This window comes from Canis lupus, chromosome 3 (assembly GCF_003254725.2).
Source record: "Canis lupus dingo isolate Sandy chromosome 3, ASM325472v2, whole genome shotgun sequence".
Taxonomy (NCBI): Eukaryota; Metazoa; Chordata; class Mammalia; order Carnivora; family Canidae; genus Canis; species Canis lupus.
In genome coordinates, this window is record NC_064245.1 from 30,964,074 (window position 1) to 31,252,431 (window position 288,358).

The following is a 288,358-nucleotide window of genomic DNA, read 5'->3' on the forward strand; positions in this document are numbered from 1 at the left end:
GAAAAATCTACATTTAATTGGGGTTCCAGAGGTCCCTGCCCAGGCAGGGGTCCCTGCCAAGAGGGACAGAGGACCAGAAAGCATATTTGAATAAATCATAGCTGAGAACTTCCCTAACTTGGGGAGGGAAACAGGCTTTCAGATCCAAGAGATAAAGAGATCCCCTCCTAAAATCAATAAAAGCCGTTCAACACCTTGACATTTAACAGTGAAACTTGCAAGTTGCAAAAATAAAGAGAATATCCTTAAAGCAGCAAGAGACAAGAGGTCCCTAACTTATATGGGGAGAACTATTAGATTAACAGCAGCCCTCTCCACAGAGACCTGGCAGGCCAGAAAGGGCTGGCAGGATATATTCCGGGTCCTAAATGAGAACAACATGCAGCCAAGAATACTCTATCCAGCAAGGCTCTCATTCAGAATAGAAGGAGAGATAAAGAGCTTCCAAGATAGGCAGAAACTGAAAGAATATGTGACCACCAAACCAGCTCTGCAAGAAATATTAAGGGGGGACTCTGTAAAAGAAAGAGGAACCCCAAAGAAATAATCCACAAAAACAGAGACTGAATAGGTATTATGATGACACTAACTTCATATTTTTCAATACTAACTCTGAACGTGAATGGGCTTAATGATGCCATCAAAAGGCGCAGGGTTTCAGACTGGATTAAAAAGCAAGACCCATCTATTTGCTGTGCTTCTGCATAGCAAAGGGAAATAGTTGGCAAAACTAAAAGACAACCTACAGAATGGGAGAAGATATTTGCAAATGACCTATCAGATAAAGGGCTACTTTTCAATATCTATAAAGAACTTATTAAACTCAACAGCAAAGAAACAATCCAATCATGAAATGGGCAAAAGACATGAACAGAAATCTCACAGAGGAAGACCTAGACAGGGCCAACAAGCACATAAGAAAATGCTCCACATCACTGGCCATCAGGCAAATACAAATAAAACCACAATGAGATCCCACCTCACACCAGCGAGAATGGGGAAAATTAACAAGTCAGGAAACAACAACTGTTGGAGAAGATGTGGAGAAAGTCCTCTTGCACTGTTGGTGGGAATGTGACCTGGTGCAGCCACTCTGGAAAACTGTGTGGAGGTTCCTCAAAGAGTTAAAAATAGATCTGCCCTACGACCCAGCAATTGCACTGCTGGGGATTTACCCCAAAGATACAGATGCAATGAAACGCCGGGACACCTGCACCCCGATTTTTATAGCAGCAATGTCCACAACAGCCAAACTGTGGAAGGAGCCTTGGTGTCCATCGACAGATGATGGATAAAGATTTGGTCTATGTATACAATGGAATATTACTCAGGCATCAGAAACGACAAATACCCACCATTTGCTTCGACATGGATGGAACTGGAGGGTATTTTGCTAAGTGAAGTAAGTCAATCGGAGAAGGACAAACATTATATGATCTCATTCATTTGAGGAATATAAAAAATAGTGAAAGGGATTAAAGGGGAAAGAAGAGAAACGAGTGGGAAATATCAGTGAGGGTGACAGCACATGAGAGACTCCTAACTTTGGGAAAAGAACAAGGGGTGGTGGAAAGGGAGGTGGGCGGGCGGTTGGGGTGACTGGGTGATGGGCACTGAAGGGGGGCACTTGATGGGATGAACACTGGGTGTTATGCGATATGTTGGCAAATTGAACCCCAATTAAAAAAATACAAAAAATTAATTACAGTTCTTAAGGATTAATTGGTTTCATGAATTTAGTACACTCAAAGATTCAAATTTTGGTATAATCAAATTTAATTTAATTTATTTAATTTTATTCTACCTTGTGTTTTTAAATTTTTTTACAAATATTTGGTGGTTTAAAAAGTACATAATGAAAAAAAAGTACATAATGCTTTTTTCAAGGTTTTTTCGCTAAGTCATTTTGTATTAGTATCATCAATCTGTTTTCCTTTTTAACTACTTTTTTCCCTCGTTTCTTAGGGTTTCTTCAAATCTAAAAGAGTTCTCATTCCTTTTTAAATATCCCATGATATTTAATTTAATCCCATAAATTTTTAATTTTAAGAAACCAGGTCATTTGTCCTATAGAGGTTCCCATGTCCTAGGTTTGGTAAATTTCATCTTCATGGTGTTATTATATTTCTCTTCCCCCTCCTCTCCCTGCAGATAATCTAGAGGCTTGATTAGATTCAGGTTTTTAACTGTTTTGTTTTTTTTTTGTTTGTTTGTTTGTTTTTGGCCTAGACTACTTCATAGGTAAGTGCCACTTACCCTTCTTGCATTGTGCCAGGAGGCACATATTTGGTTGTCTCATTTTCAGTGATGTTAAGATTATCTTTGGACTTAAGTGCTGTCATCCTGATCTGTCCATTATAAAATTCTCCATCAGCTTTTTACCTAGGAATTTAGGAAGATTTAAACATGGAAGATGTGGGTGGGCAGGTGTGAAAAAACAGAGGTCTAGTTCTTTATTTTTTTGTTATGCCTAACTATTGCAGCTATTGATGATCATTGCCTAGATCCACTGTATCATGGGTTGCAAAATGATGATTTTCTAATTCTTTCATATCTCTTGAATTTGTTAGCTGTGATTTTTCTATAAAGAAATTTTCCCTCATCAACTCTTTGGTCACCGTGAAATACCAATTGTGTAGAAACATCACGATAAATGCTTTATTCCCCCACTTTATTTATTTTTAGAATAATAAAATGGTACCTATCAACCTTCTAAGTTACTAATTATTATTTTAAAATGAAGTTCTAGGGCACCTGGGTGGCTCAGTCAGTTAAGTGTCTGCCTTGGGCTCAGGTCATGATCCCAGGGTCCTTGAATGAATCAGGTCATGATCCCAGGGTCCCTACATTGGGCTCCCTGCTTAGTGGGGAGCGTGCATCTCCCTTTCTGTCTGCTTGCTACTCCCCCTGCTTATGCGCTCTCTCTGTAAAATGAATAAATAAAACTCTTTAAAAAATGAAGTTCTGGATTTTTATACATTCAATGTGTTTCAATTTATTTGAGTGTTTAACTTAAACTAATTAATTAAAAAAAAAAAAAAGCTAAGCTAGATTTCTTTTCAACATTGTTTGAATCATATCATACCTGAAAAGCCTGGGTACTTATGGAGGTTCAGTTATGTGACTCAACTTAGCCTTTTTATGTTTACATCAGTCTGAATTATATTTTTTCTTGTCACTTGCAAGCTAGTTTCTCACACAGATCAATTATTTTTCTATCTCTGTCTTGCAGTGAAACTTTGGATTTTCAAAAAAAAACAAAGTTCCCTTTAAAATCATGCTAGCATTTATGTGGATCATCTCTGCTATTTCTTCTTTATGCTTTGAATCTTGGCAACTGTCTTGAATAAAATAAAAGAACTGAAGAAGCAAAAATAACTGACTCTTTACCACCAAGGAGAAAGTATTTTAAAAAGAAATTTGAATCTCAGGCTTAGAAGTTTTCTATCCTTAGTTAAAGTTACCAGCCGCCTGGAGCAAGAGCTTTTATTTAGTTTAGGCGTATCTTCCCTTCTGGTGTGGGGCATTTAGAGCCACCCACCAGCCTTTTAATGGATATGCACTTTCCATTGCTGGCGATTACTTAACACTTTTTAAAAAGTGGAAAGAGAGCTAGCTGACCCAAGGAGTAGGTCAGCAGGAGAGTGGATGGAAGTTAGGGCTGATTTAAACCTGGAGGACTAGGTAGAGAGGTGTGAAAAACACAGAGGTCTAGTTCCCTGTATATTTATTACTGTCCTACCTAATGTACAAGAGTGGAAATGGGGAATAATCAAATACATTTAAAAGACAATCACCAATCAAGTGTTTTAAACAGCAGTAGTTTAAATATGATCTAAATAGTAAGATAATAATGGGAAAGCCATTGCATGTAGAGAAAAGAGCAGTGAATCCGGGAGTCAGAAAACCCTAGTTCTATCCATTTATTCAGCAAACCTTTAAAGGCCTGGGGTGCGGGTGGCGCTGGAGATTTCAAAGTCAACACACTAGATGTGGAGAAGGGGTTCTCTCTTATCCCGAATCCGTCTTGCCAAGCGGAGCTCACTTGGTTTTGAATGTTTGGATTAACGACTTTCAAATACACTGAAACACACCAAATATATAAACCTAGTATTCCAGTCAAAGTCGTAACTGGCTATTTTTGCAAGTTGCTAAGGCACTATCATTCTAAAAATGTACAAAGGAAAAAAAAGTAAAGCATTTATTCAGCTTTTTTTTTTTTTTTTTTTTTTTTTTTTACACAACTTGCATTTCAAGGCAATTAAAGAGTTCATGAGGGGGGATCCCTGGGGCCCGGCGGTGATCCCGGGTCCCCGGATCGAGTCCCGCGTGGGGCTCCCCGCGTGGCGCCTGCTTCTCCCTCTGCCTGGGTCTCTGCCGCTCGCTCTGTCTCTCATGAGTAAAATCTTAAAAAAAAAAAAAAAAAAAAAAAGAGTTGGGGATCCCTGGGTGGCGCAGCGGTTTGGCGCCTGCCTTTGGCCCAGGGCGCGATCTTGGAGACCCGGAATCGAATCCCACATCGGGCTCCGGGTCATGGAGCCTGCTTCTCCCTCTGCCTGTGTCTCTGCCTCTCTCTCTCTCTGTGACTATCATAAAGAAATATATATATATAAAAATAAGAGTTAATGAGGGGAAAATACATCGGTTAGGGTGGTTGATGACCTGCGAACTTAGGACAAACACGTCGGTCTTGCGCAGCTCGGGCAGGGCCGCCAGGCGGCCCGCGTAAAGGAGGCCCCGAGGCTTCGAGAGGCCCGCGCGGCGCCGGGGGGCTGCGGGGCCCTCCGGCCTGGGTCTCGCCCGCGCCGCGCCCCGCAGCAGCGCCCCGCAGCAGCGCGCAGCTCCGGCCTCCTTCTTGCACAGCCGGCGCCGGCCTTCGGGATGCGGCTGGGGGGCGGGGCGGGGCCCGGGGAGCCCGCGGGCGGGCGCTCCGCCAGCCACTCCGGCCCCGGCGCGGGGTGTGCGCGGCGTCCTGCGGGCGCGGGGAGGCGGGGGGGGGGGGGGGGCCGCGTCCTCCACGGCGACGGCCGCAGCCGCGTGCGCGCCTGACCCTCTGGGACCAGGCCCGCCCGCCGCCTCCCGCGTTTTTCACTGACAGCTTCCCGCGACCTCCGGGTCCCTCTCTTTTAGCGAGAAGCGGGGAGTCAGAGGAGCGTAGACGAGGCTCCGCGTGCGCGGCGAAGATGGAGGCAGGCGGCCAGGCCGCAGACTATGACAGCGACGAGACGGTGATAGACGGGTCGGTGACGGAGAGCGACCCGGAGGAAGAGGAGCTGCCCTGGAGAAGGTGACCGCCGTCCCGCGGTTTTTTTTTTTTTTTTTTTTTTTAAGGGGAGAATATTTTTATTTTCATGCTTTTTAAAGTCTTGATATAGAAGAAGAGGTAAACACAAACCACAAGTGAAAATTTTAACTAAATATGCAGACAGAGCAGGAGTCACTATAGAAAGTTCAGGCCTTTGTCCGTAACTTCAGAATTGGGGATTCTAATCTTAAAAAAAGGAAAATGCTCCATTCAGCACTTAGTTTCCTTATGTAGGGGTATATCTAGAATTTATGAATTAGCTTATAGTTCTGACATATTTATTAAGTCTGACTTTACTACAGAAATAGGATCTTTTTTTAAATAATAAATTTATTTTTTATTGGTGTTCAATTTACCAACATACAGAATAACACCCAGTGCTCATCCCGTCAAGTGCCCCCCTGAGTGCCCATCACCCATTCCCCCCCACCTCCCCCCCTCCTCCCCTTCCACCACCCCTAGTTCGTTTCCCAGAGTTAGGAGTCTTCATGTTCTGTCTCCCTTTCTGATATTTCCCACACACAGAAATAGGATCTTAATACTTCATTCTCAAAACACTTTAAAACTCAATCTAATGCTTTTCTTTTTTTTTCTTTTTTTTTTAAGCTAATGCTTTTCTTTCAAGGATGTGGAAGGTGTTCCTCATTCAAGTCTGATTCATGGTTTTATAAAGCATAAAGATCATTTTATTATTTCATTATCTATATATGCAGGATTCTAATTTTTTTATGGTGATGTATTCAATGACAGAAACTTAAAGATAATTCCTTCTCAATTTATAAACCAAAAATTTAAAAGCCAAAATACATGAAGTGATAGGAAGACATTTTTATGCACAAGCAAGCTACTGCTCTAAGGTGCTGGCATGAACAAAAATAACAGAAGTACAAATTATTTAACCTTTAAATAGCCTATATTTGCTACAAATCCATAAATACTTTAAATATATTTCCGCCCTGCGGGGCTCAGCCCTGAGCTTGCCGACAAACAAACGAGCCACGGCGGGCCCACCGTCCCGCTTGGGACTAAATGAGCCTTATGGCAAGTGGTTTCTGGCATCTGAAATAGAAACAGAAACCCCCGCCTTTCCCCTCATCCTGAGGCAAAGTCCTTTTGCCCGGGAAAAACGTGTGGGGTCCAAATTTCTGAAATGCGTTTTGCTTTAAGCAACTGGAAGCTCTGGTTTAGGCGACTGTTAACATAATTTCAGGAAAATACGTGACGGGGGAACCGTTACTTCCAAATTGGAAACGGAGAGTTTTATCAGAATAAAAAAAAAAAAAAAAAAAAAAAAAAGTTGGCCGGCAGGTCAGCGCCTCAGAGCCGTGGTGATGATTCTAGTTCTCAGGCCCGAAGGCCCGAGGAGGCCGCTTCCCCTGCCCTGCGGGCCGGACCGGCCGAGAAAACAAACATTGTTCTCATTCATTTGGGGAATATAAATAATAGTGAAAGGGCATATAAAGGAAGGGAGAAGAAATGTGTAGGAAATATCAGAAAGGGAGACAGAACATAAAGACTCCTAACTCTGGGAAACGAACTAGGGGTGGTGGAAGGGGAGGAGGGCGGGGGGTGGGGGTGAATGGGTGACGGGCACTGAGGGGGGCACTTGACGGGATGAGCACTCGGTGTTATTCTGTATGTTGGCAAATTGAAAACTAATAAAAAATAAATTTATTATTAAAAAAAAAGGAAAAAAAAGGATCATCGCAATAAAAGGCGCGAGTCGGGGTGGAGGCTCGCGCCGGCGGCTGAGGGGCCGGCAGCCCTCAGGGCTCGCTGGGCCGCCGTCTGGGCAGAGGCGAGGGGTTGGGCAAGCCGCGCGGCGGGCGCGGGTGCTCGAGGCTGAGGGTGCGGGAGGCGGGCCCTGTGCGGCCCTGTGCGCTGGGGTTCCAGGAGTCGGTTCTTCCTGGAGAGAAGGTGGGCCTGGTGAGGACAGTAGGCCGAGGTCAGGAGAGGTCAGGATGGCCCGGGCCTGTAAAATGTTAACGAAGGAGGCGCATAATCCCACTTTCGTTCACTCAGGCATGCCCTAGACTAGGGCTTTGCAGATTTTAATGCCCTTATAAAATCACTCCAGAATCCTATTAAAATCAAGAGTCTAATTGAGGAGTTCGAGGGTAGGGTCTGGAATCCTGCGTTTCTAGCAAGCTTCCAGGTTAGAGTTGCAATTATTAAAGAGCAGAGATCCCCTTTGACAGAGCGAGGCTGTAGAGGTTAGCTGTGGCCCTCAAGTAGTAACAGACTTGGGTGAGGAGAACTTGACCGGAAGAAACAGTGGGAATGGAGGGGAAAAGGCAAATCTGAGAAATTTTGAGAAAGTAACGTGGCAGGAGATGGTGGTTAATCCGATATGCAGGATGAGGGAAGAGCTGCAAGTAAAGGATGATACCCAGGTTTTGGGGACATTGATTTGATGTATACCCAAAGTAAGAGTTGCTCTTGGTATACAGGGAGCATTGTCACTAATACGTTATCTTGTAAAACCACCACAGTCAAGATCCAGAATAGTTCCATCACTCCAAAAAAAAAAAAGAAAAAAAAAAAAAACTTCCTGCTGCCCCCTTTGTAGTCAAGTCCTCAACCCATTTAAATCACTACTCTTATATGTATGATGTATTGTTGTTTTGTTTTTTTTTAAATCTTATTTCAGTCCCCCCTCCCCATCTTTGTTTCTCAGCACTGTGACTACAGTGTGTCTGGGCATGATTTCTGTGTGTGCTTTTCCTGTTTGGGGTTCACTGAGCTTATTGAATATATAAATTTATGCCTTTTACCAAACTTCAGAAGTTTTCTGTCATGAGTCCTTTAAATTTTTTTTATACCAATCTCTTTCTCCTCTTCTTCTGGAATTTCTCTTTCTTTCTTTCTTTCTTTCTTTCTTTCTTTCTTTCTTTCTTTCTTTCTTTCTTCCTTCCTTCCTTCCTTCCTTCCTTCCTTCCTTCCTTCCTTCCTTCCTTCTTTCTTATTTTATTTATTTATTCATGAGAGACACACAGAGAGAGGCAGAGACACAGGCAGAGGGAGAAGCAGGCTCCTCCGGGGAGCCTGATGTGGGACTCCATCCTGGATGCCCAGGATCACGCCCGGAGCCAAAGACATGCTCAACTGCTCAGCTACACCCAGGCGTCCTGTTCCCATATCCCTGTAGCCTTATTAATTTTTTTTCTCAGTTCTTCAGACTGTGTAATTTCTATTGTTCTATCCTAAGAGTTACTTACACTCCTTTATCATCTCCATTCTGTTGTTGAGCCCATCCAGTGAATTTTTAACTTCAGATAATATAATTTTCTCTTCTAAAATTTCCATTGATTCTTGTTGATAGTTTTTCTCTACTGAGAACTTCAGTATTTTCATCTATTTGATTAGTGTTTACCTTTATCTCATAGATAATGATTTTAATAACTGCTTTAAAGTCTTTGTCTTGTTCCAACATCTTGGTCATGGGGGTGTAGTTCACATCTATTAATTACATTTTCTCTCAAGAATTGGATATTCCTGTTCTTCACGTGTTGAGTAATATTGGATTAAATCCTATGTATTTTGAATCTGTTATGGATTCTTGGTCCTGTTAAAGTCCTCTACCGGGTTGATTTTTGTTTTGTCAACCTTAGTAGGTTCTGACTGTATGTTCTGTTTTGCCTCCTATGAGTTGTGGTTACATCATCAGTCCAATTTCAGAGCCTTTACTATGCTTTTTTGAGTCTGATTCATGTATCACTCAGGGGTTAATCTGAAACTTGAGCAGTAGTTAGTATCATAGTTCAGTTCTCTGTGTTTTTGTTGTGCTTCTTTGTTTTTTTTTTTTTTTTAAATTTTTATTTATTTATGATAGTCACAGAGAGAGAGGGGCACAGAGACATAGGCAGAGGGAGAAGCAGGCTCCATGCACCGGGAGCCCGACGTGGGATTCGATCCCGGGTCTCCAGGATCGCGCCCTGGGCCAAAGGCAGGCGCCAAACCGCTGCGCCACCCAGGGATCCCTGTTGTGCTTCTTTGAAGGTGCTTTGCGTGTGGACTGCTCAGGGTTGAGCCTGGGACTTATGTTGAATCACATATGGAATTAGGTGATTCCCCATTTCTGCCCTTTTTTTTTTTTTTTTTTCTTTCTGAAGGATTCTCATGCATCCTTTCTTCCCTATGCCCACATGCTGGTTCATATCACCAGAAATATTTCTCTGAGTGTTAGCCTTCTTCAGAGCAGTCCTTGGCAACTAAGGTCACCTTCAGGGGAAAGTGTTAAGAGAGAAGAAAATAAAAGATGCTCTCTATGTTCTTGGACATGTGATTCCTCTAGCAAGAGAGGCAGATTTTCTCTTGGGTTTTAAGTGCCCAAATTGCCATGGTTGGTAAGCAGTATAGCTCTGAGGCTAAAGAGAGAAAGCAAATAAAACCCAGAGATTTCCCCTTGCACTTTCTGGCATTCAGGGATCCTTTAAAAAAGGAGTCTTATCCCTAGAGATAGGGGATTTCTTCTGGAGTTTTTATTGTCTGAGCCCACTATGCATTCTGAGGATTAGACATGGAATCAAAGCTGGTGACAAATAAAGGACCACCAAAACAGAACAAAAACAACCTCTGAAATTCACCTTTTGCAAGGTATTCAGATATTGACTTCAGTCCTCAATCTACTCACTATTATTTACTTTTCAGATTCCTCAGGTAGTTTCAAAAAATATTCTATTTGAGTTTTTATGTAATGAATGGGAGGAATAGGCTTTAGATGGCTTACCCTGTCTTGGCTGACCAATCTTTTTCTTCCCCTGTGATTCATTTAAAATGCTTCTCTGTGGTGCCACGCACATCATTTTTTTAGACCTCGTAGTTAAATAAAAACTAGTGTTCATCTCACTGGTATGGCAGTATGGTCAAAGTCTAAGCATTGCTGGAGCTGAATTGCCAGGCCATTGTTTTTTTTCTTCATCTTTTTTTTGCTTGTATGCAGTTCAGTTTGGCAGTTTTTCATTCAGAAGTTCCCAACTTTAATTAGGATGAGGGACACAAGTCCTAGTAGAGATCCCTAAGAGGCAAAACATACCGTTTCACACAGCTAAATAATCCTTAAGTGTTGCAGCTAGTAAAATCTTTTTTACTGAAATGGGAGAAAGGATTTGATGAACCTTTGGGATTAGGAAAGGCAAGGCTAAAAAGAACCAGGATGCCAGGTATGTTAGCTGTGTCTGAAAAAGCACTCTTTGAGAGTCTGGATTTGGCTCTAGCCTTCCATCTGGAAACCAGTCCAAAAATACATCCAGTCCTTTTTGTGGCTTGGTAGGTGTTGCTGTTAGTGAAATTTTGTGAAAATTCAAGTTGCTGACTAATAAGATTTTTGTTGGCTTGTAATTTTTCTGAGAGGCATGATTCATTTTTCCTCTGTGTACCCTGGGAACTCTTTATCAACTCTTGTGTTGTTTCATCTCTGCTAAAGGTAACTGTTCTATAACTCAAAGGGATATATCTCAAATTAATCCTATTCAGTACATTTCAGCTGAACCACATTAGTTCATTGTTACATGGATTTTTGTATACATTCAGGTCACATGTCTTCTGAACATTATGATTGCATATAGTAAAAAAAAAAAAAAAAAAAAAACAAAAACCTAATTCAACATAATTACCCAGAAAGATGAGTGTTAATTCTGTTCCCCTAGACAGACCAGTGGGGTCTTCATGTAAATTGCCTAAATAGAAAATACTTGTTACAAAGGATATACTTGGGGAAAGGAGGAAAAGAAAGCAAAGGAGACAAGGACTTAACCACATTAAGTTGACTAAAGAAAGCAACATTTTGAGCTCTCCTGGGTTGTTCAATCTTTTATGCCTCTAACCTGTAATTTCTGCTCAGGTTGTGATCTCAGAGCCCTGAGACAGAGCCCTGCCTTGGGCTACACACTCAGCGGGGAGTCTGCTTGAGATTTTTCTCTTTTCCTCTATTGCCCTCCTCGCTTCTGCTCCCATTCTCTCTCTCTCTCACTCTCTCTCTCTCAAATAAATAAATCTTTTAAAAAGAAAAGAAAGGAAAGCAACATTTTGGTCAGGATGTATATCAAAATAGTGGCAACTCCAGTGATAAAGCACAGTGGTGCCAAGTACCATTTTTAGACAACTAGATCTTTTAATGAATCAAAGCCTTAGTGTGACAGCTATCAAAACCTTGATAACTATAAAATTGAAACCCTAACTGTCCCAGAAAGTTTTATTGTACTTCGAACAAAACGGTGAAAAATATTTGAAAATTCCGATATGATTTTGCCTGAAAGTTTTCCTTTTAACTCACCCATCTAATTTCTACTTACCTCTTCTTTTGTTAGTATTTGCTACTATCTCATTTTTCCAGTATTTCAAAGTTAAATTTTATTAAAATAGTACATCTGTAATGAAGTGGTCAGTGACTTTTAGAATATTAGTTATTAGTGCAGTCTAGTATTTTGACTAGAATTCACTCAGAAATTAATGTCTATTTTCAGTTAATTTATTGACTAAACATGGATAAATAATTTTTCTGAGCCTAGTAAAATAATGTATAAGGAGATATCTCAGAAGTATTTACAATAATGAAAAAAAAGGAAGTGTTTTAGAATTATATAATGCCAAATAAATTATGATACACCCTTTTGAGGGAGTATTATCAATATTTAATGATTTTAGGAAGAATTTCAGTGACATTGCAAATGTTTAAGTAATATTAAGTGAGAAATGTAGGGACACCTGGGTGGCTCAGTGGTTTAGCACCTGCCTTTGGCCCAGGGCGTGATCCTGGGGTCCCGGGATCGAGTCCCACATCGGGCTCCCTGCATGGAGCCTGCTTCTCCCTCTGCCTGTGTCTCTGCCTCTCTCTCTCTCTCTCTTTGTCTCTCATGAATAATAATAATAAAAAAATCTAAAAAAGAAAAAAGTGAGAAATGTAGTTTCTAAAACTTTATACAGGTTGACCCAAACTTTGTAAAAGAATTTACAATTCTGTCACACATAAGCCTCTATAGAAAGAAAGCTGGAAGGAAATACACCAAAGTCTTTTTTTTTTTTTTAAGATTTTATTTATTTATTTGAGAGAGATAGACAGAGATAGCGACAGAGAGCACAAGCCAGGGAAGAGAGGGAGAAGCATGTTCCCCATTGAGCAGGGACTGCAACTCTGGGCTCAAGCCGAAGACCCTGGGATCATGACCTAATCCAAAGGCAGAAACATAATCAACTTGAGCCATCCAGATGCCCCTATACAAAAGTCTTATTACAGGTAGAATTATAGGAGGTTTATACTTCTTTTTATTGCCTACATTTTCTAGTTTTTTTTTTTTGAATAGGTAATATAATATATTTACATGGGTCAAAAAAAATTTTTTAAGTATAAAAAGATGTATAGTAAAAATTCCTTTTCATCCCTATCTCTTCGGATACTCAGTCTTCTTTTCCACAGGCAACCAATATATTTGATTTATTTTATCCTCCCAGAGGTATTTTCTAAGTTATGCATATATGTTCTCAAACATACATAAAATTGTTTTCTAAAAATAGAAGCACTCTGTCAAAGAGTTTGGGTGTTTGTAATCTTAACAATTGTATTATTTGGGTTTATCTCATAATTATAAAAACTTTTTTTCCTTCGTAATGATAAAAGAATCCCTCCTTGGTTTCTGTTAGTACTTTTTGTTTCATTTTTAAACATTTACATTTTGATTCATGTGGAATTTTAATCTGGAGTACAGTGTGAAGTATGGATTCAACTAAATTATTTTCCAGATGTCTCCTTCATTGTCCCAATATTATTTTTTTTTAAAAAAATCCTATCTTTTTTTCTGAGTTATAGAACAGTCCCATTCCCCTCCACAATTCCTTCATGCCTTTTTTTTTGGTATTATTTTTAGATTAAAAAGAAACCTCAAAAATGTTTAAAGAGTAAAATAATTCTGACTTGTAGGGACATTAAGGTGAATAGATTGTTTTACTTCGAAAAATGTACTATAGTAATGGTATTGCTCATAGTTGAATAATAAAATTTTCAATCCTTGGTAATGGCCGCTGGTAGTTGAGCCAAGAAAGATGCTTTTTCTCCTTCTAGGAGGAGCCTGCATTCACTGTCACAGAAGGTATGATAGATTAAGGACTGGAGTCCTTTTCATTATTAGTATTGCTGGTGTTGAAAACTATTAGGAGGTATGGGGGGGGGGTTTGTTGTTGTTAATGGTGACTTATTTTTCTTAATAATCTGTTCTTTCTTTATAACATATGTAAGATTATATGTGTGATGTATAGTTGTGTTGGGGAATGGAAAACATGAAATCTGTAATTTTTCGCCTCTCCTCCGCCAGTTTTTTTTTTTTTTCCCCTTCCACAATCGTTCTTTACTAAGCTTTTAAAACTGAGAATAGGAGTGCCTGGATGGCTTAGTTGGAATAACATGAGATTCTTTTTTTTTTTAAATAAATTTATTTATTTATTTATTTATTTTTCTTTTTTTTAAATAAATTTATTTTTTATTGGTGTTCAATTTACCAACATACAGAATAACACCCAGTGCTCATCCCGTCAAGTGCCCCTCTCAGTGCCCGTCACCCATTCACCCCCACCCCCCGCCCTCCTCCCCTTCCAACACCCCTAGTTCGTTTCCCAGAGTTAGGAGTCTTTATGTTCTGTCTCCCTTTCTGATATTTCCCACACATTTCTTCTCCCTTCCCTTCTATTCCCTTTCACTATTATTTATATTCCCCGAATGAATGAGAACATACACTGTCCTTCTCCGATTGACTTACTTCACTCAGCATAATACCCTCCAGTTCCATCCACGTTGAAGCAAATGGTGGGTATTTGTCGTTTCTAATGGCTGAGTAATATTCCATTGTATACATAAACCACATCTTCTTTATCCATTCATCTTTCGATGGACACCAAGGCTCCTTCCACAGTTTGGCTATTGTGGACATTGCTGCTGTAAACATTGGGGTGCAGGTGTTCCGGCGTTTCATTGCATCTGAATCTTTGGGGTAAATCCCCAACAGTGCAATTGCTGGGTCGTAGGGCAGGTCTATTTTTAACTCTTTGAGGAACCTCTACACAGTTTTCCAGAGTGGCTGCACCAGTTCACATTCCCACCAACAGTGTAAGAAGGTTCCCTTTTCTCCACATCCTCTCCAACATTTGTGGTTTCCTGCCTTGTTAATTTTCCCCATTCTCACTGGTGTGAGGTGGTATCTCATTGTGGTTTTGATTTGTATTTCCCTGATGGCAAGTGATGCAGAGCATTTTCTCATGTACGTGTTGGCCATGTCTATGTCTTCCTCTGTGAGATTTCTCTTCATGTCTTTTGCCCATTTCATGATTGGACTGTTTGTTTTTTTGCTGTTGAGTTTCATAAGTCTTTATAGATCTTGGAAACTAGCCCTTTATCTGGTATGTCATTTGCAAATATCTTCTCCCATTCTGTAGGTTGTCTTTTAGTTTTGTTTACTGTATCCTTTGTTGTGTAAAAGCTTCTTATCTTGATGAAGTCCCAATAGTTCATTTTTGCTTTTGTTTCTTTTGCCTTCATTGATGTATCTTGCAAGAAGTTACTGTGGCCGAGTTCAGAAAGGGTGTTGCCTGTGTTCTCCTCTAGGATTTTGATGGAATCTTGTCTCACATTTAGATCTTTCATCCATTTTGAGTTTATCTTCGTGTATGGTGCAAGAGTGGTCTAGTTTCATTCTTCTGCATGTGGATGTCCAATTTTCCCAGCACCATTTATTGAAGAGACTGTCTTTCTTCCAATGGATAGTCTTTCCTCCTTTATCGAATATTAGTTGACCATAAAGTTCAGGGTCCACTTCTGGGTTCTCTATTCTGTTCCATTGATCTATGTGTCTGTTTTTGTGCCAGTACCACACTGTCTTGATGACCACAGCTTTGTAGTACAACCTGAAATCTGGCATTGTGATGCCCCCAGCTATGGTTTTCTCTTTTAAAATTCCCCTGGCTATTCGGGGTCTTTTCTGATTCCACACAAATCTTAAAATAATTTTTTCTAACTCTCTGAAGAAAGTCCATGGTATTTTGATAGGGATTGCATTAAACATGTAAATTGCCCTGGGTAACATTGACATTTTCACAACATTAATTCTGCCAATCCATGAGCATGGAGTATTTTTCCATCTCTTTGTGTCTTCCTCAATTTCTTTCAGAAGTGTTCTATAGTTTTGAGGGTATAGATCCTTTACCTCTTTGGTTAGGTTTATTCCTAGGTATCTTATGCTTTTGGGTGCAATTGTCAATGGGATTGACTCCTTAATTTCTCTTTCTTCAGTCTCATTGTTAGTGTATAGAAATGCCATTGATTTCTGGGCATTGATTTTGTATCCTGCTACGCTCCCAAATTGCTGTATGAGTTCTAGCAATCTTGGGGTGGAGGCTTTTGGGTTTTCTATGTAGAGTATCATGTCATCGGCGAAGAGGGAGAGTTTGACTTCTTCTTTGCCAATTTGAATGCCTTTAATGTCTTTTTGTTGTCTGATTGCTGAGGCTAGGACTTCCAGTACTATGTTGAATAGCAGGGGTGAGAGTGGACATCCCTGTCTTGTTCCTGATCTTAGGGGAAAGGCTCCCAGTGCTTCCCCATTGAGAATGATATTTGCTGTGGGCTTTTCGTAGATGGCTTTTAAGATGTTGAGGAATGTTTCCTCTATCCCTACACTCTGAAGAGTTTTGATCAGGAATGGATGCTGTATTTTGTCAAATGCTTTCTCTGCATCTAATGAGAGGATCATATGGTTCTTGGTTTTTTTCTTGCTGATATGATGAATCACATTGATTGTTTTACGAGAACATGAGATTCTTAATATCAGGGTTGTGAGTTCAAGCCCCATGTTGGGTATAGAGATTACTTAGATAAATAAATATTAAATAATAAATAATAAATAAATATTAAAAGAGAAACTATGTGAGAATCCACACAGTGGGACACTATGAATTTATAAAAAGGAATGAACGAAGTCTCTTTCCCTTAGAGTGGTCAATCTCCTGGATTTACTGTTAAGAAAAAAAAAAGAGGTATATATAGAATGTTACTGTTTATCTAAGAATGGGTGAGGGCAGGTATACTCATGTTGCTTACATTTTCAAAAAACATTGGAAGGACAAAACAATTTTAAAAATGGGAAGGGAGAGAACAGGTAGGTGAAGAGACAAGAGACAAGTGAATAAAGGGAAAAAACCCTTTTAGTACCAAATCATATATTCATGCATTGGTACACTGTTAAATTCTGAAAAGATTTTTAAAATTTTATTTTTATTGTGGTAAAAAATATATATATCATAAAATTTACCATTGTAACCATTTTTAAGTATACAGTTCAGTGGCATTAAGTACATTTGCATTGTTGTGTACCCATTACCATTTTCTGACTTTAGAACTTCATCTTCCCAAACTAACACTCTATACCCATTAAACACTAACTTCCCATTCCTCCCTTCACCCAGCCCTTTGTCAATCACCATTCTACCGTCAATCACTATGGACCTGACTTCTCTAGCTGTCTAAGTGAAATCATATAATATTTTCCCACTTGTATCTGGCTCATTCACTTAATATAATTCTTTTTAATATGGAATGTCTCATGAATTTGTGTGTCATCTTTGTGCTGAGGCCATGCTAATCTTTATCATTCCAATTTTATTATATATACTGCCAAAGCAAGCACTAGTATAATGTCTTTAAGGTCTATCTATAAATTTTTAATTAGAGGGTACACATCTGAAACAATATTTTGGTACAGATATTAATAGTGGTATAACTAAGAATTTTAGCAAGTTTGGTTTAGTAAAAAACTGTGGTTAAATTGTTAGTCTATGTTTAGGAAACATAACAATTTGTATCTTCTATTTGGTATCTGAAAGGTTGCTCTTTGATCAAGACACATCTCTTAGATCTGAGTACAGTCTCCATCCAGATAGAAGTGGAATGTGCAAAGGTGAGAAATAATTTTTTTCAGTAAGTAGTCCCTTTAATTTCTCAATGTTATTGTTCTATCAACTTCTTTTATTTATTTATTTTTTTAAATTTTTAAAAAATTTTTATTTATTTATGATAGTCACAGAGAGAGAGAGAGAGAGAGAGGCAGAGACACAGGCAGAGGGAGAAGCAGGCTCCATGCACCGGGAGCCCAATGTGGGATTCGATCCCGGGTCTCCAGGATCGCGCCCTGGGCCAAAGGCAGGCGCCAAACCGCTGTGCCACCCAGGGATCCCTCAACTTCTTTTATAATTAGTTTTGTTTTTAGCTTTACACAGAATTAATTTTTTTACTCATCTGTAATAGACCCTAAGGTCTATTACTATAAGGATAGCAAGGAGAATTATAATTTCTGGCAGATGCTATGACTCCTAGAGAGGGCTACAGAGATAGGCAAATGATACCCAGATATCTCTTCTCTTTGCAAAAATTTACAAAATCCTAGAACTTTTTTATTTGCAAAAGTGAATAGTACTTTTTAGTAACCAATCTGATTATTTCAGTCTGAGATATTAAATATTCTTGATATATTTATATATATTTAATTTTAAAAATTTGAGTATAATTGACACATGATGTTATATTAGTTTCAGGTGTATATCAAAGTGATTCAGCTTCTTTATAGGTTATGCTAGGCTCACCACAGTTTTAGCTACCATCTGTTACATACAATGTTTTGCAATATCAATGACTGTTATTTCCTATGCTGTGCCTTTTATTCCTGTGACTCATTTTATTCCATAGCAGGAAACCTGTCTTCTACTCCCTTTCACCCATTTTGTCCATTCTCCTGATCTCTGTCCCTTTGGCATCAGTTAGTTTGTTCTCTGTATTTACAGGTCTGATTCATCTTTTTTGTTTGTTTGTGTATTTGTTTCCTTTTTTTATATTCCATGTAAGAGTGAAATCATATGGTATTTATCTTTCTTAGTCTGACTTATATACTAATAGTGAAGTAGCAGACAGAAATTAAGAAAACAATCCCATTTATAATTATAGCAAAAAGAGTAAAAGACCTATCAATACATTTAACCAAGAAAGTGAAAGACCTATATTCTGGAAACTATGAAATATTGATGAAAGAACAATGTGTAGTAGTAGTCTCCAGAACGTGCTTTTATGATATATAAAGTACCACTAGGAAGAAGTTAGAGGTATGTTTTAATATTGCAACCAAGTTTTTTCTTTGCTTTCCTTCTTCTTTTTTCCCAAATTGATAGACTTTTTATTATTTTTGCTAATATTAAAAGAATAAAAGCTTTTTTATTTCAAACTTATATAATGTAGAAAGTGTAAAGTCACATTTACACTTCCCTACAATTCCACTTCCAACAATTGCCAGTGTTTAGTATTTGTGTATTTTTCTAGACTTTGTATGCCAACTTGAATATCTTTTTTCATAATTGGTATTGTGGTAAATATATTTCTTTCCTTGTTATATTGAGCTACCTCAACCTTTTAAAGTGCTATATATTGGGACGCCTGGGTAGCTCAGCAATTGAGCATCTTGCCTTTGGTTCAGGGTGTGATCCTGGAGTTCTAGGATTGAGTCCTACATTGGGCTCCCTGCATGGAGCCTGCTTCTCCTCCCTCTTCCTGTGTGTCTGCCTCTCTCTTTCACAAATAAATAAATAAAATCTTTAAAAATAAAATAAAGTGCTACACATTATTCTGTATGAATGTATCCTTATTTAATGAATTAATTATATTTTTGTTCTCAAAACTCTAATAAATGTGAATATTCTAATATTTACACTTTTGCCTGCTTTTCTGATTATTTCCTTAGAATAAATAGCTAAAATTCAATTTGTTTTTAAAGGATGGACACATGTTAGATTTTGACATATATTATCCCTAAAAAAGATGGCTTTTTCCTCTAGATCCAACAAAGGATATATTCAGTCTTTGCCAAACCGCTAAGTAAAGTATCGGTTTGTTCTAATTTGCATTTTTTGAAGAATACCAAGTTTAGACACATTTTAATATTGACTATTCATAGTTTGTGTGCATGTGAATTGCTTTATGTCTCCTAAATTATTCTCATTTTATTTTTGATTTATAAGATCATTTTATACACTAAAGGTAATACAACTGTCATATATATGTATTGCAAATAGTTTCACTCAGTTTCCTAGTTAACTTTTAATGTTATTCATGATATATTTTGTATGCAGAAATTGAGATTTTATTTATTTATTTGAGAGGGAGAGAGCACAAGCAGAGGTGGGGGATGGGGCAGGTAGGCGCAGAAGGAAGGGGAGAAGCAGACTCCCTGCTGGGCAGAGAGCCAGATCCAGATCTGGGGTCTGTCCCAGGACTCTGAGATCATGACCTGAGCTGAAGGCAGATGCTTTACCAACTGAGCCACCCAGGCACCCGTAAGTTTTTATGTAGTAAGACCTGTCAGTCTTCTGGGGTTTCTTGGTTCTTTCAAACTTGGAAGTATTTTACCTACCACAAGACCATAAAAGTATATTATCTTTGTTTGCATTTATATTTACACATTTTGTTGCCACTGTCTAAAATATCATTATTTACTTATATTAAATTCCCAGATAGACGTATAGGTCTGTTTTCCACTTCTTGTTTAGTTTCATTGTTCTATTTGACTATTTTTACTAGTCTTCCATCACTACATTATTTTATCAACCTTGGCTTTTAGTACATTTTTGTATCTGATAGGGAAGATACCCTCTTACACAGAGTAACTGGCTATAGCATTCATTCTGAATGAATGCTCCTTTGGTACAAACAGCAATCTCAGTGAAGTAGGAGACTACTCAATGCAAAGTTCTAGTACACTCTCTTCCATCTTTGGTTGATGGGATTTGCTCTAAGCTTGGTGGTTTTCTGAGAGTCTCATGGAAGAAATCCATGTAATTATTTCTTAAGGAGCCTCTCCTTTTCCTATGTAGAGTACATGCTGTTTACCAATGTTTGGTTTCCCTTTAATCCAGTCTTCCTCTTCTGATCTATATTGGGTGTATTTCCTCTCTTCTCATTGCTACTTCACATTTAAAAAAGAAAAAGCTAATTTCAAGAAACAACAACAACAAATTTCTTTGGATCTTTTTAGGAACAGGGAAGGGAAAAATAGTTAAAATATGAGTTCAGGGCAGCCCCAGTGGCACAGCGGTTTAGCGCCGCCTGCAGCCCAGGGCGTGATCCTGGAGACTCTGTATGAGTCCCATGTCAGGCTCTCTGCATGGAGCTGCTTCTCCCTCTGCCTGTGTCTCTGCCTCTCTCTCTCTCTCTCTGCATCTCTAGGAATAAATAAATTTAAAAAATCTTAAAAAACATATGAGTTCAGTTTCCCATCTTAGAAACACAAATTCTGTTTTTTGGGTTAAATACTAGCATTATGAGTTTTCAAAAATGACCTCACATGAAATTAAAAAAGAAGAAAGTATTCCTTCTGGGGGGGGTGGTTAAGTCTGTATATTGTCTCTATGTATCCTTTGTTCAGACCTTTATGTATATGTATCCTCCAGTGTAGTATATGTGTGTCTTTGAAATTAATAACTTAAAAACTTTGATATATAAAAGTGGCAGCTAGGAAGTTATAATTTACAAAATACTTTTTAATGACATTTTGTAGTTTTTATAAAATCATGGAGTCATTGTCAAAGCAGAGCAATTAAACTGTTGCAAGTGATTTACGATGATATTTCATTCTAGGAACATCTCCTGAGATTCAACTTGGGTTCAAACTCAGAGAGAATCCACGAGAACAAAAGAGTAAAAATAAAATAATGCCTCTTAGTGATACTGCACTCCTACAGGTATGTAGCCTGTTGGTTAAATACTTGCTTATTAAAAATTGGAATTGCTGTTTCAAAGAGTGACAAATTACTAACGGTTAATTCTTTTTGTCTGTTAGTTTTCTTCTTTATTCTCTTACTCAGTTTTTACCCTTTCTTAGCTAGTCATTCTGTTTCTTTTTTGCAACTTTGGTGAAAGGCAGGTGTTTTAGAAGGGGGTGTTTAAAATATTTCTCCTCTCCTCTCCTCTCCTCTCCTCTCCTCTCCTCTCCTCTCCTCTCCTCTCCTCTCCTCTCCTCTCTTCTTCTCCCCTCCCCTGCCCTACCCTCCCCCCCCCTCCAGATGTGGATGTGAGAAAAACAGGTTAAAATAGAATATAGTAATTAGGATTTTCATCTCCAGTGTATGCCAGAGATCATTTTCAATTTGTGAAGATGTTAGTCTGCATGGTATATTTTGAGATATGGTCTACTGAAAGGCCCTTCTGTTACCTTATATGTGTGTGAATGCCTGTGTATGTATATATACACATTTGTATTTTTTTTTTTAATGTGGTCACCCTGGGCAAAGGTTAGGGGTTATTCAGTTAGCACCTTGGCATAAATAAGTCAGCTAACCAGAGATAAGCCACAAAGTCTTAAGGAAGGAAGGGAAAATAGTTTCTTTTTCTCTGAGGATAAGAAGTAACACTTTTATTGAATGTTTTGAGATAAAATACTTTTTATTCATACACATGTTTTTATTAAAGAAGATGGTTAATTTTACACAGATTCAAGACTTCAGGGGAAAATTGCATAGTTGCCTTTTTAGAATAAGATAATTCAGCTGTCTTTTTATTATACTGACAACATTCTCATTAGAGAAATATTATATTCTATTTTGAATCTCAAATTTTATTTTTTTAATCAAAGAATAATTGGCATACAATATTGTATTAGCTTCAGGTGTATAACATAATGATTTGATATGTATATACGTTATGAAATGGTCACCAGAGTAAGCTTAGTTACCATCAGTCACCATACAAAGTTGTTAAAGTCCCCTAGTATTATTGTGTTTTATCAATTTGAGAAAAAGATATTTTAAGTGATGTTACCAGTAACTCATCAATAAATAAAACACTTAATACTAGGAATGTTTATTCTGCTATACTGAATGTGAGCATAGTTGTATGAGATATCTGATGCCTTCTGGTGAGCCAGAAGTCTGGCCAGGGTTTGACTTCCACTACACTTCCAGTGATCCATAATTCAGTTGAATTGGTTTCAGATATTGGATGATCGTTTTTTGTTTGAGGATATATAAATAGATTTGTCTCTTTTCCAGATCCTCCAAATTAGCATATTTAAACTTTTTCATCTCCCACACTCTACTCCCCGCCCCTCCACACATGAAATAAAACAAAAGCTGTTCAGCTTAATGGCCAATCAAAATACAGGGGTGGAAAGGACTGGGTGAATCAAAAGGATAGATAGCGATTTGGATCCCTTAGGAAAGAGTTGATTGAAATGTATCTTTGCAGTTTGGTTAATTAACAAATGACCAATTCCCTCCCTGTTATATTCAGAGGCATTAGCTCCTAAGTGTAATTTTTGCCTACAGAGAAAGAAAGAAAGTAGACTCTTGGAGACAAACTTCCTTCTTCTTTGCTCTCTTATTTTTTGCATTTTCCTTAGTAGGGTCAAGTCATTGATCTATAGTAATGTAAATGAACTGGGTATTACAGGTATTTGAATGAATTATTTTGTGAAGATGCAGAAATATCTAGTGAGTGTATAAATACTCTATTTAATTAATCCTTGGGAATTCCTAGGTTTACTTCTTGAAATTCCTTCTTGTCTCTGGGCCTCTGAATGTCTGCTTGGGAAGTATATATATGGAGAACCAATGTGATAACCTTGAAGTATGTAATGATGCATTATCAGAAAAGAACAATGAATGTTCATTGAAGAAGATTGAAGTTCTCATAGTACTTTGTTTTCCTGTTATTATGACTGTTTCATTGATCAAACAATGCTTGGAAGTTCAGGCTTAAAGGCTTTATTTTCAGAAACCTTTGTTATTGATCATAGAAACATGGAAGGGCCCCAAAGGAAGATCTTTTTCTAAGATCTTATTACCATCCACTTTCATGATAACAAGATATTAAGTGTAAGAATTCTTTTTAGAGTGATGAAAGCCACTGTGCTGTGAAACCTAAAATGGAGGCATTTTATCAGTGCATTGTATCTTTCTTTTTGAAAGGGATACAACTTCAGATTCTCTGGCCTGACTTGAGAATTAGGCAGAATCCATTTAGCTTTTGGCATTTAGCATTGTAACAGAGGTTGTATAATTTTTGGCCTTCAGGGGAAATATTAGAACTGAGAACCTGATAAGAAAAGAAGGCTTATCAGAACCATTATGGATTAATGAAATAAATCCATAGGAATAAAAAGAAGGGACACATCCTTTCTCCTAACTTAATTTCCATAAGTTCTTTTATGGAAAGAAATTTAAAAAAAAACTAAACGAGCTAAACTCTTAGAAGAAAACATAGGGGAAAAGTATCATGACATTGGATTTGGCAATGATTTCTTAGACATGAAAGACCAGACAACAAAAGGAGAAATAGACAAATAGACCCATGACACTTAAAAATGTTTGTGGATTAAAGGACATTATCAACAGTGAAAAGGCAACCCCAGAAATGGGAGAAAATGTTAATAATGTATCTAGTAAAGGATTGCTACCAAGAATATATAAAGATTCTTACAGCTTAGAAAAAAAATTATACACAACTCCCCCCCCCCAAAAAAAAACAAACTGATTTAAAAGTGGACAAAAGGCACAAACAGAAGATAGGTTAGTGGCCAATAAGCACATGAATAGATGTTCAGCATCACGAATCATTAGGGAAATGTACATCAAAACCACAGTGAAATCCTACCTACACTCATTATGATAGCTATTATCAAAAAACCAAAACAACCAGGGCTGGTGAGGATGTAGAAAATTGGAATTCTTTCTCACTGCTGATAGGAAATGTAGAATGGTGTAGTTCCTGTGGAAAATGGTATGATGGGTCCTCAAAAATTAAACATAGTATCAAATGGTCCAAAAACTCCACTTCTGGGTTTATACCCCAAATAAATGAAAGCAGAGAATCAAAAATATATTTGTATATCCACGTTCATTCAACCATTATTCGCAGTAGCCAAATGGTGATAGCAACCCAAGCATCCACCAACAGATGAGCAGATAAACAAAATGTGGTACATACAAACAACTAGAAAGGGAGGGAATAGGGGCACCTGGTGGCTCAGTGTTTGAGTATCTGCCTTGCCTCAGGTTGTCATCCTGGGATCCCCTATCAGGCTCCCTGCATGGAGCCCTCTTCTCTCTCTCTGCTGTGTCTCTGCCTCTCTGTCTGTGCCTCTCATACGTAAATAAATAAAATCTTTAAAAAAAAAAAGGAGGAAATAGTGATACATGGTACAACATGGGTGAACTTTTAAGATCTTATGCTAAGTGAAATAAGTTCAGACACAAAAGGATGAATATTGTATGGTTCCTTTTATATTAGGTACTTAGAGTAGTTACAGTAGAGACAGAATAATAGAGAGACAGAAAGAAGGGTAGGTACCAGGAGTTGGGAGAGGGGTGAATAAAGAGTTAATACTAGGTCTGGAGTTTCAGTTGGAAAAGATTAAAGAATACTTTAGATGGATGCTGGTGATGGTTGTACAACAATGTGCACAAAATGCTACAGAACTGTACATGTTCATATGGTTAAAACGGTGAATTTTATGTTACGTATATTTTATCACAACAGAGAAGATGTTGAGAAAGAATAACACAAAAATTATTTTTTAAGAATTATTTTAAACATTAAATTTTTAATTGGTGCATTGTATTAGTATTTATGAATTAAAAGAACACTACCTTTTCCCTGCTAGCAACCTCAAGATGAAATGGAACAAAATCAAACTCTGTTCCAGTAAGTATACTAATTTTTAACTTAATTATATTGTAGTTTTTTGTTGTAATTTTGCACACTAAAATGAATCTTCATTTTCTTAAGAGTTTTAGAATTGTATATTTTTAAATAGTTGCCCCTTTAGCAGCATACAGATGTTATTTATAAACATTCTAGGTAAGTTTCATTTCATGAGCATGATTGGTTCAGATTAAGTTGATTTTCTATTAATATTACTTAAAAAGAAAATTTATAGCATAGCATGAAGGAAGAATTTGTAGACCTTATTGAAATTGGACTTTATAGGACTATTGCACTTTAAAAGGCTTTATCCTTTCAGTTCTTTTAAAACTGTGGTTCTCAAAGTATGGTGTGTTGACCCCTTGGGAATCCTTGAGACTTTTTGCAGAGCGTCTGTGAGATCAAAACTATTTTCATAACAATACTAACCCTTATTTGCCTATTTCATAGTACTGACATTTGCATATTCAGTGCTAAATGGTAAGTAAAATATTGAAGCCTTACTTAGGCTCAGTAGGGCAATGGCACCAAATAGTACTAGTAGTCGCTATATTTTTCATTGCCATGAGCTAGCAGTTAAAAAAGACAAGGAAGGAAAAAGCTAGCTTCACCTAGTGCATTTGATGAAGCAGAAAATTTATTGTTTTATTAAATTTCTACCCTTGAATATATATCTTCTTGATATGCTGTGTGATGTGGGGGAAGTATGCCTAAGTACTTCTTTGCATACCAAAGTGAGGTCCTTGTCTTAAGGAGAGCACTTGTGTAGTTTGAGTTGTAAACATTGTAAGAAAATTAGCTCACCTTTTCTTTTAACTTGAAAGAATAATCAACAAAGTAGTATTCACACTTGAGTATATGACAGACATTTTCTTGAAAATTAATGAAGCAAGCCAATCACTTCATGGAAAACTGCTGATGGTATTTGTTTGCCAATGAAAATATTGAAGCTTTCAAGTGAAAATTAATGTAGGAAAACTTGTTTTTATTGTCCTTAATGACTTCACAGTACTTTAAATTTTCCAGTGAGATCAGTGATAATATTTACTTACAAAGGTGATCTTTTTTTTTAATAAGTTAATTTTTTATTGGTGTTCAATTTACCAACATACAGAATAACACCCAGTGCTCATCCCGTCAAGTGACAAAGGTGATCTTTTTGATGTTTAATCAAAACCCTTACATATATGTGTGTGTATATATATATATATATACATTATATATATATAATCCATATATATATATATAGATTATAAGTATAAGGAAGCTCAGGGACACCTGGGTGGCTTAGCAGTTGAGGGCCTGCCTTCGGCTTAGGGTGTGACCCCGGGGTCCCGGGATCGAGTCCCACATCCGGGTCCCTGCATGGAGCCTGCTTCTCCTGCTGTCTGTGTCTGCCTCTCTGTGTTGTGTCTTTCATGAATAAATAAATAAAATCTTAGAAAAAAAAAGTATAAGGAAGCTCTGCATAACTCAGTGAATCAGTATTTTCTAAAAGACAAATGCATAATGTCACAAAATCACATGCAGATGAAGGGTCCATTCAAAGTACAAGAGAGTCATAGTACAGAATACAAAACTCATTGATGGGGTTTCAATTTCCAGTAACCCTTAAGGAAGTTATTCCTTTTAGAATTTTGGCGTAATACTTGTTTTGGGGTGATACTACAGTTACCCAAAAAGGCTACTGAAATACTCCTTCCTTTCCAACTGTGTATCTGTGTGAGGCTAGATTTTTGTTACATACTTCAAATAAAACACCGTGTGACAAAAGAGTGAATGCGGTAGCAGGTGAGGTGACAGCTGTCTTCTGTGAAGCCATACCTTTAAAAAAGTGCCATTCTTTTCACTACTGTTTTTCATTTTGTAAAATATAATAAATTTTCATAAAACATATTAACATGTTTCAGAATTATTACTGTTATTTATTTTTATTTAGTTATCTTTAATTTTGTTAAGTTTTTATGTTAATTCCAGTATAGTTAATATACAGTGTTACAGTAGTTTCAGATGTATAATGTAGTGATTCAGTAGTTCTGTATATTATTCAGTGCTCATCATGATAAATGTGCTTTTACTGTTATTTTTAAATTAATGATTATTTAAAAGTCTTCTTATTTTAACTTCAAATATATAATATAAATAAGTATATGCACATAAACAAAAGCTCTTTGGGTTCCTCAATAATTTTTAAGAGTTAAAAGGAGACAAAAGATCAAAAAGTTTGAGAGCCACTATGTTTAAATAACCCTATTACTGAATGTATCAGCACTATAAATTTATCTATAGAAGTGGGGAAAAAAGGAAAACTTAGAGACTAACACAGCATCCTTAACTCCACTGCCCAGAGAGAACCATTGTTAACATTTTGCTATATTTCATTTTATTTATTTTTAAAGATTTTATTTATTTATTCATGAGAGACACAAAGAAAGGCAGAGACACAGGTAGAGGGAGATGCGGGTTCCCTGCGGGGATCCTGACGTGGGACTCGATCCAGGGTCTCCAGGATCATGCCCTGGGCTGCAGGCGGTGCTAAACCGCTGCGCCACCGGGGTTGCCCTTAGTCAAAGTTTTTAAAAAAGAATAACATATATCTTCTAATACCTGTTAACACTAGAACAGAATGGGTTTTCCTGCAGTTTTTTCTTGGACATAAGACGTAAAACATTTTAGAAACTTCGGATACTCTCGCTTTGCGAGATCCTAGGCCCCAGGATCACCACCTGAGCCAAAGGCAGAGGCTCAACCCACTACATTTTATTTTAGACTTTCTATATAGTTTTGTTTTTATTTATATTTTCTATGAAATTGGAATAATTCTGCAGATAGTTTTTGTATCCTATTTAAAAATTTTAAGTAATAATTTGTAATTATCTTCTCATGTCATATTTTTAAAAAACATGAATTTTAATGGACTCACAGTATTTCACAGTATAACTTGATTGTACGAGAGTGTGTTTAAGTATTCCTCCATACTTAGACATGTACATTGTTGTCTTGCCTAATATAAATAACTTTTTTAATAATATCGTTGAATTTGTTCAATTTTTAGACTTATGTCTTAAGTTTTATTTTGTAATTAAGGAAAAAAATTTCGTTGTTGAGTCAAAGTATGATTCAGCTTTGTTTTAAATCAGCTTGTTCTTCTCAAAGAATTTCATTTTAGGGAAAAAATCAGCATTCTTTTCTATTTGCCTTCTAGAAATTATTCTGTAAATATATATGAGCAGTTTCATTTCCATTTTCAAGGTAGCTTATATTGATCACTTCTGTTTTTAGACTGGAGAGAGTATTCAATTTATTATTCTTGCTTAGGCTTCAAGTAGCTGGTGTATAAAAACTACTCTTAAAACAGCTGAGGGCACCTGGGTGGCTCAGCAGTTGAGCATGTGCCTTTGGCTCAGGGCATGATCCCGGAGTCCTGGGATCGAGTCCCACATTGGGCTCTCTGCAGGGAGTCTGCTGCTCCCTCTGCCTGTGTCTCCGCCTCTCTCTCTGTCTCTCAAGAATAAATAAATAAATAAAAATATATTTAAAAAAAAAAACCCAGCTGAAACAAGTGGCTTTTTTTTTAAAGGGAGATCTCTTGATTGTGTTTGCATAGTATATTAGATTGAGAAAAAGATAGTTAACTGATTGCTTTTCTTCAATCAACTTTTAATTATCCCGAGGCAGATGATAAAAATTGCAGATTTGGTATGACCCTTATTTTGCTTTCAATCTCTTTCCATCAATATTTCATACATGTTCTTTGCCTACTGAGAAATCAAGAATGAAAAATAATATCTGAGAATTTTCTCATTAGTGACTTGCACTTATATCTAAAACTATAATGACAAACTTTCAGTGTATTTGAAGATTTAGATAGCCAAGATATATAATTCAGGACCAGTTTTTTCTCCCCCACTACCTTATTTGGCACATAGTCATCCCAAAGTGACTTTCACACCTAAACTTTAGGTTATCTTGTTAGTACTCCTGATTCTTCATCCATTAATTTTTTAGTTTGTTCCTTCATTTTTGCAGTCACTTGAAATGTAAATGTTACCAAAATCATAGTAATTATAAAAGTAATTGGAATGATGGAACAAAAAAAATTATGCAGTTTTGAAATTCCTTTAGATAAAAAAGCTTAAATTATACTTCAATTAGAATAGTGTTTTTTTCTTTTCATTTCTAAATTTGTATTTATTTATTAAATAATTGATTTATTTTTTAGGAACAGAAAAAGTTTTCCATTGTTCACTGTATCATTTTCCCAGGCTAAACTTCCACTGAACCACCAAAGCATTCAAGGTATGTTTTTATGTGTAGAGTCATATAGAGTAAATTTGTCTTTGTCTAAAAATGGAAGGCTTAATTAGGTATGGATTGATTTATTTGCATTAGTGGCTCTCAGAAGGCCAAATGGGAAGAGGTTACAAGTGTGGAAAATACAGGACATTTGGCCTTTTGAGAGTCATTAATGCCCTATGATACTATTGGCGTCTTTGCACTCTTATCACCACCCTCATTGAACTTCTGAGTCGGAAGTCTTTAACTGGCTATTCCTTTAAAAGTGCTATGGGCACCAGAATTATGACTTCATGGTGTTTCTTGCTGCTGTAAAGTTGATGTGAGTAGACACCCATAGAATTGGTAGTCCCCTTCCCTTCTGGCAGTTCATTGCAACACCCTCTGCCCGTCATTCCTCGCAGAGTGTTCAGAACAGAAAGTTCATTTTATTATTATCCTAGATTTTAGGTTAAATCACATATAAAGAAACTATGAAATTGTTAGCTAGGATAGCTAATTCTGTTTTAATACAATCATACAGTCTTCCTTCCAATTCAAAAGGTAATTGTAACCAAATTATAGAATGGTCAAAATAAACAAATTATCTCTAGTAATTGTTATAATTGTTTATAAGTTAAAATTCAGTTCCTCTAAGCATTTTCTTCTCATTTGCTACTTTAGAATTGTGTTTTATACGTAAATACATACTACTACTACATTTTGCCTCTTTCTAGTGTTAAATAGAAAATGTACAAAACCTTTTAATAATTTATTAAAGGATAGACAAAAACTCAAGAAAAAATTTTAATTTATAAAAACTAAGAACATTTTGTAGTTAGAAAATGAGAATTCTTTCAAATATGTTTATTTTTAATACAGTAGTCAAAGGTAGTATACTGTATACCAGCTTATCACATTGTTAAAATACTATTGGCATAAAAGAATGATCATTTTGATGATGAGATGATTAAAAACAACATAGAAATAGTTGGCATTTGAGGATGTTCTTTACAATTCAGAGAAGAAGAGGATGTAGTCTTATTCTCTCATTTTAAACTAATGCCCCAAGGATCTGACAGTTTAAAAACAACAAAAAAGATAATTGAAGATGTATCTATTACAGTGTTTCTTTCATTTGTACTAAATTTTAAACGACCAGAGATAAAACTTTAAATGAGAAGGTATACATAATAGGACATATTACCATTATCGCTTGGCACAAAGGATTCTAATGCAAGGATAAGAAGTTATTTATTCTTAATAATGTTTTGCTCATCATCCTGTGAGGGTGTGCAATACCATGATGTTAACCCTCCTAGCATTTTTCATAGCTTATCATCATCAAATGACAAAGGTGAAGCAAAGCAAAACAAAATCAAAAAAATAAAAAAGAGATTTTTGCATGATGTGAAGCTCAGCAAGCATATTTATACTTATTTTTTCACCTGAAAAATCTGTCTTGCTTGTGGGATGCATGCTAAGGTTTAGCACATAATTCCTTGGCTTATGCTGTAGCTCTTGATATTGCCTAATCAAAAGAAACCAAAAGAATGACTCAAACATATGCTTGAAACACCAGTGAGCCCTAACTTCCTACCTAATTATGTCATAGTGCTGGGCCTTGATGGTGAAGGTTGGAGGCAAAAGGTGTGAAGTTGGAGAAATACCTTTTTTCCTGATACTCCTTCAGCTTCACTTGGTATGAGTTGCAGAGGGAGCAAGATGAAAAGGCGATGATAAAGTGGAATTCACTTTAAGACAACTTCTTGATTCCCTTTGGCCCTATATGGGTTTCTTTTCATGCCTAATTTGACAGCATGAATTTAATTTATATTCTATTACTTATAATGGAGGAGATAATGACCCTGAAAAAGTAGATATGATTATTCCTCCTATAGTTACATATACATAGAATAACTCAGCCAAAATAGAGAGGCTGGCTTTTAGCTAAACTAATTCTAAATAATTATAGTTTTACCTATTTTCATGAAAGTTTTAAGAAATGAAAGAATTTTCTTTTTCTTTTTTTAAGAATTTTCTTTTGTAACTCTATTGCCCCCGTGATACTTTTATACCAATAAGTAAGTATAATAGTTACATATATTGCATGAATGCATTTCAAGTTATATTGATTAAGAAATGCTAAGTAAGCATGTTTTTAGTGCTTTAATAAAACTGGAATAAAACATATTGTTATCTTCTAGGGCCTGAGGCCGAAAATTCTGAAATTTTGCCAAACCCAGAAAAGGTTGGTCTATGTAACAGAGATTAGCTATGCAGATCATGTGTTTAGATTATATTTAAACATTATATTGATTAGGGTGCCTGGGTGACTCAGTCAGTTAAGCATGTGCCTTTTTGGCTCAGGTCATGATCCAGGGCCCTGGGATCAAGTCCTGCATTGGGCTCCCAGCTCAGCGGGGAGTCTGCTTCTCCCTCTCCCTGCTCATGCATGCTCTCTCTCTCTCTCCCTCCCTCCCCCTCTCACCCTCACCCCTTCTCTCAAAAAAATCTTTTTAAAAAATTGTATTGATTAAAGTATCAAGCCCATTTAGGTTCTTTCCTTGCATAAGAATATGACTAAACCATTACAATAGACAGAAATATATTCTTGTCTAAAAATCCTTTCCAGTGTTTCTTATACTGTTCTTCCTTATCTCTAATAAAATCATATTTTCTTGATCTGTGTTTTTGTATTTTAATTCTGGTATAGTTAATATCCAGTGTTATATTATTTTCAGGTGTACAGTATAGTGATTCAGCAATTCTGTAAATTAGTGCTAATCAAGATAAGTGTACTCTAATTCTCTTCACCTATTTCACCCATCCTCCCCATCCACCTCCCTTCTGATAACCATCTGTTTGTACTCTATAGTTAAGAATGTTTTTGGGGAATCCCTGGGTGGCTCAGCGGTTTGGCGCCTGCCTTTGGCCCAGGGCACGATCCTGGAGTCCCGGGATCGAGTCCCGCGTTGGGCTCCCGGCATGGAGCCTACTTCTCCCTCTGCCTGTGTCTCTGCCTCTCTCTCTCTATCATGAATAAATAAATAAAATCTTTAAAAAAAATGTTTTTTAGTTTGCCTCTTTGTTTTGTTTCTTAAATTCCACATAGTGAAATCGTATTGTATTTGTCTTTCTCTAAATTATACTCTCTAGATCAATGTATGTTGTTGGAAATGGCATGATTTCATTCTTTTTTTTTATGGCTAATAATGTTCTTGTGTACATATATATCATTACTTCTTTATCCATCTGTCAATGGACACTTGGGCAGCCTCCATAATTTGGCTATTGTAAATAAAGCTGCAATAAACAGAGGGATGCATATATCCTTTCAAATTGGCATTTTCATATTCTTTGGGTAAATGCCCAGTAGTGCAGTTAGTGGATCATACAGTAATTCTATTTTTAATTTTTTGAGGAATCGCAGTGCTGTTTTCCACAGTGGCTGCACCAGTTTGCATTCCCTCCAGTAGTGCACAAGGGTTCCTTTTTCTCTATATCCTCACTTGTTTCTTGTGTTTTGATTTTATCTATTCTGACAGGTGTGAAGTGATACCTCATTGTGGTTTTGATTTTGTGTTTCCCTGATAAATTAGTGTTATTGAGCATGTTTTCATGTGTTTGTTGGCCATCTGTATGTCTTCTTTGGAGAAATGTCTATTCTTGTCTTCTGCCCATTTTTAAAATTCTATTATTTGGGGGTTTCTTTGTATTGAGCTGTATAGGTTCTTTGTGTATTTTCGGTGCTAACTAACTCTTTATCAGATATGTCATTGCAAATATTTTGTCCCAATCTTTTAGTTTTGTTGATTATTTGTTGTTGTTTGTTGACTCTTTCCCTTGCTGTATTGCTATAAACTTCCTTCTTGGAACTGCTTTTGCTGCATCCCAAACTTTTGGACTGTTGTGTTTTTGTTTCATTTGTCTCCATGTATCTTTTTATTGATTTATTTGTTCATTTGTTTTTTAACAAAAGATTTTGTTTATTTATTTGAGAGAGACAGGGATAGCAAGAGAGAGCACTGGCTGGGAAGAGAGGGAGAAACAGGCTCCCTGCTCATTGGGGCTCCATCCCAGGACCCTGGGGTCATGACCGGAGGCAAAGGCAGGTACTTAACCAACAGAGCCACCCAGGTGTCCCTATGTATCTTTTTTTTTTTTTTTTAAGATTTATTTATTTATTTGAGAGAGAGAGAGACGGAGGAGCAGCAGAGGGAGAAGGAGAAACTCTAAGCAGACTCGAGTCACCACAGAGCCCAATGTGGGGCTTGATCTCATGACCCAGAGATCATGACTTGGGCGGACACCAAGAGTCGGATGACTAACTGATTGCAGCACCCAAGTGCCCCTTATTTGGCTTTACTTATTGTTGTGGGCAGTATGTGGTTCTTGTGTTGCTAGTGACCCAGTTTGGGAAACCTTGGGATTGAATTGAGTCAGACAGACCAGGCATTAGTCAGAGAGGCAGTATCACCAAACTGCAGGGCACATTCCCTGTGTTGTCCCCCTAGAAGCTTTTGTTGGTGGGCAATGCCTGCAGTTAGACCAGCATTTTGCCCCTAGCCCACTGCTGGAGTTGCATTTGGACTGATAATGTGTGATTGTCTTTCCTTCTCCGTGAAGCAAGAGTCACTTTGGAGTGGTGTTGGCCCCTACTGGGGCTGCTTACACCCTGGGAGGCTCATTGCATTGTTTTGTTTGGACTCTGGCAGATAGTTTATTGGAAAGGGTGGATCCATAAAATCTGCAGGAGTGGGAGGTGCATTGTTTAGCAAGTTAGGTAGCAAGTGTCTGCATCCTGTCCTGCTGGTTCCCCCACATGGGCTTGTGCTTCAGCTGGGGGTGGACGGGGTAGGAAATGGCACCTGTCAGCTCCTTTGTTTCTGGTGAGGTCTTGCAAGGATCCCTGCCCCTCCATCACATGCTCTGAGATGAATAAACAAATCTCCCACCCCTGTTCCCCAGGAATTTTTCAAATTGCTGCTGCTTTGGTGTATCTCTGCAGGCTGTTTTTTTGTGCTGTTTCTTTAAGTGGGGACTGTTTCACCCTTCTGACAGAGCCAGCAAATTTTGAAAGTTCTAGGTTTTAAGTCCCAGTGGTTGTAAGAACTCAAGAAATTCGACCCCTTTGGTTTTCAAAGCCAAATATTATGGGAATTTGTCTTCCTCATGCAGGCTTCCTCTCAGTGTGATAGTATGTTTTTCTCCTATCTCCATCCCAGTGGAGTTCCTCCCTCCCAGAGAGGGTCCTGCAGGTCTGTTTAGCTCCCCACTACATCTCTGCCCTTCCTACTGTCTTCGGTCTGGCCTTTTCTCTATACATAGCTATGGAGTTTGTTCTGCCAGTGTTTGGGTCATTTTCTGAATTATTTACACCAGTGTAAGTTTACTTAGTTGTATCTGTGGGATGAGGTGAGCTTAGGGTCCTTCTACTCCACCATTTTCCTTAGAATGTACCTTGATCTACATTTCATATCCAGTGTTTTTAGTCTCATATATCTAGAAGAGAAGTATGAAACTTATCAAACTAATTGCTGAGATGATGTAGCTAAAACACCTTCTGTTGGTTTGTCTGTTACCACAGTTCATTTAATTTTTCTGCTAGATACCGCTTTTGCACATATACTGAGTTCTCGTTCACGTTTTGCTTTCTGTTTGGTGCTATTGGGGAATCAGAGGACTGTAAGACGGACTGTCCACAGCAGACTCAAGCAGTCCAGGACTTCCCCAGGTCAACCCTGGCAAGCCTGTACCTTATTTGATCTTAACTATACCTTATACATTACCACCTCCATGCCTTTGTTCAAGTCAGGAGCCAAAAAGCAAGGGAAAGAACATAAAATTTGGAACCAGATAGTGTGTGTTTCAAGGAAAAATATGTCCATTTTCATGTGTAGAATACCAATAGCAATACCCATTTCACAGGATTATTGTGAGGACTGAGAACAATGATAGCCCATGGCATCTGGTACCTACTTGATCCTTAATATGTGTTTTACCCTTCTTCTCCACTTTTAAAAATCTTTAATTTTTGGGTCAAGTCCTTTTTCCTGTATGGTTCTATCTTAGATAATTTTGGTGATCTTGACCAAAGTAATTGCTCCATCTTAAGAGTTCATTATTCATTGACTACATCAGTATTTGTCCATCACTTGGATCCTATGACATTAATCGATCTTGTCAGAAAAAGGATCTCTATGGACAAAGAAGTTTGGAGAACACTATATCCTGAAGTCTCAGAGATTTTAATGCACATTCTCTGAAAAGTCTTGCAGTAAAGAAACCTAATTACCTTGGTTTAACCAACCATTTTTTAGCAACCGTGAAAACCCTTCACTGCCTTCTGTTTCTTCCTTCCAGAAAACTTCTTGTAACACACCAGGCTCTTTTGTTCGTGCCATTCATTTGAGTTCATACAGTGTTTTTGTTTTTGTTTTTTACCTTATTTATATTTATTTATTGTCTTATGTATTTATTCCCTTAATCTTCATTTAGAAATTAAGTTCCTTTAGGGCAGAGTCCAATATATATACTTTATTACATCTATGGCCTTGAATTTAGTAGATATAATTTCTTCAGATAGGAGGGCGACCTTGTACTGTGATTTAAAAAATGGATAGAATCTGATTCTTAAGTTTTTTTTTTTTTAATTTTATTTATTTATTTATGAGAGACACAGAAAGAGGCAGAGACAAAGGCAGAGGGAAAAGCAGGCTCCCTGCAGGGAGCCATGTGGGACTCGATCCCGGGACCCTGGGATCATGCCCTGGGCCAAAAGCAGGCGCTCAACTGCTGAGTCACCCAGGTGCCCCAAGGTTCTTGAGTTTTTTTCTAAATTTTCTAAAATGTATAGTTTACATTACTAAAAAATAACTGTATCTTTTTAAGGTTTGTATGGTGTATACAGAGAAGATAAATTATGGTAGGTAGAAAAGAGGGGGAAACAAAATGGTTTTCACTTCTTTTATTCAAATCAAATCAGAATACCAGAGAGCTTACAAATTATAATGTATTCTGTCAGAGTGGTGTGTCAGTGGAAGGTGGATTTGATATTTAGAAATAGCCAAAAATCATTGAAACCCATTCTATTATTTAAGGTCATGCAAATTAGCAGGTTTTTAAAAACAAGATTTTCTGTATTTACTTGAAAGAGACAGAGCACGAGTGGGGGAAGGGACAGAAGGAGAGAATATCCAAGCAGATTCCTGCTAAACGCAGAGCTCAACTCATCTCATGACCCATAAGATCAGGATCTGAGGTGAAACTTAGAGTTGAACACTGAAACAACAGAGCCACCCACACACCTCACAAATAAAGAGTATTCAGTGGTAAAAAAAAAATCAAATTATTAAGACTGAGTTTTTTGAATGGCCTAGAAAGGGTTTTCGAAAGCGATTTCAAAAGAGGAAGTCTAATAATATTTTGAGCATTGGAAAAATTCTAAGAACAGGTATAACCTGTGAAGATGATGTCTTTGAAAAGTAATGGTCACTTAGAAATAAAAGTTTTATGTTATGGGTTTAAATCAACCACAATGCAGAACTAGGGCTGCATAGTGGTTGAGTGCATATGCCATAGCTAGGGCTCATAAAATTTACATAGAGCTGTGTCTTTGTTTCTCCCCCTTTCCCTTCTGATCTTCTCTCCTTTGGCCTTTTTACTTCATATTTATACATTCAACAGAGGTGGGTATTAAAAAGAAGGTGAAACTATCCAATTTTATTCCTGTTTAATGATTTTTATAAAATTTATTAGTGAGTTTTAAAAAGTTTTATCTATTGATTGATTTTTTAGTAGTCTGCTCACCCAGCGTGGAGCCCAATGAAGGGCTTGAACCCACCACACTGAGATCGAGACATGACCTGCGATCCAGAGTCAGAAGCTTACCTACTGAGCCACCCCAATAGTGATTTTAGGCAATGGAGAATTTTGCAATTATTAACTGCAATGAAATTTTGAGATGAGCTACTAATTATTAATTAAGATTAGCTACTAAGTATTCATGCCATCTCTGCCTCTTCTCTTAGCAGATATAATTTAAACTTAGCTGAATAGATAATTGGCATCTATAATTATGACTCTGCTAGTTTTACTCTTGGTCCACTGTGAATGTTTAGCCATGTATTCAGAATCATTAGCAATTTGGTATAGGAAATTAGTAAAGAAAAATATTTTTATTTTTGGAAGGGGAAGAAAATTGATAAAACTTTTTAGTGGTAATTTACTAGAAAACTATGAAGTTTTCATTTTAAAATTTGAAATATGTTCTATTGATGGAATTTCTATTTGGAATACACAGGAACTAAGCACAGACAGCAACTCTCCTGAAATTAGCTTTCTCTCAGGTACTGCTACTAAAGTATCTGATGTGATGGTTGTAAAGGAGAAATCGTTAGTGGAGCCAAAGGAGATCTTAGCAGTACCAAATAAGTTTTCTGAGTCTGGAAAGGAAGCCCTGTTGACCATGAATTCTGAAGAAACCCAGGATGAAGAAAGTTCTCTTAAAACCTTTGTGTCTGCCTTAGAAAAGTTACTTACATCACCAGAAATCCCACAGGAGGAAAGACTGTTTGAAATAATGAGTGATTTTGAATCTAAAGAGTTGACCAACCCATTGAGCAACTCTCCGAGTTCCACATCAGTATCTTTGACATGTCACAGAGATTTACTAGAAAACCCAAAGGATGATGGGTTGCCAGCTGAATTGTTAGCAGCCCTAAACACGTTATCAGAAGGCAACGTGGAACCCATCTGTCACAGAGAAGAGGGAGGCAGCAGTCTCAGTGCTGGAAATGAATATTCAGGAGGGGAACCCAAGATGTCTCAGACCAGTGAAGATTGTACACAAATAACTGAGGTGAATTCTGAATCTCTTTGTTCTGCTCCACTCTTTGAACAAGATTCCAAGGTAGGGGAGCTGCAAGATAAGCATCTTTCACCGCAGCATGTAAATTCAAGTGTAAGTTTATGATTTTGCCTTTTATATTGACCTTTACCAAGTTTTCATTACCCATATACTTTATTTTAAATTGAAGTCTTCTTCCCAAATATTAACACTCAGAAGATGCTTTTTGAATTTGAAGCACAAACTGATCTTTCTCGAGGTTCCAGGGGTAGAATTTTCAAGGAGTTTAAATGTAAAATATATGTTTCTTATCAAAGACCTTAGAAAACATATCATTAGATTGCTTACACATAGGAAGGAAATAATTATTTGCCAGAATTTTTTTTCTGTTAGCTCAGAAAATATGCCTACCTGGGTGCAGAGTAGGGATGAGATACCCCACATTAATTTCTAGTTGAGAATAGAATATATGCGGTTGAACTGTCCCAAGAGGGAAAATGTTATGCCTGGTTTCAGCAGAACTTTGCAATCTATGTCTGAGGATGCTGTCCTGGGGTTTAGAATTCCTGCAGTAGTATGGCTAGAGACCCTGCAGTGGGCTACCACTAGCCGGGTCCCTTTTGTATGCTGACATTTTTTTTTCCTTTATAAAGGAATTTTATTTTTTTTTCCTGACTGCAATAGTAATACACTGTCATTATATATATAAAAAAATCAAACATTACAGCAATATACATAATTATATAATAAAAAGTCCACATTTCAGAGATAATCACTATTAACAGTTTGGTGTATCTGTCTCCAATATTTTCTATGCGTATTATATATAAGTTTATTTTTATATAAATGAGACTATATTATACATAATGCTTTGCAACTTTTAAAAAATATTTTTTATTAAGGTACAGTTGACATTTTGCAACTTGTTTTTTAAATTTTGTAATACATCTTGGTTATCTGGGTCAGCAAATGTAGCATACTTCTTAAATCTTTTTACTTGCTATGGATATTTTATGTGTGTGTGTACATATACAAAACATAATTTATTTAATTCAATAATGATGGTCATTTGAATTCTTTTCTTTCTTTTTTTTTTTTTTTATTTTTTATTACCAGGCTACTTTTATGAATGTCCCTGGGACAATGTGAATAAAATGTTACTAAGCTCATGTTGCAAAATACATACCTGGCATAATCCTGCATGCAATTCTCATAAAAAACATGGGGATCCCTGGGTGGCTCAGTGGTTTAATGCCGCCTTCAGCCCAGGGCATGATCCTGGGGTCCCAGGATCAAATCCCACATTGGACTCCCTGCATGGGGCCTGCTTCTCCCTCTGCCTGTGTCTCTGCCTCTGTCTCTCTCTGTGTCTCTTATGAATATGTAAATCTTTAAAAAAAAAAAACATGTCAAAACAGGTATAGTAAAACTAAAAAAAATCCAGAAAAAGAAAGATTAATCATGGGGATAGGGCATGAAGGTTAAATTAAACACTCCAGTATTTAATCTGAAAAGAGGTAATATAAATAAAATGTAGATGATTACAATTGATTGGTATTAATAGAGTGGGCATGAATTTAGCAACTATTACAAAAAAAGAAACCCTTTATTTTTTTTTATTTTTTATTTTTTTAAGAAACCCTTTAAAAGCAAAAAAGAGATTGGTTTAGAACAAATAAATACACTTGCTCAGCTGTAATAAAAATATGGAACTTGTTATCCTGAAAAGCTTTGCAAGCTGGATATATAAATAAGCTCAAGAAAGGTTTACATGATATGTATAAACATATATATGTATCTACATGAAAGTCAAATCTATAATGGATTATTAAGGGGAGATTAGAGCCATTCATGTTATACTGGTAACCTTTTAAAATCAGTATAATGGAGGGTTATATGCAATCTTTTCCCATGAAATAATACTTCCTGCTGTCAAACAACAAACATTGGACTAAATGGAACATGGATCTGGTCTATTATGACGTTTCTATTGTTTTTTTTAAGTCTCTCATCATTTTTTGCTACCTATTTCCTGTGAAATTAAAGCACCCAGAGTAACCTTAGTTTTTGTTTTGAATTTTAAGGTTGAATATCAATAAATTTTTTACTTATGCTCTTCTTGTCTTTTAAATCTGCATGGTCTTTTATTATTAAATTTTAAAACTATGTGGTCTGTGGATTTTTGTACTTTATCTTACAAGAGGCATTTTTGTGTAATCAAAGGATAAGATAAAACTTAATTTCTTTTCATTTTAAATTTTTTGCATGGGGGAAATCCCTGGGTGGCTCAGCGGTTTGGTGCCTGCCTTTGGCCCAGGGTGTGATCCTGAGGTCCCAGGATCAGGTCCCGCAATTGGACTCCCTGCATGAAGCCTGCCTCTCTCTCTGCCTGTGTCTCTGCCTCTCTCCCTCTGTGTCTCTCATGAATGAATAGATAGAATCTTAAAAATAAATAAATAAATAAATAAACAAACAAACAAATAATTTTTTTTGCATTGTTATGATTTTTGTGTATGTATTTACATCTTATTACAGATTCTAGGAGATCCAAATCCATTTGGGTTGCAAACTTTGGTTCATCAAAATGTCCCCTCTTGTGATCCACTAAACAACAAGGGAAATTCAAATTCAGTGGAAAATAAATCTGATCAAGACATTCCACGTGTGCTAAGGAGATCATCCAGACTGAAAGGCAGAGATGCAAAGCACATAGATGACGTGTATAAGATGCCAGAAAAGATTTTACCCAAGATACTTGTCTGTGAGGATCAAACAACTAATAACTCTTCAACTAAGAATTTCAGGTATGCAACCAAATTATATCTTTATCTCCAGGTATGCTACAGACCTTACAGATAAATTCTATGCTTAGGACACTAGAGTCAGTGTACAATTATCCCTAAGTGAAGAACTTTATTTTTTAGTATTGTTGCCTTAATTACTGTACAGTTTCTTTTTTTTTTTAACTCAGAAAACTCTTCTACTTTTTTTTTTTTAAAGGACAGAGTAAAGGGAGATTTGTTGGATTTCAGCCTAATGCTAATTTCCATTCTTTCTTTTTAAATTAAGTTTAGTTAGCATCCATCATCACAGTTACAAAATTTTCTTTCTTGTCATGAGAATTTCTAAGATTTACTCTCTCAGGAACTTTCAGCTATACAATACAGTATTGTTCATTACAGTTACCATGCTGTACATTCCATCCCCAGGACTTATTTATCTTATAAATGGAAGTCTGTACTTTTTGATCCTTTACCCATTTCACCCACTCCCCACCCCCCTGCCTCTGTAAACCACCAATCTATTCTCTATATCTATGAGTTTGGGGATTTTTTTTAGATTCCACAAGTAAATGAAATCATATAGTATTTGTCTTTCTCCATCTGATTTATTTCACTTAACATAATGCCCTCTAGATCCTTTCACATTGTCACAAAAAGCAGAATTTCCTTTCCTATGGCTAAATAATATTCCATTTTGTGTGTGTATGTATATGTATATATGTATATGTTTGTGTGTGTTTATAGACCAATTTTCTTTATTCACTTATCCATCAGTGGATACTTAAGTTGTTTCTATGTCTTGGCTATTGTAAATAAAGCTGCAGTAGACACAGGGGTGCAGATACCTTTTCAAGATAGTAATTTTATTTCCTTTGGATAAATATTCAGAAGTGGAAATGTTGGATCATATGGTAGTTTCATTTTTTGTGTGTGAGAACCCTTTATACTGTTTTCCATAGTGCCTGCACCAAGTATATTCCCACCAATAATGCACATCCTCAACAACACTTGTTCTTTCAAACATTTATGAGGTAATATCTCATTGTGGTTTTTATTTGCATTTTCATGCTGATTAGTGATGTTGAACAGCTTTTCATGTACTTTTTGGCCATTTGGATGTCTTTGGAAAATTGTCTTTTTATTCCTCTTCCATTTTTGAATTGAATTGTTTATTTGCTGTTGAGTTGTAGGAGTTCCTTATATATTTGAATATTGAACCTTTATCAGATAGGTGATTTGCAAATATATTTTCCCATTCAGTAGCTTGCTTTTTTATTTTATTTTGTTGATGGTTTCCTTTGCAGTGAAGACAATTTTTAGTTTGATGTAGCCCTAGTTGTTCATTTTTGCTTTTGTTGCATTTGCTTCTGGTGCCAAATCCAAAATATTGCCCAGACTCATGTCAAGTTATCTATCCCCTGGGTTTTTTTCTCTGAGTTTTATGATTTCAGGTCTTAAAATCAAGTCTTTAATCCGTTTTGAAATGAAAGGATTGAGGCCCAGTCTCATGGTTTTACATTTAGCTATCCAGTTTCCCCAACGTCATTTATTGAAAAGATTGTCCTTTCCTCACTGTATGATTTTGGCTTCTTTTTTTTTTATTTTTTATTTTATTTTTATTTTTATTTATTTATGATAGTCACAGAGAGAGAGAGAGAGAGGCAGAGACACAGGCAGAGGGAGAAGCAGGCTCCATGCACTGGGAGCCCGATGTGGGATTCGATCCCGGGTCTCCAGGATCGCGCCCTGGGCCAAAGGCAGGCGCCAAACCGCTGCGCCACCCAGGGATCCCGATTTTGGCTTCTTTATTCTAAGTTAATTGACTAATATATGTAGGTTTATTTCCTGGTTCTACTGTGTCCCATTCACCTATGTATCTGTTCTTATTCCAATATTTTGCAGTTTTTGATCATGTAATCCCATATGACAAGTCCTCTTTTCTTGCAAAGAACCTATCTCTTCCCTAGGTGAATAGATAGTAGTATGCCAACTTGGGGAGTAAGGTGCAAGAGACTCTTGGAAATGACTGCTCCTAAAGGGGAGAAACCCACAGGTGGCACAAAGAAGAGACTAGAAATCACAATGACTGGCATGCCTGTCATAGAATTATCTGCAGCTTACTTAGGAGCCATGTCCATATTTTAAACTGCCATGCTGCTTGACAGGATCTCAGTAAAATACCTTTCTATGTTAAAAATTGAGTTGAGATTTAGGATGATTCTCTGTGAATGGTTATAGAGAACATGATAATAATTTTAAAAATACATTTATTTTCCAAGAATGCAGGATCCTGCTTTAAAGATTCAAGGTAAAGGGAAGAATATGTATTCAACTAGACTCAAGAATAGAGAACAGATCAGGAGAAACCAAAATCTTGCTGGAAAAAAGGGTGAGGCATATTTGATTTCTTTTCTTTTTAACTAAATAACTTATAGAAACATAGAATTTTGGCACTGAAAAGTATTTAGAGATTATCTGTCTTAACTTTTTCATGTTACTGATGAGGAAGTTCATAGAGGTTAAGGATTTTTCCCAGCATTACATAGCTCATTAGTAGCATACCTAGGACTTGAACTAATAGTCTGTAGGCTGGTACTTTTTTCTATACTTCTACTTTGCAGAGAATAGTTACAGAACCCTTTTCAAATGTAGATATGTGACCTCTTTGTGATAAGACCAACCTAGCATAAGGCTTTGAGAAATTATACTAAGAGGAATAAATAGAGGAAAAGAGAAGGCAAAATTGTTATTCTTAGATGTTATTTCTTTGTTCGTATAAAACTCCAAAGAATAATCTAACAAATTATGAGAAACAATAAGGATCTAGAAATACTGGTTAAAATATAATAAAGGTATAACTGGTAAAATTGAAATAAGGGCTGTAGGTTAAATAATAATAATATAGTATTGTTAAATTTCCTGAATTTAGTAATAATTTGGTTATTTAAGAGAATGTCTTTGTTTTTAGAAAATATACACATAAGTATTAGTGAGTAAAGGGGTGTGGTATATGTAAGTTATCATTTCTGTATATGTGTGTGTTTACATACATTTATATAAAAAGGGAGATATGATGATGTAAACTGGGGGCAGAATACTAATAATGGGTGAATCTTTTGTTCTGTTTTTTTTGGCTTTTATTTTTAATTTAAATCAGTTAGCCAACATATAGTATATACTTAGTTTCAGATGTAGTGTTCGTTAATTTATTAGTTGCATATATTTTGTTCTGTTTTTATAGCTTTTTTTAAGTCTGAAATTTTTTCCTAATAAAACATGCAAAAAATTCAGTAAACCAAAACAAGACAAAAATAAATACCTTTCATAAATGTGTTACCCAGTTAGAAAAATATAGGAAGGGTCCCATTTATAACAATTATAAAAGAGAAAATACCAACTTATGTACCTAATAAGAAATGTGCCTTACCTCTAAGAAGAGAATTGAAAATTTTGCCAAAGGCAAAAAAAAGGACATTAAAAAAAAAGACTTGAATAAATAGAAAAAAAGAATCTTATTCTTGACCATAAGAATTCAGTTTTGTAAGAAACCTATTTCTCCATATATTATTCTGTAAATATGTGAGAGCTCCATCAAAAACAGATTATTGTTTATTTTGTTTTGTTTTCCTCTATAAGACTGGACATTAGCTATGAAAATGTTATAAAATAATACTAAATATTATGAAAGACCAGCCTAGAAAATTCTGAAAAATTCTGAGTGGCTCAGTGGTTAGGCATTTGCTTTTGTGATCAGAGTTGTGATCCCAGGTTCCCGGGATCAAATTCTGCATCAGGCTCCCTGCAGGGAGCCTGCTTTTCCCTCTGCCTATGTCTCTACCTCTCTCTATGTATCTCTCATGAATAAATGAATAAAATCTTTCTTAAAAATTCTGGAAAATAAAAGCACAAGGGAGTATGGAGAGACAGGAATCTGCTATACATAATATAAAAGCAATTAGAAAGCTATGGAAATTAAAATAGTTTGGTACAGGTACAGAAATAGACAAGTCAGTGAAACAGAATAGAGTTTAGATGTAGAAGCCAGATACAGTGTGAATTTTGGAGGAGGTGTATAATAAAGATGGCATCTCAAATTAGTGGCAAAAGGAAGGACCAAGCAATAAATAGTGAAAACCTAAAATTGGATGAATAACTATGATAGTCCTTATACTAAACTTAATTCCATTTTGGCCAAAGATTAAGTGAACAAAAAAAAATTTTCTTAGAAGAAAACTTAAGTGAATCCTTTTATAATCTTTGAGGAGGAAAAAAACCTTTTTAAAGAATGATAAACCCAGAAGCCAGAAGGGAAAAGAATGACAAAATTGACTACATACATTTTAGAAAAATTGTATAGAAAAATACCTAAGGAAAACCAAACATCAAATACAGAAGAAATATTAGTAATGCATAACAAAGGGTTAATTGCACTAACATGAAAAGAGCTCTTACAAAATAATAAGGTTAAAAAAATGGATAGGGAATGTGGAAAAAAATGTACATATAAATAATGGGATCACCTGGGTGGCTCAGTCAGTTAAGCATCTGACTCTTGGTTTTGGCTCAGGTAATGATAGCCCTGGATCAGGCTCCTTGCTCACAGCTGAGTCTGCTTGAGATTCTCTGCCCCTCCCTCTCTCAATGCCCCTCCCCAGCTTATGCATGCTCACTCTCTTTCTCTCTCTCTCTCAAATAAATAAGTAAATAAATAAATAAAATATTTTAAAAAATAACTGAAAAGATCAGAATGTTACATATGATTTTAAAATATAAATTAGGAAAAAAATATAAATTAGGATGTATAGTTTTCACTAAGAGAATGTCAAAGGTTTAAACATTTGCAAATTCCCAGTGGCAAGAATGTTGAAAAAGTAAGCATTCTCATATGTTGTTGGTAAGAGTCTAAGTTTGTTGTCTTTCTTTTAAATGCTTACTTATTTATTTGAGAGAGAAATCTGGAGAGAACCAGAGGGAGAGGGACAAGCAGACTGGGCTGAGCACCAAGCTTAACATGAGGCTCAGTCTCAGGACCCTGAGATCATGACCTGAACTGAAACCAAGATGCTTAACTGACAGAGCCACTTAACTGCCCCTGTTCAGTCTTTTCACAGGACAGTTTATTTACATTCATCAGACCTTTAAGTCAAAATTCTTGAATTATCAATTCTACCTGGGTGGCTCAGTCGGTTGAGCGTCCAACTCTTGATTCAATCCAAACTTCTAGGCCCAATTCCTTGTGGATTAGTCTGCTAGGGTTACCATAACTAGATACCACAAATTGGATGGTTTAAATGACAAATTTATTTTCTCACAGTTCTGGAAGCTAGAAGTCCAAGATCAAGGTAATAAAAAATTCTATTTCTGGCAAGACCTCTCTATCTGGCTTGTAGAAAGCCACCTTCTCAGAGTGTCCTTCCTGCATGTGTAGAGAGCTCTGGTATCTCTTCCTTTTTTTAAATAGGAACACAAATCCTATTCTACTATGGCTTCAACATGTGAATTTTGAGGGGATGCAGTTCAGTTCATAACACTTTTCATCGTGAATTCTGCCAGACATTTAAGGAATAAATAACAACAGTTTTCCACAAACTCTTCCAAAAAGTTGAAGATAAGGAAGTACTCCTTAATTCATTCTATGAAGCCACTAATAAACTGAAAGTAAAATCAAAAACATCATAGGAATGGAAAATTACAGATGACTATGTCTCATAAACATAGATGCAAAAATCTAAATGCAACTTTAGCAGATCAGTTTCAACATTGTATATACATCATGACAGAGTGAGGTTTATCCCAGGAATGCAGGATTAGTTTTACCATTTGAATATCAATCACTGTAATTCACTAATAAGCTAAAAAAGAAAATACCATATTATCATCTCAAGGGATGCTGAGAAGGCATTTGACAACACCTAACATGTTTCACTGTTGAAAACTCCCTGCAAACTTAGAGGGGAACTTTGTCAACCTGACAAAGAGCATCCAGAAAAAAATTTAGGTAGTAAAGTTTGATACCATAGTATCAAAAAATGTGAAATACCTATGAGATAAATTTGATAAACTATGCAAAAGACAGGTACACTGAAACTTACAAAACATTATTCAGAGAGATCAAAGAAAATTTAATGGAGAGAAATAGAGATATATTGCTTCGTTCATCAGTCAGAAGACTCAATATTGTTTTGTTGAGGGGTATTTTGGAGAGGGTAAGAGAGAGAGAAAATGCCAAGCAAGCTCTACACCCACTGTGGGGCTGGACACAGGGCTTGATCTTACAACCCTGAGATCACAAACTGATTCAACATCAAGAGTCAGACGCCCAACCTACTGAACCATCCAGGCAACCCAGAAGACTCAATATTGTAAAGACGCTATTTCCACTCGGGTATTATATATGAATTCTACACAATCCCAATCAAAATTCCTGTAAGGTTTTTTGTAGAAATTTACAAGGTGGTTCTAAAATTCATATGGAATGCAAAGGACCTAAGAATGGTAAAATGGTTCTGAAAAAGAACAAAGTTAGAGAGCTAACGCTGCCTGATTTTAAGAATTATATGGTGGGATAGGTTGCCGGAGTAGCTCAGTCAGTTAAGCATCCAAAGTCTTGATTTTGGCTCAGGTCACGATCTTGGGGCCATGGAATCAAGCCTACATTGGGCTCTGCGCTCAGCATGAAGTCTGCTAGTACTATCCCTCTGCTCTTCTCTTGGTGTTCTAACCTTTCTCTCTCTCTCTTTCTCTCTCTCTCATAAATAAATAAATAAGTTCTTTTTTTAAAAATTTTTATTTACTTGTGATAGAGAGAGAGAAAGAGAGAGAGAGAGAGGGGCAGAGACACAGGCAGAGGGAGAAGCAGGCTCCATGCACTGGGAACCCGATGTGGGATTCGATCCCGGGTCTCCAGGATCGCGCCCTGGGCCAAAGGCAGGTGCCAAACCGCTGCGCCACCCAGGGATCCCAATAAATAAGTTCTTTAAAAAATTATATGGGGGGACACCTGGGTGGCTCAGTCAGTTATGCATCATACTCTTGATTTCGTTATGACCTCATGGTTGTGAGATGGCCATTCTGGACATGGAGCCTGCTTGGGATTCTCCCTCTCCCTTTCCCTCTGCCACTTTTCCCCTTCCCTGCTCACAGGCTCCCACTCTCTCTCTTTCTCAAGAAAGAATTATGGCTATAGTAATCAAAATAGCATGACATTTGTGTCAAGATAGGGAAATAGATCAGTGTAACAAGAGTTCAGAAATAAACCCTGAACTTTGACAAAGGCCCAAGCCTTTTGTAGAGAAGAACAATTGGATATCCACATGCAGCAAAATGTTATTGAATATCTCTATGTATTTTAATTTTAATTTTGTTTTGGCCTGCAGATTACTTGAACATCAGATTGATCCTTTCAACGCTTTTTTAAAAACCATGTTAGGCAGGTTTGGTGTAGGCTTTACTATACAGCTAGTTTAGTCCCTTCCTGCTAAGACATGGCCTGTCAAGGGTCTCTGCTAATGCTGTGGGTGTTCAGCAAGGTCTCTCTCTTCAAGCTATCAGGAATACAAATATCTCTGATCTCTCAGGATTGTTATTTTATCGTTGTCAGGTAGTTGTTCTTGCCCAGCCTCATGAAGACTCCTTCTATATATATATGAGCACTTTAATATTTAGATAGTGATCCAAGGAGTCCCTTTTATAGATTTCTGGTACCTATCTGTTCTCTATTCCCTCATCTCTGGTACCTACCATGCCAAATCTAATCATTCCAGCCTCCAGAAACTTTAATCTCTATCGCCTTAGCTCAGCGGGATCACCTTGCTATGCTGTGCTGTATTCAGGAATGTGCCTCCAGACAAGAGTGATCTTAGGGCTTACTTTTTTGTTTTCCTTCTCTGGGAGGAGTCATAGATCTGTACTGCCTATTTTCTCATGTCTGAATATAAGTTTTTTACCCCGTTTATTTAATCTAGTTTTTCAGTTGTTTGCAATGGAAGGGCAGGTCATGGCATGATTGGAAGTGAATGTCTTCGACATCTTATTTATGTATTTATTTATTTAGATTTTATTTTTTATTCACACAGAGAGACACACAGAGAGAGAGAGGCAGAGGGAGAAGCAGGTTCCGTGAAGGGAGCTTGATGTGGGACTGGATCCTGGACCCTGGGATCGCACTCTGAGCTGAAGGCAGATGCTCAACCACTGAGCCACCCAGGCGTCCCTACATCTCTGTTTTAATTGAAAATTTTTATTTTCTTCTTAATTTTCTATTACTAATAAATTACATAACTAGCAAGTATAACTGGCAAAGAAATCTTGGAGTAGAGATGACTTTTTTGGGTAACCATATAGTCTATCTGGTAGGAGCAGAGTGCTTTCTAGTCTTGAGTGGGGGAACATAGATTCAAATATTTAGAAGTTGGTTTATTTTACAGGGATGGAATGAAGGGAATCTAATAAAGGCAAAGCAGATAAATAGTGATCCATTAAAAAATGTGCTGCTATACTCAGTTACTTTTGTGAGATTTTAGGATAGGGCAGATTAGCTAGGTCAAAATTGGAAAAGCTATCATCAAAGCTATTCTGAAATTCAGGAAAGCCAAATGAAGTATTATCCATAAAAATCGATAGGATTTAGAGTATATAAATAAGGAATGTCAGTATTTTAGGTGCTACAGTGGTGAAATGATACCTGATATGCATAACTTGGGAATCTATTTTAATTGTATATTTTCTTACTTAGGAAATCAAAGCTATTGTATTGATCAAGATCATATTCCTTTAATTTAATTTCATGATAGCTATTTTTTGGCAAAGAAAGAAGTTTAGTATTCTTTTTTTCTGGTCTCACTGGGATTAATTTCTGTATCTTCCTTATGTACTTCTGAGATTTTCTCCTTATGGTGTTTTAACACATTTTGGTACTATAGTATTTTGGTGGGTTTAATAACATTTAATTCTGGATTTAAATAATCCTTTTCACTAGAACTTTTATGAAAATAATCTGTTAGTCTTGTCACATTTGCACTTTCATGGGGTTTCAATAAACATAAACTGCTTACATGATTTATAATGTACTGTGAATATTTTCAAACCAATGCCATTTTTTTTCTTTTACCTTTTTGAATACAGATAACATTATAGTTGGGTTAATGGATGAAATACTCTTTTATAATATAATTCCAGAATATTGACTGGATCTACTTTATTACCTGTATTCTTCCTGATATTCAAATAAGGCTTATTATTTTTTGTTTTCTATGTTCATCCTCTCATTTCAGAAAAAGTGAAGATGGATAAAATATCTCTGTCTAGAATTAACCGTAGAAACATTTTTGGAGAAAACTTATTGTATCAGGCTGCTCTGCATAATGATGTTGATCTTATTCATCGTTATATAACAAAAGGGGGAAATGTTAATCAACCAAGTTATGCCGGTAAGTTGGGGTTACCACCCGCAATTATCTTGAGAGTAGTTTGTAGTTTCTGCTTAGTCACTCCTATGAAAGTATGGCAAAGTGGGTGAAAGGCAAGTCTCAAACGAAAAGCTTCAGGTAATTTTCCTGCTCAGGTAGCTGATCACCAGCATCACCCAGAGAAGTGGTAAGGTGGAGAGGGAAGGACAGGAGAAGAGCATTGTATTTCATCTTCAAAGATTACTCTTGCCTGGGGCCCACCAGGTGGGCTGTGCATAGTGGCCCTACACAAAAGGATGTGGTTCCTAGGGCTGACTTGCTGGCTTTGCATGGGCATTGTTACTGTGAGACTCAACTTTGAATGGAAGAGAAGTGAGCTCAAAAGCTGAAAGAAGCTGATGGTACACTGAGCTCTGAGGAAACTGAGATAACATGGTAGATGTACAGCAGGGGCAATGGCCAGGGAGATGGAGATAAGAGAGTATAAGGTAGAAAGGTGGGGCAAGGGGCTCAGAACACTCTTTCTGCAAGGCTGGATCTCTGGCACAGTCTTTTTTTGTGGAAAGAAGCTGATGTTTCCTGAAGGAGAATGATTCCTTAAAGATACTTAAGTACTTAGGGCACTGGGCTAAGCCTGGGTAGTACTTTTGTGTCTATACTTTTACTAGTGTTTCTAGACTTTCTCGGTTATGAAACAGTGCAGAAATTCTTACAATACAGAGATGAGCAGCAGAGTCCATGGACAAGCAGGTGTTTACAAGTGCACCCACAGCACTTACTTTAGCAAAGCATGCATTTTTGGTAATCAGGGTTTTAACAGGTTATTATTCTAAATTTCAGACCACTGTCCTATAACCTTCAACCTTGGATCCTTATGTGGTAGCCACAGCAGTTGCTCCCTTAATCTTGACAAATGTATGGTACTTGCTATTAGTCTCTATCTGCTTCTTAAGTTCAGGAGTAGCTCTTCATGCAGCTAACTTTACTTTGTGGATTTCCTAGGAATCTCTCAACTTATTTCTTTTCAATGGTCCTTTTCTGTGCCATTATTAGCGTACTTGGTGTCTCTTCCCTGCTTGTTTTTGGCCGTGCATTATGCACTTTCTCCTCAGATACTTCTGTGACCTTCATGAGTTCTTTACCTTTAACATACTTTCCTGGCTTTTTGAATTCTTATTCTCTACTTCTCCTTCTCACTGTGCATCTTAACTCTGGTCTTTACTTCTGATTATTCCATTTTATAAAATTGCAGAGGGCAGTGTTCTTAAAGACTTGACTATAACCATTTTCATCAGAGTCACCTGCAGTGTTTGTTTAAAATGTAGTTTGTTTAAAATGTTTATTTCACTCTCCAAAACAACACATGCATGGTCTCACAGTTAAAATCTGTAGGTTAAAATCTTAAAATCTGCTTTTTAACATTTTCCTAGATGATTTGTGTTCTCATTAAAGTTCAAGAACGACTGGCAAGAGATACATGACCTCCATGTAATATACCACTTCATTATAGTGAACTTTTACAGTATGACCTTAGTGTACCAGTTATTGTGGAAACAGAAAGATACATATACTAGAAAAGTTTAAATATATTATGTAATGCAGTCCAAAAAAGGATAAGTGCCTTTTGAGATATTCATATGATGTTATAATAACAGACCAGTGGTCTTATCATGGGTAACATTTGCATTTTAAGTCCTCATTTACATTTTATGATATATCTGTCTTTGATTTTAAAAAACAATTGTAATAGTTCTTCATCTATCAAAAACAAAGGTGACAACCAGGAAGTAGGCTGAAACTCTGATTACCCGCTACAGATCTCATAAAGCTTCTTTGCTAAAACCCTCTCAGACCGGAGGGATCCCTGGGTGGCGCAGCGGTTTGGCGCCTGCCTTTGGCCCAGGGCGTGATCCTGGAGACCCGGGATCGAATCCCGCATTGGGCTCCCGGTGCATGGAGCCTGCTTCTCCCTCTGCCTGTGTCTCTGCCTCTCTCTCTCTCTCTCTGTGACTATCAAAAATTAAAAAAAAAAAAAAAAAACCCTCTCAGACCATTGCCTTGAGCATTATTTTACACCAAATTCTATCTGATTCCTAAGTCTGCAGCACATTAGAACTGAAAGGAAAGGTTGGCACAGTCCAGGATATTGATAACAGCAAGAAGTTTAACAGCAAGGCAAGAGACAGATAAAAACATAAAAATGAGAGGCAACATTGTTGAGGACTGTATAATGTAGAAGAGCATGAACTTATACTGTGGGTGTTAACAATTGCTACATTAAAGCCTATAACTAATATTATGATGATCTTTATTAAAATATATTATTTTCTCTTTCTGGGAAATTTATAATCTTATAAAGCTTTAGAGATTTCCTTTAAGATGGTTAAAAGAAAATAATTGTTTAAGGATCTTCCAACCTTCAGATCTGGGAGATAATAATAATCTGTTGTCAAATGTGATCATCTTTATTTTGAAGGAGTGGTTTTACAACACAGAAGTGATCCATAGGGGAAGGAAAATTCTTTGTATGTTTGATTTCTTTCTGCATTCTGGTGTAGCCACTGGTCTGCAGTGGCTCTATCTGCAGAATAAAGATCCTTCTGGCTTTACTGATGCTGGGACATTCTTTCAACCTTAAGACTGATACTATTCAGGGGCACTGGGTGGCTCATTTCAGCTAGGTCTTAATTTCAGGGTCCTGGGATGGAGCCCCATGTGGTTGGTCCCTGAGTCAGGCTCCTCGCTCAGTGGGGAGTCTGCTGGAAATTCCCTGTGCCTCTGCCCCAATAAATAAATAAATCTTAAAAAAAAAACCCAAAAACAAACAAACAAACAAACAAAAAAAACCAAGGAACCAGCTACTGTTCCTCACTGGGTCATCTTTGCTTGGGTCACACTTAAAGTGGCATTTATTTTTTACTTCTCCCCTGAGGCCCGTCGTTTACACTGAATTACTGACCTGCAGTAGTTCTCTTCTTTGGGAATTTTCTGCAGTGAATTTAAAGTAGGAGGTTGGTTTTCCACTTTCCATTTACCTTATCTTTTAGTATTCTGACTCAGGGAAAACAAACTAATCTTTTGTTATGATTTTCTCATTCCAGTCGTTTTTTCCCCTTTTAGGAAACTAATTTTTATTGTAGCTTAAGCAAAACCTAATATAAGGAAAGAAAGTTTCCTAGGAGGAAGATCATCATCTACATTCTGAAATTAATAACTTTTGGATTTCTTACATTTCATTTTTCATCCTAGACCGGTGGCAGATAATCAAGTTAACCAGTGTGAGCTTTGATAAGCAAAGTTACACAGGTCCTGAAACCTAAACGAGTTCACACTTTTTATCAAATAGTACTTGGAGGGAGCTAATTTTTATGTTTTTAAAAATAGGTAGTCCTTAAATGGTTATGTTTCAAAAGTTCACATATGAGCTATTTATTTGAATTTTTTGTAACATTATGAAAAATTTTAAACATACAGAAAAGTTAAAAGAATTCCACAGTAAGCATCCATATACCTAATACCTAGATTCTACATACATTTTTTTTTCTACATACGTTTTTTATTACATGCTATAAAGGAAAAACACTCATGTATTTCTCCTCTACTTATATTCATAACACTTCTGATACCAGATGTGTGGGGTTTCAACACATTAAGCAATTCTCCAATACCAGCTGGATGTCCTGTAATTCAGTTCATTTCTGGCACTAATCTGTATTAGCACAGGTCCCACAGGTTAAGGGATCATTCAGCCACCCTCACTTCAGATGCCAGTCACAAGTACTGGGTTTTCCACAATTTCTGTTCAGTCTGGTTACAAATTGAAGATTCCCACAATCCCTTCCTTGGATTTGACCTCTTTCTAAAATTGCTCACAGAACTCAGGAAAACACATTTGCCATATAAGTTTATTATATAATCAAGGATATGACAAAGGTAAGATGAACACCCAGATGAAGATACAAAGAGGAAGGCCTGGAAAGTTTCCTTAGCACCGGAGCTTCTATCTCTGTGGAATTGGAATATGTCACCTTCCCAGCATGTTGATGTGTTGACTAATCTGGGAAAGTTCTCCAAACCCCAGAGTTCAGGGATTCTTTTTTTTTTTTTATAATAAATTTATTTTTTATTGGTGTTCAATTTGCCAACATACAGAATAACACCCAGTGCTCATCCCCTCAAGTGCCCCCCTCAGTGCCCGTCACCCATTCATCCCCACCCCCCGCCCTCCTCCCCTTCCACCACCCCTAGTTCGTTTCCCAGAGTTAGGAGTCTTTATGTTCTGTCTCCCTTTCTGATATTTCCCACACATTTCTTCTCCCTTCTCTTCTATTCCCTTTGACTATTATTTATATTCCCCAAATGAATGAGAACATAAACTGTTTGTCCTTCCCCAATTGACTTACTTCACTCAGCATAATACCCTCCAGTTCCAGCCATGTTGAAGCAAATGGTGGGTATTTGTCATTTCTAATGGCTGAGGAATATTCCATTGTATACAGAAACCACATCTTCTTTATCCATTCATCTTTCGATGGACACCGAGGCTCCTTCCACAGTTTGGCTATTGTGGACATTGCTGCTAGAAACATCGGGGTGCAGGTGTCCCGGCGTTTCATTGCATCTGAATCTTTGGGGTAAATCCCCAACAGTACAATTGCTGGGTCATAGGGCAGGTCTATTTTTAACTCTTTGAGGAACCTCCACACACTACTCCAGAGTGGCTGCACCAGGTCACATTCCCACCAACAGTGTAAGAGGGTTCCCTTTTCTCCACATCCTCTCCAACATTTGTGGTTTCCTGCCTTGCCAATTTTCCCCATTCTCACTGGTGTGAGGTGATCTCATTGTGGTTTTGATTTGTATTTCCCTGATGGCAAGTGATGCAGAGCATTTTCTCATATGCATGTTGGCCATGTCTATGTCTTCCTCTGTGGGATTTCTCTTCATGTCTTTTGCCCATTTCATGATTGGATTGTTTGTTTCTTTGGTGTTGAGTTTCATAAGTTCTTTATAGATCTTGGAAACTAGCCCTTTATCTGATATGTCATTTGCAAATATCTTCTCCCATTCTGTAGGTTGTCTTTTAGTTTTTTTGACTGTATCCTTTGCTGTGCAGAAGCTTCTTATCTTGATAAAGTACCAATAGTTCATTTTTGCTTTTGTATCTTGCAAGAAGTTACTGTGGCCGAGTTCAAAAAGGGTGTTGCCTGTGTTCTCTAGGATTTTGATGGAATCTTGTCTCACATTTAGATCTTTCATCCAATAAATAACATCTTTTTAAAAAGAACTATAAATAGCTTTTTACAAATAAGAAGAAAATAAATATATATTTTTGAAGTGACTTCTGTGCATTCCTACCAGCTGGGTTACTTTAATGGAAGTACCTTGAGCTATAAATAAAGTTTTTTCCCCCTCTTCTCTGCAGAAAAATAGCTTGCAGCTAGCATTCTATATGAGCTAATAATGACTCTCTTACAGCCTTTTCATTTGAGGAGGGCAGGAATAGTTTCAAATATTTTACTTCTTTAAAAAAATTCTTTTTACTTTTTATATTTTTTCACAGCTGAGTTGGGAGTAGGAATTTGATTTGGCCTCAGATTTATTGAATCCATCTAATAATATAAGTTATTTTTATGGTAAGATTATCTTGTCTCATATAATCAAAGTATTTTCAAAGAAACAACATAGAGTTTTTATTCTAAGGACAAGCACAAGACATGAAGATAGCAAACATAAATACCATTTTCTTTTTGTATAATAGGTTGGACAGCACTTCACGAAGCTAGTGTAGGAGGATTTTATCAGGCAGCAAGTGAACTATTAAAAGGTGGAGCACATGTGAATATCAAAGGAATGTACCAGATCACTCCTCTACATGATGCTGTGATAAATGGCCATTATAAGGTATGTGATGCTTTTGTTTGCAAAGCAAATACTAAGTTTTACGAGTATTAAAAATCTCTAGAGCCTATCAACAGAAATTGAGTTTTAGTTCATTCTGCTAGTGGATACTCAGAATATGTAATAAAATTTTACTGTGTTGTAGATTTGTTGTTCCCAATATCGTAGATGCCATTTTACATGTTACCTTTAATAAGTACAGATCATGTTTTAATTATACATAGTATTTTTTTTTAACTTACACTTCTTCAAGATTTTTTCAGTGTGGTGCTTTATAGGTTTTACCAGAAAGTTTCCTGCTTGTAGTGTTACACAGTGACATCCAGTCCTGGTAGGAGGCATCCAGCTTTATGGACATTAATGTCACTTTCAGCGTCTCTTGGTCTAATGATCAGCCAGGATATATTAGCATAGATGTGCCAGTGGTTAAGGTATCAATACTGCAATGGTTAAGGTATCAAAATACTGCAGTTCCATACAAGTCAGTTAATAGTAGGTGCAGTAATAGTAATTTTAATTAAGGTGATTGATTCCAGCACATACAGTTTATTTCAGAAGTCACTTAAGCTCTGAGCTTCCCAGACATTTTTCTCATTAAGGCACCATACTACAGGACTGAAGCATTTGCTGAAAATACCTTGTTACTTGTTTTAGATACTGGAAGTTGTCTCTGGGTTCAAACTCCTAGGGTAGGAAAGGGAGATAATCAGCTGGGCTCAAGAAGTTATGTTCTACATACTTCAGAAGAAATGTCTAACAAGAAGGGCAGGAGAAGCCTACTGGGAACCACAGGCATAACAGATGGAGCGTTCCCTTCCTAATGTGAAATAGTTCTTCAGGAAAGTTTAAGCTCTTTTTCCTTTTTTGATTATGTATCACTTGCTAGTAGGTGGTCGCACATTGAAAAGAGCTCTATGGGGAGAGAGTTCTGCTTGGGGCCTAATTTAATGGCCAGAAGAATGCAGGTTTGAACCAGTGATGGTGTGAGCCCTCTCTGTCCTTTACCCCTCTTTAAAGCTGGCCTCCATTAGAGAGAAACCTCATGCCAAAGCACTTCTCCCTCTCCTCATGGCCCAGGGCTGACCTATCCTAGTCAGGAGTCTTTTCTCTGAGCACTTTACTTTGTATTCTTTTCTTTCTCAGTTCCTCTTTTGTCCTATCTGTAACTGGGCTTTAGGCAATTTCTGCTTCCCAGGCTAGAACTGGTTATCTCCTGTCTGCCCTTTGCAGATAGGTAGCGTTCTCTTACTCTCTCAGTGATGTAAGAGACTAAAGACACATGCCTCTGACTCCATGATTTCCACACTACTTATCTCACCCCCTCTTGCCAAACTGTATGTTCTTATGACTCATGTGCTTCTGGCACTGTGGCGTATCCTGACTGACTGACAAGACAGAGGTGGAGGTCTAGAGACTGGCCTTGAGAATTAAAAGCTGAAACCCAGTGAGGTGAAGTCACTGTCTTCTTTGTTCTCTTCCCCCTCTGTTTAACAGTGGGGGCCCCAAAAAGTTGCTTAACCTAGCCCAAGAGAGATTTCCAAAACTCCAGGTCAGTTCTGGACTGACTTAAGAACCAAAGTCTTAAGAATCAAAGTAGGGCAAGACATTGATCTGGATGATGGAGTAGGGATGTTGGGAGTGTCAGATGAGGATCTAGGCTAACCTTGGGGGAATCTCTTATGTAATGCAAAGATGATCAGAAGAAAGATTTAGACTCTGAGTATTGTATTGCTCCGATGCCTTAGTTGGTACAAGACTAAAGATGTCAGATAGGTAAGCCCTGGGAGCCTGATGCTGGATTCAGCACCTGGAGTGTGAGCTTCTTAAATATTTCAGAGTTGGAGGAACTTGAATATATACTGTCTTAAGGAATTGACTTTTATACTAAAAGATGAGAGATACTAAAAGATAATACCCTATTTTTTAAAAAGTGAAAAGCCATTAATATTTGCAGTAGTCTAAATCTTTAGAGACAGAAATAAGAATAAGAAGGGAAGGTAGAGAGTGGGGAATGGAGAGTAACAGGTCATGGTTAAAGGGTTTCTTTTAGGGGGATTAAAATATTCCAAAATCAGATTATGATTATAGTTACACAACTCTCTCAATATACCAAAGAACATTGAATTATATTTTTTAAATGGGTCAGTTGTATGTCATGTGACTTATATCTCAATAAAACTGTTAAAAAGAAATACATTTTTTAAATGTGGAAAAGGTGAAATTTGAGAATTATAGATGATTGGCTCATTATGATTGCTTAGAAAAATCAGGAATAAATTATTAGATACATGGGAGACATTTATATAAGAATGTAGTGGTCTTTGAGAATCTGTAGGCATTACTAAGAACAAGTCTTGTCAAATTAACATTGACTCCTTGACTTCTCTTTTATTAGGCTTACTTTGTTAATGGGTGAAGGGAATGGCATTGACAAATTGATGTAAGCTATCGTGGTTTTAACAAAGCTTTTATTTGATGAAGTGTTCTGTGGTGTATGAGTATGAGATGTTGAATTGGAGATTGGTTGACAGTGTTACTAGGGTTCACATATACTGAAAAAATATCCCTCAGACATAGTGATTATGCATTTTATGTGTATCGAGTGAACTCCATTATCTAGTTTGATTATATATTCTGTTATACCATAAAGAGCCAAACTGGGATGCCTGGGTGGCTCAGTGGTTGAGCATCTGCCTTCGGCTCAGGGCGTGATCCTGGAGTCCCTCAACAGGCTGGAACACAACTGTGTTTTGTTGTGAGAATTTTAAAGAAACCTCATACATCATAGCATTTTACTCATATTTATGAGTATTTACCTGAGCCTACATCTCTAACAGATAAGTGCTTTTTTTTTAACACCCACAATATCATCTCACTTAATAAATATTGACAGTTTCCTAATACCATACAATACCCAGTCCATATTCAGATTTCCCAGGTTATCTAAAAAATATGTTATTATTATTATTATTATTAAGATTTTACTGATTTCTTTGAGAGAGAGCGAGAGCGAGAGAGCACGAGCAGGAGCAAGGGCAGGAACCCGATATAGAGGTTGATTCCAGGACTCTGGGATCATGACCTGAGCCAAAGGCAGACACTTAACTGACTGAGCTAACCCCAAGCACCCCTAAAAGATGTGTTTTTATAGCAAGTTTTTGTTTGAATCAGTATCAATCAAGGTTCATTGTGGCTCTTAAATATATTTTAACCTATAACAGTCCTTCCTCTTTTTTGTGTTTTCTTATGTCTTCTAGAATCTGGGTCTTTGTCTTGAAGAATTTCTTAAACTCTGGATTTGGCTAATTTTTATTTTTGTGGTGTTGTATAGCTTGTTTCTTCTTATGTTTTTTTGCAAATGGATAATCTATTTAGAGACCACAGTCTGGGTGCTAGATGTGCTCATTGGTATTGGAAACTGTTGCTTTTAGGCATTTTCAGTAAAATACATATTTTTCAAGTTAGAGGATATATGAAGAAAAATAATGAGTTCATACTGATATTTCTATTTTAAATTTAATATTGTAGATTTATATTAATTTTGATTTCATATTCATCTCTTTCTCTAAGGCTCAACATTTGTTTTTGCTACATTAATTTACTTCTTTATTGTATAATATACTTAAAATATTACTATTAGCAATATTATTATTAATATTAACACTATTATTATTATTAACAATAAAACTACTAGTGAAATTTTTTGTAGTTCCCTTTTTTTTTCTTTTAAAGATTTTATTTATTCATGAGAGACACAGAGAGAGAGAGGCAGAGGAAGAGGAAGAGGCAGGCTCCCTGTGCGGCACCCGATGTGGGACTTGATCCCCAGGGACTCCAAGATCACGCTCTGAGCCAAAGGCAGATGCTCAACCACTGAGCCACTGGGGCATCCCTTGTAGTTCTTTCTGTTTTATGCATATTTCACTAGCAGAGTATAGTCAAGATACTGTCTTTTCAAGTACTCGAAAGAATTTTATTCTGAGTACTGTGATAAGCAAAATGAGTCAGAGAAAGATGAATACTTTATGATTTCACTCACATGTGGAATTTAAGAAACTAAACAAACGAACAAGGGGGAGAAACGGGGGGGAGGAACCAAGAAACAGACTCTTAGCTATAAAGAACAAAATGATGATTACCAGAAGGGGTCTGGACAAGGGGATGGGTGAAATAGGTGATGGGGTTGAAGGAGTGCTTTTGTTTTGACGATCACTGACGTATGACGTATGGGGTGACGTATGGAAGCAATGAATCACGTATTTTATACTAAAACTATTATTACCTGTGTGTTAACTAACTCAAATTTGAATAAAAACTTTCAAAAAAGAATTTTATTCTCTATCCTACTTGTTTCTAACATAAGGAAGTCAGCTGATTTTAGAGGGAAGAAAGCATTTGATTTAATAGTATGATTAAAGGTTAAAATCCATAAGCAAACTTAAAGTAAAAGTATATTTTCTTAAGGAGTCTACTATTTGATAAGCCAAAGAAATGGGGATTGTGATATCACAATTTCTTTGTCACTTCTTTGAAATGGCTCTGCTTGTTCTATTTAAGAACCTGTGGTAGCTTTAACATATGTCCACAAATTTTTTAATACTCCTCCTTTCAAAAGGTAGAGCCTGATTCTCTTCCCCAAGATTGTAGGCTGAACTGTCAGTGACTTGCTTCCAACAAATAGAACATGGCAGAGGTGACAGTACACGACTTCTGAAGCTGGATTATAAGTATCATAGCTTCTTCCTTGTTCTCTCTCTTCTCTTGCTTTTGGTTCATTATATGAGGAAAGCCAGGTGTATATGGAGGATGCCACAGTGCTCAATGGACAGGTCTACATGGCAATGAACCAAGGTCTCCGTCCCATAGCTGTGTGACCAAAGCATCTTAGGAAACACCTTCCAGCCCCAGTCAGGCTTTTACATAATTGTATCTCCAGCCATCCTCTTGACTACATCCATATAAGAAACTAATCTCTACACCTCCAGCCCACAGCAGTGTCTCCCAGCATCACTCGCTTGGGACCTCCATCCTCACCTTAGCTTGAAATGGACCCCAATGGCTCCTCCTCCACCAGGGGCTCCTGCAGATGCTCTGTCTCCTGCGGATGCAGAGTGCAAATGTATCTCCTTCAAGAAGAGCTACTGCTTCTCCTGCCCCATGGACAGTGCCAAGTGTGCCCAGGACTGTATCTGTAAGGAAGCATTAGACAAGTACAGCTGCTGTGCCTCCTGTGGAGGAAAGCCTGTTACAGATGTAAATAGACCAACATGTACAAACCTGCAAGTTTTTTTTTACTTTTTTTATCCTACCTGGACTCAGTTGCTGCATTCCTGATTCTGTAAAATATTTGAATGACAGTAATCTCATCTAGACTATTCTGGCAAAAAAATAAAAATAAAAAATGAATAAAGAATAAAGAAGACAGAGATAGAACCTGATACAAAAGCACCTGCCTGTGCTTCTCCCAAATTCCTGACCCACAGAAACTGTGGGATTATAAATATTTATTATTCTTTTGGCCACTTTGTTTGGGGGTAATTTGTTAGGTAGTAACACAGAGCTAATATAAAACCTAAATGTAGGTTTAAAATAAGAAGGAGGGGTGCCTGAATGGCATAGTTGGTTGGCCATCCAATTTTTGGTTTCAGTTCAGGTCTTGCTCTCAAGGTCATGGGATCAAACCCCACTTGGGCGCCCAGTGCAGAGTCTGCTTAAGACTTATTCCCTCTCCCTCAATGCCTCCCACTTGTGCTCATTCTCCCTCTCTCAAATAAATAAACCTTTCAAAAAAGGGGGGGAGATACTCAGCAAAAGTCATTTATTTACTGCCTTTTGGTGAGAAAAGAGCATTTCAAGTTAGAAGATAGTAAAGTAGGCTTCAGAATTCATAATATTAAGACTATAGAGGGAAATGGTAAGTGTGGATATTTGGTGAAGCAAGACTATCCATCCATTGCCTAAGTCAGGGACTGCCAAAGTAATGTATCCACTCCCTTGGAATCATCAACTCAGATTTCCAGGAAAGTGGGCCTCTAGCCCTTGCCTTTTCCCTTCTTCCAGTCCCCTTTCTCATGCTCCTTGATTCTGAGTCACTCTCATACTACATGGGTTATTATTTGACACAAAACTTCCAGAGATAAATAATATAGTCCTTTTGGCAACTCCCTTACAAAACTTCTTTCCTAAAAGAAAGCTGTGTACTCGATATTTTCTTTGCTGAACAATACGTGAAGATCTAGACATAAATTTGTTATCTTGTTATACTGGCTTATATATGAATTATAGATTTTATTATATTTATTTTATTTTCAAGTTCCCCATCTAGCATTAAATTGTCATAATAAAATAGTTTGAAAAGCATAATTGCCAAGTCTTAATAATTTTTAAAGGATCTGGCTTATATTGTCCCTTTATGGTGTTATGTTTTTCTCTCCTAGAATGCTTTGTTATTAAAAAAAATATATATATATATATTTAATTTGGAGGTATATAAAATTTACAGAAATTCACATCCTTTTTGTCATTCCAGATATTAACATGAAAATGTAGGCTCCTTTTAGTGTAGTGCTGTGTAAAGTCTGCTCCCCACATCTTCCTTGATTACATGCATTCTTTTATTAAATAATATTTATTGAATATTTACTCTAAGCTAGACACTGAGGCACTGGGAATATAAAGATGATTAAGATATATATGTAGTAGAAGCTTGGAAGCAACTTAAACATCTGTCAGTAGGATACTGGTTAAGTAAAGTAAATAAATATAAATTAATTATTGAATGTACTATTCAATAGTACATTGACTAGTAGAGTATTAACTCAGCTTCTAAAAATAACGAAGTTGATTTTATACTGATATGGTACAATCTCTAAGCTCTGTTGTTCAGGTGTGAGACATAGAGGAATGTATATAATATATGACCACTTGCATAAGAAAAAATGAGTATACATATGTATATACCTGTTGGACTAGATTGACTGTGGAAAAATTCAGAAGAAACTATAGCCAGGGCTTAGGAAAAAATTGGATGACTGGAGGACAGGGGTAGAGGAGGGGAAAATATTTCTCATATATTTTAATGAGCCTTCTGTATTTTGAACTATATTCATTAATATCCTATTCAAAAATAATTAATTTTAAAAGAAAAACATAGCCCCACCCTCAGAAACCTTAGCCTACAGGAGAGACAGATATATAAGAAATAACAATAATAATATATATTGGGCAAGGTGATAAAATATATACCTAAAAGAAGGGAGAGGTCATTTTTCTCTAGAGTAGTAATGAATGGAAGGAAGGTCAGGGCGCACTTCACGGAGGAGGTTGCTTTGAGGAGTACTAACAGATTAAGGGTTGACTGTTTTTTCCCTCACTCTGAGGAGGAGCAGCAGCAACATAGATATAGATGGAAGACATAACAATCTCCTGAAATCTGTTATATTTACTACTCCAGAACCCAGTGCTAATTCTTGGTATATCTGCTGGCTTCATTTCACCAGCACCTAAGCTATATACATTTCTGACCTGTCCTTCCTCCTTCAGTCCCTCTCTCCTTTCCTCTCCCTATCGGCCCCTTCCTCTCTTTTTCTCTCCCTCTCTCCCTTTTTTTTGTAAGAGAAGGATTTGTATATCAACAAATTATGATTCACTAGCAATTACATAAATTTTTTTATTGGGAAAAGTTGTTATAGGTAAACCCAAACTCTGTTATTAAAAAAGATATCAGAGGGGCATCTGAGTGGCTCAGTGGTTGAGTGTCTGTCTGCCTTTGGCTCAGATTGTGATTCTGGGGTCCTGGGATTCAGTCACCGTGTCAGGCTCCCTGCAGGGAGCCTGCTTCTCCCTCTGCCTGTGTCCCTGCCTCTCTCTTTCTCTGTGTCTTTCATGAATAAATAAATAAAATCTTAAAAAAAGAAGAAATATTAGGGACGCCTGGGTGGTTTAGCGGTTGAGTGTCTGCCTTCGGCTTAGGGCTTGATCTGGGATCAAGTCCCGCAATCCCAGGATAGAGACTGTCATCAGGCTCCCCATGGGAAGCCTGCTTCTCCCTCTGCCTATGTCTTTGCCTCTCTCTCTGTGTCTCTCATGAATAAATAAATAAAATATTTTTTAAAAAGTAAAAGAAATAACAGATGTTGCTTACTTAGAGTTATATGCTAGCACACATTTACAATAATGTACTTTTTCTTTGGATATGCTCACGTGAACAATCTTCCTGTAGGTGGCAGAGTTACTTCTTTTGAACGGAGCTGATCCGTTACTTAAGAGTGACAATGGAAAATGTGCTTTGGATGAGGCCAAAGATTCATGTATGAAGCGCCTCCTTGAGAAATATGTTCCTAAATATCAAAAACATTATCTTACATCAGGTAAGATTAAACTGTGTTATATTTGTTCATTATATTGATAGAGAGTTATAGAAATTGGATTTAGAATTATAGAAATTAAATTTCTTTTCCTAAGTTTTGAGAAGACCCATCCAGGGGTGTCCTTGCTCCATTCATGTAGTAAACCACATGGACTTGTTTGCAAATGCACATAATGGAAAGACGCACTTTTTCCTTCTTGTGCATTGCAAACAGTTAAGTTGAAAATTTTTTGACTGAAAAACATGATATGATGTGAATTATATTTGACTGTATCTTTTTGATAAGTATGACCAGGATTGTTTATTTCCATTTCCATTCCCTAAGAATATTTTCTTATGGCTGTATTTTTACCCTGTCATCTATTATACTGGTAAAAATTGAACTACAAAAGAACTAGATTTATAGTTGTCAATAAGAAGATTATAAGAATGATTTACATGCATGGCGCTTTCTTTATATTCCCCTTAAATTTTTTGATAAGGTCACACATTCCTCTACTCAAAACCTAGTAGTGGCTCTCCATTTAATCTAGAAGAAATGTCAGTATCCTTACAGTGGCCTATAGACCCCTGATCTATAGGGGTCTGATCTATCAGCCAGCCATCCTACCAGTTAACTTCTATCACCCTCTACCTATGGCACTCAACTCCAGTAACACTGGCCTCCTTGCTGTTCCTCCCCCACGTCCTTCAAGTCTTAGTTCAAATGTCATTTCAGGAAGGCCTAGACTATCCTATTTAAAACTGCAACCTAAAACAAAACAAAACAAAACAAAACAAAAGAAACAAAAAACCCCTGCAACCTGCCTCCTTCCCACCCTCACTGTATTAATTATCTATCCCTATGCATCAATTACCCAAAATTTAGCATCTTAAAACAACAAACATTAATTATATCTCACAATTTCTGAGGATAAGAAGTCTGGAAGCCTGGGACGTCTGGGTGGCTCAGCGGTTGAGTGCCTGCCTTCAGCTCAGGACATGATCCTGGAGCCCCGGGATCAAGTCCCGCATCAGGCTTCCTGCAAGGAGCCTACTTCTCCCTGTGCCTGTGTCTCTGCCATTCTCTCTCTGGGTCTCTCATGAATAAATAAATAAAATATTTTTAAAAAAGAAAAAAAGAAGAAGTCTGGAAGCCTTTTAACTGAGTAACCAGTTCTGGATCAGGATCTCTTACAGTTTGCAGCCAGACTATTAGTAAGGGATGGTGAGCTCAAGGCTCAGCTAAGACAGGAAAATCCACTTTCAGGCTCACTCCCATGGTTCTTGGCAGGCCTCAGCTCCCTGATGCTTGCTAACTGGAGGCTTCAGTTACTTGCTGCATGAGCTTTTTCCATAGGCCTGACGTCCTGGCAGCTGGGTCAGAAAGTGATCCAGGAGAGATAATGCACCCAAAACAGAGGGCACAAGCTTCCTATAACTCAATCTTGAAAGTGATATACAACCACTTCTACTATATTCTATTTGTTGTAAGTAAGTCACTAAGTCTGGGAAGTTCTACCTTTTGAAAGGAGGAATATCAAAAACTTTATGAATGTATTTTACAAACTGCCACACTCACTCCGGTCCCTCTTACTCTACTCTACTATTATATTTAACCTTTTACCATAGCACTTAACAGCTTGTAACACATTATATGATTTGTTAATTTTCAGTCTCTCCCCACCAGAATCTAAGCTCCATGAAGGGAAGGACCTTTATTTAGTCTGGTGATGAGTACTAAATGCCTTGTATACAGCAGGCATTCAGTAAATATTTGTTGAGTAAGTAGTGTATTAGTCCTTTTAAACCAAACAAATTCTTTACCTTCAAGAGTTATGTATGTGCTTCATTCACTTTTATTAAGCTATATTTTATTGTATTAATATTTAAAGATTTTCTTTATTTGAGAGAGAAAGAGAGCAAGAGAGAGAGAGCAAGCAGGGGGAGGGAGTGGGAGAAGCAGACTTCCTGCTGAACAGGGAGCCCAATGATGTGGGGCTTTATCCCAGGACCCCAGGATAGTGACCTAAGCTGAAGGCAGTTGCTCAACCAGCTGAGCTACTTAGGCACCCCATTAAACTGTATTTTAATAAAAATATCTCTAAAGAGGTAACTGTTTGAATGTTTGAATGCTTTTGACTAAAGAATAAGACTTGGATCAAAACACCCTGCTTTATAATAAAGAGATAAGTTCATTGCTAACTAAAGGACACCAAGAAGAAATTAATTAATGGTTCTTTTAGAACAAACGACTTCTTCCCCTGTAGCCCATTCTCATCAGAAAATAAGAGGGAGAGGGTCCTTGGGTGGCTCAGTTTGATAAGCATCTGCCTTTGACTCAGGTCATGATCCCATGGTCCTGGGATGGAGCCCTACATAGGGCTTCCTGCTCAGCAGGGAGTCTGCTTTTCCCTCTGCCTTTCACCCCTGTTTGTGATCTCTCTCTCTCTATCTCTCTGTCAAATAAATAAGTAAAATCTAAAAAGAAAAAAAATAAGAGAGACACACTATACTTTGTTGAGGCCAGGTCTATAAAAGCACATTGAGATAGATTATTCATATTTACATTCATTGAGATAGATTATTGCACTCAAATTTATATTTCAAGCTATATGAGAAATTACAGATATTCACTTGAAGGCAAAAGGATGTGTATTTTTACATTTTTGCTTTAATAATCTGCTTAATTGCTTGACTTCTCTGTTTTATGGTAGCATGCATTGTTTTGCTATTCTGAGAGTGGTTTCTCCAGCATTTTAGCCCTTTCTCCAAATCCAGAATCTCCCATTCACCAGTGCCCACTTCTGACAGATTTTTACCCAAGGAGATTTCATTCATGGAAAGGAATCCCAACCCTTTCTTCTTAGGAGTTAGTTCCCACTCTTCCCTTGTAAGGGAATTTACCAAGGTGGTATTATGCTTCATCAAGTGGTTTGAATATTTCTTAAGTTTGAACTTTCAAAATCTGTGATTAATTATCAGCCTACTTATCAGTATAAATGAAGAGGTAATTTACTTAATAATTTACTTAAATAATATCAAACAGTATTTGTTTTTAAATTTCAGTTGAAGAGTTTTTAATTCTAGGAATGATGGATAAAGAACCTTCCTCATGCAATATATATTTGGTGCTTTTCTCTCGAAAAGTATAATACATCTACTTGGTATAGGACAAGAGTTCATTCTTACTAACTTTACAGCCTGGAGTAAATTAGCCCTCTCAATTTTCTCATCTGTAAATGTGGGCTTATAGTATCTATTCTGCTACCTATATATCTGGGATTGTTACTATGAGGATGGGAGTTGATGTATATAAAATACTTCCATACAATATTTTATACATGACAGAGCTTAGGATGACAGAGTGAAAAAAGTTACAGCTACATCACCACCTCAGAATTTACATCTGTGTAGTGATTTTTTTGTTTGTTTTGTTTTGTTTTTAGTTGGTTATACTAAAGCATATAAACTCTTAAAAGAGAGAGGATAAAAGCCCTTTCTTGCTTCCAGATTCTCTTAGGAACCATGCCCAAAATGCTGGTTCCTGTAAAACATTTTTCTGCTCTTTTTAAAAAAGATTTTATTTAGTTATTTGACAGAGACAGAGAGAACTCAAGCAGAGGGAGCAGCAGGCAGATGGAGAGGGAAAAGCAGGCTACCTGCCCTGGGATCCATGGGGCTCAATCCCAGGATCTTGGGGTTATGACCTGAGCCTAGGCAGATGCTTAACCGACTGATCCATCCAGGTGTCCCCTTTTGTATCCTGTTTGTTTGTTTGTTTGTTTGTTTATTTATTTCTACTCTTTTATTTTAGAACCAAAATTAGAAGGCACACAGTCCTTTCTGCTCTTGAAAAATAATAATAACAAAATTAATAATGGAGCACTTTCTTTGTGCCAGTAACTCCTCCAAACTCTTTACATGGATTATCTTATTTAATTTTCATAACAATTCTATAAGATAAGGACTATCACTACTTTCATTTTATGGAGATGAGGTAGAGATATTAAGAAATTTACCCAGAGTGATCCAGCTGCTAAGTAAATGAGTGAGTAAAGATAGAAACTCAGGAGTAGGCTGCAGAGACTGTGCTCCCAGCTCCTTTGCTTCATTGAGGGACATTCTGTATGTCTACTCTCTCTTGTATGAGTTGAATAGGTGAATACTAGGCCTCATTATGCACATTATAATATGATTGCAGTCATGAAAACTATCCCCAAGAAACAAAATGTTCTTTATCCCAGTTATGTCCCTGTTAAAATATTTTTACATTTCTAGTTCACAATGTATTTAAAGAATTCTATATTGTTTACATATCACATCTAAGATGTCCACTCATTTATTCCTTCCCCTATTAAATAGTCATTGAATACCTCCTGTGTGTAAGGCACTGTTTCTAGGTTTTTATCTTCTGTGTCCAAATGTGTATGCAGGTAACTAATTCCACTTCTGGTATTTAAAAGAGACACTAAAGTGCTTTTCTTTTATTATCAGCCAAGGTATATTTTATTCAAACCATCTTTTTTTTCTTACTCAAGAGCAGCCTTTTCATGCCTATGTATTTCACTTTTAAGAGAATGAAGCATTCAAACTAGAACCGTATTAAGCAGACATATTAGGAAATGATAATCCAGTTATTTATGAAAGAATTTAAAAGTAAAATTTCCCTGATTTTCTCATGGCCAAGGACTGATAGGTTTTGGAAATCTAGAGTCTGACTACTGGAGGCTATTTTCTTTGATTTTCTCTTTTGGTTTACAGCTCAAAAGAACAACACTGATTCATTAGACATAGAGGAAGCAAACCAGCACAAGGTATAGCCCTATTTAGCAATAAACATGCTTATAGAATGAACCTGCTGCTTATTTTAAAGATTATCAGAATGGAAAGAAAGATGGCTAAAGCATCTATCAGAAACAGTGACTTCGCCTTTGCTTTTAAGAAATTTTGGAATAATTATATGACAATTAGGGCGTTCTGGGCTGTTAGTTTGGGAAGCAATTGAGTAAATACAGCATGTCTTGGCACACTGGTATATCAGTAGCCATTTCCTTTTTCCTCCTCTTTATGGAGCTGTGAGGTTTATCAACCATGTCGATTTCCTCTGGCCTAAGCACAGGACAGGAATCAAAGGTGTAGATCTATTCCTTCAAATTATATATGGTGGGCGGTTAGTCTTCATCTGGTACTTGGGTTGTGGTGAGTGAGAGGAAATGATGTCCCTGTTTTAATCATACCAACCCACAATGATATTTTCATGAAGATCCGTTTGGGAGCATATTGGTCTCCTTGATGTTAAATCCCTTCTTCTGCCTTACCTATAGTCTGTCATAAATACTAGATGAAAGAACTATCTAATTCTGGCTCTATCTATATAACAATTGAGAGAGGTGTGTGTTTTTCTAAAGCATTCTTGTTTGGTTACACTTAAAGCCCATAAAAATGAAGTAGATTAAATTTTTTATTATGCTTAATAGTATTAATATTGCTAAATATTGGCAAAAACAAATTAAAATGTGAGGCAGAAAATACAGATTAGTACACATAATGAGTCTAAGTCTACTACATTTGCTTTTCTCTCTTAGTCTTCTTTTTTGAAATATTAGGTTGTATATATCCCATCAGGCCCTGTGGTTAGATCAAATCATAAAATTGAGTGGAGTAGTGGTTCGATTTATCAACAATCCTGAATTGAGTATAGAATTAGAGCTGAAAATAAAGCTAACTATATGTTTTGTTTCTTTAGAAACCAAAATTCAGTTCTAAAAATCTCATTGGGTTTGTTCGTGATGAAAATTCCAACAGACAGAAGTCAGAACATGTAGAAGTTGATAAAGGAAGTAAAGAGGGTTTATTTATAAATAAAGAAGTTGTATATGAACATTACCAAAAAGATTCCAAAGACACAAAATTTGGTAAATTCAAGCATAGGCAATCAACTTTTAACGAAATACACTCTACTAGAAGACTCCGAAAGAAGGGTCTCCAGAATATCAAAGGCGTTAATACAAGTATGTCTAAAGATAAAGGAAGAAGAAACACAGGACAGAAAAGAACTCAAGTGGATGATCCAAAACAAGAAATATGCATTCCAAGAAAGGCAAGAGCTGTTTCTTCTTCCAGAAGAATAAACAGATTAGTTACTGGTCAGCCAGATACTCTCCAAGCCTTTGATGACCTTCCAGAAAAGTCACATAAACTTTTTAGCCCAGCTCTGTCAAGCCTGAAAAATGGATTAGGTAACAATATTGAGGCTTGTTTAGTTCCAAAAGAGACACATATCCAGAGCCTGGATTTATCAGATAATCAAGAAATGAAATTCTTAGGATCCACTGACCAAGAAGAAGCTGTTCTTTTCTCAAGACTTTCCTTACAGAAAGAAATCAAGTTACCACTTGTTACTACAGATCAGCAGCCTCACACTCACCAAGAACAACAGCACATTAGCCCTTATAAATCTCCTGAAAACAGTAACCCAGGTAAAAAATGTGAGAACCTTAGTAAGTGGGAAAATTCTTTCGTATCCTTTATAAAGGAAAATTTTAATAATGTTGATGATGATGATTGCTTTACCTCTGAAAAGACTGTAACATGTAAAACAGTGGTGTGTTCTACAGGTTGCAAAAGCCACTGTAATTATAAGGAGAATGTAACAACTAGAAAAGAAATGGATTTTCAACAGTTTGTCCCTTCTGAAGACCATTTTTCACAGGAAAATGAGTTAAAAGTATGCAGTCTAACCATACAACAGGAAGCTGTTAATCTTTCTGATTCAGATAATACAATAGGTCCTGAACAACGTGTTGCCATTTATGAACAATGCAAATGTAAAACTTCTTTTGATCACTCACATGGCAATTCTGAGCATACTTCCCTGGCTTGTCCACGAACATTTTCAACACAGGAAGCTTCAAAGTTGACTAGTCATGTGAAGCTATTCAAAAGGCCTCAAGATTTTAGCTCCAGAGCACCAACTCCTTTAATAGATCAAACAGATATTCATATTGTGGAAAAAGTAAATGAGAGAGAAGACCCTAAAAAGAATTGCAATGATGGAAGCCGGAAAACAAGTTCTTCAAATGGACCTTTATCCACAGTTGTTAATTCTCAAGTAATAGAAACAACTGCAGTAGAAAAAAGGAAACAAGATCTTCCAAAGAGCAAAACCATACATGATACAGTTTTTTATTCCACTGACAATATCAGTAAGGAATTGACCAACATTTCACAACTTAGACAAAAAGAAGAAAAGGAAATTTCTCATAAAGCAGGTATTAGTAGTATTGCTTGATTTGTACATATCTCCTACAGATTTACATATTTTATAGAAATTTGTAACTGAATTTATGCCAAACTGACAAGAATGAGGACATGTGGACTATATGCCAAACTGACAAGAATGAGGACATGTGGACTATAATTTGGGGATGCTGTTAGTTAAGTAATATTGTTTATTTTGAAAATAAACCATTATTATGAAAGACTGTTGCTAAATTGGTATTGACAAGTTAATAAACAGTATATCAATTTTTTTGTTTCTTTTTATTATAGCACTTATTTAGTATCAGTTAACCTAGCATTTCCATAGCAGGAAATTGTTAGCTCTATTGATTTCAGTGATTCTGTGTTCCCGTCAGAATTGCTCCAGCAAACTTTGTTATATAAAAACATTTTTTAAAGATTTTATTTTGAATCTTTTAAGATTTTATTTATTTGACAGAGAAAGAGAGAGCACAAGCAGGGGGAGTAGCAGGCAGAGGGAGAGGGAGAAGCAAGCTCCCCGAGGATCCCATTCTGGGATCAAGCATGACCCAAGCTGAAGGCAGACGCTTAACTGACTGAGCTACCAAGGCACCCCTAAAGATTTTATTTTTAAATAATCTCTCTACCCAACCAGGGCTGTAACTCAAGAGTCTCTACATGCTCTACTGACTGAGCTAGCCAGGTGCCCCTGAAAACATTTTTAAAGGCTTTTATTCCTTAAAAAATAAATAAAATAAAGTAAAATAGAATAGAATAAATCACTCCAGCTAGGAACAGAAACTTGGAATGGTTATGAGTTTTTCTAATCACGTAACCAGTGAGGAGAACTGCAGCACTGATGTTGTAAAATGTTTGTTTTTTTAGATGAGGAATTAACTAGTAATATCAATGGAGATGAAAGCACTATGAGAAATGGTGAGAAAGAAGAAAAAACAGATTCTGAAATTCACATGTCTAATATCCAAGAATGCAAAAAAGTTCAGAATTTCAGAAAAAGACAAAATTTATTGAAAGCTACCCGCAGCCAAGGTTTGTCTTTCTATACGTGTATAGATAAAAGTTGACATGATCAAGCCCAGCAGTATGCTCTACTTTAGGGAATTTCTTAACTTTCAGATTTACTGTTGTTTTTTTTCCCTCATTCAATAAGTTATAAGATTATTTCAGCTATATTTTTTCAGATGGTTTTACAATAAATATAAAGTAAACTACTTGAGAATTTTTTAGTCCTCAGATACATTCTTACCATGTTTCTGCCTGTGACTTCTAATTTGAAATGTTAGAGGAGGTAAGACAGACAGCCAGAATACTGAGTGCATGTGGTGCACCTGAATCGTGCCCGATCCCTTTGATGCTCCAATGAGCCCTTTCACTATAAGGGAAATTAAAGAGTAGCCTCTGGTTTCTTTTGTCAGATGAACGAACTGTGTGTGTTTGGCGGTATGGACAAGTTAACCATATCTCGACAGGTCTTAGAGCTAGTTCTGTGGCTAAGCCAGGCCACTTCAGGTTAAGTAGTAAGGTTTATAAAGGTTAAATGAACTGAAAAGTTTACCTATTATGTATTAGGAAGTAGGAAGACACATTCTCTGTGATCTTGAGCTTCCAGAGACTAAAAAAATAGATCACATATAAAATAACTGAAAGCTGAATATTTCTTAGTTTATTACTTTATTAATAAATATTATTAATACAATTATTAAATATATTACCAATATTTATTAATTAATGAATAAAGTTTAATGCTACTAAGAAGCACTCAGCATTAACCATGGTAAACTTTGTGAAGAAGTTTTTTGTGAAGTTAGTGTGGGTGCTGTTTGTTTCCTTTGCAGTTTCTTCTAGATTGTATTTTAAAATTTCAGTTACGTGCTAAAGAAATATATGATGACAGTTACATGGAGGAATTTTTGACTTTTTGCTCCAAAATGTTTATCATGTGCCTTCCTTCTTTGCTACAACACACCAAGAACTAGGTGAGAAGATTTGTACCATTCATAGTAACAATTATGGGAGAGATTTTTCAGTTCAAACTTGCAAAATACAGGTCTGCTGTTTTGGATATTTCATAATTTTTAAACTAATTTTTTTTCTTAAAGATTTTTATTTATTTATTCATGAGAGACACGGAGAGAGGCAGAGACACAGGCAGAGGGAGAAGCAGGCTCCTGCAGGGAGCCCGATGCAGGACTCGATCCAGGACTCCAGGATCATGCCCTGGGCCGAAGGGAGGTGCTCAGCCGCTGAGCCACCAGGGATCCTGGATATTTCATAATTTTAAAATATATTCTCTATAGATGTATATATAGTATTAAAAATATATAATAGATATGTCTTTATTCTTCTAATAAAAATTCCTGAGTACAAAGTTGTAAGAGCATTGTGATTTTGTCTGGATGTCAATGGAAGGTGGACATGAGGCTGTCAGTCTTTCCTGTGGTTGACATAACTGAAGATTCCATCTTTTAGAGAATAATTCTCTAAACTTTTTACCTCTTGACCTGAAATTATATGCCTAGTTGCTGGCATTTAGGAAATGGAGCAGGGAGCATGTTTTAAGGTTTAATACAGGGGTTCTCAAACCTAATCTTGCATCAGAATCACCTGGAAAGCTTGTTAAAACAGATTGTTGGGCTCCACCCTCAGAAAGTCTGATTCATTAGATGTACTATTAGTATATAATAGTTTCAACATTTTCAAACTTAGCAGTTTAAAACAACACACGTTTTTTATCTCATAGTTGCTGTATATCAGGTATTGGGCATGGCTTAGGCCCATCTTCTGCTCAGGATATGTCATAGGCGACAGTCAGGTTGTGGTCAAGACTAGGGTCTCATCTGAAGGCTCAACCAGGGAAGGATCCATTTTCAAGTTCATTTGGTTGGTGTCAGGATTCAATTCCTTGAGGGTTGTGGCCACCTTGTAGTCATGCTCAGTTTCTTCCTTCATGAGTTGTTCCAGTAAGTCCTCTTGGTTCATCAAAACACGCAAACTGAAGATGATAGAGCAAATTTGCTAGCAAGTAGAAAATTTTACAATCTCTTATAACGTAATCAAATAAGTGAAATACCCTCAATATTGAGGTATTCTTTTGGTTAGAAGCAAATTATTCAAGAGAGGGGATGATTCAGGCCATAATACCAGGAGATGGGGCTCGTTAGGAGTTACCTTAAAGTCTGCCTTCCACAGTAGGCTTGTGAGGTGGGCTGGAGAATTAGCATTTCTAACAAGTTTCCCAGGTCATACACTGCTAATTTGGGACTACATTTGAGGACTATTTATTAAAAATAAATACTCCTTTCTGTTGGATCACACTAATCCTCTACTTTGCCTTCTGTCTCACTCTGAAGCTTTTCTGATGTGGTTTCTACAGAAAATAAACCTTTAGTTTCCTGGCTTGGAGATGGGGACTTTGGGTAAGAGCAATGGTTGCCAGACAATTCAGCGTTGGGTGAAGGGAACTTGGGGTCCCAACTTCTCTCTATAAACTTTCAGTCAATCTCCATATTTTTACCCAGTTCCATGCGCGCTGCCGTTCACCATGCTTGATACCCCCAGGTGCTGGATACAGGGAGATCTTCTTCCTCTAATTATTTTTGCAGGAATTTGGGTTGAGGCATTTCCTCTACTTTATCAAGGCAGTTAACTCTTCTTCATTAGTGATTTTCCAGTTCCCAAAAAGTTATTGAAGTCTTTGTCCTGTGTCCTCTTCTATTTTTTTTATGGTGTTAAAAAAAATCCTTTGCTATCATTTTAGCATGGTTTGGGAAAGAAATTGAGGGGAAAACATGGTCCTTTTTTTTTTTTTTAGATCCAGCTTAATTCTCTAAGTTGTGGTGCAAGGAAAAGATTTTTTAAAGAATCTTTGGGTAATGATGTTGTGTACTGCATGATTTATGAAAGAAAGAATGTAATGGGCCTTGGTTCATTTTTTGGTGTCTTTTGTGTTCAGAAATACACATATTGACATAGATAAGAGCTATAAAGAAGAGTTTTATAAAATCAAAGTTTGTTTTAAGAAAAATTTTATCCATTGTTAAAGGACTATTAAGAGTGAAATGAGGGTAAAATTGAAGCAAGTTTGTTTTAATCAAACTTATGATAGAGTGACTAAGCAGCTGTTAGAATGAATTCAATGTGCTTAGATGCTCTGCAATTCCTTCACAAGTTATATATATATTTTTAAAGATTTATTTATTCATGAGAGACAGACACAGAGAGAGAGAAGCAGAGACACAGGAAGAGAGGAGAAGCAGGCTCCATGAAAGGAGCCCGATGGAGGACTTGATCCCAGATCCGGGGATTACACCCTGAGCAGAAGGCAGACACTCAACTGCTGAGCCACCCAGGTGTCCCTCGCAAGTTGTATTTTAAAACAGCAATAGCAATAATGATGTTGATGTATGTTTTATATAGTGCATCCTACTTAGGATATTTTGAGGAAGTTGCTGTGTATTTTCTAAGCTCCTTTGTAATGATCAGCATTTAGCAGAAAAGTAGTCTCAGTTTTGCTTGGCAAATTTACAGAAATGAAGACAGCTGGGATCAATAAGAGGCGTGCCAGAGGGGAGAGCCGGCTTCATTTGGCTGCCAGAAGAGGAACTTTGTCTCTGGTGAAGGCTCCAATAGAATCTGGAGCAGATGTGAATCTAAAAGACAATGCAGGTTTGGATTCTTGAAATTTTCATTGTGTTTATAACTTGAACTCCCTGAAATCCACATTTCATCCACCCTACCCCAGTTTTGATCCTGGCTGTTAACTTTGAACTGTCTTAATAATATATCATTTAATTAATAGTTAAGTTCATCTTGTTTTTCACCAATTGCTAAAATAACCTCCTCTGAAATAGTTTTTAACTTACATGTGGGAGCATTCAGAGGGAGTATACATATTGGAGAGTAAGGAGAGCTTTATTTAGGTCTTTTCCTTGGAGATCTTAATACTATTCTCTCACTTTGGAGAAAATGTCAGTTTTTTTCCATTTCCCTGTTCCCTCTCTTTCTCCTCTCTTTACACTATTTGTTGTCTCTTTCCTTATTTTTATTTTCAGCCTCCATTTTTAAATTCATCTTCTAATATTTTGCTCAAGCACGAGAAAGTCATATGTGAGGTCTTAACAGAGGGAAAATCTCAAATATTGATTTCAGGCATTGTATGTCATTTTGAAGAGATATGTGACAATGCAGTGATACAGATAGGGAAGGCAGACTTGATCTTATTCTATTTTAATATCTAAGATGAAACAAATTGACATGATTTTTATTTACTCTAGTCCCATTATATTTTATGTTCTGTGAGTCTTCTATTTTGGCACTTGGATCAACCAATCTTTTTGATGAGATTGGTTTGTTTTAAAAATTGAAACATTTTAGGGCCATGGTTTTCAATATTATTTCTTGTAAATACTTAGTATATATATTTGAATCAATATAGGTACTCATTGCAATAGTGCAAATTACCTTAATAATGAAGATACTAAATGAATGTTGGTTTGTAAGCAGCAGCTTGTTTTGTTCTTTTTTCCTTTTTTAGGTTGGACACCACTTCATAAGGCATCTACTAAGAGATCTAATGATAAAATTGTAGAGTTGTTAAAAGCTGGTGCTAATGTTAATTGTGAAAAACTAGGTGGGATTCTTCCCTTACATGATGCTGTTGCCAACAATCATTTAAAGGTAAAATGCACATCAGATTGGGTTCCTATTACTTTTTCTTAGAGAAACAAGTGAAGAAAATGAAGATATTTTAAACTGAGCATTAAAGTGATTCCTCAGGATGCCTGGGTGCCTCAGTAGTTAAGCTTCTCTGCCTTCGGCTCAGGTGGGCTCAAGTCATGATCCCGGAGTCCCAGGATCAAGTCCCACATCAGGCTCCCTGCATGGAGCCTGCTTCTCCCTCTGCCTGTGTCTCTGCCTCTCTCTGTGTGTCTCTCATGAATGAATGAATGAAAAAGTAAATAAATAAATAAAATATTAAAAAAAAGAAGAAGAAGAATATCAGAAAGGGGCACCTGAGTGGCTCTACCAGTTAAATGTCTCACGCTTGATCTCAGCTCAGGTCTTGATCTCAGGGTCATGAGTTCAAGCCCTAGACTGGGCTCCATCCTGGTTATGGAGCCTACTAAAAAAAAAAATAATAATAATAGTAATACCAGATGAGTGGGCTATCATCCAGAGTTTTTTCATTTGTTTTCTCATTGTGTTTTTGATTTATATTTTGCTGATGGTGAATGATGCGGAACATTTTCTTTTTTTTATTATAAATTTTTTTTTTATTGGTGTTTGGAACATTTTCTCATGTGCTTGTTGGCCATGTGTGTCTTCTTTGGTGAAATTTCTGTTCATGTCTTTTGCCCATTTCATGATTGGATTGTTTGTTTCTTTGCTGTTGAGTTTAATAAGTTTTTCATAGGTTTTGAATACTAGCCCTTTATCTGATATGTTGTTTGCAAATATCTTCTCCCATTCTTTAGGTTGTCTTTAGTTTGGTTGACTGTTTCTTTTGCTGTGCAGAAGCTTTTTATCTTGATTAAGCCCCAATAGTTCATTTTTGCTTTTGTTTCCCTTGCCTTCATGGATGTATCTTGCAAGACATTGCTGTGGCCAAGGTCAAAAAGGCTGTTTCCTGTGTTCTCCTCTAGGATTTTGATGGATTCTTATATCACATTTAGATCTTTCATCCATTTGAGTTTATCTTCGTGTCTGGTGTAAGAGAATGATCTAGTTTCATTCTTCTGCACATGGCGGTCCAATATTCCCAGCACCATTTATTGAAGAGACTGTCCTTTTTCCAGTGGATAGTCTTTCCTGCTTTGTCAAATATTAGTTGGTCATAGAGTTGAGGGCCCATTTCTGGGTTCTCTATTCTGTCCCATTGATCAATGTGTCTGTTTTTATGCCAGTACCACACTGTCTTGATGATCACAGCTTTGTAGTACAACCTGAAATCCAGCATTGTGATGCCCCCGGCTCTGGTTTTCTTTTTCAGTATTCCCCTGGCTATGAATAGAAGGGAAGGGAGAAGAAATGGGTAGGAAATATCAGAAAGGGAGACAGAACATAAAAACTCCTAACTCTGGGAAACGAACTAGGGGTGGTGGAAGGGGAGGAGGGCGGGGAGTGGGGGTGAATGGGTGACGGGCACTGAGGGGGGCACTTGACGGGATGAGCACTGGGTGTTATTCTGTATGTTGGCAAATTGAACACCAATAAAAAATAAATTTATTATTTAAAAAAAAAAGTATTCCCTTGGCTATTCGGGGTCTTTTCTGATTCCATACAAATCTTAAGATTATTTGTTCCAAGACTCTGAAGAAAGTCATGGTATTTTGATAGGGATTGCATTAAATGTGTAAATTGCCCTTGGTAACATTGACATTTTCACAATATTACTTCTTCCAATCCATGAGCATGGAATATTTTTTAAAATATTTTATTTATTCATGAGAGACACACAGAGAGAGAGGCAGAGACACAGGCAGAAGGAGAAGCAGGCTCCATGCAGGGAGCCCAATGCGGGACTCAATCCTGGGGTCCAGGATCACGCCCTGGGCTGCAAGCGGCGCTAAACCGCTGTGCCACCGGGGCTGCCCGAGCATGGAATATTTTTCCATCACTTTGTTTCTTCCTCAATTTCTTTCAGAAGTGTTCTGTAGTTTTTAGGGTATAGATCCTTTACCTCTTTGGTTAGATTTATTCCTAGGTATCTTATGCTTTTGGGTGAAATTGTCAATGGGATTTGCTCCTTTATTTCTCTTTCTTCAGTCTCATTGTTAGTGTATAGAAATGCCTCTGATTTCTGGGCATTGATTTTGCCGAATTGCTGTATGAGTTCTAGCAATCTTGGAGTGGCGTCTTTTGGGTTTTCTATGTACACTATCATGTCATCTGTGAAGAGGGAGAGTTTGACTTCTTTTTTGCCAATTGAATGCCTTCTATTTCCTTTTGTTGTCTGACTGCTAGGGCTAGGACTTCTAGTACTATGTTGAATAGCAGTGGTGAGAGTGGACATCCCTGTCTTGTTCCTGATCTTAGGGGAAAGGCTCCCAGTGTTTCCCCATTGAGAATGATATTTGCTGTGGGCTTTTCATAGATGGCTTTTAAGATGTTGAGGAATGTTCCCTCTATCCCTACACTCTGAAGAGTTTTGATCAGGCATGGATGCTGTATTTTGTCAAGTACTTTCTCTGCATCTATTGAGAGGATCATATGGTTCTTGTTTTTTCTCTTGTTGATGTGATCTCTCATGTTGATTGCTTCTCATGCTGAACCAACCTTGCATCCCGGGGATAAATCCCAGTTGGTCATGGTGAATAATCTTAATGTACTGTTGGATCCTATTGGCTAGTTTCTTGTTGAGAATTTTTGCATCTGAGTTCATCAGGGATATTGATCTATAATTCTCCTTTTTGGTGGGGTCTTTGGTTTTGAAATGGAAATATATGGATTTTTTTTTATAATGATGGAATGTTTCTGAGTCATGGTTATAGTAGTGATTACTCCAGTAAAGCTGATTTAAAAAAAAAAAAAAGGCAAGGGGCCTACTTCTTGGTCACCTAATTTTTGTCATGTTCTTTGTTCCTTAGGTCTACCCCATCATGTTACCTGGAACTCTCTCTCAACTATAGCTTTCGCCTTGCCTGCTAAATGCCTTTTTGTGCTGTTGCTATTCTCTTACACTTTTGCCTACGCATGAGCCTTACGGCAACAGCTGTTCAGGGTCCTATTCCATCTGAGCTGAGCTCTCTGTGTCTTCCAAACTAATATATTAAATGAGTCCATGTTAACACATTAAAGGTCAAAGCCTTCCGATAGGAAGGCCTCATCTTAACACACAAAATAGTCATTATTAATATGGTGTAATTTTTAAGTCCAGAAAAGCTTCCTTTGTTAAAGAACAACAACAAAAAAACTACCTTTCTCCCTCCCAAATATATAGTAATGGAAAGAGAATATAAGGAATCTGTATTTTTAAATAATTCCACAGGTGACTTTACTGATAACTCAGGCTTAGAAACTCCTGGATTAATGAGGTACTGCTCACCCCCTCTTTTTATTTTTTAAAGATTTTTATTTATTCATGAGAGACCAGAGAGAGAGAGAGAGAGGCAGAGACACAGGCAGAGGGAGAAGCAGGCTCCATGCAGGGAGCCTGATGTGGGACTTAATCCTGGGTCTCCAGGATCACACCCTGGGCTGAAGGCGGCACCAAACTGCTGAGCCACCCCTGCTGCCCACTCACTCCCTATTTTAAAAAACAAAACAAAATACTTTTACTCAGACTTCACTAAGTTTTTATCAAAAATCTTTCTAGGAGACTTTCTTCATATGCTATTTATTATCCACTGTCCCTCATTACTTAAGTTGGTCTTTTTACTCCTCTAGAGAAAAAGGGGGCTTAGGGGACTTTCATTAAGAATCCATTAGAGGTGGTGGAAGGGGAGGTGGGCGGGGGGTGGGGGTAACTGGGTGGCGGGCACTGAGGTGGGCACTTGACGGGATGAGCACTGGGTGTTATTCTGTATGTTGACAAATTGAACACCAATAAAAATAAATTTATTAAAAAAAGAATCCATTATGAATATGGTATTTGACAGAGGCTCACATTTAGGTCTTATAGGTGATAAAAATGAGGTTCAAATGGTAAATAACTTGCTCAAGGACATAGCTAGTAGGTATCAGGAATGAGTTTTGTACGCTTGATTTTAAAACAAACATATTTTCTCTTAAGCTAATTTCTCTTGTGCGAACTCTGGGCTGATGGGATAAATGAGGGGCTATCCTTATCATCTTCATTGGCCCATTTACTCCTAAATTTCTCTGTTTCTCCATACCTGGACATAAGGAGAAAAGATAAGCCACTAACACAGAGCATAGCTCTATTTTAAACAAAATCCTGACCATGTTTTTCTACTCCGGTTTTTCAGTGATTTGAGTCCCTTACTTGACTCACACAGATGGAATCATTGGCTGTTTTTCACTAGTTGACTTATACCATAGCTAATTAGTAACATCTTTAACTTTGATAATTTACAAACTCCCAATATATAACAGCTTTGAGTTATTCAGAGAAACCTTATTTATGTTAGAAACCATCCCCCACCCAATGTTACAACTTCTTTGACCTCAGTTTCCTCTTCTGTAAGATGATCAGGTTGGAGTAGATTATTTCTAAATTTCCTTTTACCTTTAAGATTCTGTGCATATAATTCACTTATTTAGGACACATAACAAATCTATTCAGATACTATTAGAAGGGTCATTGGATTTAGAAGCTAGCTCATTAAACTTCTTGAACAAGTAACATACCTAAAATATAGTGATGCAGGTTGGAGGAAAGGACAAAGGGCTCTGTTAAAGAGATAGAGTCAGTCTTGTATATCATTCTACCTGTGTGTGCTTCTTAACTGCAATGAAGGCAGCATCTCTGGTATTTTCATGTCATTGTTTGGTTCTTCTTGAGGACAGGACAGGCCAAATCATTAAATTATTTTATAGCTTTCATATCAAATTTAATAAAAAATTTTCTTGGCTAGCATTTGAAACTTCTTTTGATAACTTTTAATACTTTGATAACTTTTAATAGTGGTGTATTATAATGAAAGCAGAAATTATTGATCTTAGGTGTCTGTAGGGATAACTTTGGAAAAATACCTTGTAGGCAGCTGAGATTCTACTACCACATGGAGCAAACCCAAATCAAAAGAATCAAAAACAGAAAACTGCTTTGGATGAAGCAGATAATGAGAAAATGAAAGAGCTACTGATATCTTTTGGTGCAATTGAGACTGATAATAGAAATGAAAGTAATGCTACAGTCACTGGTATGTATGTCAGTATTGCTTGCTATCTTATACAAGTGTATACATACCTCTGCTTAGAAAAATAAATCTTCAGATTTGTAGTGTAAATTGTTTCATAACTGGGGTAAATGTTTTGTGTGCTTACTAAACTCTTGAAAAGCATTATTTACTTTTGGAACTTAGCATTTCCAAACATGGTTTAATTTATATACCATATGATCCTATTGGATTGGAATTACATGTTGAAATGGAGCCCATATTATTCATTAAACAATTATTAATCTTTACCATTGAGTCTGTGATAGAGATTTAACTGAAACCACACAGATTGGCTTACTGTTAGTAAGGCCAGAAAATGTTGATATTATATGAAAGTCTTTGCAATTAAGATACCGTTACTTCAAAATTTATAGTGGTGTATGTGACAGTTGGACCGATGCCAACTTTTCAATAATCTAACGTTTTGATGCTAGAATATGAATTTGTTAATAAGCAAATATACTTATATGTGTATGTGTAAATAGAGTATAAAAATATTTCAAGGTAATTTATAGCAGGGCAAAATTTTATGAACCATTTTTTAAAAATAGTTTGCATTTAAATAATATAGTGAACTATCTATAAGAAATAAGCATGTTGTGAACACTAATATAGAAAACACATTTGTTAAGCACCTGCCAAGCAAACTAGGTACTTGCCCATGGGGAACTTCGAGTCTTGTGGGAAGGTCAACCAGAAAACAGTTAAACACAATTTATTAAGTGTTGAGGAGAGTGAGTTGTTCTTCCTTTTCTGTTCTTTTCTGCATGAGCCTTGACTCATAAGAGAAACCCGGGAACATACCTGCTGCTCCTTCTCCCTATGAGGTGGAATAATTGGGGAAAGAATCCCCATTACACAGTTTTCCCCTAGCCTACCACTATCCTTACCAGTTGTTTTTCAAGAGAAGAATTATGTTACTGATATTATTGGTCAGAGCTAAAGATAATCACTGTCTCATATATTACTAGTGAGTTAGAGCACATATAGGTCAAAGTCAAGACTGATAAAAGGTTCCTCTTTTCATTGTGTGCTACTATATAGTAAGTTTATAGGGTCAGGGCCTTTCTTAGAGCCCCAGCCATGTCTTTCTCCCTCTCCACAGCCATATTTGGAATTATTGGGCACTCTGTTGTGAAGTGCTATATATCTATTCCCACCTGTCTGTTGTTTCTTGTGTATACATTTCCTTGGTCAGGTACCCTAAAGGGATGAGGGATGTAGGGTACAATACTTATATGAAGAAAGGGAACCCAGAATGAGAAAAGGATGAGAGACAATGAATTGTAGGCATAATGATTAAGAGCATGGATTTTGGAATCAGATCTGGTTTCAATACTGCTATGTGACTTGAAGGAAACTTCCCAAATCCCCCTAAGCTTCATTCTCCTCTTCTGTAAAATGGATAGAATAAACTACCTATCTTACAGGGCTTATATGAAGATTAAATAAGATTAAATAAGGAAAAGAGTTTGACATTCAATGTGTGATAAGTTTTTGGTAAATGTTAGCTGTAATCAGTCAGTTGATAGTAATAATAATGAGATGCTGAACATTAAGATATTATAGTAATTGCAGACTTAATTTATTCCTTCTATTCTTGTCACCATTAAAATTGGTAAGATGAAGCTACATTATTGTATTTTCTAATTTTAATTCTTAAAGTCAAAATTCCTGCTGTCCAACCAAAAAGGCATAAGTGGTGTTTTTGTGATGACTGCAACACTGTTGATCCACCTTCTCTTTCACAAAGAGAAAAAAGAAGAGAAAGCTATCCTGTGGTGAGTGAAGTTGAAATCCTTCCATTTTTTGCTTTACATAGTATCATTCTATGGGCCAGCTAGCCATTGGTTATTGCTGATACTCTTTCCATTTTAAGGACACAGGTTGAAAATATTTTTTGTAACAAGAAAATAATATAGTTAATGAGCCAAGAAAATATGTCATGTAATTGACTCACTTATCTGCATTGAATACAGAATTATGAATTAGCTGCTATTCTTTAAAACTAGGTTATGTTCTTTCTTTTTCACCTTCTCTCCGTCAGCATTTATTTTTTTTAATAAATTAATTTTGTATTGGTGTTCAATTTACCAAGATACAGAATAACACCCAGTGCTCATCCCATCAAGTGCCCCCCTCAGTGACCGTCACCGATTCACCCCCACCCCCCGCCCTCCTCCCCTTCTACCACCCCTAGTTCATTCCCCAGAGTTAGGAGTCTTTATCTTCTATCTCCCATTCTGATATTTCCCACACACTTCTTCTCCCTTCCCTTATATTCCCTTTCGCTCTTATTTATATTCCCCAAATGAATGAGAACATACACTGTTTTTCCTTCTCCAATTGACTTACTTCACTCAGCATAATACCCTCCAGTTCCATCCATGTTGAAGCAAATGGTGGGTATTTGTCGTTTCTAATGGCTGAGTAATATTCCATTGTATACAGAAACCACATCTTCTTTATCCATTCATCTTTTGATGGACACCAAGGCTCCTTCCACAGTTTGGCTATTGTGGACATTGCTGCTAGAAACATAGGGGTGCAGGTGTCCTGGCATTTCATTGTATCTGAATCTTTGGGTAAATCCCCAACAGTGCAATTGCTGGGTCGTAGGGCAGGTCTATTTTTAACTCTATGAGGAACCTCCACACAGTTTTCCAGAGTGGCTGCACAGGTCACATTCCCACCAACAGTGTAAGAGGGTTCCCTTTTCTCCGCATCCTCTCCAACATTTGTGGTTTCCTGCCTTGTTAATGTTCCCCATTCTCACTGGTGTGAGGTGGTATCTCATTGTGGTTTTGATTTGTATTTCCCTGATGGCAAGTGATGCAGAGCATTTTCTCATGTGCATGTTGGCCATGTCTATGTCTTCCTCTGTGAGATTTCATGTCTTTTGCCCATTTCATGATTGGATTGGTTGTTTCTTTCCTGTTGAGTTTAATGAGTTCTTTATAGATCTTGGAAACTAGCCCTTTATCTGATACATCATTTGCAAATATCTTCTCCCATTCTGTAGGTTGTCTTTTAGTTTTGTTGACTGTATCCTTTGCTGTGCAAAAGCTTCTTATCTTGATGAAGTCCCAATAGTTCATTTTTGCTTTTGTTTCTTTTGCCTTTGTGGATGTATCTTGCAAGAAGTTACTGTGGCCAAGTTCAAAAAGGGTTTTGCCTGTGTTCTCCTCTAGGATTTTGATGGAATCTTGTCTCACATTTAGATTTTTCATCCATTTTGAGTTTATCTTCGTGTATGGTGCAAGAGAGTGGTCTAGTTTCATTCTTCTGCCTGTGGATGTCCAATTTTCCCAGCACCATTTATTGAAGAGACTGTCTTTCTTCCAATGGATAGTCTTTCCTCCTTTATCGAATATTAGTTGACCATAAAGTTGAGGGTCCACTTCTGGATTCTCTATTCTGTTCCATTGATCTATGTGTCTGTTTTTGTGCCAGTACCACACTGTCTTGATGACCACAGCTTTGTAGTACAACCTGAAATCTGGCATTGTGATGCCCCCAGCTATGGTTTTCTCTTTTAAAATTCCCCTGGCTATTCGGGGTCTTTTCTGATTCCACACAAATCTTAAAATAATTTTTTCTAACTCTCTGAAGAAAGTCTATGGTGTTTTGATAGAGATTGCATTAAAAGTGTAAATTGCCCTGGGTAACACTGACATTTTCACAATATTAATACTGCCAATCCATGAGCATGGGATATTTTTCCATCTCTTTGTGTCTTCCTCAATTTCTTTCAGAAGTGTTCTATAGTTTTTAGGGTATAGATCCTTTACCTCTTTGATTAGGTTTATTCCTAGGTATCTTATGCTTTTGGGTGCAATTGTCAATGGGATTGACTCCTTAATTTCTCTTTCTTCAGTCTCATTGTTAGTGTATAGAAATGCCATTGATTTCTGGGCATTGATTTTGTATCCTGCCACGCTCCCAAATTGCTGTATGAGTTCTAGCAATCTTGGGGTGGAGGCTTTTGGGTTTTCTACGTAGAGTATCATGTCATCGGCGAAGAGGGAGAGTTTGACTTCTTCTTTGCCAATTTGGATGCCTTTAATGTCTTTTTGTTGTCTGATTGCTGAGGCTAGGACTTCCAGTACTATGTTGAATAGCAGTGGTGAGAGTGGACATCCCTGTCTTGTTCCTGATCTTAGGGGAAAGGCTCCCAGTGCTTCCCCATTGAGAATATTTGCTGTGGGCTTTTCGTAGATGGCTTTTAAGATGTTGAGGAATGTTCCTTCTATCCCTACACTCTGAAGAGTTTTGATCAGGAATGGATGCTGTATTTTGTCAAATGCTTTCTCTGCATCTAATGAGAGGATCATATGGTTCTTGGTTTTTCTCTTGCTGATATGATGAATCACATTGATTGTTTTACGAGTGTTGAACCAGCCTTGTGTCCCGGGGATAAATCCTACTTGGTCATCGTGAATAATTTTCTTAATGTACTGTTCTATCCTATTGGCTAGTATCTTGTTGAGAATTTTTGCATCCTTGTTCATCAGGGATATTGGTCTGTAATTCTCCTTTTTGGTGGGGTCTTTCTCTGGTTTTGGAATTAAGGTGATGCTGGCCTCATAGAATGAATTTGGAAGTACTCCATCTCTTTCTATCTTTCCAAACAGCTTAAGTAGAATAGGTATGATTTCTTCTTTAAACATTTGATAGAATTCCCCTGGGAAGCCATCTGGCCCTTGACTCTTGTACCTTGGGAGGTTTTTGATGACTGCTTCAATTTCCTCCCTGGTTATTGGCCTGTTCAGGTTTTCTATTTCTTCCTGTTCCAGTTTTGGTAGTTTGTGGCTTTCCAGGAATGCGTCCATTTCTTCTAGATTGCCTAATTTATTGGCGTATAGCTGTTCATAATATGTTTTTTAAATAGTTTGTATTTCCTTGGTGTTGGTAGTGATCTCTCCTTTCTCCTTCATGATTTTATTAATTTGAGTCTTCTCTCTCTTCTTTTTAATAAGGCTGGCTAATGGTTTATCTATCTTATTAATTCTTTCAAAGAACCAACTCCTGGTTTTTTTTTTTTTTTGTTTTGTTTTTTTTTGTTTTTTTTTTTTGTTTGTTTTTTTTTCACTCCTGGTTTTGTTGATCTGTTCCACAGTTCTTCTAGTCTCGATTTCGTTGAGTTCTGCTTGAATCTTAATTAACTCTTCTACTGCTGGGTGTAGGATCTATCTGCCATTCTTTCTCTAGCTCCTTTATGTGTAAGGTTAGGTTTTGTATTTGAGTTCTTTCCAGTTTTTGAATGGATGCTTGTATTGCGATGTATTTCCCCCTCAGGACTGCTTTTGCTGCATCCCAAAGATTTTGAACAGTTTTATCTTCATTCTCATTAGTTTCCATGAGTCTTTTTAATTCTTCCTTAATTTCCTGGTTGACCCTTTCATCTTTTAGCGGGATGGTCCTTAACCTCCACGTGTTTGAGGTCCTTCCAAACTTCTTGTTGTGATTTAGTTCTAATTTCAAGGCATTATGGTCCGAGAATATGCAGGGGACGATCCCAATCTTTTGGTATCGGTTCATACCCAATTTGTGACTCAGTATGTGGTCTATTCTGGAGAAAGTTCCATGTGCACTTGAGAAGAATATGTATTCAGTTGAGTTTGGATGTAAAGTTCTGTAGATATCTGTGAAATCCATCTGGTTCAATGTATCATTTAAAGCTCTCGTTTCTTTGGAGATGTTGTTTTTAGAAGACCTGTCGAGGGTAGAAAGAGCTAGATTGAAGTCACCAAGTATAAGTGTATTATTATCTAAGTATGTCTTAACTTTGGTTATTAATTGATTGATATGTTTGGCAGCTCCGACATTCAGGGCATATATATTGAGGATTGTTAAGTCCTCTTGTTGGATAGATCCTTTAAGTATGATATAGTGTCCCTCTTCATCTCTCACTACAGTTTTCGGGGTAAATTTTAGTTTATCTGATATAAGGATGGCTACCCCTGCTTTCTTTTGAGGACCATTTGAATGGTAAATGGTTCTCCAACCTTTTATTTTCAGGTTGTAGGTATCCTTCTGTCTAAAATGAGTCTCTTGTAGACAGCAAATAGATGGGTCCTGCTTTCTTATCCAGTCTGAAACCCTGCGCCTTTTGATGGGGTCATTAAGCCCGTTCACGTTCAGAGTTACTATTGACAGATATGAGTTTAGTGTCATCATGATATCTGTTCAGTCCTTGTTTTTGTGGATTGTTCCTCTGAACTTCTTCTTAAAGGGGAATTTTAAGAGTCCCCCTTAAATTTTCTTGCAGAGTTGGTTTGGAGGTCACATATTCTTTCAGTTGCCTGTCTTGGAAGCTCTTTATCTCTCCTTCAATTTTGAATGAGAGCCTTGCTGGATAAAGTATTCTTGGTTGCATGTTCTTCTCATTTAGGACCCTGAATATATCCTGCCAGCCCTTTCTGGCCTGCCAGGTCTCTGTGGAGAGGTCTGCTGTTACCCTAATATTCCTCCCCATAAAAGTCAGGGATTTCTTGTCTCTTGCTGCTTTAAGGATCTTCTCTTTATCTTTGGAATTTGCAAGCTTCACTATTAAATGTCGAGGTGTTGAACGGTTTTTATTGATTTTAGGGGTGGATCTCTCTATTGGTTATGGTCTTTAGTTACTTCTTCTCCCATGGAGCCTGCCACTATCATATTGTATCTTCACCCACCCACTCCCCCAAAGAAGTTCTAGGATGCATAGTAGGTAGAAAAAACCCTGGAACCCAGGCAGAAAAGAGGAAAGCAACTGGGGTTACCCAACCTGGAATCTCACATGGTTTATAGTGATTGTGGTTGCTGCATGTGAAACTCCTCATATAATAGTGAATTTTTACAAAAATAACATAGTAATTGCTCAATAAAAAATGTCAGTTAAGATGTGTATGTGTAACTTGTGAAAAACATAAAGCTTACTAGAAACTAACTTCTTAAGAAAGTAGCATCCCCAATTAAATATTATTTTGAATAAGACTGTTGAGGGGCCTCTGGGTGGCTCTTTGGTTGAGCATCTGCCTTTGGCTCAGGTCGTTATCCTGGGGTCCTGGGATTGAGTCCTGCATCAGGCTCCCTGCACAGAGCCTGCTTCTCCCTCTGTCTGTGTCTTTGCCTCTGTCTGGGTCTCTCATAAATAAATAAATAAATAAAATCTTAAAAAAAAAACACCAAAAACACTATGTTGTTTAGACTTTTCTTTTTTTTTTTTTTTTTTTTTTTTTTTTTGTTTAGACTTTTCTTATATGCTTTCTGTTAATCACTGTCAAGAAGACATGTCATTCATTGAATCTAAACTATTAATCAACAAAATATTTCATTTTAAGTGGTATTCAAACTAAATTGCATTTGCCTCAGCACTTCAAAAATGTTTTACATTTTTTCCTGGTATCTGTTGTGAAGGACAGAAAGTCAGCCATCAATCTAATTGTCATATCCTTGTAGATACTCTGTCTTTTAATTTTAGGGCTTTTATGTACTCCAGTTTCACTAAGTTGTATCTAAATGTGGAGCATTTTTATTAATTATACTCAGACCTAGAAATGCTCCTTTAATCTGAAGGCACATTTCTCATTTGTATTTCAGGAACTCTCTCTGTCCTTATACCTTTGACAGTTGCCCCTCCTCCATTCAGTATTTTTCTGTTTTGGAACCTCTATTCAGATGTCTGTTAGACCGGTTTCTATGTCTTTTAGTATCTTCTTCATATTTTCCATCTCTACCTCTCCACGCTATGTTCTTTTTTTTTTTTTTTTAAAGATTTTATTCACTTTTTCATGAGAGACACAGAGGGAAAGGCAGAGCAATGCAGAGACATAGGTAGAGGAAGAAGCAGGCTCCCTCTGGGGAGCCTGATGTGGGACTCGATCCCAGTACCCCAGGATCACAACCTGAGCCAAAGGTGGATGTTCAGCCACTGAGCCACCCAGGCGTCCCATCCACACTACATTCCGTGGAATATCCTTTGCCCTCTCTCCCAATTCATTATTTAACTCCTCAAATATTTCTAATCTATTTAACCCATACATTGAGCCTTTAATTTAAATGACTGTGTTTTTTATTTCTAAAAATTCTGTTTGCTTTTCAAATTTTTGTTTTAAAGAAAGAATAAAATAACAAAAAGATTTTTCTGCTCTTATAATATTGATAGTATTTTTAAAAATCCAAACATTTTTAAAAGGAATTTTAAAGTCTCTTCCTGATTCTTTTTCATGATAACATGATTCTTTATGTGGTTTTTAATTTTTTATTGTAATCTCATTTAAGTGAAGACTGATAACTGTGGGAATTTTGGTGTGCTTAGGCTTTGTGCTGAACATTTGCCTCTGCTGGGGCCCTAGATTTCATCAGTTTCACACAGGTTTTTATGCTAATTTCTCAGTTTGGATTCCTGGACCACACAAATTATATAAATGTAGTTCTTACATACATTTGTGATATAGGTTTGAGTCTCTTATTTTCTACCCAAAGCCTTGGATGGTGGCAAGTAGAGTTTTTCTAACCTTTATTTGACCTAAATGTCACTACCTTTATTCCTGTTGTTCTTTGTGTGCATTAAAAACCTAGCCCCAATACCATATTTGTTCCAGATTCCCATTGGGCCACCAATAGCTCCAATAGCATTTATGACATCAGGGAGTTTTTCATTCATTTTCCATTTTTGTGTGTGTATATTTAAAGTTGGAGCACCTGGGTGGTTCAGTTGATTAAGCATCTGCCTTTGGCTCAGGTCATGATCCCAGGGTCCTGAGATTGAGTTCTACATCTGGCTCCCTGCTCAACGGGAAGTCTGCTTTTCCTTCTGCCCCTCCCCCACTCGTTCTCTCTCTCTCTCTCTCTCTCTCTCTCTCTCTCATACAATCTTTTTTTTTTAAGTTTATTGTGTTTTGTCTACTATTTTCATGTGTTTGAAGTGGGCAGAGGTTGTTCTATATTAGCTCAGCCCACCATATCGACCGTAAGTATCTTTAAGGTATATTTTCAGGTAAAGATGAGAACATCTTGGAAAAACTACTGTTGTTATTGACTATATGAGCGTTTGCTTCAGTAGTAATGTATATCATTTCACATGCCAAGCTTTGGAAAAAGTGTGGAGATACAGGAATCTATAGAAAACGGACTTTGGGTAAAGGGATGAGTAAAATGGGTGAGGGGAGTGAGAGGTATGTTTCCAGTTATGAAATGATTAAGTCACAGGAATAAAAGATAAGTGTAAGTAATACAGTCAGTGATATTATAATAGTGGTGTTTGGTGGCAAGATAGTAGCTATACTTGTGGTGAACATAAGATAACATATAAACTCATCAAATTAGTGTTGTACATCTAAAGTTAATGTAATATGTGTCAACTACAATTAAAAAAGAAAAAAATCAACTTTAGAAGAGGAGGAAAACTCAAGAAATACAAAGTCTTTAAAGTCATTAACAGTTACTCTTTTATAAATGTAAACTTCTTTTGAATGTTGGAAACTTCAAATCATACTGGAGAGAAGGGTAACTTTATGGCCAGATGCAAACTATGGTAGTTTGCTGCTGCTTTGTAACACCTTCAGATCACAGCATATTGGCAGCCTCCTTCTCTATACCTGTGTACATGGAGTAATAATGCTAATAGTTGGCATTCACTGAGTACTTATTATATGATAAACTGTCCTCTAAGTCCTTATGTTAACTCATTTAGTCCTCATAATAACCCTTCTGGGAGCATTCTGTGATTTTCATTATCTTCCTTATTACAGTTGAGAAAGCTAAAGTAAAAACAGTTAAGTAACCTAATCCAAAATTACATTTCTGTTAAGTAGCAATACCATAATTAAAGCAATGCCAGGCAGTCTGGCTACAGAGCTTGTGCTTCTAACCACTGCTATATTGTACAAAATTGTAAGAGAGATGTCAGGGGCAAAGGATCCTGCCATAGTAAAGATAAGAAATTTGGAATAAAATTATAGTGAGTCCTTCTGTAAGCATATATAAACTGTCTAAAGCTACTTGTTCCAAAGATATATTCTAGGTTAGGTTTTTTGGTGCTGTTTTTTAAAAATATAAACAAGCAAAATAAGGACTAAGAAGGGGGATCTTGGAGGGAAGGTTATGCTGCCCCTTCATGGTAGAAGGTAAAGCTTGTGTGGAATTTAAGGTTAATGCCCATGGTACCAAGACTGAATGCATCCACAATAAGAGCAAAGCAAAATGGACAATTAGCACCAAAAAACGTTTTCTTTATTCTGACCTTTGGGTAGTGACTTGGCCAGGGCTCAGGTTCAGACCTTTAGTTTGCTTTTATAGCTATTCAGTGTAAAAAAGAGATAAACTTTATTTTGATTGTTTGTTTTGCATAGACATATTTTATAGTTCTGCTCTGATGCATTTCATAAATGACAGCATTGATATAGCTTTTCCACATAGTTGGATGGTTTTATTATGTGCATTTTTCATGTCCCTTGTAGGTGCCAAAGTAAAAATTCAGGGCAATGTACTTTAGAAGGCTTTGAGGACCAACACATTTTTTAAATGAACGTGTATTGAGAATGTATTAAAGAATAGATGATATGAGTCAGTCTATCAGTTTTCATTTACTGAGCACCAGCTATATATCCCATGGTGTGGAAACCATTCACAAATACAAAAGTTATGCTCCTGCCTATAAGATTTTTTTATTTTGATGGAGAAATACAATGTGTAAGACATTATATATTATATATAAATGCTATATTATAAACTCCTGAAATTCTTAAGTAATACTGAGAGAGGAGAAATGAATATGAACTAGATTAGTTAGAAGTTTCATAGGAAATGGGTTTTATATGATAATAAGCAGTACTTATTGAGCTCTTACTTTGTGCTGGCACTGTCCTAAGCACTTTAGATGTGTTACTCTATTCAGGTAAGAAGAGAACAAGTAATATGCTGTAGCCACCCAGCTAGGAAGATGTAAAGCCAGAATTCACACCCAAGCAGTCTAGTTCCAGAATCCATTCCATGATTACATCTCTCAAAACAAAGGGATGGATGGATCTGGGCAAAGTAAATTGAAGACATCCCAGGCAGGACAGTCAGTACCAACAAGGGCAGAGAGAGGTGAACTTAAATCCCATTTGTAAATTTTTAAGAGAGTAGTGTTTTGTATTTTTAAGATTATGTGTGAGATTTTAATAGTGTGCAGTGATGGTCATAAAACCTTAAAGTGAACTTATTGCATATATATGATCTTTAAATATTATGTACTGAGTTGTTCTTTTTTTCACCTACAGCTATGATTATAACAGAAGTCAGTGAGAAATTCTGGTTTTTGAAAAAGATTTTATTTATTTATTAGAGAGAGAGAGACCACAGAGGGAGAGTGAAAGGGAAAAGCAGACTCCCTGCTGAGCAGAGGGCCTGACTCACAGCTTGATCCCAGGACCCTGGGATCAGTACCTGAGCAGGAGGCAGAAGCTTAACCAACTGAGCCACCCAGGCACCCCAAGAAATTATGGTTCTTTATATGGTTGCTACTCTTGTATTCTATTTACCAGGAGTTGATCTGCAACATAAATCAAAATATTTAAGTTTACTTGTTCCCCCAAATGCATAACATATATACAGTTAAGTTTAAACAAACCATGAATACATTTTGAACATAAAGTGAAATGAGCATTTTAGCAGCACTTTCTTTGGCACTTTTACTGTACATTTGACAATTGCATATCAGAGAGAAATATCTACCTTCTTATAATAAAGTTTTTTAATATTTTTATCTGATAGCATCAGGCCATCAGTGCCATTCTACAAAATATAGAAGAAAAACAAGGAAATTTACTAGAATTTGAAATAAGAACCCCTGAAGATGCAGGTAAATATGGACCCATACTCAAGTTTGATTATTTCATACATCCAAGGTCATTGCTCCCTTAGCTTCTTAAGGTATATCTTATATCAAAGCTTACTTAACAGTGGCTGAAAAGTAACCTTTTTTTTTAATGTGATAAGAAAGTACCAGGAATGAGCATCAGAAGTCATTTATGCAAACCAGTGGTTAGTGTAATTGTTAATCAAGATATTTCGAGACTTAAGGTACAACATGCATGAGTAATATGAGAGACACTCAGAACCACGGTCAGAGATAAGCTACTCTGCTGATAAGTTTAGATGAAGATGTGGAAGAAAAGCATAAGATAGTGACTAGATATGAGATTATGTTACTACTAAGCTCCTCAGTTTCACCCAGCTATCGTAACCCTTAAAAAGATATCAGAAAAGGAATAGACCGTTGTGACTCAAGTAAGGCAAATCCTCATGCCTTTCAGATGAGCAGATAGACCCAGTAAATGTCTTAGTGGATAGCTGTCTTCCTGTTTACAAAAAACACTAGTGGTTCAAAATGGTAAACTTGACTTTGATCCCTGACCTAATAATCTGAATTTCTCAAAATGTCAGTGAGTATTTGCAAATCTTTGGTAGGTCACAGTTGTGTTTTCTTGAGTTATGATTTACAGATAGAAATTAGCTCCTGAAAGATGCAGATCTGAATGTTAAAGTAGTTAGCTAAAAAATAACTTGAAGAATGTCATCAGTCTTTCATGTAACAGGATACAACTATTAATTCATCTCTTGTCCTAGCTCATACTGTATATAGTCTTTAAAAAATTATTTCCTTTTAAATTATACCCATTCTACCTTTCATCTTGGCCTAACACATGGTACATGTTATGTTTTGAGGAAAATAATACAAAATAATTTATACTATAAAGCAAATGTGAATAATTCATATATTTTATTTAGTATTTACAATATCTTATACACCTAAGGTGAATTTCCAATTTTATAATTTTTTTATTAAAAGGGTATATATAAACGTACTTCAAAATATAATAAAGAAGAAAAATGTGCTAAAATTACATCCTGTCTCACCACAATATTTTGTTGTATACGTTTCCTTTATTTTTTTCTAAGAATTTAATTACATAGTTATACCTCAATAAAATTATTAAAAACATAGTTTGGATCATGCTAAACTTGCCAATTTTACATTTTTCCCCATACCCATTATTCTTAGTGGTTTGCATAGTATCCTATTCTATAAATGTTCCAGAAATTCACTTTTCCCTTTTTGTTGAACATTTACATTTTTCTAATTTTTTGCTAATCTTTAGCATATACCTTTCTGAATTTAGGATTATCTTCTTTGGAAGGATTACCAGAATTGGAACTACTGGGTCAAAAATTTATAAACATTTTAAAATCTGATAATTTGTATTGGTAAATTGTTTTATAAGGTATTAGATACAAATTTATACTTTCACCAACACACATTAGTGTTTATTTCCTTTATACTGCTAAAGCATCAGTATTTTCATTTAATTTTAGTAGTGTAATAAGAAAAATGCCTCATATATTCACCTGCCTTTTTGATTATTAGTGGTATTTTTTCTCTAGTTTTATTTCCTGCTTTTGTGAAGTTGTTCCTGTTTGTCTATTAATAAATTGGAGCCATTTTATATAATCAAGCTATTGACCCCTTTCCTGCCATAATTGCTGCAAATGTTTTTCAGCTTAACTGTCTTTTTATGTGCAATGTGTTAATTTATGCTTAAGTATATATATTTTCAAATTCTGTATAGTAAAATATCAGCCTTTTTCCTTTTAATGCTTTTAAGATGATAAATTTTTCTCCCCTCCCCATCCCTATGCTTTGTAATTTAATTTTATAACCAATACAATGACTAGCAGGATCCCTTTATTTTCGTCTCACTGCCTCTTTAAGGGAGGATAGAAAGGTAAGGCAATGGGACTCTTGAGTTCTTGTTTAGTAACTAAATACTGACTGGTTTTTTTAAAGATTTTATTTATTTATTCATGAGAGACACAAAAAGAGAGAAGCCGAGACACAGGCAGAGGGAGAAGCAGGCTCCCCACATGGAGCCTGATGTGGGACTCCATCCTGAACTGGGATCACGCCCTGAGCCAAAGGCAGACGCCCAACCACTGAACCACCCAGGTGTCCCAATACTGACTGTTATTGACTTCATCAATCTTTGGCAAATGTCTAAAACTTAGTCTCTTCAGAGCAGTTTTCTGAGGCTGTTCTGAGACTTCTACCTGGCTCCTATAGTGTAGCAGGGCAGCGTACATTTTCCTTTCCCTGGCTCCTCTCAGTCTCTCTCTCGCTCTTTTTTTTATTTTTTAATTTTATTTTTTAATTTTTTTTAGGTAATCCACCCTAAACAGGCTCTTTCTTTCAGGGAAAAGCCATCATAGTCAGGATCACAGAGCGGCCTCCACACCAAGTCCTCAGAATCCTGGCACTTTGGACCTGTGATTAGAAGGGAGGATAGTTAATTTTGAGTACAGGAGCAACTTTCCCTTTCCCCAACTGTCCGAATGTCTTGCTGGCTCTGCAGGGTCTCAATCTCTAGATGTTCAAGAAGGAAGTCGATGTGAGTCCATTGTCCCCAAAAAAAGTTATTACTCTCTTCAGAGGCTGCTCCCATTGGGCTTGAGATAAAGGAAAGAAATCTCGCCTTCCACCTTGGCTCCTCAGAATGAGATTCCCATCCATTTGAGCAATAGCTCTCCGAAGTATTTTTACAAATTCACCACCCTGTATTCTGATCCTTTCATATCTTTGATCTGGCTGAGGGATCTAAGAATAATGAATCCCACTGTGTACATTTCTCTTTGAGTCTTTGTTATAGATGTCTTGCATTCACTTTGATATCAGCTATCTTTAGTGCCTCAAATAAACTGACCATAAGAATGTTTAGTTTGAACATTTCATACATTATTTTTTCCTAAGCATTTTAACTCTGTTATTCATTTGAAATCTCTTTTCCACATGTGGTACAAAACAAGGATAGAATAGTCTCCCACCCCCCATATTACTACTCTGCCTCTTATTTGTTGAGTAATTTCTGTCATCCTCGTTGTTTTTCTAATGCCTTATAATCATATATTAAAATCTTACACATATTAGGGCAATTTCTAAGTTCCAAGATACCACTGATTAATGTATCTGATATGTATATAGTATCAATTTACATGTAAAATTCTTTATGTTCTTTTTTATAGAAAAATATAGAATCTTCTTCATTACTATGCTAATGTTATTTCTACCTCTGATTTAAAATTCAGTTAGAAAAACCCAATGTGACAGGGTACATTGATACTATAAACATCTTTTATTAAATGTCAAATATGCCAAACAGATTTATATCTAAATTCTTAATGATCAAGTTTCCCCCCTTTGTTGGCACATGCATCATATAGAATTAATCCTTAGTCATAGTACTAATAAGACAGAAACTACTCTGGGAACACTGACTCTATACTGACCAAATCATTTATATCATTTGTCTAATTTGCAAAGGGAGGTTCTGGAACAAATTCCTACTCTGAACTTCAGTCATTTCCCACCACTGATTTTCTAGTTAAATTATCTAGAAATTATCTAGTAAATTATCTAGAAAAATATGCATTGGTCTAAAATCTAGTTAAATTATCTAGAAAAATATGCATTGGCCTAAAATTATTAGGAAAAAACTTAAGAAACAAAGCCAAAAGTGAAATAACAAATAGCTTAACAGAAATAAAATATATTAAATGTATTCATTTAAGCATTTCCATTTACTACCTGAGAATTGGATTCTGATGTAATTGACATTTATGTGTAAATCTTGTGGATTTATGATCGGTGAAGGAAGTCATTATGCCTTTACTTAGGAAGAAGAGGAAGAAAGTAGGAAAATTTTAAGTAATTATTGTAAAAGTAATTTTATATAGATCTTTAAGTAACCTGAGATATCATACAGCCCTATATAAGTGTTAAGTGTAAAGGACAAGAACTGATAACATGCTTTTTATTTCTAACTACATATATAGTTACATATGGCAAACACATCTAGAATAATACACTTAGGGCAGCCCGGGTGGCTCAGTGGTATAGCGCTGCCTTCTGCCTAGGGTGTCATCCTGGAGACCCGGGATCGAGTCCTGCATCTGGCTCACTGCATGTAGCCTGCTTCTTCTCCCTCTGCCTGTGTCTCTGCCTCTTTCTCTCTGTGTCTCTCATGAATAAATAAATTTTAAAAAAGAATAATACACTTAACAAATACATCTAATATAGTTTAATTAATAATTAACTATTAATTTTATTTTAATTATTTTTTATTAAAATTAAATTATTAAATTTATGAATTAATAAAAATTTAATAATGAATATAGCATACATACATATATAGTTACATATATTATAAATATGCATTGAATAATCCATTAGATAAATATACTAAAAACTTTTACACACACCAACAAATACACTGCTACCAAAGTATAAACAGTAGTCTCTTGTGAAATGAAAAAGAGTAGTAAGTAACAGAAGGTGAGAGTAGGATACTTTTTTTTTACTTTTCTTCTATGTAAACATTCATATTGTTTGAAATGTTTATACAGTGTGTGCCCTTTGTATTTTAAAAAGTAAATAATTTTAACAAAATATTTATTTTCCTATTTATCTTCCTTTCCTAACCTCATTTCACAGATGAGGAAGGTGACTATAAAGGTCATATGACTTGTCCAGGTTCACAGAGCTAAGTGGAGTAGCAGGATTAGAACTCAGGCTAACCTGCTCTATTGAGAGTACTTCCATAGGGTGGCATAATTCAGTGAGTTTTGATTTATATATCTGGACCACTAATAGGGAACAGGGTAAGGAAATAATGGCATTTTATTTTATTTTTAAATTATTTTTTTAGGGATCCCTGGGTGGCACAGCGGTTTAGCGCCTGCCTTTGGCCCAGGGCGCGATCCTGGAGACCCTGGATCGAGTCCCACGTCAGGCTCCCGGTGCATGGAGCCTGCTTCTCCCTCTGCCTGTGTCTCTGCCTCTCTCTCTCTCTCTCTGTGTGTGTGACTATCATAAATAAATACAAATTTTAAAAAAATAAATTATTTTTTTAATAATGGCTTTTTAAAATTAATAGGCTGAGTTTTGTGTGATCAAACTTAACATTTGATGTCTTTCTTCTATCATTAACTGACTTTTTATTACCATGTTTCCAGAACAATGCATTGAAAAGATGTTAGAGATAAAAGAGATTATGGATTATGTGCTTGCCAAACAGAAGGCAGAAAGGGATGATCTGGCTAAAAAATACAGGTGAGTGAAAAAATAGAAATGCTTTAGAGTTTTCATAATATTTCCCTTCTTAGTTATAATAGTGAGAATCTAGAATTTCTTAAGAGTGTGAATGTTGCATAGGACCAAAGAATGACTTTATGAGGTCATCTAATCTATTACCTCCATGGGGAATTGTACTTTCCAGAAAGATATTTTTATATTTTATTACTTGAAATATTCAGAAAAAGACGGATCTTAAAAAGTTGTCTACAGCAAAGAATTTTGTCAAAGTGTCTCTGGTCATGAATCTCCAAAATAAATTTCTTTCCATGGTGAACTTAAATTTTTTACAGTACAAAGTTTTCCTTTTGCTATCACAAATGTTGTCTTTCTAAGCATTATAACCATGTATATTATTTAGTTTTGTGTATTTCTAAACCCTCAAAGTTTTTAAGAGATTTCATCCTGATTATATATTGGTTATATACCTCTTTTTGTCCTTTTCTTGAGAAAAATGTTATATTTTTTTTCTTATGTGGGCATTATTTTTATTAGTTTTTCATAGATTTAACTATATATGCTGTTTTTTCTCATAATGAGAACTTTAAGATTTACTCTCTTAGCAACTTTCAAATATACAATACAGTATCATTAACTATAGTCACCATGCTGTACATTATATCCTCATGACTCATCTATTTTATTACTGGATATTTGTACCTTTTGACTCCCTTTATCCATTTCATCCACCCTCCACCTTCCACCTCTGGCAACTACCAATCTGCTCTCTATATCTATGAGTTCAGTTTTTTGAAGTTTTTTAGATTTCACATATAAGTGAGACCATACAGTATTTGTTTTTCTCTGTCTGACTTATTTTCACCTAATATAATACTCTCAAGGTCTGTGCATGCTGTCAAAACTGGCAGGATTTCTTTCTTTTTCATGGCTGAATAATATTCTTCTGTGTGTGTGCACTTGTGCACATAAACCACATTTTCTTTTTTTTAATTTATCTTTTATTGGTGTTCAATTTGTCAACATATAGAATAACACCCAGTGCTCATCCTGTCAAGTGCCCACATCAGTGCCCGTCACCCAGTCACCCCCACCCCCTGCCCACCTCCCCTTCCACCACCCCTAGTTCATTTCCCAGAGTTAGGAGTCTTTCATGTTCTGTCTCCCTTTCTGATATTTCCCACTCATTTTTTCTCCTTTCCTCTTTATTCCCTTTCACTATTTTTTATATTCCCCAAATGAATGAGACCATATAATGTTTGTCCTTCTCCGATTGACTTATTTCACTCACCATAATACCCTCCAGTTCCATCCACATCGAAGCAAATGATGGGTATTTGTCATTTCTAATGGCTGAGTAATATTCCATTGTATACATAAACCACATCTTCTTTATCCATTCATCTTTCAATGGACACCGAGGCTCCTTCCACAGTTTGGCTATTTAAACCACATTTCTATATTCATCCTTTGATGGACATTTAGGTTGTTTTTATGTCTCAGCTATTGTTAATAATGCTGCAGTGAGTATGGGGTTGCAGATATCTTTTTGACCTTATTCTTTATTCACATGTGATCTTTCTAGTTTCTTTTATATTCTTATGAGCACTTGACATCTATTGTACATTTAGTTTTTTTCCTGAATTTATTTAAAAATCAGTTTTCTATTTTCATTTATAAGTCTTCTGTGTTCATTTTGCTTTTTCTCTCCATTGAATAAGTATTACAAATTCATTTCTATTTCCTGTTTTCCTGTCAGTATAATGCAAGTGAGCTTATAGGACCTACAGGTGGGTAACTGACTGCAGGATATATTCTAAGAGACTTTGGAGAAGGCTAGCTTCAATTTTCCTTTATGTCCTATGATTAACAATATACCGTGGATTTTGGAAAGTTACTGATCAGTTGGGTTTGCAGGTGTGTAAATCTATTCATATTGCTATAAGACTTAAAATCATGTAATCTAAAATGAACTTTTATTTTTCTGTCTGAACTCTGTTTTAAATGCGATATTACTATTTTTTTCTCCTTTTATGCTACTAGTTGTTTATCTAATTTCTTCTAGCTGTTTCTTCCATTTTCATCTGCTACTCACTTTAACATCTGTTTTGCTTGGAGTACCAACAACTCTAAACTATGATACTCTAAACTCTAAACTATGATAGAGAGACAGATATCTATACTATTGCTGTCCCATAAAGCAGCTGCCTGAGGATGACCCTTGAGGGTCCCTGAGATGATTTCAAGGGGTGTGTGAAGTCAAAACTATTTTTATAAGAAAACTAAGATATTATTTGCCTTTTTGCCTCACATTCTAATGAGTGTGTAATGGAATTTTCCAGAGGCCACATGAAGTGTGATATCATTATTCTAATAGCTAATGGAAAGCATGCTTGAATGTTCTTGTTTTAAAAATTTCTGTTTTATTTTCTAAAACAGTAAATATTGATAGATATATCCATATGAACAAAAGCCCTTTGGGTTCCTCAGTAATTTTTAAAGGTATTAAAAAAAGTCCTAAAACCAAAAAGTTTGAGAACTACTAGAAACAAAGAGTTTAGTGTCCTGAAGGTCACTGTAGAATAACCGAAAGAAAAAGGTATGTAGATTAGCCATTTTCTCTCAAATGCAAGCCCCTTATAGTCACACAGGTTAATGCCTATCTGGGTAGTCCCTCTGGACCTGAAAGTGATTCAGTACAGATTCAAAGCATAATTACAGTAATTACTTGATGGACTGACATTGCTCAGGTCTAGCTCAGGTATAATTACTCACAAAATAGTCTCACTCCTTCAGCTCTAAGGGAACTTAAATGGAACTTATTCCCAAATGTTACTTCCTGACACACCTTTCCACTATGAACAGGTAAGCAACCTCCAAGTTTAAAGAATAGTATTCCTCCTTGATCATCAGTTGCTACTTAACATCCCAAATTTTGTTTCTTTTTCAGAGTTGACTCACAACTGGTAAATAATATAAATGTGGAAAACCACACCATCACCTCCATAAAAAGGCAGTCTACTCGTAACCTTAAGAGTCATTTTCCTCTCAGAAGAAATTCATTGCAAAAATAGACCCTTGTGTACTTTGGGCTGATTAAATTAAGACAAGTATCTTTAAAATATAAATGACTACTAAAAATTTTTTCTCCGGTTTTCATATTGTTTTCTCTGTTTCTTTCTGTAGGGTGTCCATAGAATCATTTAAGCAAGGAGTCCTGAGAGAACAGCTGGCTAACTTGGCCACAAGACAGAAGAGCCTTTTAGTTGTGGCAAAAAAACAGAAAAAAATTACCGAGAAAATCCAAAACTATAAAAACATTACATCTTTGTCTGGTCCTAGTTTGAGGAAGCCACCGTCCAGCTCAGAAATCTCTAGTGAAAAGGACAGCCAAGACCTTATCAGTCTGGAAAATTCATTGCAGCCCCAGTCAGGTTCACTTTCTCTTGTCAGCCTTACTTGTGGAAGCATGCAGGAAACACCATTGTCTCCAGAAACTTGGAATAGCAGCCCAAATACCAACACTTGTGTAAATTCAGAAACAGTGAGAAGGGAATTTTCTGGAAATGAGCTGATTTCTAAGCAAAATGTCAATGATGGTACCTTCGATGGGTCACCAAAATCCAGATGTGCAGATGGCACTAAGATTAAATTACCCTCCCAACCTGTTGCTCTTACTGCTCAGAGGGAGTATTCACAGAGAGGAAATGATCTCACAGAGCCTCCAGCCCCAGAGCGCGAGCCCTGTAATCATCCTTCTGCAGTAACTAACACATTAAACATTGCAGCGACTACAAGCATACTTGCTAGAAATGATGCCCATCCATCAGCTGTTGTTTGTGATCAGGCTCCTACCAGTTGTGATCCAAAAAGAGGAAAGAGGAAAATAGCTTCCCAGCAGCCAAGTAGGGGGACATTGGAATCTCTGACACATCAAGGGACTGATGTCTTAGGCAGTAATACTGGGCATCAGACAAAATCTTATCCTAAAAAACCAGCTTTTACTGTTCGACGTGCTAATGACAGCCACAGCTCCTCCCCCTCTGAGCGTGGCCGTCAACATATTATTAAAAAGCCTGTAAACTCCAGCACAGTTCCTAGAAAGAAATGTATGCAGATAAAGGATCTGATATTACTCGGAAGAATTAATCCAGGAAAAAACATTCTAGAATTCAAAACACAGGTATCCTATTTTTTTCTCTAAAATCATGTAATTTTATAAATAAGTTAATAAATGTTACTGTCACTAAGTGTAGGCATTTAGCTCAGATTCAGGAAATAGGGTTTGACTGGGCTTCTTGAATGAGGAGACATACCATTGTGTTCTCAGTGAGTGAAATCATGCTTTTAGGATGGTTCTATATGTTTTGGTCCCAAGCACCTGTGGGATCCAACTCTGGATCAGCTATAATAAAATTTTAACATAACTTTTCATATTTCTGCTATTTCTTAACAGCTTTATTGAGGTATTATTAACACACACTACACGTATTTATATTATGCAATTTGACAGATTTTGACCTATAAGTTTACATCTGTGAAACCATGACCACAGACAAGGTCATGAACATATCCATCACCTCCAGAAGTCTCTTTTTGCCCTTTTGTATACCTGCTTCCTATCCCCTTCTTCCCATGTTGAGCCTATAGACAATTACTGTTCTGCCCTCTGTCCCTATACTTTAGTTTGCACTTCAGAGAATTATATAAAAGTAGAATTACACCATATGTGTTCATTTTTGTCTGGCTTCTTTCTCTGAACATAATTGAGAGTCATTGTCATTAGAGCATGTATCAGTAGTTAATTCCTTTTTTTATTGTTCTGTAGTATGTAGAACAAACTACAGTTTGTCATTTCATCTGTGACAGACATTTACATTGATTCCAGTTGTTGACTATCACATATAAAGCTCCTGTGAATATTGGTATACAAATTTTGGCTCACACAGGCTTTTGCTTTTCTTGGGTGAATACCTAGGAGTGGAGTGGCTGGATTATATATGATATGTATATATTTGACTTTTTAAGAAACTGCCAAGTTGTTTGTAACATTTTACATTCCACCAGCTGTGTATGAGTATTCTAGTTCCTCCACATTCTTACTTAATGTAACACCTAGTATGATCAATCTGTTAATTTTAGCTATATACTAACATGTAATGTAGATGTATGGATGTCATATGTATATATGTATAGTAGTTTATCCTTGTGGTTTTAATTTGCATTTCAAAATGTTTAGCATCTTTTCATGTGCTATTTGCCAGCCATACTTATTCTTTGGTGAAACTTATTTTCAAATATTTGTCCAAGTTTTTAATTGGTTGCTTGTTTTCTTGTTTTGGTATTTGATATATTTTGGATATAAGCCCTCTATCAAACATATACTTAGCAAATATTTTCTCTTAGTCTATGGCTTGTCTTTTCATTCTCTCAAAATTGTCTTATAAAGAACAGAAGTTTGGGGCTCCTGGGTGGTTCAGTTGGTTAGTCATCTGCCTTCAGTTCAGGTCATGATCTCAGGGTCCTGGGATTGCGTACTGCACTGGGCTCTCTGCTCAGTGGGGAGTTTGCTTCTCCCTCTCACTCTCCCTCTGTGCTCACGAGCTGTCTCTCAAATAAATAAATAAAATCTTAAAAATCTTAAAAAATAAAAAACACAAGTTTAATATTTTGATATAGTCCAACTTAGCAACTTGCTCTTTCACTGATTATGTTCTTAGAACCATATCTAAGAATTCTTTGTCTAACCCAAGGACACAAAGATTTTCTCTTAGAATTTAGGCCTATGATCCATTAATTTTTGTATGTGGTACAAAGTAGCATATTTTTGAATTTGGATATTCAGTTCTTCTGACAACATATGTTGAAAAAAATACCCTTTATTGAATTGTCTTTGCATCTTTGTAGAAAATCCTTTGTTTCATATATGTGCTTATTTCTGGACTTCTATAATATATCTTATGCCTGTCTTACCATGAATACCATCTTGATTGTGTAGCTCTATAATAAGTGTTACAATCAGGTAGTGTTGAGGCACCAGGGTGGCTCAGTAGGTTAAGTGGCTGACGCTTGGTTTCAGATCAGGTCATGATCTCAGGGTTGTGAAATCAAGCCCCATGTCAGGCTCCATGCTCAGCATACAGTCAGCTTTTTTAATGCTTCGTTTCCTTTGTTGGTTTGTTAGCTATAATTCATTTTACTTCAGTTGTGGTGTTAGAGTTTATGGAACATATTTTTAACTTCTCCCAGTACCTGTGATATTTTATCACTTCATGTATACTCTAAGAACCACAAGCTAGTATGCTTCCCTTTCTCTACTCCTGACCTTTGTGTTATCATATATTTTGCTTTGATCTAATGCTATAAATTCCATACATTATTATTTTTGTTTAAACAATTATCTTTGAAGTAGACTTAAATGTTAAGAAAAATATTTTTTCTCATGTAGTTACTATTTCTGTTTTTGTTTCTTTTGTGTAGATCCTGATTGACATTTGCTGTCATCTTTCTTCTGCCTGGAGGACTATCTTTAACATTTTTTGCATTGAAGGTCTTCTGCCGATAGTGAATCCTTTTAACTTTTGCCATGTCTGAAAAAGTTTATTTCACCTACATTTTTTAAAGAATTTTTGCTAGATATATAGACTTCTGTGTTGAAAGGGTTTTTTTTTCTTTGAGTACTTTAAAGATTTACTCCATTGTTTAGACACACTGTTGTTCTTAACCTTGTTCCTCCATAAATAATGGGTCTTTTTTTCTCCTTCTGGCTGCTTGTAAGAGTTTCTCTTTATCTGGTTCTAAGCAATTTTGATTATGAGGAGTATTAGCATAATATTTTTGTTTCTTATGCTTGGGGGTTATTGAATTTCTTGAATCTCTGTGTCCCAAATTTGAATCTCAAATGTGGAAACATTTCAGCCATTATTTCTCCAAACATTATTTCCTCCCTCCCCTCCATTTTTGAACCTCTTATTACATACATAATAGATTGCTTGAAATCCTTCTATAATTCACTGATAATCTTTTCATTTTAAAAAATTCTCTTTTCTCAGTGTTTCATTTTTATGCAATTCCTATTCCTTTGTCTTTGAATTTACTAATCTTTTTGTTTGAAATATCTAATAAAAAAAGAAATATCTAATCATCAATGTATTCTCCATCTCTAGAATTTTGATTTTGGTCTTTTAAAAATATTTTCCATGTCTCTACATAACTTTTGAACATGTGGAATATGATTGTAATAACTACTTAATGTTTTTGTCTACTAATGCAAACATTCTTATCAGTTCTCATTTTCAGTTGTTTGCTTTATCTCTTCTGTATGAGTTGTATTTTCCTACTTCTTTCTAGGCCTGTGAATTTTTCATTGAATCCCACACATTGTGAGATCTACCTTGCTGGATGCTGAATATTTTTTATTCTTATAAATAGATTGTAGATTTATTCTAGGATGCAGTTAAGTTCCTTGGAAATAGTTTGATCCTTTGGTGTCTTGCTTTTAAGATTTGGTCAGCAGGACTGGAGCAATGTGTTCAATCTAGGGCTAGTTATTTCCCACTACTGAGTGGGAAATAACTGACTCTTCTGTGTACCCTACCAAAGCCCCACCAGTTATGAGGTTTTCTAGTTGTGCTGTTGGGAACAGGCACTATTTCTGACCTTTGAGAATGCCAGATGTCCTTACCTCTAATCCTTTCAGGTGGTTCTTTTCCCAGCCCTGGGTAACTTGCTCCCAAACACGGCCAATCATTACTCAGCTGAATGCTAAAGAGGACCCCCCTGAAGATCTGCAGAGTCCTCCCTCTTTGTATTGCTCTCTTCTTCAGTATTCTGTCCTGCAAACTCTAGGTACCTTGCCTCCATGATCTCTGCTCTGTCTCCTCAACTCAGGACATAAACAGGCTTTGCCTAGAATCCCCTCTTCCTGCACCCTGACCTGGTAACTTTCAAGGCAGCGAGCTAGGACACTTGGAAGGCTTACCTCATTCATTTCTCACTTCTCAGGGTATTGTACTTTGTTGCCTGATGTTTAGTACCTTGCAAACCATTGCTTCATATATTTTGTCTGTTTTTTGTTTGTGTTAGGGTAAATCTGGTTCCTCTTACTCCATCATGGCCAAAAGTAGAAGTTTACATATTTCAGGTATTTTTCCTTCTTAATTTTTTTTTTCATTTTTCACTTTAGGAGACTACCCACAAAGCCAGTGTCTTACTGAGCGGTAAAATTAAAGTAGAAAATGGTCAGATTTATCAAAATCCAGTCACCTGGCTCAAGGATCTTCTAGGAGGCAACAGTTATGTGACTTGGAATTATGCTTGGAGTAAGGTGAGTCATTCTTAAGTATATCTGTAACTTCATATTCAAATGGAAAGGTACTTATTTTTTATGATAAAACTATTTTTTTTTTTAAGAAATCAGAAGTTCTCCAAACTATATATTCTTTGTACGATATGCTACATACTTTCTCCCACAACTCTTATTTGCCAGAAATCCCCAGGGGCAGAATTGGACAGCTGACAGCCTTTCCTTCTTTCCTTCCTTGTTCCTCATCTGGTCTCAGAAATTCAAATGCCCTCAACCTTCCCCTATTATCCTTCCAGGTGAATTCAGTTCTTTGTGACTCCACATAGAAAATTTGAGACCTCTGGTGTATTGATGATTTAGTTATATGTTAGTATTCTGATGTAATGAAGGAAAAACTTCCCGTAAAGACAAAGGAACAAGTAAGCAGCCTAAGACCCACAGAAGTTATGGTGTGCTTTTGTATGAACACAGTTTTATCCATCAGTTGCCAACCTCCCAAAAAGAAATATATCTTTTCATTCCAACTTCTCAGATTTAGTAGTCTTCCCCATAGTTCTATATTATGAGTTATAAGCCCAGTTTAACCACCAATTTAAAGACTATTAATGACAGACACCTTTGAGGTTCACCTCCAGATGTCCATGGCCACACTTAAGGGAACAATCTTTCAGTGATTGACCCAGGAAAGTGTGAATCTTCAGACATCCACCAATACTGTCAAACAACTGCAGATGCCTTCCCCTCCACTAGCCATTTTATAAGCCTCAGTACCTAAGAAATGAAAAGCAGTTTCTTCTCCCTTTTTTTGTCCCACTTAGCTCTGCCCACCCTTCCTCCTAGCTCCTCCCCTCCTTCCTAGTCCGTAACCTATTTTCTGATATCCTAGACTTTTGTGCTTCCAAAACTATGGTGTAGTTCCTTTACTTATATCAGCACATCTTAGATTTTTCTCTACTGTAGAATCTGTTTTTTTTTTCCTTAAAGGATTTTTCTTGTTTATTTACCACTCCTGGAATCACAGGCCATCTAGTTTTCACATGCCCAGCCATTTCCATGAAACCATGAATCATATTTTCATGTTAGTAATTAACATTTTACCATTGGAAATCCTTTTTATTAAAGTTTTTTAAACTTGTGATAGTTTATATCATTTTGCTGAAATACTCTGTGCTCACAACATGAATATGGTACTGATTTCTGTAGTTGAGTTTTTTTGAGCTTCAGTATGCCTCTGCTACTGTGTGCCCAGTGATGACTCAGTTCTCCCACTCTTTTTCTTTATTGGAACTACTGCATTTTCTGCTTTTGAATAGCTGGCTGTGACATCATTTGGCTCTCACTCTGTACTTAGGCCTCATTTATTTACCACATTGCCTCTGGTCTTTTCTTACCAGTCATGTCAGTTCATCATATAGTTTAACACCTATGTTGGCAATGAAGCCAAAGGCAAGTAAGCACTATAATTAGAATTCTTGGTTGTAAGATATTCATAAGATTATCTAAATAGACCTGTAAATTTTTTAATTATCCTAAAAATTTAAAAAATACCATAGGACACTCATGTACTTCTAATAAATACCCCAGGCTGAGAAACACTACCATGGTGGAGTTTTTTTTACAATATTTAAAATCCTTTTCTAGGGGATCCCTGGGTGGCTCAGCGGTTTGGCGCCTACCTTTGGCCCGGGGCGTGATCCAGGAGTCCCGGGATCGAGTCCCACGTCGGGCTCCTGGCATAGAGCCTGCTTCTCCCTCCTGTCTCTCTCTCTCTCTCTCTCTCTCATAAATAAATAAGTAAATCTTAAAAAATAAATATATAAATAAAATAAAATACTTTTTTAAAACTTAACCACATGGGGCAGCCCTGGTGGCTCAGCCGTTTAGCGCCGCCTTCAGCCCAGGCCAGATCCTGGCGACCCGGGATCGAGTCCCACATTGGGCTCCCTGCATGGAGCCTGCTTCTCCCTCTGCCTGTGTCTCTGCCCCGCCCTCTCTCATAAATAAATAAATAAATAAATAAATAAATAATAAAATAAAATAAAATAAAATAAAATAAAACTTAACCACATGGGGCAGCCCCAGTGGCCCAGCGGTTTAGTGCTGCCTTCCACCCCGGGGCATGATCCTGGAGACCCGGGATTGAGTCCCACATCAGGCTCCCTGTGTGGAGCCTGCTTCTCCCTCTGCCTGTGTCTCTGCCTCTCTCTCTCTCTCTCTCTCTCTCTGTCTCATGAATAAATAAACAAAATCTTAAAAAAAAATAAAACTTACCACAGAAACCTCTACCTCTTCTTGTCATGAGGTAACTCATGAATTCTTAGTCACTTCTCAAGGACAGGAGCTCTTTGCTACATTGGTAAATATGAACATTTCTGCTAACTCATTCTGAGAATGCTGGTATGGCAATGGGGCCAGGAATGGGTTGGTCATCAGGCAAGAAATTCTGGAAAACTAGGTCTTGTCCTACTTCAGACAGAATGGCAGAGCCTCTAGACACAAATGACTCATACTTCCTACCCAAGCAGCTGGGTTGCTATACAGGGAATCCTGATGCTTACTCCCACTGGTCATTACTGATTGCTTCACTCCTATGGTCTCCTAGATATCAGCTATCATCCTGATGGGTAAGAATGATCTCTGGGTGGGAGACGGGAGGCCAAACTAGTTCCTGGTTCCACTCTTGAGAAGTTACATGATCTGGAATGTTTTTCAATTCTGCCTACACATTAGAGTCACTTGGGGAGGTCTTAAAGACTACTAATGCATGTTGGACCACAGTCAGATACCTTCTGATCCTAATAGTCTTGACTGAAGACCAGGTGGCAATATTTTAAACAGCTCTCCAGGTAATTATAATAGACAAACTGGAGTAAGAATCACTGATCTAGATCAAGTCACTAAACTTTCTGAACTTCATTTTTCTTATATATAAGTAGTAGTGCTAATTGTCTCTAAAGACCCTTCCAGTTTGGAGATTCCAGGACTTGCATAGCCATATGTGATTTATAAAGCCTTTTACATATATTCTTTCACAACCTCATGAGGTAAGAAAATCAACTATTTTTCTCTATCTCTGGATATAAAACCACAGGTATAGGAGATTAAGTGACTTGATTAGCCTCAAGGCCAGTAAGTGCCGGAACCAGGACTAGAACCTGATCTTATGGTTCCCTGTACATTACTTTCTACATTTACAGTGACACAACGGAAACTACATTCCTTTCTTTGGAAACAGGATGCCCTGAACTCAAAAGAACACACAGTATTTACTTAGCTGCCTTTATGAATTTATGCAAAGTCTCATTCTTGTGCAGGAAAAATTGTCCACTTCCACAGGAAAAAAAAAACACCTTTCTGTGACAAAGTTGTGGTATGATAATCATAAGAATGGCTATGATAGTTTATTTTTGTGAATGCTCAGGACTGGATTTTGCAGATGAAAAATAGACTGCCATTTTGGGCAGTGACTGAAGGAGCATTGACAGTTCTCTTGTGAAAATATACTTCCCATCCAAATGACTCACTCTCTGAATTTCTACCCTTATAAATTCACTACTTTGGATTTAGTATTAACTTTTCTCTATGGTTACTCCTCACTCTACATACTTTCGAAAACAATTCCTCCTACCATCATGATTAGGAATATTAAGATATGGAAAGGTTGAGGTAGGAGTATAGAAAGTGATGAAAATTATTGGTGTGCCTGGGTGGCTCATTCAGTTAAGTCTCTGACTCTTGAGTTGGACTCAGATAGCGATCTCAGGATCCTGGGATCAAGCCCTGTGTCAGGCTCCCTGCTCAGTGGGGCGTCTTTTGTGTCTCCCTCTCCCTCTGCGCCTCCTACCACTCACACACTCTCGCTCATAAATAAATAAATAAATCTTTTTAAAAACGTGATGAAAATTGTTGATCTAGATGGCCAGACAGCCTCACTGAGTCAATTAATCATTCCCAAATTATCTTAACTTAAACCTCCTAAGAGCCCAGCTCAGATGGTTGGAGATGTAGGCCCTTTTACAATACAAATATCCGAGAGGTGTGAATCCTAAACCATAAATAATGTGAAAGGCCTACTGCCCTTTTCTTGCTTGGAGCTGTGTGGAGTGCCTGGGGGAAATGGAGGAGAGGCTCTAGGATGGGGATTGGGAGGAGGTAGGTGATATGAAGATGAATGTGACTTTCATCATTACTTTCCCAGGATCAGTTCTTTTGTGGTAGTTATTACACTTTGATATATCCTTCTCAAATATTTGAGAATTATTTTACTTTTCCAAAATGTGTTTTATGTTACAGTGACCCTAAAAGAAAACCTTTCCTTCTTTGTCTTCCTCCCACCAAACTCCTGATATCAAAAACAATTATCCTTTCCTCTCTTCCTTTTGAGGTAGTGCAATTTTGTTAAGATTTGCATCATAAAACTTGAAATGGAATTAAAACAATCATTTGATCATCCATGAAGAGATTCACATTAGTACCAACAAATGGCTTTCCTGAAGACATATGAAAAATGGACTGATACTTTCAAATAAAATGGAGCCCCAGCAGGGAAATAAATTCTTGGACACCTCTTTAATATTTAAAGGCAGGTTATATGGATCTCTGGGTGGCTCAGCGGTTTAGGGCCTGCCTCCAGCCCAAGGCTTGATACTGGAGTCCCAGGATCGAGTCCCACGTTGGGCTTCCTGCATGGAGCCTGGTTCTCCCTCTGACTATGTCTCTGCCTCTCTCTCTCTGTGTGTGTCTCTTGTGAATAAATGAATAAAATCTTTAAAAAAAAATAAAATAAAGGCAGGGTATGTTTGTATTTTTTCTTGATGCATATTAGAATTATAAAGAGAAACATTTGTTATTGGAATTAATGACAATTGAAATTGTACTTTATTTCTTCAGAGATCTTACCAAAATAAAGTTAATTAATAATTTCAGTTGGCTAATTAGCTGTATTTCCAAAACAGTGGTTAACTGAATCATCCATCCACTCCAAACACGCACACACACACATGCGCATGTGCCTTTTTTTCCCCCTAAGTATCATATTAGGGAGTCAGCATAAACTGATTACTGAGGATAATGGACCTTCTGCCTAAGAGCTTTAGGGAAAGCATCAGTGGCCTTAGGATGAAGCACTTCCTGCAGTTCCACCTTTTAGAAAGAACCAACAACCTATAGGTATGCTCACAGAATGCACCTTACCCTAACTCCAACTTTATTACTGTTTTCATCTGGGGGAGGTGGCATCCCATCACCTGCCCTTCATCAGAATGAGTTTTGATTGGTGAAGTTGTCAAGATTGCTGGCAGCTGTGTAGTCTGAGACCCTAAGAACCTCACCTACAGCTCTTCCTACATGCTTCTTTCAGAACAGGCATATGACTACGTTTGGATTCAAGATTGAGTTGAGGATTCAAAGTTTGAGTTATATGCAAACGTGATGAGTTTGCTCTTATGCTTTAGCCAATTAGAGCACAGACAATATTATGAAATGGAGAGTTTCTTTTTTCTTTTCTTTTTTGTATATTTTTAAATTGGAGTTTTATTTGCCAACATATAGTAGAACACCCAGTGCTCATCCCATCAAGTGCCCCCCTCAGTGCCCATCACCCAGTCACCCCATCCCCCACCCACCTCCCCTTCCACAACCCTTTGTTCATTTCCCAAAGTTAGGAGTCTCTCATGGTTTGTCTCCCTCTCTGATTTTTCCCACTCAGTTCCCCTCCTTTCCCCTATAATCCCTTTCACTATTTTCTATATTCCCCATATGAGTGAAACCATATGATGATTGTCCTTCTCCGATTGACTTACTTCACTCAGCCTAATACCTTCCAGTTGAAATGGACAGTTTCCAAGGGTGACCTAGTGCCTGAATATTTTAAGGCCTGTACCTTATTATCCTTGTTCAATAAATCACTCCCACCTTATGGAAATTAGATCTTTAACTCAGTGGATTTTTTTAAAGCTGTGTCCTTTCAATGTCTGAATTACCCCGGTGGTGTGTTTAAGACCTATGTGGACTCATCGCCTCTAAGGCTACTAAAGTACAGTTTTACCACTTTATATTACCTAGTACTAACAGATAAAAATATACTTTAAATCTGAAATACAGGTGAGAACATACTGAGCCTGTACTTGATGGGTATGTAAGGTGTTTTGGATATTGTCAGGGCACAACATGAACAAAATCCATTGTTTCTAATTGTTAGTTGCTTGAAAACTGACAGATGGCATTCAGAGGCTTCATCTCTCCTTCCATGGCAAGTGGGGATGCATTAGCACACTGGGTAGACAGAGCTGTTCCATTTCCACTACCAAGCTTGTTTGGTTATGGGATTGAGCCAAGAGGGTGCCTAAACCTTCCAGATCCCTTGTGTATGCCCCATTCTGTTAAATAACAGACATTTGTTGAGCACTCAGGATGTGCTAGACAGTATGCCAAATGCTTTTCATGTATTATTCTTTTTTTAAAAGATTTTATTTATTTATTCATGAGAGACAGAGAGAGAGAGAGAGAGAGAGAGGCAGAGACACAGGCAGAGAGAGAAGCAGGCTCCATGCAGGGAGCTTGATGTGGGACTCAATCCCGGGTCTCCAGGATCACACCCTGAGCTGAAGGCGGCACAAAACCGCTGAGTCACGCGGGCTGCCCTCATGTATTATTCTAATCCTCACAACAAGACCTGATAAGCTGGAGTTACTTGTTTTACAAATGTACAAATAGAGGCTCAGAGAATTTAAGAATCTTGAAGAGCAGGAGCGTCAGAGGGCTTTTTCCCCCAGAACTGTGAGGCACTATGTGAAGTGCTAAGAGTATAAAAATGAATATGACACAGACCTTGTCCTCAAGGAGCTTATGTTAATGGAAACAGACATATTAACACATAATTTAATAAGTGCCTTGACAAATATAAGCACAGAATTTATGGGGGCCTAGAGGAAAGTTTTTGCTTGAGCTTAGAAGTTCTAAGAAAGTATCCTGGAGTAAGGTATGTGCACATGGAGACTAGATGGTTTAGCCACAGAGAACCTAGCTTCAGGGGTATATTATCAGGCTGCCCTAGAACTAAGAGTGGAGAACCCAGAGACCCTCTGGCAAGTGTTTGCCATTCTGCCTCGGCCCAAACTACTTGTGTGTAGGTATTCCAAGATCTGACCTTTGGGGTTGTAAATAGTAGCTAAGTTCACTAACCAGAAAAAGCCAAAAAATTTAGATACATAGACCTGAAATATTAATAATCTAATTAGTTAAATGTCTAGTTTCTTGAAAGCACTGTTTTATGGTTTAATTTTATTAGTACAACATTAATTTTTTAATTTTATAAAGTAGTGGATGCTGGACTAATGGTTGTTTAACAAGTGAATGGATGAGAGAATTAGTGATAAACAACAGGGGTCAACAAATGTTTTCTCTAAAGGGCCAAATAAACATTTCAGGCTTTCTGGCCATATTGCCTTTGTCGTGAATATTCAGTCATGTTACAGCACAAAAGCATCCATTGATATTAAGTAAATGAATGGGTATCATTGTGTTTTAATAAAACTTTTTAAAGATTTTATTTATTTATTAGAGACACAGAGAGAGAGAGAGAGAGACAGGCAGAGGGAGAAGCAGGCTCCATGCAGGGCGCCTGACGTGGGACTCGATCCTGGGTCTCCAGGATCATGCCCTGGACTGAAGGCGGTGCTAAACTGCTAAGCCACTGGGGCTACCCAATAAAACTTAACTTACAAAAAAAGGTGGCAGGCCAGATTTGACCATGGACTATAGTTTGCCAATCTATGATAGATAATAGTCAATACTAAAGTTAAAACTTGCAAGAGACGAGTTTATTTGCTTCTTTTGAAATACAGAATTTTTAATTCTGTGTTTAACTATGTACAGGTGACATATCTGGGGAAGGAGCTTTTACAGTATGTTTCTGAGGAAGTACCCGTATCTGCAGAGCCAAATGTGGTGCTTCAGCAACATCAGCCTTGTCTTCTAGGTATGTATAGACCAACACCCATTTCTTAGTCATGAGGATAACACCCAAAACTACTAAGAAAACACTCCTTTTTGTTGTTGTTGTTTTCATTCACATAACATTAAAATAACCATGTTTTAAAAGATTTTATTTACTTATTTGACAGAAAGAGAGTACAAGCAGAGGGAAAGGGAGCCTGATACGGGACTTGATCCCAGGAGCCTGGGATCATCACCTGAGCCAAAGGCAGATGCTTAACCTTCTGAGCCAGCCAGGTGCCCAAATAACTGTTTTAAAGTGAATTCAGTGGCATTTTTTCTTTGTTTTTATTTAAATTCTAGGTAGTTGACATGCAGCTCAATATTGATTTCAAGAGTAGAGTTCGGTGACTCATCACTTACATATATAACGCCCAGTGCTCACAAAACACATCCCCTCCTTAATACCCATCACCCATCTATCCCATCCCCCAACCACCTCCCTCCATCTGTCCTCAGTTTGTTGTTTATAGTTAAGAGTCTTTCATTATTGTTTCCCTCTCTCTCTGTTCCCTCACTCCCAAATGTTCATCTGTTTTGTTTCTTAAATTCCACATATGAAAAAAAAATTCCACATATGAGTGAGCTCATATGATACTTGTTTTTCTCTGATTGACTTATTTTGCTTGGCATATTATTTAGTACATTTACAATATTGTGCAACTACCACCTTTGTGTAGTTCTAAAACAACGTCCATTACCCAAAAAGAAACTCCACACCCATTCAACAATTGTTCCCTGTTCTCTACTCTCTGCAGTCTACTTTCTATGAATTTGCTGATTCTGAATGTATCATATAAATGGAATCATATAATGTATAACTACTTGTGTCTGGCATCTTTCACTTAACGCTTTCAAGGATCCTGGCTGGGTGGATGTTCATTTCAGAACACTTTTGGCTTTTGGGTATAGTGCTGCTGTGAGCACATGGATACATATATTTGTACCCATTTTTAGTTCTTTTGGATAGATACCTAGGAGTGGAGTTGCTATATCATATAGTAATTATATGTTGAACTTTTTTGAGAAGCAGCCAAAGTGTTTCCCACACCAACTGAATCATTTTACATCATACCAGCAATATTCAAGGGCTCCAGTTTCCCCACATCTTCACCAACACTTGTCATTTTCTGTTTGTTTGTTTATAATACTCAGTTTTTAACCACAGTTGATTCTAGGAGAACTTTTTAAATGACACCTTCCCTCATAGTTCCTTTCTCCGAACCTATGCTATACTTACTTTGGGTAGATTTTTTAAAGGGTCATATAAAAAAGCAAAATGGTATTTTTTCCTCCTGCAGGCATGATTTGGTTAGTTTTCTAAAAGCAAACACTAAAATAAGTCTTTACTTGTTAGTGTAAATGAATGTGCTTTATCTGATGGAATACTGAGAAAACTGAAGAGAATGTAATCTTCATCAATTAACAGCATATTTTGAAACAATTTGGGAAGAGGCAACACATATTTCTGTAAAACCAGACATAACTAGGGTTGTACTACCCTTCTCTGCTGCAGCACCCATTCATTTCCCCCCCAGTTCCTGCCTAGGACCAGTTGGGAACAGTATAGGCAGAAAGGAGATACAATACAGAAGATGATAACTCTGTGATAACCAGAGTCAAGAACCAAACAGGGTCTGGTGTTGCTAAGTTCCTAACCAGGGGCTTCCTGGGGCCATTCCTTCCTACAGCAAACCTTAATAATTCAAAGTACTTTCCTCTCCTAACTTTATACATAATCCACTGTAACCTCTTAGGGTCCTTCTTTGTCTCAAAAACTGGCTTCAGAATAGGATGGTTTTTCCCCAGTTTTCTGCTTTTCATCACTTTGGGAAAACAGATCAGGTGAAACAGAAATAGTGAAGAAATTAAATTGGAAGAGTTTTTGTACTAATTCATGGTCTTTGGTTCCTAACCCTCACGGCAGATCTATGTAATCAAATCTTGGAGTGGGGCCAGGAACCTGAATTTTAAAAAATTATTCACATGCAGCCTGACTGTAGATTTGATTTGAATGACTAGTAAGTAGTATCTGATTTCTTATGCAGATAATAATTTGAAAACTTTTATATTCAGCCTTCCACCTCCATTCCACAGCACATTCACTCTAATGCTTGCTCATGTTGCCTGCCTCCCTCCCTCCTTCTCTCCCTCTCTTTCTCTCTCTCTCTCTCTCTCTCTCTCTCTCACACACACACACACACACACACACACACACACACACACACACACACGAAAGCCAAGCGAAACCTTTATTCTCCTAGTTTCTAACCTCTGGAGTCAGAACAGAAATACAAGATCTTCCTTGTATCACAAAGGTTATCTGCTGCTCAGATTTTGTAGTTCTGAGCAGGCATTTCCTTTTTTTTTTTTTTTTTTTTTGACATTTTATAACTTTTTTATTAAAGCCTAAAATCTGGGATCCCTGGGTGGCGCAGCGGTTTGGCGCCTGCCTTTGGCCCAGGGCGCAATCCTGGAGACCCGGGATCGAATCCCACGTCAGGCTACCGGTGCATGTAGCCTGCTTCTCCCTCTGCCTGTGTCTCTGCCCCTCTCTCTCTCTCTCTGTGTGACTATCATAAATAAATAAAAAAAAATTAAAAAAATAAAGCCTAAAATCAAATAGATAAAGAGAACTAGAAGATTCATAGTTTGCCATTCAGCCAGTGCAATAAACCCAGCATTCTTTCATCTAAGATTTCCCAAGCAGTTTGGAAAGCATTAATAGGAATGTTGTACTTGAGAATAGTTTAGATTTACTTTTTTTTTGTTTTGTTTTTTATTTTATTTATTTTTTTTTTTAATTTATTTATTTATTTTTTTTATTGGTGTTCAATTTACCAACATACAGAATAACACCCAGTGCTCATCCCGTCAAGTGTCCCCCTCAGTGCCCGTCACCCATTCACCCCCACCCCCCGCCCTCCTCCCCTCCCACCACCCCTAGTTCGTTTCCCAGAGTTAGGAGTAATATAAGGGAAGGGAGAAGAAATGTGTGGGAAATATCAGAAAGGGAGACAGAACATGAGGACTCCTAACTCTGAACAGGCATTTCCAACCCTAGCCGTGCTTCTCCTTCCTTGGAGGGCTCACAGTTCCCCTGCTAAGTGAGCATGAAATAAAAAATGGGTTCTGAACTGCTGCTTCTTTTGCCTGCAATATAAACACGTTTGTTATTACTAATTTCTTTCCAGAACTACTGAATTTTCTTTCCTTGAGATATTTCAGAAAATGTTAAGGGTAATTTGAGAACTATGGAGGGCCAGTAGGCCAGCCAGCTTCTTACTGCCTTAATCTGGCTCTGGGAATCTTCAGATCCCTACTGGCATTCCTTTTTCTTTTCCTTTTCTTTTTTTAAAGATTTTATTTATTTTCTTTGAGAGAGAGAGAGAGAGAGAGAATAAGAACACCAAGAGTAGGACGTTTAACCTACTGAGCCATTCAGGTGACCCCCACCTGCTGGCATTCTATAGGCTGTTATTGGAGTTTTATTTGAACCTATTTGATTTAGGATTCTTTTGCATGTGGTTTTGTACTACCTGACGGAAATCCAAAGACCTGGCAAATTAGAAAAATGTAAACTCTATATATAACAAGCAAACTATTCGAGAGAAAATATTTTTCCCTCTTTTGCATACTAAAATGTGGTCATAGATATCATGGATCTGACACTCTACAGAACACAAAGTTTAAAGGAAAAACAAGTCTGTATGGATTTTATCAGCCCACCTCAGATCATGAACATCATCTCTTTACCCATTTTCTCAACCAGATATTTAAAAAACAGCTATATCCCTCTACCTCCCCTATTTCCTCCTCCCCCTCTTTGTGAGAAATCATAAATCCATTTAGCTTTGGTAACCGACATTTCCTAAGCTTCTTTAATCAAATGGTAACACTTCATGGGACAAATACCAAACTCAGTATCCAATTTATTTGTACATAACATTTTGGAATCATGGTATCAAGAAAATCCTGAGTCATGAAGGTAAGTGATAAAAGTTTTTAACCTTGCCATTTTAAGACTTTCTTCAATGAATCAGAGGTTATGGAAGAACTTTATTCCTAGTCTTGCACAAAGACTAGTTAAATTGGTAACTCAGATTAATGTATTGGTGGACTCTAGAGTGTTAGGATGTAGTATATTAATACATTTGAAGGCATATGTTATTTCTAATTAAAGGTTTTAAACATAGAAACCCCAGCCTTTAAAAATGAAATTCTGTTGATGAATTCCTGAAGTATCTATCCCTAAGGTCTTTAGAAGCTATAAAATGGAGTGAATCTCTGGTATATTTTCCCTTGAAAATTCATAACTTTCTCCCAAGCCTTCCTCCTCTGCCTCCTTGTCTATAGTTTCTCTTCTGTGTTATTGAGGGAATCTTCATTGATATTTCAGAGTAAATTGGAAGGAAAAAATGAACATTCCCAAAATTCTACATAATTTGTAATCACTGAATACAGATATATCAACCTTTCCTGCAGTTCTTTAAAAAGAATCTGTTAAGGTAGATGACATTTCATTATTTACCCAAAAAGCCAATTTTATATATATCTATGTTACCTATCACTATAGTATTAGATAGCACACTGAAAACACATTATGCCAAATGTATTCATCTAAGAAAAAAAAAAGTATCTCCTGAAGTTCTTTCTTTTCCCAAGTCATCATTTAATGCATATTAAATATGTCATTTTATTTCAAGGGAACCTAACATTATTTCTTCATTTGAAAATCGAACATGCTTCTTCAGAAAAAAATAGACTCTTGTTTTTAATAAAACCTGTCCTGGACCTACTGATAATACATTGCAAATAAATGACTTTAAAGAAAGAGTTTTCTTCATTTTGGTGCTGATACTGTGCTTCATTGCTCTGTAAAAGCATGTGTAATAGAGCACAAACATTTGCAGGTGCTTCTGTTTTATGTGGTTAAGAACTTCAAACTTAAACACCTAAGGAAGATGGGTGCCTGATAACAGACCAGAAGGTGTTTATTTCGGCTCCTGTTTACGATTCTTGATTGTTTTTCATGACTTTAATCATAATTTTTTCATCCTGGTATCATGATTAACTTTGACCTAATTCATAAACTGGAGGATGCTGATAGGGGAGGAAAAGAGAAGAAAACTAATTTTCTGTTGTGCACCTGCCATGTGCCAGATCTCCTGCCAGATTATTTTACATACATTAGGCCACTGAGGAGCTTCTTAACTAGTAAAACTCCAGAGTTCATGTCTGTACAAAGAAAGCAGAAAAAACATGAACAGTTTACACTTAAAATTAATAAGCATCTCCGGCCTAATTCAGCTTAAGAAACTACCTATTAAATTTATTTTCCCACAAAGAAAGAGGGCTTAAATAGTTTTAAACTTATAATGTCCAGGGGTGTTTCTTCACGTCAGTACAGTTTTCACAGATAGCTTTGATCTTATCAAAGTAAATCTGTCTCAAACTATTAATTTACTTTTGAATATCAAATCATCTAATACTCTACTACCATATTATCCTTTAGAATCCTTTTATTTTAAAACAGCTTCGAACTTTGTCTTTAATAGCCATAATTGAATTTTTCCTCAGTATAACTACAGCAGATGTGTTTTTACAATCTATTAAAATAATTCCTCATCATTTTCCCTTTGATTGGATTTATACTTCTTGTTCAGACTAAGAATATGTGCATAAATATGTTCATTTCCATTTATTATAGAGTAAGCAGTTTCATTCCATAATCTTAATGAAATGAAGAATGCTTAGTTTGTGAGAATAACTTCTGGAAGTCTGAGTTCAAACATTTAAAGAGTTAGAAGTGAAACATATATCGTCTAGTCTTGGACCTATTTTACAGATGATGATACAGAGCCGGAGAGGTAAAATGGGTTGAATGAAAAGAGTTCATAGGTTAGTGATGTTTCTTAAGTGAACTCTCAGTTAAAATAATGAATCTGATTATTTTTGCTTTTTGGTCTATAAAGAGAAATTTTAAAAAGAATTAGAGGAAAAAGAAAAGTGAAAGTTAAAATTATTTTTAACCAACCTAGTTAGCTTGTCATTTTGAAGTGCTAATTTAGGCAAGTAGATAACATGAATAGTTGCCTTTTTTTTTTTTTTTTTTTTTTTTGCCTAGTGATGAATCTTGCAGTTCAGTTTAAGGAATATCTAACATTTGGTGATATTACTTGAGAAAGATGTATTTCTCTCTACTTCTTGCATGAGCATAATGGTTTGTTAGCTGTTGCAGTGCTTGTTGGGGACAAGGAGCACAAGAAGAGCCAAAAGTTCACATATATGGCTGTTTTTCTAGTTGTAGTGGGTGGAAGAAGCCATGTCACTTGCCTGAGATCACACAAGTTTGTGTGGCCTAGAAAAATTGATTATCCATCTTCCAGGCTAATACTATTTTCATTAAGAAATAATGATAATAATAGTAGCTTCTATTTATTTAATGTTTGCTATATGTTAGCCAGTAGCCAGTCATTTCACAGCAACTTCTCACTTATTCTTCACAACTGCTTTATTCTCAGTTTACTGAAAATTGAGACAGAGGAGTTTGTACAACTACCCTCAGAAACTTCAGTCATCTTTTTTTGGCATTGGTTGGTTTAGACGGCAAGCAAACTTCTTTTTCCCAAGATAAGCCAATGCTGGTTTACAGCTTTATCTTGGGTATAGAAAATGGAGTGAATTATGACTTGGTCCAAAATCCCATTGTGTGTTCATAGACTTTTTTTGTTTTTGTTTTGTTTTGTTGCATATCATGCTCTAGCTCTTTTAATTTTTTTTGTATTTTTTTATTAGAGTTCAATTTGTCAACATATAGTATAACACCCAGTGCTCATCCTGTCAAGTGCCCCCCTCAGTGCCCATCACCCAGTCACCCCATCCTCCCGCCCACCTCCCCTTCTACTACCCCTTATTTGTTTCCCAGAGTTAGGAGTCTCTCATGGTTTGTCTCCCTCTCTGATATTTCCCACTCACTTCCCCTCCTTTCCCCTATAATCCCTTTCACTATTTCTTATATTCCCCGTATGAGTGAAACCATATGATGATTGTCCTCCAGTTGACTTACTTCACTCAGCATAATACCCTCCAGTTCCATCCACGTCAAAGCAAATGGTGGGTGTTCGTCCTTTCTGATGGCTGAGGAATAATCCATTGTATACATAGACCACATCTTCTTTATCCATTCATCTGTCGATGGACACTGAGGCTCCTTCCATAGTTTGGCTATTGTGGACATTGCTGCTATAAACATCAGGGTGCAGGTGTCCCGGCGTTTCACTGCATCTGTATCTTTGGGGTAAATCCCCAGCAGTGCAATTGCTGGGTCATAGGGCAGATATATTTCTAATTCTTTGAGGAACCTCCACGCAGTTTTCCAGAGTGGCTGCACCAGTTCACATTCCTACCAACAGTGCAAGAGGGTTCCCCTTCCTCCACATCCTCTCCAACAGTTGTGGTTTCCTGTCTTGTTAATTTTCACCCTTCTCACTGGTGTGAAGTGGGATCTCATTATGGTTTGGATTTGTATTTCCCTGATGGCAAGGGATGCAGAGCATTTTCTCATGTGCTTGTTGGCCATGTGTAGGTCATCTTTGGTGAAATTTCTGTTCATGTCTTTTGTGTGCTCATAGGCTTGATGAGGGTCTAGGATTTGTGATAAGTAAATTTAAATATTATTTTTTTTAAAGACTGTTTTTTAATTTGTTGACACTCCTTTAAACAGGAACATCCAGAGAGTCAATGCAAAGCATCCCACCTTATCTACAAATAAATGAAGTACTGTTAATCAGTGATCAAGAATTTCTCCCATGCCATATAATGGATCAACACTGGAAGTTCTATGTGGAATGTGAAGAGCTAACATTCTAAAACTTTGTTTTTGTAGTAATTTATTAGACATTCGTTCATATTATTAACCCACATTCATATTTTATCTTACATAGGCTGGAGGGCCTATTTTAATATATATTTTATGAGTTGCTACTTAAGATATGTTTACTGTTGTAAGAAAAAACATAATTCAAACTAGTATAGTAAGATTTAATACTTTTTTGCCATTGAAATAAAGGTATTTTTGAATTAAACTATATTGACTCCCTGGCTTTCTTTTTACTAACAGAAATGTAAAACTAATCTTTCAGTTAGTTGAATTGAAAAATTCACCTCTAACTTTGTATCAAAGTTGTTCTTTAAGGGAAACAAGGGTAAAAAAAAGAGTGATAATTGGGCCTTAAAAGGCCCAGATAAAGTGAATATACTTAAAATAACAACTTAATGTCCCAGTACCTTCAGCCATTTACTTTGGAATTTATCTTGTAACCAAAATGTAAAACCATCAAAGAAGTTTGTTTTAAATTTCATAAAATTTAGCGTAGATAAAACTGTAACTGTGATAAGTCTTAGAACAAAAAAAAAATTTGAATCAAATATTGATTTGGGGGCTGGTTATTTGAAATAGGATAATCTTTGACTTTTGCTACATTGTCATGGAAATTTTCTTTTTCTTTTTTTTTAAGAAAGTTTTTTTATGAAAGGAACTTGGTTAAGTTTTCTCAAGGGTCTTTCTCCTTTGATTTTTGATTATCATCTTATTGATTACCTATCTTGTCATCATCCCAGGCTCCCAAAGAAGCTTTTTGACTTTGTGGCTTATGTCTATCCTTTCTTTCTCATTTGAGTAGAGAAGTCAAACTGTGGTAAAAATTGCTCTCAAGTGCTAGATATTGGGAGATATGATATTGCTTTTTTGATATTTTCTTATTTTAAATGTACAGAATCTTAAATATCTTTAGAATATAGGAATCTGGTTAACAGTTGCCTGTTGGGAGAAAACTCATGTGGCTAGAGAGCTGGAAGGAAAGGGGGATTTTTTTAACTACATGTGCTCTTTGGCAACTTTTGAAGGTGGTACTGTGTGTGAATAAAAGTTTTCAATATCTTAAAAGAAAGCAACTGGAAAAGTTTCATATTAATACAAGTATTAAGACAGCTTGGATCATTTTTTCTTCTTGTGAGAGTCCATTGAAAATGTTCAGGTTAAAAAAAAAAAAAGAAAATGTTCAGGTTAGAATGTCCCTACCTGTTGTAATGTTTGAGAACTGACAGATTTATTATGCCATTATCATTTTCTTAGAGTACCCTATTTTTCTAATTCTTGAATAATGTACATGAAGTAGTCTATTTGGCTTTTATTATTTAAAGAGGTATTTAAAACATGACTTATTTGCGAATATATATGTACTAACATGGGAATTTGTATATATAAATGAAAAAATGCACAATGTTAGTGGTTAATGCAAGTCCTGATTGTGGGGCAGCCCGGGTGGCTCAGCGGTTTAGCGCCGCCTTCAGCCCAGGGTGTGGTCCTGGAGACCCAGGATGGAGTCCCAAGTCAGGCTCCCTGCATGGAGCCTGCTTCTCCCTCTGGCTGTGTCTCTGCCTCTCTCTCTGTGTGTGTCTCTATGAATAAATAAATAAATAAATAAATAAATAAATAAATAATAAATAATCTTAAAAAAAAAAAGTCCTGATTGTGTTAAATAAAAAAAGTACAAAAAATAAAAATAAAAAAAATTAAAAAATGTGCCTTTGGGTGTGTGTATAATATTTATAGCCATATAAATATGCATGCATTTATATTATGTATGCTATATATACTTGATGAGTCATAAAATGTGTATTTGTATATATGAGTGTGTGGGTGGGTGGGGGTAGAGATATGTTGAGTAAAAGGTCTGGAATGCCACCAAGGAAACCATTCGCAGTGTCTGCCCCTAAGGGAATTGGACTGGAAAGGGTGGAAGGACACTTTTTCAGTGTACTTTCAACTTAAGAAAAACAACACATATTTCTTTTGAAACTTAAAAAGTATTTTTTAAAGAATAACTTAGATATTTTGCTTAGTTATTATAATTCACAAAAATCATATAATCTGAACTTAAAAATCGGAGTTTTCATGTTAATGATCAAATTCTTAACCTTAATTTTCTAAGCCCATTATAAAATGTACATACCAACTTGTAACTAACATAACACCCAATGCTCTTGAAGCATGCTGAGTGTTGCCCAAACTAAACAACAAAGAGTCTAGTCCAAAGATCTATGTTATCCCTGAGCGAAGACGACATTTGGGGTAATTGCTACATGTTTTGTTTATTCTGGGTTGAAACCATCAAGGTTCTGACCCTAAGCCATAAGGACTTCTAATAATAGCTAATAATCCAATCTCCTACCTGATATTTATATCCTTTCTGTAACCTTAACTTCTAGAACACCTCCAGGATACTCCATACCCAACAAGGAAGCCTATTCCCTTTCAGACGGGTATTCCTAAGTGTTAGAAAGCTGGAACCACAATGTCCCAGGCATCATGGTCCTATTAGGATAAAAATAATGCTTTGGTTTATGAGTTGAATTATTATGGCACATATTTCCACTGGCCCAATTGCTGAGAATGTCCAAGCTCCATATTGTCCTTTTCTCCTCGATTTCTGTCTCGTTTGGATCCTTTCAAGTTCCCTCCCTGGAGTTCAGTCATTTATCAATGCATACCTGGACTATGTGCCACAGCAATCCTGCCCCCATTTCTCTCACCTAATTCTTTACTTATAAAACCTATGGCAATTGTGCCAAATTATTCTTTTTTTTTTTTTTTTTAATTTTTTTTCTTTTTAAATTTATTTATTCATGATAGTCACACGGAGAGAAAGAGAGAGGCAGAGACACAGGCAGAGGGAGAAGCAGGCTCCAAGCACCGGGAGCCCGATGTGGGATTCGATCCCGGGTCTCCAGGATCGCGCCCTGGGCCAAAGGCAGGCGCCAAACCGCTGCGCCACCCAGGGATCCCTGTGCCAAATTATTCTTAAAGATCCCTTTTCCTTCCCTGCTGCTGCAAGAGTAAAATCTAGGCTCAACATTTAAGGCCCACTATCCTCAGGTCCTGACATAACCTTCCAGCTTCATGTCCCAATCATCTCTAACTTTTGACTCACTCTTAAAAGCAAGTGATTCTTTCTTCATCCCTGTTACAGGCTGATTGGTATCCCCTCAAAATTCATATGTTGAAGTCCTAACCCCTGAGACCTTAGAATGTGACCGTGTTTGTAAATAGGTACTTTAAAGAGGTGGTTTAGTTAAAATAAGGCCAGTAAGCTAAGTCTTAGTACAATCTCTTGTCCTTGTGTGAAGAAATTTGGGCACATAGAGGAACGCCAGGGTAGACATACACAAATAAAAGATCATGTGAGGACACAGTAAGAGGGCAGCCATTTGCATACCAAGGACAGAGAGCTCAGAATTAAATCCATACTGCCAACTCCTTGATCTTGGATCTCTACACTCTAGGACTATGAGAAATAACTTTCTGTTGTTTAAGCCACCCAGTTTGGAGTATTCCTTAATGGCACTCTAAGCAAGTTGATACAACCCTTAACTCTCCCATACATTAGTTGACACTACCTAGAATGTTCCCTCTCCTGCCTATCAATGTGTTTTTTGTTCTTTGAGCCATCTCTTCATACAGGACCTCATGTATAGCTGTCTCAGACCATCTTGATCCAAGCACTTAATATTTACAGCTTGGTATTATTAGTTTTCATAGCTTTTCTCCCCCAAGTAGCTGGAAAACTTATTGAGATCAGGTTTAGAGTTTTATACTTTATTTCCTATAATATATCTCAAACATACTAGATGCTCAAGAAATATCAACCAGTTAGGATGTTTCAGGTACAATAACAGAAAATCCTAGTCAAAATGGTTTACGCAATAAGGAAAATTTATTATTTCCTATAACAAAGCCAGATGTAGAAAGTTCAGGGTTGATTAGTTCTTCAACTCAACATTGTCACTGTTGCTTTCCTCTTTCTTCCAGCTCTTTTCACATTGCCAAGATGGCTTCACTGTTCCAGGCAGGGGGACATGCAAAAACAGCATCATTAGAGAAAAAAGAAATACTTTCTTCCAATGCACATCGTTTCTGAACATCATCACCCCCGCAGGACCTTGTGTCTCATTGGCTAGAATTGTATCATCTGCCCGTTTGTAAATCAGTCACTGGCCAGGGAAGTTGGGTTAACTTGATTGGCTAAGAGGAGTAAGTATTTGTCCATGCGCAGGACAGTGATTCCACACTCAGCCAGTAAAAAAAAAAAAAAAAAGTAAAAATGAAACAAAATAAAAAACACATGAGGGGAGGGATTGGGCTAAGAACAATATTTATTGAGCACTCCATATATGCCATTGTTATAAGCACTTTCAATGTGTTGACTCATTTAATCCTCACACCCTATGAGATAGGAGATATTTGCATTTTATGGATGAGGAAACAGAGGTACAGGATGAAGTAACTTGGCCCAAAGTCACTTAGCTACCAAGTGGTAAAGCTGGGATTCAAACCTGGTAATCTGGCTGCAGAATTCATGCTATCAGGCATCATATATTTCCTATCTCTCAACTGTAAGTTTCTTCCTGAATATATATATTAAGATGATTAAGAGTGTTGACATCATTCTGAGTGATGATGACCCTATTGACTCCTTCCACCTACACACTCTGAGGGAGTCAGTGTTTGCTCACTTTGGTGAATGACAGGTAGTGTCAGGGCAGATAGATACAGGTGGAAAGTTGTGATATGAACACATGGGTATATGCTCTTGGGCTCTCTCTTTTTAAATCTAGGGCATTCCAGGTATAAAGAATGAGTAAAGCTTACTCATCTGAGAGACTGCCCCAACTCAGTTTTCGTGAGGAACCATCCTGTTGTTTTTAAATGAATGTGTGTGCCCGTAGGACCTGGACTTTAAGTCCCTTTGAATTCTCAGTACTATAGGGGTAAACTTTGTGTGTTCCTTTGGACTCCCTCTCCTATTTCTCCTCAGCTCATTTATGCTGAAGCTTATTTTACAGAAGGAAACCAGAGACATATTCTTAAACAGGTGAAAGCCAAGAAATATAGTAAATTTCTGCTTGAACTTGATTATAAAGTTCTCATGGCTCTAAATCTTTTACCACCTAAATAAGAGGAACAGAATTTGAGGCCATGTCAGATCAGCTTGACTCAGTCTTCATTTAAGCCTTGAGCACAGGCTTCATGGTCAACCCTAAATTCCTTGGACATTTTTGTGACTGCATATTCTTTCACTTATGCTACTTTGCCTGGAACTTTAAAGTAGGAACAGCAGATGCAAACATTTGAAGCTGTAATGTAAATAGTGGTATTTCTAAAAGTAAAAGTTAACATTTCTGTTTTTAGATTTTCATAAGACACCTTAAAATTCCATGACGTCTGGCAGTTTGGCTAAGATATGAAGTTGGGTTATGTCCTTCAAAGCCAGAGGCGAGGAAGTGGTGAGGCAAGTAAGTCACCCAGCTGGTGGGTGAGCCTCACCAATCACCCAACATCTGCACCTCAGCACAGCATTTTTGTTCTCTGTTCATTTTGCCTACACTTTAACTGTCATGAAATGATTAAACAGAGCAAAACAAAAATTATGTTTTTGTATGTACAAATGGCCCAAAAAAGAAATGCTGCTGGTGGATATGGAAAGGTTTAAGAAAGTTTTGATTCTTAGCCAAAATATGTATATATGTAAATATGTATATCTCTAGCTCCAGGATAAATAAAAGTGTAGACGGTCAGATTTGGAAGAACCCAGCTTTGTGCTACAAATTATTTTATGTGTAGTAATGCAAGCCCAGAGGGCCCCTAACTCTAATTGTGGACGTCCCCCCTTTCTTTTAAGATTTTATTTATTCATGAGAGACACAGAGAGAGAGGCAGAGACACAGACAGAGGGAGAAGCAGGCTCCATGCAGGGAACCCAATGTGGGACTCAATCCCAGGACCCCAGGGTCACGCCCTGGGCCACCTAGGTGCCCTCCCCTTTTTTCCTCTAAACCTCTGATAACAACTTTGCTGCATCACATATAGCACACACACTACATGTCTACACTTATTACAGCAGAGTCTTTGAGAAGCGGTCTGGAATCAGTAATTTCTTAAGCTCCCTAAGTGACTTCAATACGCAGCTGGACTGAGAACCACTGCAACAGACTCTCCACATCCTCCTCTTCTCCCTCTTTCCTGGGCCACCTGCCATCTCTCTCTAGGCACTCAAGACAAACTCAGGATTCTCCTATGTGTTCTCCCATTTTATTATAAGCATAGTGCTTTTTGTTATCCATGGCTCATCCTAACCACCTAAGCTATACCTAGGAGACCTTGACTTTCTCACCTTCAAAATATTGAGATGTTTTCTGCTCTGGCCGTGAAGTAAAGGAGATTGTATTCAGTTGTTGGTTTAAATAACATTTTTTTACAAAAGCAAAAGTTACTATAGTCCTCCCCAGATTGGGTTATTGTGTAAGTTTCTGCAGATGTTTCTTCCAGACTAGGAGGTCAAGGAATCTAGCTGGGGGACATAAGAAGCTGGAAGCAACAAGTGCACAATCTAGTGATACACTCGGAGTACTGACAAAATATTTCTGCCCATCGTAGGGGCTTTTCAGGCTTGGCTGTGCATTAGAATCACCTGATGAATGTTAAAATCTGGCCCAAATCCAGGTCCCACCCCAGAAATTCTAATTTCATTGATCTGGAGTAGTGTCTGTGCTGTCAGGATTTTTTTTTTAATATTTTATTTAAATTCAGTTTGCCAACATAGAGTATAAACCCAGTGCTCATCCCATCATGTGCCCTCCTTAGTGTCAGGATTTTTAAAAATATCTCCCAGATGAGTCCGATGAGCAGTCACTGATCTCTGAAAACCAGTCTTGTCACTTCACTGTTTTCTCCAAACCACCATCAATCTTTGCATTTTCCTGTGTTTCCCAAATGGCTCCATTAAAATAATCAGTTGGGAAGCTTCTTAAAAATACAGATTCCTGGGCCCCACTCTAGGCTTACTGAATCAGAATGTCCAAATAAGTCTTATCGGGCAAATATGAGAAATACTACACTAATTTAAATTATATTGGCCCATTTTCATTTGATTAATGTATACTTTATCTATTTGTTTAAAAAATATTTAATGAATACCTAATATAAGCCCAACATTGTTTTAGCTGCTAGGAATACAGCAAAAAAACAGGACAATTCCATGTCCTTGTGGATTTTATGTCTAGGAGCAGAGTAAACAAGCAAACAACTGAATTTTAGACAGTGATAAATGTCATAAAGGGCTAGAAGGTGACAGGAAGTTATGGCAGGGCGTTATTTTAAAAAGGGTGGCAAGTGAAGGCCTGGTTTGGAGAAGCTGCATCTGAACAGACAACTGAGTGATAAGAAATTGCTTATGAATTCCATTCCACTTACACTATTTTTATTTATTTATATTTATTAATTTATTTATTTATTTATTTATTTATTTATTTTCACTTACACCATTTTTAATCGTCTGAATTAGATGAGATTTTCTTCAAGATCAGGGACTGTCTTATATTTTTGTATTCTCCTATAGCAACCAAAGTAGGACTTTGCACAAGCAAAGAACTCAGTGAATCACTCTAGACTCAAAAGCATTTCATCCTTAAATATACCTTTAAAGACAACCAGCAGAGGATGTCATAAGTTACCCGCTTACTAAGTAAAGGAAAATCCAGGAAAATGCATTCAATATTACTCAGCCCAAGGCAAGACTCTCTGCTTGCTTCCAGCTGCTAGTCACAGTTACAGATTCTTATTAGGAAGTCTTCAAAACCTGCCAAGATCTGGTCCTCTGTGCATGACTACACACTGATGAGATCAGACTAAGTTGTGATTATCAGTTTTTGCCACCTTTCATTTTGTGAGGTAATGTATTATCTTTGTACTCAAACTTCTCACCGATGTCTGTGTGCCTTTAAGTCTACTCAACCCCTATTCTCATAAGATAATCAGCTGAGTTTTCCAGCAGGCTCCTGTATCCTCTTATGTCTCTGTAGGCCAAAAGAGATTCTTTTTTTTTTTTTTTTTGAGATTCCTTAATACACACTTAATACACAGAAGTTTTAGTGAAACCAATTCAGATGTCTGGGGGGGGTGGTTATTCACAATTCCAATTTGAAATTCACATGGCCTTTAGGAAGGCTTCTCATTTCTTACAAGATTATTGTGTTCTTCACATGCTTTTCTTGGGTCAAGAACAACACAACCAGGACTGGAAGGCTCCCCCAGGTGGAAACATCATTGAGTAAGGAAATTTCTGAACAAGGACTTATTGAGGCCAGTGTGTTTCATACCAATTCTACAACCAATTCCCTGTTTGACTTGGACAAATTATTTGCCCCTGTTGAGCCCCAGAATCTTTAGTTGGAAGATGTGATGTCCTTTTCTTTGATGACACTCATGATTGTCATGAAGACCAAATGGAATTAATGAAAGGAAAGAGCACTTAAAAGCATGCTGACTGCTATGGCCTTACAACATACTGTCATCATAGCCAAAGTAATTCACCCTGTTCTTGTACTCCCTACCGTACATGTTTACAACCTATCAGTCCCTCATTTCTGCAAAGAAATTTCAAAGGTAAGATTCTGTTGAGAACTCCTGCCCCTTAGGGCTGTGCTTCTGATAAGCCCTCCTGATTTATCTTTGCTTTTCTCCAAGGATGTGCTTAGATTACCCTCTGCCTGGAGTGACGTCCTTTCAGTGGTGTCCTCAGTGACTATGTCCCCTTGGCTGAATTCCTGAGCCCGGCTCTCATTAGGCTCATAGATTGTCATTTAGCCCCAGTCAGTTGGCTCTTAGCACCTCCAGTCTTGCTGATTGTTAATGTTCTGGGTATAGAGACTGTGTCTGAAAGTACAGTGTCTTACTTTGACGAGGGGGTGGGGAGGGGGAGAGCCTGAGATTTATATACTTCTTGGCATCCTTAGCTCAGGCAAACATTTTCATTAACAGTGACCTTTAGGACTGGTACTGGGTTGAATAGCGTCCCCTGAAATTCATGTCCACCCAGAAGCTGTGGACATGTTCTTATTTGGAAATAGAGTCTTTGCAGAGGTAACTGAGTTAAGATGAGGTCATACTGGATTAGGGTGGCCCGAAATCCAGTGTCTGGTATCCCAAAAAAACTGACAAAAATTTGGACACAGAAGAGACACAAAAACAGAAGGCTAATGCAGTAATGGAAGGAGAGGCTGGAGTGATGCTTCTATAAGCCAAGGAATGCCAGGGAGTGCCAGCAGCCACCAGAAGCTAGAAAGAGGTGAAGAAGGATCTTCCCTAGAGCTTTCAGAGGGAGCACGGCCCTGCCAACACCTTAATTTCAGGCTTCTAGCTCCAGAATTGTGAGAGAAGACATTTGTGCTGTTTTAAGTCACCCAGTTTGTGCTAATTTATTACAGCCTCCCGGGAAAACAAATCTAGGAACACTGAGCATGCTGTAGAGTGTGGGAGTGGCCTTCTGGGGCCACCATTCAGCCTGGGACAGTCGGCTTTTGGGAGACATGGAGCACGGTTTTTATTTATTTATTTATTTATTTATTTATTTATTTATTTATTTATTTGGAGCACTGTTTTAAAGGAAGGGAGTCAATGAAGGCAGTAAACGGAGAAGGCAGGGAAAAAATTGGTATGGCCTGAATACACAACTATCCAAGACAATGTTTACAAACTGGATGTTAAAGGCCTTTTCAAGGTCCCCTCACAGAAATGGTTTGCTACACACCAAAAAGGTTGATCTGGGAGCTGGAGACAGAGACAGGGGAGCAAGTGAATGAAGAGATAACCACCTATGATATTCAACGTAGTAAAATCGACCTATTTGGCAGAAACTATGTGATTGTGGATTTCATAGCACCCGTCGCTTGAGATCATTGGAAGCTCCCATGGGGGTGACCTGGGGCTGTTGTGGGCTGGTGGACCCCTTGAATTCCGGTGTGGTGGCCTCAGTTTCCTCCATTGTTCACAGGATGGATACTTGGGACAGACCACCTGGGTCTGAGTTCTGGCCATTTCATTTACTGGCAAGTTTGCACTTCACTTGCTTCCTCTCCTCACCTACAACGTCAGAACAGAAATGGCACCTCCCTTGGAGCTGTCAGGATTGAAAGAGTCTGCATAAATCGCTTAGAATGGCACCCAAGATGGACGACAGAAGCTTCACTTGCTTTTTTCATCATCATCTTGTGCAGATGAGGGAGACCAGAAGGGTGAATTACCTCACTCTTGCAGGAAGAGGAGGTCCCGCTGGGGAAAAGAAGGTAAGTGCAAAGCTGGACGTTTACTTGAAAATGGAAGCTTGAAAATACTTCCTCCCCTGGCACAATTTTTTCAAAGGCAGAGTTGTCTTACCGTTTCCACTACTATGGACAGACTCTAGCTATCCAGAGTAAAGAGTATGAGGTCCTATGCAGTGCTCCCTATTTGGGATTCCTGGGATATCAGGGCCTGGCCCTATCTGACTCCCCGCCAATCAGCCAGGCATACAGCTGGTCAACGTGCGTGGACTGACAGGAAGGAAGGGACAAGCTAGCTCTGGTTGACTTGCCTCATGCCCCTCCTTTGCTAGAAAGGCAGGCCTCGGATCCTCTGGCCCTGAAAGGAACAGGAGCACTCAGGACACCTCTGGAAGGATGGCAATTGCCAGCACAGGTAAAGCACCTGAAGCAGGGAAACCGAAGGGACCCGGCTGTAGAATGGAGCCCCACCCCTGCTGGCTCTCGGCCAGGCCCCATTTACTCACATTCTGGATCTTGCATCTGAAACACCGAAGAAGCTGTGTTCCCCCTCAAGGGCCGAAACAACAAAATTGATCATTCTCTGAGTTTTGCACCAGGTCCTCAAACGCCTGATAACATCTAGCCAGATCCCAGACCTTTAGCTTTCAACAAACCTGGGCTGACGCTGGCATCGACACCCCCGTCTTGGGTGACTTATAACACCTACGAATCACCTGTCACTCACCTCTGATTGGACCCCACCCTGGATCCCGAAGGAGCACCTACCCGGAGCCCCCAGCCCGAATCTCCCAGACAGCCCTCTGCTGTTGGCGCTCACTCAAGCCTGGCAAAGCTTCGATTGCCATCCTGCCTGAAGCCGGGAGCCCTCCTGGCTGAGCCTGTGGGACCCCCACTCTGGGTCCTCAAACGGGTCGGCCTGCGTCGCCTCCACTTTACCAAGTGCGGACACAACGTCGCAGATGTTGCCCAGTGGCCGGAGTCGGTCCGCGCCGTCTTTCCTTCCACCACCCGGTGCGGGGCCAGCCCGGTGCTGCCCTGTCCCCCAGGCTCCGGGTGCGGGGGCCAGCCCGTCCCGCCCCCCGGCTCCTCCCGCACCCGGCCTAGGGTCCGGGGCTGACACGTAGGGAGGCTGAGGAGCAACTCTGCACCTGCTCATGGGCTAAGGCGCCAGGTCCGCACGCCCTTGCGGAGCTTCCTCGGCCGCGGGGCCCTGTCCCTTGTGGCGCTTCCCGCAGGGCCGCGGCCTCCCGAGCCCAGCCAGGAGCCGCAGACGCACATTTGCTTGGTCACCGCCTCTGGGCGACTCCGGGCAGGTCCGGCAGGTCGGCGGGCTCTCCAGACCTCTGGCCTCCCGGCCTCCGCGGGGGGCGGGGCCTGGTGACCTCAGGGCGGGGGGGGGGGGTGCTCAGGGCTCGGCCCCGCCGGGGGTAGGGTGGGGCGCGGGCCTCGGAACTTTGTCAGGAGCGGCGAGCGGGGCGGGGGCGGGGACGGGGAGCGGGGCGGGGGAGCTGGAGGCGGGGGAGCTGGAGGCGGGGTGTGGGGAGCGGGGGACGGGGTGCGGGGGACGGGACGGGGTGCTGGGTGTGGGGAGCGGGGGACGGGGACGGGGTGCAGGGTGTGGGGAGCGGGGGACGGGGTGCGAGGTGGGGGAGCTGGAGGCGGGGAGCGGGGTGCGGGGGACGGAGAGCGGGGGACGGGGTGCGGGGTGGGGGAGCTGGAGGCGGGGTGTGGGGAGCGGGGGACGGGGAGCTGGGAGTGGGGGACGAGGTGCGGGGAGCCGGGTGCGGGGCGGGAAGCCGGGGGCGGGGCGGGGTGCGGAGTGCAGGGCGGGGAGCGGGGCGGGGCGGGGCGGGGAGCTCCGCGGCGGGGCGCGGCGACGGCGCTTCTCCTCTGCGCGTCACGGGGCCCCCGGCGCCCCCCGCCCCCGGGCCGAGCGAGAAACAGTCGAGCGGCGGCCGGAGTCGGAGAGCGGGGAGGAGGAGGCGGGAGCGCCGCCGCCGCGGGCCGGGACCCGAGCGCAGGGACCGGAGCGCAGCCCCCGCCGCGCTGCCCCCTCGGCCGCGGGGCCCCGCGTGAGTAAGCGGCCCCGGCCACGCAGGCCGCCCAGGAGGCCGGGCGGGTGCGCAGCTGCGGGCGGCGGGGGGCGGCGGGCCCCGGGCGCCCGGACCGGCTCCTCCGCGCCCACTTTCCGCCGGGAAAACTTGGGCGCCGCGGCCCCCGGGCCGGCCCGCACCTGGCTGCGGCCCCTGGGCGCGGGAGGGAGGCCCCGCGGGGGCGGCGGGGCGGCGGGGGCGGCGGGGACCCGGCCCGCGCCCTCCCGGCTCCGCCCGAGTCCTGGCCGCGCCCGCCCCGGCCGCGGGTGCCCCGCCCCGGCCGCACGCAGCCCTCGGGCCCTAGTTCTTGCCTCTTCTCCCCCGTGAAATGGAAGAGCGGCGCACCGGGGCGTTGGGGGCACCGGGAACAGCGCCAGGTGTCGCGGAGCCCCCGCCCTGGTCTCAGGTGCGCAAAGCGTCCCTTGTTGTTCAGCTGCTTAGCAGCCCAACTGTCCCCTCTGACGGCTTTTTTTTTTTTTTTTCATGAGAGACAGAGAGAGAGAGAGAGAGAGAGAGAGAGAGCCAGGCAGGGGGAGAAGCAGGCCCCATGCAGGGAGCCCGACGCGGGACTCGGTCCCGGTGTGGGACTCGATCCTGGGACCCTAGGATCAGGCCCTGGGCCGAAGGCAGAAGGGGATCCCCCCCTTTGACAGCTTTTGTTGAGTGTCTGTCTTGAGAAATTAAAATCTCTGGAAACAAATGAATTGCCGCAGGGAACGTTTCCTGGGCCGCCCTCTGAGGATCCAGTGCGGTGGGAGAAGTGACTGCGGCTGTTGAACTTGCGTGGTTATTAGCGCCGAAGCGGCAGCAAAGACTTGGGTCGTGCGGGGCTGACCCTGGAGACCCGCCGGGGGCCGCCGCGGGGAGCGTTGCCCGCGGTCCGCTGCCTGCCCTTCCCAGAGCTCGGGGGTCGGCCTAGCGGGGATGGCCAGAGGCCCTGGCCCCCGCCCCTGAGCCGGTGCCCTCAGGCCGGGCGGGGAGGTGGGTGTCGGCCTGCGGAGGCGGGGGGTGCGGCTGGCGGCGGGGCAGGTGTGCAAGCAGCGCACGCCCGACGTGCCCAGCTCCTGCTCCGTCCCTGGAGACTCCCTGCATTGGAGCCGCCGGTTCGGGCGCGGGAGGTGGTGACCCGGGCTCGGCCAGCGCCCCGCACCAGCATTGCCGCGTCCGCCTCAGCTGTGCCTCCTGGCGGGGAGGCCGGGGACAGCGAGTAGCGAGGGGATGGGGTTCCGTGTGGAAGGTCAATCCGGGGGCGCGGCTCCGCGGGGCGCTTGCCCAGGCCCGCCCGGTGCTGAGTCTCGGGCAGAGGCAGGAGGCGGCCGGGGAGACTTGGGGGGGCCTGAGGAGGAGTCGCGGCGGCTTACAGGAAGTGCGGGAGGAGGGGGAGCGTCGCCCCCTCAGGGAACGGTGCCCCCCACGGCGGAAGGGCGGGAAGCACAGGGCCCCTGGGGCGAAGGGCCGGAGCCCGGTGAGGTGAGCAGCTGCCAGCGCGCCGCGGCGCCGCACCGGGCGGCCGTGTGGGGAGGCGTCCTCCGGACAGTGTCACACCCGCGTGTCCTCGGGAGGTTTCCGTTCCCAGCAACAGCTGGGTCGCTGTGTGAGAATGGATGTGAGGCGCCGGGAAGGGAGGCAGGGCTGTCCCCAGGGTCTGAGAGGCCCGGTGGCGAGGCTGAGGCCGCGGCCTAGGGTCACACAAGCGCTTAGATTCAGGCGGGCTCTGGAGTGACTTGCGGACGGCGGTCGCGTGGGCGACTCCGCGCAGCTCCGGGCGGGGGTTCCCTCCAGCCTCGGGCAGGCGCTGCTGCCTCTACAGAAAGAAGGAACAGCGGACGGACGAGGGGCAGATTGTAGAGGAAAGAAAGGTTTGGCTGGTTGAGCCTGAGCTGCTTTCTGGTGCTCCAGAGAAGGCGGCCTCAGCCTGCGGTGGGCCTGTCTGCGGCCTGCAGAGCGGCCCGAGCCCCTGCCTGTGGGGGCGGCCGGCAGCCGGCGGCCCACCTCACCCCGTGTGGGAGCGAGCGCCGCGTGGCGCGGCTGTGCTGTGGGCCGCTGGCGCCGGGCCCTGGCCCTCAGGCGCGGCTCCTGGAAGCGCCCCCGGGAGAGAGAGGCAGGAGAGCGGGAAGGCTTCTCGACCATGAGGGAGTCTGACATAAGTTATACGTGTGAACGGGATGGGGCGAGAGGGCAGGAGAGGACACCTGGAGTCCTCTGAGGTAAAACGCTCTGATGGTGCTGGCATGGCGGTATCGCGCTCTAACCGACTGTCACCGTCTTACAGAAACATCTTTTGAAGCACATAGGACTGTGCGATTTGAATTCTCACTTGGTAGGTCAGGCAAACTTCATATTTAACTTCATATTTAGAAATACACAGGTAGGAATCGTGCAACAAAGCTGCAGCATGGCTGAGTGGCCCCTGGAGGGAGACTGCTGAGGCCTCATGTCTTTTTTTTTCTTTTTTTTTAAGACTTTATTTACTTATTCATGAGAGGCACACACAGAGAGAGAGAGACAGAGACACAGGCAGAGGGAGAAGCAGGCTCCATGCAGGGAGCCCGTCGTGGACTCCATCCTGGGTCTCCAGGATCAGGCCCTGGGCTGAAGGCGGTGCTAAACCGCTGAGCCACCCAGGCCGCCCATGAGGCCTCATTTCTGACCTTGTCACTCCCTCACTTATGGCCTTGCAAGAGTTTCCTGGTCTCTGAAGTGGCACCACACCCCCAGGGGGTGTGCTTTATGGTACCCTCTCGCGGGCTGCCGTGAGGAGGGCATGTGTGCGTCACGCACAGACAATGTGTACACGATGTGTGCCCAGCCATCGGTGTGCGCATATGTGTGTTGTGCCAGCCTGTGGTGAGCACTCCGTAAGCTCCAGGGCTGCTGGTTTTATTAGGATGATGTCACTTCCACCATTTCCAGATGTAGGATCTGAGAACCGGAGAATTTTGAGAACTTGTACAAGACTGTAGAACCTGTGGCAAAGTTAAGTCTTGGATCCCATTTGCCCGATTTGCAGGCAGAGGCGCCTCTTCCACTTGGCGTACTAACACGTGTCGGGGGCTGGGTGCCATATGAAATACATTGTAATAGAAGAATCTGGTCACTGCTCATCAGACTGGAGAAAAACAAACCTTACAGACTTTACCCAAGCAATTTAGAGGTGTATGTTTTGTATTAATTTGCATTGCTTTGCATGTCATTTTATATGCATTCCATAGGCTGGTAATTTTCCTACTGGGATCGAAAAGCTAAAGCTTCAAGTATATGAGATCAAATAAAATTAATCAGGAATTGAATGCAGCTGGTTTGAAACCTAATGGACCCCTGGGCACGGTGGGCTCGGTGTGGGCTTTTGGGGGAAAGGACTGGATCAATATCTGCTATTTTAGAAGATGTGGGGAGCCAGATATCATTTGATAAAAATGGGTCACATTTTAATATGTAATGAAGCTTGACCTGCCGAATATAACACATAGTATGGGAAGCATGGAAGCAGACCAGAGGGGGATTGCCTGCCATATAAAAGGTCAGAAAATGAAGCAGAAACAGAATTTTGCTTTACGAAGCTGAACTAATAAGAATTGCTAAGGCCCAAAAATAAAGGTGGAACTTATGTTTAGCGACATAAAATGTTAAAAAGAGCTTAATCTTAATAATCAATGTGTGTGGTTTTAAAACCAGTACATTTCCTAATTTAGACTTACTGGGGAATGGCCATTGTATCTTAGTAAAATCTCAGAAAATACAATTTGTTTTTTCTGAATTACAATTTTGTGTCTTAGAGCACCTGCTCTAGAGAGTGTTCCTGGGCCAGTTGTGTCAGCATCCCCTGGGAGCTTCGAAATGCAAATTCCAAGACCACCCAGGTCTGCTGAATTGGAACCTCTGGGGACAGGGCCCAGCACCCTTGTTTTAATATTTAGAGCCAGCTTTCCTCCCTCTTGAATGTTTACTTCTTCAGCCTTGACCTTCCATTGCCCTCCTGTGGTCACTAGCTTCTCGCTGTTCTGCTTGACCTCTGGCCCTCCGAGCCCTCGTGGAGGGTTGTACCTGAATAGGGGGACCCATCCCTTTCTACGAGTGTGCTCGGCTGTCATGTTCCGCAACTTTGTGGTTCTCGTGCTGTCCAGGACCGCCCTGATTTGGGTTTTGGTTTGCCTTTGCGGCCTTTAAAAAAAAAAAAAATCTTTTGGCAGCCTCATACCCAATAAACTGTGACTCCTCCCAAGCAGACAATCTGCCAGACCTGAACTATTCCCTACAAATGCTCCTGTTAAACCCCTTTTCTCCATCTGGTACGAGTGCAGTTAATTTCTTGGACCTAAATGTCAGTGTTTGTATTTATCGGCATTAAATTGCATTGTACTAGATTCCAGCCTGTCCAAATCTGTTTGGATCCTCTTTCTGTCCTCTTTCATATAAACCTTCGTGTCCTCCGCTGATTTGCTGATGTCCTGGCCAGAGGAATTAATAACAATGTGAGTATCTTTGTTAGAGGCCTTCCTCGCAGTTAATGAGGCTGAAAAGTTTGGCATCTTTGGCAGTCCTTGTGGCTGACATCTGAAGGATTGTCATCAGCTCCATCATTGTTTGCATTTAAATTACAGCTGCTCTGAAGTATCCCTCACGTGGTTGTTCCACGAGGACTTTATTCCCTAACTCTATCCTTAGTGTCCCCCCAGCTCCCCAACCCCGCCCAGGACCCCTACAGACCCCAGCAGCACGGGGTCAGGAATCCAAGACTGGGATGATTGCTGCCCTCTCTCTGTCCTGCTTACACCATCAGTTAAGCTGCGTTACTGACACAGCCTGTTTATAGGTACCACAGAGAGTGAGTTTCACCTTATTTATAGTCAGATTAAGATGAATCCAGAGGGATCCCTGGGTGGCGCAGCGGTTTGGCGCCTGCCTTTGGCCCAGGGCATGATCCTGGAGACCCGGGATCGAATCCCACGTCGGGCTCCCGGTGCATGGAGCCTGCTTCTCCCTCTGCCTGTGTCTCTGCCTCTCTCTCTCTCTGTGACTATCATAAATAAATTAAAAAAAATTAAAAAAAAAAAAAAAAAAAAAAAAAAAAAAAAAAGATGAATCCAGAAACTTTACGGGGTGCCTGGGTGGCTCAGTGTTTGAGCTTCTACCTTTGGCCCGGGGTGTGACCCTGGGGTCCTGGGAGGGGGCCTGCTTCTCCCCCTGCCTGTGTCTCTGCTTCTGTCTCTGTGTGTCTCTCATGAATACATAAATAAAATCTTTAAAAAATTTTTAAGATAATCAGAAACAAGGAATGTGTCTTGTCATTTCCCTCTGCTTTACCCCATCCCTCACTACCAACCACCAAGCTCTAAACCTCAAGAGCTTTGTGCTAAAGCTCACCTTTAGCCAAGAGAGTTAGGTTATGTAAAACTTCTCTAGTGTGGAATTTTATTCATATAGGATTTTTGAAAAAGTACAGTTAGGTAATATGAGTGCACAAAAAAAGTTTAAAAATGCAGGAAGCTAAACAACTTTATGGCAGGAATGCTTTTAGCCATGGTTGCTAGAGCATGAAAAAGTGCCTGGAATCCTACACTGTTAGGTCATTCAGGATCCTTATGCAGCCCTACTCGAGCCCTCTCTGCCTCCCTCCTCCTGCATCGAAAGACTGGTCTTAAAGCAAACTGCAAAGGTCTCAAAGAACTCGAAACCCGCTTTTCTCCTTCAAGATGCTCCCAAACGCCTTTGATGTGATGTGCCCCCTTGCCATGGCAAGCAAAAAAAAAAAAAAAAAAAAGGTTCCTGGTGCTAAGGGAGCTCTTTATAACCTCAGGTAAATCCCCACGAGTATCTGTACTTGTAGCTCTTTGCTTTTCTTTCGCCTGCTCTCCTTCTGTTTTCTCCAGCCTAGCTAAGGGGGCCGGAGATGTGGTGGTCCCTTTGGAGGAGAGCTTCCTGTCCATGTTCAGACTTAGACAGTCAGCCTGTCTGCTCTTGGATGAGTTGGACCTATTTCTGAAAGCTCTGCACCCCTGGAACTCCTCCCAGTCACTTTCCAGACCCAGGAGGCCCGTGGTGGGGTCCCTCGTTCAAGCTGCGGCAGAGGGGGTCGTTGGGGCCGCGACCCGGAAGAACAAGGCTTACCAGCTGCTCTGCTTGCCAGGCCTCCGCCCTCTCCCTTCTGCTCCTCTGCGTCCTGTGGCGCATTTGGAATATTCGCAGTGGGTGCCTTCTCCCCACCCGCGCCTGCCACCTGAGCTGCCAGGGAGGGTGCCCTGGTCCTTAGCTCCCCAGTGAGCACCCCGCCCAGCTTGCAGGCAGGCAGGCAGGCAGGTGTGCTGGCAGGTGCATCAGGGGACAGGAGGGGAGTGACACACAAAGTAGACACCAATGAGGCTGCAAAGACTAAATGGTGAAAAGAGACGATTATGGAGATTATGGAGCTGAAGGAAGGGATGTGGAACCAGACAAGAGAACCTAAAAAGGAGGAACATAGAATCATACTATGCCAAGAAAATCCCTGATTAAAGAACCATCTCTTCACGCTAGCTGGTGACCCACCTTTTCTGAGAGATTATCTTTGTCCAAAAATATTCAAATGTACCAAAATAGCTGCGATTTCTTGGGTTGTATTGTCGGGTCACCTAGGACCACACTGTCTCTCCCTGGACTCCTCCAGGCAGGACACTTTCTGGTTGTCTGTCCCTGGATTCTAACCCAGGGCCTCCCTGGGGGTGGTAGGCACATAGTAAACGTTTAATGGATGGATGGGAATCAGTTGAAGGGGGATAAAAGTAGGGTATAAGGATGACGGTATATGTAAAATATATGCCCAGGGGCGCCCGGGGGGCCCAGCAGGTGAGCGACCGCCTTCAGCCCGGGGCGTGACCCTGGGGTCCCGGGATCCAGTCCCACATCGGGCTCCCTGCAAGGAGCCTGCTTCTCCCCCTGCCTGGGTTTCTGCCTCTCTCTCTCTCTCTGGGTCTCTCAGGAATAAATAAAATTTTTATTTTTTATTTTATTTTTATTTTTTATTTTTTAAAATTTTAAATAAATACAATTTTTAAACAAATCTTTAAAAATGAGGTGCCTGAATCCCAATGTGAAGCAGAGACTTTTGAGGGCTTTTAGTCCCGCGCACTCCTGTTGACCCCTGTGATTCTTACTTTTAAACAGGAAAAAATAGCTACCCTTTTTGTTGTTTTTTTTTTTTTTAATTTTTATTTATTTATGATAGTCACAGAGAGAGAGAGAGGCAGAGACACAGGCAGAGGGAGAAGCAGGCTCCATGCACCGGGAGCCCGACGTGGGAATCGATTCCGGGTCTCCAGGATCGCGCCCTGGGCCAAAGGCAGGCGCCAAACCGCTGCGCCACCCAGGGATCCCTGGCTACCCTTTTTGAAAGAGTCAAGCCTACGGAGAAGTTGTAAGACTACTGCAGTGGGCGCAGGAGGCCCGTGGTCCGGGGAAGGGGAGCCCTGGGCCCGGCGCCCTCCGCCTGCGAGGCTGCTTGCTGCTGGACCGTGAGGCTTGCTGTTCCTCCGCTGGCCGTGGCCCCTTTACACACTTCGGCCCCTTGCCCGTCCGCTTTTGCCGCCAGAGTGCCCCAGGCGGGCGCCCGGCCATGCCAACATCCATGGGGGCGGGGGCGCCTCCGCCTGGTGGCCAGGCAAGGAGGCAGAGGGCTGACTAGACTGGTGGCAGCTTCTTAGTGAAGTCGGGACTTAAATTCAGAATTATCGGCTGTAAGTTCCAAACCAGTTATGTTGTACAGAGAAGTGTAAAGCGGAGGGTGAGATGCAGGGGGTCAGAGAGGCTGGAACGGCAGGGGAGGGGGGGTGCTCAGAACTCAACAGCTTCACCCTACGTGGGTGAAGATAGATAGATAAATTATCTACAAATAAGTTCGCAAGAAGGCAGCCTGCCTGCAGGTGCTTTCAGAGATCACGGGGCCTACCCCTGCTCATGACTAGAACCATGCACAGTGGAGGTTTGCCAAGAGCTGGGGAGTGCTCCCCCGAAGTGGGATGCGTGTGCTGCACACTTTGTGCCAGTATCAGAGTTAATTTGGTAAATCTTCGTGTCTACTCTCCTTCAGGTGTTTACCTAAGGCCTCCATCTGCCTCTAAACACAGACAGATGAGAAGTTCACATCGCCCAAGACATAGAAGCTCACACTTGACCATGTGCAGGATCATACTGTTGTACAAGTAGTTGTAATCTAGTTTACATTTATGCTCAATCTTGCTTGTGTGTTCATGTATGTGTGTGTGAAGCATCACCATTTTCACACGGTCATCTTTCAAAGTGCATCTTTGTGAAGTTGCTTAGACTTAACAGCGTATTTTACTCATATAACAAGTATGCACAGTGGTTTCCTGCTGCTCGTTCTGTGGTTTGAGGATTTCAGAGCTGAGAGCTCTGATTGTCCCTTGGCCTTTTCTTCATGGTTCCACTATGGCTACTGTAAGTCCAGCCATCACACCAAAGTTCCATGCAGAAAAGTGGGCAAAGGGGAAAAAGGAACAAAATGGCATGCCTGCCCTTGAATCAGGCTTCTGTAAAGAACTTGCCCAGGTACCCCACAGTATCCTGTGCTGACCGTTCCTCTACAATGGAGACTGCCGTGAAAGGCTTTGCAGGGAGCACATTTCTGCCAGCAATGATGTAGGGGTTCTCTTGGTAAAGAAGGGAGGGAGGATGGATAATGGAGAGCAACTGGCTATCTCTACCAGAGCCATAGGGAAAATTCTCACCTACTTGAGTCTTTTTCTGAATTTCGTCTCACTGAACTGGTCTGACACCAGTGCCAGACTGATTTAATGATTGTAATGTTATAGTCCGTGTGCAAATCTGAAGAGCCTGGTTTTATACCTGCATTATGTACAGTTGGCGCGTATGTTTGCCTAGATCATTTTTAACTAACCAATCTTTTACTTTTTTATTGTATTAATCTAAAATATAAGCCTATATATATGTAAGCCTGTATGTTGAGATGCGTTATCTTAATTAAAACCATTGCTAGAATGCATCCTTGTAGGAGATGCCAACTGGAGAGCTTCCTGGAGTCATTTCTAGATTTGACTTCTGGAGACATTTTACATGAAATCCCAGCCTTTGAAATTCCTATTTGTCAGAATTTTTTCAAAGCACTGCAGATTTTATTTGTTCCACCCCTTTATCTTAATTTTAAATTCCTGGGTCTTTTTTGTGTCTATACACACGCACACAAGCTCTCAGGACAATATGTACATTTTAAATCAAGAAACATAGATCTTTATGAAATGACAAAGTCATGCCAGGGTAGCCGGTCTTGGATTTTTCCATGGAAGTGCAGAAGGAGATTGAAGTCTCCCCCTCAGCTTCCCACCACAGCAACAAAACACAGAAAACAAAGGTGCTTTCCTGATGATTTAAAACAGAGTGTGTCTAATCCGTTCATGGAGAGTGTGGCCTGGCCTTAAGCCATCTCTGCCATCCATAGTCTGCATTCACATCTGTTTATCCCTGTGCTGCCTCTGGGATGTACTTACGGACATTCAAGATTCTACTTTAAGTGCACACATACAAATCAGAATTACTGTACCTCTTTAGCTGCTACCTAACCTTTGAGGAATTAATTTTGGCCAGTATAAAATATGGAGTTAGCTATATGATACCAAATAAGTGCTTCTAGAAACTTCAGTAGGAGGGGGGGGTGCCAACCTAGGGTGGGGAAAGTTTTTTTCTCTTTCTAGCACACTAAACATATATTTTCAAGAAAGACACAAATGTCTCTCTGTTCAGTTTTTCTTCTTTATAGAAAAAGAAGCCAAGATAGTCTCAACCCACATTTTACATTTAGAACATAACAAATTTATTTTGGTTCTATATTGTGTCCAGCTAAATGTGGAAGGCGGAGAAAAGAAGAACCTAAGAAACGAATGTAATGTTGCTGTTCATCAAGCTTGAGAGGCAGAGGTCAAATACACTAATCAACCTTTTTTTGGTAACCTTTTATATCTAAAAAGGAGGAACACATTTTATTTTTGAAATCCCATCCTTTTTTTTTTCATGAAAAAAGCCCTTAATGTTGTGCAACATATAATGACAGTCACAAACTTACAAAATAGAAACTTCATTCCATAGGATCATTTATGGACCTTTAGACTTCCTGCTAAAGACTTAGCCTTATAGTTTTGCACAGCGAGGTACACAATCAGCTTTTGATGTTTGCCCTCTGGACCAGATGCAACAAAGCCAGAACCACGTTGGTTTCTTCTCTTTTTTTGTGACTATAAAAAAATTGGCTGTTTCTGCACTTTTCTTTTTCTTTCTTTCTTTCTTTTTTTTTTTTTTTTTGCTGCAGCCCAGATCTCTGATGACCTTGAGGGACCGCCATCTGGTAAATACATCCTGATGTGGGTTGCTCATTTCTCATATGACTTTAAATGACCCCATAAAGTGTCTCCATAAGTGTCTCAAAAACTAAGACACTTCAGTGAACTTACTAGTTGATAGAATTACAAGCAGGTGTTTGACAAACTCATGTTCCTGCCCAGCATTTTCACTCAGGCCTTTATTGTCAAAGGCGGTGAGTATAGCGTTTGCACTTGTAAAGACAGGTGTATGTCTTCAGGAACAGTATATGCACCGGATGTTAACAAAAAAAGAATGTTGTCAGGGAGTGAAAAAAAGTAATTACAGCGTCAGAATGTGGGAAATAATGCATGGGCCATTTCAGAAAAAGAAAACTAAACCATAACGTATGGACTCTTTCCCAGTTTTCCCAAGAACCATTCCTCTTGTAGAGGTCCTGGGACCTGACATTGCATACCAAAGATGTTTTCTGTATCCCTTTCATATGCCTGTGTTATAGGACCTTCATGATAGCATTGCGGGATAGAGAGACTATTACCCATTTAACACATGGGAAGTGAGCACGTGCCCAATATTAAATGACTTGCCAGGGTGATTTGAGTTGGGTTAGGTTTTGTTTAAGGATTTTATTTATTTATTTGAGGAGAGTGAGCACTCTCAAGAGCATGAGTTGGGGCGGGGGGAGGAACAGGCATGCTCCACGCTGAGTGCAGAGCCCCACAAGGGGCTTGAGCCCACATCCCCCAAGATCATGACCTGAACCAAAACCAAGAGTCAGAGGCTCAACCAGTTGAGCCACCCAAGAGCCCCAACTTGAAGAGTTTTTGATGGCACAGCCCAGACTAGAACTTAGGTCTTCTGACTTTGTCGCACTGAACAACTACCCTGTGCCAGTTAGGTATGTACCTGGAGCTGGAGGTGGAGCAGGAGCAAGGTCTGTCAGGGACGCAGAAATAAACAAGCAAAGTTACTGCTGCTGTGATGAGTGGATGGAAGAAAACAAGGAGTTCAACAGGAAAAAGACTAGAGAAGGGTAATCAGAGAAACCCTGAGGAAAGGACATTTCTCTTATAGCTTGAAGGACAGAGAGGAGCCAATAACTCCAGAATCCAGAGAAAAATGGTCTGAACATGAGCAGAGCACGTGCAAGGGTCCTGAGGGAGGAAAGAGACCACTGTTATAGAAACTTCTAGAAGGCAGGTGTTGCTTAGAGTGTATGAGCAAGAAGAGCAGAATAAGATGAAGTTGGAGAGGAAGGTATGGACAGGAACTGGCTGGGCCTTGTGGCATGGAAAGGATTTCTGATTTTATTCTAAGTGTAATGAAACACCAATGAAGGTTTTTAAGTGTAGGGAGTGGGACTAGGAAGGAGAGCAGTCTGATTTATGTGTTTAAATGATCTTTTTGGCTACAGTACAGAGAATGGATTACAGGGACACAAGGGAGGCTAGTGAGGAAGTTATTTTTTTTTTTAGAGGCAAGAGCTGATGATGGCTTGGCCTATGGTGGTTCCTGTGGAGGGGGAAAGTGTGGGTGAATTCAAAACACATTTTAGGTGTAGAACCAACAGGATTCTACTCTCGCCATGAGGTTGGAAAGGCATCCTGGCATTGTGGTTAATACTGGAGGGTCTGAAATTGGCCAGAGTTGAAAATGCTGTCTTTCACATACTTGCTATTTATCCTCAGTAACTCATTTTCCTAATCTGAAAAATGGGGACAGTGATGGGGAGGGGGGGCTAAAGAAAGAGATAAAGAGATAATTAACTTCGTAGTTTTATTGACTGGAATAAATAATACAACTAGTTTTAGTGCTCGGTATAGACCATTAGGAAATGACAGGAATGTGTCCACTGCATCTGGTTATGATGAGTTTCATTGACTTGGACCTGAACAGTTTCAGTGGAGGTGGCAGTGGAGCCAGGCTAGACTGAATGCCACCATGAGGGGTCTAGCTATTGGGGAATAGAAGTCCCCCCTCTGTCTAGTCCCTTGTTGGGGAGCTGTTGGATGTACAGACATGTTTACAATGGACTACACGTATTCCTGGCATCCCAAGAGTGAAACACCATTAGATGATGGCTAGGACTGTGTTTTCATCTAGAGAAGGAGGAATTTGGACTCCATTACTATTAAAGTCCTTGTCAGTTCTAGGATTTTGCTTCCAGATTTCCTCAGGAATTGTGGGATAATTAAGCTTTGGTGAAGAAGGCCCAGAAAAGTAAATTCTATTATTAAAATGGTTTGGTTTTTTTTTTCCTATAGAAAACCATGTTGACCTCAGAAGTTGTTTAATTCCTAACAATTTACAGACACAGTTTAGAATAGGACTTATTCACAGTAGGTTGTGAAATGAAAGAAACAGGTAAGACAGGGCCTCTATGGTAAGACTTCTTGTTAAAAAGCAAGCCCACAAAGGTGTGTCTTTATTGAAAAACACTCTGGAAGGACATAAGGGCCACAGAACACTTTTGCCAGGTGGTGGATTACTGGTGAGCTTTATTTACCTCTTGACACATTTCTGACTTTCTCATTTTTTTTTTTAATGAAAGTGTTTTCCTTTATTCACAGAGAATGGAAAATCATTTCCTTTTCCTTCTTGAGCCCATAACAACTTATTATTGGAGGGCTTGTCTTCCCTTCGTTATGTATTTCTGACTGACCCAGTCATGCCATTCCTGTGTTTTACATGGTTGCTGTTTACCTACTTACTGTCTGATCATTACTTGCCTTGCCAGCTTCCCTCTAGAACAATGAGAATGTAAGGTCATCTGGGCAAGGAACTTGCCTTTCTGCTCCTTTACAGGCTCTTCAGGTACTGTGGGGGTGTTAAGGAAAGGCATCTCTGCTGAGTCATCCTCCCACTAATGGGCCTACTCTACAACTTTCCCTTGGTTTGGTGATGAGCGAGTCATCAAGGGGAGAATCGATGACCTTATTGAAATCAAGGAGCTACAGTAGAAGGACCTTAGCTTATTTAACTAGATGGGGTTGGGGGGGGGGGTTGTTTGTTTGTTGTATTTTTAGTGAGCTCATCTTTATATTAATGTTCTTTTTTTTAAATTTTTTTTGTCAGTCCACCAAGGATGCACTTCTCTTATTTATTTATTTATTTATTTATTTATTTATTTATTTATTTATTTATTATTTATTTATGATAGTCACAGAGAGAGAGAGAGGCAGAGACACAGGCAGAGGGAGAAGCAGGCTCCATGCACCGGGAGCCCGACGTGGGATTCGATCCCGGGTCTCCAGGATCGAGCCCTGGGCCAAAGGCAGGCACCAAACCGCTGCGCCACCCAGGGATCCCTATATTAATGTTCTTGAGTGATCATTCTTCTTTGTAAAACCTTATTAGGAAGACACCAAATCTTGATGTTTCTAAATCAATAAACTCTTCAAATCCTATTTTTCACACTAACACGTAGTGATGCCAAGTTTAAGAATTTAAAGTTTGCCCACAGAGGGAATATTCTTCACGTGGAGAGAGATTTCACCCAGAAAGTTGTCTAAACCCAAACCGTGTGACTGGCCACTACCAAAACAAGTAAATCAGTAAGTAAACTGTCAGTGATGGGATATGAGACAAGAATTCGTAGGATGAGCCACCTTGGTTTTCCTGCAGTGGATTCCATGGCGGAAGGACTGACTGGAGGCTCTCCTGAGCAGCCCCTGGATTGCCCAACCCCTGACTGCAGGGCCGGAAAGTTCCTCCCCCAGCCTCGCTCCAGGCAGTTCTCAGTGTACTCAATCCCGGTGATCGGGTGGAAGATCTCAGGGCTAGGGGGTCGGCCCTGCTTCAGCTTTAGGACAGATAAGAAACAGCAGTCAGAAATCCGAGTCAAGGACTAAAACTACTGTGGAAAGCTTTATGCTCTGAGGAACAGGGTTACCTAGAGGGCTAAGGGGGCATCTCTGGAGCCAGATTCTCCCAGTTCAGATTTCAACTAAGGGGGGGGCGGTCCTAGCTCTGTGTGACCTTGGGTGATTTCTCAATCACGGCTTGTTTCGGTTTCCTGTCTCCTAAAAGAAAGAGAAAGGTAGTACTTGCCTCGTCGATCCGCTGGAGGGATCGCACACATACAGCGGCCTTAGAACCTCGCCCCACGCGAGGACACTGTGGTCAGTGGTCCCACATTCATCATGATGATGATACTACATTAATAAAGAGCATTGGGGATCCCCGGGTGGCTCAGCGGTTCAGTGCCTGCCTTCTGCCCAGGGCGTGATCCTGGGGTCCCGGGATGGAGCCTGCTTCTCCCTCTGCCTGGGTCTCTGCCTGCCTCTCTATCATGAATAAATAAATAAAATCCTTTTTTGAAAAAATAAAGAGCACTGCATGCAGGCACTCGGGCACGAATTCTAAAACATTGAATCTATGTCAAAACTTGGCGGGGAAGAGAGGATAGATGATACAGGACAGTCAGGTCTGGGCGGGATCTTGAAGCAAGTTGGGGAGGAGGGGGAGGGGGAAGGAGAGGAAGGGGAGGGGATGAGGAGGAGGGGGAGGAGGGGTGGGGGCTCGGAGGGGGTCGGGGGCTCAGAGGGGCGGGGGGGGGGGGGCGCCGGGGGGCTGGGGGGCCAGGGGCTTGGGGGCTCGGAGGGAGCCGGGGGCTCAGAGGGCTCCGGGGTTTGGAGGGGGCCGGGGGTTCGGGGGGCCGGGGGGTTCGGGGGGGCCCGGGCCACAGCACCTGCAAACGCGCACGGCAGCCCCCTCGTGGGGCTAAGCTAGGCCACACTGGGTCCTTCCCCGTCAGCCGCCCTCCTCCCTGGGCTGATTACCCGTCCTCCCTCTTCCCCGCACGGCTCCGAGCAGGTGCCTCGGGACGGTGGGGCCTCCGGAAGAGCCCGCGACCCTGCGGCCACCCAGGGCGACCCCCCCACCCCCCATCGCTTGGCTGCCTGTGCCTTTTGCAAGCCTGCTGTTTCTTTTAAGGCTGTGAACAGTGCCCAGAAGGGCCGAGTAAACAAGAGAATTTGCGGAAAAGGCTTCATTCAACCACTTTGTTGGGTTTTCATTGAATTGCCGAAACAGGCCTTCTTCCAGCCGAGCCCTAGATCCGCAGTTCCCCGGGGCCGGCCGGCTCCACCCTCCACTCTGCACCGGCTTCCTCTTTGCGCAGGTGGGTGGGAGGCACCCTTGCCCTGGGGGGGCACCTGTTTGTAAAGCACTCATTAGACCACTTCCTGGCCGCAGAACACCTGCTTGCATCCTGCTCATGGGCCTTTTAAAGGGAAGGAGCTGGGTTGGGTGTTCGTAGAAAGTGACGTCGCTGCCCCAGCCCCCCACCCCCACCCCCCAGGAGCAGTGTGGCCAGGGACCACAGCCTCACCGGCGCTGATCAGACCTCAGGAGCACCCCATCCTCCCCACCCTCGGCCTGCAGAGGGGGGCAGGGAGCCAGTGCCAGAGCGGCGCCCCCCCAACCCTCTGCAGCTCTCCGTGGGTGTCACACACAGGTTCTGTCCCAGGAGAGCAGAGCCACCATTAGGAACTGTGGGCTCGGACTTCCTGGGGCTACGTGCCCTGGGATGCTCTCACCAAGCCCCACAGTCCCTTTCAGGATTTGACAAAAGCTCGTTAACCAAAAGGCTTGCACCTCCTCTTTTTCCTTCTAACTTGGGGAAGGAATGCTTTGGGTCAAAGGAATATCTGGCCGTGGTAAGCAAGGGAAGGGGTTTTGACTTGGGACAGGGTGGCACTGGAGGGCTGCCTGGTTCCCCTGATGACCCCGGTTGACCCCTAGACAGACAGCGCTCCTCCTTAAAGATGCCCAGAGTAGGAAAGGAGATGAGGAATCCAAGAGCCAGATGCCAGGCTGGCCCAATTCCCTTCCTTGTCCCTTTAGAATTCCAGCTTGTCCCTGCCTGGTGAAGCCCAGACGTGAGAACGTGGGACCCAGGGTCGGTTCCCCCAGGACTTCTCAGAGCTCTGAGCTGCTGGCTTCCCTCCCTGGGCAGGCAGCCGAGCCCCGGGCTCCGGCCCGACTCTCCAGGCACCAGACTGGAAGCAGGAAGTGTGGGGTCCATGTTTTCTGAGGAAGGACAGGGGAAGTGGGGCTGCAAGGAGCCCTTGAAATGGGTGACAGGACAGGGAGTTAGCCTTTGCCTTTTTACGTATGTGTGAAGATGAGATAGTAAAATGGTGCATCATAAACACCATGACAACTCTGGAAGACTTTGTGGACCTTTTCAGAAATGTAAGGGGATCTTTTCATTTTACTACTGTGGTATCAGAGGGAACTATTAACTGATGCTAAGTAGAGATGCCATGGACCAGTGAAGGGAGAAAAGACAAAGCAAAAATTTACTTTGGGTAGATTAATTCTGGCCATTTATGTAAGTCTCTTTCTTTCTTTCTTTTTTTTTTTTTAAGATTTTATTTATTTACTCATGAGAGACACAGAGAGGCAGAGACACAGGCAGAGGGAGAAGCAGGCTCCCTGCAGGAGTCAAATTTTATCATAACACCTACATCTAAATGTGTGCTCCAGCTTCTGGGTTGTGGTTTGTGTGGCCTTGTGCATTGGGAGTCAGTTTTCCCACGCTCTGTAATGACTGGCAGGACCCTTAGCCTTGAGCCTGAGTGGATGGAAAGACCTGACAAGCGGACCCAGGGCCATGAGCCTGACTGGGATTCCCTGGGTGCTGATTCGGTTTATGGGGTTGGAGAAGAAGGGGTGGATTTGGACATCTGGAGGAGATGACCTGATCATTGTGGGTGTGAGGGAAATGGAAGAGTCCGATGCCTCTCAGATTTCAAGCTTGGGTCAGTGAGTGGGTGGTCTCACCATACACGGACACAGAAAACACAGGAGAGGTGAAGGTGTCAAGTTCTGTTTTGGACTTATTTGAGGTTGGGGGCCTGAAGAACGTTTGGTGGAGATGGGGAAGTGTCCATCAAGCAGCCGGATGTTCATGTCAGAAGTTTGGGCAGCCAGCAAGGCCTGGAGAAAAAGGTGTTGGCAATATATGTGGGGAAGCCAAAATCCAGACGGCTAGGGCAGTGGGTGTGTGAAGAGCAGAGAGAAATAGGACCTCGGGGAAACCCACAGAGGGGAGACTGAGATGTTACTAGCTGGGGGGTGAGGGGAGCAGTTTCTGTGGATAGGTGGTGTTCTTTAACGGAAGTGATTCCAGTGATGGTGAATGAGGGTCTGTCCTTCCCAGGAGATCTATTTCAATTGACCTGTGAAGAAGAAATCTATCAAAATAAATCACGTTCAAATTGCTTATTAACTCTCTCTTAAAAAACTAGGAACAATGATTATGTCCTCATTAGATTTATTGAGATGCATTAAGAAATTGCACACAGGCTCCTCAGTCCTCCCCAGGTCTCAGGATTTGAGCCTCTTTGAAGTAGCCCTATGAACTCAGCTGGCTCTCCTGCCCTCAGACCTTGGGAGAGTGCTTCCTGGTTCTCCCTTCCTGCTGCTCCCAAAATAAACTCGTCTGTGCCCTCTGTTTGATTAGCCTGTTTTTATCTGGGGAAAAAAAGAAAGTGATATAATCATTTTTTCAAAATTCAAATAGTACAGAAGGCTATTCAGTGATACGTAAATCCATCCTACGCAGGCCCGTAATCCTCCTTCCTCTCTTACCCTGCCCTGCAAAGCAGCTCCTGTTCCCCCTGTCCTGTATATACAGTATCCTTCTGGAAATAGCCAGCTACCTGCCTTTTTGTAAATAAGGTTTCATGGGAACACAACCAGGCCCTCTGGCTTACATATTATCTGTGGCTGCTTTCCCACTACCATGGCGGAGTTGAGTAGTTGTGACAGAGGAAGGAGTTTGCCAACATGGACTCTTTGTGTGTAGATACTGTTTGTATCATCTGTTTTTGACACACATGAGCACACTATACCTAGTCAAGAATTTTGCTTGCTTTCACAGTGTATCATGGAGGTTGTCCCACAGGGGCACATGGAGATTTGTTTCAGACTTTATAGTTAGATGTAATTGACCTATACCTCATTGGTGGAACAGATAAGGGAACTCTCTGGGGTCTCTTCTTATACAGGTACTAATCCCATCAAAGAGGGCCCTAGCCTCATGATTTAATCATTTTCCAGGGCCCCTACTTCCTAATGCCATCACGCTGGGGCTTAGGGTTCACATATGAATTGGGACATAAACGTTCAGTCTATAGCAGTGAGGTTCACTGGACTTTCCCCATCTGGCTTCAGATCTATATCTAATAAGGATCTGAAGATAGACTCAAGATGAGTGTTCCTTTTAAGCTCAGATAGGCCATATGCATCTCCACTGACCCCTTCCTGACATCTAATTCTGTAGATTAGATGCCCATTTCTGCCCAAGCCACAGTAATCTCTCCCCATATATGCTAAGCATAAATGCAGACAGTAAAAGTTACACAGTACCTATAGTTTAGCAGTTTACATAATTGGCCATTCTATCTGGTAACCAACAGCTCTCAAATTTCAGGTATACTTAACACAGAACACCACAAAATAGCACCATTCTATATATTCTCATTCCCTTATTTCTGGATTCTCATAAGGGTGAGAACCTTGTTTTATCTACCTAGAGGCTCAGCATTCTGGTTGGCATGTAAAAGGTACCCAGTGAATTTTGATTGAACTGAACTAATTTTATCAGTTCTCTTTCTCTTATTTCAACTGAATTATTCCTCTTTCCTCCTACAGAATGAAGACATTCAAATGTTGTTTTAAATACCCAGCACAGCAGAAAGTTTTTATCTTATTTGTAACTCTGTGGCTGTTCTCCTTGCTGAAGCTTCTAAATGTGAGAAGCCTCCTCTTCCCTCAGAGAGGCATTTACTTGGTTGAAGCCTTCCTGAGTACCTCGCCTTTTGTAAGGAACAGATACACCAATGTGAAGAATGAAGTCCAGTATGAAGTTAACTGTTCAGGTATCTATGAACAGGCACCTTTGGAAATTGGCAAGAGTCTGGAAATAAGAAGGAAAGACATCATTGACTTGGATGATGAGGATGTTGTGGCAATAACGAGTGATTGTGACGTTTATCAATCCCTAAGAGGGTACCATCAAAAGCCTGTTTCAAGGGAAGAGAAGAGCTTCCCAATAGCCTATTCTTTGGTTGTTCATAAAGACGCCATTATGGTTGAAAGGCTACTCCATGCTATATACAACCAGCACAATATCTACTGCATCCATTATGACCACAAGTCACCTGATACCTTCAAATTTGCCATGAACAATTTAGCTAAGTGCTTCTCCAATGTTTTCATTGCCTCCAAATTAGAGACAGTGCAATATGCACACATTTCCAGACTCCAAGCTGATTTGAATTGCTTATCTGACCTCCTCAAGTCCTCAGTTCAGTGGAAATATGTTATCAATCTGTGTGGGCAAGATTTTCCTTTGAAGTCAAACTTTGAATTAGTGTCAGAGTTGAAGAAACTCAATGGAGCAAATATGTTAGAAACAGTGAAACCCCCTAACAGTAAAATGGAAAGATTCACTTATCACCATGAACTCAGACAAGTGCCTTATGAATATGTGAAGCTACCGATAAGGACAAACATCTCCAAGGAAGCCCCCCCTCATAACATTGAGATATTCGTTGGCAGTGCTTATTTTGTTTTAAGTCGAGCATTTGTTAAATATATTTTCAACAACTCCCTGGTTAAAGACTTTTTTGTCTGGTCTAAAGATACATACTCGCCTGATGAACATTTTTGGGCTACCTTAATTCGAGTACCAGGAATACCTGGGGAGATTTCTAGGTCAGCCCAGGATGTGTCTGACTTACAGAGTAAGACCCGCCTTGTCAAGTGGAATTATCATGAAGGCCTTTTGTACCCCCGATGTACTGGCTCCCACCTTCGAAGTGTGTGTATCTTTGGAGCAGCAGAATTAAGGTGGCTTATAAATGAAGGACATTGGTTTGCTAATAAATTTGACTCTAAGGTGGACCCCATCTTGATTAAATGCTTGGCAGAAAAGCTTGAAGAGCAACAGAGACAATGGATTACCTGGTCTTCAAAAAAGTTATTTATGGCTAAAAATCCCATGATTGCATCATGATAAAATCATGATAGAAATAAGGTATCTGATAAATAGAGCTAATATGGACTTGTGTGCTATACCAGGCCCAGTACCATTCGAGCTTAACCTTGTAGTTTGAGGGCCATCCAAAATTACATGCACAAAGGCGACAAGTAACCTGCATTTGGTTGGGTGTTTTTATGTTTGTTTTTCCTTGTAATCGTACGGAGCTAAATCAGAAATCTAAAAGTCAGTCATCAGATAGTTACTGAGCTCCAACTGTATGCCAGGTACTTTTACAGAAATGTTAGCAATTAAATCCAAGTTGTAATGACTTAGATAAGGCCTTCAAGGCTTGCCATAGTCACACGGCAACCTTAATATCTTAAGTTTTCCACATAGCAATCAAGATTCTACTGAAAAGCTGTTGGAGTGTGGGATAATCACATAACCACTGAAACCACCAACTTCAGGATAGTGTTTAAGTATGATGACCAACACTTCACTGTCTCTTAATTCAACTCCCTAGACTTTTAACTGTTACTAGAAGGAGAAACTCCACTACCTCAGGAAAGCTCAAAGAATCGTCCAATTTCCTGCTTACCAAAGCATAATTTACCTTTTAGTGCCTCACTCTTTCAATTCAGAGTCAGAAGACTCTGTTGGCGGGGCATTTATAGTGTAGGATGTTAGAGAGGCTGGGTAGGGGGCAAGGGGATTGGGACAGGTGGTGCCTGAAGACCAACAGGGATTTATAGGACTTTTGCATCATGTTACACGATGGTTTCATGAATGGTCTCCTTTTTAATTCAATGAATTCTTTAAAACACATTTACTGATTCAAAATAAGAACTTGATTAATAGCTCAAAGTATCACACTCCTAAACTTTAAACCTAAATCTTCTAGCTCATAGATTATCATTTTATGTAAGTTGTTTACAATGGAATTAGTATAATTTTGTTTTATGGAACCAGTAGGCTAAGAGTCACTGAATTTTCTCAAAATGGTTGTGTAAAATATGACAGCTTTTTAAGTTAGCTATTATGGTCACTTTAAAATTTCTGCTTACATCTCCAGTAACTATCCAAGTAGAATCCAAACTTAAATTTATGAAAGCTCTAAGCACGCTGAAGTCCTTTCACCTTAGATACAAGAGAGAAAAAGTTAATTTTCTTAAGGACTTAGCAAGAATATTCATTAGTGTTATTTTGTAAAACCACTTTAGAAAACTACCAAATGAAACAAATAGACATCTATTTTAATGTCACTGTATTGTGCTGGAGGGACAGGAGCAGGGTCCCGAGAGCAGGTTGTAACATTTTTTATGTGTCTTAAGAGATCGTGGAGCTCATGTAAAAGTTTCTTACTGATCTTACATTTCAGTGTCTGCCCCAGTATCTGCATAACGGTGCAGTAATGAAGGCCAAAAGGAGAAACTATTTGGAGGACTAAAGTATTTAAGTATTTTTTAATTGTCTGTGTTCTACATGTGAAATGCACCTTGCTTGTTTTGAAGTGTAGGATACTGTCAAGTGGCACCACTTCTCTCCCTTTTTTCTCTGGAACCCGTTTTCTTCCTCTTTCCCCCCCACCCTCTTCAAATTACTTCATTCTCCAGAAAACGGCTATGACCAAGCCCCTGTTCTTAAAAAGAAGTAACTTGGGGATGCCTGGGTAGCTCCGTTGGTGAAGTGGCTGAGTCTTGGTTTTGGCTCAGGTCATGATCTCAGGGTTGTGACATGGAGTCTCACATGTGGCTCCATCTCAGTGAGGAGTCTGCTTAACATTCTCTCCCACTGCCCCTCCCCCCAAAAACAAATAAGTCTTTTTAAAAAATGATAAATAACTGTTGGATAGAGTTAAGTTCTGCAGAAGATATTTACCAGTTTGTTAGCTTGTGTGACTGTGACAAGCTAAATCATTTTGGTCTCTATGAACCTCAGTTTTCCTGGTCTTTAAAATACTTGGATATTGGAATGCCTGGGTGGCTCAGTGGTTGAGTGTCTGCCTTTGGCCCAGGGCATGATCCCGGGTCCTGAGATCAAATCCCCATCGGGCTTCCTGCATGGAGCCTGCTTCTCCATCTGCCTGTGTCTCTGCCTCTCTCTGTGTGTCTCTCATGAATAAATAAATAAAATCTTAAAAAAATTAAAATACAATACTTGGATGTCTACCCTGGCTTCGTCACACATTTGTGTGCGTGTGTGTGTGTGTGTGTGTCTAAGAATCAGTTGAAATAGTGTGTAAACTGGTTTGAAAATGGAGACAAACTATTGACAATAAATATCAGAGAGTAGTTTATTTTATTTTTTTTTATGATAGTCATACAGAGAGAGAGAGGCAGAGACATAGGCAGAGGGAGAAGCAGGCTCCATGCACTGGGAGCCCGACGTGGGATTCAATCCCAGGTCTCCAGGATCGCGCCCTGGGCCAAAGGCAGGCACTAAACCGCTGCGCCACCCAGGGATCCCAAGAGTAGTCTTCTTATAAGGCTCCACTCCACCCCACTCCATTGTGAGACTTAACCATTTACCTCTTCTGGAAAATCTTTGAAATACAAAAGAAGCCACAATGGCAGGAGTGACTTCTGTAAATGAATCCAGGTACAAAGAAACCCCTGTTACTTCATCAGGGGTTCTTTTTAAGCCAATAGGATTAGCAATTTGATCCAGTGGCATTGATCAGTCTTTCCTACCTTCTAGGCCTAAATAAATAAGGTCCCCCTGAAATCTTGGTTTTTATGCCTGTGGCTATCAGAATAAGTATCGATCTCCTGGTCCAGTATCTTAGCTCCTCATGAGAAATGATTCTATCCCTTATTAATTGGGAAGTTTTCCAGTTATTAATCACTTTCATGCCATATTCAAATGAAACATAGCTCCACAAAGAGGTGGCAGTGCCTTTTTGTCCCCATTGGCACATTTCTGGGATTCAATTCAACATTTCGGGGAGCTTGTCAGGTCATCTCTTTTGTCTTGGGAATCCTAGAGTTTCCTTACATGTCTTTGAACCTCTTTCAGACCTGATTTTTCTGCTAAAACCTCTTGGTATGATTTTTTTCTGGTCTAGAAAATGTCCTACAGTCTGTGTTTTAAAATCATTCTTTGCATAGTATTTAGTGAATCTAGAGTCTAAGTTATTTGGCAATGAAACCAGGACCTTGAAATTTGTAAGTTATATTAGATATTAATAATGAAAGAGCTACTAAAGTATATCTACATTATGTGAATAATCTATAACATTATAATATTTAAAGATCAATGTTGCTGCTATTGTTAATGTTTTGGTTATTCTAAGCGAAATATATATATATATGTGTATATATATATATATAAGTTTAAATTTACAGACTTAAATTTTGAAGATTTCTCTTGCCTTCTAGAATATGAATATTATACATACATATATATATTTTGACATTTCATGAAAAAAATGACAATCTTTTTTGGGAATGGAATGTGAATGTACTATGTGTATGTGACAGCTGTTTTTATTGTTGTTTCTTACCATTTTTGAAAGACACATTTCCCATTATATGAGTTTTAAATAGAGTGGTGTTGCATTTTGGTATTTTGCTGCTAGGAGATGCTAATTCTCTAGTATCGTAAATTAAAATGTGCTCTGAAAACTAAACCCCTGGATTTCGTGATGTTTCCTTTCTCTGGCTGTACTGGTTTCCCACAAAGCCTGTTTTAATTTATGATGCTTGCCCAATACTGGAAAAGCACGGTTAATTTCACTTCGGGGTAAAAGAATTCATTGTGTATATTATACACAAAATATGGGTTCCTGAACTTGAGTTGTTTAATTTGAAGGAATCTTCCAGGATCTCTGTCTTCAGTCTCCTTCAGATTGACTTTCCTTCTAAGATGAGTTAGTGAGACAAGTATTTTTGTTTGCTCTATTGCTTTATGGAAGTTATGTATAGGATAGGTTGAGCTTTTCATCTTGGGTCCCTCGGTCCCTGGAGAATCAAGATTCTTCTTCTGTCCACACCAGGACTCCTGCCTTGGTGTGAGTCCCCTTGACTGTCGTTCCACCAGGGCCCTCAGGTTTGGTTGGTGGCCGATTCCTGATGAACTTCTCTTGTGTTCTGAATAACACCACCTTCCCTACCTCTACTAAGCTAAGGACTATTTGACATCACTGAAACCTATGCTTCCCACCCTCTCTAAAAAATCATTCTGGCCAGTTTTCCTCTGTTACCCTTTCTAAAGCTGGAAGAGTCACCAACCTCCCTAACTGGCAAGGAGTATGCATGTCATGCTCACAAATCACTATCCATGCCAAGGAGTAAGGCCATTTTGGGAATCTTAAACATATTAAAATTTAACATTTACTCTTCACCTATGGTTAATTCTTGCTCTTGCCAAACTGGACAACCATGCAAATCCACAGTAATCTTATGGAAGGATTTGGACAGTTTTTGGTAGTGGTTGGGGGTAAGGGGTATTTGGCATCATACTTTAGACCTGTGGGCTTGATTGCTAGATAATCAGTTCTATCTATATATTTTTTATTTCCTTTGGGATCTACAAATCTACACATGAATTAGGACAACTGCTTTCTCATTTCATGAAAATGATTATGCAGAAACCCTGGCAGGAGAGAGCAGATGATTGCAAATTTATTCCCACTCCTAGAAAAAATATTCCTGAGTGGATGCATAACAGCTCGAGCTTTGCTTCGAAGACTAATGAACAATGTATCAACACAAATGGGTATGTTCGTCTGGCCTCAGATGTGGCTTTCAAATAGAGCAGCAGAGTCCTTTCTGGGAGTACCTGGGATTGAATCATGGAGAAGACAAACAGCCAGAAGAGAATTTGAGGAAAAATTATGGTCAGTGATTTGTGTGAATTTATTTTACTTTTTTTTGTTGTCATTGTTGCCATTGTTTCTTATAGCATAAAAGAAATGTGTAGAATAATCATGTATATTCATAATTCTAACATCCTGATAAAACCATTATAGTTCTCTGAATATTCTTCTTTTAACATTTAAATTTAATTAATTAACATATAGTAAATTATTAGTTTCACAGGTAGAGTTCAGTGATTCATCAGTTGCATAGAATGAACACACAGTGCTCATCACATCAGGTGTCCTTAATACCCATCACCTGGGTACTCCATCCTCCACCCCTTCCCCTTCAGCAACTCTCTGTTTCCTATGATTAAAAGTCTCTTACAGTTTGTCTCCCTCTCTGATTATATCTTGTTTTATTTTTCTCTCCCTTCTCTTCCCTATGCTCCTCTGTTTTGTTTCTTAAATTCCACATATGAGTGAAATTATGTAATTGTTTCTGATTGACTTACTTAGCTTAGCATAATACTCTCTAGCTCCAACCATGTCATTGCAAATGGCAGGATTTCATTTTTTCTTTTTTTTCCGATTTTATTTTATTTTTTTTATAATAAATTTATTTTTTATTGGTGTTCAATTTACCAACATACAGAATAACACCCAGTGCTCATCCCATCAAGTGCCCCCCTCAGTGCCCATCACCCATTCACCCCCACCCCCCGCCCTCCTCCCCTTCCATCACTCCTAGTTCATTTCCCAGAGTTAGGAAACTCTGTCTCCCTTTCTGATATTTCCCACACATTTCTTCTCCCTTCCCTTATATTCCCTTTCACTATTATTTATATTCCCCAAATGAATGAGAACATACAATGTTTGTCCTTCTCCGATGATTTCATTTTTTCGATGGCAAATAATATTCCGATAGATGATAGATAGATAGATAGATAGATAGATAGATAGATAGATAATAGATAGATACCACCTCTTCTTTATCCATTTATCTATCAATGGACATCTGGGTTCTACCCATAGTTGGGCTATTGTGGACATTGTTTTTATAAACACTGGGATGCAGGTGCCCCTTCGGATCACTATATTTGTATCTTTGAGGTAAATCCCCAGTAGTGCAATTGCTAGGTTATAGGGCAGCTCTATTTTCAACTTTTTGAGGAAACTCCACACTGTTTTCCAGAGTGGCTGCACCAGTTTGCATTCCCACCAAAGAGCACGAGGGCTCCCCTTTCTCTGCTCTGAATGCTTTTTTAATCTTATCTACACACATATGCACTTTTTGTCTCTCTGCTCACCATCAGTATATTTGCAATCACTTTCACATGTTCCTGCATGACCTTTATGGCTATCTAATGGTCATACCATAGTTCACTCAGCCTTTCCTTTATTATAGGACATTTGGATTGTAAATTACCTAACTTTTTTCCTTTGCTGTCATATACAACAGTGCTGTGAACAGCTTTATACATACATATATACATATATACAGCTTCTCCTTTCCTTGAATTACTTTCTGAAAAGGGAATTATAATTCTAAAGAGAATAGATTTCTTTTTTTTTCTGATTGCTTCTCATATGTTACATATTCTTTGATATAGCCCCCTGTCAAAGAATTGCATAGGACATTTGGTTGGAATATATCAAACACAGCCTCAACCTATGTGAAATAAACTATATATATTTATTATTATAAATGTTCTGATTCTCAAAGTGAGCAAAGACCTTTGTCTAAAGCAAGGATACAACCATTCCTCTAACAGATCAAAGAAGATGTTTTAATGTATGATTAGTGAGGGGCTCGTTCAGAATAGTATTCCCAAAGCTTTACGTTTGATGTTTAACTCTACTCCAGGAAGACTCTAAAGGCTGCTGGATCCTTCTAGTACCCAGTCTCCATGGGTTCTGCATATTTTTAGTCTGAGCAATAATATGACTAACTGTTATTTCCCAGCCTTCCTTTCAACTAGGGATAGCAAATAAGAAAAAGCAGAATCCACTGGATGGGGCATCTGAGAATATACTCAAACATGGCTTACCTGGTTCACCTTCCCTCCACCTCTCTTGCTTTTTCCTACTGTCTAGAATGTATTTGTAGTAGCTCGAATTTCAGCTGCCATTTTAAAACTCTGGGGAAGCAAGTTCTAGGGCAAGCAGAGAGTGAAAATAGGACATTTGAACCATCCAAGACCACCTACTTTGTCTTCTTTTATGGGTGAAAAAAGCTTGATATATGCTTTAAACTACTGTTACCTCGGGTCTTGGTTACTAACAGTGGAACATGATTCCTAACTTAGGGTATTTTCCTAAGACGATGGTTTTCAAACTTCAGTCTGCAGCAGAATCACTTAGAGGGCTTGTTAAAACACATTGCTCCCCCTCTCCTCTGTTCAATTCTTCCTCAAGTGGAGTGGTGGAGGGAGAGGAGAATTCACTGATGCTCTTTTAGACCACACTTTAAGAACCACTATTAGGGTATCTCTCCTGAAATTGTTTCTTTAGACTGGAAACATTTGGTCAAGTTAGCATTTAGAAAGCACCAAATATTACAATAAGCACACACATCTCCAGATTCTAAATAACTGAGATCAGAAGTTCAGAAATAAGTTAAATGCTCTGCCTTGTGTGCACTCTTTACATTATTAAGGGGTTGATTATATGTTTTTAATAACAATTAAAGTTGATATATTTCCCTAACTGTCCTCCTAAAATTTTAGGTCCTCCTAAAATTATTTTCAACCACGTTGCTGCCTCATTTGGAATCATTGTATGAAATGTAATAAAAACAAATGAATTTTGGGGGTATGATTAACCTGAAATTGCTGTACTGAAGTCTAAAATTCAGACCTGGGTGTGAATTCTCTTCAAGATGTATGCTGGTGAGACAAAGTATCTGGATGGAATTTTTCAGAGCATTTCAATGTGACAGTCCAAAAAAATTTTTAAATATTGAAACAGGGAGCTGTATCATTCTAACTTCACCATTTCAAGCTGCTACAGGACAGCCAATGCCAAATAGATACAAAGTTATATGTCATCTTATAGATGTTTCTAAGTTTCTACTTCAACCATGGGTGGATGCTCAAAAAATAAATAAATAAAATAAATAAAATTTTAAAAAGACCTAGAAAACTCAGCAAAATGTATCTGCAAAGGACACTAGCTCCTACTTTTTCTATTGTTTTAAGCAGCCACATGGAACAGGAAAGTTTCATTGCAATAATTCTGGTCCATGATTTAATTTACCCTCAATGGCTACTAATAATTTATTGATCCAGTTTTACAGGTAGTTTCACCAGGTGCTGTTGGGAAGGCTACCTCCTCAGGAGGTCAGGAGTCCGACACGGAAGGGAAGTGGAGTGGTGTTCAGTTCACACTGGAGTAGGTCAGAGCTTCAGATATTTCTTCAGGATGATGAAGATAGAGAATGTCTCATAAATCTGAATGTATTTGCTTAGAGACAGATTAGACCATTGGAGAATTAGAGACTGAATGTGGGAAAAAAATAAGGAGCCCACAGGAGAACAAAAAGTCGTGCAGCTATGGCTCAGTTAGAGATACTGTTTACATGGTCATGATCATATAATGTTAATCACGTAATATTTAACATGTGACTTTTAAATCCTGATCTAGTCAACATGATACTGATTCAGTTTATTGTGAATTTGAGGGGATAGAAAGGATGAATATGTGGGCTGGGCAGTGTAGGTATGTGTGTGAAAGATACTCTCTCTCATGGTAGGAATCAACAGATTATGCCTAAAACTGAAAAATCAAGTATAGCAATATAAAAATGTGATTTGGGTAGGTAGAAATAAAACTGAAAGAACCAGTTCAGAGAGTTGAAACTAGTTGCCACTGAAGAAGGGAAATGGGGGAAGAAATGGAAATTGCTGATTTTTTTTTTTTTTTTTGCAACAAACTTTGCAATCAGCTCTATAAACTTAAACATAAGCTGGAAAAAAGCCAATTAAGCAACCAGGAGGGAAAAAGATGTAATCTGCAAGCAAAGATGGTTTATAACAACCAGAGGGCTCGTAAAGGTGGCTATCACTTGGGTCTACTGAGCCTTTCTCCTTCCCGAGTCTTCAGAAAACAGTCCTCCTGGCTACAGAACAGATAGGCATGGGCTTGACTGCCATAGTGATCGGTCTATGGTGTGGACACATGACCTAAATTAGGCTAATCAGGGTTCCTGGGACCTTGCAAATTCCTGCCAGGGGATAACCTCTTGCTCCTGAAAAGAAAGCAAAGAGGCTGATCCATTTTTAAAAAAGAAAAGAGAGAGAAAGAGAGAGAGAACCTCTTGTTTCTCTCTGATCACAAAAACCTCAGGATATGGGCCCACTAGCCACGGGCAGCCCTGTACCGCACCACACCTGGACAAGGTTGTATCAATGAAGTCTGTGCCAAAAGGAACAGATTAGGAATAGAGGACAGAAAGGATCCTCAAGGTGTTTAAGGAAATGAATCTAGTCTTTCTTGAGACCAGTTCCTCTACCCTCTGGTCAGTTAGCCCAACTAAAGCCCTCCTTTTGTTTGTTTAAGGAAGACTGGGTTGAGTTTCTTTTGGTTGTGGTCATAAATACTAATAATATACCATAGAATACCATCAAACAAAACTTTAAACATTTTATTATGAAACATTTCAAATAAACATAAAAATAGAGAGATGGCATGATAAATCCTCATTACTCAGCCTCACATTTACTAGTATTTTGACAATCTTGTTTTCCCCAGAATATTTTAAAAGAAAATCCCAGAGAGGGGTGGTGGGACAAGGGTAACTGAGTGATGAACATTAAGGAGGGTGCCTGATGTAATGAGCACTGGGTGTTATATAAGACTGAGGAATCACTGACCTCTACCTCTGAAACCAATAATACATTATATGTTAATTAATTGAATTTAAATAAAAAAAATTTTAAGTAAAAAAAAAAAAAATCCCAGACATATTACCTCACTTAGCTCCTATAGTCCACTTGTGCTTTATGCTCTGGTCCTGGTGAGTGGAAAAGTGCCAGACACATGCCTGGTTTGTCCATTTTTGAACCATATTATGCAATTGCTGTTTTTATAGATCAACAGCAATATTAGATGGTCTTACCTAATACTTCAATATAAATCTAAGTGTTAAAGATCTTTTTTTAAACCTGACCATTATGTCATTACCACACCTAACAAAATTAACAATTCCTTAGTATGTAACACTGAGTTCATTTTCAAAATTTCCCAGTTGCATCGAATATATCTTTGTAGCCACCATTTGTTTAAATGAGGATCCAAATAAGTTCTGAGCAGTAATTTGTTCAGATTCACTTTTTAAGGGGCACCTAAGTGGCTCACTTGGTTAAGTAGACAACCCTTGATTTCAGGTCAGGTCATGATCTTGGAGTCCTGGGATCAAGACCCACGTGGGCTCCACACTCAGCATGAAGTCAGCTTGAGGATGCTTTTTCACTCTCCCTCTGCTCCTCCCCCTACTCACTCACACTGTCTCTCTAAAATAAATTAATAAATCTTTTAAAAATAATAATAAAATAAAATAACATTTCATGCGTTATTATTCTCATTTAGCACTCTCGAAGAAATATGGAATGGTGAACAGTCTTCTGACAAAAAAAGCCAAAAGAATCAGATCGCAGTTCCTTCTCAGATATTATTAGATTCAATACTATTTAATGTTATATGTTAAATATATTAAATACATATAAATATATATTAAAAATATACCATAGGTACATGTGTGTATGTGTACATCACTCTGCCAAGCATGGTACTCTTTCTTTCAAATCCTACATTTACTGTTATGAATGGTTGCCTATATCATCTTTATTTTGTAGATGATGAAGAACCCTAAGGAAACCAATAGGCTTGTCCAAGGTCACCAGCTAATAAGCAGCAGGGCTGAGTTTGAAATTGAGGCTTTGTGGCTCCAAAGGCCAAGCTCTCAGCCACTTAACACCACCTTTGCTTTATGCACTGGTCCAGGGTTGAGGAATTCATCCGTGGGCCTTGGGGGCAGTGGACATTTGGGGCCATTGTTGCTTTTCCTCTGCTAGTCACTCTGTGGGAGGCCACCAGCTCTCTCCGTAGTGCTCCCCCTGCCCGCCCTGAGCTGCCTTGACCTGTGCTCTTCCCCCCTCACTGCCTTACTCTCTGCGGCGTTCTCTCGGCCTCATGCTCGAATCTGCTTTTCCACCGAAGCCACTTCCAATCCTGCCAAGCCTAGCCTCCAAGTTAATCTCAATTCTTCAACTATAACCTTCAATTAATTCAGTTAGTGCTGTTTTTACTCCTCTATAGCCAATGAGGCCTATATCGGTGTTTCAGACTAAAGGGGCCCAAGCCCCTTTCCCTATTGGAAGATCTAATTCTCTGTATTTCAGATACATTCCCTTGGGCAATGACAGCAGGCAGGCCGTCTATGCGGGCCGCGTGGGACTTGTCCACCGACACCATGTGTTCAGCAGGGTGCTGGGCTCGCATCACACTTCTCAGGGAGCCATCTGCTTCAGGATTATAGGAGAATCATCTCATCAGAGCTTCTCAAATTTTAATGTGCACAGAAATCACCTGTAGATCTTGTTAAAATGAAAATTCTGCTTTGGTCAGGCTGGGTAGGGCCTGAGGCGCTGCCTCTCTGACCAGTTCCCAACTGATACCCGTGCTGCCTGGCCATAGACCATCCTCTGAAGAGCAAGAACCTAGGTCACTGGTTCTCCGCACCAATTACACATCAGAAGACACTAGAGTGTGTCTGATTAGGGAAAACCTAGGTGCAGGAGGCTAAGAAAGCTCCCAAGGGGATTCCAATGACCAACCAGAGTAGAAAACTGCCCATGTGGAGGCAGAAGTGGCAGCAAGAGCTGCATGGCCAGGTGAGTGCACACCTGGCCAGGTGGAAGAGGTGAGGCGGGGCAGGAAGGCGGAACTCCTGGCTCCTGATTGTCTTGATTTCCAGGGCTTCCCACCTCTCCTCACTGACCCTCACCTTCTCCCTCTCTCTTGTTGTCCCCCTACCAATCCATCCTCTTCCAAACAATCTCAGTGAGAAGAAAACTGAACAAACTGAAAACCAACAACCTTTTCTGGATCCCTGAGAGGACGGATGTCACAGGCGCACTGTCCCCTTGAAACTCAGAGAGACAGCCAAATACAGAGGGGTCACCAACTTAGCCGGAGCAGCAATCCACAGCTGTAGCCTGTGCCACTTCGATAAGTGGCATGTTGCTGGGGGCTCGGTTGGGGACAGGCTTGAGAGGTCAAAGTTCTGGGAGGAACTCCAGGGGGATGCTACACTTGTGTTGATCTCCAGGAGCCCCATCAGCTTCTCGGGGTGAAGGTGGGAGGAAATTCTCCTTGTGCTTCAGCACGCGGGGCCCAGAGGGGGGCATGTGCTTCTGGGCAATAAGTATTTCTGAGAAAGAGATTGGAATTTAAGAACCTTGACATCGAGATGCTTGCAATTCAGCAGTTAGTGATAAGTTACTGCGCGTTAAGCACCGTGCTTTGTGCTGGGGACTGGGGATGAGGCGGACTAGGTCCTTCCCAGGGGCTCGCCGTCTAGGGGACGTGGCCGTGTGTGCACGGCTCTGCCAGAGAGTTTGGTACCTGCTGCCCCACAGGTTTTGTCTCGGCTTCTTTTTTTTTTTTTTTAAGATTTTATTTATTAAAAAAAAAGATTTTATTTATTCATGAGAGACACACAGAGAGAAAGAGAGGCAGAGACACAGGCTCCATGCCGGGAGCCCAACGCGGGACTCGATCCCAGGTCTCCAGGATCATGCCCTGGGACAAAGGCAGGCGCTAAACCACTGAGCCATCCGGGCTGCCCTTGGCTCCCGTTATAGTAATAGAATTCTTCTTCCTCCCTAAGAACGTATTTCCCAAAAGAAAGATCATCATATTTCCTAGCCTCCCTGGCAAGGTAGGTGTAATCATGTGATAAAGAAGTGGCCAAAGGGATATAGTGGAAGTTTTACGTGCACGTTTATGTGCACATGCACTTTCTGAGGAGTGTCCTTAAATTGAGCCGATGTCCAAGACTTCCACCCATCACTGAATATGACCTTATTTGAAGGGAGAGTGTTTGCAGATATAATTAAGTTAGGAATCTAGAGGTAAGAGGCGCCTGGGTGGCTCAGTAGATTGTCTGACTGGCTCAGGTCATGATCTCAGGGTCCTGGGATCAAACCGAGTGTTGGGCTCAGCAGGGAATCTGCTTTTCTCTCTCCTTCTGCTCCTCCCCTCACTCATTCTCTCTCTCTCTCAAGTAAATGAATGAAATCTTAAAAAAAAAAGAGGACCTAGAGGAGGTGAGACTATCCTGGATATGAAGGCCAGCAGCTCTCTCGCTCTCCCCTTTTCTCTTTCTCTGTCTAGAAAGCAGATAAAAAAACTGGACCAAAGTAGGCATCTTGGATAACAAGGTAGAAGCCTCAACCAAGAGTCTGGGTTCCTGATGATTGTAGAGTTGCCATGCCATAGCAGCCTACATTTAATAAACAGAGATAAACAGATTTCTAATTTGGCTAAACCTTTGTTATTTCTGGATTTCTGTCTTTTGCCTTTTTTTTTTTTTTTTACCAACAAACCAACTAGCCACAATAAATTTTTTTCTTTTTAGGGCTCTCATAAATATTAAAAATATGAAACAACATATTATGTGCATTCCACTTGACTTAAAACAAAATATAAACTCCTTACGAAACAAAGGCCCTGTGTGATCTGACCCCAGGCCACTCCTCCAATCTCATCTGAAGCCATTTTGCCCGAGCAGGGCACATTTAAGCTTTCCCTACCTATACATTCTGTCATCATTCCACAGAAAAACTGGATGGCCTGTTATGCACCAGATACTATGCTCAGAACAGCAAAAAACAGTCAAAGAACCTGCCCTTAGAGCCTTTTTTTGTTTCTGTTCTACTTATAAGTCCTTTTATATTCCGACTTGGAGCCTTGGCCCACACTGGAGTGTCAGTCTGGGGCAGCAGCGTCCAACAGAAGTCCCTGCAGCGCTGCCCAGCGGGGGCCCAGCCCCACGCGGCCCAAGTGCACAGGACAGCTCTTGCTCACTCTACTCCCTGCAGCAAATAGCCAGCTCCATGAGGTGGTTTTAGGAGTCAGCCATGCATTTTCCAACTGAGAGATGGAGCCTGTATTCCGTCTCCTTGACTCTGGGTGAGCTTGTGACAGACGGCGGAGGTGATTTTTAGTGATTTTACCTAGGCCAGGTAGGAAAAGCCTCTGGCTGCTCTCTTGAAGGCTGTGCTCTTGGGACCCTTGCCACCAGGAAGCTCTGTCTCCAAACCTCAGTAATAGTGCGAGAAGGTGAAACCTCGTAAAGAGGCCACCTGGTGCTGCGAGGTCCCTGAGGTGGCTCAGCATAGTTAACTCTAGTAGTTCCCTGTGGCTGCCATCAAACATGACCACAAATTTGGTGGCTTGAGACAACAGAAATTCATTCTCTGGCAGTTCTGAGATCTGACAGAAACCTGAAATCAGGGTGTCAGTGGGTGCTGCTCTCTTCTGGGATCTCTGAGAGAAAATTTGACCCATTCCTGCCTCGAAGTTTCTGGTGGTAGTCACCCATTCTTGGCACTCTTGACGGTCTTGTAGACCCGTCTCTCCAGTCTCTGGCTCCTTCCTCACTTTCCCTTCTTCCCTGTGTTTCTCCTCCTAACTTACCCCCTGCTTTCTTTTAGGAGGACACTGGCTATTGCCTTTAGGGCCCACCTGAAATCCACAATGTTCTCAACTCAAGTTCCCAGACTTGATCCCATCTGCAAAGATCCATTCTCCAGATCAGGTCCTAGTCACAAGTAGTGACGGTAGCACTTGAGCATATGTCTTTGGAGCCAATGCTCAGCCCACTATAGTACCAGCCATGTGGATGAGGAAGCCCAGAGAGGATTCCAGCCCCGGGCTGTTTGAATTATTCCCAGACATTCTCATTTTCCCAACAGAGACTCTAAATGTGAAGCAGAAATAAGCTGTTGTCACCATGCTCTTTGAAATCCCGAGCTGGAGAATTTTTGAGCATGCAGTGGTTTTCTATGCCACTAGGTATGCGATGGTTTGTCATGCAGTTATAAATAATTGGAAATTCCTAATCCTAACTTAGAAGTCCCAGATCAAATAACATCTCTCCAGAGAGGCCACAGTCTAAATGATATTCTCTTGACTTTTCCTGTATGGCACTTACTACAATCTGTAATTCCATACGTAGTGGTTTTCTTTTTTAAACCCGTGTCTCCCCAACTAGACTGAAATTCCATGAGGACAGGGACGTAGTGCATCATCCAGCGCCCTGTTGTGCGTTTGCAGCAGCCACACAGTAAACATCCAGCGAGTGGGTGTTGAACACTGACATTCTGAGCTTTCTGTGACTGAAGCTACAATTGCTGGTTTGTCCTCTGAACTGATGCAGCTCTTGGAAAACATTGTGTATTTTGCCTTTTTGCTTCTGCAGATTAGATAGCATAGACTGCAAGCAAGTGGAAAGCAAAATGTTCAGTTTCAAAGAGCCAAACATTAATTCTTGCTGTTTCAGATCTTTGCATTTGAGTAACTGCTGTGGTTTTTAACTGTGGTGAAAACAAACGAACGTGAAAGGCAGAGCTGGTCAGATAGCCAGCCTATGAGGAAACCTCTGCAGCTATTTTTTCTTTTTTTTTTTTTAAATGAGAGAGAGAGGCAGAGACCCAGGCAGAGGAAGAAGCAGGCTCCATGCAGGGAGCCCGACGTGGGACTCGGTCCCGGGCTCCAGGGCCACCATGCCCTGGGCCCAAGGCGGCGCTAATCTGCTGAGCCACCCAGGGACCCCCCCTCTGCAGCTCTTTAATGAGCACCGGTGTGTCCACAGAATGACCTGAAGGTGTCCTGGCATGTCAGTGAGAATCTCATGACACCTCCTTTCATGAAATGAAATCCTAATGACAAACCAAAATTGAATAGACTCTCCCTGACATCTTAGCCATTATCCAACTTGTTCTAGAAAGTCCATTGGTGCAAATTTTGTTATTTTCCTTGGAATAAAAGCAAAAATAGGACTTGAATGAAAAAGCGAAACATGCTAATGCCACGCCAGATAAAACTTCTGACCAGTGTAACAGCCGAGTTGATCAGCTGTGACAGAGATGCCTGCAAATTGGAAACGTCGAGTATCTAGACCTTGATTGAGAAAGTCTGCCGATCTCTGAAAGCTCTGAAAGGACTAGGTTACCCATCAGGCTATTTTGATTGTGGTCTGATTGAAATATTTCTGAGGACTAGACAACTCCCTTCACTTTGATTTCCTCTATCAAGCAACCTGAATGTAATTAGATTCCTTGAATCTGTTTCTCTATTAAGTGTAGACTTGGTAACATGAATTTCCAATAGCCTTCACGCTTAGAGTTTTCACTAAATGGGCCCTCTGGTATGGCCCCTTACAAAGTCACCCCGGGGAACTCCAGTTTTCCAGGGCTCTAGCTTCCCTGGACATTATGGCTGCACCTGCCCTGTACTTTTTATCTCTAGGCCTCTTGCCCTTTTATTATTATTTTTTTTACTTATTGAACAAATAAATGAAGAATTTTAAAAATCAAACAGAAATACAGGGTTAAAACAAAAAATAATAGTCACTCCCCAAGGCCCTCCTGATCTTCACTCCCACCACCCAGAGCAACCACTTTCAAATCTTTTCAGTTTTTCTACTTGCCTTCATAATTCTAAAGAATTGCTGCATAGGGACGTCTGGGTGGCTCAGTGGTTGAGCATCTGCCTTTGGCTCAGGTCGTGATCCCGGGGTTCTGGGGCCAAGTCCTGCATCGTGCTCCCCCACAGGGAGCCTGCTTCTCTGCCTCTCTCTCTCCGTGTCTCTGCCTCTCTCTGTGTCTCATGAATAGATAAATAAAATCTTCAAAAAAAAAAAAAAAACATGCTAAATAAAAACTCATTGCAGTACAGTCACTCACATCAAGTAAGTAATCAGGTCCCTTTGCCGCCTCCTCTGCACATTCCCTTGCCGCGTCCCACTCCTGTTCTACGCTGATCGTCCTCTGGGCTGGCTGCAGAGCTGTGACCCTGGAGTTCCCCACCTCCAGCATTTTCCAGTGGGTTCCCACAATCTCTTGTTCAAGATGCCTCATCTTCTGGTCCCTGTATTTTCCCCTGGGTTGTCACTGTGATTGATGGGGCACATCCTTCTGCTGCTTCATGAGACTGAATGGAGGGTCAAATTTTTGTTGCTGTGTGGGTTAGGAAATATTTTTATTATACCTTTAAATTCACCTGATAGTTCATCAGGGTATGAATCTCCAGGTGACGACCATGTCTTAGAAGCTGTGGGCACTAGCGCTGTCTATGGCCCTGCCTCTCCTGTGCTATTGGGAGCATCTCCTCTCATTTGCAGAGGCATCCGGAGATTTAGTCATGACTTACCTGGTGAGGATCTTTCCTTAATTTATTGAGCTGTGTCATCAGTGGGCCTTTTAAATCCAGAGGCTCATGCTCCTATTTGGGAAATCTTCTTTTCTTTTTCCATAATTTCCTGTCCTTCATTTTTTCCCCTGTTCTTTTTTTTCCCTAAAGACTTTGAATTGAAAATTTGGGCTCTCTTGATTGATCCTGTGGTGATTTTGTCTCTTCTCCGGTATTTTCTCTCTCCTTGTCTTTTTGTCTGAAAAATTTCCTCAACTCTACCTTTCATGCTTTATACTGAATTTTTTCTTTCTTTTAGCATATTTTTAATTTCCAAAACTTTCTTATTCCCTGCGTTAAAAAAAAAAATCATGGCCTTCTGTGATTTCGGGGATGCAGTATCTTCTCGGTGGTTTTTAGGCTTTTCATTAAAGTTTTTTTTTTTTTTTAACTTTGTTCTCTGCGTTAGCTGGGTGGTTTGTTTGGGTTTTTTTGTTTGTTTGTTTGTTTCTGGGTTTTTTTGTTTTGTTTTTTGGTTCCTCTTCCCCTTTTATTTCAGTGTCTGTGTTTTGTCCTGGGGCTCCCTCAATCTGGTAATCCAATGCTCCACTTAAGAGTGGAGCACTTGGGGTGCCTGGGTGGCTCAGTGGTTGAGCATCTGCCTTTGGCTCAGGGCGTGATCCCGGGGTCTTGGAATCGAGTCCTGCATCGGGCTCCCCGCAAGGAGCCTGCTTCTCCCTCTGCCTCTCTCTGTGTGTCTCTCATGAATAAATAAAATATTTTAAAAAGTCCCTTCTGGTTATTGTGGCACAGCACCATCAGCAGCAGTCCCCCAAGATGCCCTGTATGAGGCGGTGCAGGAAGTCCTGCATGGGAGCCAGTACGAGCACCCATGTTTTGGGGGATGGTGGAACTGTACATCAGCTTGAGGAATTAAGACCTTAGAAGGACAAACTCTTCTCAGGCACCATAAGGCTTAACTCCATTCCTTGCCCCCAAATTCTCCACATGTGCCTGGGGGGAGCAGCAGTGCTATGGTGAGGCCGAGCCTGTGGGCATTCCCCCATGGACACTGAGGCACTGAAGGAACTCAACAAGAATAAAAAATTAGTCAAGAAGCTGGCCAAGACATATAATGCCTTTCCTTTCCTTTCCTTTCCTTTCCTTTCCTTTCCTTTCCTTTCCTTTCCTTTCCTTTCCTTTCCTTTCCTTTCCTTTCTTCTTTCTTCTTTCTTCTTTCTTCTTTCCTTTCCTTTCCTTTTTTTTCCTTTTCTTTTTTTCTTTTTTTTTTTTTTTTTGGCTTCAGAATCTCTGATCCAGCAGATCCCATGAATCTTGGGCCCAGGCCTGAATCAGCCTGGCCAGTTCCCATTCTTGCTGACCCACAAGGAGAACATGGTGGCCAAAGTGGATGAAGTAAAGTCCAGAATCAAATTCCAGATGAAAAAGGTACTGTGTCTGGCCTTGGCCATGGCTGCGTGGAGGTGACACATAATGAGGTTGTGTACCATATCCGCTTCGCTCTCAATTTCCTGGTGTCATTACTCTGGAAGAACTGCCAGCGCCTCTGGGCTTTGAACCTGGAGAGCACCATGGGCGAGGCCCAGCATCTGCGCTAAGGCACAGCTTAATAAACCCTAGTGCTGCAGAAAGAGAAAGAGTGGGGCGCTTACTGTGCTCTCATGGATAAGATGATTCAGAAGTACCTGCCGCAACAAACAATTCGAAAATTGGCAACAACATATACATATAAAACAACAACAGTTTTCAGGCTTGGACAATAGGCAACACAAAACTGAGAAAGGGAAAAAATGAGGTGAGCCTTACCACCACCTAGGCTTTCTGCCTGCGAGAAATTACCAGACTGTGGTGCAAAAGGAGAAGCCTAGATAGAGACTGGAGTATAGAAAGATCAAGGTAGCTAAACTTTCCAGACCAGAGTACTTAAAAGGCAGGAGTTACACAGACCTCCAGATATCCACATAGGGTCTCTCTTGAGATTTAGGCTCGATACTGATCTTATTTATGCCTATGGTGCAGTCCCACTAGTCTGGACAACAACTTCCAAGAAAGGAATACTTGACAGGGAGCCACGACATAAATAAATTTCAGATCTCATAGAGGCCTGACCATTTAATTTCCCACAAGTCAGGGTAGAGAGATCTCACTGAATACCTGGGACATTCAGTAGAGACCCCAGAAGGGCCAGGCCTTAAAAGTGGGGTTCACAAGAAACAAACAATCCAATCATGAAATGAGCAAAAGACATGAACAGAAATTTCACCAAAGAAGACCTACACATGGCCACCAAGCATATGAGAAAATGCTCTGCATCACTTGTCATCAGGGAAATACAAACCAAAACCACAATGAGATCCCACCTCACACCAGTGAGGATGGAGTAAATTAACAAGGCAGGAAACCACAACTGTTGGAGAGGATGTGGAGAAAGGGGAACCCTCTTGCACTGTTGGGAAAGTGAACTGGTGCAGTCACTCTGGAAAACTGTGTGGAGGTTCCTCCAAGAGTTAAAAATAGACCTGCCCTACGACCCAGCAATTGCACTGCTGGGGATTTACCCCAAAGATACAGATGCAGTGAAAAGCCGGGACATCTGCACCCTGATGTTTATAGCAGCAATATCCACAATAGCCAAACTGTGGAAGGAGCCTCGGTGTCCATCGACAGATGATGGATAAGGAAGCTGTGGTCTGTGTATACAGTGAAATATTCCTCAGCCATCAGAAAGGACGAACACCCACCATTTGCTTTGATGTGGATGGAACTGGAGGGTATTATGTGAGTGAAGTAAGTCAGTCGGAGAAGGACAATCATTATATGGTTTGACTCATACTGAGAATATAAGAAATAGTGAAAGGGATTAAAGGGGAAAGGAGAGGAACTGAGTGGGAAAAGTTAGCGACGGACACAAAACATGAGAGACTCCTAACTCTGGGGAATGAACAAAGGGTAGTGGAAGGGGAGGTGGGCGGTGATGGGGTGACTGGATGATGGGCACTGACGGGGGCACTTGACAGGATGAGCACTGGGTGTTATACTATGTGTTGGCAAATCAAACTTCAATAATAGAAAAAAAAGTAGGGTTAAGTTGGGTTTAGGCTATTGAGTTCTCTACAGCTCTCTTAAAGGAGCTGAAAAATCAGAATTCTAATGGATCACAGTAACCCAGAAGTAACTTAAATGGCCTGCCAAGTGTTATATTCTTTAAAGGAATATAAATCCAGCATTTGGTGATAACAAATACACTATGTTTGGCATCCAGTCAAAAATCACTAGGCAAATGAAGAAGCAGGAGAATGGGACCCATCACAAGAAAGATCAGTCATTAAAAACAAGCTAGGAAACGATAGAGAAGATGAAGTTAGTGGCAAGGCCATGAAGAGAAATGAAAGATGAAAAAAATCAAACGGAGTTTTTTAGAGGGGAAAAATACCTGGAATGAAATATGTACTGGGTGGGATTAACTGACTAGTGCAGAGGAAAAGATGGATGAACTTGAGGATGTAGCAGTAGAAGCTTCCCAAGCTGAAGGGCAGCCAGAAATCCTTGCCCAGAGGCTCAATACAGTGTGGAGCCACACCAAGCTGTTCAGCGCACATGCACCGGGGGCAGAGGTTACCGGAGACACCAAAGTGGGATTAAAACTATAAGCACACCGATCTAAGACTGGCAATGAAATCCGAGTAGAAGAACCACACGGAAAAATCACAATCTAATTGCCAAAAATCAATAATAAGGAAATAATGTTCAAAGTAGCCAGAGGGGAAAAAACAAATTACACACAGAATAAAATTAAAAATTAAAGCAGGGCAGCCCAGGTGGCTCGGCGGTTTGGCGCTGCTTTCAGCCCAGGGCCTGATCCTGGGGTCCCAGGATCTAGTCCCACATCGGGCTCCCTATTTGGGGCCTGCCTCTCCCTCTGCCTGTGTCTCTGCCTCACTGTGTCTTTCATAAATAAAATCTCTAAAAAAATAAAATAACGTGTCCTAACAAAAACATACACAAATGTTCATAGCAACACTATTCACCATCACCCAAATGTAGAAGCAAACCAGGTATCTCTGAACTGAGACGTGGAAGACAAAAGGCGATGTGCGCACGCGCGGTTACTAGGCGGCCGCGGAGGGGCACGGGCGCTGCTGGCAACGGCTCGGGCTCCGCCCCAAGCGTCCCCGAGGAGGCCGAGCCGCGCTGCGCTGGGCCTTGGCGCCCGGAACACGCGGAAAGCGCAGGCGAGGTTGGCAGGAAGCGGGCAGGACGCGGGGTCCGGGCGGCGAGAACCTTCTCCAACAAGGTAGTGCTGGTGTCTGCGCAATATTGCCAACGCGGTAAATGCTCCCCGAGTTCATACACTAAAATGGTAAATTTTGTTATGTCTATTTTACCGCAATAAGAAAAATAGTGTGAGGAGCCCGCTGGGCGACGGTGGGTTGGCCGGATGTTGGGGACCCGGAGTGAAGGGGGGGCCAGGGTCACTGCCAGGTTCTTGGTGTACAGCAGGGTGCGGCTAAAGCCCTTCGCTGGCTCGGCGGCTCCGAAGGCAGATACTGAGCCCCCCCTCCGGGCTCATCGTGCCAGTCGCCTGAGAAGCATCCCCAAGGCAGGGCCTCCGCCCCGGCTCCTTGCGGCTGCCTAGGTCCCGGGCCTCCTGCCCTCGCGGCAGGGGAGGGGAGAGGCAGGAAAGGGGTGCAGGGACAGGCGGGGAGGAAGGGGTGCAGGGGAGAGGCGGGGAGGAAGTGCTGCAGGGAGAGGTGGAGAGGAAGGGGTGCAGGGAGAAGGGGGGAGGAAGGGGTGCAGGGATGAGGGGGGAGGGAGGGATGCAGGGATGAGGGGGGAGGGAGGGATGCAGGGAGAGGCGGGGAGGAAGGGGTGCAGGGGAGAGGCGGGGAGGAAGGGGTGTAGGGGTGAGGCGGGGAGGAAGGGGTGCAGGGAGAGGCGGGGAGGAAGGGGTGCAAGGAGAGGTGGGGAGGAAGGGGTGCAGAGGAGAGGTGGGGGAGGAAGAGGTGCAGAGAGGCGGGGAGGAAGGGGTGCAGGGGAGAGGCGGGGATGAAGGGGTGCAGGGAGAGGCGGGGAGGGAGGAGTGGAGGGATGGGGGGAGGAAGGGGTGCAGGGAGAGGCGGGGAGGAAGGGGTGCAGGGGAAAGGCGGGGAGGAAGGGGTGTAGGGGTGAGGCGGGGAGGAAGGGGTGCAGGGAGAGGCGGGGAGGAAGGGGTGCAAGGAGAGGTGGGGAGGAAGGGGTGCAGGGGATAGGTGGGGAAGAGGTGCAGGGAGAGGCAGGGAGGAAAGGGGTGCAGGGGAGAGGCGGGGATGAAGGGGTGCAGGGAGAGGCAGGAAGGGCTACAGGGAGAGGCGGGGAGGAAGGGGTGCGGTGGGGGAGGAAGTGGTGCAGGGGAGGGGCCCGGCACCGGTGGCTCGGGTGGCACAGGTGGGCCGAAGGCGGGGGCGGCCAAGCGGTTCCGGGGGCACACGCGCCTCTGGAGCCAGGCCCGGATCCTGCTGGGTGTGAAACCGGGTCGCCCACGCGGTGGGTCAACATGCGGGGCCTCCCCGAGTAATTAAAGTCTGAAAAATTCTGGCAGAATTTGGGCAGAAAGGCGGAGGACGACCCCGGGGGCGGGGGGAGACCCTCTGCCATCTCCACCCCTCTGGGGGCTGGGTGACTTCAATTCCTTTCATCCTCCTGAATGGGTCATTTATATTTTTCAAAATTCGATTGTTTCAATAAGTTTTCCCCAAGTCTCTGGCTTTCCGGCGTCCTCCGTGAGCCTGAGCCGGGATCTGGAGTTACTCTTCTTCGAAAGGAGGCCTCGTAGGGGGAAGGTCTCAGCGGACGTGCCCTGGGCTGGGCCAGGCCACGAAGTCAGGCCCCCAGGTGCCCCCAGGCCACTCCTGTTCGGCCAGGGTGCTGGCAGCTTGCGGAGCCGGGAGGTTTCCAGTTTCCTGTGACTTGCTGCCCTCTCCATATTCTTACTCATCTCAGCCCAGCTTTGGGGGTCAGGACAGCTTCGACATGGATGGAACTGGAGGGTATTATGCTGAGTGAAATAAGTCGATTGGAGAAGGACAAACATTATATGGTCTCATTCATTTGGGGAATATAAAAAATAGTGAAAAGAAATAAAGGGGAAAGGAGAAAGAATGAGTGGGAAATATCAGGGAGGGAGACAGAACATGAAGACTCCTAACTCTGGGAAACGAACTAGGGGTGGTGGAAGGGGAGGTGGGGGGGAAGTGAGGGGGACTGGGTGGCGGGCACTGAGGCGGGCACTTGATGGAATGAGCACTGGGTGTTATTCTGTATGTTGACAAATTGAACACCAATAAAAAATAAATTTATTAAAATAAATATAAATAAAATAATAAAAATAAAAAATAAAATAAATTCAGAAAAAGAACCAAACTCCACTCTAATTGAAGACGGTGTTTGGAAATTGCTGTATTGAACTCGGATACACATGACTACGGGCCTGCCACCTCCACATGCTTTTCAACCAAACTCTATGAGCACCGAACCTAAGGATGTTAGGAGCTAACTCCACAGGCAGCCAGGATGCGGGAGGGTCCTGCCCTGAGCTCAGCTCTCACAAGCAAGCGTGCCTAGAAGCCAGATTTCAACTAGCTGCGTTCTTGTTGGAGTGAGAACATAGCAGCATGCTATGTGAGGAGGTTCCATGAATACCGCTCTACTGCACCTGGAGACACAACCTTCCAAGCCTGCAGTTTGCCACTTGCATTCCACAAGCTTCTGACAAACCTCTCTAGTGTGGATATTCGAAACTGCATCTGCAGGCAGTGTGGAACTGGGAGGGCCCGGGTGTGAGCTCAACTCGCAGAAGGAAGTTCCCCTGGGAGAGAGCTTCCAACTAGCTTCTCAGATATGGAAGTTCGTATGTAGCTCTTATCTAAGAGAGTAATTCCTCAGAAATCGCTGGATTGAGCTAAGACACAGTTACCTCTCACAAAACTTCTGTCCTGCATTGAATGAAATCCTGTGAAAGCTAAGCATACAGGCAGTCGGCATGTGGCAGGTACAGGCCATAAGCTCAACTCTCAGGAGTGTGTATGCCTTGGAGGCAGCTGTCCCCTAGGCGCTCATTTATTGGAGTTAAAATCTATCTCCACTCTAATTGAAGACAATGTTTGGAAAATGCTGTATTGAACCCGGATACACAAGACCTCAGGCCTGGCAATTCCACATGCTTTTCACACAACCTCTGCCAGAATCCAACCTAAGGATATTAGGACCTAAGTCCACAGGCTCTCAGGATGCAGGAGGGTCCTGCCCTGAACTCAGCTCTCACAAGGAAGCATGCCTAGAAGCCAGCTTTCAACTAGCTGCGTTCTCATTGGAGTGAGAAGGCAGCAACATTCCAAGTGAGGAGGTTTCATGAAACTGCTCTCCTGGACTCGGAGTCACAAGCGTTCCAAGCCCGCAGCTTGCCTCTTGCCTCCCACCATCTTCTGACCAACATCTCTACTGAGGATGTTCGAAAGTCCATCTGCAGGCAGTGTGCAACTGGGAGGGACCACGTGTGAGCTCAACTCGTAGAAGGAAGTTCCCCAGGGAGACAGCTTTCAACTAGCTTCTCAGGTATGGAAGTTAGTATGTAGCTCCAAACTAAGGGAGGAATTCCTCGGAAGTCGATGGATTGAGCTATGAGACACTTGCCACTCACAAAACTTCTGGTCCGCATTGAATGAAATCCTGTGGAAGCAAAGCTTGCATGCAGTCAGCATGTGGGAGGTACAGGCCATAATCTCAACTCTTAGGAGTGTGTATGCCTTGGAGGCAGCTGTCCGCTAGGCGGTGAGTTGACCTTGGAGACACTTGCTTCTCACTCCACTACTGACCCGCCTTGAACGAAAACCTGTGGAATCGACGGGTACAGGCCCTCAGCATGTGGGAGGTACAGGCCATAATCTCAAGTCTCAGGAGTGTGTATGCCTTGGAGGCAGCTGTCCACTAGGCGATGGATTGAGCTTGGAGACATGCTGTGCACACCACTTCTGTCCCGCATTGAACGAAATCCTGTGGAAGTGAAGCATACAGGCCTTCAGCATGTGGGTGGTAAAGGCAATAAGCTCAACTCTCAGGAGTGTGTATGCCTTGGATGAGGCTGTCCTTTAGGTGCTTGGTTGAGCTTGGAGACACTTGCTGCTCACACCACTTCTTTCCTGTGTCGAAAGATATCCTGTGGCAGCAAAATGTACAGGCAGTCAGCATGTGGGAGGTACAGGCCATAAGCTCAACTATCAGGAGTGTGTATGCCTTGGAGGCAGCTGTCTCCTAGGCGCTGGATGGAGCTTGGAGACAATTGCTGCTCACACCACTAATGTCCCGCATTGAACGAAATCCCGAGGAAGCAAAGTACAGCAAGTCAGCATGTGGGAGATAAAGGCCATAATCTCAACTCTCAGGAGTCTGCCTTGGAGGCAGCTGTCTGCTAGGCACTGGATTGAGCTTGGAGACACCAGTCTTCTGGCCTGCACATTCGACTTCCCTCTCACACCATTTCTCTCACGCATCAAACCTAGGCCTGTTAGAAGTGAAGTGTACATGCAGTCAGGATGTGGGAGGTACAGGCCATAAGCTCAACTATCAGGAGTGTGTATGCCGTGGAGGCAACTGTACGCTAGGCACTGGACTGACCTTGGAGACACTTGCTGCTCACACCACTTCTGTCCCACATCAAACGAAATCCTGTGGAAGGGAAGCATACAGCAGTCAGCATGTGGAAGGTAGAGGCTGAAAGCTCAACTTTCAGGAGGGTGTATGCCTTGGAGGCAGCTGTCCACTAGGAGCTGGATCAACCTTGGAGACACTTGCTGCTCACACCACTTCTGTCCCGAATTAAACGAAATCCTGCGGAAGTGAAGCATACAGACCGTCAGAATGTGGGAGGTACAGGCCATAAGCTCATCTCTCAGGACTGTGTATGCCTTGGAGGCAGATGTCTGCTAGCCATGCATTTATGGGAGTTAGAACCTAGCTACACTCTCATTGAACAAGTAGTTGGCAATCACTGTATGGAATGCAGATACAGAGAGTACAGGCCTGACACTTCCACATGCTTTTCACACAACCTCTTCCAGCATGTAACATAAGGATATTAAGAGAGATGTCTACAGGCAGTCAGGATGCATGAGGGTCTTGCTCTTAGCTCATATCTCATGAGGAAGCATGCCTAGAAGCCAGCTTTCAACTAGCTGCGTTCTTATTCCAGTGAGAACGTAGCAGCATTCTAAGTCAGGAGGTTCCATGAATACCACTCTACTGGAGACACAACCTTCAAAGCCTGCAGTTTTCCACTTGCGTCCCACAAGATTCTGACAAACATCTCTAGTGACGATGCTCGATGCTCGAAACTCCATCTGCAGGCAGTGTGGAACTGGGAGGAACACGTGTGAGCTCAACTTGCAGAAGGAAGTTCCCTAGGGAGACAGCTTTCAGCTAGGTTCTCAGGTATGGAAGTTAGTATGTAGCATCAATTTAAGGGAGGAATTCCTCAGAAGTGTCTGGACTGAACTAAGAGACAGTTGCCTCTCACAAAACTTGTGTCCCACATCGAAGCAAATCCCGAGGAAGTGGAGGAGGGGCAAGATGGCAGAAGAATAGGGTCCTCAAGTCACCTGTCCCCACAAAATTACCTAGATAACCTTCAAATCATCCTGAAAATCTACGAATTCAGCCTGAGATTTAAAGAGAGAACAGCTGGAATGCTATAGTGGGAAGAGTTCACACTTCTATCAAGGTAGGAAGTTGGGGGGAAAAAAGAAAAAAAGAAACAAAAGGCATCCAAGGGGGAAGGGCCCCATGCGGAGCCGGGCTAAGGCCCAGGCGAGAGCCCCCAGGACAGGAAAGCACCGTCCAGGAGAAGCAGGAGCTTCACCAATCTTCCAGGGCAGAAAGGCACTCACAAGGAGTTAGAGCAGGACCCCAGGAGTGGTGGGGATGCCCTCAGGCTCCCTGGGACACTAACAGACACCTGCGACACTGAGAGAGTGCCCTGAGCCCCCTAAAGGGCTGCAGCGTGTGCATGGCTTGACCCAGGAGGAGCTCGGAGCGGCTTGGCCAGTGGCTCCGTAGAGAGGGGGCTGCCCGGCCAGGAGCGCGAATCCAACAGCGCAGACCCCGGAGCACGGGGCGCCAGGGACACAGCCCAGGATCTGGCCTCCCCCCGGGACAGGCAGAGGCCAAGAGCGCACAGGACAGCAAGGACGCTCCTGCAGCTGAGCAGATCAGCGGCCCTGCCCCAGAGCCTCCAGGCCCTGCAGACGGAGAGCTCTGTAGTTACTATAGGAGCTGACTCCAGGGCTCCAGAGCTGGCCGCTGCCACTGTGGTTATTTCTCCTGGGGTCTTACAGGGTAAACAACCCCCAGTGAGCCTCAGAGTGGCCTCACCAGATAAACAGCTTAAACATCTTTCACTGAGCCCTGCACCAGGCAGGGGGCTGAGCAGCTCCCCCAAATGCTAACAGCTGAAAATCAGCACAGCAGGCCCCTCCCCCAGAAGAACAGCTAGACAGTCAGGGGAAAAACAAATTATTGACCCAGCAGCACTGGAAAGTTCCAGGGGAAGTGAAGGGACATACAGTATACAGAATCAGAGGATACTCCCCCTAGTGGTTTTTTTGTTTGTTTGGTTGGTTTTTTTTTGCTTTTTGATTTGTGTTTGCTTCCCCGTCCATTTTTTTCTTTTTCTTTTTCTTCTCTTCTTTTTTATTTTTTCTTTTTTTCTTCTTTTTTCTTTTTCTTTCCTCCTTTCTCTCCTCTCTTTTTCTCCTTTTCCTAACACAACTTGTTTTTGGCCACTCTGCACTGAGCAAAATGACAAGAAGGAAAACCTCACCTCAAAAGAAAGCATCAGGAACAGTGCTCGCTCCCACAGAGTTGCAAAATCTGGATTACAATTCAATGTCAGAAAGCCAATTCAGAAGCACAATTATAAAGCTGCTGATGGCTCTAGAAAAAAGCATAAAGGACTCAAGAGACTTCATGACTCAGAATTTAAAATCGCTTGTATTTCCTTGGTGTTGGTAGTGGTCTCTCCTTTCTCATTCATGATTTTATTGAGTCTTCTCTCTCTTCTTTTTAATAAGGCTGGCTAATGGTTTATCTATCTTATTAATTTTTTCAAAGAACCAACTCCTGGTTCTACTGATCTGTTCCACAGTTCTTCTGGTCTCGATTTCGTTGAGTTCTGCTCGAATCTTTATTAACTCTTTTCTTCTGATGGGCGTAGGATCTATTTCCTGTTTATTCTCTAGCTTCTTTAGGTGTAAGGTTAGGTTTTGTATTTGAGTTCTTTCCAGTTTTTGAATGGATGCTTGTATTGCGATGTATTTCCCCTTCAGGACTGCTTTTGCTGCGTCTGAAAGATTTAGAACGGTTGTATCGTCATTCTCATTAGTTTCCATGAATCTTTTAAATTCTTCCTTAATTTCCTGGTTGACCCTTTCATCTTTTAGCAGGATGGTCCTTAACCTCCACGTGTTTGAAGTCCTTCCAAATTTCTTGTTGTGATTTAGTTCTAATTTCAAGGCATTATGGTCTGAGAATATGCAGGGGACGATCCCAATCTTTTGGTATCGGTTCAGACCTGATTTGTGACCCAGTATGTGGTCTCTTCTGGAGAAAGTTCCATGTGCACTTGAGAAGAATGTGTATTCAGTTGAGTTTGGATGTAAAGTTCTGTAGATATCTGTGAAATCCATCTGATCCAGTGTATCATTTGAAGCTCTCGTTTCTTTGGAGATGTTGTGCTTAGAAGACCTATCGAGGGTAGAAAGTGCTAGATGGAAGTCACCAAGTATAAGTGTATTATTATCTAAGTATGTCTTAATTTTGGTTGTTAATTGATTGATATGTTTGGCAGCTCCCACATTCGGGGCATATATATTGAGGATTGTTAAGTCCTCCTGTTGGATAGATCTTTAAGTATGATATAGTGTCCCTTTCATCTCTCACTAAAGTCTTCGGGGTAAATTTTAGTTTATCTGATATAAGGATGGCTACCCCTGCTTTCTTTTGAGGACCATTCGAATGGTAAATGGTTCTCCAACCTTTTATTTTCAGGCTGTAGGTGTCCTTCTGTCTAAAATGAGTCTCTTGTAGACAGCAAATAGATGGATCCTGCTTAAAAAAGGTGTCCAGTCTGACACCCTGTGCCTTTTGATGGGGTCATGAAGCCTGTTAACTTTCAGAGTTACTATTAAAAGATATGAGTTTAGTGTCATCATGATATCTATTCAGTCCTTGTTTTTGTGGATTGTTGCATTGGACTTCTTCTTAAAGGGGAATTTTGAGAGTCCCCTTTAAAATTTCTTGCAGAGCTAGTTGGAGGTCACATATTCTTTCAGTTCCTGCCTGTCTTGGAAGCTCTTTATCTCTTCTTCCATTCTGAATGAGAGCCTTGCTGGACAAAGTATTCTTGGTTGCATGTTTTTCTCATTTAGGACCCTGAATATATCCTGCCAGCCCGTTCTGGCCTGCCAGGTCTCTGTGGAGAGGTCTGCTGTTACCCAAATACTCCTCCCCATAAAAGTCAATGATTTCATGTCTCTTGATGCTTTAAGGATCTTCTCTTTATCTTTGGAATTTTCAAGCTTAACTATTAAATGTCGAGGTGTTGAATGTTTTTTTATTGATTTTAGGGGGGGATCTCTCTATTTCCTGGATCTGAATGCCTGTTTCCCTTCCAAGATTAGGACGGTTTTCAGCTATGATTTGTTCAAATACGTGTTCTGGCCCTTTGTCCCCTTCAGTGCCCTCGGGAACCCCAATTAAACATAGATTTTTCTTCCTCAGTCTGTCACTTATTTCCCTTAATCTATCCTCATGATCTTGTAATTGTTTGTCTCTTTTTTCCTCAGTTTCCCTCTTTGCCATCAACTCATCTTCCATGTCACTCTCTCGTTCTTCCACCTCGTTAACCCTCATCGTTAGGACTTCTAGTTTGGATTGCATCTCATTCAATTGATTTTTAATTTCTGCCTGATTGGATCTAAATTCTGCAGTCATGAAGTCTCTTGAGTCCCTTATGCTTTTTTCTAGAGCCACCAGTAGCTGTATAATAGTGCTTCTGAATTGGCTTTCTGACATTGAATTGTAATCCAGATTTTGTAACTCTATGGGAGAGAGGACTGTTTCTGATTCTTTCTTTTGAGGTGAGATTTTCCTTCTAGTCATTTTGCTCAGTGCAGAGTGGTCAAAAACAAGTTGTATTGGGAAAAGGAGAAAAAGAGAGAAAAAGAAGGAAAGAAAAGAGAAAAATTAAAAAGGAAAAATGGAAGAAAAAAAGAAAAAAGAGAAAAAAAAGAGAAAGAAAAAGAAAGGAAAAAAGGGTGGGGGAAGCAAACAGAAATCAAAAAGAAAAAAAAAACACGGGGGAGTATCTTCTGATTCTGTATACTTTAAGTCCCTTGACTTCCCCTGGAACTTGTCCATCTAGCTGGTCTTCTGGGGAGGGGTCTGTTGTGCTGATTTTAAGGTGTTAGCACTTGGCGGAGCTGCTCTGCCTCCTGCCTGGTGCAGGGCTCAGTGGGGGTTGTTTACCCCATAAGGCCCCTGTAGGAACAACCCCAGTGGTGGCAGCCAGCTCTGGAGCCTGGATTCAGCTCCTGCAGCAACTACAGAGCTCTCCATCTACAGGGCCTGGCGGCTCCGGGGTGGGGCCACTGATATGCTCAGCTCCGGGCAGGAGCATCCTTGCTGTCCTGGGCCCTCCTGGCCTCTGCCTGTCCGGGGGGAGGCCAGATCCTGGGCTGTGTCCCGGCGCCCTGTGCTCCAGGGCCTGCACTGTTGGATTCGTGCTCCCGGCTGGGCAGCCCCCTCTGCAGAGCCACCGCCCGAGCCCCTCCGAGATGCTCTGGGTCCAGCCGTGCACGCTGCAGTCTTTTAGGGAGCTCGGCCGCGGGGTATGGCGCACTCTCCTGGGCGTGCAGGTGTCTGTTAGTGTCCCAGGGAGCCTGAGGGCATCCCCACCCTCCTGGGGTCCGGCTCTAACTCTCTGCGGGCACCTTTCCACCAGGGAAGATTGATGCAGCTCCTGCTTCTCCAGGCCATGGCTTTCCTGTCCTGGGGGCACTCGCTTAGCCCGGCTCCTCGCGGGGCCCCTCCCCCTTGGATGCCTTTTGTTTCTTTATTTCTTTTTCCCACGTTCCTACCTTGATAGAAGCGTTCCTACCTTGATAGAAGCACGAACTCTTCTCACTGTAGCATTCCAGCTGTTCTCTCTTTAAATCTAAAGCCGAATTCGTAGATTTTCAGGACGATTTGAAGGTTATCTAGGTAATTTGGTGGGGATAGGTGATTTCGGGACCCTACTCTTCAGCCATCTTGCCCCTCCTCTCTCCCTTAATCCTAACGTTAACCTAACCCTTAAACAAGACCTATCACTAATTGAAAACCAAACACAAACCCCAAGACCGAAACGCATTCACTGAACCTTCCTGCCAACCCTCACCATATCACCTAAACCTATTCTAAACCCTTAACCCTGAGCCCTACCTTAAATCTTTTTTTTTCTGATCAATCAAACATTTTATTGTGTGTACAGGAAGATAGAATACAGTATGTGTCCTCAAAACATGGAGGCTCTAGAAAGAGAAGACTAATGTAAATATATGAAAAAAATCTATATTTATAGCTTAGCTGTAAGTGAAGCGACATTTTGTTCAAATTCAGGACAGACTTCATATTTTTAATGGTATGTTGTCATGCAAAGGCATGAATTAAGCCAGATGAAATTAGCACAAATTAGCTATATGCTACTAGCAATACACATGTTTATCAGATGACAGCTTTGTGCTACAGTATGTTTGAAGCTTTTTTTTTTCTTCATTATCCTTTATTTTTTTAATTTATTTTTTATTGGTGTTCAATTTACCAACATACAGAATAACCCCCAGGGCCTGTCACCCATTCACTCCCACCCTCCTCCCCCCTCCCATTCTACCACCCCTAGTTCGTTTCCCAGAGTTAGCAGTCTTTACGTTCTGTCTCCCTTTCTGATATTTCCCACACATTTCTTCTCCCTTCCCTTATATTCACTTTCACTATTATTTATATTCCCCACATGAATGAGAACATATAATGTTTGTCCTTCTCAGACTGACTTACTTCACTCAGCATAATACCCTCCAGTTCCATCCATGTTGAAGAAAATGGTGGGTATTTGTCATTTCTAATAGCTGAGTAATATTCCATTGTATACATAAAACACATCTTCTTTATCCATTCATCTTTCGATGGACACCAAGGCTCCTTCCACAGCTTGGCTATTGTGGCCACTGCTGCTATAAACATCGGGGTGCAGGTGTCCCTGCGTTTCATTGCATCTGTATCTTTGGGGTAAATCCCCAACAGTGCAATTGCTGGGTCTTAGGGCAGGTCTATTTTTAACTCTTTGAGGAACCTCCACACAGTTTTCCAGAGTGGCTGCACCAGTTCACATTCCCACCAACAGTGTAAGAGGGTTCCCTTTTCTCCGCATCCTCTCCAACATTTGTTGTTTCCTGCCTTGTTAATTTTCCCCATTCTCACTGGTGTGAGGTGGGATCTCATTGTGGTTTTGATTTGTATTTCCCTGATGGCAAGTGATGCAGAGCATTTTCTCATGGGCATGTTGGCCATGTCTATGTCTTCCTCTATGAGATTTCTGTTCATGTCTTTTGCCCATTTCATGATTGGATTGTTTGTTTCTTTGGTGTTGAGTTTCATAAGTTCTTTATAGACCTTGGAAACTAGCCCTTTATCTGATATGTCATTTGCAAATATCTTCTCCCATTCTGTAGATTGTCTTTTAGTTTTGTTGACTGTATCTTTTGCTGTGTAAAATCTTCTTATCTTGATGAAGTCCCAATAGTTCATTTTTGCTTTTGTTTCTTTTGCCTTCATGGATGTATCTTGCAAGAAGTTACTGTGGCCGAGTTCAAAAATGGTGTTGCCTGTGTTCTTCTCTAGGATTTTGATGGAATCTTGTCTCACATTTAGATCTTTCATCCATTTTGAGTTTATCTTTGTGTATGGTGCAAGAGAGTGGTCTAATTTCATTCTTCTTCATGTGGATGTCCAATTTTCCCAGCACCATTTATTGAAGAGACTATCTTTCTTCCAATGGATAGTCTTTCCTCCTTTATTGAATATTAGTTCACCATAAAGTTCAGGGTCCACTTCTGGGTTCTCTATTCTGTTCCATTGATCTATGTGTCTGTTTTGTGCCAGTACCACACTGTCTTGATGACCACAGCTTTGTAGTACAACCTGAAATCTGGCATTGTGATGCCCCCAGATATAGTTTTCTTTTTTACAATTCCCTTGGCTATTTGGGGTCTTTTCTGATTCCACACAAATCTTAAAATAATTTTTTCTAACTCTCTGAAGAAAGTCTATCGTATTTTGATAGAGATTGCATTAAAAGTGTAAATTGCCCTGGGTAACACTGACATTTTCACAATATTAATTCTGCCAATCCATGAGCATGGAATATTTTTCCATCTCTTTGTGTCTTCCTCAATTTCTTTCAGAAGTGTTCTATAGTTTTTAGGGTATAGATCCTTTACCTCTTTGATTAGGTTTATTCCTAGGTATCTTATGCTTTTGGGTGCAATTGTAAATGGGATTGACTCCTTAATTTCTCTTTCTTCAGTCTCATTGTTTGTGTATAGAAATGCCACTGATTTCTGGACATTGATTTTGTATCCTGCCACACTACCAAATTCCTGTATGAATTCTAGCAATCTTGGGGTGGAGGATTTTGGGTTTTCTATGTAGAGTATCATGTCATCGGCGAAGAGGGAGAGTTTGACTTCTTCTTTGCCAATTCGAATGCCTTTAATGTCTTTTTGTTGTCTGATTGCTGAGGCTAGGACTTCCAATACTATGTTGAATAGCAGTGGTGAGAGTGGACATCCCTGTCTTGTTCCTGATCTTAGGGGAAAGGCTCCCAATGCTTCCCCATTGAGAATGATATTTGCTGTGGGCTTTTCATAGATGGCTTTTCAGATGTTGAGGAATGTTCACTCTATCCCTACACTCTGAAGAGTTTTGATCAGAAATGGATGCTGTATTTTGTCAAATGCTTTCTCTGCATCTAATGAGAGGATCATATGGTTCTTGGTCTTCCTCTTGCTGATATGATTAATCACATTGATTGTTTTATGGGTGTTGAACCAGCCTTGTGTCCCAGGGATAAATCCTACTTGGTCATGGTGAATAATTTTCTTAATGTATTGTTGGATCCTATTGGCTAGTATCTTGTTGAGAATTTTTGCATCCATGTTCATCAGGGATATTGGTCTGTAATTCTCTTTTTTGATGGGGTCTTTGTCTGGTTTTGGAATGAAGGTGATGCTGGCCTCATAGAACGAATTTGGAAGTACTCCATCTCTTTCTATCTTTCCAAACAGCTTTAGGAAAATAGGTATGGTTTCTTCTTTAAACATTTGATAGAATTCCCCTGGGAAGCCATCTGGACCTGGACTCTTGTGTCTTGGGAGGTTTTCGATGGCTGCTTCAATTTCCTCCCTGGTTATTGGCCTGTTTAGGTTTTCTATTTCTTCCTGTTCCAGTTTTGGTAGTTTGTGGTTTTCCAGGAATGCGTTCATTTCTTCTAGATTGCCTAATTTATTGGTGTATAGCTGTTCATAATATGTTTTTAAAATCGTTTGTATTTCCTTGGTGTTGGTAGTGATCTCTCATTTCTCATTCATGATTTTATTAATTTGGGTCTTCTCTCTCTTCTTTCTAATAAGGCTGGCTAATGGTTTATCTATCTTATTAATTCTTTCAAAGAACCAACTCCTGGTTCTGTTGATCAGTTCCACAGTTCTTCTGGTCTCGATTTCCTTGAGTTCTGCTCGAAAATTTATTAACTCTTTTCTTCTCCTAGGCATAGGATCTATTTGCTGTTTTTTCTCTAGCTCCTTTATGTGTAAGGTTAGCTTTTGTATTTGAGTTCTTTCCAGTTTTTGAATGGATGCTTGTATTGCGATGTATTTCCCCCTCAGGACTGCTTTTGCTGCATCCCAAAGATTTTGAACGGCTGTGTCTTCATTCTCATTAGTTTACATGAATCTTTTTAATTCTTCCTTAATTTCCTGGTTGACCCTCTCATCTTTTAGCAGGATGGTCATTAACCTCCACGTGTTTGAGGTCCTTCCAAACTTCTTGTTGTGATTTAGTTATAATTTCAAGGCATTATGGTCTGAGAATATGCAGGGGACGATCCCAATCTTTTGGTATCGGTTCAGATCCGATTTGTGACCCAGTATGTGGTCTATTCTGGAGAAAGTTCCATGTGCACTTGAGAAGAATGTGTATTCAGTTGAGTTTGGATGTAAAGTTCTGTAGATATCTGTGAAATTCATCTGGTCCAGTGTATCATTTAAAGCTCTTGTTTCTTTGGAGGTTGTGCTTAGAAGACCTATCAAGTATAGAAAGAGCTAGATTGAAGTCACCAAGTATAAGTGTATTATTATCTAAGTATTTCTTCATTTTGGTTAATAATTGATTTATATATTTGGCAGCTCCCACATTCGGGGCATATATATTGAGGATTGTTAAGTCCTCTTGTTGGATAGATCCTTTAAGTGTGATATAGTGTCCCTCTTCATCTCTCACTATGGTCTTCAGGGTAAATTTTAGTTTATCTGATATAAGGATGGCTACCCCTGCTCTCTTTTGAGGACCATTCTAATTGTAAATGGTTCTCCAACCTTTTATTTTCAGGCTGTAGGTGTCCTTCTGTCTAAAATGAGTCTCTTGTAGACAGCAAATAGATGGGTACTGCTTTTTTATCCAGTCTGAAACTCTGCACCTTTTGATGGGGTCATTAAGCCCGTTCACGTTCAGAGTTACTATTGAGAGATAAGAGTTTAGTGTCACCATGATATCTATTCAGTCCTTGTTTTTGTGGATTGTTCCACTGAACTTCTTCTTAAAGGGGAATTTTAAGAGTCCCCCTTAAAATTTCTTGCAGAGCTGGTTTGGAGGTCACATATTGTTTCAGTTCCTGCCTGTCTTGGAAGTTCTTTATCTCTCCTTCCATTTTGAATGAGAGCCTTGCTGGATAAAGTATTCTTGGTTGCATGTTCTTCTCATTTAGGACCCTGAGTATATCCTGCCAGCCCTTTCTGGCCTGCCAGGTCTCTGTGGAGAGGTCTAATACTCCCTAATACTCCTAATACTAATACTCCTCCCTAATACTCCTCCCCATAAAAGTCAGGGATTTCTTGTCTCTTGCTGCTTTAAGGATCTTCTCTTTATCTTCGGAATTTGCAAGCTTCACTATTAAATGTTGAGGTGTTGAGCGGTTTTTATTGATTTTAGGGGGGATCTCTCTATTTCCTGGATCTGAATGCCTGTTTCCCTTCCCAGATTAAGAAAGTTTTCAGTAGAATTTGTTCAAATACATATTCTGGCCCTCTGTCCCTTTCGGCACCCTCGGGAACACCAATTAAATGTAGGTTTTTCTTCCTCAGGCTGTCGTTTATTTCCCTTTATCTATCTTCATGGTCTTTTAATTGTTTGTCTCTTTTTTCCTCAGTTTCCCTCTTTTCTATCAACTTGTCTTCTATGTCACTCACGCATTCTTCCACCTCGTTAACCCTCGTCGTTAGGACTTCTAGTTTGGATTGCATCTCATTCAATTGATTTTTAATTTCTGCCTGATTAGCTCTAAATTCTGCAGTCATGAAGTCTCTTGAGTCCTTTATGCTTTTTCTAGAGCCACCAGTAGCTGTATAATAGTGCTTCTGAATTGGCTTTCTGACATTGAATTGTAATCCAGATTTTGTAACTCTGTGGGAGAGAGGACTGTTTCTGATTCTTTCTTTTGAGGTGAGTTTTTCCTTCTAGTCATTTTGCTCAGTGCAGAGTGGCCAAAAGCAAGTTGTATTGGGAAAAGGAGAAAAAGAGAGGAGAGAAAGAAGGAAAGAAAAGAGTAAGAGAAAAAAAAGGGAGAAAAAAAAGAAGAAGAAAAGGAGAAAAAGAAAGGAAAAAAGGGGGTGGTGGAAGGAAACAAATCAAAAAGCAAAACAAAACAAAACAAACCAACAACAAAAAAAAAATGAAAAGAAATAAAGAACCACGGGGTAGTATCTTCTGATTCTGTGTACATTAAGTCCCTTGGCTTCCCCTGGAAATTGTCCGTCTAGCTGGTCTTCTGGGGGAGGGGCCTATTGTGCTGATTTTCAGGTGTTAGCCCTTGGGTGAGCTGCTCTGCCCCCTGCCTGGTGCATGGCTCAGTGGGGGTTGTTTACCCTGTGAGGCCCCAGGAGGAATAGCCCCAGTGGCGGGGCCACCTCTGGAGCCCTGGAGTCAGCCCCGGCAGTAACTCAGAAGCTCTCCGTCTGCAGGGCCTGGAGGCTCCAGGGCAGGGCGCTGATCTGCTCAGCTCGGGTCAGGAGCGTCCTTGCTGTCCTGGGCCCTCCCGGCCTCTTCCTGTCCCAGGGGGAGGCCGGATCCTGGGCTGTGTCCCGGCCCCTGTGCTCCGGGGCCTGCGCTGTTGGATTCGTGCTCCCGGCTGCGGAGCCCCCTACGCGGATCCGACGCGAGCCCCTCCGAGCTGCTCCTGGAACCGCGCAGTCCCCTCCGCACAGAGCCTTTTCCTCTGCCCAAGCCCCTCCGAGCTGCTCCCGCCCCGCAGCACCCTCCTCAGAGCCGCCGCCCGAGCCCCTCCGAGCTGCTCTGGGTCCCGCCGTGTGCGCTGCAGCCCTTAGGGAGCTCGGCGCACTCTCCGGGGCGTGCAGTTGCTCTGTTACTGTCCCAGGGAGCCCGAGGGCATCCCCGCCCTCCTGGGGTCCTGCTCCAACTCCCTGGGAGCCCCTTTCCGCCCGGGAAGGTTGGTGCAGCTCCTGCTTCTCCGGGTCGGGGCTCTCCTGTCCTGGGGACACTCGCCCCGGCCTCAGCCCGGCTCCTCGTGGGCCCCTCCCCCTTGGAGGCCTTTTGTTTCCTTATTTCTTTTCCCCCGTCTTCCTACCTTGATAGAAGTGCGAACTCTTCTCACTGTAGCATTCCAGGTGTTCTCTCTTAAATTCTCAGGCCGAATTCATAGATTTTCAGGATAATTTGAAGGTTTCCTAGGTAATTTGGTGGAGACAGGTGATTTGGAGACCCTATTCTTCTGCCATCTTGCCCCTCCTCCCCCTACCTTAAATCTAACCCTAACCCTAACCTCTAATCCTAACCTTAACTTAATGTACTCAAATCCTATTCCTAACCCTAACCTGTACCCTAACTCTAAGCCTCTAATACTAACCCTATCTCATACCCCAAACAGTACCCTAACCCGTACCCTAAAACTAACCCCTAATCCACTCCCTAACTCTATCTCTTACCCTTTTCCAAAACCGTACCCTACCGTAACCTAACCCTAAACTATACCCTGACCCTGACCCTGAGCTGACCCTAACCCTAACCCCTAACCAAACACTAACCCTAACCCTCGCCCTAACCCTCAACCTAGCCCTAACTTTAACCCTAACCCCTAACCCTAACCCTAACTCACATCCTAACCCCTAACCCTAACAGCAAACCTAAGCCCAACCCTAACTCTAACCATAACCCTAACCCCAACTCCTAACCTCCAGCCTTAATACCTAAAGCCTTAACCCTAACTCTAAATCCTATCCATAACCCTAACCCCTTTCCCTAATCCCTAACCCCCATCCTAACTCCTAACCACTGACCCTTACCCTTATCCCTCACCCTAACCTCTAATCCATAATCATAAGCATAATCACTAACCCCTAACATCTAACCTAACCCTAACCACCAACTGCCTCCCCTCCCCTGACCCTACCATTAATTCTACCCATTCACTTACCCTGTGGTTCTGAGTAGTCTCTTCTGATGTGGATGTGGCCCCCACGGGTGCCTCCAGAGTCCTCCAGGGGGTCCTGAGGAAGCCGGGCTCCTGTGAGTGCGGACGCGGCCCCATGTGTTCCTGAGTCATAGTCAGTGGGTCCTGAGGACGACGGGGACTCCTGACACTGTGGACTATGCCTCACATCCTCTGGAAGCCTCACACAGGTCCTCAGAAGGCCAGGGGCTCCTGTCAGCCTGGACATGGCCCCACGTGCCCCCGAAAACTCACCGCGGGTCTGAGGAGGCTGTGGGCTCTTGTCAGCATAGACGCAGCCCCATATGTCCCGAAGCCAAAGTGCAGGTCCTGAGGAGGACGGGGGTCCTGTCAGTGTTGACATGGCCCCACATTTTCCTCAAGCCTCACCATAAGACCTGAGGAGGCTGGGGGCTCCTGTCAGCAAGGATGAGGCCCCAAATCTTCCCAAACCTTCACAGTGGGTCCTGAGGAGGCCGGAGACTCCTGTCAGTGTGGATGCGGTCCCCACATCTTTCTTAGGCCTCACCATGGGCCCTGACAAGGCTGGGGTCTTCTCTCTGCATGGACGCATCCCCATATTTCCCAAAGTCTACACCGGGGGTCCTGAGGAGGTCAGTGTCCTGTCAGTGTGGACGTGGCCCCACGTCCTCCTGAAGCCTCAACTTGGGTCCTGAGGAGCCCGGGAGCTCCTGCCAGAGTGGACGCGGCGCCACATCTTCCTGAAGCCTCCCCGCGGGTCCTGAGAAGACCAGGGCTCCTGTCAGTGTGAACGCGGCCCAATGTCCCCCTGAAGCCTCCCCGCGGGTCCTGAGGAGGCTGGGGCTCATCAGCGTGGACACGTCCCCACGTCCTCCTCAGGCCTCCCCAGCACAGGCGGGCTCCTATTAGTGCAGGTGGACGAGGCCTCCTGCGCACTCGGGCCCCCTGGGCGGGGCCTGGGCTCGGGCGCCCCCTGCGGGACGCTCCGGCGCTGCAGGAGGCCGTGCAGTAGGCCGCGCCCCGGTGCCCAGGGCCGCACCTGCCTCCTTCCAGGCTTCAGCTGAGGCCTGTGAGCTTGGAAACGTCTCACTGAAACGGAGCCCAACACCCGGCTTCCCCAGAAATACTTAGGGACGATGAATTGGAATCCACAGGATGCGAAATGAAATGTGGACCAAACTTTTACCACGTCCTGCAAAACTCACTCAACCCTCTTCCACTGTGGGCGGGACCGCGGGCTGGTGCAGCCGCCCTGGAAACAGTGCGGAGGCTCCTCAGGAAGTTACAAATAGAGCCGCCCTGCAACCGGCAGGTGCACGGCCTGGAGCTCGCTCCAAAGATGTAGATGCAGTGAGACGCCGGGACACCTGCACCCCAATGTCCACAGCAGCCGGGTCCACAGTAGCCACGCTGTGGGAGGAGCCTCGGTGCCCTTGGGCAGATGATGGATAAAGAGGATGGGAGATAGATGATGGTAATAGATGATAGATAGATAGATGATAGGAATGGTACTCAGCTATCAAAGAGAAGGAAATCTTGACATTTGCAATGACGTGGATAGAACTAGAGGGATCATGTTAAGTGAAATAAGTCAGTCAGGAAAGAAAATGACCGTATGGTGTCATTCATAGGTGAAATTAAAGAAGCAAAGCAGATGAACATCTGTGAAGGGAAGGAAAAACAAATAAGATGAAAACAGAGATGGAGGAAAAAGAGACTCAGTCCCAGGAAACAAACTGAGGGTCGCTGGAGGGGAGGGGAGTGGAGGGACAGGGTAACTGGTAGACGGGCATGAAGGAGGGCATGTGATGTCATGAGCCCTGGTGTTATCTCCAACTGGTGAATCCCTGAATTCTACCTCTGAAAGTATAATACACTATACTGTTAATTAATTGGTTTTAAATTAAATTAAGTTTAAAAAATCAGTTGACTATATCAGAGTGCATTTTCTTCCAGGCTCTCTATTCTGCCCCTTCAGCTTATGCCAGAACCACACCCCTGTGGGTTTGGTTTGTTTAAGTAGGCTCCATGCTTCGTCCACAGCCCAGCACAGGGCTAGAACTCATGACCCTGAGATCAAGACCAGGGGTGAGGTCAGAGTTGGATGCTTAACCAACGGAGCCAGCCGGGGGCCCGAGAACCACACTGCTTTATCCTGTGTCTCTGTGACATCGTTTGAAATAGGAAAGTGCTGCGTCCAGCTCTGTCCTGCTTCTCCAATACTGATTTTCTGTCCAGGGTCATTTGTGGGGGCGGATGAATGTTAGGAGTGCTTTTTCTATTTCTAAAATCGGCCACCATGATTTTGATAGGAATGACATTGGAACTGCGGGTGGCTTCTGGAACTGTGGACATTTTAACAAGACGAAGGCTCCCTCCCCACGAGCCCAGGATGTCCTCCCAAAGTCTTGTAATTTTCAGTGTACAAGTCTTGCACTCCCTTGGTTCAGTCTAATTATTTTGTTCTTTTTGATGCTCCTGATAAGGGAGTCATGTCCTTAATTTCCTTTCTGAGTGCTCATTGTCGGGACACAGCAAGGCTATACTGATCTCTGTTCATTTGTGTCCCACAACTTTACTGAATTCACTCATTAGTTCTAACAGTTTTTGGTGGAGTCTCTAGGGTTTCCTGTTTCTAATACCACGTCTTCAGCAAATAGGGACAGTTTGACGCCCTCCTTACAGGTGTGGAACCTTTTCTGTTTCCTGTCTGTTGACAACGTAGGACTTCCAGTGCTGAGAGGGGACTTCCTTGGCTTGTTCCTGCTCTTACGGGAAACGATTTCAAGTTTTCAGCCTTGAGGATGATGTCAGCTGCGGGCCATCTTACACGGCCTTTATTCTGTTGATATACATTTCCTCAAAACCCACTATGCCAAAAAAAATTTTTTTTTTATAAACCCACTATGCTTTTGTTTTTTTTTGTTTGTTTTGTTTTTATATCAAACTAGATTTTATTTTTTTCTTTAATAAATTTATTTTTTATTGGTGTTCAATTTACCAACATACAGAATAACACCCAGTGCTCATCCCGTCAAGTGCCCCCCTTAGTGCCCGTCACCCATTCACCCCCACCCCCCCCGCCCTCCTCCCCTTCCACCACCCCTAGTTCATTTCCCCCACTATGCTTTTGATGTTGTATTTTGTCAAATGCTTTTTCTGCAACTCTTGAGAGGATCGTATGCCTTTGTCCTTTCTCTTGTTTTTGTTTTTAAGATTTTATTTATTTACCCATGAGAGACAGAGAGTGAGAGAGCAAGAGTGAGAGAGAGAGAGAGAGAGAGAGGCAGAGACACAGTCAGAGACATAGACAGAGGGAGAAGCAGGCTCCATGTAGGGAACCCGACGTGGGACCCAATCCTAGGAATCCAGGATCATGCCCTGGGCCAAAGGCAGGTGCTAAACCGCTGAGCCACCTGGGCTGCCCCATGTCCTTTCCCTTGTTAATGTGATGGATCATGGCGACTGATAGCCAGAGGGGACACAGGTGGGAGATGGGCAAAATAGATGAAGAATATTAAGAGCTATAAGCATCTGGTTCTCAAATAAATAATCACAGATATTTTTTGAAAGTACAGCCTAGGCAATAGAGTCAGTACTATTGTGACAACTTTGTACGGGGACAGATGGTGATGACACTTCTTGTGGGGAGATCTGAGTATGCACAGAATTGTCAAATCACTAAGTCGTAGCCCTGAAACTACTGTAACATTGTGTGTTGACTGTACTTCAATAAATATCAAAGAAAAGGGGTTTCTGTTGGGACTCACAGTGGGTCCATGAAAGGCATTAAAATGGTCATTACACATATGAAGGCACCTCTGAAGAGGGGATAAAGATACTCACATGTCTTGATGTTAATTTTCAGAAGATTTATTTGAGAGACGGTGCAGTGGGGAGGGGTGGAGGGAGGGAAGAATCTGGAGAAGACTCCTCACATACCAGTCACCAGGTCTGGGTGAGGACCACGTGAGGACCACAGTCACCAGGTACAGGTGAGCCCCATGTGGGACCCAGAGCCACCAGGACCAGATGAGGCTCAGGTGGGGACCAAAAAGACCAGGTCCAGGTTGAGGCCCAGGTGGCAACCAGATTCACCAGGTCCAGGTGTATCCCAGGTGGGGACCGGATTCACCAACTCCAGGTAAGGCCCAGGTGGGGACCAAAGTCACAAGGTCTGGGTGAGGCCCAGGTGGGGACACAGTCTCCAGGTCCAGGTGAGGCAAAACTGAGGACCAGAGTCAACAGGTCCAGCTGAGGCACAAGAGGGGACCAGAGTCACCAGGTACAGGTGAGGCCCAGATGAGGATCAGAGTCACCAGGCCCAGGTGAGGCCTAGAAGGAGACCACAGGACCCAGGTCCAGGTGAACCCCATGTGGGAACCAGAGCCACCAGGTCCATTTGAGGCCCAGGTGGGGACCACAGTCACCAGGTCTGGGTGAAGCCCAGGTGGGGACCAGATTCACCAAGACCAGGTGAGGTCCAGGTGGTGACCAGAGTCACCAGGTCTGGATAAGGAACAGGTAAAGATCAGATTCACCAGGTCCAGGTGAGGCCCCAGTGGGGACCAGAGTCGCCAGGTCCAGGTGAGGCCCAGGTGGCAACCACACTCAGCAGGTCCAGGTGAGGCCAAGCTGAGGACCAGTGTCACCAGGTACAGGTGAGGCCCAGATGGGGACCAGAATCACCAGGTCCAGGTGAGGCCAGAAGGACACCACACGTACCAGCTCCAGGTGAGGTCCATGTGCGAACCGGAGTCACCTGGTCCAGGTGAGGCCCAGGAGGGGACCAGAGTCACCAGGTCCAGGTGAGGCCAGAAGGACACCACACGTACCAGCTCCAGGTGAGGTCCATGTGCGAACCGGAGTCACCTGGTCCAGGTGAGGCCCAGGAGGGGACCAGAGTCACCAGGTCAAGGAGAGGCCCAGAAGGGGACCAGAATCCCCTGGTCCAGGTGAGGCCCAGGTGTGGAACAGATTAACCAGATCCCAATGACACCCAGGTGAAGACCTGAGCCACCAAGTCAAGGTGTGGCCCAGATGGTGATCAGAGTCACCAGGTTCAGGTGAGGCCAAGAAGGGGACCATAGTCACCATGTCCAGGTGAACCCGATGTGGCAACTAGAGCCACCAGATACAGGTGAGGCCCATGTGGGGACCACAGAAACCAGATCCAGATGAGGCCCAGAATGGGACCAGAGTCACCAGGTCCAGGTGAGCCCAGATGGGAAACAGATTCACCAGGTCCAGGTGAGGCCCAGGTGGGGAACACAGTCACCAGGCCCAGGTGAGGCCAAGCAGAGGACCAGAGTCACCAGTTCCAGGTGAGGCCCAGGTGGGGACTGGAGTCACCAGGTACAGATGAGGCTAGAAGGAAACAAGAGACACAAGGTCCAGGTGAGGTCCATGTGGGAACCAGAGTCACCAGGTACAGGTGAGGCCAGGTGAGGACCAAAGTTAACAGATCCAGGTGTGTCCCAGGTGGGGAACAGAGAAATCTTGTCCTGATGATGCCTAGGTATGTACCAGAGACACCAGGTCCAGGTGAGGCCCAGGTGGGGACCAGTTACCAGATCCAGGTGAGGCCAAGCTGAGGACCAGAGTCACCAGGTCCCGGTAAGACTCAGGTGAGGTCCAGGTGGGTATCAGAGTCATCAGGACCAGGTGAGGCCCAGGTGGGGACCACAGTCACCAGGTCCAGGTGGGGACCAGAGTCACCAGGGCCAGGTGAGGCACAGATGGTGACCAGAGTCACCAGGTCCGGGTGAGGACCAGGTAAGGACCAGATTCACCAGGTCCAAGTGAGGCCCACGTGGGGACCTAAGTCACCAGGTATGGGTGAGGCTCTGGTGGTGGGGACCAGAATCACCAGGTCCAGCTGAGGTGCAGGTGGCAACCACACTCACCAGGTCCAGGTGAGGCCCTGGTGGGGACCAGAGTCACCAGGTACATGAGAAGCTAGAAACATATAGTCACCAGGTCCACGTGAGGTCCATGTGGGAACGAGAGTCACCAGTTACAGGTGAGGCCGAGGTGGGGACCAGATTCGCCAGGTCCAGGTGAGACCCAGGTGGGAACCAGTGTCACCATGTCCAGGTGTGACCCAGGTGAAGACCAGAGTTAACAGGTCCAGGTGGGTCCCAGTTAGGGAACAGTGTAACCATGTCCTGATGCTACCCAGGTGGGTACCAGAGACAGCAGGTCCAGGTTAAGCCCAGGTGGGGACCAGAGACATGAGGTCCAAGTGAGGTCCCGGTGGGAACCACAGTCACCAGTCAGGTGAGGCCATGCTGAGAATCAGAGTCACCAGTTCGAGGTGAGGCCCAGGTGGGGCCAGAGTCACCAGGTACAGAAGAGGCCAAAGTGAGGACCAGAGTTACCAGGTCCAGGTGAGTCCCAGTGGGGAATAGAGTAACCATGTCCCGATGGTGCCCAGGTGGGGACCAGAGTCACCAGGTCCAGATGAGGCCCAGGTGGGGAGCATATTCACCATGTCCAGGTGAGGCCCAGTTGAGGACCAGAGTCACCAGGTCCGGTTGAGGCCCAGGGGGGTACCAGAAACACCCGGTCCAGGTGACTTCCAGATGGGGACCAGAGTCACCAGGTCAGGGTGAGACCCAGAGGGGTTCCAGAGTCATCATGTCCAGGTGAGGCTCAGGTGTGGAACAGAGTCACCAGGTCCCAATGATGCCCAGGTGAGGACCAGAGTCACCAGGTCTGGGTGAGGCCCAGATAAGATCAGAGTCACCAGTTCCAGGTGAGGCCAAGAAGGAGTCCACAGCAATCAGGTCCAGGTGAGGCCCAGGTGGGGACCAAAGTCACCAGGACTGGGTGAGGCCCAGGTGGTGACCAGATTCACCAGGTCCAAGTGAGGCCCACGTGGGGACCTGAGTCACCAGGTATGGGTGAGGGAGGCCCAGGTGGCAACCACACTCACCAGGTCCAGGTGAGGCCAACCTGCAGACCAGAGTCACCAGATCCAGGTGAGGCCCTGGTGGAGACTGGAGTCACCAGGTAAATGTGAGGCTAGAAGGACACCACAGTCACCAGGTCCAGGTGTGGTTCATATGGGAATGAGAGTCACCAGGTCCAGGTGAGACCCAGGTGGGGACGACAGTCACCAGGTCCAGATTGAGGCCCAGGTGGGGAGTAGATTCATTAGGTCCAGTTGAGGCCCAGTTGAGGACCAGAGTCCCCAGCTCTGGCTGAGGTCCAGAGGGGGACCAGAGTCACCCAGTCCAGGTGACAACCAGGTGGGGACCAGAGTCACCACATCAGGGTGAGGCCCAGAGGGGGAGCAGAGTCACTAGGTCTGAGGTGAGGCCCTGATGTGGAACTAAGTAACCAGGTCCCATGATGCCCATGTGAGGACCAGATTCACCAGGTCCAGGAGAGCCCTATATGGGAACCAGAGCCACCAGATCCAGGTAAGGCCCAGGTGGGGACCACAGTCACGAGGTCCAGGTGAGGCCCAGGTGGTGACAAGATTCACCAAGTCCAGGTGAGACCCAGGTGGTGACCAGAGTCACCAGGTAAGGGTGAGGCCCAGAGTGGGACCAGAGGTCCCCGGTCAAAGTGAGGCCCAGGTGTGGAATAGAGTATCCAGGTCCCAATGATGCCTAGGTGAGGACCAGAGTCACTAGGGCCATGCGAGGCCCAGATGGGGATCAGAATTACCAGGTCCTGGTGAGGCATAGAAGGAGACCACAGTCACCAGTATCAGGTGAGCCCCATGTGGGAACCAGAGCCACTATATCCAGGTGAGTCCCAGGTCCATGTGAGGCCCATGTGAGGACCAGACTCATCAGGTCGAGTTGAGGCATAGCTGGGGACAAGAGTCATCAGGTCTGGGTGAGGCCTAGGTGGTGATGAGATTCACCAGGTCTGAGTTAGGTCAAAGTGGGGACAAGAGTCACCAGGTCCAGGTGAGGTCCATGTTGGAAAGAGAGTCACCAGGTCCAGGAGAGGTCCAGGTGGGGACCAGAGTCACCAAATCCAGGTGAGGCCCAGGTGGGGACCAGAGTCACCAGGTCCAGATGAGGCCCAGGTGAGGACCAGAGTTACCAGGTACGCATGAGGCCCAGGTGGGGACCAGAGGCAACAGATCTGTGTGAGGCTGGGTGGGGACCACGGTCACCAGGTCTACGTGAGGCCCAGGTGTGGAACACAGTAACCAGGTCCAGGTGAGTCCCAGGTGGGGACAACAGTCACCACGTCCAGGTGAGGCCCAGGTGGGGACCAGAATCACCAGGTACAGGTGAGGCCCTTGAAAGAACCAGAGTCAACAGTTCGAGGTGAGGCACAGGTGGGAACTAGAGTCAGCAGGTCCATATCAGACCAAAGTGGGGTTCACAGTCACCAGGGTGAGACCCAGAGGGGGACCAGAGTCATCTGGTCCAGGTGATGCACAGTTGTGGAACACAGTAACCGGGTCCCAATTATGCCCAGTTGAGGACCAGAGTCAACAGGGCCAGGTGAGGCCCAGATGGGGATCAGAGTCACCAGGTCCAAGTGAGGCCCAGGTGGGGACCACAGTCACCAGATCCAGGTGAGTCTCAGGTGCAGACCAGAATCACCAGGTCCAGGTGAGGCCCAGGTAAGGACCAGAGTTACCAGGTTGAGGTGAGTCCCAGGTGGGGAACAGAATAACCATGTCCCAATGATGCCCACCTTGGGACCAGAGTCACCAGGTCCACTTGAGGACCAAGTGGGGACCAGATTCACCAGGTCCAGGTGAGGCCAAGGTGGGGACCAGAGTCACCAGATCCAGTTGAAGTCCAGGTGCTGACTACGGTCTCCAAGATCCGGGTGAGGCCAGGCTGAGGACCAGAGACACCAGGTCCGGGTGAGGCCAGGTGAGGCCCAGGTGGAGACCAGAGTTACTAGTTAAAGGTGAGGCTAGAAGGACAGGATGGTCACCAGGTCTAGGTGTGGTCCATGTGAGAACCAGATCACCAGGTACAGGTGAGGCCCAGGTGGGAACCACAGTCACCAGGTCCGGGTGAGGCCAAGCTGAGGACCAGAGTCACCAAATCCAGGTGAGACCCGGGGGGGGGGGGGACTGGAGTCACCAGGTACAGGTGAGGCTAGAAGAACAGCAGAGACACCAGGTCCAGGTGAGGTTCACCAGGTTCCAGGTGAGTCCCAGAATCACCAGGTCCAGGTGAGGCCCAGGTGAGGACCAAAGTTAAATGTTCCAGAGTCTCAGTTGGGAAACAGAGTAACCATATCCCGATGATGCCCAGGTGGGTACAAGAGTCACCAGGTCCAGGTGAGGTGCATGTGAGGACCAGAGTCACTAGGTCCAGGTGATTCCCAGGAGGGGACCAGATTCACCAGGTCCAGGTGAGGCCCAGGTGGAACAGAGTCACCTGGTCTGGGTGAGGCCAGGTGGGGACAAAAGTCATAAGACCAGTTGAGGCCCAGGTGGGAACACAGTCACCTGATCCAGGTGAGGTCAAGCTAAGTACTAGAGGCACCAGGTCCAGCTGAGGCCCAATTGGGGACTGGAGTGACCAAGTATAGGTTAGGTTAGAAGGACACCACAGTCATCAGGTCCAGGTGAGTTCCATGTGGGAACCACAGTCACCAGGTAGAGATGATGCCCAGGTGGGGACAAGATCCACTGGGTCCAGGGGAGGACAAGATGGGGACCAGAGTCACAAGGCGTGGGTAGGGCCCAGGTGGGGACCACAGTTACAAGGCTCAGGTGAGGTCCCTGTGGGGACCACAGTCACCAGATCCACGTGAGGCCAGGCTGAGGACCGGAGTCAACAGGTCCAGGTGCGGCCCAGGTGGGGACTTGAGTCACCAGGTACAGGTGAGGCTAGATGGATACCACAGTCACCAGCTCCAGATGAGGTCCATGTGGGAATCAGAGTCACCAGGTCCCGGTGAGGCCCAGGTGAGGACAGAGTAACCATTTCCTGATGAGGCCCAGGTGGGCACCACGGTCATCATGTAGGAATAAGGCCCAGGTTGAGACCAGATTCTGGAGTTCGAGGTGATGGTGTGAGAGGCAAGTGGAAGGTGCAGACCCAGAAGACTTGTGCCACCAAGCTCAATCCAGTGACTTCCGAGGAATTCCTCCCTTAGATTGGAGCTACATACTAACTTCCATACCTGAGAAGCTAGTTGGAAGCTGTCTCCCAGGGGAACTTCCTTCTGCGAGTTGAGCTCTCACGCGGTCCCTCCCAGTTCCACACTGCCTGCAGATGGACTTTTGAACATCCTCACTAGGGATGTTGGTCAGAAGCTAGTGGGGGGGCAAAAGGCAGGCTGCAGCCTTGGAAGGCTTGTGTCTCCGGGTCCAGGAGAGCGGTATTCACGGAACCTCCTCACTTACAATGCTGCTGTGTTCTCACTCAAAGGAGAAGGAAGCTAGTTGAAAGCTGGTTTCTAGGCATGCTTGCTTGTGAGAGCTGAGCTCAGAGCAGGACCTGCCCGAATCCTCCTGCCCGAATCCTCCTGCCCGAATCCTACTGCCCGAATCCTACTCCCTTAAGTTGGAGCTACATACTAACTTCCATACCTGAGAAGCTAGTTGAAAGCAATGTCCAAGGGGAACTTGCTTCTGAGAGTTGAGCTCACACTCAGTCCCTCACAGTTCCACACTGCCTGCAGTTTGAGTTTCGAACATCCTCACTAGAGATGTTTGTCAGAAGCTCTTGCGACGCAAGTGGAAACTGCAGGCTTTGAAGATGTATCTCCAGGTGCATTAGAGTGGTATTCATGGAACCTCCTGACTTAGAGCGCTGCTACGTTCTCACTGCAATAAGAACACAGCTTGTTGAAAGCTGGCTTCTATGCACGCTTCCTTGTGAGAGCCGAGCTCAGGGCAGGACCCTCCCGCATCCTGACTGCCTGTAGACATAGATCCTAACACCCTTATGTTACATGCTGGAAGAGATTGTGTGGAAAGCAAGTGAAGTGTCAGGCCTGTATTCACGTGTATCTGAGTTCATTACAGCGATTGCCAAAGGACTTGTTCAATTAGAGTGTAGCTAGGTTCTAACTCCCATAAATGAGTGGCTAGAAGACATCTGCCTCCAAGGCATACACTTCTGAGAGTTGAGCTAATGGCCTGTACCTCCCACATCCTGAATATGGCAAAAGAAAATCATAGCTAGGGGCATCACAATGCCAGATTTCAGGTTGTACTACAAAGCTGTGGTCATCAAGACAGTGTGGTACTGGCACAAAAACAGACACATAGATCAATGGAACAGAATAGAGAATCCAGAAGTGGACCCTCAACGTTATGGTCAACTAATATTCGACAAAGGAGAAAGACTATCCACTGGAAAAAAGACAGTCTCTTCAATAAATGGTGCTCTGAAAATTGGACATCCACATGCAGAAAAATGAAACTAGACCACTCTCTTGCACCATACACAAAGATAAACTCAAAATGGATGAAAGATCTAAATTTGAGACAAGATGCCATCAAAATACTAGAGGAGAACACAGGCAACACCCTTTTTGAACTCGGCCACAGTACATCTTGCAAGATACATCCACGACTGCAGAAGAAACAAAAGCAAAAATGAACTATTGGGACGTCATCAAGATAAGAAGCTTTTGCGCAGCAAAGGATACAGTCAACAAAACTAAAAGACAACCCTCAGAATGGGAGAAGACATTTGCAAATGACGTATCAGATAAAGCGCTAGTTTCCAAGATCTATAAAGAACTTCTTAAACTCAACACCAAAGAAACAAACAATCCAATCATGAAATGGGCAAAAGACATGAAGAGAAATCTCACAAAGGAAAACATAGGCATGACCAACATGCACATGGAAAATGCTCTGCATCACTTGCCATCAAGGAAATACAAATCAAAACCACAATGAGATACCACCTCACACCAGAGAATGGGGAAAATTAACAAGGCAGGAAACCACAAATGTTGGAGAGGATGCGGAGAAAAGGGAACCCTCTTACACTGTTGGTGGGAATGTGAACTGGTGCAGCCACTCTGGAAAACTGTGTGGAGGTTCCCAAAGAGTTAAAAATAGACCTGCCCTAAGACCCAGCAATTGCACTGTTGGGGATTTACCCCAAAGATACAGATGCAATGAAAAGCCGGGACACCTGCACCCCGATGTTTCTAGCAGCAATGTCCACAATAGCCAAACTGTGGAAGGAGCCTCGGTGTCCATCCAAAGATGAATGGATAAAGAAGATGTGTGTTTTTTTTTGAAGTTGTGGTTTATGTATACAAACGAATATTGCTCAGCCGTTAGAAATGACAAATAGCCACCATTTGCTTCAACGTGGATGGAACTGGAGGGTGTTATGCTGACTGAAGTAAGTCAATCGGAGAAGGACAAACATTATATGTTCTCATTCATTTGGGGAATATAAATAATAGTGAAAGGGAATACAAGGGAAGGGAGAAGAAATGTGTGGGAAATATCAGAAAGGGAGACAGAACATTAACACTCCCAAATCTGGGAAATGAACTAGGGGTGGTGGAAGAGTGGAGGGTGAGGGGTGGGGGTGAATGGGTGATGGGCACTGAGGGGGGCACTTGATGGGATGAGCACTGGGTGTTATTCTGTATGTTGGCAAATTGAACACCAATAAAAAATAAATTTATTATAAGAAAAAAATAAACTCAACACCTTAGAAACAAACAATCCAATGATGAAATGGGCAAAAGACATGAACAGAAATCTCACAAAAAAAGACGTAGACATGGCCAACATGCACATAGAAAATACTCTGCATCACTTGCCATCAGGGAAATACAAATCAAAACCACACTGATATACCACCTCACACCAGTGAGAATGGGGAAAATTAAGAAGGCAGGAAACCACAAATGCTGGAGAGGATGTGGAGAAAAGGGAACCTTCTTACACTGTTGGTGGGAATGTGAAATGGTGCAGCCCTCTGGAAAACTGTCTGGAGGTTCATCAAAGAGTTAAAAATCGATCCGTCCTACAACCCAGGAATTGCACTGTTGGGGATTTACCCCAAAGATACAGATGCAATGAAACGCTGGGACACCTGCACCCCGATGTTTCTAGCAGCAATGTCCACAATAGCCAAACTGTGGAAGGAGCCTCGGTGTCCATCGAAAGATGAATCGATAAAGAAGATGTGGTTCCTGTATACAATGGACTATTACTCAGCCATTAGAAATGACACATACCCACCATTTGCTTCAACGTGGATGGAACTGGAGGGTATTATGCTGAGTGAAATAAGTCAATAGGAGGACAAACATTATATGTTCTCATTTATTTGAGGGATATAAATCATAGTGAAAAGGAATAGAAGGGAAGGGAGAAGAAATGGGTAGGAAATATCAGAAAGGGAGACAGAACATAAAGACTCCTAACTCTCAGAAACAAACTAGGAGCGGTGGAAGGGGAGGAGGGCGGGCGGGGTCGGTGAATGGGTGACGGGAACTGAGGGTGGTACTTGACGGGATGAGCACTGGGTGTTATTCTGTATGTTGGTAAATTGAACACCAATAAAAAATAAATTTATTATTAAAAAAAAACAAAGTTAAGACATACTTAGATAATAATACACTTATACTTGGTGACTTCAATCTAGCACTTTCTACACTCCATAGGTCTTCTAAACACAACATCTCCAAAGAAACAAGAGCTTCAAATGATACACTGGACCAGATGGATTTCACAGATATCTACAGAACTTTACATCCAAACTCAACTGAATACACATTCTTCTCAAGTGCACATGGAACTTTCTCCATAAGAGACCACATACTATGTCACAAATCGGGTCTGAAATGGTACCAAAAGATTGGAATTGTCCCCTGTGAATTCTCAGACCAAAATGCCTTGAAATTATAACTAAATCACAACAAGAAGTTTGGAAGGACTTCAAACACGTGGAGGTTAAGGACCATCCTGCTAAAAGATGAAAGGGTCCACCAGGAAATTAAGGAAGAATTTAAAAGATTCATGAAAACTAATGAGAATGAAGATACAAGCATTCTACATCTTTGGGATGCAGCAAAAGCAGTCCTGAGGGGGAAATACATCGCAATACAAGCATCCATTCAAAAACTGGAAAGAACTCAAATACAAAACCTAACCTTACACCTAAAGCAGCTAGAGAAAAAAGAGCAGATAGATCCTTCGCCCAGCAGGAGAAGAGAGTTAATAAAGATTCGAGCAGAACTCAAGGAAATCGAGACCAGAAAAACTGTGGAACAGATCAACAAAACCAGGAGTTGGTTCTTTGAAAGAATTAATAAGATAGATAAACCATTAGCCAGCCTTATTAAAAAGAAGAGAGAGAAGACTCAAATTAATAAAATCATGAATGAGAAAGGAGAGATCACTACCAACACCATGGAAATACAAATGATTTTAAAAACCTATTATGAACAGCTATACGCCAATAAATTAGGCAATCTAGAAGAAATGGATGTATTTCTGGAAAGCCACAAACTACCAAAACTGGAACAGGAAGAAATAGAAAACCTGAACAGGCCAATAACCAGGGAGGAAATTGAAGCAGTCATCAAATACCTCCCAAGACACAAAAGTCCAGGGCCAGATGGGTTCCCAGGGGAATTCTATCAAGCGTTTAAAGAAGAAACCATACCTATGCTACTAAAACTGTTTGGAAAGATAGAGAGAGATGGAGTACTTCCAAATTCATTCTATGAGGCCAGCATCACCTTAATTCCAAAACCAGACAAAGACCCCACCAAAAAGGACAATTATAGACCAGTATCCCTGATGAACAGGGATGCAAAAATTATCAACAAGATACTAGCCAATAGGATACAAGAGTACATTAAGAAAATTATTCACCATGACCAAGTAGGATTTATTCCCGGGACCCCAGGCTGGTTCAACACTTGTAAACAAACAATGTGATTCATCATATCGCAAGAGAAAACCCAAGAACCATATGATTCTCTCATTAGATGCAGAGAAAGCATTTGACAAAATACAGCATCCATTCCTGATCAAAACCCTTCATAGCATAGGGATAGAGGGAACATTCCTCAACATCTTAAAAGCCATCTACGAAAAGCCCACAGCAACTATAATTCTCAAAGGGGAAGCACTGGGATCCTTTCTACTAATAACACCCAGTGCTCATCCGGCCAAGTGCCCCCCGCAGTGCCCATCACCCAGTCACCCCAACCCCCTTCCCACCTCCCTTTCCACTACCCATTGTTTATTTCCCAAAATTAGGTGTCTCTCATGTTTTGTCACCCTCACTGATATTTTCACTCATTTCTCTCCTTTTCCCTATGACCCTTTTCACTATTTCTTATATTCCCCATATAAGTGAAACCATGTATTGTTTGTCCTTCTCCAAGTGACTTACTTCACTCAGCATAATACCCTCCAGTTCCATCCACATCGAAGCAAATGGTGGGTATTCGTCCTTTCTACTGGCTGAGTAATATCCCATTGTCTATATAGACTACATCTTCTTTATCCACTCATCTGTCAATGGACACCAAGGCTCCTTCCACAGTTTGGCTATTGTGTACTTTGCTGCTATAAACATTGGGGTGCAGGTGTAAGAGCCTTCCTTTACACCTATCAACAATTTAACCAATTTGCATGCCCACCTCCATTCCAGTAACAGTTTGCTCTGTGTAGTTAAGGATTTATTTCCTGGTTTGCCTTTTTTTAGGTTACTTTTCTTTAGGCAGTAAAGAGTTACTTCTTTTTCCCTCCCATGTTACATCTTCTTTTTTCTTTTTTTCTCCAGTCAAGAAACATTTATTTAGATAAGAAAGGAGTCCCTAGGGCTTGGGCTTGGGAGGCTGGCCTTGGTTTTAGGCCTGGGACCCAGCAGTCCCAATAGGCTAGGAGGGGCACGTCCTCTTGCTGCAGGTGATGAAGCTCTGGTTTTCGTTGGACCAGTAGAGAACCACAAAGCCCTCTGGCGGAAGGATAGAACCTCTGTTCTCTTCCACGTGGCGCGTCATCAGATAGCTGGTTCCTCTCTTTTCTTTTTTTTTAAGATTTTATTTATTTATGAGAGAGAGAGAGAGAGAGAGAGAGGCAGAGACACAGGCAGAGGGAAAAGCAGGCTCCATGCAGGAAGCCCGACGTGGGGCTCGATCCTAGGTCTCTAGGACCATGCCCTGGGCAGAAGTTGGTGCTAAACTGCTCAACCACCAGGGCTGCCCATCTGGTTCCTTTCTCATGGGGAGGCATTGCTGGTAGGGAATGTAAAACTTCAGGGGGGTGTCCGTGAGTGGATAGGGCAAGTCCAGGCTTCTGGTTTTGTAAGCACCAATAAGACTGACAGAGACCTTGAGGGCTTCCCCTGAGCCCCAAACCATGGACTTCACTGTTGCAGTCACCACCAGGTTGCTGGTACAGAAGTTGGTCTGCAAGGTGCCTATCCATTGGCAGGGGACACTGGGTGCAATGGGGCCCTCCAGAGTTGCCTGGCTTCAGATGAAGCCTTTGGTGTCTTTGTAAATGTCTGGACTTGGGGTTTGGGTTGAGGAGTGGGATGCCCTACTGAGCATCCTCCCCAAGGCCCTGGACCTACCCATCTTTGGTGGTGCCCGGTGGCAGGCTCTTGAAGGAGACAGAGAAGATGTTGGATGGCTGTGACACTGAGGTCAGAGATGAACTGGACCAGGAGCACAATTCCCTTCAGAAGAGATGGGACCCAGGAGTTAATGGGTGTTATTGTCTAATGGGTACAGAATTTAAGTTTGGGAAGATGAAAAACTTCTGGAGAAAAATATTGCTTTGGCTGATGTCAAAAACATTATTCTATGCACTTTTATTTAGGACTTTTTTTGGCTTCAGGTCTCACATTTAGGTCTTTGATCCATTTTGAATTTATTTTTGTCATAGTGTTAGCAAGTGGTCCAGTTTCATTCTTTTACATGTAGCTGATCCAGTTCTCTCAACACCATTTCTTGAAGAGACTGCCTTTTCCCCCATTGGATATTCTTGCTTCCTTTGTCATAAATTAATTGACTTATATTGTGGGTTTATTTCAGAGCTCTTTATTCTGTTCTATTGATCTGTGTGTCTATTTTTGTGCCAGTATCATATTGTTTTGATTGCTACAGCTTTGTAGCATAGCTAACTTTGTTTTTCTTTATAAGATTGCTTTGACTATTTGAGGTCTTTTGTGGTTCCATACAAATTTTAATTTTGTTTGTACTATTAAAAAATTCTGTTGGTATTTTGATAGGGATTGCATTGAATCTGTACATTGCTTTGGGTAATATGACATTTAAACAATATTAATTCTCCCAGTCCATGAGAATGGAATATTTTTTTTCCATTTGTTTGTGCCATCTTCAATGTCTTTCATCAATGTTTTAGAGTTTCAGGATAAACTTCTTTAGTTAAGTTTATTCTGAGGTATTTTATTATTTTGGTGCAACTGTAAATGAAGTTTTCTTAATTCTCTTTCTGCTACTTCATTATTAGTGCATAGAAACACTACCTCTCTCTGGGTATTAATTTTGTGTCTTGCCACCTTACTGGAATCATTTATTACTCATAGTAGTTTTTTGGTGGAGGCTTTAGGATTTTTTTGTGTGTATCATGTTGTTTATGATGAGTGACAGTTTAGCTTCTTCACCAATGTGGATGCCTCTTATATCTTTTTCTTGTCTGCTTGTTGTGGATAGGATTTCCAGTACTACATTGAATAAAAGTGGTCAGAGTGGACATCCTTGTATGAGATGTATCCTTGGATGACATTGTGCCATTTGAGACAACATGGATGGAACTAGAGGGTATTATGCTAAGTGAAAAGTCAGACCGCGAAAAACAAATGCCATATGATTTCACTCATAAGTGGAATCTAAAACAAGCAAATGAATAAACAAAAAGAGCAGAGTCAGACCTATAAATACAGAGAACAGACTGATGGTTGCCAGATGATGGGCAGATGGTGAAGGGGAGTGGGAGATACAGGCTTTCATTAACAGAATGAATGTCATGAGAATGAAAGGTACAGCATAAAGAATATAGTCAATGATATTGTAAAAGTGTTATATGGTGACAGATGGTAGGTGTACTTGTGATGAGTATAGTATAATGTATAAACTTGTCAAATTACTATGTTGTACACCTAAAACTAAAGTACTATTGTGTGTCAAACTATACTGAAAAAAAATTTTTTTTCGGAAGCTCTGGAGGTAGATGTTGGTGATGGTGGTGACGTGCATGTTCCTAATGCCAATGAACTGGATACTTAAAAATAGTAAAAATGGCAAATTTTACCTTTTGTCTATTTTGCCACAATAGAAAAGTAAATGTTAAAAAAATGTTAAAAAATGTTAAAATGATCAAACACGCCACAAAATATTTTATTTGGACTTTAAACTCTCAATTATAATTTTGGTTACCTGAATAAGAAAATACTTCAATATTTACCCAAGTTGTTATCATTTTTGGTACTCTTTTTCACAATTAGAAATATGCATATATAAAGTTATAACATATTTACACAATAGGGAAACTTTGCACAAATGTGAACTATTCTCTATATAGTTAAAAATGCGTAAACTTACACTTACACAAGATTATACAAATCTAAGGGCAAAGATATAAATGCTTATGCATGTATAAACATATTATAATTTTGTATTTGCATAAATATTCTTTTTTAATAATAAACTTATTTTTTATTGGTGTTCAATTTGCCAACATAGAGAATAACACCCAGTGCTCATCCCATCAAGTGCCCCCCTCAGTGCCCATCACCCATTCACCCCCACCCCCCCACTCTCCTCCCCTTCCACCACCCCTAGTTCGTTTCCCACAGTTTTGGGAATTTATGTTCTGCCTCCCTTTCTGATATTTCCAACCCATTTCTTCTCCCTTCCCTTCTATTCCCTTTCACTATTATTTATATTCCCCAAATGAATGAGAACATATAATTTTTGTTTTTCTCCGATTGACTCATTTCACTCAGCATAATACCCTCCAGTTCCATCCACGTTGAAGCAAATGGTGGGTATTTGTCATTTCTAATGGCTGAATAATATTCCATTGTATACATAAAATATTCTTGGAAGCCACCTAACAAACTCCTAACACCCATTGCCTTTAAAAAAAATGTCTTTTATTGGAGTTCAATTTGCCAACATAGAGCATAACACCCAGTGCTCATCCCATCAAGTGCCCCCCTCAGTGCCTGTCACCCAGTCACCCCAACCCCACGCTGACCTCCCTTTCCACCACCCCTTGTTCGTTTCCCAGAGTTAGGAGTCTTTCATGTTCTGTCACCCTCGCTGATGTTTCCCAATAATTTCTCTCCATTCCCCTTAATTCCCTTTCACTATTTTTATTTTATTTATTTATTTATTTCTAATAAATTTATTTTTTATTGGTGTTCAATTTGTCAAAATACACAATAACACCCAGTGCTCATCCCGTCAAGTGCCCACCTCAGTGTCCGCCACACAGTCACCCCAATCTCCCGCCCACCTCCCCTTCCACCACCCCTATTCATTTCCCAGAGTTAAGAGTCTTTCATGTTCTGTCTCCCTTTCTGATATTTTCCACTTATTTTTTCTCCTTTCCCCTTTTTTTCCCTTTCACTATTCTTTATATTCCCCAAATGAATGAGACCATATAATGTTTGTTCTTCTCCGATTGACTTATTTCACTCAGCATAGTACCCTCCAGTTCCATTCACGTCGAACAAATGGTGGGTAATTGTCGTTTCCAAAGGCTGAGTAATATTCCATTGTATACATAAACCACATCTTCTTTATCCATTCGTCTTTCCATGGACACCAAGGCTCCTCACACATTTAGGCTATTGTGGACATTGCTGCTATAAACATTGGGTGCAGGTGTCCCGGCGTTTCATTGCATATGTATCTTTGGGGTAAATCCCCAGCAGTGCAATGGCTGGGTCGTAGAGCAGATCTATTTCTAACTCTTTGAAGAACCTCCACACAGTTTTCCAGAGTGGCTGCACCAGTTCACATTCCCACCAACAGTGCAAGAGGGTTCCTCTTTCTCCACATCCTCTCCAACATTTGTGGTTTCCTTCCTTGTTAATTTTCCCCATTCTCACTGGTGTGAGGTGGTATCTCATTGTGGTTTTGATTTGCATTTCCCTGATGGCCAGTGATGCAGAATATTTTCTCATGTGCTTATTGGCCATGTCTATATCTTCCTCTGTGAAATTTCTGTTCATGTCTTTTGCCCATTTCATGATTGGATTGTTTGTTTCTTTGGTGTTGAGTTTAATAAGTTCTTTATAGATCTTGGAAACTAGCCCTTTATCTGGTATGTCATTTGCAAATATCTTCTCCCATTCTGTAGGTTGTATTTTAGTTTTGTTGACAGTTTCTTTTGCTGTGCAGAAGCTTCTTATCTTGATGAAGTCCCAATAGTTCATTTTTGCTTTTGTTTCTCTTGCCTTCATGGATGTATCTTGCAAGAAGTTATTGTGGCTTAGTTCAAAAAGGGTGTTGCCTGTGTTCTCCTCTAGGATTTTGATGGAATCTTGTCTCACATTTAGATCTTTCATCCATTTTGAGTTTGTCTTTGTGTATGGTGTAAGAGAATGGTCCAATTGCATTCTTCTGCATGTGGCTGTCCAATTTTCCCAGCACCATTTATTGAAGAGACTTTCTTCCAGTGGATAGTCTTTCCTCCTTTGTCGAATATTAGTTGACCATAAAGTTGAGGGTCCACTTCTGGATTCTCTTTTCTGTTCCATTGATCTCTGTGTCTGTTTTTGTGTCAGCACCACAGTGTCTTGATGACCACATCTTTGTAGTACAACCTGAAATCTGGCATTGCGATGCCCCCAGCTGTGGTTTTCTTTGCTACTCTTCCCCTGGCCATTCAGGGTCTTTTCTGATTCCACACAAATCTTTTTTTTAAATTTTTTTTATTTATTTATGATAGTCACACACACACACACACAGAGAGAGAGAGAGAGAGAGAGAGAGAGAGGCAGAGACACAGGCAGGGAGAATCAGGCTCTATGCACCGGGAGCCCGATGTGGGACTTGATCCGGGTCTCCAGGATCGTGCCCTGGGCCAAAGGCAGGCGCCAAACTGCTGCGCCTCCCAGGGATCCCTGATTCCCCACAAATCTTAAGATTATTTGTTCCAATGCTCTGAAGAAAGTCCATGGTATTTTGATAGGGATTGCATTAAATGTGTAAATTGCCCTGGGTAACAGTGACATTTTCACAGTATTAATTCTTCCAATCCATAAGCATGGAATATTTTTCCATCTCTTTGTGTCTTCCTCAATTTCTTTCAGAAGTGTTCTGTAGTTTTTAGCATAGAGATCCTTTACCTCTTTGGTTAGGTTTACTCCTAGGTATCTTATGCTTTGGGTGCAATCGTAAATGGGATTGACTCCTTAATTTCTCTTTCTTCAGTCTCATTGTTAGTGTATAGAAATGCCACTGACTTCTGGGCATTGATTTTGTATCCTGCCACACAGCTGAATTGGTGTATGAGTTCTAGCAATCTTGGGGTGGAGTCCTTTGGGTTTTCTATTTACAGTGTCATATCATCTGCGTAGAGGTAGACTTTGACATCTTTGCCAATTTAAATGCCTTTTTTTTTGTATGATTGCTGAGGCTAGGACTTCTAGTATTATCTTGAATAGCCGTAGTGAGGGTGGACATCCCTGTCTTGTTCCTGATCTTAGGGGAAAGGCTCCCAGTGTTTCCCCATTGAGAATGATATTTTCTGTGGGCTTTTCGTAGATGGCTTTTAAGATGCTGAGGAATGTTCCCTCTATCCCTACACTCTGAAGAGTTTTGATCAGGAATGGATGATGTATTTTGTCAAATGTTTTCTCTGCATCTATTGAGAGGATCCTATGGTTCTTGTTTTTTCTCTTGCTATGATTAGTCACATTGATTGCTTTATGAGTGTTGAACCAGCCTTGCATCCCGGGGATAAATCCCACTTGGTCATGGTGAATAATCTTCTTAATGTATTGTTGGATCCTTTTGGCTAGTATCTTATTGAGAATTTTTGTATGTGTGTTCATCATGGATATTGGTCTATAATTCTTTTTGGTGGGGTCTTTGTCTGGTTTTGGAATTAAGGTGATGTTGGCCTCATAGAACGAGTTTGGAAGTATTCCATCTCTTTCTATCTTTCTGAAAAGCTTTAGTAGAATAGGTATGGTATCATGTTTAAATGTTTGATAGAACTCCCCTGGGAAGCCATCTGGCCTTGGACTTTTGTGTCTTGGGAGGTTTTTGATGACTGCTTCAATTTCCTCCCCACTTATCGGCCTGTTCAGGTTTTCTATTTCTTCCTGTTCCAGTTTTGGTAGTTTGTGGTTTTCCAGAAATGGGTCCATTTCTTTTAGATTGCCTAACTTATTGGCATAAAGCTGCTCATAATCAGTTTTAATATCATTTGTATTTCCTTGGTATTGGTGGTGCTCTCTCCTTTCTCATTCATGATTTTATTAATTTGAGTCTTTTCTCTCTTCTTTTTAATAAGGCTGACTAATGGTTTATCTATCTTATTAATTCTTTCAAGGAACCAACTCCTGGTTTTGTTAATCTGTTCCACAGTTCTGGTCTCTATTTCATGGAGTTCTTTTTTTAAGATTTATTTATTTATTTATTTATTTGTTTATTTATTTATTTATTTTTCTAATTGATACAACCATTCTATCTATATTTTTCTTATAAAGTATAGTTTTCATCTCTATAAGTTTGATTTGGATCTTTTTAATATTTTTCTCTTTTTACTTAATATGTTCAATCTTTCTTCACTCTTCATCAATATACAAAGTATAGTCATTACCGTTTTAACCATTTTATTTTAATTATATTATCTTTTACATTTGAGTTCTATTTGTATAGCTTGGTCTCATGATAAGTTGCATTTTCCTGCTTATTTGCATGCCTGGTGAATTTTAATTGTGTCAGGCTTTATGAATTTGCCTTCTTGAATGCTGTATGTATTTTTATCCCTATGAAGATTCTTTAGCTTTATTCTGGTATCATTTGAATTGCTTGGAAACAGTTTTGTCCTTTCAGATGGACAAAAGTTTTGTCCTTTCAGATGTCCTTTCAGTTTTGTCCTTGTTCATATGTGTTCGATTGGACTAGAGTAGCATTTAGCCTAGTCATTTCCTTCCCCAAACTGAGGCAAATCTTTCTGAATAATACCCAGTAAATTATGACATTTTCTTTTTCTTTTTTTAAAGATTTTATTTATTTATTCATTACAGAGAGAGAGAGAGAGAGAGAGAGAGAGAGAGAAGCAGGCTCCGTGCAGGGAGCCTGACGTGGGACTTGATCCCGGATCTCCTGACCAGTATTCAGCTGAATGCTCATGATGGAGCCATCTGTAGATCACCAGATATCTTTTTGTATGCCTATTCCACCTCTTGGTATTCTTTCTCATGAACTTTAGAGTGGTATCTCTTGGTACTTTCTGGAGTACCACCTACATCTTCTTAACTCTGCCAGACTGATTGACTTTGCATGGGTCTGCCCATCACTATCTTCAGAAAGTAAGCTGAAGTAATCACCTCTCAGGTATCACTTCCCTTTTTTGCCTGATGTCAGTTTTCTGGAAAATGTTGGCTTAAATTTATAGTGGTTTGAATTGGAAGAGAATATATGCCCCCAGTTACTCCATTTTATCTTGAGCTTATTATATTTTTGTGCTCTTTTCCTTAATATAAAACACTCTGTAAAGTTCTAGATTTTTGAAAATCTAGAATGATTAATAATCATAACTTGCTTCTTTGCTTATTCTAAATATTCGTGTAAACATTTATTTTCCATAGTTATGGTTAAATTTTATTTTCTCTTATAACTCTTTTTATTTGGGGACATTGTATGTTTTGTCCCTCACCTTACAAAATGAGTAGTACTGTTTGCTACCTAATAGATGTTTATTATTATTATTATTATTACTATTATTATTATTAATTATTTGGGGTAGATATTGATGGCAGGAATAGCAGGGAAGGTAGGAGATGAAATGCTATCCAAGATCTTGCAGTCTAGCTTAGACAAGTCAAACACCCATTAAATGCTAATTTGTAGAAATATCCATAATACTTTGCTGTCCTCATATTAGTAGATGGGTTTTGTCATCTCTTGAGTGTGTACTGCCATTATGGCTTGCTTTTATCAAGTAGCTACTATCATTGAATATTTTAGTGGGATATGAGAGCTATAACTTTGGTTATTTTGAAGTATCTGGAGAACTTGGAGAAAGAGAAGTGATTGTCTCACAATTTTAAATTTCCATCTCAAGGTATGGAAAAAGGTTAGAAAACTCTGACTTCCTTAAAATAAATCATATATCTCCTATAACTACAGGATTGAAACTTTTGGAAACCAACTCAAGTCTAATCATGTGGTTGCAAATTGAATTCATAATCTCCAGGGGTTACTTGAGGACACATGTGAGTAGATTTTACTGAAAGCCTCAGAAAAGCAGACATTTATTATCCGTCTTAAGAGTTTGATCTCCTCTTGCTTGAAAAATATATAAGTTTTGAAGTAATTTTCTTGCAGGTTAATGGTGAACTTGGTCAAGACTCACCCCACCTTCTCTCATTGCTTGATACCTAATAACAGGCTCAAGTTCAAACAGACTCCAGGGTGTTGGATACACATTATGATATAGAAGGAAGTAACATGCACACTAAAAGAATTTCATGACAGCTAATTTATATCAACTAAAACCTATGGAACATCTATGGGAATAGATCATAAGAGTTATGTAATCATGGTAAAATGAGAAGTAACAATGGATGTTTTTAATATAAAAATATTTTTAGTTTTCTAATCCTTTGAAAGAAATGCCATCTTTTTAATTGAGTCCTTAAAGGCTTGTTTGACTTGCTTATTCCGTAGTGTATAAATGAAAGGGTTCATCAAAGGGATGATTGAGGTATTGAGCAATGAAGATGAAGATGCAACTTCCATAGGTGATGGAAATTACAATCATATGGGAAGAACAAGTGAAGAAAGCCTTCTTCCTTTGCTGAGCTGAAGGGAGTCTTAAAATGGTCTTGACAATATATGTGTATGACACAAATACACAGACTAATGTGACTATGAGGGTCAACACAGCCATGATTAAAACAAGTTGCTCTACAAATTGAGCGTCTGAGCATACAATATTCAGGAGAGGAGATGCATCACAACCAAAATGGTCAATGAGATTGGAGTTACAGAAATCTAGCTGAACTCCCAGGATAAGTGGTGGGAGTATGACAATTAACCCAATCAGCCAACAGCAAAGGACAAGAATTGTGCATCCTCTTTCATTCATGATGATAGTGTAGTGCAAGGGCTTGCAGATGGCAACATAGCAGTCATAGCACATGGCGGTTAGAAGAAAAAATTCTGTTGCTCCAATGAGGATAACAAAAAATAATTGGATGACACAAGCATTATAGGTAACACTTTTGTCCCCAGTTGTCAGGCTGTATAAGAATCGAGGAACACAGACAGTTGTAAATATTATTTCTAAGATGGAAAAATTCCGAAGGAAAAAGTACATGGATGTTTTGAGGTGAGAGTCTACAAGAGTGAGGAGGATAATGATTAGATTTCCAGCAACAGTGAAAATGTAGGTTAAAAACAGAAATAATGAAAGAAAAACCTGTAGTCGTGGATCATCTGTTAATCCTAGCAGGATGAATGTTATTGCAGAATGATTTTTCATTACTGACTTCAGATATATAATGAGTCTGTATTATTAAGTTACAAACCTTGAATCTGAGGAATAGAATATAAAAGTAATATATCAATAAGCTATTTAGAGAAAAGTAGTCCAGCAAGCTAGTAGAAGTGTATTTTAGAACTTTTATTTGATTGTCAGTAATCTGGTGTAGAAGTGATTGCATCATGCTTCATTTCCCTGGACTCTGCTTTACCTTGGTCTTCAGAATATGGTTTATAGAAAACATCCCTCTGAAATTTAATTTCCACTCCAGTTATAGGACCAATTTAAAAGTATACAGAAAATACCACAAGGATTTCACAGTCTCCTGAGATTAGAGGCCAGCCATCTTGGTATCTTTAGTCCTCAGTGTAGAGTAGGAAATTCATAAATGTTAATAAATAGAAAAATATGTATACAATTTTTATTTCCCACCTGTCAGGACAGCATATCAGCAAGTCATTCTCATAGGCTATAATAGTATAATACCACCAGTGTCTTAGTTGTATTATTTCCATGCTTTGCAACACTCCTTCCTTTAAATAATTACTTAACCCCCTCCCCCCCAAATCCTGGAAAAGTCTCTACTGTGTGGGTGAACTGGGAACAGTATTACAGAGTTACCATGAAATTTCTTGAGTCTCATACTTCTCCAGAATTTCTTCTTTGCTCTCTTTTTATAATAGACTGAAATATTCGAGTCTTTGTCCTTCTCCTGTATCAGTTTGATCAGTCTCTCTTTTGTTTCCTCTCCTGAATTCCACTTTCAACATCCATCTGTTCTCTAGCATCCCACCCATCCCAAGCCTTCCCAGAATAATGACAAGTGAGATGTTCTGATGTCCTTCCCAGAGAACAGAGTCCTGTCCTTAGGCTTCCATGATCCATATTGGGATTGTGTAGCTTACACATAGATGTTTCAGCTTCCAAATGCCTTCTAAGTCTACTTGCCATCTGCAATAATAACATAAAATCTAGATCCTTCAAGGTGATCAGACATAAGGGAATACCACTTGGGTGAGGAGTTGACTTCTTTGCCTTTGTTCCATTCTCTGAAGACTTGGGAATGCCAAGGGAATTGCTATCCCTATCGTTGGTCCTCAGCACTCTGGCCCAAGGATAGACTCAGCCCGTACTTATTTCCCCAAAGGACAGTTATTATTAGGCATTAATCCTTAAGAAGGCTTAAATATGACACAGAGAATAAAGAAATCTGGTTATTAGGTGTGGATATTCTTAAAAACTGAAAAATAGCCATCTTTTTGAGTTTCCCTACAAAACTGTCTCCCTGTGATGCTTCTTTTGAAGATCCTGTCAAAGAAATGATTGTCACCACCTTCCAGGAAGCCACTGAGTACTTTCTCATTTCTCACATTCCCTACCTATTCATGTACCCTTCCCAGCAATTGTGGCAATACTAAGAAGTGTCAGAGCTGGAATTACTGACCCAGGTCAAACCGGATTAAAATTAAAGTGTTTCCAGGAAATCGATAATTTTAAGATTTTGGGCAATTGCTTATCTTTAGACCATTCTAATAATCACAAGTTAATTAAAATGTTAGATTTTTTTAATGTTTCCTAGCCAAAAAGTATGTCTGGGGCATCTGGGTTTCTTCAATAAATGACTAGAATGAAATCTCATGAGTCACCAATTATATTGTAATATAAATGTTCTTTTAGTGTGCTGCTCTAAGATATTCCTCACAAAATGTCTTAAGCGTTGTTTCCCTTTGTGCTTAGAGAAGGCATCATTTTTTTTTCCCATTGAGAAGCGTTGCCACAGTGTGACAGGCATTATAGATGCACCATAATAGAAGGCTGCTGACCTAGACTTATGTGATAAAGAGTGTCAGCAAATAAATAATGCATGCTGATTCAAGATTGCTTTCTTGGACTAAGACATAAAAATTTCCTAAGAGCCACACATATTTTTCGTGTTGGCCAATACACTGACACCCCAATTAATATCACTGGATGGCGCACCATTACGTATCATAAAAATATATAATCTTGTGCCCTAAATTCAGAAGAAATGGCTGAAATAAAATTTGTAAATACCTTCACATCATTGGATGACTACTTTAAGAAGAAGGACTAGCACAAAGAAATTATATTAAATATTGAAGTTTTAGGCCATGTCTATTTTACTTTCTGCTATCAAGGATAATTTTAAATTATAGAGACTTGTTATTTATTATTTTTCCCTTTACTTATTCAAAATTATTTATTTATTTTAGACAGAGAGTGAGCAAGCAGGGGGAGGAACGGAGGGAGAAGGAGAGGGAGAATTCTCAAGCAGACTTCCCGCTGAGCATAGAGCTCTACTGAGGCTTGATCCTAGGACCCCAAGACCATGACCTGAGCTGAAATCAAGTCAGATGCTTGACCAACTGGACTACCCATTGCCCCATTATTTTTTCCTTAAATGTTTCTTTCAAACATTACTTGTTTGAATCCTCTATAATAAAATATGAGCCTAGTAAATGAATATTTACTTGTTTTATTATATTTTATAAAAATAATATATTGAAAATAACATTTGATGCTTTTCTCATTTAACCTCACTTTATCCATTCAATTATTTTCAAGCACTGATGTATTTTCCTCATGTTATTAAATATTCTTCAAAATTCAATTTTACTTGCTTGTCATATCTCAACATATAAGGAACAAAATGATAAAATTAATAGTTTTTTTGGCAGCTTCCACATGACCTTTATTAGAAAGACTCAATTTTACACTAAGGAGCCCGATGTGGGACTCCAACCTGGGACTCCATGATCACGCCCTGAGCCCAAGTCAGACGCTCAACCACTGAGCCACCCAGGCGTCACACATTTTCTAAACCTTATAATATTTTTTTTAAAATTTTTATTTATTTATGATAGTCACAGAGAGAGAAAGAGAGAGAGGCAGAGAGACATAGGCAGAGGGAGAAGCAGGCTCCATGCACCGGGAGCCCGATGTGGGATTCGATCCGGGGTCTCCAGGATCGCGCCCTGGGCCAAAGGCAGGCGCCAAACTGCTGCGCCACCCAGGGATCCCTAAACCTTATAATATTTTAAATTAATAACAAATGTACTTATTTTTACATTTTTGTGCTATTTGATTGAACATATCAGTAAAAAAAACAGTGAATATCAGAGTCTCCAAATCCTACAATGTAGTTTAATCTAATTAGCATGACACTAATTATTATTATTATGGATTCTTTTTTGGTACTGAAGCAGCTCAAGATGGACTGGAAATGTTCAAGGATAAGTTAAATAATCATTCAACAGGGTGTTTTAGATGCATCTTTGAAGTTATTTGTAGCCCTCATATTCTAACATCTTATGAAAAAGGGAGAAATAATTTTTGATATCCTTGTTTTGGCCCTTCTCATTATAGCACAACAGTGACTACACTCTCCAGCTGTGTTTGTAGTCTTATTCTTAATTCTGATATTTTCCAAGAGCACTTCTTAAAAATCATGTTCAGATTCATTATTATGTTATATAGAACAAAATGGAAACTCAGCAATTACTTTTCAAATCCTCTCTGCAAATTTAAGCATGTCTTGTACTCAGATTTTTTAGTAGAAATATATAAACTCACTGCCTTTTTTCAGGGACAGCTTTTATACACCTTCCATGAGTCCAGCTCCCAAACATTTAGGCACAAAAATGACAAACACTTCATATTTACTTTCTGGTGGTTCCTCATCACTTTTTGGGAAATTTAATCTAAAGTTGTTTCTTGAATCTGAGAAACACTGGGTGCTAGTGGTTATAATTTTGAGTTAACTTTGGTATACTTTGAAACTCCACATGCTCTTCTGGGTAGGAGTGACTGCAAATGCAAGGTAATATGCAAGGGCATAGAGAATAGCATCCTTTGCTCTTATCATCACCAAGTCTAACATGGGTCAATGAGAGTTCCTATCTTTCATTGAGCTATCAAATAATATTTTCCTGAATTCTTTAACTGAAAGGATGGACAAACATGGCAAGCAAATGCTAGCAACTCTCCTTGACTATGGAAATCAAAATGGTTTGACCTCTCTGTGCAAAGAAATGATTTGCTCTATAAATTTTCATTAATAGAAATGGCATGGCCTTATTGGTGCACAGGGAACAATTAAGTGAACAGTGAAAATGTCCTTAGTAACTATATTAGAACCACTAGTGAATCTACAGTAAATTTAACTTTGGCAAACAAAACAAAATAGAGAAAAACAAAGAAAAAAATTTAACCAGCACCTGTGGGGCAATGTCCCCAGGTAAAAAAATGCAATCATAATAGTATTAGTGGCAGGGAAAAAAAGTCTGATGATAAAATGGCAATCAGATTCTCACTATGTTCTTTTTATATTGTTGAAATGCTGGGGGTCATCTGATGATTTCTGTTGTAGGGCATACTCATATGATCTACTTGTTAGTCTTCCCCATCTATCTGATTATTAGTTCTTAAATGCTTTCTTTTAATCATTAGGAGAATGAAAGGTTTTTTTTCCTACTCATTTTCTCTCATTTCCCCTTTATTCCCTTTCACTAATTTTTATATTTTTATATTTTTATATTCCCCAAATGAATGAGACCATATAATGTTTGTCCTCTGATTGACTTACTTCACTCAGCGTAATACCCTTCAGGTCCGTCCACGTCGAAGCAAATGGTGGGTATTTGTCGTTTCTAATGGCTGAGTAATATTCCATTGTATACATAGACCACATCTTCTTTATCCATTCATCTTTCGATGGACACCGAGGCACATTCTGCAGTTTGGCTACTGTGGACATTGCTGCTATAAACATCGGGGTGCAGGTGTCCCAGCATGTCACTGCATCTGTATCTTTGGGGTAAATCCCCAGCAGGGCAATTGCTGGGTCGTGGGGCAGATCTATTTTTAACTCTTTAAAGAACCTCCACACAGTTTTCCAGAGTGGCTGCACCAGTTCACATTCCCACCAACAGTGCAGGAGGGTTCCCCTTTCTCCACATCCTCTCCAACATTTGTTGTTTCCTGTCTTGTTAATTTTCCCCATTCCCACTGGTGTGAGGTGGTATCTCATTGTGATTTTGATTTGTGTTTCTCTGATGGCCAGTGATGCAGAGCATTTTCTCATGTGCTTGTTGGCCAAGGCTAGGTCTTCCTCTGTGAAATTTCTGCTCATGTCTTTTGCCTATTTCATGGATGGATTGTTTGTTTCTTTGCTGTTGAGTTTCATAAGTTCTTTATAGATCTTGGATAGTAGCCCTTTAACAGATGGGTGATTTGCAAATATCTTCTCCCATTCTGTAAGTTGTCTTTGAGTTTTGTTGACTGTGACTGTTTTGTTTTGTTTTGTTTTTTTTTTTTTTTGCTGTGCAGAAGCTTTTTGTCTTGATGAAGTCCCAATAGTTCATTTAGCTTTTGTTTCTCTTGCCTTCATGGATGTATCTTTCAGGAAGTTGCTGTGGCCAAGTTCAAAAACTGTGTTGCCTGTGTTCTCCTCTGGGATTTTGATGGAAACTTGTTTCACATTTAGATCTTTCATCCATTTTGAGTTTGTCTTTGTGTATGGTGTAATAGAATGGTCCAATTGCATTCTTCTGCATATGGATGTCCAATTTTCCCAGCACCATTTATTGAAGAGACTTTTTTCCAGTGGAGAGTCTTTCCTCCTTTGTCGAATATTAGTTGACCATAAAGTTGGAGGTCCACTTCTGGATTCTCTATTATGTTCCACTTATCTATGTGTCTGTTTTTGTGCCAGTACCACACTGTCTTGATGACCACAGATTTGTAGTACAACCCTGAAATCTGGCATTGTATTACCTCCAGCTATGGTTTTCTTTTTTAATATTCCCCTGGCTATTCAGGGTCTTTTCTGATTCCACACAAATCTTAAGATAATTTGTTCTAACTATCTGAAGAAAGTCCATGGTATTTTGATAGGGATTGCATTGAATGTGTAAATTGCCCTGGGTCACATGGATATTTTCACAATATTAATTCTTCACATCCATGAGCATGGAATATTTTTCCATCTCTTTGTGTCTTCCTCAATTTCTTTCAGAAGTGTTCTATAGTTTTTAGGGTAGAGATCCTTTACCTCTTTGATTAGGTTTATTCCTAGGTATCTGATGTTTTTTGTTCCAATTGTAAATGAGATTGACTCCTTCAGTTCTCTTTCTTCAATCTCATTGTTAGTGTATAGAAATGCCACTGACTTCTGGGCATTGATTTTTATTCTGCCAAACTGCCAAATTGCTGGATGAGTTCTAGCAATCTTGGGGTGGAGTCTTTTGAGTTTTCTATGTACAGTATCATTCATCTGTGCAGAGGGAGACTTTGACTTCTTTGCCAATTTGAATGCCATTTATTTTTTTGTTGTTGTTGCCTGATTGCTGAAGCTAGGAATACTAGGACTATGTTGAATGGCAGTGGTGAGAGTGGACATCCTGTCTTGTTCCTGATCTTAGGGGAAAGGCTCCCAGTGTTTACCCATTGAGAATATTTGCTGTGGGCTTTTCATAGATGGCTTTCAAGATGCTGAGGAATGTTCCTTGTATCCCTACACTCTGAAGAGTTTTGATCAGAAATGGATGCTGTATTTTGTCAAATGCTTTTTCTGCATCTATTGAGAGGATCCAATCGTTCTTGTTTTTCCTCTTGCTGATATGATAAACCACATTGATTGCTTTATGTGTGTTGAACCAGCCTTCCATCCAGTGGATAAATCCCACTTGGTCATGGTGAATAATCATCTTAATGTATTGTTGTATCCTATTGGCTAGTATATGGTTGAGAATTTTTGCATCCATGTTCATCAGGGATATTGGTGTATAAAACTCCTTTTAGTGGGGTCTATGTCTGGTTTTGGTATTATGGTGATGCTGGCCTCATAGAACGAGTTTGGAATTATTCCATCTCTATCTTTCTGAAAACCTTTAGTAGAAGAGGTATGGTTTCTTCTTTAAACGTTTGATAGAATTCCCCAGGGAAGCCATCTGGCCCCGGACTTTTGTGTCTTGGGAGGTTTTTGATGACTGCCTCAATTTCCTCCCTGGTTATCAGCCTGTTCAGGTTTTCTATTTCTTCCTGTTCCAGTTTTGGTAGTTTGTGGTTTTCCAGAAATGCATCCATTTCTTCTAGATTGCCTAATTTACTGGTGTAAAGCTGCTAATTCTCAGTTTTTAAGATCTTTTGTATTTCCTTGGTGTTGGTGGTGATCTCTCCTTTCTCATTCATGATTATATTTTACCAATTTGAGTCTTTTCTCTCTTCTTTTTTAATAAGGCTGACTAATGGTTTATCTATCTTATTAATTCTTCCAAAGAACCAACTCCTGGTGTTGTTGATCTGTTCTACAGTTCTTCTGGTCTCCATTTCAATGAGTTCTGCCTGAGTCTTTATTAACTCTCTTCTTCTGTTGGATGTAGGATCTATTTGTTGTTTTTTCTCCAGCTCCTTGAGGTGCAAGGTTAGCTTTTGTATTTGAGTTCTTTTCAGTTTTTGGATGGTTGCTTGTATTACAATATATTTTCCCCTCAGGACTGCTTTTGCTGCATCCCAAAGATTTTGAACGGTTGTATCTTCATTCTCATTAGTTTCCATGAATCTTTTTCATTCTTCTCTAATGTCCTGGTTGACCCTTTCATCTTTTAGCAGGATGGTCCTTAACCTCCACGTGTTTGAAATCCTTCCAAACTTCTTGTGACTTAGTTCTAATTTCAAGGCCTTATGGTCTGAAAATAAACAGGGACGATCCCAATCTTTTGGTATCAGTTAAGACTTGATTTGTGACCCAGTAAGTAGTCTATTCTGGCAAAAGTTCCATGTGCACTTGAGAAGAATGTGTATTCAGTTGTGTTTGGATGTAAAGTTCTGTAAATATTTGTAAAATCCATTTGGTCCAGTATATCATTTAAAGCTCTTGTTTCTTTGGAGATGTTGTGCTTAGAAGATCTGTCGATTGTAGTAAGTGCTACATTCAAGTCACCAAGTATAAGTGTATTATTATCTAAGTATGTCTTAACTTTGGTTATTAATTGATATACTTGGCAGCTCACACCTTAGAGGCATAAATACTCATGATTGTTAGGTCCTCTTGTTGGATAGATACTTTAAGTATGATGTAGTGTCTCTCTTCATCTCTTACTACAGTCTTTGGGATAAACTTTAGTTTATCTGGTATAAGGATGGCTACCGCTGCTTTCTTTTGAGGACAATTTGAATGGTATATGGTTCTCCAACCTTTTATTTTCAGCCTGTAGGTGTCCTTAGGTGTAAAATGAGTCTCTTGTAGACAGCAAATAGATGGGTCTTGCTTTTTTATCCAGTCTGAAACCCTGAGCCTTTTGATGGGGTCATTAAGTCCATTCACATTCAGAGTTACTATTGAAAGATGAATTTAGTGTCATCATGATACCTATTCAGTCCCTGCTTTTGTGGACTGTTTTCTTGGAATTCATCTTTCTTTTACAGAGTCCCCCTTAATATTTCTTGGAGAGCCTGTTTGCTGGTCCCATATTCTTTCAGTTTTTGCCAGTCTTGGAAGATCTTTATCTCTCCTTCTATTCTGAAAGAGAATCTTACTGAATAAAGTATTCTTGGCTGCAGATTCTTCTCATTTAGGACTCTAGATAGATCCTGCCAGCCCATTCTGGCCTGCCAGTTCTTGTGGAGGGGTCTGCTGTTATCCTAATGCTTCTCCCTATAAAAGTTAGAGATTTCTTGTCTGTTGCTTCTTTAAGGATCTTCTCTTTATCTTTGGAATTTGCACGCTTAACTATTAAATGTTGAGGTGTTGAACGGTTTTTAATGATTTTTGGGGGGGGGGTCTCTCTATTTCCTGGATCTGAATGCCTGTTTCCCTTCCCAGGTTAGGAAAGTTTTCATCTATGATTTGTTCAAATACATATTCTGGACCTCTGTTGCTTTTAGCGCCCTGGGAAACCCCAATTATACGTAGGTTTTTCTTCCTCAGGCTGTCACTTATTTCTCTTAATCTATCCTCATCATCTTTTAATTGTTTGTCTCTTTTTTCCTCAGTTTCCCTCTTTGCCATCAACTCGGCTGCCATGTCACTCACTTGTTCTTCCACCTCGTTAACCCTCGTCGTTAGGACTTCTAGTTTGGATTGCATCTCATTCAATTGACTTTTAATTTCTGCCTGATTGGATCTAAATTCTGCAGTCAGGAAGTCTCTTGAGTCCTTTATGCTTTTTCCTAGACCCACCAGTAGCTTTATAATAGTGCTTCTGAATTGGCTTTCTGACATTGAATTGTAATCCAGATTTTGTAGCTCTGTGGGAGAGAGGACTTTTTCTGATTCTTTCTTTTGAGGTGAGCTTTTCCTTCTAGTCATTTTGCTCAGTGCAGAGTGGCCAAAAACAAGTTGTATTGGGAAAAGGAAAAAAGAGAGGAGAGAAAGAAGGAGAGAAAAGATAGAAAGAAAAAAGAAAAAAGGAGGAAAAAAAGAGAAGAAATAGAGAAAGAAAAAGAAAGGGAAAAAAGGTGGGGGAAGCAAACAGAAATCAAAAAGCAAAAAAAAAAAAAAAAAAACACGGGGGAGTATCTTCTGATTCTGTATACTTTAAGTCCCTTGACTTCCCCTGGAACTTGTCCGTCTGGTTGGTTTCTGGGTGAGGGGCCTGTTGTGCTGACTTTCAAGTGTTAGCACTTGGGGGGGCTGCTCTGCCCCCTGCCTGGTGCAGGGCTCAGTGGGGGGTTGTTTACCCCCTGAGGCCCCAGGAGGAACAACCCCAGTGGCCGCGGCCAGCTCTGCAGCCCTAGAGTCAGCTCCCACAGTAACTAGGGAGCTCTCGGTCTGCAGGGCCTGGAGGCCCCGGGGCGGGGCCGCTGATCTGCTCAGCTCAGGGCAGGAGTGTCCTTGTGGTCCTGTTCGCTCCCGTCCTCTGCCTGTCCCGGGGAGGCACTTGGGGAGCTGCTCTGCACTTGGGGAGCTGCTCTGCCCCCTCCCTGGTGCAGGGCTCAGTGGGGGTTGTTTACCCCATGAGGCCCCAGGAGGAACAACCCCAGTGGCTATGGCAGCTCTAGAAACCTGGATTCAGCTCCCGCAGGAACTCCGGAGCTCTCCGTCTGCAGGGCCTGGAGGCTTTGGGGCTGGCCGCTGATCTGCTCAGCTCCGGGCAGGAGCGTCCTTGCTGTCCTGGGCCGTCCCGGCCTCTGCCTGTCCCGGGGGGAGGCCGGATCCTGGGCTGTGTCCCGGCGCCCTGTGCTCCTGGGCCTGCACTGTTGGATTTGCGCTCCCGGCCCCGCAGCCCCCTCCGCGGAGCCACCACCCGAGCCCCTCTGAGCTGCTCCGGGTCCCGCTGTGCGCGCTGCAGCCCTTAGGGAGCTCCGCGCAGTCTCCCCGGGGCGCAGGTGTCTGTTACTGTCCCAGGGAGCCCCAGGGCATCCCCGCCCTCCTGGGTCCTGCTCCAACTCCCTGCGAGCCCCTTTCTGCCCGGGAAGGTTGGTGCAGCTCCTGCTTCTCCGGGACGAGGCTCTCCTGTCCTGGGGACATTCGCCCGGGCCTTAGCCCGGCTCCTCGCGGGGCCCCTCCCCCTGGCCTTAGCCCGGCTCCTCGCGGGGACCCTCCCCCTTGGATGCCTTTCGTTTCTTTATTTCTTCCCCCACCCGGTCTTCCTACCTTGATAGAAGCGCGAACTCTTCTCACTGTAGCATTCCAGCTGTTCTCTCTTTTTTTTTTTTAATTTTTTTACTTTTTTTTTTTTTTTTCTGTTCTCTCTTTAAGTCTCAGGCCAAATTCATAGATTTTCAGGATAATTTTAAGGTTATCTAGGTAATTTGGTGGGGACAGGTTGTTTGGGGACCCTACTCTTCTGCCATCTTGCCCCTCTTCCAAGGTGCGTATTTTTCATAATTTTTCTACAAAAATACAATGAAGTACATAAATTGGATAAAGCAAGAAGTACTGATTTTACCATTTTTCAATGATGTGAGTAATTGCATGAAAATTTCTAAACATCAACTGCAATATTTCAGATAAGACAACCAATAAATAAGACAGAACATGCAAATACATATTATAATCAAATGCAAACAAGACAGACAAAAGAAATTAAGATGAGCATGGATTATAGAATATATTTTACAATTGTATCAATGGTGGTGATATTGATAATCATGAATTATACATTCCATCTCCTCCCTTTAATACTCTTGCCACCTAAATATCTTTAAAAGAAGAAAAGGAGAGAGAGAAAGAAATGAATCACACAGTGATCACCAAGTTTGTCCTGCTAGGCCTTTCTGATGATCCTGACCTTCAGATTGTGATTTTCCTCTTCTTATTCGTCACATACTTACTAAGTGTCACTGGAAACCTGACTATCATCACCCTAACCTTGGTGGACTCTCATCTACAGACGCCAATGTATTTCTTCCTCCGAAACTTCTCTTTCTTAGAAATCTTATTTACAACTGTATGTATTCCTAGATTTCTGGGGGCAATTATCACCAGGGATAAGACTATTTCCTATAACGACTCTGCAGTCCAGCTGTTTTTCTTTATTTTAATGGGGGTGATGGAATTTTACATTCTCACTGCCATGTCTTATGACGGCTATGTTGCCATCTGCAAGCCCCTTCATTACACCACCATCATGATCAGGAAGGTCTGCACTCTACTTGTGCTCTGTGCATGGCTCGGTGGGTTCTTGACCATTTTCCCACCCCTTATGCTTATTACTCCAGCTGAATTACTGTGCTTCCAATGTCATTGACCACTTTGCATGTGACTATTTTCCCCTTTTACAACTGTCTTGTTCAGATACGTGGCTCCTAGAGGTAATTGGTTTCTACTTTGATTTAGTTGCCTTGCTATTCACTTTGGCCTTGGTGATTTTATCTTATCTGTATATAATCAGAACTATTTTGAGAATCCCATCTGCCAGTCAGAGAAAAAAGGCTTTCTCCACATGTTCTTCTCATATGATTGTCATTTCCATTTCTTATGGGAGCTGTATATTTATGTATGCTAATCCCTCTGCAAAAGAAAGGGCATCATTGACCAAAGGAGTAGCTATTCTCAATACTTCTGTTGCCCCCATGCTGAACCCTTTTATTTACACTCTGAGAAACCAGCAAGTAAAACAAGCTTTCAAAGATATGGTCCATAAAGTAGTATTTTCTTCAAGTAAATGAAACATTTCTTCTGGCAAAAAAAAAAAAGACACTCTAAAGAGTAACTAGGTAAAATCTTGACATTCCTAAATATCTAAGTTGGTATGCTTCTTCTTCTAGTCTCTTATATGCCACTTTGTAATTATTTAATAGGTGCCCACCCATTTTTTCTACTTCCATACCCGTGTTTCTCCAATACATGTTTATTGACATATTGTAAAGTATGGAAAGCTTTATTTCTCCTACAAAGTTTTATGGAAATGAAATGTATTTCTATAAGGCATACTGTATAGCACAATGTAAAAAATAGTGTTAATTTTGTTAATAAACGTCTCTAAAGTCCCTTATAGTTTCAAAATTCATGTGTGATTCTTGTGAATTTTCCAGATGTTTTTGGTGATCTCTTAACATTTAAAAAATCTATACTCCCTATACTATTGTATATTAAATTCAGTCCTTAGAAATCCTAAGTCATTGTGAATTACACTTTAAGTACAGAGCATAATATATTTTGCGAAATTTAGTGCATATTACGAGGTAAATATCGATCATGATATTGAGTACTATTTATAGAATTTCTATTTCTCTCTCATTTTTGAAAAAATATTGATATCTGTTAAAGATTTGAAGCAAATGCAATAAAACTAAAACACCTGTCACTTTTCTAATTTTTGAGCCCCTGTATGACAGTTATTTTGAGTAATTTGTCAGATGTATCTATATTTCTCTAGAGTCTGCTAATGAAGATTTTGTTTCTTTGGACCATTTTCCTCTGCTTCTTGACATTCCTTGTATCTTTATGTTGATATGTATGCATTTGAAAAAACAACCTTGTCTCACAGTCTTGTAAAACTGGATTTGTGCAGAGGAAGACCATCACCTCTGAGTCCGGCTTCAGTCCACAAAATTCTGGGGACCTCTTGAACCTTTTGCAAGAATATATCTTCTCAGACTTCCATGTGAATATTCTCAATGACAAGATTTTGCCTTCTTTTGGTTTCTCTGATGGAGTTTGTAATCTCTTGCTTGTTCTTTGTCTGTGTTAACTCATGTCCTTGAAGTAACAGCTCACCATCCAGATTTTTTTTCTCATCAGCCCACAGTCACCTAGAGTTTGTCAGTTGCCCTAAGTGAACAAACAAATGTGTTTCTCTTCCCTATTCCTTCTGCAATGCTCTTTCTTACTCTATGTAGATATGACTTTGTGAACTGTACTATTTTGCTTCTCTTTAAAGCATTTCTTTTCACATTTCCTTCAAACCTGGGATACTGACAACACATACACTTAATTTCTGTTTTGTCTAAAGAATTCTTTACTTCTTCTGGTTTTTTTTTTTTTTTTTTTTTGGATTTTCAACCCTCTGTTTATCTTTCCCTTCTGTTTTTGCATTCTGTCTACTTTCTTCACTAGAGCCCTTATCATATTAATCATAATTGTTTCAAATGTCCAGTCTCATCATTTTCACACCTCTGCCATGTCTGGTTCTCTGCCTCTTCAAAAAGAGTGTTTTTTTCCCTTTTTTATGCCCATACAGTTTTCTTGACACCCACATGTGATGCTCTGGTAAAAAGAACCACAGCAAGTATGCCTTTGGAAATGTGGTAGTCAGGCATGGGGGGAGGTGAAGCATTCTCTAGTCCTAAGGTCAGCGCTCAGTTTCTTAGTGAGCTTGGGCCTCTGGGAGGTGAACTTCATTAATTGTTTCTCAGTTTTTTCTCCCCACTTAAGCAGAACAGGAAGGTTAGTGTGAGCTGGAGTCAGGTATTTTCCTTCTCCCACATGGAAGGCTAGAAGATTCTGGAGTTGGGTATTTCCTTGTCCAAGGTCAGCTCAGCTCTGATAGTGTCCCAACAGGTTAGGCTCTGGTCATCTAGGTTCCTGTGAGGGCTGGATCTCTTAAGAATACAGCATTCTCATGTATTTCAAAATGGTCCCTTTTTCTCTCCCCTGACAGAAACATGAGGTGATTTTTCTCTGACACTCCACCTCTGAATCCTGTTGAGCTCTTAGAAGCAAATATCATGATGTGGACTCCCTGAGTTTCCCCACTTAGCCTCACAAACCATACATTTTACTTCAGGTTTTCTTCCTCTGGCACCAGACCCTAGGGCATTTTCTACTTATGAGCCTCTGCTCTCTTAAACCTTCACTTTTTGTACTTAGTTGTCTGATTTTCAATCATGAGGGCAGTGATTTTTCTGCTCAAAGGATCCAAAAAGGGGGATCCCTGGGTGGCGCAGCAGTTTAGCACCTGCCTTTGGCCCAGGGCACGATCCTGGAGACCCGGGATCGAATCCCACATCGGGCTCCCGGTGCATGGAGCCTGCTTCTCCCTCTGCCTGTGTCTCTGCCTCTCTCTCTCACTGTGTGCCTATCATTAATAAGTAAAATAAAATTTTAAAAAAATTAAAAAAATAGGATCCAAAAAGAGTTGATTTTCAGGCTGTTTATCTTTTCTTTTTTTTTTTTTTTTTTATTGGTAGACCCAAGTGGTGACTTGTGACTTCTTACATGCAGAGCTGGAAACCAAAGGTGTCACACGTCTCATAACACATTATTTTTCTGTTTTACCTCACATTTCTTTTTTTTCCTTTTTTTATAAATTATTTTTTATTGGTGTTCAATTTGCCAACATATAGAATAACACCCAGTGCTCATCCCATCAAGTGCCCCCCTCAGTGCCCATCACATTTCTATATGTCCTTTGCATGGGTATTCATCTGTCTCAAGAAACTCCTTCTTATGGAGACAGAGGGCTTCACTATTATGTTTTCTTTAATTATTTTTTAAAAATGGCAAATTCACTGATAATACTTATTAGAAAAGAAGAAAGGCCTTTAACAATTTTCCAATCTTGCAACATGACTAAATAGCAATATTTGAATTTGAACCTATCTGTTTTGGATCTAAGACTGTATTTTAAAAAATTCCTTATGATATACTACATCCCACTGATATTCTTATATATTATAGGTACTTACATATTAGACTAAAAATATCTTTTAAGCCCCAAAGTAACAAAATTTCGTATACTTGAAACTTTAATAGAAATTAAAGATACCTGTTAAAATAGCTCTTTTCATAGATACACTGACTATACTGATTAGCTGTGATATGAACAATTAGATCAATATCAAACAATTTTATTAAATACTATGGTTGAATCAGAATAACTTAGAATATTTAACAAGCAAAGAGTCACTATTTTTGGACAACTTTTGATGAACATGTGATCCAAGAGAAAAATTAGAAAATGTTGAATGTAAACTTTTGTATAAATTCATATCCAAAAAATGGCTAAAGAATAATGAGATCAGTAGTATATATGACTTGATATAATTGTGTAATATTCCTCATTAGAAAATGGCTTGGTGTAGTAAAAAAAGTTCTGAGCTGAGAGTCAGGTATTTTATTTATATCTTTCAGAACATTGCCTGCTCTTTTTAAAAAAAGATTTCATTTATTTATTTAAAGAGAAAGAGAGGGATCCCTGGGTAGCGCAGCGGTTTGGCGCCTGCCTTTGGCCCAGGGCGCGATCCTGGAGACCCGGGATCGAATCCCACATCGGGCTCCCGGTGCATGGAGCCTGCTTCTCCCTCTGCCTATGTCTCTGCCTCTCTCTCTCTCTGATGACTATCATAAAAGAAAAAAAAATAAAGAGAAAGAGAGAGTGACAGAGAGACAGAGAGAGCATGAGTAGGGCGGGCAACAGAGGAAGAGGCTTAAGAATCCCAAGCAGAATCCACGCTGAGCACAGAAGCTGAGGCAGGCTTCCATCCCAGGACCATGAGATCATGACCTGAGCCAAAATTAAGAGTTGGACACTAATTGACTGAGCTGCCCAGGCACCCCAGGACTTTGCCAATTATTATGTGACATTTTTCATGTCCTTTTCTCTCCTTGGCTTGCCCTTGAGTTTTGATACTTGCATGACAGTGGGAATCATATCTATCTTTTTCCATTTTATCCTCAGTGCTTTGTATACTATTTAAAGATAGTAGGTCCTTGAAAGATATTTGTTGAAGGAAAAAATAGTGATTGAGTCAACAGACTTCTTTTCTTGTCATTTCTTAAATGAGATAGAAAGAAATTGGATTTGTAAAATCTTGCCAAGTTCCTAGATATACTTCCATTAATTATGAGGTTAAACCCAGCACATCTTTTAAATGGAAAGGGACCTTCTGATTAGTAGATGATTTTCAAGAATTAGCACCATTACCATTATGGGAGAATGACTTCAAGTGATTCTTGGAAAAGATTGAAAAGTTCAATAAGTATCTAATCTGTATTTTTTTGGTGACTTGCAATGGGAAATCCATGAGCACTGAACTCTATCTCATTCTTTTTAATATTCTGTATTCGGTGTTTTTGAATTATTTATTTGACAATTAATGGTTTATAAAATCATTTTTATGGAAACATTTTAGTATATGATAAAATTGAAATGTTTTCATATAAGATTAAGTTGTTCCAGTATTTTACTCAGCAAGACAAGAAATGGGGCATCTATTTTTCAGAGAAATCTTGATTTAGGATAGTCAGGAGACCTCTCCCAAAGGCTTTGCACATTTAGTTATTTTTTCATTTAGACAGTCTGCAAAATATTCCATGTGCTTCTGGTTTATTTTTTATGCCCTTTCTATTTCTTTGGGTGATATCCCAAAAGTTTCCTGTTCCAATATTGATGCAAATTCATATAGTCCTTATGTACTTTCCTCCAGGCCCTCGTTGGCACGTTTTATTCACTGGAGTATTTGTCGTGAGACATGGGCTTATACGGTAGATAAAACATGTGCCTTATGCAGGGGAAAATTCATAGACTCCTTGTCCAGAAAGGCTTAAAGTAACTCCAGTTCAAACTTCTCTTCACTATCGTTGCTCCCATAGCTACCATGGAAAATGTGTAATAGGATATCAGCTATAGAAATAAAGTAATTCCAAATGTACTGAGAATGATTCTTAGGAATACTGAATCTCTTAACCTAAAACTGAAATAGTTGTCAATGTGCTTTTTGTATCATTTCAACCAGCTGATGCAGTGCATTTGTATGACAGAGGTAAGATTATAAAACCAAAACCAATGAAAAATTTCCTTTTCTTAGCACTGATTCATTAGTTCTTAACTTTTCATTAGCTATTATAGAATAATTTAGGGTTGCTATTTCTTTCCACGTATACCTAGTGTTATGAAGAATGAACATGTTACATTTCCTGTTTTTCATAATAATTTATTCCTTTATTAATTTTCAGAAAATTATTTTCTCTGAGTTTGATCTCCCCCACAGTATATAGGTTTCCTAAGTAGCCCATGCTTCATTTCCTGGCAGAAAATTAGACTTTCAGTTCTACCATTTAGTAGCTATATGATCTTGTTTATGTCATGTAACCTCTCTCATTGCCAGTTTCTTCAAATTAACATAGGGTCATCAAAAAAAGGTAGAGATAAGGGCATGATTTTTGTTATTTTGCAGTGGGGCTATATTCCTCAAATGTGATCATTTATTTTATTTTTGGGAATAATCAAGATAGTAGTTAGTAACTGCTGTCTAAAAATATATGCTATAATATTGTTGTATAGTTTAATTTTACTTATAATTATATTAGCCCTAAATAACTCCATGATATACTATTCTCATCTTAAAATAATAAAAAAAAACAAATTAAAAGTCAGAGAGATTAAGAAACTTGTATAGGGACGCCTGAATGGCTCAGTGGTTGAGCATCGATCGAGTCCCACATCAACGTCCCTGCAGGGAGCCTGTTTCTCCCTCCCTGTGTCTCTGTCTCTCTGTGTATCTCTCATGAATAAATGGATAAAATCTTTTAAAAAACCCAAAACTTGTATAAAGTCATAATACTATAATGTGGCTAAGTTATATTTTTTAAAAAGATTTTTTTTTTATTTTAGAGAGAGAGGAAGAGAACAATGGGGAGGGGCAGAGGGAGAGGGAGAGACAATTTCAGACAGACTCTGTACTGAGTGCAGAGTCTAAGGCAGGGCTTGATCTCACAAGCCTGAGATCACAACCTGAGCGGAAACCAAGAGCTCACATGCACTGTGCCACACAGGCACCCCTACGTTGCATTTTTAATCCATTTCTCTTTGAATTCAAAGCCCACAAGTTGCCCCAATAATACCACACATTATAAAATAAGTTCTGATGCCATGCATTTTATAAAAATTCCTTTCCTTTGTTTTAAGTTGAAAGTTACCTGCAAATATAGATATATAGTTAACAAACTGAGATAATCAGAATATAAGGAGAACATCTTTATGAAAACCTACAGATTATGATGTGATTTAAGTGATTACTGTTTTTCCTTCATTATTCCTATTCATACCAGTTGGTGCTCTGATCTGACTTGGAATTCAAATTCATTTTCTAATAGGAAAAAAAGCAAAGGTCATTTATTTTTTTTCAGAGGCCTCAGGTAAACTGCATTCTGAACTAATTTTAAGAATACTCTAAGGCATTGCTAAGGTAATAATCTGAAAAAATCTACATTGGTTCTTAGGAGATTTTTTTATATTCAATCACTATGAAGTTCTTACATGAGATTAAATGTCACCAAACATTTTTTCATCGTAAACAGAATGCGTCATTCCAGGGGGAAAAATAGTACTTGGTACAAACCAAATAATTAATGAAGATATCAAATTAAATCAGAATTTTGCTCTTTTCTGACAAATTAGCCTAACATATAGACCTAACCTCAAGAAAAAGATTATCAAGTGAGAGAGAAAGATAGAGAATTGGAAAACTGTGTGTTAATGTTGTGGGTGCAAATTATCTTGAGGACATATGTGTTCACAACTATTTTTAGGACTTTTAACTTGAGATCTCAGCACACATAGCAAATGCAGAATGATAAAGTTAGTTTCCAATTATATTGCAGAATTTAGGGAGATTCTTAACATTACTCCAATTATTTTTTAAAAAATAAGGAAAAGCAATTTTCTTAATCCTTAATAGATCTTCTTAAACTGTTGCACTTTAAATTGGATGATTCAGAGAATGAAATTGTTCTTTTCTCTACAAGGCCATCCACTCTTAAAATTTATATGAAATGGCAGAAGTGTCCTAAAAGGCATTTATTTAAATAAGTGTAATAACTAGTTGGTGCTTATTATTTCATTCACATATCAGCTATTTCATTTAACACAATAGCAAGTATTCATTCATGAAATAGATAAATTCACTTTCACTTAACCACACAGGTAATTCAACAATAAGATATCCAGGATGGGTTAGCCTTCACTGAAACAAAAAGGGGTAGGGGCCACATTAAACTTGCAACCATAGCTTACATGTTACTGAAAAAAAAGAAATGTGGGTGAGTAGTTAGGAGGGAAAGCCTAAAATTATATTTTAAAGTCTCAGATATATATTTCATTTTTCTACTGAAAACATCACAGAAATTGTTGAGAGATCAGAGCCTACACACAGCTGTTAATTATAGAGGGTTATTTATTGAGAACAATGACTCTTATGATCGAAATATCCATCATACACTTGAATTGCCATAAGTTTCTTTACAAAATACGTCATTGTAATGTCTGATTTCTCTTGTAAGAGCTCTTCAGCCTGTTTCCTCCAGTCCCTTAGAAATAGCAAGAGAAATGTTTGTTTCTTGTGAATCTCACATGCTTCCCCAGTAGTGTTAGAACTATCCATCTTAGCTGGAATTTGCCTAAACTTAATCGACAACAATATTTTTTGCTAAACAGTAAAGTGAGTGAAAAGAAGGCTCAGGCATGTAAGAGAAAAAAAACTTAAATTTCACAGTGTTATAATGCATTATGTGCTACAAATCAGCAATTCTACATCTTAAAACTAAATATTCTATTGCAAAACTTCTCTCATGACTCTGAATTCAAAAATTTACTATTTAATGAGAATGCACAGAATAAAGGATCAGATAACAGACTGGTTTAATTTGTTGAAGGAACTTTTAGCTTCACTTTAAAATATATTGTTGTTATTATTATTATTATTCATGAAGAGAAAATAAATGGATTTCATGTGCTGTTTCATTGATTTCTCCAGGGTGTTGACAAAATAGAGCTTCTATAAGTGAATTCTGATATAAATAAAAGGAAAAATATAAAAAAGTAATATAGGATAGAAAATAGAATACAAACAATATTTAGATGCAAAAAAACTTTGAAGGAAAAAACGTTCTGTAAAAAACAATGTTTATTTTAGATATTCATACAATTTTACTTCCTTAGCCCATGAAATATACAGATCCATTGTATTAAATCTCTGCTCTGGCTTTTCATATTCTGTACTCCCTAGTACCTGACGACATTATGTCAATGAATTCATTGTCTGTGGCTTGGGACGAGGAGTAGGTGGTTGAAAGGAGAATATGAGGCAGAGTGAAAACAGAAATCTGTCACATTGTTAAAGATTTAACTTCAATGACTTTCAAAATTTGGAGACCTCACCATTTGAGTGATCTTTTTCCTGACAGATCTGTCTTTTTTATATTACACTAGTGTAGTAAATGATAACACAAGAAATTAGGCAACAGAAATAAGGAAATAGGACACTTTTATTGTCGTTGGAAAAAGGACAAGTAGTTTCCCATTAAGAAGTAAACTCCTAGAAGAAGTGAATTTAGGGTTCGTGATTTGGATAAAGTTTTTAAAAAAACTTTTTAGATTCAATTTCCATTCTGTGAAATAAGGATTTTATGGAGAAACATTCTCTGTAAAACAGTACCACATATGGTAAGAACTTACTTTAAAACATTTTACCTGCTTTTATTGAGTTGTCTTAAAGACATCCTAAATTAAATCAGTAGGGCATAATATGTTTATTTCTAGAGACAAATTCCAGAACAATCCATGGATTATCCTCTTTTCTACAATCTACTTGTTTTTTTCCCCCTCTAGATTACAAAAGAAAAGGAAAAAAAATGAGAAACCACACAGAAATAACAGATTTTATTCTCCTGGGATTGTCAGATGACCCACAGCTTCAGGAGGTGATCTTTGTCTTTCTGCTTATCACCTACATGCTCAGCATCACTGGGAACCTGACCATTATCACCCTCACCCTGCTGGATTCCCACCTCCAGACCCCCATGTATTTCTTCCTCAGAAACTTCTCCTTACTCGAGATTTCATTCACAACTGTGAGCATACCCAAGTTCCTGAGCACCCTGATTACAGGAGATAAAAACATTTCCTTTAATGATTGCATGGCTCAGTTCTTTTTTCTCATCTTATTGGGAGTCACTGAATTTTGCCTTCTGGCTGCCATGTCCTATGACCGATACATTGCCATCTGCAAACCTCTGCATTACATGACCATCATGAATCCCAGAGTCTGCATACTCCTTGTCTTTGCTTCTTGGTCGGCTTCATTCTTAATCATATTCCCATTACTCATGCTGTTCATACAGCTTGATTATTGTAAGTCCAATGTTATAGACCATTTTACCTGTGACTATTTCCCCTTACTACATCTTTCTTGTTCAGACACTAGATTCTTAGAGATAGTGGGTTTTTCCTGTGCTGTTTTTACATTAATGTTCACATTGGCATTAATAATTCTGTCCTACATATATATCCTCAGAACAATTTTGAGGATTCCTTCTACTAGTCAGAGGACAAAGGCCTTTTCCACCTGTTCTTCCCACATGATTGTCATCTCCATCTCCTATGGCAGCTGCATTTTCATGTATATTAACCCAGCAGCAAAAGACAGAGTGTCTCTGAGCAAGGGAGTTGCTGTGCTAAACACCTCGGTAGCCCCCATGCTGAACCCCTTTATTTACAGCCTAAGGAACCAGCAAGTCAAGCGAGCCTTCCTGGACAGGGCAAGGAAGATTGTATTTTTCTCAAGCAAATGAAAAAATAAAAGCGCTGTCATAAATTAGAGGCATAATGAAGAGCAAGTAAATAAAAACCATAGTTCTCAAAAGTCTAATACCCACATAGCCTCACTAGAGTTCTATTTCATTGCTTATATTTCTATTGCCAGCAGTTTGTTGAGGATATTTGAATATATATATATATATATATTTTCCATTTAAATTCCACTCCCTTTTCATTGCATTTCCCTTCCTTTAAACTAGTCTTTCCACTCTATAACTATGAGACTGGCCTCATTTCCTTCTTTTAACTATTTTTAAATTTTAATTTTTCCACAATAATCTTAGAAAACAGAAATCTTAGAAATCTTAGGAAAAGAACAAGAATACAAGAGAAAATGTTTTATGATTTAATCAGGAAAACACTTTCTAGAAATTCAGAAAATATTGTCATGTTTAATATTATTTTTAATTTACTCTACAAGGACCATAAATATGCTTGACAGTCTTATTGGGAGATTACAGGCACTATCTTCTCCATATTGTAGCACACTTAGTAACTATATAAAAACAGTACAACTGAAGGAATGATGTAATTATACATATTTTTTGAGAGATCAAGAAGCATCTCTCATTAACCAGTTTAAAATTTTCTGTGCCATATAATTTCTCAACTTAAAACACAAGTATGAAGACACAGTTACTTAGGGAAAGCTTGAAGTAGTCCTTATTTCTTCAACTCCATAATTACCACATATACCATACCAGTTCTTTAAAAAAGCCTGAAGAAATAAAACACATACAATAATGTACATAACACTGAGCTAGCTTTTAAAAGTGTTCAAATAAAATGTGCATTTTATTACAACTAGACATTGTGTATGACAAAGAAATAATTGAACGTTTTCTAAAGCATTTGGCATTCATTTTGTTTTATTTTACATTAGGCCTTTTGACAACTATGTAAGAATCAATTTATTTGATGTGTACTGACTTTTCATGAAGTTAATGATAACACTTTTTGTTAAGGTTTACATGTTGAGCTTTCTTTTTTTAAAGATTTTTAATTTATTTATTCATTCATAAGACAGAGAGAGAGAGAGAGAGAGAGAGAGGCAGAGACACAGGCAGAGGGAGAAGCAGGCTCCACACAGGGAGCCCAACGTGGGACTCTATCCTGGGTCTCCAGGATCAGGCCCTGGGCTGAAGGCGGCGCTAAACCGCTGAGCCACCTGGGCTGCCCCATGTTGATCTTTCTAATGATAGGAATTCCTATGATGCAAAACCTTTTTTTTTCCACCCAAAAAGATTCCTATAATTATTTGGGTTACACCTAGTAATATATGAGGTGCCAACATCATCTGTCAACTGATACACTTCTGATATTATAAATTCAAATAGAATAATAGCTCAGTTTGATGATGGTAATCAGTAAATGGGAGGTCAGCCAGACATTTTGTGGGAGGCTTACCTAGAGAGGATAATATACCACTGAAAATAATTAGCAATACACACTGGAATTATTCAAAAATATGATGTGAGTTCAGGATTTAGAGAAAATCTTTATTTATTTATTTTATTTTATTTATTTATTTATTTATTTTTGCAAATTTTTTATTGGAGTCTTATTTGCCAACATGTAGTATAACACAAAAGTTCCTGTCAAGTTCCCCCCTCAGCGCCCGTCACCCTGTCATCCCATCCCCCCACCCACCTCACCTTCTACTACCCCTTGTTCTTTTCCCAGAGTTAGGAGTCGATTTAGAGAAAATCTTAATATATTTGGATCCCCTAACAATTTGATTTAATAAACTTTTAAAATTATGAACATGTTACAGCAAAACTTTATTTGTAACTGAAACCTGTCCTCCACTGTCTGAGGAGAGTGAAACCTGGTAGCCTGAACAATAGTTCATTGACCTAAAACATAGGCACTCATCAACCTCAGAATACATGGAGGTAATTGGCACATTATTAAAAAATCAGATGTCCTACTAGCTTGTGGATAAGAGGCTAACAGTTGTAATTAGTCTTCATCAAAATTAAATTATTAGGAGGCCTAGAGAAAAGCTAGAGAGCTATTAGGAACTAGGAATAAAACAGTAAAGGTAGAAAGAAAGTGAGAGAGTGATCAAGGAGGAAAGAGACAATTCAGCATCTAGAAGTTTGAGGAAAGATATGGAGAAGAAACATGTCTAATAAGATATTTCAAATGAAGTGCAGTGCTTTGTGAGATAGAACCTCATTTCTTTTCCTGTAAGTAAATCAATAAAGATTTTGTCGCTCACAAATACACAAGTGATAGACACCAGACAGACACTTAACTAACTTCTTTCTGTCCCAGACTCTTTCTTTACCTGAATAGCACTGACCTTAGAGGGTTTTGTATTGTTGGCTTGCTTGAAAAAAATGAGGTAATATGTATATGGTTAGTGCCTGGTAATCAAGAAAAGCTCAGAATAAAATATGAAAAGATTCACTATTTGGATACAAAAATAAAGGCAAAGGAATAGAATTTTCCTAAGTAGAAAATTAGTTTTACTATCTCTACTGAAATAGTGAATAAATATTTTCAATGCTTATTTTAATGTGTATCAGTTATACATTCAACATAGTGTCTATGTATTGTCCCATGTGTGAGCTAGTGGTTTGTTCATCCTTTCCCACTTCTTTCTTTTGTCCCATTATCTAATATTCTCATTTTTCACTACTGCAAATAATCTGCATTTCTGGCATTAAATGCACACATGTTTTATGTCCACATTTATAACTGTGAGGAAAATAAAGATAATTTGTTAAATGTAACATTATATTACATATTTATGTACATATAGATTCATATATACCTCTATACTATATTATTCTTCTAGTAATAAAAGTGACACCTCTCATTGACGGAACTGTGGAAATAAACTAGTTAAAAATATCCAATGCCAGACTTCCAGATATTTATTTTATTGATTCACAAAAATTCTCAATATGAGAAAATGTCATATGCACAAATATAAATACAGGTATAAACCTTCTCATCAGTCTTTAATAGGTTGTCCATTTCAGAAGACAATCAAGTCATACTAGAAATCCACAGTAGTGTTTTCCACCATTTCATTCTGGTAAAGAATTCTTCCTAGATTGCCAACATTCAAAGGATATAAGTATGCTAATTCTACTGAGACAAGTCCAGTTTCCGGGAGAAAAATGGATTCCTTGTATAATCACAGAAGACTGAAATTCTAAATCAAACTTTCATACACTCAATATCACATTGTTTGTATATTTGCCTATTTACCTCAATATTTTTGCTTCTTATACTTTTTAATCAATATTTGTAAAAATGATTCACCTTTATCTTTAATTATTCCTCTTCTTGGTACTCTATTTACTTAATGAATTCCCCTGGGCCAACAACAACAAAAAAGACACAGATAAAGTAAGTCCAGTTCCATTTGTGTAGCATACATAGAGAAGAACATTCCTTATCTTCTATTTTTCAAAGCAGCATTTGCAGGGAAATATAACAGCCCCTGAACCTAAGGAAAATACTACTCATATTTTGTAGATATATACTCATAGAATCACAGAATATTGATTTTAAATGTTTGCATGAATAGAAAGAAAAATGATTTAATATAGAAATATTTTGTATTATATGAAAAGAGGCAATGGAAAAATACTAGTCAATCCAGATATAACTGAATTTATACATGGAGTTTGAATAAGAGATGAAAAGCAAGAATGAGTTGTATTATAAAAAAAGTCAGAATTTCACAGTATCAGGAATGAAGGATATTGTGAGTCAAAGAGAAGTATAATCCCAAAGAACCAAGAAAAAGTTAAGTCAACACACTTGTTCTGAGAGCAAAATAAAAATCAAATATTTTGCTAACTTGATTTACCAGTTCTGAAATTATGTAAATTTAGGCAAATCAGATGATAAAATTTGAGACTAAATCATCAAGAAGAATCAGGAAGTAAGTAAATTTTTTATTCTTCAATATAATATATATATTCAGTTTATTCAAATATTTTTAAAAACCATGTTTATACATGTTTATGGACTTACAACCCCTTCAGTATTGAAAATTAAATAATTGTTTACTACCAAGAGACTATTAATGAAATCCTAAAGCAGGAACACAGAAATAAATCTTGGATTGTTCATTTTTTCTTTTTTTTTCTTTTTTTTTAATTTTATTATTTATTCATGATAGTCACAGAGAGAGAGAGAGAGAGAGAGGCAGAGACATAGGCAGAGGGAGAAGCAGGCTCCATGCAGGAAGCCTGACGTGGGATTCGATCCCGGGTCTCCAGGATTGCGCCCTGGGCCAAAGGCAGGTGCTAAACCGCTGTGCCACCCAGGGATCCCTGTTCATTTTTCTAATTTGAAATTATATTCTATTATAGATAGGATTATTTTTTAAATTCCCTATTGGAAGGATATCTGCTTTCCAGTAAATGTTATTTTGGCCATCTACTTATTGATTTTCCATAGCAATATTGTAAAGAAAGAGAGAAAGGAAGAAAGGTATGCATTGTATGAATTAAAGTATTTTTAGGCAATTATTTAATTTAGTAATAGAAGATTACCTTCTTGTTCTTCTGCCTTTTTATCAGAAAAAGGAAAAAATTATGAGAGTGATAGCATCGATCAAATCTTTTAGAAAGTGATTCATGAGAGAATGCCAGTAAAACATTGCCATAAACATGCATGTTCCACAGTGAGATGATTACTGTGGTGTCTAATTGTTTAACCTTGTGAAAGTTGCCTAAAATATGTGGGCCTCAAAATACAGAATGTGTAGATGGGCCTAAACAACCCCTGTAAAATTTCAAATGCTTTATTTAGATTATTCATAATCCAGACTAGTTTTTATAACTGGGGGAAATAAAAAATCAATTAAAATATTTTCATTTTTTTATAAAAGGAGCTAAATATTGTAAAGAATAATTAGAGGCTTGATTTTAAAGAAACACTAGAAGAAATAGCTTCCACTTAAATGTCAGCACAAGATATATTTTTATCCATGGCCCATGATAGTGTATTTTCAGCAAAAAGAGATCAATATTTAACTTCAGATAATACTAAATGTGAGATCCAGTAGAAATTGGACAGTTGCTGAAGGAAAACATTTGTTTTTGGATTTCATAGATTACTCATCACTGTGGATATTTTTAAGATTCTATACTCTAACCTCAATACTGTTTTAACTTTTTATGTCCTATAGGGCACATACATTTTCCATTCTAAAGGGGGGGAAGAAAGGATCCTCAATGAAAAACCACACAGTACCCACAGAGTTCATTCTTCTAGGGCTATCAGATGACCAGAGTTTCAGATTGTGATTTTTCTCTTTTTAATTCTCACATACATATTCAGTGTCACTGGAAATTTGACCATCATCACTCTCACCTTGGTGGACTCCCATCTACAGACCCCTATGTATTTTTTCCTCAGGAACTTCTCTGTATTAGAAATATCCTTTACAACCGTCTGTATTCCTAGATTTCTGGGCACAATTATCACCAGAGACTAAACTATTTCATACAATAATTGTACAGCTCAGTTGTTTTTCTTCATCTTCATGGGCATAACTGAGTTTTATCTTCTAACTGCTATGTCCTATGATCGCTATGTAGCCATCTGTAAACCCTTGCATTACACGACTATCATGAACAAAAGAGTCTGCATTTTACTTGTCTTTTGTGCATGGCTGGCAGGATTCTTAAATATCTTCCCGCCAATTATTCTTTTCCTCCAGTTAGATTACTGTGGCTCCAATGTCATTGATCACTTTGCTTGTGACTATTTTCCCCTCTTGCAATTATCTTGCTCAGACACATGGCTCCTAGAAGTGATTGGTTTTTACTCTGCAATAGTGATTCTGCTTTTCACTCTGGCACTAATAATTCTATCCTACATGTTCATCATTAGAACAATTCTGAAACTGCCATCTGCCAGTCAGAGAAAAAAGGCATTTTCTACATGCTCCTCGCACATGATTGTCATTTCCATCTCTTATGGAAGCTGCATATTCATGTATGCCAACCCCTCTGCAAAAGAAAAGGCATCCTTGACCAAAGGAGTAGCTATTCTTAATACTTCTGTTGCTCCTATGATGAATCCATTTATATATACCCTGAGGAATCAGCAAGTAAAGCAAGCCTTTAAGGATACTATCCAAAAGGTTCTGTTTTTCTCCAGTAAATGAAAGTATTGCCATTAAAAGAATGAAGTTCTTGTAGATGCTACTATTCACACTTTCTCAAAACCCCGTTTCCTTTACTAGAGTTATCTATTTTACTCTTTTTTCTTCATTCCCATATTAAAATTTCCCAGTCATTGAACTCAATAAATTTGATAAACTGAATATCGTTTCAGAACTTTCTGTACATTCATGTGTTTTATTCAAAAGTATTTAGATGAAGGAATACATTTGGATTCGTGGTTATGGTTTTGAATGGAAGTGGTTTGCCTTTGAAGAGACACTGAGCATTTAGTTTGATAGAAAGATTGTCAGGATAGATGCAGATTTCTGAACTTTTCATTCTTATCCAGTAATAGGCATGAATGTTGGTAGAAAAATTTAATTCTATTTGTCATATCCATGAAATCAAATAAACACAATCACCAGGAGATTGAGAATAAAATATAAATATCTACTCAAATATTTTAAAAGATTAGAAATTCATACATAATACAAATATTTATACTGTTTATAATAATGATGATACTAATGAGAAGAGAAGGAAAGTAGAAGGGATAGAAGGTAACATAACACTTTTCAGCAATTCCTATATTCTATGTCTATTGTTTGTATTGACTCACTTAATCCTACCATCAACATCAATGAGATGTTTTTAATCACCATTCTCTTTTAGTCAGAGGTATTTTTCTTTAGGTAGATCAAATACCTCCAAAAATTAAAAAATAGGTAGACATCAGACAACGTAAAATATATCAAATGTATAAAATGCACAAAACTATGATAAACCAGTGAAAGTTCATCTTTCTGGACAATTGAGCTTTATTTGTGGCATCTAGAACTGACTTTAGAGTTTGGGAAGTATGGAAGAGAACTAACATCTATTGATAATATTCTACACATTCTATTTTATATTAAGCAAACCACAAATTTATTTTATTTATTTTACAAAACAAATTAGAAAGTGAGCCTTATTATCTCTAATTTATAGGTGAATGAACACAGTGAAATCAACATTGAGAGTTTTTTCTTCTTTAAATCTTATTTATTTATTCATGAAGGACACAGAGACACAGAGAGAGGCAGAGACACAGGCAGTGGGAGAAGCAGGCTCCATGCAGGGAGCCCAACGTGGGACTCGACCCCAGGATCGAGGTCCCCAGGATCACACCCTAGGCCGAAGGTGGCACCAAATGGCTGAGCCACCAGGGCCGCCCAGCGTTGAGAGTTTAACATATAGTGATGGCAGCTTTCAGAACTAGGATTCAGTACATTCATCATATACTCAGTTCGTTAACCTCAAAATCCAGACTTGTTCGGTTACTTTCATTTTCACATTGAGTTCCATTTGTAATAATTTATGAATAGAAGCTCATGTTCAATATTAGAATTGTTACATTAAAGGTCTTTTTAATGTGTGATGGGCTCATTCAGATTTTTCTTACTTATGGAAGGCATTGGGGGTAGTGATGAAAAGGGAGGATTATTGCTCTAAAGTATCTCAAATTCTAGTGGGGAGAAAAAAACAACGTGTAATTAAAATTTAGTTTGATAAATGCAGCAACTTAGGTGTGAGTAGCCTATAGGCCAGAGGATGTTATCATTGTGAAAGAAAATGTCAGTTTCCTGTCTTTCCTCTTAGCACAATTATGGTCAGTTTCACAATAATCACTAAATGTTGGCTCTTTTAACCCTAAAGCCACATGCATTGTCTGCTTTGGCTTTCACTCTTATTTCATTTCTTGGTCATTCTCATATATGTTATACCAGAAAAAAGTAACATTATTTCCGCAGTGAAAAGGGTTTTTGGGAATAGGATTATTATACTCTCAAGACTCTCCAAAATGGCTCCCTCTACCCTCAAACTGTATTGTGAATCATACATTCATCATATACTCAGTTTAACCTGCTAACACTCCATATCTATTACACTCTCAGATCTATTTTAAAGAATTTATTTATTTTTAAAAGATTTTATTTATTTACTCATGAGAGACACACACAGAGAGAGGCAGACACACAGGCAGAGGGAGAAGCAGGCTCCATGCAGGGAGCCCCATGTGGGACTCGATCCTAGGACTCCAGGGTCACGCCCTGGACTGAAGGCAGCGCTAAACCACTGAGCCACCTGGGCTGCCCTATTTGAAAGAATTTATATCGACCACAGTCTAGATTTCCAAGACTTTTTCGGGCATTTATCACCTTACATCTAGGAAACACTGAAGTATGTTTGTCAAATTAAATCCATGCACAAACAAGACAAACTAAGAGAAAAACCAATAACAATACTCAGTACCTGTATGTGGCTATTAACAGCTTGCTATGAGGAGAATAAGAATCTCAAAAATATAATTTCTTCCTAATTCTTATGGGGAATGTTCATTCAGATGTTATTTCTTTTTTTAATTTTTTTTTATTGGAGTTCAATTTGCCAACATATAGCATAACACCTAGTGCTCATCCCACCAAGTGCCCCCTTCAGTGCCCACCACCCAGTTACCCGAACCCCCCTCCCACCTCCCCTTCCACTACCCCTTGTTCTTTTTCCAGAGTTAGGTGTCTCTCATGACAGATGTTATTTCTAAAAAGTCTTTCAAAACAACTACATTGCAGGCATGTGCTAGACATTTGGATCAATAGAGTGTACCATATCCACCTTATAAGATTTCAAGCAACACATAAATAAGTAGACATTTAGATATAGAACTGACCTTATATAAAAACGTATACCCAGGGCCATATAAATATAAAACATGGGGTTGCTCACAGCATTTGTAGTAATGCAGTAAGAATTCCAAAAGAAAATAAGAATTATAATTAAATGGGTATTCTGGGCAGAGAATAATGATTGCAAATGACAGTCGTGAAAGCAAGAGACGTGAGTAGTGAATCATGTGGAAAGAAACAAAGCAACAAGTAGCCATTGCTTCTCTTGTATGCTTTCCATGAAAAGCTAATTTTATTGACTCAATTTATCATGCACAGAAAAAAATTATGCTATGAAATAGATACTCACTTTCCTCATGTGAATACTACATATATTTATTTTCTTTGTTTAAATGGTAACAATATGGCTTACTAGGGCGTGCTGGCGCTGGGGCTTGCCCAGGTGCTTTTGAGGTGGAAAGCCCAGGTGTTTTTCCAATTCTCGAGCAAGGACACCAGGCAGTTGACGGTTACGTGGATGTTGTAACAAGTTCCTCACCTGGCCATGGCCACCGCCAGACACAGCACCTTCTCCATCTGGACTCTGACGGTGAGCCTCACTTCATCCCCTTTGGCCACCGTTGCTCTCACTGCGGGTCAGCCTGGAAGGGTCCTTGCCAGCTCGTTCAGGCCGGGACTGGAGACCTGTGGGGATGTGCTTGGCACAGATTCTGAAGCCAAAAAGGTGGCCTGCTTGCCTGCTTGCCAAAAAGGTGGCCAATAGTCTTGGCCTGCTTCCTGACTAATTTTTTATTCTTGTTGAGTTTGTTCAGCGTCTCAGGGTCCATGTGGAGAACACACACAATATTGGCCTCATCACTGCCAGTCCCCCAAAAGACTTAAGGAGAACTTGGGGCGCACAGTGGAATTAAGCCTGATGATGCCTGAGAAGTGTTTGTCCTTCTGAGCATCAGAGTTCTTCAAGCTGCCCTGCTGCTCCACCGTCTCTGATAATTTCAGGCGCTGGCGCTGGTACCGGGCTGGACTTCCCACACCACCGGTACAGGGTGTCGCTGGAGACTTCGCTGCTTGTCAAACTTCATGCTGCGGTAACCAGAAAAGAGAGCAAATTTATGTGTTTTAAACTATGTTGAACATTTTACTGGCCCGTCTAGGATTTTACTGATTCCTTTAAATGGGTATGTTTTTCTCCTCCTTTTAAAGAATGAGACAAATTTATAGGAAACTATGTATATATGGCCAATATACATTAGAACAGTGATTCAGATCAAAACTATGTCCCCCCACCAAAGAACCCATTGTACCAATTACTGGGGGAGAGGAGAAATCTTGCTCTATAAACATACACAAGGAAATCTTAGAATTTCACAATACGATACTATTTCTTTCATAATTCTTTCACAAAAGTACTAAATAAGCCCATCTAAAATGTCACTTGACGGGATGAGCACTGGGTGTTATTCTATATGTTGGCAAATTGAACACCAATAAAAAATAAATTTATAAAAAATTTTAAGTATAAGTGGAACTAGATGAAAATGCATGAAGCACAAAATAAATTATTTACTAGCAATTAAAAAAAATGTTAGGCCTGGCTTAAGGAGCTTTCTCTCCAAAATAGCAAATCTCAGAAAATTCAAAATGGAAAAGACAACTACTCCTTTGGAATTAACATAAATCCCTAACCTCAATGCGGAAAGTTACTTTCACTAAAGAAACTCAGAATCCCAAGCTCTTGGATTGGTACTGTCAGATATCACATATACCTGTGTAATAATACCATCTCTCATTGGCAAGACTCTGTCATTTTTGGATTTAGCACTAAGTTATTTAAAGAATCATAGAATATGGGATTGACAATTGATTCTCTCGCTTATAGATATTACTTAATCATTCTCCATTAGATTGATCTGAATCATAGTAAACCCCTGTATTCTTAAGTAATCAGAGCTCTTTGGTGTTCATCATGCCTTCCATCTCGCTATGATATATATCTCCAATTCCAAAAGTCCTCAAGCTCACATTGCTCTTTTTGCTCCATCTATAAAATTGGATGTATATTACTATAATTTACAGCCAAATAGTATCACATGAGCTTCATGGTACAGTATGGTTATCAATATGACTAGAAATTTTCACAATATACTAGAATTTCATCTTTCTTGATTATGTTAACAGACTATGAGCATTTTTCTTGAGAAGAGAATATTTTGTTCATTATTGACTACCAAAGGGCTTCTTATTATAGTGCAGTAATTTACTAAATTATGTGTTAATGACAAAGGAATGGAGGTCTCAAAATGCCTATTTCTATCTAAACTATTAATATCTCCTGCCTTGAAATTATCATTGCTCTGCTCTGATATCTAGTTTGAATACATTGCTATGCCTGGGCTTTCTAGAACTCCTTGTTTTTCATAACCATAGACAGAAATTGCTACAATCCTCAACAATAGCAGCACCTCTTAAACTCCTTACTTCATAGACAGAAACTCTTTTCTTTCTGGTTCTACTCTCAGGATCTCCACTGTGGACATATATAGGACAAAATCCTATCTTTTAATCATTAAGGTACCAGATTGAACCCTATGATTAGACTCTCATAGGTATTAAACTTTATTTTTAGTGGAGTTCAATTTGCCAACATATAGCATAACACCCAGTGCTCATCATACCAAGTATCCCCCTCAGTGCCTGTCACCCAGTCACCCCTACACCCCACTCACCTCCCTTTCCACTACCCTTTGTTTGTTTCCCAGAGTTAGGAGGCTCTAATGTTCTGTCACCCTCACTGATATTTTCAATCATTTCCTCTCCTTTCCCCTTTATTCCCTTTCACTATTTTTTATATTCCCCAAATGAATGAGACCATATAATGTTTGTTCTTCTCCGATTGACTTATTTCACTCAGCATAGTACCCTCCAGTTACATTCACGTCGAACAAATGGTGGGTAATTGTCGTTTCCAATGGCTGAGTAATATTCCATTGTATACATAAACCACATCTTCTTTATCCATTCGTCTTTCCATGGACACCAAGGCTCCTCACACATTTAGGCTATTGTGGACATTGCTGCTATAAACATTGTGTGCAGGTGTCCCGGCGTTTCATTGCATATGTATCTTTGGGGTAAATCCCCAGCAGTGCAATGGCTGGATTGTAGAGCAGATCTATTTCTAACTCTTTGAGGAACCTCCACACAGTTTTCCAGAGTGGCTGCACCAGTTCCCATTCCCACCAACAGTGCAAGAGGGTTCCTCTTTCTCCACATCCTCTCCAACATTTGTGGTTTCCTGCCTTGTTAATTTTCCCCATTCTCACTGGTGTGAGGTGGTATCTCATTGTGGTTTTGATTTGCATTTCCCTGATGGCCAGTGATGCAGAATATTTTCTCATGTGCTTATTGGCCATGTCTATGTCTTCCTCTGTGAAATTTCTGTTCATGTCTTTTGCCCATTTCATGATTGGATTGTTTGTTTCTTTGGTGTTGAGTTTAATAAGTTCTTTATAGATCTTGGAAACTAGCCCTTTATCTGATATGTCATTTGCAAATATCTTCTCCCATCTGTAGGATGTCTTTTAGTTTTGTTGACTGTATCCTTTGCTGTGCAAAAGCTTCTTATCTTGATGAAGTCCCAATAGTTCATTTTTGCTTTTGTTTCTTTTGCCTTCGTGGATGTATCTTGCAAGAAGTTACTGTGGCTGAGTTCAAAAAGGGTATTGCCTGTGTTCTCGTCTAGGATTTTGATAGAATTGTGTATCACATTTAGATTTTTCATCCATTTTGAGTTTATTTTTGTGTATGGTGAAAGAGAGTAGTCTAGTTTCATTCTTCTGCATGTGGATGTCCAATTTTCCCAGCACCATTTATTGAAGAGACTGTCTTTTTTCCAGTGGATAGTCTTTCCTCCTTTGTCGAATATTAGTTGACCATAACGTTGAGGGTCCACTTCTGGATTCTCTATTATGTTCCATTGATCTATGTGGCTGTTTTTGTGCCAGTAACACACTGTCTTGATGACCACAGCTTTGTAGTACAACCTGAAATCTGGAATTGTGATGCTCACAGCTATGGTTTTCTTTTTTAAAATTCCCCTGGCTATTCAGGGTCTTTTTTGATTCCACACAAATCTTAAGATGATTTGTTCCAACTCTCTGAAGGAAGTCCATGGTATTTTGATAGGGGTTGCATTAATTGTGTAAATTGCCCTGGGTAACATTGACATTTTCACAATATTAATTCTGCCAATCCATGAGCATGGACTATTTTTCTATCTCTTTGTGTCTTCCTCCATTTCTTTCAGAAGTGTTCTATAGTTTATAGGATAGAGATCCTTTACATCTTTGGTTAGGCTTATTCCTAGGTATCTTATGCTTTTGGGTGCAATTGTAAATGGGGTTGACTCCTTAATATCCATTTCTTCAGTCTCATTGTTAGTGTATAGAAATGCCACTGACTTCTGGGCATTTATTTTGTATCCTGCAACACTGCCAAATTGCTGTATGAGTTCTAGCAATCTTGGGCTGGAGTCTTTTGGGTTTTCTATGTAGAGAATCATGTCATCTGCGAAGAGGGAGAGTTTTACTTCTTCTTTGCCAATTTGAATGCATTTTATTTATTTCTGTTGCCTGATTGCTGAGGCTAGGACATCTAATACTATGTTGAATAGCAGTGGTGAGAGTGGACATCCCTGTCTTGTTCCTCATCTTAGGGGAAAGGCTCCCAGTGTTTCCCCATTGAGAATGATATTTCCTGTGGGCTTTTTGTAGATGGCTTTTAAGATGTTGAGGAATGTTCCCTCTGTCCCTACACTCTGAAGAGTTTTGATCAGGAATGGATGCTGTATTTTGTCAAATGCTTTCTCTGCATCTATTGAGAGGATCTTATGGTTCTTGTGTTTTCTCTTCCTGATATGATCAATCACATTGATTGTTTTATGAGTGTTGAACCAGCCTGCATCGCTGGGAAAAAGCCCACTTAGTAATGGTGAATAATCTTCTTAATGTACTGTTGAATCCTATTGACTAGTATCGTGTTGAGAATTTTTGCATCCATGTTCATCAGGGATATTGATCAGTAATTCTTCTTTTTTGGTGGGGTCTTTGTCTGGTTTTGGAATGAAGGTGATGCTGGCCTCATAGAATGAATTTGGAAGTACTCCATCTCTTTCTGTCTTTCCAAACAGCTTTAGTAGAATAGGTATGGTTTCTTCTTTAAATGTTTGATAGAATTCCCCTGGGAAGCCATCTGGCCTTGGACTTTTGTGTCTTGGGAGGTTTTTGATGACTGCTTCAACTTCCTCTCTGGTTATCGGCCTTTTCAGGTTTTCTATTTCATCCAGTTCTAGTTTTGGTAGTTTGTGGCTTTCCAGAAATGCATCCATTTCTTCCAGATTACATAATTTATTGGTGTATAGCTGTTCATAATACATTTTAAAATCATATGTATTTCCGTGGTATTGGTTGTGATCTCTCCTTTTTCATTCGTGATTTTTTTTTAATTTTTATTTCTTTATGATAGTCACAGAGAGAGAGAGAGAGAGAGAGAGGGGCAGAGGGAGAAGCAGGCTCCATGCACTGGGAGCCCGACGTGGGATTCGATCCCGGGTCTCCAGGATCGCGCCCTGGGCCAAAGGCAGGCGCCAAACCGCTGCGCCACTCAGGGATCCCTTATTCGTGATTTCTTAATTAGAGTCTATTCTCTTCTACTTTTCTTAATGCAGGCTAATGGTTTATCTATCCTTTTAATTCTTTCAAAGAACCAACTCGTGGTTTTGTTGATCTGTTCCACAGTTCTTCTGATCTCTATTTCATTGAGTTCTGCTCAAATCTTTATTAACTCTCTTCTTCTGCTGGGTATTTTATTTGCTCTTCTTTCTCCGGTTCCTTTAGGTTCGAGGTTAGCTGTGGATATGATTGTTTTTCCAGTGTTTTGAGGGAGGCCTGTATTGCAATGTATTTCATCTTAGGACTGCTTTTGCTCTGTCTCAAAGATTTTGAATGGTTGTATCTTCATTCTCATTAGTTTCCATGAATCTTTTTATTCTTCTCTAATTTCCTGTTTGACCCGTTCATCTTTTAGCAGGATGCTCTTTAACCTCCACGTATTTGAGTTTCTTCCAAATTTTTTCTTTTGATTGAGTTCAAGTTTCAAAGCATTATGGTCTGAAAATATGTAGGGACGGATCTCAATCTTTTGTTGTTGGTGGAGACCTGATTTGTGACACAGTATGTGGTCTATTCTGGAGAAAGTTCCATGTGACTTGAGAGGAATGTGTATTCAGTGGGCATTGGTGATTTGATTTGTATTTCCTGATGGGCAAGTGATGCAGCAATTTTTCTCATGTGCTGTTGGCCATGTCTAGGTCTTCCTCTGTGAGATTCTCTTCAGTCTTTTGCCCATTTCATGATTGGTTGTTTGTTTCTTTGGTGTTGAGTTTAATAAGTTCTTATAGATCTTGAAACTAGCCCTTTATCTGATAGGTCATTTGCAAATCTTCTCCCATTCTGTAGGTGTCTTTTTTTTTTGTTGACGTATCCTTTGCTGCAAAAGCCTTATCTTGATGAAGTCCCAATAGTTCATTTTTGCTTTTGTTTCTTTTGCCTTCGTGGATGTATCTTGCAAGAAGTTACTTGGCTGAGTTCAAAAGGTATGGCCTGTGTTCTCTCTAGGATTTGATAGAATGTGTATCACATTTAGATCTTTCATCCATTTTGCGTTTTAGGTTTTACAGTGCCCGTCACCCATTCACTCCCACCCCCCGCCCTCCTCCCCTTCTACCACCCCTAGTTCGTTTCCCAGAGTTAGCAGTCTTTATGTTCTGTCTCCCTTTCTGATATTTCCCACACATTTCTTCTCCCTTCCCTTATTTTCCCTTTCACTATTATTTATATTCCCCAAATGAATGAGAACATATAATGTTTGTCCTTCTCCGACTGACTTACTTCACTCAGCATAATACCCTCCAGTTCCATCCACGTTGAAGCAAATGGTGGGTATTTGTCATTTCTAATAGCTGAGTAATATTCCATTGTATACATAAACCACATCTTCTTTATCCATTCATCTTTCGTTGGACACCGAGGCTCCTTCCACAGTTTGGCTATCGTGGCCATTGCTGCTAGAAACATCGGGGTGCAGGTGTCCCGGCGTTTCATTGCATTTGTATCTTTGGGGTAAATCCCCAACAGTGCAATTGCTGGGTCGTAGGGCAGGTATATTTTTAACTGTTTGAGGAACCTCCACACAGTTTTCCAGAGGGGCTGCACCAGTTCACATTCCCACCAACAGTGTAAGAGGGTTCCCTTTTCTCCACATCCTCTCCAACATTTGTTGTTTCCTGCCTTGTTAATTTTTCCCATTCTCACTGGTGTGAGGTGGTATCTCATTGTGGTTTTTTCTTTTTTTTTGGAAAAATTACTTGGCTTTATTTTATTTTATTTTAATTTTTATAATTTTTTAATAATAAATGTATTTTTATTGGTGTTCAATTTTTTATAATAAATTTATTTTTTATTGGCGTTCAACTTACCAACATACAGAATAACACCCAGTGTTCATCCCGACAAGTGCCCCCCTCAGTGCCCGTCACCCACTCACCACCACCCCCCCCCCGCCTTCCTCCCCTTCCACCACCCCTAGTTCTTTTCCCAGAGTTAGGAGTCTTCATATTATTTCTCCCTTTCTGACATTTCCTACCCATTTCTTCTCCCTTCCCTTCTATTCCCTTTCACTATTATTTATATTCCCCAAATGAATGAGAACGTATAATGTTTGTCCTTCTCCGATTGACTTATTTCACTCATCATCACACCCTTCAGTTCCATCCACGTTGAAGCAAATGATGGGTATTGGTCGTTTCTAATGGCTGAGGAATATTCCATTGTATACATAAACCACATCTTCTTTATCCATTCATCTTTCGATGGACACCGAGGCTCCTTCCACAGTTTGGCTATTGTGGACATTGCTGCTAGAAACATTTGGGTGGGGCATCCCCGGTGGCACAGCGGTTTACAGAGGACTGCAGCCTCGGGTGTGATCTTGGAGACCCAGGATAGAGTCCCACATTGGGCTTCCTGCATGGAGCCTGCTTCTCCCTCTGCCTGTGTCTCTGCCTCTCTCTTTGCTCTCTCTGAATGAATAAATAAATAAATCTTTAAAAAAAAATAAACATTGGGGTGCAATGTGTCTATGTGTCTGTTTTTGTGCCAGTACGACACTGTCTTGATGACCACAGCTTTGTAGTACAGCCTGAAATCTGGCATTGTGATGCCCCCAGATATGGTTTTCTTTTTTAAAATTCCCCTGGCTATTCGGGGTCTTTTCTGGTTCCACACAAATCTTAAAATAATTTGTTCTAACTCTCTGAAGAAAGTCCATGGTATTTTGATAGGGATTGCATTAAACGTGTAAATTACCCTGGGTAACATTGACATTTTCACAATATTAATTCTTCCAATCCATGAGCATGGAATATTTTTCCATCTCTTTGTGTCTTCCTCAATTTCTTTTAGAAGTGTTCTATAGTTTTTAGGGTATAGATCCTTTACCTCTTTGGTTAGGTTTATTCCTAGGTATCTTATGCTTTTGGGTGCAATTGTCAATGGGATTGACTACTTAATTTCTCTTTCTTCAGTCTCATTGTTAGTGTATAGAAATGCCATTGATTTCTGGGCATTGATTTTGTATCCTGCCACACTACCAAATTGCTGTATGAGTTCTAGCAATCTTGGGGTGGAGGCTTTTGGGTTTTCTATGTAGAGTATCATGTCATCGGTGAAGAGGGAGAGTTTGACTTCTTCTTTGCCAATTTGAATGCCTTTAATGTCTTTTTGTTGTCTGATTGCTGAGGCTAGGACTTCCAGTACTATGTTGAATAGCAGTGGTGAGAGTGGACATCCCTGTCTTGTTCCTGATCTTAGGGGAAAGGCTCCCAGTGCTTCCCCATTGAGAATGATATTTGCTGTGGGCTTTTCGTAGATGGCTTTTAAGATGTCGAGGAAAGTTCCCTCTATCCCTACACTCTGAAGAGTTTTGATCAGGAATGGATGCTGTATTTTGTCAAATGCTTTCTCTGCATCTAATGAGAGGATCATATGGTTCTTGGTTTTTCTCTTGCTGATATGATGAATCACTTTGATTTTATTTTTATGAATGTTAAACCAGCCTTGTGTCCCGGGAATAAATCCTACTTGGTCATGGTGAATAATTTCCTTAATGTACTGTTGGATCCTCTTGGCCAGTATCTTGTTGAGAATTTTTGCATCCATGTTCATCAGGGATATTGGTCTGTAATTCTCCTTTTTGGTGGGGTCTTTGTCTGGTTTTGGAATTAAGGTGATGCTGGCCTCATAGAACGAATTTGGAAGTACTCCATCTCTTTCTATCTTTCCAAACAGCTTTAGTAGAATAGGTATGATTTCTTCTTTAAACATTTGATAGAATTCCCCTGGGAAGCCATCTGGCCCTGGACTTTTGTGTCTTGGGAGGTTTTTGATGACTGCTTCAATTTCCTCCCTGGTTCTTGGCCTGTTCAGGTTTTCTATTTCTTCCTATTCCAGTTTTGGTAGTTTGTGGCTTTCCAGGAATGCGTCCATTTCTTCTAGATTGCCTAATAATTTATTGGAGTATAGCTGTTCATAATATGTTTTTAAAATCGTTTGTATTTCCTTGGTGTTGGTAGTGATATCTCCTTTCTCATTTATGTTTTTATTAATTTGAGTCTTCTCTCTCTTCTTTTTAATAAGGTTGGCTAATGGTTTAATAAGGTTGGCTAATGGTTTATCTATCTTATTAATTCTTTCAAAGAACCAACTCCTGCTTCTGTTGATCTTTTCCATAGTTCTTCTGGTCTCGATTTCGTTCTGCTCGAATTTTAATTAACTCTATTCTTCTGCTGGGTTTACGTCCATCTGCTGCTTTTTCTCTAGCTCCTTTATGTGTAAGGTTAGCTTTTGTATTTGAGTTCTTTCCAGTTTTTGAATGGATGCTTGTATTGCGATGTATTTCCCCCTTAGGACTGCTTTTGCTACATCCCAAAGATTGTGAATGGTTGTATCTTCATTCTCATTAATTTCCATGAATCTTTTTAATTCTTCCTTAATTTCCTGGTTGACCCTTTCATCTTTTAGCAGGATGGTCCTTAACCTCCACGTGTTTGAGGTCCTTCAAAACTGTTTGTTGTGATTTAGTTCTAATTTCAAGGCATTATCGTCTGAGAATATGCAGGGAATGATCCCAATCTTTTGGTATCGGTTCAGACCCGATTTGTGACCCAGTATGTGGTCTATTCTGGAGAAAGTTCCATGTGCACTTGAGAAGAATGTGTATTCAGTTGAGTTTGGATGTAAAGTTCTGTAGATATCTGTGAAATCTATCTGGTCCAGTGTATCATTTAAAGCTCTAGTTTTTTTGGAGATGTTGTATTTAGAAGACCTATCGGGGGTAGAAAGAGCTAGATTGAAGTCACCAAGTATAAGTGTATTAATATCTAAGTATTTCTTTACTTTGGTTATTAATTGGTCTAAATATTTGGCAGGTCCCACATTCGGGGCATATATATTGTTAAGTCCTCTTGTTGGATAGATCCTTTAAGTATGAGATAGTATCTCTCTTCATCTCTCACTACTGTCTTCGTGGTAAATTTTAGTTTATCTGATATAAGGATGGCTACCCCTACTTTTTTTGAGGACCATTCGAATGGTAAATGGTTCTCCAACCTTTTATTTTCAGGCTGTAGGTGTCCTTCTGTCTAAAATGAGTCTCTTGTAGACAGCATATAGATGGGTCCTGCTTTTTTGTCCCGTCTGAAACCCTGCACCTTTTGATGGGGTCATTAAACCCATTCACGTTCAGAGTCACTATTGAAAGATATGAGCTTAGTGTCATCATGATACCTATTCAGTCCCTGTTTTTGTGGATTGTTCCATTGGACTTCTTCTTAAAGAAGAATTTTAAGAGTCCCCCTTAAAATTTCTTGCAGAGCTGGTTTGGAGGTCACATATTCTTTCAGTTCCTGCCTATATTGGAATCTCTTTACCTCTCCTTCTATTCTGAATGAGACCCTTGCTGAATAAATTATTCTTGGCTGCATGTTCTTCTCATTTAGGACCCTGAATATATCCTGCCAGCCCTTTCTGGCCAGCCAGGTCTCTGTGGAGAGGTCTGCTGTTAATCTAATATTTCTACCCATAAAAGTTAAAGATTTCTTATCTCTTGTTGCTTTAGGGATCTTCTCTTTATCTTTGGAATTTGCAAGCTTCACTCTTAAGTGTCAAGGTGTTGAGTGGTTTTTACTGATTTTAGGTGGGGGGATCTCTCTATTTCCTGGATCTGAATGCCTGTTTTCCTCCCGAGATTAGGAAGTTTTTAGCTATGGTTTGTTCAAATATATATTCTGGCCCTCTGTCACAAGGGTTATTTGTTAGCTCCCTGGGTTGCTTACCCAAGATTGTGTTCTGACTTCCTCTAAGTAGGAAAGCCAAGAGAATAGGTTGGTATTATTGGCCGTTGCTGGTGAGTTCACGCCAGTGTTCAATATTATCTATGGTCACGCCACTGCCCGTTTGTGTCTGTTTTCACAGTCTCCCATTTTGGAGGTATAGGAGAGAGAGTGACGAGGACAATAAGAACAGAAGTGGAGATAGAAAAAGAGCTGGAGGAAGGGGAGAGGGAGCATTTACTAAAGAGGTGGGTCTACTTTCTTCTTGCCTCGCCTTGTCAAATTGTTCTTTAAGGAACCTGTCTGATCTCACCAGTATAACTACAGATTGCTGGGCCTGCTCCTTGTATCAGGGTCTTGGCACCAGCCTCAGACTTTCCCTCATGCCTGCCTGGAGCCAATGGCCCAGCCCTTCTTGGGACCAGGACAAATGCTGGCTGGCGGTGATAATGATGATGCCTCACCTGCTTTAGAAAACCCATCATCCCAGATTTAGACTAAAGGATATTGGGCAAGGTAGTTTACCTCTGGCATCACATTCATCTCCTCTATGGGCAACAATATGAATGGGCTGTTCAAAAGATTCAGTGTGTCCCAGATTTAGGAGTCTCTCATGGTTTGTCTCACTCTCTAATTTTTCCCGCTCAATTCAGCTCCTTTCCTTCATAATCCCTTTCAATATCTCTTATATTCCAGGAGAAGGGCATTTGATGAAATGAGGACTGATTGTTACACAATATGTTGGCAAATTGAATTTACATAAAACTAAATAAATAAAAAAATTAAAAAATATAGAAAGATTAAGTTTGTCTCAAGTACCTAAGAGCACCCCAAGCACAAAGCAGTCATGATAACCCAGTGGGATGTCACCCTCATGGCCACACGCAACCCCTGTCCATAGGCCCGCAGGCCCATTGCAACTACTCCAGTGTTGCCGGGATTGGTTCCTTGATCAACTGATTAAGGATGGTCGCATAAAAAGCTGATCATTCCCAGAGTATTCCCACGCCGTAGAATATAATGGTTGTTGGAGGTGAAGGAGAAGTGAAATGAGCAATTAGTGTTCGGGAGAAAGAAGAGAGAGTGAAGCAGGAGTGAGCAGAAAGAGAGAGCAAAACTTGGGAAGAGAAAGGCATAGGCAATTTGGTGGCTTCTTTCTTAAAAAAAGATTTTATTTTTATATTAATGAGAGACACAGAGAGAGAGAGAGAGAGAGAGAGAGGCAGGGCAGAGACACAGGCAGAGCGAGAAGCAGGCTCCATGCAAGGAGTCTGATGGGGGACTGGATATGGGTTTCCAAGATCAGGCCCCAGGCTGAAGGCGGTGCTAAATTGCTGAGCCACCTGGGCTGCCCATGGTGGCTTCTTTGAAGAATGGAATTACTGGCCTTCTGTCCTGGTTCAGGAATTGGAATCTGAGACCAGAGAAGGCACATACTCTGGAGGCCATTCCCCGCAAAAAGTTTTGAAGGGGAAGGATCGTGGATCCAGGGGTGTGTAGGTGAGGAGACTAGAGCAGAAGGCACAATTGATTTCCGGGGTGAAGGACATCGATCCTAGAAGCTGTGACTCATATCCTCCTGTCCCCTTAACTGTCCCCTATTCTTTCTTCAGGCCACCCATCCCCGTTCCTATGCTGCTGCAGGAGGAAGATTTTTTTGGTGACTGTGAAGACTCAGATCCTTAAAGCAACATCATATGTAATTTATTTCCTCTCATGCTTTTTACACTGTTTTTTTTTTGTAAGTAGTTATTTACTATATTTTGAGAGAGAGTGAGAGACTCTTTGTGTGGAAGAGCAGAAGGTGATAGAGAATCCCATGGAGATCACCTGCACATCCTGCTAGTGAACTCAAATCAGCACCCTGAGACCAGGAGCCGAGCCAAAATCTTGAATAAGACACTTAACCTACTGAGTCCCCAGGAACCTCTATCCTCTCCCTTAATGATATGCTCCTTTGTAGGATCCTCATCTTACAGCGTTTGCTTTCATCCAGCACTTGACAACTTGGGACCTTTAAATGTATAATCTCTCTCTTCAGCCCTGCTCAACAACTTCTCTAGCCTTCTCCTGGTAAGTGGTCCCCAGTCTACTTGGAAAATTGAAAGTATAGATCATAGCCAGATAGTTCATTCAGAGAGATTTCTGACCCACAGCCAATCCTTGAACCAGCCCATTATCTTGCAGTTAGTCAAGGGAGAAGGCCTTGTCTATATAAGATAGAGTGTACGATGTTTGGTGGCTATATTCAGCACCTGGTGCATGATTTACACCAGAAACTTTGGTCCAACTGGTTCAAACGTCTAACAGATAACCCTTATACCACTCTAGCCACAGGCTCAGGATTCTACACCATAACCACTGGCTGACCTAGACCTATGTATATCTGAGAACTTTCCTAACTCTTGTCCCAGGACCACCTGGGACTTTCCTAACTCTTTCCTACCCAGGACCACCTATTATAAAGGATCACCATTCACAATCACATAGGGTTCCTCACTTCTGGACAGTTCTCTATAGCCTCTCCATACAATAGCTTCTCATGAAGGCATAGCTGAAGCCTTCCTTTTACCCACAAGAGTGAGTTTGCAACCTTCCGTCTGATGCTGAGGCTCTGCTCACCACAAATAATAGTGGCTGACTCCCTGCTCTAACAAGAACTGAATCAATATTCTTTGCTTATTTTCATTTGCTTGGCCATTGTTCATTGTACAGGCAATCACAAGGGATCCACAGGACATCTTCAGAGCCTCTTGTTGCTTTGAGCAAGGGTAGTGCTCAAAGAGGCCCCCATGCCTTGCTCCTAGCATCTATTGAGTCCATGATGACATGAAGAGGGAGCCATGGATGTGAAATGTGTTTTCTGATGCAGTTCCTACACAGTTTGTAGGCACTGAGTCGGGCACCTGGGTCTTGTTTCTGTGAGCATTTCTTTGGACTCTTTTGTGGAATCAGACTATTCCTATAGGTCTCCTTATGCTGTGTTGTTTTGTTACCATTTTGTGTTGTGCTGTGCTTTGTGAAACTGGTTTTTGTCATAAGAAATATAATCTGACCATAGAAGCAAGAATCATGCCCTGTGAGTCTTTTCTGAGCCAGCCTCACAGAGCAGTGAGTGGGAGGATCTCACAGGACTGGCATCCACCAGGAAGAAGAACTCTGCTGAGGCTCAGGAATCCCATTAGTTGAGGTTCTCTGACTATCTCAGTTTTGTGTCCTGAGAGTATTCACTCTGAGGTTGTGCCTACTGGGGTGGACAGATAATTAACTGTTCCACGGTGTCCAGTTGTCATTTGTGGGATTCATGGCATGAGATACACAAATGTGATATTTCCATCAAATGTCACCAACTATATTGGGATCAGCTAAACCTGAACCCTCTCCTCTACCTTAAAAAGTATATGTTCCTCCTGTGTCTGCTTCTCACGTCTTAATTCTTGATCCTCACAACTTCACCAATGATGTTTTGGGTCTTCAAGTCCAACTCTAGATCACCGGAACTGAACAAAGTCTCTCTAGAGAAATCTCTTAGAAAGCCCAAAAGACTCCACCCCAAGATTTCTAGAACTCATACAGCAATTTGGCAGTGTGGCAGGAAACAAAATCAATGCCCAGAAGTCAGTGGCATTTCTATACACAAACAATGAGACTGAAGAAAGAGAAATTAACATTTACAATTGCACCCAAAAGCATAAGATACCTAGGAATAAACCTAGCCAAAGAGGTAAAGGACCTATACCCTAAAAACTATAGAACACTTCTGAAAGAAATTGAGGAAGACACAAAGAGATGGAAAAATATTCCATGCCCATGGATTCGAAGAATTAATATTGTGAAAATGTCAATGTTACCCAGAGCAATTTACACGTTTAATGCAATCCCTATCAAAATACCATAGACTTTCTTCAGAGAGTTGGAACAAATCATCTTAAGATTTGTGTGGAATCAGAAAAGACGCCAAATAGCCAGGGGAATTTTAAAAAAGAAAACCATATCTGGGTGCATCACAATGCCAGATTTCAGGTTGTACTACAAAGCTGTGGTCATCAAGACAGTGTGGTACTGGCACAAAAACAGACACATAGATCAATAGAACAGAAGAGAGAATCCAGAAGTGGACCCTCAACTTTCTGGTCAACTAAAATTCGACAAAGGAGGAAAGACTATCCACTGAAAAAAGACGGTCTCTTCAATCAATGGTGCTGGGAAAATTGGACATTCCCATACAGAAGAATGAAACTGGACCACTCTCTTGCACCATACACAAAGATAAACTCAAAATGGATGAAAGATCTAAATGTGAGACGAGATTCCATCAAAATCCTAGAGGAGAACACAGGCAACACCCTTTTTGAACTTGGCCATAGTACCTTCTTGCAAGATACATCAATTAAGGCAAGAGAAACAAAAGCAAAAATGAACTATTGGGACTTCATCAAGATAAGAAGCTTTTGCACAGCAAATGATTCCATCAACAAAACTCAAAGACAACCTACAGAATGGGAGAAGAGATTTGCAAATGACATATCAGATAAAGGGCTAGTTTCCAAGATCTATAAAGAACTTCTTAAACTCAACAGCAGAGAAACAAACAATCCAATCATGAAATGGGCAAAAGACATGAACAGAAATCTCACAGAGGAAGACACAGACATGGCCAACATGCACATGAGAAAATGCTCCGCATCCCTTGCCATCAGGGAAATACAAATCAAAACCACAATGAGATACCACCTCACACCAGTGAGAATGGGGAAAATTAACAAGGCAGGAAACCACAAATATTGGAGAGGATGTGGAGAAAGGGGAACCCTCTTGCACTTTTGGTGGGAATATGAACTTGTGCTGCCATTCTGGAAATCTGTGTGGTGGTTCCTCAAAGAGTTCAAAATATATCTGCCCTGCAACCCAGCAATTGCACTGCTGGGGATTTACCCCAAAGATACAGATACAATGAAACACCGGGACACCTGCACCCCATTGTTTATAGCAACAATGTCCACAATAGCCGAACTCTGGAAGGAGCCTTGGTGTCCATCGAAAGATCAATGTGTAAAGAAGATGTGGTTTATGTATACAATGGTATATGACTCAGCCATCAGAAATGACAAATACCCACCATTTGCTTCGATGTGGATGGAACTGGAGGGTATTATGCTGAGGAAATAAGTCAATCAGAGGGCGACAAACATTATCTGGTCTCATTCATTTGAGGAATATAAAAAATCGTGAAAGGGAATAAAGGGGAAAGGAGAAAAATGAGTGGGAAATATCAGAAAGGGAGACAGAACATGAGAGACTCCTAACTCCTGTAAATGAATTAGGGGTTGTGGAAGGGGAAGTGAGTGGGGGGTGGGGGTGACTGGGTGACCGGCACTGATGAGGGCACTTGATAAGATGAGCACTGGGTTTTATTCTATATGTTGGCAAATTGAACACGAATAAAAAAAAATTTATAAAACAATGAATTATATTGAATAATGTGATGAGTGTCAGAATCAATATATTAGGCAATATTTGAAATGAAAAGGGAGTGCACAATTCATCATTCCCTATTTATAATTCAGTCAATCAACTCAATGCTGCCCCGTAGAGAATGTTACCCTTCCTTTGACATTTTTAATGTTAAATATTGCCTATTTGGAATAAATTTGATTTAGGTAACCTTTCATGGAGCACAGGTACATGGGATGCCATAAATGTCAAGGGAAGAATAACCCTTTGTCTTTTCACAAAGACCTAACAGAGAATAAAGCTGTTTTTGGTACAAAAAAAATCTTCCAATTCACTTGAATATGAGGATGACTAGGCCATATGCAGCAGCAAAATGTGGGATCTCTAGTTTTCTCTGAATGAGTCAACCTCTCACAAGTGAGAAAAAGACCAAAATGGGGGACTCTGAATGGAATCACAAATTGGAAGTGACTGACCACAGATAAAATTGGACTCTGGAGTGAAGTTATCAGAAATCTGCCAAGTATACAAACAAATAATCTAGAGTTTACTACATGTAGGAAGTCAGAACAGTATCTTGAGCATGCATCCCAGGGAGCTAACCAGTAACTCCTCTCATAATTGTCCTGGTCGGGGAATGATTTATCCCCGAGGCAGTCCTTGATTGTTCTTTCTTGGCACCAAATCACCAGCACAGAGAAGAGCCCAAAATATGACATGAGATGCCCTGAAGGAAGGGTGGAAAAGAATTTTTACACTGCGGAGCTGAGAGGTGACAACTTCCGCCCATGACACAGGGGAGGGACACTGGGAAGATGAGGCATCAAGAAAATAGAGAAGTAGGAATTGGAGAGCATGGTGGAAGTAGAGGGAAGGAGAGAAAGAGATGGCAGTTAAGAAGGTCAACGACCATTTTTGCTATTTGGGCTCCTAGTGTGGATGAGACACAGAGGCAATCTGGTCAGTCCCACATTTTCCATCCGGTTATGTAGAACAGAATATTTACTGGAGATGGTTGACATATTGTGACAACAGTAAGCCCAAATGGTAAAAAATGAGCACTTATCTCAGATTAGCTACTTAAGCCCCCACAGTATCTTCAACAGGTCGTAATTGAAACTCCACTTCCCAAAAGTAATATACCAAAGACTTGACCACCACACTGATCCACTGTCCAAGGAAAATGCTATTCATTGAGCTCCTTGAATGAATAAGAAACCCATTCTATGGGCAGCTTATCCTGGGTCCTCTGCTCTGTGAAAATTTAGCATAGAGCCAACATGGCCCCAGCATCTAAAAAAGAGCATGGCATATGGTTATATCACATTTTATGTTGGCTGAATAAATGCATCCACATGTACCCTCGATTGCTTTACTGTTTTCACCCTAAACTCTTCACATTTTTTTCTGGGTTGTTTTGTTCCAATCTGCTTTTTCTGTTCCTTCTCTTGAATGGTGTTCAAAGGGACTTCCTATACCTGAAAAGAAGAGTAAAATTATGCATTTCAGAGCCCACCAGGAAAGGAAAACTCTCAAGTGGAGAGAGCTGAGCAGAGCCTGACATTAGCAGACTGGCCATGTTGGTGGGTAGGTTACACAGACCTTTCTGATCCTAGCCCTGCTCCTGCCCACCACTCATGGCTGATCAACGCCATCAGTGGTCCAAAACTAGGTTAGTAGTCAGGGTGACGGCAGTAGATCAGGTGAGGTGAGCAGGGTCTGATATATTATAGTGGATAAAGAAGATATGATCTACATATACAATGGAATATTACTCAACCATTAAACACGATGAATACCCACCATTTTCTTTGACATGGATGGAACTGGAGGGTGTTATGCTGAGAGAAGTAAGTCAATTGGAGAATGACAATCATCATATGGATTCACTTATACGGGGAATATAAATGGATTCACTTATATGGGGATATAAAAATGGTGAAAGGGATCATAAGGGAAAGGAGAGAAAAGGAGTGGGGAAAATCAGAGAGGGTGACCATACGTCAGAGACTCTTAACTCTAGGAAATGACAAGGGGTAGTGGAAGGTGAGGTGGGCAGGGGATGGGTGACTGGGTGATGGGTACCTGAGGGGGGCACTTGATGGGATGAGCACTGGGTGTTATAGTATATGATGGAAAATCGAACTCCAAGAAAAAAAATATGAAAAAATAATAGTACACAGATATCTTTCTGAAGTCCTTATGTCAAGACTTTGGGATATATTTCCCAAAATTGGGATTGCTGGATCAAATGGTAGTGCTTTTTACAGTCTTTTGAGGATTCCCTATTGTTTTCACACGAAAGTCAGCAGTTACATTGTCCATTGGGTATATTAAATGTCAACTCCAAGACTTTTCTTTTTTTAATTTTTATTTATTTATGATAGTCACACAGAGAGAGATAGAGAAAGGCAGAGACACAGGCAGAGGGAGAAGCAGGCTCCATGCACCGGGAGCCTGACGTGGGATTCAATCTCAGGTCTCCAGGATCGCACCCTGGGCCAAAGGCAGGCACCAAACAGCTGCGCCACCCAGGGATCCCCCCAAGACTTTTCTAAAGCACACTCTCACACAGGTGGCTCTGCACGGTAAATGATGAGTAATGGGAGCAAATGTTTGAACTTTGAGAAAATTATCACTCATTTTGTATAGTTTTCACAACAAGATATCAACAGTCCATTGTATCGTCAGACATTTCCCAGGGTCTTATTCAAGTACATGGAACAACAACATTCCTAATAGTTCAAATCTATCTGCTATCTCCTTGGGGATGTGGTTCAGCAAAACACATATCTTGAAGATAACAAAGTATATACTATGCAAAAGATTCAATTGAAGATACCATGAAAATTCATTCACTGAGTTGGTTCAAGATTAATTATTCTGGAGGCACCTGGGTAGCTTTGTCAGTTAAGTGTCTAACTCTTGATTTTTACTCAGGTCATCATCTCTGGGTCCTGAAATTGAGCCCCATTTTGGGCTCTGCATTGGCTATGGAGGCTTCTCAAGATGTTCTCTTTTTCCCTATGCCCCTCCTCTCCTAATCTCTTTTCCTGTCTTAAAAAATAATAAAACGAATCATATTCTAGTTTACTCAGTATGGCATACCTAAGAGAAACATACTAAGGCATATTATTTTTGTTTCACGTGTGTACATTTTCATTTTCTGGTGAGTCATTAGGTTAAAACCACAGTAGAAAAATTTAATTTCCAATTCAAATTTCATCTCATTCCTAGGTATTTTGCAGCTAGCATTTGGGTATTATTTTGTTGTTAAATATTAGCAAAAATTGATCTCATTACTTTTAATTAATAGATATTATTTAGAATAAGTGGAAATAATTGAACAAGTAGTATAAACAGTTTCCCTATATTCCTATTCTCTGGCACAGAATTTCCCCAATTATTAAAACTTGCATCATTATGGATCATTTGTCATGAAGAAGAAGCCAGGGGAGTGATATTGTTATTTGTTGAAGTCTACCATTTCTATGAAGGTCAGCTCTCTGTTGTTCCACCGTACGGGTTTTGACAAATGGATAATATCATGCATGCACCATGTACAGTGTAGGTTCATGACATTTAATTGCCATGATTAAACTATTCATGCTTTTACACTTTTTATAGAAATCTTAGCAACCATTGAGCTTTAGTTATCTGTACAGCTCTCCTTTTTTTTTTCACAATTAGAACCATAAAACATGTCGCTGTTTGGGACGTCCCTATTTTTTCACCTTTCACCTTTAATTGTTCAGCTAATGATCATCCATGTCTTTTTGCGGCTTGATAGCACAAATGTTTTTATTTTTAATATTTTTGTAGAGAGAAAGTGTGCAATTAAAGGAAGGAAGGGCAGAGGAAGAGGGAGAGAGAATATTTACCAGATTCCAGGCACAGAACATGGCTGTTAGGTAGCTTGATTTCATGAACATGAGGTCATCATCCATCGCAAAATCAAGAGTCAGAAGCTTCACCAACTGAGACATACAGCCTTCTCAAAAACTCTATCACTTTTATGACAGAATAGTATTTCCTTGTAAGGTTTGAGGTGAAGTGCGTTTTTCATTCATTTAAAAAGTAACAGCTTAGTTGTCTCCAGTTTGGACGACCTGAAATAAGCTGAATTTATTTGAAAAGCAAATGTGAATTTCTTGAGGGAAGGACAGGCTTCATGAGCTTCCTCCTGAATCAGTTTGAATTAAGCCCATTGAAAAACAAGTTTCAGATGGATGGAGGATGGTAGAGTAGAGGTTCTCATGTCAACTGGTCCAACAAATTTAGCTACATAACTATCAAGCCATACTGAACACCAGTGAATTCAAGCTGAGAGCTTGAAGCAAGAACAGCGGACTCTACAAATAAAGTGAAAAACTTATGCACAGTAGAGTGTGAAGAAGTACAACAGAATGGATATATCAGAGGATAATGGTCAGAGTGGGGGTGGGAGCACATGTAAGCCAGCTGCAGGAAAGTGAAAGAGCCCTGAGGTTCAAAATAGGGACCCTTAGAAATCTGCTCCTCAAGAGACTTTCCTGCCTAAAAGGGGCTCATTGGTGAAAGGGTGAAGAACCACAGGTAAGTGAGTGGGGCCTCAAGATTCCTGCAGGCCAGAAAGTACCCACGCGCCTGGGTCAGCAGCGTTCCCAGGTGTTGGTTCTGGGAAATGGGTTTAGATCAGCAACTCTGGGAGAATGTTCAGTGTGTGGTGTCATCAATCACGATCCCAGGCTGGGTCAGGAGACTCTGGTCCATTTTGGGTCCATCCAAGGGACTGGATCACAGCTTCCACCTTCCTCTGGGAGAGGAATATTGGGTCAGCATTGGACCAGTTGAATGTTCCCCTTGCCAGGGGCCAGCAACCACAGAAAGGGACAAACCTCCACTTTCTACAGGATGAACAGGTGAGAGCAAGAGCAGCCAAGACTCCACATGAAGAAACCTAAAGATTGCTCATTTCTGGATACCCTCAGGTCCCCGTGGGGAGAATTGGAGTAGGCAGGCACCATTGGAGTCTGCAGATTTGTCAATAAACACATCACTCATCTGTGGGCCTGGAGTTCTGGGTGCGGTCTTTTTCCTCTCACCCCCAAAAGAGGCATGAAAGATTTCAGGGAACAAAATACTCACAGACAAACAGCTTACAGCAAGCCTGGCCCCCTGACAAGGTCAGTGCAACACCACCTAGGCACAGACACCTTAGACAATATGCAGCAGGTCTTTTCTGGGAATATCATCTGGAAGAACTGGTGATCAGCACATTTCCTGACCAGCACTGGGGGAACACAGCACAACAACTGAAGGTTTTCTTTAAATGATTCATTTTCTTTCAAGATAAAATTTTCTTCTATTTTTTCGTTTATTCCCATCAGTCTTTTTTTTTATGATAGTCACACACAGAGAGAGAGAGAGAGAGAGAGAGGCAGAGACATAGGCAGAGGGAGAAGCAGGCTCCATGCACCGGGAGCCCGACATGGGATTCGATCCCGAGTCTTCAGGATCGCACCCTGGGCCAAAGGCAGGCGCTAAACCGCTGCGCCACCCAGGGATCCCTATTCCATCAGTCTTAGTTTTATTTTCGAAATCTTTCCTCTTTTAACTTTTATAATTTAATGACATATTTTCCTATCACTTGAGAAAAGGCAGAGTATAGGAGCAGACATTTCTCTAAAGAGGACCTACACATGGCCAAAAGGCACATGAAAGAATGCTCCACATTGCTTGTCAACAGGAAAATACAAATCAAAACCAAAATGAGATAGCAAATTTACACTGGTGAGAATGGCTAAATTTAACAACTAATGTTGGCAATATTGTGAAATGGGGAACACTCTGACACTGACAATGGAATGCTACTTGGAACAGTCACTATGGAAAACAGTGTGGAGGGTCCTCAGGAATCTTAAAATAGAATTTCTGATACAAACTGTTTCCTCTCAAATACCACCCTTGTCTCCCCAGCTACACCTCCGTCTAGACAGCAGAAGTTGCTTGCTGTGCAGCTGCATTCACTTTGAAAGGACTATGATGTCACACGTTTCCATGGTGATAAAAAACATACCTCTGCCTTTCTTCCCAACTGTCAGTCTTTGAGCAGAGCAGTACAAAGTTGATATTAAGTGAGTTCTCAGCTCTCTACCTAGCATCTTTGAGATGGGCAATCTCAATTGTTGCTGCTGTGAAGGTACATTCATAAAGATCTTCTGAATGCTCTTTGTTACCAGCTGGATAGTTAACTGTTTCTCAAACTATTTTTCTTATTGTTTAAAGTATCCTCTCCCCAAATTGTCATGCGGAGTTATACCTATGTGTTTTTGTTTGTTCTAGTCCTGCATTTCTAGTTTTGATTATTCTACCAATCTAGGTGCCTTGAATATTATGCCTCCATTTCAAAAAAAATGTCTTACTTCATATTACATCCTGCAACCCTCAGGTGTCACCACAAAGTTCCTCACAGGGGGAAATATGGCCACGCCTGGTTTCAGATTTTGGTACTGTCCAAAATAATATATTCAAATTATTCATTTCAGAAATTAAGTGTGAATCAGAAAGGTTCATATGGAGGATGTTTCTATTGTTTTATCAATGGTTTACAAGGTCTTCCTTACTGTTTCTCCCAAAATGGGTATGGAGTTCCTTATTTGCAGGAAAATGTTGCTATCTTCATCTGAATGTTGCCCAAAAGTCACCGTATGAATATGAGTGTTTCAATTAATTTCACTATGTTTCAATGTCCCAAACACACAGTTCCTTTTACACTTTGGGGGGGGTTTCCAAAATTACACTTTATACAGATATCAATTTTATGCTAACACTCAACCCTTTCCTCCTCTCTTGAGGTAGAAGCATGGCGAAATTATGATATTTTTGTCAATTATACAACAAATACTCAGTCTTTCTACTTACATGGAAACATGGATAGTTGGTTAATGAATCAATTACTGAGACATAACCATGTAAACATTTATTAGTCATACTCATGAAAAATATGTGATGTACACACATGAGTAGAGAAAGTAAATTTTACAGAAGTGGAGAATGGAAAGCATTAGCACCTAGGAATGTCGATTGAAAACAGAAAGAGAATTTGTTAGAGTGGTTTCCATATAACGTGTTACTCAGTTCTCCAGAACTGCCCTCCAGAACTCCTTCCAAAAGCTAAAGTCTGGTTTATTCTAGGACATGCCAAGGTCTCAGGCACTGTTAAGGCATGTGTATTTGTGTGAGGAATAAATAATTCACAATGACATTGTTTTACACGTTTTAAAACACAAGACTTGATACTAGTGACTCTACTTTCCTGCAACTACTAGTCATTTCATTTGATGTGCTGATCATGACTCGGGGAGTGGAAGGTTCTACAGGACCATGTATATTTTTGATCAAGGGTCCAAAGAGTATATAGGGGAGGAGGAAAGCAGTTTTTTTTTTTACAAGGCCTCTAATTCTGTCAACACTTAATTATGTTTACACAAAGCCAGTTTGCATTACAAGGCAATAGTCTGGGAAGTCATATTCCGAGGTTTCAATCCAGCTCTGGAACTTGTTAAATTGTGAGATCTCAGACAGGATATTTAGCTTCTACTTAACCTTCCTGATCACTATCCATACATTCATTCATTCAAAGCTCCTCAAACACATATGTGATGTTTTGTTGACTGTCTCTCCTCCTCAGTGGAGAAACAGAGGCACAGTGATGAGGTTCATGAACTCTGAAATAAAGAGCCAGGATATGAATCAAAGCTTGTAATCTCAATGCTTATACTCTAATTACTGAACTAAACTGATATGATTACTCAGGCATGGGATCATTGTTTACCGTGCAAAGGAGCTATAGTGTCTGTGTGTATGTCAGGAATAACCTGTGCCTAGGGAAATCCCAAAACTGTCTTCCATTATGAGGTCATATTAGTGGTTACATACCCAGGGAAGCTCATGAGCCGTAGTGGTACAGATCTTGCCGTAGTCACTAATAGGAAAGGACATAGAAGCCTATCAGTTCCGAATCATACTTCTGGTCAGTTCAAAGCATGATTATGTTCAGCTTAAATCTATGATAGTGGTCTATTCAAAGCCATGATTGTGGTCAGTTTGCAGAGTCTGAGGGTTTGGAGGCACCATTAGATAACTTGGTTGAAGTCTGTCAGTGCTGAGCTGTTCCTCCGCACGTGACCTTTATCTGCTCAGAATCTAGGAGTTTCATTCATGGTATGTGATGATGTTGTCTGTATGGTGAGCACTTGTAATGCTGAAATCCTGTGGCCAACCCCTGGGACGATGAAAGATCAGACTCAAGGGCCAGTTTATGGTAAGCTTGGTATCCACCCCCTGCCCCATTGCTATTCGCTTGTACAGCTGAGATACAGAGTTGATCAATGTGTGGTCAATCAGTGTCATGGCATGGTCTGACTTCAATACAGGTTACAAATATAATAAGAATTGGAATCAAAGTGTAGAATGCCCAGCTGGCTGATTAGTGGAAAATACGACTCTTGATCAGAGTCATGGGTCTAGTCTATGTTGAGCATGGAGCCTTCTTAAGGAAAAAAAAAGTTGTTGGACACATGTGATAATATGTCTGGTAACACATTCACCCTGAGGCCTAAAACATGCTTAAATGTCATGAATTCACAGTAACTGTTCATCATGTTTCGTCAGTTGAAGAGAAGCTACTTCTTGGCAGAGCCCCCATGGGACAGTATGTTTGGAAAGTCCTTCGTTCTGAGTCAGCTTGGGAGAAGTCCACTGGTCACAGAGGCTTGTCTACTGGTACCCAGGAAGGCTCCATGTGACACAGCTGGCAGTGTGAACGCTGGGGGAGGGTGACCACAGTTTGGGTTACCATTGTCATTCCAGAGTGTGTCTTGTGGGCCATTGCTTTGTGTTTTGGGTCAGGGATAGAAACCAGGATTGGAAGGTTTAGATAGTATATGAACTTTACTCTTGGCTCAAGCAGTCCTACAGGTTATGAAATTTTGCACAGGGTACTTAGGGCAGGAGGATTTGAGAAAGAGACTGAGGCAGCCCTTGGTTCAGGGGTGCGGAGCATGAACTGCAGGACCTGAGGCACTTCTCAGGTATTCAGGGATCTCTCTCCACATGGATCCAACTAAGGTCCTGCCCTGGACCCCTGCCTCATCAGTTTTGTAACTCTTGGCAAGTCATCAACACCATGCCTTGTGCTCTCAAGGACTGTGTTGTTCTTTCTTTGTATATTGTCTAGCCTAAAGAAAGATATGTCCCCACATAGTGTCTGTTAGCGATTTTCTTGTTGTTCTTTGACATTAAGTGCATTTGACATCATCTCATCTCTTCATGATTTTCAAGCATATAATACAGTGTTTCTTATCACAGGTCCTTGGCTGCAGATAGAATTCCAGAACACCTTGAGTTTGTATCATTGAAGTTTGTACCCTATCTGCAACATTTTCCCCTTTGTCCCTCCTTCTGCCTCCTATTCTATTCTCTGATGCTGTGTGTTGACTATTCTAGGTTCCACATATAAGTGCCATCATGCAGTATTTGTCTTACACTGCCTGCTTATTTCTCTTAACATAAGGGTCTCTGGGCCCATCCATGTCATCACTATTATTGTGATTTCCTTCCTCCTAACGTAGGATACTATTTCATTGTAGGATAGACTAAATTTTTTATCCTTTTATTCATCAAAGGATGTGAAATCATTTCTTTTTCTTGGGTGTTGTGAATAGTGCTGCAGAACAGGTGCAGATCTGTGAAATTCAGATTTAAACACTTTGCGAGCTATTTGCCAAAACACAGATTGCTAGATTACACGACAGATCTTTTTAAATAATAGGGGTGGCGGGAACTCCATGTGGTTTTCCTCATGACTTTATCAGTTTATATTCTCTGTTGGGTACTTTAAGAATGTGACAACTCCAAGGCCTTTCTGCAACCCACTCTAACTCAGGTTTGTCTGCAAGGCAAATGATGAGTAATGGAATCAAATTTTGAACTATGATAATGGTATCACTCATTTTGGATGTCAAAAGCTCTTTCTATGGTCATCCACTTCCCAGGATCTAAATTCAAAAACCCAAAACAAAAACTAATTATGAAATCAACTAAGCAAACTTGGACTGAAAAGTGGGCGAAAATATTTCAAGGTTGCAGAAGCAGAAAAATTCACCCATCAAAGGATTCAGCAGAAGGGAACATGAAAACTCACTCATAAATTGACTCAAGAAATATTGTTGTAGGGTCACCTGGGTGTTTCTATCAGCTAAGTTTCTGCCTCTTGGTTTTCAGCTGTGGTCATGACCTCAAGGTCATCAGATTCATCCATATTCAGCATGGAGCCTGGTTAGTATTCTCTCTTCCTTTTCCTCTGCCCTTCTCCTCCTTATACTTTCTCCTTTGCTCTGAAAAAAAAAGAATCATTTTTTAATTTTGCTCATGGTGCCATATCAAAGACAATTACACTAAGCTATATTCTTTATGTTCATGTTTGAAAATCTTAATTTACACAGTCAGGCATTAGTATATAGCCAAAATATTAAAATGGCATTCAGAACTCTAATGTGGTCCGATTTACTGGTAGGTGTTGTGAAGCTAACATTTGGACACATTAGTCCATGTTAAATATTAGCAAATAAAACTCTTATTTTGGTTTAATAAATAGACCATATACTGACATTAGGTTTCTCTTGATGTCATTATGCAGCATTAATATAAAAATTACCCTATCACCCTCTCCTTTGGCACATAATGTCCACAATTACTCACACTAACATCAGTGTGGAACATTTATCAAAAAGAATGAACTTATATTTATATTCCCCAAATGAATGAGAACATACAATGTTTGTCCTTCTCCGACTGACCTACTTCACTCAGCATAATACCCTCCAGTTCCATCCACGTTGAAGCAAATGGTGGGTATTTGTCATTTCTAATAGCTGAGTAATAGTGAAAGGGAAAATAAGGAAGGGAGAAGAAATGTGTGGGAAATATCAGAAAGGGAGACAGAACATAAAGACTGCTAACTCTGGGAAACGAACTAGGGGTGGTAGAAGGGGAGGAGGGCGGGGGGTGGGAGTGAATGGGTGACGGGCACTGGGTATTATTCTGTATGTTAGTAAATTGAACACCAATAAAAAAAAAGAATGAACTTGTTTACATATATTATTATGATTGATATCCACCACTTATGTTAAGGACTGCTATACATTAGGGTGTGTTTTCATATTTGGATAATATTATGTAACCCAGGAACCTGGGATCATGACCCAAGCCTAAGGAAGATGCTCAAGAAAAGAAACCACCCTGGTGACCACATTATTACTGCTTTTAAATTCGGATAAAGATGACTCACAAGGTTACATTAGTTTAAGTTGTACCACACAAAAATGACACTTATGTTTATTGAGACTGCGTTCACCCAAAGCATAGGTACCATGTGTCCTAATCGAGTACTATTACCATCCCACTGGTATATCATATCATATTCCCTATGCTGTACTTTTCACCCTCTAACTTTTTTTATTGGAGTTCAATTTGCCAACATAGAACATAACACCCAGTGCTGATCCCATCAAGTGCCTCCCTCAGGGCCCATCAGCCAGTCACCCCCACCCCCCGCCCACGTCCCCTTCCACCAACGCTTGTTTGTTTTAAAGACATAGGAGTCTCTCATGCTCTGTCTCCCTCTCTCATATTTCGCACTCATTTTCTCTCCTTTCTCCTTTATTCCCTTCCACTATTTTTATATTCCCCAAATGAATGACACCATATAATATTTTCCTTATCCGAATGACTTGTTTCACTGAGTATAATACCCTCCAGTACCATCCACGTCGAAGCAGAAGGTGGGTATTGTCGTTTGTAATGGCTGAGTAATATTCTATTGTATACATATACCACATCTTCTTTATCCAATCATCTTTCGAAGGACACCGAGGCTCCTTCCACAGTTTGGCTACTGTGGACATTGCTGCTATAAACATCGGGATGCAGGTGTCCCAGCGTTTCATTGCATCTGTATTTTGGGGTAAATTCCCAGCAGGGCAATGGCTGGGTCATAGGGCAGGTCTATTTTAACTGTTTGAGGAACCATCACACATTTTTCCAGAGTGGCTGCACCAGTTCACATTCCCACCAACAGTGTAAGAGGGTTCATCTCTCTCTGCATCCTCTCCAACATTTGTGCTTTCCTGCCTTGTTAATTTTCCCCATTCACACTGGAGTGAGGTGGTATCTCATTGTGGTTTTGATTTGCATTTCCCTGAAGGCAAGTGATGCAGAGCATTTTCTCATGTGCATGTTGGCCATATCTATGTCTTCCTCTGTGAGATTTCTCTTCATGTCTTTTGCCCATTTCATGATTGGATTGTTTGTTTCTTTGGTGTTGAGGTTAATAAGTTCTTTATAGGTCTTGGAAACTAGCCCTTTATCTGATACGTCATTTGCAAATATCTTCTCCCATTCTGTAGGTTGTCTTTGAGTTTTGTTGACTGTATCCTTTGCTGTGCAAAAGCTTCTTATCTTGATGAAGTCCCAATAGTTCATTTTTGCTTTTGTTTCTTTTGCCTTCGTGGATGTATCTTGCAAGAAGTTACTGTGGCCGAGTTCAAAGAGGGTGTTGCCTGTGTTCTCCTCTAGGATTTTGATGGAATCTTCTCTCACATTTAGATCTTTTATCCATTTTGAGTTTATCTTTGTGTATGGTGCAAGAGAGTGGTCTAGTTTCATTCTTCTGCACGTGGATGTCCAATTTTCCCAGCACCATTTATTGAAGAGACTTTCTTCCAGTAGATAGTCTTTCCTCCTTTGTCGAATAAAAGGGAACATTTCTCAACATCTTAAAAGCCATCTACGAAAGCCCACAGCAAATATCATTCTCAATGGAGAAAGCAATGGGAGCCTTTCCTCTAAGATCAGGAACAAGAAAGGAATGTCCACTCTCACCACTGCTATTCAACATAGTACTGGAAGTCCTAGCCTCAGCAGTCAGACAACAAAGAGACATTAAAGACATTCAAATTGGCAAAGAAGAAGTCAAATTATCCCTCTTCACCAATGACATGATACTCTACATAGAAAACCCAAAAGCCTCCACACCAAGATTGCTAGAACTCATACAGCAATTTGGCAGTGTGGCAGGATACAAAATCAATGCCCAGAAGTCAGTGGCATTTCTATACACTAACAATGAGACTGAAGAAAGAGAAATTAAGGAGTCAATCCCATTGACAATTGTACCCAAAAGCATAAGATACCTAGGAATAAACCTAACCAAAGAGGTAAAGGATCTATACCCTAAAAACTATAGAACACTTCTGAAAGACATTGAGGAAGACACAAAGAGATGGAAAAATATTCCATGCTCATGGATTGGCAGAATTAATATTGTGAAAATGTCATGTTACCCAGGGCAATTTACACGTTTAATGCAATCCCTATCAAAATACCATGGATTTTCTTCAGAGAGTTGGAACAAATCTACTTAATATTTATGTGGAATCAGAAGACCCCGAAGCCACTCACTAGCAGAAGGTGATTTTGCCCTGTTGGGCTTTCCTTCCTTGAAAAATAAGGGTTCAAGGTAGGATTTGTGGTGGATACTTTTAGCTCTAAGATTCTATAATTCTTGAGGAGGGGCAAGATGGCGGAAGAGTAGGGTCCCCAAATCACCTGTCTCCACCAAATTACCTAGAAAACCTTCAAATTATCCTGAAAATCTATGAATTCGGCCTGAGAATTAAAGAGAGACCAGTTGGAATGCTACAGTGAGAAGAGTACGCGCTTCTATCAAGGTAGGAAGACGGGGAAAAAAGAAATAAGCAAAGGCCTCCAAGGGGGAGGGGCCCCGCGAGGAGCCGGGCTGAGGCCGGGGCGAGTGTCCCCAGGACAGGAGAGCCCCGTCCCGGAGACGCAGGAGCTGCACCAACCTTCCCGGTACAAAGGGGCTCGCAGGGAGTTGGAGCAGGACCCAGGAGGGAGGGGATGCCCTCGGGAACCCTGGGACAGTAACAGACACCTGCCCCCGGGGAGAGGGCGCCGAACTCCCTAAGGGCTGCAGCGCGCACAGCGGGACCCGGAGCAGCTCGGAGGGGCTCGGGCGGCGGCTCCGCGGAGGGGGCTGCACAGCCGGGAGCGCGAATCCAACAGCGCAGGCCCCGGAGCACAGGGCGCCGGGACACAGTCCAGGATCCGGCCTCCCCCAGGACAGGCAGAGGCCGGGAGGGCCCAGGACCCCAAGGACGCCCCTGCCCCAGCTGAGCAGATCAGCGGCCCCGCCCCGGAGCCTCCAGGCCCTGCAGACGGAGAGTTCCTGCGGGGGCTGAATCCAGGTTTCCAGAGCTGGCCTCGCCACTGGGGCTGTTGCTCCTGGGGCCTCACGGGGTAAACAACCCTCACTGAGCCCTGCACCAGGCAGGGGCACAGCAGCTCCCCCACCTGCTAACACCTGAAAATCAGCACAACAGGCCCCTCCCCCAGAACACCAGCTAGACTCACTGACAACTTCCAGGGGAAGCCAAGGGACTTAAAGTACACAGAATCAGAAGATACTCCTCCGTGGTTCCTTTTTTTTTTTTTTTTTTTTTGTTTTTTGATTTGTTTCCTTCCCCCACCCCCCCTTTTTCCTCCTTTCTTTCTATTTCTTTCTCTTTTTCTTTTTTTTTTTGTTTTTTTTTCTTCCTTTTTTTCTCTTTCTCTTTTCTTTCCTTCTTTCTCTCCTCTCTTTTTCTCCTTTTCCCAATACAACTTGCTTTTGGCCACTCTGCACTGAGCAAAATGACTAGCAGGAAAACCTCACCTCAAAAGAAAGAATCAGAAACAGTCCTCTCTCCCACAGAGTTACAAAATCTGGACTACAATTCAATGTCAGAAAGCCAATTCAGAAGCACTATTATACAGTTACTGGTGGCTCTAGAAAAAAGCATAAAGGACTCAAGAGACTTCATGACTGCAGAATTTAGAGCTAATCAGGCAGAAATTAAAAATCAATTGAATGAGATGCAATCCAAACTAGAAGTCCTAACGACGAGGGTTAACGAGGTAGAAGAACGAGTGAGTGACATAGAAGACAAGTTGATAGCAAAGTGGGAAACTGAGGAAAAAAGAGACAGACAATTAAAAGACCATGAAGATAGATTAAGGGAAATAAACGACAGCCTGAGGAAGAAAAACCTACGTTTAATTGGTGTTCCCGAGGGCGCCGAAAGGGACAGAGGGCCAGAATATGTATTTGAACAAATTCTAGCTGAAAAATTTTCCTAAAGTGGGAAGGGAAACAGGCATTCAGATCCAGGAAATAGCTAGATCCCCCCCTAAAATCAATAAAAACCGTTCAACACCTCGACATTTAATAGTTAAGCTTGCAAATTCCAAAGATAAAGAGAAGATCCTTAAAGCAGCAAGAGACAAGAAATCCCTGACTTTTATGGGGAGGAGTATTAGGGTAACAGCAGACCTCTCCACAGAGACCTGGCAGGCCAGAAAGGGCTGGCAGGATATATTCAGGGTCCTCAATGAGAAGAACATGCAACCAAGAATACTTTATCCAGCAAGGCTCTCATTCAAAATGGAAGGAGAGATAAAGAGCTTCCAAGACAGGCAGCAACTAAAAGAATATGTGACCTCCAACCAGCTCTGCAAGAAATTTTAAGGGGGACTCTTAAAATTCCCCTTTAAGAAGAAGTTCAGTGGAACATTCCACAAAAACAAGGACTGAATAGTTATCATGATGACACTAAATTCATATCTCTCAATAGTAACTCTGAATGTGAACGGGCTTAATGACCCCATCAAAAGGCGCAGGGTTTCAGACTGGATAAAAAAGCAGGACCCATCTATTTGCTGTCTACAAGAGACTCATTTTAGACAGAAGGACACCTACAGCCTGAAAATAAAAGGTTGGAGAACCATTTACCATTCGAATGGTCCTCAAAAGAAAGCAGGGGTAGCCATCCTTATATCAGATAAACTAAAATTTACTCCAAAGACTGTAGTGAGAGATGAAGAGGGACACTATATCATACTTAAAGGATCTATTCAACAAGAGGACTTAACAATACTCAATATATATGCCCCGAATGTGGGAACTGCCAAATATATAAATCAATTATTAACCAAAGTGAAGAAATACTTAGATAATAATACACTTATACTTGGTGACTTCAATCTAGCTCTTTCTATACTCGATAGGTCTTCTAAGCACAACATCTCCAAAGAAACGAGAGCTTTAAATGATACACTGGACCAGATAGATTTCACAGATATCTACAGAACTTTACATCCAAACTCAACTGAATACACATTCTTCTCAAGTGCACATGGAACTTTCTCCAGAATAGACCACATGTTGGGTCACAAATCGGGTCTGAACCGATACCAAAAGATTGGGATTGTCCCCTGCATATTCTCAGACGATAATGCCTTGAAATTAGAACTAAATCACAACAAGAAGTTTGGAAGGACCTCAAACACGTGGAGGTTAAGGACCATCCTGCTAAAAGATGAAAGGGTCAACCAGGAAATTAAGGAAGAACTAAAAAGATTCATGGAAACTAATGAGAATGAAGATACAACCATGCAAAATCTTTGGGATGCAGCAAAAGCAGTCCTAAGGGGGAAATATATCGCAATACAAGCATCCATTCAAAAACTGGAAAGAACTCAAATACAAAAGCTAACCTTACACATAAAGGAGCTAGAGAAAAAACAGCAAATAGATCCTACACCCAAGAGAAAGAAGGGAGTTAATAAAGATTTGAGCAGAACTCAACGAAATCGAGACCAGAAGAACTGTGGAACAGATCAACAGAACCAGGAGTTGGTTCTTTGAAAGAATCAATAACATAGATAAACCATTAGCCAGCCTTATTAAAAAGAAGAGAGAGAAGACTCAAATTAATAAAATCATGAATGAGAAAGGAGAGATCACTACCAACACCAAAGAAATACAAACGATTTTAAAAACATATTATGAACAGCTATACGCCAATAAATTAGGCAATCTAGGAGAAATGGACGCATTCCTGGAAAGCCACAAACTACCAAAACTGGAACAGGAAGAAATAGAAAACCTGAACAGGCCAAGAACCAGGGAGGAAATTGAAGCAGTCATCAAAAGCCTCCCAAGACAGAAAAGTCCAGGGCCAGATGGCTTCCCAGGGGAATTCTATCAAACATTTTTAGAAGAAACCATACCTGTTCTACTAAAGGTGTTAGGAAAGATAGAAAGAGTTGGAGTCCTACCAAACTCGTGCTATGAGGCCAGCATCACCTTAATTCCTAAACCAGACAAAGACCCCACCGAGAAGGAGAATTATAGACCACTATCCCTGATGCACATTTATGCAAAAAATTCTCATATAGGTACTAGCCAATAAGATCTAACAATATTTTACAAAATTATTCATCATGACCAAGTGGGATTTATCTACGGGATGCAAGGCTGGTTCAACACTCTTAAAGCTATCAATGTGATTGATCATATCAGCAAGAGAAAAAAGAAACATATGATCCTCTCAATTGATGCAGAGAAAGCATTTGACAAAATACAGCATCCATTCCGGATCAAAACTCTTCAGAGTGTAGGGATAGGGAGAGCATTCCTCAGCATCTTAAAAACCATCTACGAAAAGCCCACAGCAAATATCATTCTCAATGGGGAAACACTAAGAGCTTTTCCCCTAAGATCAGGAACAAGACAGGGATGCCCACTCTCACCACTGGTATTCAATATAGTACTAGAAGTCCTAGCCTGAGGAATCAGACAACAGAAAGAAATAAAAAGCATTCAAATTGGCAAAGAAGAAGTCAAACTCTCCCTCTTTGCAGATGACATAATACTGTACATAGAAAACCCAAAAGACTCCATGGGATATTACCCTCCTTAAAAGGAAGAAAATCCCAAAGTTTGTGATAACATGGATGGCCCTGGGACCCATAAGGTTAAGAGAAATAAGCCAGGCATAGGAATACAAATAATGCATGAAGTCAATTATATGTGGAGCATTAATCGTCAAAGACATAGAAGCAGAAAGTAGTTAGGTGTTGGGAGGAGGGACAAAATGGGGAAATGTTGGTGATAGGGTATAAAGTTTCAATTATAGAAATTAAATATGTTCTGGAAAGCTACCTTGTAACTGTTAATCAGACCCGAATGCAACATTTTAGTATATGTTTGAAAATCAGTGAGAGGTGCCCAGCCAAAGGCAAGATGGCATGGGGTGGGGTCATCAACTCACCTGGTCCCAAAAACTTACCTACATAACTTTGAAACCATCCTGAAAACCTATAAATTAGATCTGAGATTTAAAGAGAGAACAGCTGGAAGGCTTTAGAGAGAAGGGTTTTCACTTCTAACAAGGTAGGAAGTCAGAAAAAAATAAAAAATAAAAAAATAGAAAAGAATCAAGTGGGGAGGGGCACCAGAAGGAGCCAGACTATAACCTATGGAGAAAGCCTCCAGGAAAGGAAAGCACATCCTGGAGAGAAGCAGGAACTTTAAAAAAATCTGCACCAGTTTCATCTTGGTTGGAGAAGTGTTCAGCAGGGAAGTCAGGCAGAACTCCAGGAGGGGCAGTGGAGCCTCCAGGTTCCCTGAGTCACTAATAGAGGAAGTGCCCCTAGGGGAAAGCGCACCACATACCTTGGGCTCATCTCAGTAAAGGGCTGGAGTGCACACACAGTGGGGCCTCGTGGAGAGGCCAGTTGGTCAGGCGGAGGCTCAGGATGGATGGGTCTGCGCCCTGCTGCCTTTGGGACCAGAGGCTCCAGGTGTACAAGCCCTGGATCCCAGGGAACCTAACGGACACACCCCAGGATCCCACACCCCCACCCCCGGGACATAAGGAGGCAGGGAGGGCACAGGACAGTGAGGACTCTCCTGTCGCTGGGTGCCCCAAAGCTGTGCGGACCAGTGCCCCCACCTCCAGGGAGCACCCAGGCCAGTGTAGACTGGGAGACTGCGGTAGGTACTGGGGGAGCTGACTCCAGAGCTGGAGACCTGGCTGCTGCCAGTGTTGTTTTCATCCTTATGTCACTTTGTGCCTGGAAGAGGGGGTCCACCAGGGGACAGAGTCCTTACAGAACAAACAGCTTCCACTGAGCCTGGTACCTGGCAAGGGGCGGGGCAACTCTCCCCACCTGAGAAACAGCACAGAAGCCCCTCCCCAGATGACCAACCTGAAGGATAGGGAAGAAGCAATTTCTTGACCAAGCAGCACTGGAAAGTCCAGGGGAAGTCAGATAGGTTTACAGTATCTAGAAATAGAGGGTACCCTTCCTATTTTTTTCTTC

The 288,358-nt window shown here is 40.3% G+C and overlaps 5 protein-coding genes, 1 non-coding gene and 2 pseudogenes across 16 annotated transcripts; 6 read left to right on the forward strand and 2 right to left on the reverse strand.

Annotated features, from left to right (window-relative positions):
- Window positions 1–5,007: 5,007 nt before the first annotated feature.
- ANKRD31 (ankyrin repeat domain 31) lies at window positions 5,008–125,604 on the forward strand. Of its 9 annotated transcripts, none has more exons than XR_003132327.3 (26): window positions 5,008–5,287; window positions 17,168–17,241; window positions 20,961–21,064; window positions 24,982–25,022; window positions 29,245–29,321; window positions 31,505–31,548; window positions 37,603–38,262; window positions 40,684–40,952; window positions 43,211–43,320; window positions 50,204–50,359; window positions 56,100–56,242; window positions 64,461–64,608; window positions 69,351–69,403; window positions 70,336–71,860; window positions 72,717–72,881; window positions 76,380–76,517; window positions 77,386–77,528; window positions 82,513–82,675; window positions 84,359–84,474; window positions 94,433–94,520; window positions 99,725–99,821; window positions 102,987–103,983; window positions 107,986–108,126; window positions 115,981–116,083; window positions 121,811–121,970; window positions 123,827–123,964. XR_003132327.3 is itself a non-coding variant. In XM_025437882.3 (25 exons), exons 1-25 carry the CDS (start codon window positions 5,184–5,186, stop codon window positions 123,970–123,972), a joined length of 5,805 nt encoding a protein of 1,934 aa, XP_025293667.1. In that variant the 5' UTR covers window positions 5,008–5,183; the 3' UTR covers window positions 123,973–125,604. The 9 variants fall into 9 exon arrangements, 7 of the variants coding, with proteins under 7 accessions (XP_025293667.1, XP_025293668.1, XP_025293670.1 ...); XR_003132326.3 differs by having other exon boundaries at window positions 121,811–122,001; window positions 123,827–123,963; XM_025437882.3 differs by lacking the exon at window positions 121,811–121,970 and having other exon boundaries at window positions 123,827–125,604.
- Window positions 16,870–16,971, reverse strand: LOC112654262 (U6 spliceosomal RNA). Its single transcript, XR_003132909.1, has one exon. It is a non-coding gene; the product is annotated as a U6 spliceosomal RNA (small nuclear RNA).
- Window positions 61,285–62,780, forward strand: LOC112653459 (metallothionein-2E-like; annotated as a pseudogene).
- Window positions 125,605–136,186: 10,582 nt separating the features above from the next.
- On the forward strand, window positions 136,187–160,303 carry GCNT4 (glucosaminyl (N-acetyl) transferase 4). 3 transcript variants are annotated; one of them, XM_025437834.3, is made up of 2 exons: window positions 136,187–136,334; window positions 155,343–160,303. In XM_025437834.3, exon 2 carries the CDS (start codon window positions 155,344–155,346, stop codon window positions 156,706–156,708), a length of 1,365 nt encoding a protein of 454 aa, XP_025293619.1. In that variant the 5' UTR covers window positions 136,187–136,334; window position 155,343; the 3' UTR covers window positions 156,709–160,303. The 3 variants fall into 3 exon arrangements, with proteins under 3 accessions (XP_025293619.1, XP_025293618.1, XP_025293620.1); XM_025437833.3 differs by lacking the exon at window positions 136,187–136,334 and adding an exon at window positions 136,593–136,761; XM_025437835.3 differs by lacking the exon at window positions 136,187–136,334 and adding an exon at window positions 151,599–151,800.
- Window positions 160,304–220,551: 60,248 nt separating this feature from the next.
- Window positions 220,552–221,379, reverse strand: LOC112643560 (olfactory receptor 6C2-like). The gene has a single exon (XM_025421650.1). It carries the CDS (start codon window positions 221,377–221,379, stop codon window positions 220,552–220,554), a length of 828 nt encoding a protein of 275 aa, XP_025277435.1.
- An 11,198-nt stretch (window positions 221,380–232,577) lies between these two features.
- On the forward strand, window positions 232,578–233,514 carry LOC112674915 (olfactory receptor 6C3). Its single transcript, XM_025471343.2, is given in 2 exon segments — window positions 232,578–233,051; window positions 233,053–233,514. Coding segments are annotated over 2 exon segments (936 nt in total).
- Window positions 233,515–242,419: 8,905 nt separating this feature from the next.
- On the forward strand, window positions 242,420–243,358 carry LOC112654081 (olfactory receptor 6C1-like). Its single transcript, XM_025438373.3, has one exon. The coding sequence runs from the start codon at window positions 242,420–242,422 to the stop codon at window positions 243,356–243,358; it is 939 nt and encodes a 312-aa protein (XP_025294158.3).
- A 5,232-nt stretch (window positions 243,359–248,590) lies between these two features.
- Window positions 248,591–249,528, forward strand: LOC112644185 (olfactory receptor 6C3-like; annotated as a pseudogene).
- Window positions 249,529–288,358: the final 38,830 nt, after the last annotated feature.

Excerpts from the sequence above, each read along its gene's own strand:
- ANKRD31 (XM_025437882.3), top strand. The coding sequence starts at position 5,184 with ATGGAGGCAGGCGGCCAGGCCGCAGACTATGACAGCGACGAGACGGTG. Across the intron at positions 84,475-94,432 it reads GAAGAGAAAGCTATCCTGTG|CATCAGGCCATCAGTGCCAT; the intron begins GTGAGTGAAGTT and ends TTTATCTGATAG. Across the intron at positions 94,521-99,724 it reads AAGAACCCCTGAAGATGCAG|AACAATGCATTGAAAAGATG; the intron begins GTAAATATGGAC and ends CCATGTTTCCAG.
- GCNT4 (XM_025437834.3), top strand. The coding sequence starts at position 155,344 with ATGAAGACATTCAAATGTTGTTTTAAATACCCAGCACAGCAGAAAGTT.
- LOC112643560 (XM_025421650.1), bottom strand. The coding sequence starts at position 221,379 with ATGAAAAATCATTCTGCAATAACATTCATCCTGCTAGGATTAACAGAT.
- LOC112654081 (XM_025438373.3), top strand. The coding sequence starts at position 242,420 with ATGAGAAACCACACAGAAATAACAGATTTTATTCTCCTGGGATTGTCA.